Source organism: Triturus cristatus, chromosome 11 (genome assembly GCF_964204655.1).
Source record: "Triturus cristatus chromosome 11, aTriCri1.1, whole genome shotgun sequence".
Classification (NCBI taxonomy): domain Eukaryota; kingdom Metazoa; phylum Chordata; class Amphibia; order Caudata; family Salamandridae; genus Triturus; species Triturus cristatus.
In genome coordinates, this window is record NC_140594.1 from 83365975 (window position 1) to 83654332 (window position 288358).

At 47.9% G+C, this 288358-nt stretch overlaps 1 protein-coding gene across 2 annotated transcripts; it reads left to right on the forward strand.

Moving 5' to 3' along the window:
• The first annotated feature begins 12970 nt into the window (after positions 1–12970).
• On the forward strand, positions 12971–239415 carry LOC146783286 (carbonic anhydrase 15-like). 2 transcript variants are annotated; one of them, XM_085633834.1, is made up of 8 exons: positions 12975–14390; positions 85767–85802; positions 156662–156832; positions 201556–201716; positions 207843–207935; positions 218793–218859; positions 237325–237491; positions 238801–239415. In XM_085633834.1, exons 1-8 carry the CDS (start codon positions 14324–14326, stop codon positions 239008–239010), a joined length of 972 nt encoding a protein of 323 aa, XP_085489960.1. In that variant the 5' UTR covers positions 12975–14323; the 3' UTR covers positions 239011–239415. The 2 variants fall into 2 exon arrangements, with proteins under 2 accessions (XP_085489961.1, XP_085489960.1); XM_085633835.1 differs by lacking the exon at positions 207843–207935 and having other exon boundaries at positions 12971–14390.
• Positions 239416–288358: the final 48943 nt, after the last annotated feature.

The following is a 288358-nucleotide window of genomic DNA, read 5'->3' on the forward strand; positions in this document are numbered from 1 at the left end:
CCCCCCATCCTGCCGACCTCACCTGCCCCCCATTCCGCTCCAATGGATGTAGGCACTGCAGTGGAGTCCACGACCACCCCGTCTGACTTGGGCACTGCAGTGGGGACCCAATCCACTCCATCTGACCTGCCCACTGGAGTTGTGCCAGCACCCACCCCATCTGACTTGTGCCCTGCCCCACAGTTGTGACAGCACCCACCACTTCAGTCAGCTCCACTGCAGTTGCAAGTGTCTCGCCTGCATCCACCACCTCTTCACTGCCTCCTTCTGCTGCACCCTGATCCTGTCCCTGCGGTGCCTGGCCTGCCCCCATGTATGCCCCTCCGAAGGGATGACCCCGGTCATTAGCAGTGCAGGCAAGCAACGTGTGACAGTTGTCCCTCTAGTTCACTCCTTGGCATTTGGACATGGACTGGCCATTGGCCTTTTGTTAGAACAGACGTTTCCCTTTTAATATGCTGAATAAAGCTTTTTTCTTTATCCTTGTGAAATTGATTTAGCTGTACATCATGTTGAGGTTGTTTTAGATGCCCTTGCACCTGTAATGCTTGGTTTCCAATGTTGAATACTGATGTGTTGCTGTGAGGTACTCCATGTGGTCCATGAGATATGTATCCTATTCTGGTGGGTATCCATGTCATCCTTTGCAGCTACCTGGGTGTGTCAGGATCAACTATTTGTGGACATCTCTGTGAACATTTCATTTGCATGGTCACATCTCTGGCTTGCACCCATGCACATATGATGTGCTTCCCATTGTCCAATTTGTCTATTTCACAGACTTTGTGCGCATCACCACTGGACCTACAGGTGTGGGCATCATTGGTATAGGAGCAACTGGGTCCTCTGTGCAACTTGCTAGACCTATGTTTTGAGTATGTGCAGATGAATTAGGGGAGACACACGTACCCAGGCTGTTGTGACCAGCGCCTTCATTGTGTGGTAACTGATGGCTGACTGCCCAAGTGTTCTGCAGACATGAGTGAGACGTGCTGTGAATATGTTTGGCACAGCTGGGCTTCCACAGGAGTTGGGTCCCCCAAAGTAAGTGTGCTGTCCCGTGACATAGCCTAGGCCCATGGTGTGTGTTGTATGAGCATGTGTGTGTGTCCACATCCCTGTTCATAGACAGGCAGTGTTCCCTTGATATGTTCCTGTTGTTGATGCTTGCTGAGTGGTACTGTGTTCATCCCAAATCTTCGTCGGGGTCCGGTTCCACGAGGGTGTGTGTAGGTCCATAACGGGTGCCTGGCGCCGTAGGCTGTGTGCCATTTCGCCACCACCCTCCTCTCGTGACCTATGGTGCATTGAGCCTTTGCACCTACTAATAAACTCGGTTCCTCTCTACACATGACGGAATCTACTCCAAGTGTTTTCTGATATTTTTAACACTTGCAACCCTTGGTTAGGGTGGGCCTTAGCACGCCCATACCGCCGGGTCTTCACTATTACTCCTTTGGTCCTGATGAAAGCCTGACTAACACTCATTAAGGCAGAAACATGTTGACCGCACTTTCAGGGATAAAAAATTAACTTCTAATTCCAGTTCTTTATCCCACACATGTTTTTACCCATATCTGATTGGCAATATTAATAAAGAGTTTTTTTGACACAATTTGGACATTTTTAAATTTCACTAAATTCACCTTTCACTAAACACCCTTTTTTACCAGCTCCGCAGTAAACTGGCGTCACAGCACACTAGTGTGGCATTCGTCCCATCCTGGTGGGGCCCAATGATGAAGCATGTCACCAACCAGGTTGGTGAGTGAGGGCTTTTATAAAAAACCAAGTGGGTTTTTTCAACAGTGATAACTTACTGCGACTATCTACATGCCTGCTCTTCTCTCTTGCTTCTGTTTTGATACACTCCTCTGTTGATTGTTTGACTTATTTTGAGGGGAGTAGGAGTGTTCCTATTTTGTTCCCTTCCTCTCCTGTTGATTCCCGCATCCCACAACTTTGCCATGGGCTACCAGATGTGTGGGTGCATGACACACTACTGTTAATGGGTGTATCATCATTGGGATTTGTCAGTTGTCAGACACAGATGGGACACAGTCAGGGTTCCTCAAGGCACTTGTTTATTTGCAAAAACATGTAGTTGTCCCCAGGTGGTACCTTTCAGTGATTGAGACATTTGTTTATGTTTATGTTTATGTTTTTAAGATTTTTATTGCGCACGAATACCCTTGGGTGTCTCGGCGCATTTAGAACTTCCCAGAAACAAAGACATCACAGAAGATTACTGGTTAAATAACCAAGTCTTTAGGAGTTTGCGAAACATCAAAAGGGTGGGGGCGATTTTTATGGTCAATGGAAGGGAATTCCACAGCCTGGGAGTTGCCACCAGAAAGCGTCTATCACCCCATGTGGAGGTTCTGGTGCGTGGCACCGGGAGCACGTGCATGGATGCTGAACGTAGAGTTCTTTTGGGAACATAGATTCGGAAAGCGTCCTTCAGGAACTTAGGTCCTGAATCATGAATAGCTTTGTAGGCGATACATAAAGCCTTGAACTTTATCCGACTCTTTACTTTCAGCCAGTGCAGTTGGTGTATGGCCGCGGAGGTAGGATGACGAAATGGAACCTTGAGCAGTAATCTGGCTGCCGCGTTCTGCACTGATTGCAGCTTGGCTAACACCTGCTCCTGAGCATTGAGAAAGAGGCCATTGCCATAGTCCAGTTTTGGAAAAACAAGGGTGGTAATTAAGGTTTTTCCAGCATTTGAGGGAAGGTATGGCAGCAACTTCTTGATTTTTCTCAGCATATAGAAGGAGGATGCCGCCACAGCGTTAACATGATTCTTAAAAGACAGTTTGTTATCGAACATGATGCCGAGATTCCTGACCTTGGTCACAGGAGTGGGGGGGGACCCATATCACTGGGCCACCAGATCGAAGACCACTCAGGAGATGGCCTGCCAAAGGTCAGCACCTCGGTCTTATCCGAGTTCAATTTCAAACTGTTATCCGCCATCCATGAGCTGATGGCCATCATCCCTTCTTGGAATTTAGCGGCGACTATAGGACCATCTTTATGAACAGCCAGCACCAGTTGGGTGTCGTCAGCGTAGGTGGTTAACTGCAGGTTGTGAGCTTTTATAACCCTCGCCAGGTCCGCCACATATATATTAAATAGTGTGGGGCTTAGCGAAGATCCCTGAGGGACCCCGCAAGGGAGAGTGAAGGTAGGTGAATAGAAGTTACCCAGTTTAACCGCTTGAGTTCGGTTGGCCAGAAACGAGGCAATGAGATCTTTTGCGCGATGAGTTACCCCCATGGATGCGACACGGTCGACCAAGATGGCATGGTCGACCGTGTCAAAGGCGGCGGACAGGTCAAGGAGCACCAAGATCGCGGCCCCCCCCAGATCCATGATGGATCTGATCTCATCGGAAGCCTTTACCAAGGCTGTTTCTGTGCCATGATATTTCCTGAACCCAAACTGAGTATCATCTAATAAATTGTGATGGTCGATGAACTCAGATAATTGCAGGTTCATAATTGACTCAAATATTTTGGCCGGAAAAGGTAGGCAAGCAATAGGCCTGTAGCTGGCTGAGTCAGTGGGATCTAGAGATGGTTTTTTCAGTAATGGTTTAATTACTGCCTTTTTCCAGACTTCCGGGTAAATGCCTGAATGGAAAATGGAGTTACAAAGATCCGTGAGGGGAGGTGCAATGACCTCAGTAAGAGTGTTCAATATAACGGGGGGACAAGGGTCAAACGGGGATCCGGACTTGATGGAGGTGACCAACCTACTAATAAGTTCATTTGAGACTGGACAGAAGTTGGTAAACTCGGGCCTAGGAGAAAGAGAATCAGAGGTAGATGAGCGAGTGGGGAGGGAAAACGATGAGTAGATCCTGGAGACCTTAGTAAAGAAGAAGCTGGCCAACGCATTGCACAGAACTTGAGAGGGTTCCGTCGGAGGGCCTGTAGGGGGATTGGACAGGATGTCAACTACCTGAAACAGCTTTTTGGCGGAGTTTTGAGCTGATTCAATTTGGGCCAGAAAAAAGGTAGTTTTACATTTCACAATGTGTTTTTTGTATAGTGCCAAGGCATCTTTATAAGTCTGTCTATCGACAGGATTATAGTGCTTTCGCCACCGCCTTTCCAGGTTCCTACAGTGTTGACGCTGTAAGCGGAGATCGTCTGTGAACCAGGGAGCAGATGGTAATACCCTATTTGAAATAAAAGATTTAATTGGGACCACATGGTTCACTGCATCAGAAATCCATTCCTGGTATCTGCTGGACGTTACTCTGGGATTAAGGGAAGCCTCGTACCGGGAGTCTATTAGAGTCTGGGAAAGAAGTAAGTGGTCGAAGTTTTTCCAGGCTCTAGAGCTGATGGAAATACGGGGCATAGGTTTGGAGAAATTGGAGTTGTTTGCCTGGATGGTGAAGATTACAGCGGAATGGTCTGACCATACCACAGGACTTACTAAGGATAAGGAGAGCTTGGGGTTGTTGGTGAACAGCCCGTCCAGCGTATGTCCGGCTTGATGTGTGGGGACGTCTACTAATTGAGATAAACCGGCCACTTGTAAGTCGGCTGTTAGTTGGGAGGTGTCTTTATTCTCAAGATCCTCCAAGTGGAAATTGAAGTCACCTAGGATGGTGAAGTCCGAATGGCTTAATGAGAATTCTACAAATTCTTCCAGGGCCAGAAGGAAGCGCGCATGAGGGCCAGGGGGGCGATATAACAGAATCCCCTTAAAGGCCTGATTATGGTTGAGTGAGATAGCAAAAAGAAACGCTTCACAGTATGGTCGACTTAGAGGATCAATTTTAACTCTTAAATTGGCTTTGTAAATTATGGCTAAGCCCCCTCCTCTCCCCGTGGTTCTGTCTTGTCTCACCACACAGAAGCCCTCAGGGGTGGCTGAACAAAAATCCGGACCCGAGGAGGCATCTCCCCAGGATTCCGTGACTGCTCCCACTTGTCGGGTTCATGGCTGCAATGTTGGCAGGTGTCAGCATGTGTGCCTTGTGGTTCTCCTTGGCTTCTGCATTGTCCTGGGACTGTGGCAGGGATTCTGAAGGTGACGTGAGCTTTGATGTCATGGCCATGTACCGCATACTGTGCAGTATGTCTGTCATTCCCCAGGGTTGTAAACTGTCCTTGTGTGATGTGTCTGTGCACCTTAGTCCCTCCCAACATTCCTGTGTTTGTCATGGGTGCATGTGCAATGTCACCTGTCCATGTGGGCTTCACAGATGCACATTGTTGCAGTTCAGGGTGTGTGGTGTTGAGGGTGGACTGATGTGAATGTTTGCATGGATGGTCCCCTAGCTCCCGTTTGTCAATGGATGAGGGGCCATGCTGAGTGATCTGTGTTTGTGCATGTGTGATGTACGTTTGTGGAACAGGACACATGTCTGGGTTTCCCAGTTTGTACGGCATCTGCCTTTGTCATCACAGTGGAGGAGTCATGCATGCTTGTGTCACCCCAATGTCTGGTCCCTGGGGGTAGTGCTGTTGTGTGTCAGTCTCTTGCTGTGTTAGTTGGTGTTCCTTCCAGCTTGTGTCACATGTGTCTGTTGTGCTCCCTCTCATCTCTCAATGCCTGATTGCCCACTGAGGGTGTCCCAATGATGGTTTACTTTTGTATGGCACTGTGTCCACATCTGTGTCACTGTGGTTCAGCCCCCCTCATGTGTTGTGTAGTTGCCTGGGGAGACTGAGACACACACACACACATGCTGTGTCAGATGTGCAATGTGAGGTTGCCTGTTTGTGTTTGTGCATCTGCACCAGTGCATTGGTATTGCTGTTGTGGGCCTTTGTCTGGATGCTGTTTCTGTGATTTTCCCTGCTGTCCGTGTGAGTCATATCACATCATTGTGCACATTCATCCTGGTTGTTAGGTGCCATTGCTGGCATGGAATGGGAGTTTGTGAGCTGACACCTACAGTCTACACAGGTTGTTTTGATTAGTGTGTCTATTTTCGAGATGTGTGTATGCTTTGTGATGGTCACTTCAGCTTTTGTGTCATTGTACACTGTATGTGTTGTCAGCCCCCATGGGGGGTGCTTGTCTGCACATGGCCGAGAGTGTGTTAGGTTTTCACACTGTTAGCCTCACCACATCTCTGTGGGAATGGGACACAACCACTAGTTTGCCCCAGAAGTGTTTGATGTGTTGGGAGCAGGGATCATACATGCTGTTTGTTATTTACAGCTTTGCCCATGATGACACTTACCTTTTGGTCACTGTGATGAGGGGGGGTTTAGACCCCATCACCACAATGCTCAACATCTGCTGCATTTTGTGAGCCCACACTTAACTTCTGTTCTACACAGTGAGGGGGTGTTCTTTTTACATTGCCACAGTGCTATAGTGATGCTTGCCTTGTGTAGGGTACACTCATTTGTTGGTCACACATGTGCTGTTAGTTACATTGTATGTTCGAGGTCATAATCACTGTTGTGGGCATTTGTCACAGACTACACACTGTTGTCATGATTTTAGGGGGCTGTATTTTGCTGACATGCCTAATGTTGGAGTATGATGGATGTGTGGCGCATCACCCATCCTATGGCTGGGGGTGGCAGGGGTGATGGACAACAGGTCCCCTATGGCTGGGGGTGGCAGGAGTGCTGGGGAACATAAGCCCTATGGGTGGGGGTGGCAGGAGTGATGGGCAACAGGTCCCCTATGGCTGGGGGTGGCAGGAGTGCTGGGGAACATAAGCCCTATGGGTGGGGTGGTAGTGGTGCTGGGCAACATAAGTCCTAGGAGTGGGGATGGCAGGGGTGATGGGCAACAGGTCCCCTATAGCTGGGGGTGGCAGGAGTGCTGGGGAACATAATCCCTATGAGTGGGGGTGGCAGTAGTGATGGGCAACAGGTCCCCTATGGCTGGGGGTGTCAGGAGTGATGGGCAACAGGTCCACTATGGGTGGGGGTGGCAGGAGTGCTGGGAAACATAAGCCCTATGAGTGGGGGTGGCAGTAGTGATGGGCAACAGGTCCACTATGGGTGGGGGTGGCAGGGGTGATGAGCAACAGGTCCCCTATGGGTGGGGATGGCAGTAGTGATGGGCAACAGGTCCCCTATAGCTGGGGGTGGCAGGAGTGCTGGGGAACATAATCCCTATGAGTGGGGGTGGCAGTAGTGATGGGCAACAGGTCCCCTATGGCTGGGGGTGTCAGGAGTGATGGGCAACAGGTCCACTATGGGTGGGGGTGGCAGGAGTGCTGGGAAACATAAGCCCTATGAGTGGGGGTGGCAGTAGTGATGGGCAACAGGTCCCCTATGGCTGGGGGTGGCAGGAGTGCTGGGGGACATAAGCCCTATGGGTGGTAGTGGTGCTGGGCAACATAAGCCCTATGAGTGTGGGTGGCAGGGGTGATGGGCAACAGGTCCCCTATGGCTGAGGGTGGCAGTAGTGATGGGCAACAGGTCCACTATGGGTGGGGGTGGCAGGAGTGATGGGCAACAGGTCCCCTAAGGCTGGGGGTGGCAGGAGTGCTGGGGAACATAAGCCCTATGGGTGGGGGTGGCAGGGGTGATGGGCAACAGGTCCCCTATGGCTGGGGGTGGCAGGAATGCTGGGGAACATAATCCCTATGAGTGGGGGTGGCAGTGGTGATGGGCAACAGGTCCCCTATGGCTAGGGGCGGCAGTAGTGATGGGCAACAGGTCCACTATGGGTGGGGGTGGCAGGAGTGCTGGGGAACATAAGCCCTATGGGTGGGGGTGGTAGTGGTGCTGGCCATAAAACCCCTATGGTGGCCTGTTTGTGGCCAGGATGTGGATCCCCTGTGTGAGTGTGCCATTTTGCGGGTACGTGTCGTTTGTTTGTGTGGTAGGTGTCTGATTTACTGCCTGCACCATCGGCGTCAGTTCCTGATCCGGTCATAGATGTAGAGTACTGGTATGACCTGCGCGATGGGATTCATGATGTGTTTGTGTCGTACACGCTGCTTGTTGCTCCGTCGCGTACCCACTGCAAGCTGGTCCGTCTTGTAGCCATGGATTGAGTTGTGGCGCGAATCATAGCTGATATGCTTATTTTCCGGGTGCTGTGACGTGCTGTACGTCGCGACCCGTCCGGCGCTTAGGAAGTACGCATCGTACTTGTCAGGCCGGAAACTGCTATGGATACTGCTTCCGGGCGACTCGGTTCAGCGTTAGGAGTTACGGCTCGGACGGAGAATGGAGCTTGACTCACAGCCTACGTGTCGGTCGTGTTTTGGGTAGTTAAGCGCATCGTACTTCATCTACAGGACGGACCGGCTACGGGTACGCGTCGGTCGCACGGTAAGGCTACGGACAGCTCTCGGTAGCTGTCCGACCGGATATCGGAATCGACCCCTAATTAGGTGAACCAAGCACAAGAATTAAGCAAAGCGCAACCTTTAATTGCTCAAAATACTGCTGACACTCAGGCGTCCAAAACATGCATCCATGCACAGCAGGATCATGCATGGCAGGGTCAGTCCCCTACCCTCCTTCGATGGAAGGTGACCTAAATAGTTAACCACCTGTCGACAGTATTGAAATCTAGAAAGGGATACTCTATGGCCATGTTTAGCAACATGTCGACATACTGAAACAATGCGTTATCTATGGGGAGTGTCAAGAAATACTTTTCACTGTAGAATTATTGATACTGGGGTAGCCAGGAGAAGCACGGCGAAACCTAAAACCTCTTCTAGCGGGGTGAACCCAAAAATCCAGGTGAACCCAAGCAGATATCCGCTAGCAGGATGAATAGGAATGCTGAAGAACGTGCTCTTCTAGTCAGGGACAGAAAAGAAAGCAGCAAAAGAAGGAATCATAGTCAAAAAATCTTGAACGTCAGTAACCGCTGTAAACTGGGGAATCCCTGCTCCATTCATTTCATGCAAATCAATCACAAGACGATAAACGTCTTCATAGTCATCGTGATAATACTGTCCACCCCTGTTGGCATCAATGTTGTTACTATCCGAACGATCCTGTGAGGCGGCAGCATGCTGAGCTCTGTCCTATCCACCAGCTCCACGACCCTGACCCCGAGATCCTTGTCCCCTATGGGCATTGACTTTCTGTATACTGTCTTTGGGCTCTTCTCAAGAAGCTTACCTCAATAAGTGACCAGCGTTGCAACATTACCAAAGACCTTACCAGGTGCCATAGCAGCGTGCAAACACATTGTCCCTAATATGATAAATAATCTGGGGTGCTACATCATTGAAACACTGTTCCCACAGTCCAATCAAAGTAGCCAACACGTCCTTAAGGGCATGCAGCTGAACAAACGGCTCATAATCTTTCATGACAATCCACACATCCTCCACACTATAGATGGTGTTACGAGCCCACTAAGCGGCCTTATCAGCTACCACCTTTTTCTCTTCATCAGATCCCATCACTATCCCCCCCCATTCGCTCCCTAGCAGTCGCCCAGTCTCCGTCCCCTAATCCACGTACGGGCATACCGCTACCGAGTACCGTGAGAGAGTGAAGAAAAAGGGAAGGAGTAGTAAGAGAGGGAACAGGCACCAATGTCATTGATGACTGCATCATAGGTGTAAGAGCTGTAGAGAGAGATGCCGAAGCAATAGGCATAGCAGGAAGACTAGCACTCATTGCAGGCACAGAAGGCGAAGCCAAAGAAAGGACACGAGGCGCGGTGGCCAAAGCAGCTGGATCAATAACAGAAGAAACAGAAACAGCAGAGGCAGAAGAGAAGGATGATTGAGGCTGTGGGATGGTAGGATTTATATTTTCTGCTGGGCGTATGGGTGTGGAGGTCGAGTATCTAACAATTCCTCCACAAATGTATCATTTTCTTCTCGAGCAACATAAGACTTTTCACATTGCAATCGAAATTTCCTATTGGCACACGCTATCCCTGTTCAAAGAGAAAATTGGTGGGAAGTTAGAAGTTCCTGATATCCACCCTGTTAGTTACACAGGCGAGCCCATTGATTTATTGCGGTTTCGCAAACTCCCTTTTGAATTTAAAGGGAGGCGTGCGGAGTGCAATCTTCATGTGTCAGCTTCTGGACTGTGGGACTTGGGGTGGTGGGATCAAGGAGAACTGGGCCTTTTACTGGATCCCAACGGTCCTGATCTCGTTCTTAGTGTGGGCGGAAGGAAAGTGGATGATGATGCTTGTGTTGTGGTAGTTTCCAAAGTTCCCCAAGTTTTCTCTGGAAGTGTTGGTGAACTTAAGGGATTTTCACACAAAATCATTCTTTACAAAAAATGCCTGTCCTTGTATCCACAAGGTGAGAAACCTCCCCATGGGAGTTAAGGAAGAGGTAATCAGTGAAATTCAGAAATTGGTGGACGATGATCTTATTAAGCGTGTTGAATCTTCAGATTGGGTTGCTCCCCTTGTGGTCGCACGCAAGACCAATGGTCAGATTTGTCTTTGTGCGGATTTGAGGGAGCTCAATAAGAACATTTTTGTGGATGTATTCCCTCTTCCCAGAATATCAGAATTGTTATCGGTTACTAGGAACATGCAATGGTTTTCCACAATAGACCTGACCTCTTCCTACCATTAGGTACCCTTACACAAAGGTTGCAGACACCTGACTGCTTTCGTTCCCCCCCCGTCGGCATTTTTCAGTGCAAACGAGTTTAGTTTGGTTTGGCATCTGCCGCCTCCATGTTCCAACGAATCATGCACCTAATATTTAAGAACATGAAGAATGTGGTCTTCATCCAGGATGACATTCTTGTCATAGGGTCAGATGAGGCTGAACACGACAGTAAATCTCACAAAAAGAGAAGGAACACAAAAAGGGGGGCTGCCTAAACAGACTACTAAAGGAAGAATAATATCCACATAAAAAGAAGTGTTGTATTTGATTTGGTATACGTCATAGGGGAGAGGAAAGACAGCTGGGAGTGAAATGCTAATACAAACCAGAATATTCGAGACAAGCCAACAGGCTTGCTGAATACTGCCCGCACCCACTATGTAGTGGCATGCTTCATCATTGGGCCGCTACAGGCACCCTGGTGCAGACCATCACTCAGGATGAAGCGCTGATTTTTTAGAAAGAAGAGGAGAAAGAGGAGACAGTACTCCAAATGAGGGGTCCCGAATGCAAAAAAGAAAAAGTAGTAAAACTGCCTAAGTGGATACCAATATACTAATGTATTTGTGGTCCCTCTTCAAAATACAGGGAAAAAACCATGTGACAAGATAACCTCTGAAAAAACCACAGAAAATAAACAATAAATGATTCTCTATTTTTGTTTTATTTATAAAAATATATATATATATTATTGCTAATCAAATTCTTTTTTTTGAATAAATCCTTTCGTTTTTTATATAAAAAATTCATACATCACTAACTATAATTCAGACTAAAGTGAACGAAGCAATACAAACAACGAGAAACATATATAAAGAATACAAATTACAACATAATCATGAACAATACAATACAAAAACCATATGAACATACATTTGCGCCAATAGATACACAATTAGACAGGTATGTGGAAAGAGTTGTCAGGGATTGTGTGCAATGTATCAATTCGGGTAAGTGCTTGGTCACTCCCTTACATCCATTGTTATTCCCAGCATGCCGCGGGAGAGAGTAGGAATTGATGTTTTTGGTCCTGTGAGGTAAGTTAAGCCGAGAACGTGTGCCCCGGTGCGCTGCGCACACTTCACTGGAGGGCACCTTCCTTGTTTGAGACTCACTTTTATCAGAACATACATTTTAGTTTTCAATGTACATCACACATATAAACACAAAAATGAACATAATGTACACATTATCATGATTCGAAAATTATACAAAGACCAATAGGATTTCTACAAACATGTAGAACACTGTTTGTGTGAAGTTTACTAATATTCAAGATTTCAACAGCTTCTTTGTGACGGAGCCCAATGCATATTGGGACTTGCCAGTCCCTTGTCAGGGGCCAATCTAAAACAATAAGTCTCGCATCTCCTAATGTCCACCCTCCGTGCTGCCCACCCTCCCTGTCGGTACACCCTCCCTGCCGGTCCACCCCCCCGTGCTGTCCACCCCCGTGCTGTCCACCCTCCCTGCCGGTCCACCCTCACCTCTGGGTCCATCCTCCCTGCTAGTCCACCCTCCGTGCTGCCCACCCTCCCTGTCGGTAACCCTCCGTGCTGTCCACCCTCCCTGGCAGTCCACCCTCTGTGCTGTCCACCCTCCCTGCTGGTCCACCCTCCCTGCCGGTCCACCCTCCGTGCTGTCCACTCTCCGTGCTGTCCACCCTCCGTGCTGCTCCCGGTCCACCCTAGCCGCTGTCCACCCTGCCTGCCGGTCCACCCTCTCTGCCGGTCCACCCTCTCTGCCGGTCCACCCCCCGTGCTGTCCACCCTCCCTGCCGATCCACCCTCACCTCTGGGTCCATCCTCAATGCCGGTTTACCCTCCGTGCTGTCCACCCTCCCTGCCGGTCCACCCTCTCTGCCGGTCCACCCCCCCCCGTGCTGTCCACCCTCCCTGCCGATCCACCCTCACCTCTGGGTCCATCCTCAATGCCGGTTTACCCTCTGTGCTGTCCACCCTCCCTGCCGGTCCACCCTCACCTCTGGGTCCATCCTCCCTGCCAGTCCACCCTCCGTGCTGTCCACCCTCCCTGCCGGTCCACCCTCCCTGCTGAGCATTCTTCCATGTAGGGGGCCCGTGTGTGGAAGCAGAGGAGGTGTGGAGTGTGTACATTCTTTGGAAGTGTTTCCTTCATGTCGTCTCCTAGTGTTCTAGAATGGTCCTCCTCGCGGAGGGCACCGGCCGTCACATGTGTATCTTTGACTGTCCGGCCCGAGCCCGCGCTCTCGCTCGGTGGATCGGACGCTTCTGGAGTTGCAGTCGGGTCTTCAGTGAATGAGGACGCGCTCCCGTGGGTGACTGACTGCTCCTGGACATAAACGGAGTTGGAGAGAAGTCCTCTCCAAGTTCCGGCTTCTTCATTGGACTCCCTCTACAAGGTGCCGGCCCAGGACGGCCCCTTTGGAAACCAGAAACCGCAGGAGCCGGGCTCCGGTCCGGTCCTGTCAGGTGCTGCCGGGACGGACGGGGTTAATGGTTAGCTCAGTGGGCTTGGACTGAATATTTAACAGGAGCGCAGGGATGGCTCTGGCTGGCCGTGAGTGAAGCTCGGGGCTGCTGCAGTTGGGCTGAACCAGAGCGAGGAGAACCAGGACACTCCCGGCCCCTGCCCGCCGAGCTCAGGGCTGTCGGTGCTTTCATCCTCGGCTACTGGTCCTCTCTGGAGCGGGCACATCCTCTGGGGAGCCCCGCGGCGCTAGACGTCTCTGGAGCGGAGGGATCGTGCAGCTCCACCGGTCTGCCGTGGCCCCCACTGCACGGGGCCCCAGGGAACACACCTGCCTAGGGCTGAGAGCACGTGGACGGAGCCCAGAGCATCGCATCACCGCAGGGCTGGGGACGTGTGCACTATTGTCGGGTGGTCACTACTACACAAGCGACCAAGGGGCTGCATTATTCGGACGTGATTGCTTGAACAAGGGAACCAGGCTGTAACTCCTGTCGAAGGTGGACACTCGTGCACCAGAGCCGCGGTGCCGCACCGCAGCACGGATTCACGTTGGTGCACTGCCCTTATGGTGAAACTAGTGTACGGGAGTCAGGGTGCTGCACCGATCTGCAGTGGACACTAGTGCACCGATCTACAGTGGACACTCGTGCAGCAGAGCCGCGGTGCCGCACAGCACTGGAGTAGGCACCGCAGCACGGATTCACGTTGGTGCACTGCCCTTTTGGTGGAACTAGTGTACGGGAGTCAGGGTGCTGCACCGATCTGCAGTGGACACTAGTGCACCGATCTACAGTGGAAACTCGTGCACCGGTGCCAGGGTACTAAATTGCTCCGTGGTTGGCATTAGTAGGCGGAGCCACGTGCACCACTACTTTGGGGTGCTGCACTGCTCTGAAGTTGACATTTGTGCACCAGGGTGCCGGACTGTTCTAGGGTGGATACTTGTGCACGGGAGCTAGACTGATGATTCGTGTGTGGTAGGAATTAGTGCACTGGATTACCTGTGGCTAACTTCAGTGCACCGGACAAGTGTGCCGGACGGGCCTGGGGTGGATACGTGTGCACGTAGACCAGGGTGCTGACTGCTGTGCGCTGTGCATTATTGCACGGGGTCCAGGGCGCCGAACTGCCGTGGACACTAGTGCAAGTGAGGCAGCGTCACGTACCACTTCGGGGTGAGCACTGGTGCGCGGGAGTCAGGGGGCTGCTCCGCTCTGGGGTGAGCACTAGTGCACGGGAACCTAAGAGCTGCACCGTCCTGGGTGGAAACTCGTGCACAGAAGACGGAAGTGTCGGTCTTCGATCGGCTGTGCAAGGATGAAGGTCCAAGGACTGTGTCTAACCCTCCTCGCCGTTCCGCTCATCGTTAAGGCGTCTGGAGGAGGTGAGTCCATAGGGGACATGTCGGGGTGTCTCAGTCTTTGCAGGGTGCCCCTCCCTCCTCCATGCCTTCAGTAACTCTCGCCTCTCTCTGCTCTTTCGAGACTGCCCCCTGTACGGCTTCTCGCATGCTTCCTCCCTGCCCCCCCCCTCTCTCCTAGTCCTACCCCACACTGCACCCCTCTCTAATTGTTCTACTAGGGTGCCGCCAGTCTTTTTATATGTTCTATTGTCGCAGGTCGTCTCCTGCTTCTTTGTCGACATCTCTCCTTTTCTAAGGCTGTTTCTCCACAACTCTCCCTTTTATCTTATTTCCTTTTGTCTCGTTCTCTCTCTCTGCCCTTCTGTCGGTTCCTCTCGCACCCTCTATCTTTAGCTCTAGATTTGTCTTCCTCTCGTTTCTCTCGTTATGTGGTTCTGTTGCCCGCTTTCTACACCTTCCTCTCCCCCTCTCGCACTATCCCGTCCTCTTCTTTCTCGTTCTCTTTTTCTTGCTCTTTATGTTATGTTAACCATCATCTTTTATGTCGCTTTTATCTTCCTTTCTCCTCGTTCTCCTGCTCTTTCATTCCCTCCCCATTCACTTCTCCCTCCTCTCTCTTGTCTCCTTATCGCAGTCTCTCTCTTTCTCTTGCTTCCCTTGCTCGACCCATTTGGTTATTTCCCTCCTCTCCTTTTCCTTCTCTCTCCTCCTCCATTTCCCTTCTCTTTCTCTGTCTCTCTTCCCCCTCCCCCCAGCGAGCCTGTTATTTTCATTATTGTTTTTTTTTAGCTCTGTGAAGTCGCACCGATTAATGAGCGATCTTATACCCTCCTTATCTCCAGTGAAACCGAGCGCGCGCGGCGTTGTGCTTTCTCGCCCCTCTCGTTCAGCCGTGTCATCGTTTTTCACTACAAACACCCGTAATGAGTCTGCCCGGGACATAAAAAGGCAGCGTAAGCTTTATTCACCCGGTTATCGAAAGTGAATGGCATGGTTCAAAGAGCTGTGGGCACCAGGGATTAGAAATAAACAAGTCTCACGCATCTTTAGAGAGCATTTGCTCTGGGCGCGAGCGCACTTATAGAACTAATAGCCCTTTACTTGCTTCAGGTATTTCATATAAAGATGACAGGCCTCGAGGGGCAGCGCGGGGCTGCAGAGAGAACATTTTTATTGCAGCAGGAGCAGGATGGTGTGTGCGGTACCCCGGGAGACCGGTTTAGTCGGGAAACAGAAGAGACGATGAGCTGAAACACTACTAGACGGCACATTGTCGTTTTTCACATTTAGATGTGCCCCAGATCACACGACTGGTTGGTCTAGTGCCGGAGCTGGGATTTGTTACGCAGGGCGCCAGATTGAAACTGAGGTCCTGGCAGTAGTTTTGCCAGAGAACACATGTTTTCCTTGGGAAGGAGATTCTCAGTGACACATTGTTAAATCCCTTATCACATCGCCAATCTTCACATGTTTTCCTCTTTTAATATGTTCCTCAGAACCTGTTCCCTTTTTTTGGCGAGGGCTCATTGCGTGCTTCAGGGCGCCTCGTCGCGTTATCCCAATCCTGTAATGTCTGGCATTCTTCAGGAATCTTAAACTCGAAGCTGCCTCCAGGAAGCCATTTAACCCTCACTTCTTATGCGTGTCTCGTGTATATGTTTACTAAGAAGTTTTGTATAGCGCTGAGTTCAGGTATGCAGTCATTTTAGAGCGCATAGGGGCATAGATATTAGCAAGGGCTGGCGATATAATTATCGCCGCTTTAGCGTCCGTTTTTGGGCGAAAAGCGGCGATAATTATATCGCAATATCATCAAGGACACAGACGTGCGTGTTTCCTTATGTAGAGCCCGTTTTTTCACTGCCTCGCCTCGCATCGCTAATGAGATGCAAAAGAGGCGTGGCTGTGAAAACAACACCTGTTAATATCGTGAAGGCAGCTTCCCGATATTAACAAGGAGGTGCAGCGATAATAAAAATTGCGCTACCTCAGCCTTAACTCAGGAATTTAACGTCTGTTAAATTCCTGACTAAGGCATACTTTTAATGGGATATGGATTATGCTGATAGGACCACAGGGTCCTATCAGCAATGTTATCGCTGTTTTCAATGGAACATCGCTGGAAAACCAGCGATGTTCCATTGAAAACACCGCTATCGCTGAAATATTATCGCCATAGCGCTATGCGTTGTAAATATAGCGTTATCATGGCGATAATATTCAGCGATAGCTGGCGATAATTTTTCTATCGCTATGAACGGGCAGCGATAATTATCGCTGGCCGTTGATAATATGCCCCTAAATTCGGCCACACATGCGCTATGCAGTCCTCCCACCCACCAAACAGACTAGTAAACACACAGCCGTGTAACATGGCTCAGTTTATTGAACACACATATAATTGTTAAGGATGAAAATGGAGTTGATATTATCATTAAGAACACATCCCGGAGTATCGAGCCACACTATCCACAAACATGAAGTCAGCCGCTACAGGCTCCCGCTAGCCGGACTACTCCATCAACACAGACACGTTTTTACATGTATGCAGATGGCACGCAGTTCATGTTTACCATGACGCCTTCCGCCAGAAGCCTCTCTCTCCAGGCCTCATCCTTGGCGGACTGGGTCACTGCTGGCCATTCCTCCATGAGGGGTGTCCCTGGAGTTTCCTAAATGAATCCACTGAAGAGTGAGGTTCTGGCACCCCTCGGGATCAGGTATGAGATCTCCCGGCTGCTGTAATAGGTCCCCTCAAATTCTGTCGAGAGTCTGGATGCTCATCTCCAGCCCTCCCTTTCTCCCAGTCATCAGGTTCCAAGGTGGATGACCGCTCGCTTCTTCAGCTCAACCATTCCGGAAAAAACGTCTGTGTTGGACCCGGACTTTCATATCCCTGTCATACTGGCGAGAGTTCAGCCAAGACCGGATCACGCAGCTCCGGCCACCTGCCTCTGCCCCACACCTAACAGAACTATCCTCAAAGCAAAGTCAGCAGGACATGAGGCAACCCCCAGGTGTCCTCGTACCCACTGATAGTGGCATGATCCCGAAACAAGCTTCCTTCCCACCAGTCTATGAACTCTCTCTGTACCTCCACCCAGACCAGCCTCCGATGAGTCCACAGCTCCCCAGACCAGCCTCTGATGAGTGCACAGCTCCTCAGACCAGCCTCAGATGAGTCCACACCTCCGCAGACCAGCCTCAGATGAGTTCACAGCTCCCCAGACCAACCTACAATGAGTTCACAGCTCCCCAGACCAGCCTCCGATGAGTCCACAGCTCCCCAGACCAGCCTCCGATGAGTCCACAGCTCCCCAGACCAGCCTCCGATGAGTCCACAGCTCCCCAGACCAACCTACAATGAGTTTACAGCTCTCCAGACCAGCCTCCGATGAGTCCACAGCTCCCCAGACCAGCCTCCGATGAGTCCACAGCTCTCCGGACCAGCCTCCGATGAGTCCACAGCTCCCCAGACCAGCCTCCGATGAGTCCACAGCTCCCCAGACCAGCCTCCGATGAGTCCACAGCTCCCCAGACCAGCCTCCGATGAGTCCACAGCTCCCCAGACCAGCCTCCGATGAGTCCACAGCTCCCCAGACCAACCTACAATGAGTTTACAGCTCCCCAGACCAGCCTCCGATGAGTCCACAGCTCCCCAGACCAGCCTCCGATGAGTCCACAGCTCCCCACACCAGCCTCCGATGAGTCCACAGCTCACCACACCAGCCTCCCATGAGTCTACAGCTCCCCAGACCAGCCCCCTATGAGTCCACAGAGCCCCAGACCAGCCTCCGGAGTCCACAGCTCCCCAGACCACCCTCCGATGAGTCCATAGCTCAGCACACCAGCCTCCCATGAGTCTACAGCTCCCCAGACCAGCCCCCTATGAGTCCACAGAGCCCCAGACCAGCCCCCGATGAGTCCACAGCTCCCCAGACCAGCCACCGATGAGTCTACAGCTCACCCGAGGGTGTTCCGGTGGCAGCATTCTCCTCTTCATCTGTAACATCGTGGAACTCGCGACTTTTATCTCTGCTATTTATCACTTTTTAAGATTCATCTAAAAAATCACTTTTTAATTAATGAATACATAATCTTATTGCTTTAGTTATTGTCGTTGATTTGTTAAACTCCTTAGCACCAAGAGGATCATGCATATGTGCTCTTACTAAACGCTTTTAACACAACATGACATAAACAGGAAGAGATAGAAAAAAATGACTACCCATCTCCCAACACACTGAAATAAATCAAGCAAGAAACTGCAGCAAGTGTGAAACAGAATGGATTTGTAGGACATAAATGATTAACCAGGTAATCCCCAAAATGCAAATAAATTACTTTGTTAACCTAATTAAGGTATCAATGCTATACGTACTTGAGAAGAATGATATTTGTATACTCTTTGGCCAACAACGTACACACAACCTGAGCAGTATAATATATGTAAAGGGTGCAATGTTCCTAATCAGTAATATGCCTCTTATCTGTAGCTTTATGCTGAAGCGTCTCCTCTAGGCAATTCCCTGCCAGGCTCTAGAAGTCATAGGTTTTGTAAACATGTTTTGTGCACCAGTAAGTAAGTAATGGCTTCATAACTTGCTGTTTAGTACTTTGGAATAATTTATGCTTTTATGAGCTGTTTTAAAAGTTTGAATAAAGTTTTGTGAAACCTGAAGAAAGTAATTTATTGTTTAGGTAATTAAAACCGTAATAATTTTCACAGTACAATTACAATATATAAAATAATTTAACATTTCTTAATTTAAGTCAATGTTACTTAGTTTAAACAGTGCAATTATGCCCGGGAGGACCAGGCCTGCTTGATCCGCATTCACGTTTAGTTTGGGCACTGCTCAATTCTGGTTGTGATACAGCTGTGTAAGATGGCGTGCAATACCAGCGGCTCTTTTAAAGAAAGTCATAGAACTGATCGTGTCTCTCATCATGTGCACGAGAGGGAGCACATTTCTCCCCCATAGTTGTGCCCCTTAAATCATTTACAGTATCACCTCATATTAGAACATGCAGCCTATGACCTGATCTATCATAATGACTAAAGTGAGGGCTATAACTGGCAATAAAGGCCACATTTTTACAACTCTCAAGCTTATGAAAGGTGCCTGCATGCGCTATATCAGTCGCTACATTAGTTGCATTTAAGCGCGCTGCGCTTACTATTGATTTTAAAAGCTTGTTTTTTATATTTGTACTATTTTTTGTTTGGAGCCTCGTTTTATTAGTAGAATTGTCCCTGGCCTCATACTTACATTTTAATTGTGCCCCCACCGCGTTTTTTCGCGGAATTTCCTCCTGTTTGTAGCTTCTTCGTGGCGCTTGGCCGCCATCTTGGGGTGGTCTCTGCCTCCTGGGCCACTTGCTGCAGCGCTCTAGCGCTTCATGTAGCCCAGGTGAGCTGGTATTTAAGGCGAGCTCTCCCATTGTCCTCCCTTGGGAAAGGTGCCTGCATGCGCTATATCAGTCGCTACATTAGTTGCATTTAAGCGCGCTGCGCTTACTATTGATTTTAAAAGCTTGTTTTTTATATTTGTACTTGTAGGACTTGGCCCTTTTTCCCTCAGTTGTTTTCATTTTTCATATTGATGCAGATTCAGGGAGCCATTTTAATTACCCCTGAAAACTTCTGCCTGAGGGCCTGAAGCACAAAATGGTGGCCTCCCATGACATCACCAGCATCCACTGGAACCTACCAGCACCTTCCAGAACCTTCCAGGAGATTCCAGAACTGTGTGACAGTTGGAAACCGTTTAGAATGTTGGGAGGATAAGAGAGGCAGTTGGCAGTTGGAGCTGGCAGTTGGCACCTGACTGGTGAAGGGAGAGGAGCACAACAGTGAAGGAGGAAGGAGTGAAGCAGCAGGGGTGGAAACTTGTGCCTGGAGTGGGGTCCATAAACCCACCCTTGATACTTGTCCCTACTGATGGATCCCAGCCTATAGCCCTGTGTGGGAAGAAGTCAGAAGAAAACCATCCTAAGGACCTGGACAGCAGGAACAGGCCTTAGAACCAGGAAAGCAGCAAGATTCTGACCTGAGAACTGGTTTCCCTGGAGCCTGGCGTCGAGTAGCCGAAGACCTGGAGCCCGAGGTGGAGAAGCGGCGCTGACTGAGGTAGCAGACGTCGTACCCGGAGCCGCCTGAGGTCGTAAGAGGGCGCCGGCGGAGGTCGAGTGGAATACCAAGGGTCGAGAAGGAGGTGAACCGAGGTCGAGTGAGCGGCGTCATCGGAAGGGTGAAGTCCGCCCTCCGGAGTCGTCGGAGACCGAGGTCGAGGAGCACCGGAGGTCGGGAGTGAGGATCGCACTCCGGAGTCGCCCGGAACCTGTAAGGAGGAACACCGGAGGTCGGGGGTGAGGATCGCACCCCGGAGTCGCCGGAAGTCGACAGCGAGGCCAGGCCGGCCGACGTCATCGGAGCCGAGTGCGCCATCGGACCGGAGCCGCCCGAAGTCGACATCGTGAAGAGACTGCCCGACGCCGTCGAATCGGAGGTCGAGTTCGAACCGAGGCCACCGACATCGGACCGGAACCGCCTACCGGCGTCGACAAAGAACTGACACTGTGCCGAGGCCGCCGAGACCGAACCGGAACCGCCTCACGGCGTCGACACGACTCCAGCGGCGTCGGAACAGCAGAAAAGGGCAGTAAGTGGAGTAGAGGGCGCCTAAGGCCCTGTGGAGGCCTGAGAGACTACTCTAAGGGGCTAGGGAGGTGCTGAAACCCACCTGACTGTGCCTGGGGTGAACTGGGACTAACCTAGAGAGGTTGTGTGGAGAAGGGAAGCCAGGGCATTGGAATTTCCCCCCTTTTGATCTACCTCAGTTTAGGCCTCAGCCTTTGCCTCAGCCAGGGAGTAGCCCCCCTCAAGCCTTCCACACCCTACAAGCTGTGCCTGGGCCAAATCAGCCCTTAAGAATTGAAGTGCCATCTGATTCACAAAGTGTACTGTATACTTCTAATTATTTATTGGGGATACTGTATTTATTAAGTTCTTATCTATTTATTGCTGCACTGAATTTATAGGTCCACAGGACTTGTTGGTGTACAGTATTTATTGGGACAGTATTTATTAGTACAGTATTTATTACCTCAAAGTATTTAATTGACTGTATATATTGCACTTGTATTTATGCCCTGTTATTTATGATCACCCCTATTTATTTCAGCAAACAGCCAGTATTTATTTGACCTGCTCTATTTAAAATGTATATACTGTGATTGTTATTTATTTTCCCAATCAGCAACTAAGAGAAGAAAGATAAAGAAAGCATATTTTCATAATTTTTACGGTGTAGAGTCGTTTTTGGAACGGATGCACGCATGGTTATTGTATGGGTATATTGTATGCTTAGCACTGCGCCTGTTTCCTGACCACTCGAGCCAAGCTACCCCATTGTGTCGGGAAGGTCCACCACCACCCTGCGGAGTGGAAGTGGGCTGTTTCCAACATAAATTGGTGTTCAGTGGTGGGATAGAGCTGTGCCTACATATACTCAACAATAACTGTGGGTAGTCCATAGGCCTACACCGGGAGTTTTCTCACAGCGGCCTTCCTAATTGTGGGTTTTTGTTTTTTCCAAATTTACTCTGGTGGTGGGAGGAGGTATTATTAAAGGTACCCCCCTGCATTGTTACTGCACAAAACCTGTCCTCTAACCTGAGTGGGCAAGATGGAGGTTGTACGAGAAAATCTAAAAACGTACACTGTGGCCCAAGTCAGGAAGTTAACAGACCGGAGGGAGAAAAGACAGCTCACATGGGACTTAGCCAGGCTAGAGAAAGAGATGGAGGAGAAAAGGAGGGCGCACGAGCTTTGGATGAAGGAGATGAAGCTGCGTGCCCTCCAGATGAGTGTGTCCAGCGAGGACACTGGTGGCAGCATACCGGAGGCTCCACAGGAGCTAGAGGTTTATTTACCCCAGGATGACATCACCAGGGTGTCTGAGGAGGCATTGGGGTGGGAACCTGAAGGGGGTAGTGCAGGGATCTCTCAACCCAGCGAGGTGAGAGAAGTGGCAGATAGCCCAGCTAGGTCCCAGGGAGAGAGGGTTGTAGGGCCTCACGACCTATCTGTAGGAAGGCGTGAGACGGGGAGGTGTCCCGAGGTGCCCCAACCGAAGTCTCAGGGCCTGGAGAGTTCCGCAAGGGAGCCCCAGGTTGGGAGCCTAGGCTGTCCCGAAGTGCCATCCAGTGCAGGGGAGCCCCTAGTGTCAGGAGGACCCAGGGCGACTGTAACCAGCGCGCCTGAGGTTCTGGGGTTGGCTCAGTTTCAGGGTTTAGGTCCTGGGCTGGGATGCCAGGCTCAGGGGTTGCCTGACCTGGCGGGTGGGGCCTCTGTTAACCGGGTCCCCCCGAAATTGACCTCCAGGGGTACTTTTCCCGTTAGGAGGGTGCAGAAATCTGGAAGGGGGTGCAGAGGGAGGAAGGTCTCGCCTCGGGCACCGACTCAGCCTAAGGGTTTAGACCCTAGGTTAAAGGATCAGTTGAGGGGTCAAGGCCCTAGACTAAGGAGGAAGTGTTGGTCTGAGGGTGCCTCGCAGGGAAGGATGAGGAACCCCAGAAGGAGAGTTAGGGGGAGGAGAGCCTCGCCCCTGAAGGCTGGTCAGCCTAAGGGTGTGAACCCCAGGAGGAAGGACCAGAGGCAGTTTAGGACTGCAAGGAGGAGGACCGGAGTGGTCAACGGGCACCACAGGCCTGGGGCTACTGCCCCCCACTCCGCGAGATCACCCGGGCCAGAGACATCTGGATGGCCCAGGGGCCGGTCCTGGCCACGACTAGCTAGGGAGCCCCCGTGGGGTGGTTTTGTTGGTCCAGGGAGGTTTGTTAGGGAACCATTGGGTTCCAGAGCGGAGGAGAACTTGCGGGTGCTCCTGCCGTTGCGGGCCTGCGTCCACCTTTTCTCGCCCCAAGCAGGGAAGACCATCAAGGCATTGATCGGTCTACCCTGGCTTTTGGCTGGAAGGGGGTTGTGTAGGACTTGGCCCTTTTTCCCTCAGTTGTTTTCATTTTTCATATTGATGCAGATTCAGGGAGCCATTTTAATTACCCCTGAAAACTTCTGCCTGAGGGCCTGAAGCACAAAATGGTGGCCTCCCATGACATCACCAGCATCCACTGGAACCTACCAGCACCTTCCAGAACCTTCCAGGAGATTCCAGAACTGTGTGACAGTTGGAAACCGTTTAGAATGTTGGGAGGATAAGAGAGGCAGTTGGCAGTTGGAGCTGGCAGTTGGCACCTGACTGGTGAAGGGAGAGGAGCACAACAGTGAAGGAGGAAGGAGTGAAGCAGCAGGGGTGGAAACTTGTGCCTGGAGTGGGGTCCATAAACCCACCCTTGATACTTGTCCCTACTGATGGATCCCAGCCTATAGCCCTGTGTGGGAAGAAGTCAGAAGAAAACCATCCTAAGGACCTGGACAGCAGGAACAGGCCTTAGAACCAGGAAAGCAGCAAGATTCTGACCTGAGAACTGGTTTCCCTGGAGCCTGGCGTCGAGTAGCCGAAGACCTGGAGCCCGAGGTGGAGAAGCGGCGCTGACTGAGGTAGCAGACGTCGTACCCGGAGCCGCCTGAGGTCGTAAGAGGGCGCCGGCGGAGGTCGAGTGGAATACCAAGGGTCGAGAAGGAGGTGAACCGAGGTCGAGTGAGCGGCGTCATCGGAAGGGTGAAGTCCGCCCTCCGGAGTCGTCGGAGACCGAGGTCGAGGAGCACCGGAGGTCGGGAGTGAGGATCGCACTCCGGAGTCGCCCGGAACCTGTAAGGAGGAACACCGGAGGTCGGGGGTGAGGATCGCACCCCGGAGTCGCCGGAAGTCGACAGCGAGGCCAGGCCGGCCGACGTCATCGGAGCCGAGTGCGCCATCGGACCGGAGCCGCCCGAAGTCGACATCGTGAAGAGACTGCCCGACGCCGTCGAATCGGAGGTCGAGTTCGAACCGAGGCCACCGACATCGGACCGGAACCGCCTACCGGCGTCGACAAAGAACTGACACTGTGCCGAGGCCGCCGAGACCGAACCGGAACCGCCTCACGGCGTCGACACGACTCCAGCGGCGTCGGAACAGCAGAAAAGGGCAGTAAGTGGAGTAGAGGGCGCCTAAGGCCCTGTGGAGGCCTGAGAGACTACTCTAAGGGGCTAGGGAGGTGCTGAAACCCACCTGACTGTGCCTGGGGTGAACTGGGACTAACCTAGAGAGGTTGTGTGGAGAAGGGAAGCCAGGGCATTGGAATTTCCCCCCTTTTGATCTACCTCAGTTTAGGCCTCAGCCTTTGCCTCAGCCAGGGAGTAGCCCCCCTCAAGCCTTCCACACCCTACAAGCTGTGCCTGGGCCAAATCAGCCCTTAAGAATTGAAGTGCCATCTGATTCACAAAGTGTACTGTATACTTCTAATTATTTATTGGGGATACTGTATTTATTAAGTTCTTATCTATTTATTGCTGCACTGAATTTATAGGTCCACAGGACTTGTTGGTGTACAGTATTTATTGGGACAGTATTTATTAGTACAGTATTTATTACCTCAAAGTATTTAATTGACTGTATATATTGCACTTGTATTTATGCCCTGTTATTTATGATCACCCCTATTTATTTCAGCAAACAGCCAGTATTTATTTGACCTGCTCTATTTAAAATGTATATACTGTGATTGTTATTTATTTTCCCAATCAGCAACTAAGAGAAGAAAGATAAAGAAAGCATATTTTCATAATTTTTACGGTGTAGAGTCGTTTTTGGAACGGATGCACGCATGGTTATTGTATGGGTATATTGTATGCTTAGCACTGCGCCTGTTTCCTGACCACTCGAGCCAAGCTACCCCATTGTGTCGGGAAGGTCCACCACCACCCTGCGGAGTGGAAGTGGGCTGTTTCCAACAGTACTATTTTTTGTTTGGAGCCTCGTTTTATTAGTAGAATTGTCCCTGGCCTCATACTTACATTTTAATTGTGCCCCCACCGCGTTTTTTCGCGGAATTTCCTCCTGTTTGTAGCTTCTTCGTGGCGCTTGGCCGCCATCTTGGGGTGGTCTCTGCCTCCTGGGCCACTTGCTGCAGCGCTCTAGCGCTTCATGTAGCCCAGGTGAGCTGGTATTTAAAGTTCACTCTGCTAGCGCAGCGGTGACGCGCAGCGGTAGCGCCTGACTCGCGCCGGAGTCAAGCCAGAGTCTGCCCGTCTGCGCCCGTCCGCGCTAAGTACGCGTGGTACGCTGGGGACTTCATCTTTTATTGTAATATTGCATATATCTGTGTGCTCGTAGCTTTTGCTCTGTCAGGATGATTAAGTATTCCGACGCCTCGCTTCGTGCCATCAGAGACACACTCCCACGCTGCTCTGCCACACCCCACCATCCGCTGTGTGGCCCGTTTCAGTGTGCTTGCAATAGATGGTCATTGGACCACCCTGTAGGTATTCGCGAGCTCGCCACTTCTCCTGCCCCTCGAGCTCCTCCTGGTCTCTCTCCGTTGCCTGGCAGTCTGGGATCTGGTCTACGATTTTTAAATCTGAATACCAGATCTCTAGTGAAACACCATCTGTCGGTGGCTGATCTCATTTTGGATAAGACACCAGATCTGTTGGCCGTAACTGAAACCTGGCTACAAGATACTGATGACGCCATAGTCAATCTTGCCTGTCCTCCGGGCTATTCATGCTTTAGATCTAACCGCCATTCTAGAGGTGGAGGGATCGCCTTATTTATTAGATCCGCCTTTACATGCACCTGGACGATCTTGCAGATTGCCGGATGTGAGAGTGCGTTGTTTAAGGTTTCCATCAGCCCTCAGTTCTCGCTGTCAGGGATGGTTGTCTATCGCCCTCCAGGCAGCGATGTTGCTTTTAGAGGTGCCTTTCCGGAGGCTGTGAGCTCATTGGCTAGTGGCTGTGCAAATTTTTCCATCCTGGGTGATCTAAATCTCCACTTTGACAGGTTAGAGTCTCCGGCCATCAGTGGTTTTTTGGCCGACTTAGAGGCTTTGCAGTTGACCCAGCTTATTTCTCAGCCTACACACGTGGCCGGCCACATCCTGGATCCGTTTTTTACCACTATCTCGGATGTTAGGATCGTGGCGGTTGATCCTGTGATATGGTCTGACCACTATCTGGTGTCTGCCTGGCTTCCTCTCCCTGCCAATCCTACTATATCGCCTCCCTTGCGGATACCCCGGCGCCACTGGAACAAACTTAGGCTAGAGGACCTTCACCGCATTATGGGTGCTGAGCCATTAGGTCCCTTGCTGAATGCCACCTCGGGCTATGACCGGTTTTGTAACTGGATTACCAGGGCGCTGGACGTCCTGGTACCTATCATCTCCAGCAAGTCCAGTCCCCGGCAGGCCAGCCCCTGGTATGACGGTGCGCTGCGTGCACTGAAGTCCTCTTGCAGACGGGCGGAAAGGGTGTGGCGTAAGTCGTACGATGCCGATAAGAAATCCATCTACCTGGCCCTAGTTAAGCTTTACCATCGAGCTATATGCAGGGCCCGGGCGGCGTTTTACGCAGCCGAATTTAGAAACAGCCCTAACCCGACTAAAACCATCTTTAAAACCGTAAAAGATTTAATGGCAAAGAGAGTTCCCCCACAGTTGGACAGTTCCATCGCCCACTGTGAAGCCTTAGCCACCTTCTTTCTGGATAAAGTCAGGAAAATCTATCTGGCGTTTCCAAGCACACTGTCTCCTGTGATCCCCTGGAGCGGCTCTAGCAGCTGCCCATCGCTGCACTCCTTTCCTACCATCTCCGATGAGGAGTTCGCAATGTGGGCCCTGCGAGTCAAGTCTGGATCGCCTGCAGACCCGGTAAGATATGCTCTTTTCAGGGACGTTGCTTTTCAGGGACGCACAGCAGTGTGCTCCCTGATTAACCTTTCCCTAACCTCTGGCCTGGTCCCTGCCAAATGGAAGCAAGCGGTGGTTTCCCCGATCCTAAAAAAACCATCTTTGGATGAATCGAGACCTGAAAACTACCGCCCTATATCTTTGCTCCCTTGGCCGGCTAAGGTCATGGAGGCCCATGTAAATCGGGCCCTCACGGAGCATATGACCCTTGTGAATGTCCTGGATCCAACGCAGAATGGGTTTCGTGCTGGTCACAGCACTGAGACGGCCCTTCTGGCAATGGTTGAGCATTTGCGAAGTGTGCTCGATGCAGGTCAAACGGCAGCGCTTATTTTACTAGATCTGAGCGCTGCCTTTGACACGGTCTCCCATCGCATCTTGCTACACCGCCTGCAGGACATTGGCATTTGTGGTTCAGCTCTGCAGTGGTGCCGCTCCTTCCTCAGTGATCGCTCCTTCTGCGTTGCCACCCCTCCTTTTCAGTCCAAGTACCATCCTTTGGACCTGGGGGTCCCGCAGGGCTCCTCGCTGAGTCCCACGCTTTTTAATCTGTACGTGCAGCCGCTGGCTGAGGTCGTCAGGCAATGGGGCCTTACCATGGTCTCCTATGCTGACGACACTCAGTTGGCGGTTACGATCAGCGGGGATGCCAAGTGGGATGCCCTCAGGTTCCGAAGTGGACTGCGAGAGGTGGCCAGCTGGATGAATAACAACTGTCTCCAACTGAACGCGTCAAAAACAGAGGTGATGATCGTTGGAAGGGAAGCGGACCACTGGGGGGACGAATGGTGGCCTCCAGAGCTGGGATCAGCGCCGGTCCCTGTTCTGGAACTCAGGAATCTCGGAGTCTGGCTTGACCATACGCTGAGCTTTGTGACTCACACAAAGAGAGTGGCGGCCTGCTGTTTTGGTGTATTACGCGGGCTAAGACCCCTGCTGCGTTTCTTCGATGCCCCTACAAGACAGCTGGTCATTCAAGCAATGATCATCTCGCGGCTGGATTATGCCAGTTCCCTCCTATTAGGAGCAAACCAAGCCGAGATTCTTCGTTTACAACGAGTTCAGAATGCGGCGGCTAGGGCGGTGGTTGGTCTGCCTCGATCCTGCCCTACTTCTAACACCCTGCGGTCCTTGCACTGGCTCCCGATATGCAAGCGTATCCAATTCAAGGCTCTCTGCCTGGTTTTTAAAATTCTGAGAGAGTTGGCACCCGGAATACTCAATTCATTGATCTCTCCTTATGTTCCTACCCGCTCACTACGATCCCTTGGACAGTCCTTGGTGGTCGTCCCCCGTTTCAGACTTAGTCGGATGGGGGGTCGCTCCTTCCGTGTGAAAGCCGCAACCCTCTGGAACGCTCTCCCCTTGGAAATCCGTCTTTCGAACGACCTAATGTCCTTTCGCAGAGCTTTGAAAACCCTCTTGTTTTAATTATTTCCAGCTTCTATTTGTTTGCTTCTTGTCACCGGATCCAGTGTTGTGTGGTGTTTTCCTTTCCCTGCGCCAGGACGCTCCTTCGCTGGAGCAGCTGTGCGCATTAAAATGTAACTAACATAACATAACATAACATATGATGTAATAAGGCTCCACCGGCCAATCAGAAACCGACTCACACTGCCTTTTCTGATGCTTAGCCTTATTACAGTAATAATTATGCTTAGAGCCAGTAGAACCCACTGGATAATTATCAAACCTTGGCGAACATTCCACCAAATTTTGTGTAACAATTTGCCGTATGGCCCGAATGGTACAAACATAGTGGACAGCCAAGTCCAAACATAGTGGACAGCCAGGTCCGAGCATAGTGGACAGCCAGGTCTAGTAGGATTTTCCTACTTCTGGTGTCAACCTCTGGGCTGGCACAGCAACAGCCCGAACCATAACATCTCACACCACAAAGCTGAGGCGAATGCATGCCCTCTATCATAGCATTTCTAATGAGAACAAACACTTCCAGAATAATTCCTATGCATAGACAACCACAGAAGGCTCAGATGCATAAGACGTGTGCTGCGCATGACAGTAGAAGTTTAGTGCATCGGTTTCTGAGGGAAATCAATCCATTCCCCCTCATGTCCCTGCTTCCGCTAGGCTTTAGTATTTGACGGAAAATGCGGTTAGGATACCTTAGGAAAGTTGGCTTAGTATCAAAGTAAATGACATAACATGAAACAGCATGGCACGGCATAACATCACATATTTAGCAAATACATTTTGAAAATATATGTTATTTTGGGGAAACTCAGTTTAGAAAACTTTATTTGCGATTGCTCATGTATTTTAAAATCTGAGTACAAACGTAACAGCATATGCTTGTAGGCCTCCTTTAGTTTTTACCCAGATGTAGTTCCTGGAAACCTGCAGCAGGCATAATTGTCCAGGAGTTCAGCTAAACACACCATGAAAATTGAGACTTTCTAGGGATAGCATGGAGGCGCTGCTTTAAGTCAAACAACAAACTTTGCATAAGCACCTCAAGATAATAACATGGGCTCTGCTTTGAGCCACAGTGCTGGGTCGGTGCAGAGTCGAGCTCCTGTTTTTATGGGTTTTCGATCTCTAAGGCAGAGGTGGGTGGAACTCGCGGAATTTCACTCACAGAGTTCCAGAAAACGTCTGCCAGGTTCAGCGGAGTTTCGCCAAGGGGTGGAAAATATGCAGCTTGTGCTGCAATTTTACGCCAGTGGTGCGAGCAGCGCAGAAAATCAGCACAAATAGCACCATGCGTTGCACAAGAGCACGCACCCATTAGAGTTGGTTTTGCTGCAACTCAAGTAGAAAATCTACTCGAGAGGAAGCAGATCTGCCCGAACAACAGCGAACGCGGCGACCTCCCACGTTAGAAAATCGGCATGAATGGCACCATACGTTGCACAACAAGATGCACCAACTCAAGTAGAAAATCTACTCGAGAGGCAGCAAATCTACTCAAACAGCAGCCCTGTGACAGCGACCACTCGCGAACGCCCACAACCTCCCATGTTAGAAAATCGCTCTAGGGGACGTCAAAGCTCGCTCGTGCTCGCATATTCTGGAGCCTCACGGGGGTAAAATTCCGCTACGCAGCGATTGGCAGAATTTGGCCAGAACTCAGTGTTAAGGAGTAACACAGAGTGGCCAACATTCTGCCATCCCCTAGTCTAAAGTGCAGACACAAATCAGAATTTCCCCTGAGTTATTGCATGATCTGCAGACTGCATAGCTGGGGAAAGGTGGGCAAGGACTGTCTTTTTCTATTTCTTGTGCTGTCTGAAAATCGTGCACACATGTTATTTGCACACGTTTTTTGCACCGGCCTTCAGTTTGCGCCCATTGCGCGTTGAGCACAAATACTGCCAACTTCAGATTTTTTTCAGGTAGTTTTCCCCGTCTCCTACCTGGTGAAAAGTGCAGAAGCACAACTGTGAGGCTCGGGTAATAGCCTTCGGACATGTGAATGTAAAAGTTGCTGCATGTTATTCCCCATTGTTTCCCACACAGGTGGTATCGGGTGCTAACAGTAGTTGTAGAAGAGTTATTCCAGGGCTTTAAGTGGTGCGGGTCTCACCGGGTCTGAGCACCGGCAGTTTTTTTAAGGGGGCCTCGAGACGGGTCTCTGTCGGGCTCTGTTTTGTGCGCTGGCACAGACGGTCCGTGTTTTTTCCGGACTCACTGCAGTGCGGAAAAAAGTGCCAGGGCACAAAACAGAGCCCGATAGAGACCCGTTTCGAGACAGCAGCACACCGATGTGCCCTGCTCACACTACTCACAAGTGGTGAAGTTAAGGCATGACGTCATGCCAGGTGAGCGTTGTAGGGGAAGGGAATTCCTTCAAAGAGAGTCATTTTCTCTCTGGCTTTCCCTTCTCTTTTTGAAACGCAAGAGCAGCAACATTGTCGTGGTGTCACCAGGGCCTTAAGTGTAAGCTTTTTGAATATTCTATGCAACCCATAGATGCTGCTTATTTATCTTATGCAACTAACAGCCATTGACAAAGCCAATAGTCCTGACTTGTTGTAGGTGCCATCATGTTACTTGTTGTATCATATATCTGGATGCAACGACAGAAACAGCAAAATACAAGTCGGGGGCACACTCTGCTAAACACAGATTTTTAATGTACTGTTTTAAACCACGCCCTTAATTACATTGGCCCCCGCAGTTTTTTCATCCCATTTCAAGCCCTGAGTTATTCTATCCCTGCCCGCCTCAGCATGAGATCCCTGGAGCCTAAAACCCTCTGTGAATGGAAGCACCCCTTCCCATGACAGAGCTGAAGACACACATTTTATCATCCTAGCCAACTTGAGCAGTTGCCCACTTCCCCCACACCTTGCTGTAATGTTTGTTTCTCTGCACAAGACTGAGGCCGCGCGCCTCAGCACAGTATCCAAAGAAACGTCACTTATTACGGGGGCAAAAACTTATACAGGCGGAAAAGTTCAATAACAAACTCAGATATATTTCCTTGCAGTGCTGTGCCCGCAAACAGGTCCGCGCTAGCGCACTGACTACCTCGGCAGTTACACTCAGAGCTAGCGCACTGACTACCTCGGCAGTTACACTCAGAGCTAGCGCACTGACTACCTCGGCAGTCACACTAAGAGCAAGCGCACTGACTACCTCGGCAGTTACACTCAGAGCTAGCGCACTGACTACCTAGGCAGTCACACTCGGCGCCAGCATACTGACTACCTCGACAGTCACACTCAAAGCTAGCGCACTGACTACCTCGGCAGTCACACTCAAAGCTAGCGCACTGACTACCTCGGCAGTCACACTAGGCGCCAGCATACTGACTACCTCGGCAGTCACACTCAAAGCTAGCGCACTGACTACCTCGGCAGTCACACCCAGCGCCACCATACTAACTACCTCGGCAGTCACACTCAGAGCAGCGCACTGACTACCTCGGCAGTCACACTCAGAGCAGCGCACTGACTACCTCGGCAGTCACACTCAGAGCTAGCGCACTGACTACCTCGGCAGTCACACTCAGCGCCAGCATACTGACTACCTCGGCAGTCACACTCAAAGCTAGTGCACTGACAACCTCGGCAGTTACACTCAGAGCTAGCGCACTGACTACCTCGGCAGTTACACTCAGAGCTAGCGCACTGACTACCTCGGCAGTCACACTCAGAGCCAGCATACTGACTACCTCGGCAGTCACACTCAGAGCTAGCGCACTGACAACCTCGGCAGTTACACTCAGAGCTAGCGCACTGACTACCTCGGCAGTTACACTCAGAGCTAGCGCACTGACTACCTCGGCAGTCACACTCAGAGCTAGCGCACTGACAACCTCGGCAGTCACACTCAGAGCTAGCGCACTGACTACCTCGGCAGTCACACTCAGCGCCACCATACTGACTACCTCGACAGTCACACTCAGAGCAGCGCACTGACTACCTCGACAGTCACACTCAGAGCAGCGCACTGACTACCTCGGCAGTCACACTCAGAGCTAGCGCACAGACTCAACGCCGGCGCACTGAGTACCTCAGTAGTGTCACGTTCAGAGCCGGAGCACTGCATTCCTCAGCGCTGTCACACTCAGTGACAACGCACTGAATACCTGTAATAATGAAAGATGTCTCGTAGACAGGCCACTTAGAACAGGTTGTAGGTTTATTTGACAGGTAACAAAGTCCATATAAAGATCATCAGTAAAGCCTCAGATCTCCAGTGGAGCCCCACCAGGAGCAGCCTCCCTGCTGCTCAGCCCCATCTCATCCAACTGCCAACTCCTCCAGTCCCTCACACCCAACATTCTAAATGACATCACACACATGGCTGAGCAGCAAGGGACAGAGTAGCAATGAGGAAGATGCACATAACACAACAGGTTATAACACATCTCCCTTCCTTACGAAAACAAAGCATAAAGATACAAATGCATAAAATCAAGATGTAACCAAAATACCATTGCAAACATAAACAGAAAATTCATTATGCAAGTAAACATACAACAGATCAGAAAATACTTGCAAGACAATCCATAACGAACCCCATCCCCCTCCCTAGGGAAATAATTAGATGGTAAACACCACCAACAAACGAACAGCAATGGGGTAAACACACCACCCCATAGGGGAAAAACACCTCCCATAAACTTGGAAATAGGGAAAATAAACTTCCCTATGATACAAATTTCAGAAATAGGGGAACAACGTCACCCTATAGGGGAAAAAACACCTCCCTTAGACACAGAAATAGGGAAAATAAACCTCCCTATGATACAAATTTCAGAAATAGGGGAACAACGTCACCCTATAGGGGAAAAAACACCTCCCTTAGACACGGAAATAGGGAAAATAAACCTCCCTATGATACAAATTTCAGAAATAGGGGAACAACGTCACCCTATAGGGGAAAAAACACCTCCCTTAGACACGGAAATAGGGAAAATAAACCTCCCTATGATACCAAACACAGAAATAGGGGAACCCTATAGGGGAAAAACACCTCCCTTAAACTCAGAAATAGGGGAACTACGTCACCCTATAGGGGAAAAACACCTCCCTTAAACTCAGAAATAGGGGAACTACGTCACCCTATAGGGGAAAAACACCTCCCAAAAGACTCAGAAATAGGGAAAATAAACCTCCCTATGATACCAATCACAGAAATAGGAGAACCCTATAGGGGAAAAACACCTCCCTTAAACTCAGAAATAGGGGAACTACGTCACCCTATAGGGGAAAACACCTCCCTTATGACACACCGAACACTGTAATAGGGGAAATACACCTCCCTAAGATACTCCAAAACTCAAAACACTGAAATAGGGAAAAACACCTCCCTATAGGGGAATTCACCTCCCAGAAAAATACCGTAACAGTGAACACAACTCCCTTGAAGATTGTAAGTTAAACATACATTATGCAAAAAAAACATGTTACTTTGAAGACAACTACTAGAGCATAAATAAGTATTAACACAGCCATAATAGAGGGAAAAAAAAACAATGAACACAAAAACAAGAAAAGATACAGGGAACACCGGTGAGCGAAGTCTCACCCGAGGCTTAACATGAAAAGAAAACCTTTTCAAGAGCTGCATGCAACTGCCGCTCTCCGATTCGCTGCTGCGCACATAGTTCACCTCTGTCAGTGTCTCCACACGGCGCTAAAAAAAACATCTCTATTGGTGGCTTCTCAACAACTGTGCATGAATATCTTCTCTCCAAGATGAGTAAGGTGACTGCCTCAGATCGCATAAACACTGCATTGTCCCCGAAAATCATGTCATCATGTCAAAACTTTATTTAACTACAAAAAAAACGTGGTTGGCAGCCAAAAGCATCGATGGCAATAACGAAGGCAAACACGGTAGATCGCCTCCAAACACAAGATGGCGGCACGTTTTGTTACGTGCGCCGTGTGGCTCACGGCGCGTGCATGCGCCAAAAACAACCAAGCAGCAAGAACCATCGGAGATCCTCGTGAAGGTAAGAACGCGCGCCAAGCAAAACACGCGCTGCATTTTCAAACCAAGACAGTGCGGTTAAACTGCCCAAAATGAGAGACTGCCAGGGACAAATAAAAATAACTTTAAAGTCTCACCATCCATAATTGCACCAATACGCCAAACTTCGGAAATGGCTGGAAGTGTCACTCAGATCGCCTCAAGTCCAAAAACCGGGCATATATTTAGATGAGGCAAAAATTCCTTTTGTAGTGCACAAATATCCATTTAGATGTCAAAAGCAATATGCAGGCGCCTCAAATAGCGCTCACCACTGGCAGTAGACAGATTAACTGCAGGACAACTTTCCTTGTGAAACATGACATCTGCTGCAACATGCTGTGTATACTCAATGTAGAAAAACATTCCAAAAGAGTTGACTTTCCAATTTGGATCAATACTTGTGGGTGAAACGAAATGTAGGGACATTGTCCAGAAATTTGTACCATGTTGCTTTGTATAACAACTTCCAGGCACATTATTGGACCACAACTCATATCAGGAACAGCAGGTCTTTTCCATAACAACGGTCACAGAATAAAGTAAATCTCTAGGTACTTGGCAGCAAAGTTGCACAGGCAGGAAACAAAACAGCAGGCAGGAAGCAGGAACTGGCACTTAAATGGTAGGGCGACCGATGGAGTGGTCACTGGTGGGGCTCAGGGGTGCCAGCTTCCTTAAATGTACAGCTAGTTCCAGTTCATAAGTTTCAATTTCTTTACTCACATCCTTAGTTCCAGTACAGTTTTCCTTCAGCAACACACAGGTTCTATAAACCAGTTTCCTCATTTACCAGTTTGTAAGTTCTGTTGAAGTTCCTTTAACTTGAAAGTCCTTTAGGTTTCACAAACCATAATCCATTGAAGTAGCACACGCCTAGGTTCTTCCAAATCGTCGCCAGTGTAATAATCAAAGATGTCTCGTAGACAGGCCACTTAGAACAGGTTGTAGGTTTATTTGACAGGTAACAAAGTCCATATAAAGATCATCAGTAAAGCCTCAGATCTCCAGTGGAGCCCCACCAGGAGCAGCCTCCCTGCTGCTCAGCCCCATCTCATCCAACTGCCAACTCCTCCAGTCCCTCACACCCAACATTCTAAATGACATCACACACATGGCTGAGCAGCAAGGGACAGAATAGCAATGAGGAAGATGCACATAACACAACAGGTTATAACAATACCTCAGCGGTGTGACTCTGAGCTAGCGCACTGAATACCTCAGCGGTTTCAGAGGCAACGCGGGCGCATTGAACCCCTCAGTTGTTTCAGACTCACAGCCAGCGCACTGAATACCTCAGCGGGGTCACAGGCAGAGCCCGCGCGCCGCTGTACTCAGCGGTGACACACGCAGAGACAGCCACTTAGGTCCCGCGCCCTGTGCGACAATGTTTGTTGCCCCGCCCCCCTCCCCTTAATGACCACCTCTGCCACGGATTCCCTCACCACCGCCCTTTAACAGTGCCCCTCATGTGTCATTTAGTTTTATAGCACCACTCAGACCAGAGTAAGGTGTCAGAGCACTTTACGCAACACACACATTGCACAGAGACAATCATATGTGTGTCAATCAGTGAATAGGAAAATCTGACATCAGACAGTACTACAAGGTGTAGTGTAGGAGTAACGTCATGGATTCTGGTAGGTAATATAGTTGAAGAGTCCTTATTCAGGAAAGGCACACATTCAGAATTTAAAATGTAACACCATTGTTAGGGGTTCTCTATCATAATAATGGTTTTCTACCCAAATGAACCCTTTTCACAACATTAAGATGATGAAAGACTGGGCAAGAAAACATATAGCTCTAACATATACCTTGCAGGTTGCATGCAGCTCTTTGATGACAGTTAATAGCTCAATGTTGTATATTACGATATTGACTTACAAACGACAAGCAACAACAGGATCTCTCTTACAGAAGCAGTAACCCACTGACCTATATACATTACATGCACTTTGTTATGTGCATGGTAAACATTCTTGGCAGCAGGCATGTTAACCCTCTGCACTTCCTTAGGATGAGTCAAAACTTCCACCAGACACACCTCTGTCCCTTTCCAGGAACACATTAATCACCGGAGTTATCTTGACGTTTTAATTGATGCCTGATAATTGCTGGAGGCCAGGAACGCCGCAGCAGGTGCTTTTTAAATGACAATATACTTGCAAAAATGACGCCCCAAGTCAGCGCCCGGTGCGCTGGCACCGATCGCACCGCCCTTGAGCCGGCCCTGAGCGCACGGAATCCCTCAGCAGTGTCACACTCAGAGGCAGCGCACTGAATACCTCAGCAGTGTCCCACTCAGAGGCAGCGCACTGAATACCTCAGCAGTGTCACACTCAGAGGCAGCGCACTGAATACACCAGCAGTGTCCCACTCAGAGGCAGCGCACTGAATACCTCAGCAGTGTCACACTCGAGCCAGCGCACTGAATACCTCGGCAGTGTCACACTCGAGCCAGCGCACTGAATACCTCGGCAGTGTCACACTCGAGCCAGCGCACTGAATACCTCAGCAGTGTCCCACTCAGAGGCAGCGCACTGAATACCTCAGCAGTGTCACACTCAGAGGCAGCGCACTGAATACCTCAGCAGTGTCCCACTCAGAGGCAGCGCACTGAATACCTCAGCAGTGTCACACTCAGAGGCAGCGCACTGAATACCTCAGCAGTGTCCCACTCAGAGGCAGCGCACTGAATACCTCAGCAGTGTCCCACTCAGAGGCAGCGCACTGAATACCCCAGCAGTGTCCCACTCGAGCCAGCGCACTGAATACCTCAGCAGTGTCACACTCGAGCCAGCGCACTGAATACCCCAGCAGTGTCACACTCGAGCCAGCGCACTGAATACCCCAGCAGTGTCACACTCTGAGGCCACGCACTGAATACCTCAGCAGTGTCCCACTCAGAGGCAGCGTACTGAATACCTCAGCAGTGTCCCACTCAGAGGCAGCGCACTGAATACCTCAGCAGTGTCACACTCAGAGGCAGCGCACTGAATACCTCAGCAGTGTCCCACTCAGAGGCAGCGCACTGAATACCTCAGCAGTGTCACACTCAGAGGCAGCGCACTGAATACACCAGCAGTGTCCCACTCAGAGGCAGCGCACGGAATCCCTCAGCAGTGTCACACTCGAGCCAGCGCACTGAATACACCAGCAGTGTCACACTCGAGCCAGCGCACTGAATACACCAGCAGTGTCCCACTCGAGCCAGCGCACTGAATACATCAGCAGTGTCCCACTCGAGCCAGCGCACTGAATACACCAGCAGTGTCCCACTCGAGCCAGCGCACTGAATACCTCAGCAGTGTCCCACTCGAGCCAGCGCACTGAACACCTCAGCAGTGTCCCACTCGAGCCAGCGCGCTGAATACATCAGCAGTGTCACACTCGAGCCAGCGCACTGAATACACCAGCAGTGTCACACTCGAGCCAGCGCACTGAATACCTCAGCAGTGTCCCACTCGAGCCAGCGCACTGAATACCTCAGCAGTGTCCCACTCAGAGGCAGCGCACTGAATACATCAGCAGTGTCCCACTCGAGCCAGCGCACTGAATACACCAGCAGTGTCACACTCGAGCCAGCGCACTGAATACCCCAGCAGTGTCACACTCGAGCCAGCGCACTGAATACCCCAGCAGTGTCACACTCTGAGGCCACGCACTGAATACCTCAGCAGTGTCCCACTCAGAGGCAGCGCACTGAATACCTCAGCAGTGTCCCACTCAGAGGCAGCGCACTGAATACCTCAGCAGTGTCACACTCAGAGGCAGCGCACTGAATACCTCAGCAGTGTCCCACTCAGAGGCAGCGCACTGAATACCTCAGCAGTGTCACACTCAGAGGCAGCGCACTGAATACACCAGCAGTGTCCCACTCAGAGGCAGCGCACGGAATCCCTCAGCAGTGTCACACTCGAGCCAGCGCACTGAATACCTCGGCAGTGTCACACTCGAGCCAGCGCACTGAATACCTCAGCAGTGTCCCACTCAGAGGCAGCGCACTGAATACCTCAGCAGTGTCACACTCAGAGGCAGCGCACTGAATACCTCAGCAGTGTCCCACTCAGAGGCAGCGCACTGAATACCTCAGCAGTGTCACACTCAGAGGCAGCGCACTGAATACCTCAGCAGTGTCCCACTCAGAGGCAGCGCACTGAATACCTCAGCAGTGTCACACTCAGAGGCAGCGCACTGAATACCCCAGCAGTGTCACACTCGAGCCAGCGCACTGAATACCCCAGCAGTGTCACACTCTGAGGCCACGCACTGAATACCTCAGCAGTGTCCCACTCAGAGGCAGCGCACTGAATACCTCAGCAGTGTCCCACTCAGAGGCAGCGCACTGAATACCTCAGCAGTGTCACACTCAGAGGCAGCGCACTGAATACCTCAGCAGTGTCCCACTCAGAGGCAGCGCACTGAATACCTCAGCAGTGTCACACTCGAGCCAGCGCACTGAATACACCAGCAGTGTCCCACTCGAGCCAGCGCACTGAATACCTCAGCAGTGTCACACTCGAGCCAGCGCACTGAATACACCAGCAGTGTCACACTCGAGCCAGCGCACGGAATCCCTCAGCAGTGTCACACTCGAGCCAGCGCACTGAATACATCAGCAGTGTCCCACTCGAGCCAGCGCACTGAATACCTCAGCAGTGTCACACTCGAGCCAGCGCACTGAATACCCCAGCAGTGTCACACTCTGAGGCCACGCACTGAATACCTCAGCAGTGTCCCACTCAGAGGCAGCGCACTGAATACCTCAGCAGTGTCCCACTCAGAGGCAGCGCACTGAATACCTCAGCAGTGTCACACTCAGAGGCAGCGCATTGAATACCTCAGCAGTGTCCCACTCAGAGGCAGCGCTCGGAATACCTCAGCAGTGTCACACTCGAGCCAGCGCACTGAATACCTCAGCAGTGTCCCACTCAAAGGCAGCGGACTGAATACACCAGCAGTGTCACACTCGAGCCAGCGCACTGAATACCTCAGCAGTGTCCCACTCAAAGGCAGCGCACTGAATACATCAGCAGTGTCACACTCGAGCCAGCGCACTGAATACCTCAGCAGTGTCCCACTCGAGCCAGCGCACTGAATACCTCAGCAGTGTCCCACTCAGAGGCAGCGCACTGAATACACCAGCAGTGTCCCACTCAGAGGCAGCGCACTGAATACCCCAGCAATGTCCCACTCAGAGGCAGCGCACGGAATCCCTCAGCAGTGTCACACTCGAGCCAGCGCACTGAATACCCCAGCAGTGTCCCACTCGAGCCAGCGCACTGAATACCTCAGCAGTGTCCCACTCGAGCCAGCGCACTGAATACCCCAGCAGTGTCCCACTCGAGCCAGCGCACTGAATACCTCAGCAGTGTCACACTCGAGCCAGCGCACTGAATACCTCAGCAGTGTCACACTCGAGCCAGCGCACTGAATACCTCAGCAGTGTCACACTCGAGCCAGCGCACTGAATACCTCAGCAGTGTCCCACTCAAAGGCAGCGCACTGAATACAGCAGCAGTGTCACACTCGAGCCAGCGCACTGAATACCTCAGCAGTGTCACACTCGAGCCAGCGCACTGAATACCTCAGCAGTGTCACACTCGGACAGCGCACTGAATACCTTAAGTATCACACTCAGAGGCAGCGCACTGAATACCTCAGCAGTGTCACACTCGAGCCAGCGCACTGAATACCTCAGCAGTGTCACACTCGAGCCAGCGCACTGAATACCTTAAGTATCACACTCAGAGGCAGCCCACTGAATACCTCAGCAGTGTCCCACTCAGAGGCAGCGCACTGAATACCTCAGCAGTGTCCCACTCGAGCCAGCGCACTGAATACCTCAGCAGTGTCCCACTCAAAGGCAGCGCACTGAATACACCAGCAGTGTCACACTCGAGCCAGCGCACTGAATACCTCAGCAGTGTCACACTCGAGCCAGCGCACTGAATACCTCAGCAGTGTCACACTCGAGCCAGCGCACTGAATACCTCAGCAGTGTCACACTCTGAGGCCACGCACTGAATACATCAGCAGTGTCACACTCTGAGGCCACGCACTGAATACATCAGCAGTGTCACACTCGAGCCAGCGCACTGAATACACCAGCAGTGTCCCACTCGAGCCAGCGCACTGAATACCTCAGCAGTGTCACACTCGAGCCAGCGCACTGAATACCTCAGCAGTGCCCCACTCGAGCCAGCGCACTGAATACACCAGCAGTGTCCCACTCGAGCCAGCGCACTGAATACATCGGCAGTGTCCCACTCGAGCCAGCGCACTGAATACACCAGCAGTGTCCCATTCGAGCCAGCGCACTGAATACCTCAGCAGTGTCCCACTCGAGCCAGCGCACTGAATACCTCAGCAGTGTCCCACTCGAGCCAGCGCACTGAATACATCGGCAGTGTCCCACTCGAGCCAGCGCACTGAATACACCAGCAGTGACCCACTCGAGTCAGCGCACTGAATACCTCAGCAGTGTCACACTCGAGCCAGCGCACTGAATACATCAGCAGTGTCACACTCGAGCCAGCGCACTGAATACACCAGCAGTGTCCCACTCGAGCCAGCGCACTGAATACACCAGCAGTGTCCCACTCGAGCCAGCGCACTGAAGACATCAGCAGTGTCCCACTCGAGCCAGCGCACTGAATACACCAGCAGTGTCACACTCGAGCCAGTGCACTGAGTACCTCAGCAGTGTCACACTCGAGCCAGCGCACGGAATCCCTCAGCAGTGTCCCACTCGAGCCAGCGCACTGAATACATCAGCAGTGTCCCACTCGAGCCAGCGCACTGAATACACCAGCAGTGTCCCACTCGAGCCAGCGCACTGAATACATCAGCAGTGTCCCACTCGAGCCAGCGCACTGAATACCTCAGCAGTGTCCCACTCGAGCCAGCGCACTGAATACATCAGCAGTGTCACACTCGAGCCAGCGCACTGAATACACCAGCAGTGTCCCACTCGAGCCAGCGCACTGAATACACCAGCAGTGTCACACTCGAGCCAGCGCACTGAATACCTCAGCAGTGTCCCACTCGAGCCAGCGCACTGAATACACCAGCAGTGTCCCACTCGAGCCAGCGCACTGAATACATCAGCAGTGTCCCACTCGAGCCAGCGCACTGAATACACCAGCAGTGTCACACTCGAGCCAGCGCACTGAATACATCGGCAGTGTCCCACTCGAGCCAGCGCACTGAATACACCAGCAGTGTCACACTCGAGCCAGCGCACTGAATACCCCAGCAGTGTCCCACTCGAGCCAGCGCACTGAATACCTCAGCAGTGTCCCACTCGAGCCAGCGCACTGAATACACCAGCAGTGTCCCACTCGAGCCAGCGCACTGAATACACCAGCAGTGTCCCACTCGAGCCAGCGCACTGAATACCTCAGCAGTGTCCCACTCGAGCCAGCGCACTGAATACACCAGCAGTGTCCCACTCGAGCCAGCGCACTGAATACCTCAGCAGTGTCCCACTCGAGCCAGCGCACTGAATACATCGGCAGTGTCCCACTCGAGCCAGCGCGCTGAATACATCAGCAGTGTCACACTCGAGCCAGCGCACTGAATACACCAGCAGTGTCACACTCGAGCCAGCGCACTGAATACACCAGCAGTGTCCCACTCGAGCCAGCGCACTGAATACATCAGCAGTGTCCCACTCGAGCCAGCGCACTGAATACACCAGCAGTGTCCCACTCGAGCCAGCGCACTGAATACCTCAGCAGTGTCCCACTCGAGCCAGCGCACTGAACACCTCAGCAGTGTCCCACTCGAGCCAGCGCGCTGAATACACCAGCAGTGTCACACTCGAGCCAGCGCACTGAATACACCAGCAGTGTCACACTCGAGCCAGCGCACTGAATACCTCAGCAGTGTCCCACTCGAGCCAGCGCACTGAATACCTCAGCAGTGTCCCACTCGAGCCAGCGCACTGAATACACCAGCAGTGACCCACTCGAGCCAGCGCACTGAATACATCAGCAGTGTCACACTCGAGCCAGCGCACTGAATACATCAGCAGTGTCCCACTCTGAGGCAGCGCATGGAATACCGAATACCTCAGCGGTGGCACTCAGAGACAGAGCAGTGGATACCTTAGTAGTGTCTCATGCAGAGACAGAACACTGAATACCTCAGCGGTGTCACTCAGAGACAGAACACTGAATACCTCAGCGGTGTCACTCAGAGACAGAACACTGAATACCTCAGCGGTGTCACTCAGAGGCAGAACACTGAATACCTCAGCGGTGTCACTCAGAGACAGAACACTGAATACCTCAGCGGTGTCACTCAGAGGCCGCGCACTAAATTTTGTAGGCAGACAATCCCACACACAGGTAAAGCACATTGAACACCCCAGGTAGTAAGTTCTGCACTCAGAGGAGGCGCACTGAACTCCGCAGGTAGTGATCCCTAGACTCAGAGGCCGCGCACTGAGTTCCGCAGACAAGTGAGTACTAGACGTAGAGGCCGCGCACTGAGCACCGCTCTGCTCTTAGGGCGCATGTAATTCACGCTACAGGCAGTGAGTTCTGCTCTTAGAGGGGGTGTAATGCACGGCACAGGCAGTGAGTTCTGCTCTTAGAGGGGGTGTAATGCACGGCACAGGCAGTGAGTTCTGCTCTTAGAGGGGGTGTAATGCACGGCGCAAGCAGTAAGTTCTGCTCTTAGAGGGGGTGTAATGCACGGCACAGGCAGTGAGTTCTGCTCTTAGAGGGGGTGTAATGCACGGCGCAGGCAGTGAGTTCTGCTCTTAGAGGGGGTGTAATGCACGGCGCAGGCACTGAGTTCTACTCTTAGAGGTGGTGTAATGCACAGCACAGGCAGGGAGTTCTGCTCTTAGAGAAGGTGTAATGCACAGCACAGGCAGTGAGTTCTGCTCTTAGAGAGGGTGTAATACACAGGAAGCAGAGAGTGAGTTCTTTTCACACTGCCTGCAGTGAGTTCTGCTCTTAGAGGTGTTGTAATGCACGGCACAGGCAGCGAGTTATACTCTTAGAGGTGGTGTAATGCACAGCACAGGCAGTGAGTTCTGCTCTTAGAGGGGTTGTAATGCACGGCACAGGCACTGAGTTCTTTTCTTAGAGGTGGTGTAATGCACAGCACAGGCAGCGAGTTCTGCTCTTAGAGGGGGTGTAATGCACGGCACAGGCAGCGAGTTCTACTCTTAGAGAGGGTGTAATACACAGGCAGCAGAGAGTGAGTTCTGTTCTTAGAGAAGGTGTAATGCACAGCACAGGCAGTGAGTTCTGCTCTTAGAGGGGGTGTAATGCACGACACAGGCAGTGAGTTTTGCTCCTAGAGGTGTTACAATGCACGGCACAGGCAGTAAGTTCTGCTCTTAGAGAAGGTGTAATGCACAGCACAGGCAGTGAGTTCTGCTCTTAGAAGGGGTGTAATGCACGGCACAGGCAGTGAGTTTTGCTCCTAGAGGTGGTACAATGCACGGCACAGGCAGTGAGTTCTGCTCTTAGAGGGGGTGTAATGCACAGCACAGGCAGTGAGTTCTAGTCTTAGAGGGAGTGTAATGCACAGCACAGGCAGTGAGTTCTACTCTTAGAGGGGGTGTAATGCACAGCACAGGCAGTGAGTTCTGCTCTTAGAGGTGTTGTAATGCACGGCACGGGCAGCGAGTTCTACTCTTAGAGGTGGTGTAATGCATAGCACAGGCAGTGAGTTCTGCTCTTAGAGAAGGTGTAATGCACAGCACAGGCAGTGAGTTCTGCTCTTAGAGAGGGTGTAATACACAGGCAGCAGAGAGTGAGATCTGTTCACACTGCCTGCAGTGAGTTCTGCTCTTAGAGGGGGTGTAATGCACGGCGCAGGCAATGAGTTCTGCTCCTAGAGGAGGTTTAATGCACAGCACAGGCAGTGAGTTCTGCTCTTAGAGAAGGTGTAATGCACAGCACAGGCAGTGAGTTCTGCTCTTAGAGGGGGTGTAATGCACGGCACAGGCAGTGAGTTTTGCTCCTAGAGGTGTTACAATGCACGGCACAGGCAGTGAGTTCTGCCCTTAGAGAAGGTGTAATGCACAGCACAGGCAGTGAGTTCTGCTCTTAGAGGGGGTGTAATGCACGGCACAGGCAGTGAGTTTTGCTCCTATAGGGTGTTACAATGCACGGCACAGGCAGTGAGTTCTGCTCTTAGAGGGGGTGTAATGCACAGCACAGGCAGTGAGTTCTACTCTTAGAGGGGGTGTAATGCACAGCACGGGCAGCGAGTTCTACTTTTAGAGGTGGTGTAATGCACAGCACAGGCAGTGAGTTCTACTCTTAGAGGGGGTGTAATGCACAGCACAGGCAGTGAGTTCTGCTCTTAGAGGTGTTGTAATGCACGGCACGGGCAGCGAGTTCTACTCTTAGGGGTGGTGTAATGCACAGCACAGGCAGTGAGTTCTGCTCTTAGAGAAGGTGTAGTGTACAGAACAGGTAGCGAGTTCTGCTCTTAGAGGTGGTGTAATGCATGGAACAGGCAGGGAGTTCTGCTGTTAGAGGGTGTGTAATGCACAGCACAGGCAGTGAGGTCTGCTCTTAGAGGGTGTGTAAGGCACGGCACAGGCAGTGAGTTCTGCTCTTAGAGGCGGTGTAATTCATGGCACAGGCAGTAAGTTCTGCTCTTAGAGGTGTTGTAAATGCACGGCACAGGCAGCGAGTTCTACTCTTAGAGAAGGTGTAATGCACAGCACAGGCAGCGAGTTCTGCTCTTAGAGAGGGTGTAATACACAGGAAGCAGAGTGTGAGTTCTGTTCACACTGCCTGCAGTGAGTTCTGCTTTTAGAGGTGGTGTAATGCATGGCACAAGCAGTGAGTTCTGCTCCTAGAGGAGGTGTAATGCACAGCACAGGCAGTGAGTTCTGCTCTTAGAGAGGGCGTAATACACAGGCAGCAGAGAGTGAGTTCTGTTCACACTTCCTGCAGTGAGTTCTGCTCTTAGAGGTGGTGTAATGCACGGCACAGGCAGTGAGTTCTGCTCCTAGAGGAGCACAGGCAGTGAGTTCTGCTCTTAGAGAGGGTGTAATACACAGGAAGCAGAGAGTGAGTTCTGTTCACACTCCCTGCAGCGAGTTCTACTCTTAGAGGTGGTGTAATGCACGGCACAGGCAGTGAGTTCTGCTCCTAGAGGAGGTGTAATGCACAGCACAGGCAGTGAGTTCTGCTCTTAGAGGGGGTGTAATGCATGGCACAGAAAGTGAGTTCTGCTCTTAGAGGTGGTGTAATGCACAGCACAGGCAGTGAGTTCTGCTCTTAGAGAAGGTGTAATACACAGGAAGCAGAGAGTGAGTTCTGTTCACACTGCCTGCAGTGAGTTCTGCTCTTAGAGGTGGTGTAATGCACGGCACAGGCAGTGAGTTATGTTCTTAGAGGTGGTGTAATGCACAGCACAGGCAGCGAGTTCTGCTCTTATGGTTTAAATGTTTTTATTGTATTTTCAACCAAAACATATGCATGTGACATTTCTCATACAAGGCTAATATTCAAGCCCCTGCCAGATGGGTCAACAGGAAATCGCGCATGAAGAGCTTGTGCAGGTGCTGCCCGCTACTTCGCTATGACCCCGCTTCGTGCCCACATAACGCAAAACAAAACCTGTCCCCTCAAAAATGAAACCCCCCACCCCTTCCCTCCAACCCCTATGCCCCACGTCATTCCTAACCCCACGTTGAGCTGCTAGCGCCCTCCCCCTTCCGAGGCTTCAGCAATACGCAGCAGTCTGAGATATCTGGGACAAGTAACTTCCCTGAATTCCGTGGCCAAGATCGACAGGAAGGGCCGTCACAACTCTCCAAATCTCTCACCCTCCCCTGCCATGGTCAGTGCTAATTTTTCCATACCCAAGACGTGCCACAAACGATACAACCACCCCGCAAAGGTCGGCCCCTGAGAGGTACCCCAGTGGCTGAGGATGTTTTTAACAGCGGACCCTAGTGCAATTGTCATTAGTCGACCCCTACGGGACCGCAGTGGGTAAGTCAAAGGGTTGGGCAGGCCGAGAAGCACATATGCCGGGAAACGTGGTATCTCCGTCTCAAAATGCCTATCAATTTCATCTAACACTTGCCGCCAGTAGGCCCTAAGATGAGTACATTCCCACAAGACATGGGTGAGGCTGCCCACCTCTCCACAACCCCTCCAGCACCGTGCCTCCCGGGCCCGATCCATCTGTCGCAAACGCTCTGGGGTGTAGTACCAGTACGTCAAAATCTTTGTGAGGGTCTCCGTTAGTCCCATGTGATACGCAGAGTGCCTCGCCCTATAATATATGTCTTCCCATTCCTTGTGGCTCAGTGATCTTCCCAGCTCCAGTTCCCACCTATTTCTGCTAGAGTTATATGTGTGCTTATATGTGATCTGCAGTTGCTTATAAAGGTCAGAAATGAGGTGTTTATCTGATGTGAGCGTAATGAGCCATCGCTCGTAGGAGGAGAGGCGCCGCTCCGCCCCAGCACGGACCTGTGGTTGAAGCGCCAAGTGTCCCACCTGCATATATCGCAGTCTCTCCGTCTCCTGTAACCCGAAGTCCTCCCGCAGCTGAGAGAACGAGTATACCCCCCCGTCACCCCGTACACATGGCAAAGGGACCGGCATCCCGCCGCCTTCCACCCCGCAAAGGCGGCTTCCTCCAGGCCTGGGGTGAAGTCGGGATTACCCGTCAGTGGGGTAAGCGGGGACGGAAAGGTGGTCAATTCGTGCAAAAGGTTAGTGGCATCCCAGACTTCAAGAGGGACCCTCGTGATGTAAGAAGCATATACATTTGGGGGCCTATGAGGTTCGTGTAAGAAGGGAATCTCCTGCAGGGGACGCGCTGCAATAGCCTGGTCTTGAAACAGCCAGTGTTTCTCCGATTCCCATTTACTCCACTCCACTAGATATCTCAACTGGGCAGCTTGGAAGTAGAGTCTCAAATCTGGGACCCCGAGGCCCCCCGCCTCTGGGCCCAACATCGTCAGTGCTCGCCGCATACGCGGCCGTCGCCCCTTCCAAACAAACCGGGACAGATCGGTCTGCATCGCCTTGATCCAACCCACCGGCGGACAAAGAGGGATAGTGCGAAAGAGATACAAAATCTGCGGGAGGACAGTCATTTTAACTGCAGCGATCCTACCCAACCAGGAAAGGGGACAGCGCTGCCACCGGACAAGCTGACGGCGGACCCTGTCTCGCAGTAGAGTGTAGTTCAACTCAACCACAGCAGGCAGCGAAGGGGCCACCTGAATCCCCAAATATGGGATCGCGGTAGCCGCCCAGCTGACGGGAAGTCGGGACTGCAGGCTCGCTCGAGTGGAGCTTGATAACGATAAGTCCAAAGCTAAGGACTTCTCCGCATTGACTTTAAACCCGGCCACCCGAGCAAATCCGTCCAGCTCCTCCCAGGAGGCCGGGAGAGCGGATAGCGGGTTAGACAATGACAACAGGACATCATCCGCGTATAGACTTATCGTGTGGACATAACCCCCAAACCGAATCCCCTTGACCTCCGGGTTCTGCCTCAAACTCTGGGCCAAAGGCTCCATATAGAGAGCAAAAAGGAGGGGGGAGAGTGGACATCCCTGCCTTGTGCCTCTCTCGATGCGGAACCGTGTGGAAGTGGAGCCGTTCACTCTAACAACCGCGGTGGGCGACCTATAACAATTAAGGATGTGTGTGCGAAACCGTTCACCCAATCCCGCTCTCTCTAACACCTGTTCCAGAAATGGCCAGTGGACGCGGTCGAACGCCTTTTCAGCGTCAATGGCCAGCATCATGAATTCCCTCGGAACCCGGGTAGCCTTTTCAATACGGTGCAAAATCCGTTTTGTGTTATCAGCCGTTTGTCGCTCGGGGATAAAGCCCGCCTGATCAGAGTAAGCATTAAAGTAAGAGCTTCTTTGCTTCAGTGACTCCAATGCTGAACTCAAGCCTGGAAAGAAAGGTACCTGGATGGGGAGGAATACCAGGGCAGCCCCTGGACTGGTGGGAGAAGTCCCAGCCGTGGTCACTACTGCCAGTGAAACCAGCGCCTAGCTATTCAACCTGCCCAATAGTCAGGGCAGACCTGCATAAAACACCAGTCCATCTACTGAGATTAGGCGTCTCCAGATTCCCCGTCCACCTGCCTGGACCTGGTCCTCTGTGGCTGTGAGCAACTCCCATTCATCTACTACCTCCGACCACAGGTCTGCTATTGGCCTCCACGCACCCCAGGTGCTTCCTCCTGCAGCAGTGCTCTCTCCTCAGCCCGGGCCCACATGGTCACGTCTCTGACCCAGGTTTCCACTTTGGGCCTGACAGTGCACTTCCAAGCCTCTGCTTTGTGTCTCTTGGCTAGGATGAGTGCCAGGCCAATAAAGTTGTTCCCAACATTCCTGGGCGGGTGTCTGGCGAAGTTTGCAAAATAATGTCCCATTAAGCTTCAACATGACCTCATGTCAAAACACCTGGAGCCCGGGACAGCTCCAGGTCATATGGCCAAAGTCTAGCATCCCACAGCAGGGGCGTTCTCTAGGGTCACCTCTGTAGACTACCTTGATCCTGTACGGTGTCAGGTATGTCCTGTGAGTATAGTTATATTGGATATATTTGAGAAGTGTGTTACGGGACACCTTCTGGGGGCATGCAAGTGCCGTCCCCCTCTCTGCGTCTGACAGGTCCCTTCCCAACTCTACAGCCGGGCGTGCATATAGAGTACTCTATGAAACCACGTAATCAGGTGGCTGCTGGTGCCCATTGTCATCAAAAGTTGGAGGATGTCTTGGGTCTTCGGTTCCATGTCAACCGTGCCCCATAGGTCGCAATATGTTCGCGTTAGAAACTCGTAAGTGAAGAAGTCGCCTGGTGGCAGGCCAGTCTCCTCCAACAGCATACAAACAGTAATAACATAAAAAAACAACACAAGAAAAATCCCAAACCAATTTAGAAAAATGAGTACATTTTAATAAATTATTTAACACCAGAACGAGAAAAAATCCAATCAGTAGAATTGGAGTTATGAATTTTCAAAGTTTTTAGTGAAAACAAATTCCTAAAAGATCACAGGGCCAATCACGGCCATTTAGTCAAGTGAGACCCGGTCAAAGTCGAAAATAAAGTCAAGACAGCAAAGGAGCATGGTTCGGATACAAACAGCTGATTGGGCCCAGTTAGCTCTTACCTTCAAACTTAGAAGAAATTCTGAGAAAAATTGTCTGAGAAGAAACATTTCAGCGGGGCAAGGCTGCAGGAGGTGTCCGAGGAAGAAGCATCGTCGTTGGATGGCCTTGGGTCGAAGCCGCAGTGAAGATTTCTACATTCAGACTTAGTCATTGAATTGGAAGTCAAAAATCTCCAGTGGGACGAGGCAGAGGGCTGTAGCTGAAGACCACTCTACAAGGTCAGATACCCCTTTGGGGAATGACTGCTGAAAAGGATTTACTGCTGCAGAGAAGAATGTAGCAAGAGAAGTCGCAGAGTCAATCTGTCAAGCGAAGCACCACGGGCATGTACATTAGCAGGTTTGTCCTGGTCATCCTGTTTCTCGGAGCAATTTTCTGCTGACATTTTTTATGTCCTTAGTTTTGGGAATTGACTGTTTGTTTATCTTCAGCACTGCAACTAAGTGCCCAGGAGTGGTGGGGTGCCTCTTGGAGGTTCAGGTCTGACTCAGACTGGGTCCAGGTGAGGGTTCAAGATGGTTGGAGCCTTTTATATCCCTGTGGCTCTGAACTGGAGGCCAGTAAACTAGACCTTGAAGTCACTTTTGGTAGTCCTGGGTGCAGGTGAAGATGTAGGGCTCAACAGCAGGTCTGGCCTCGGGAGAGTTCAAGGCCGGCCCCAGGCAGCCCTTACAAGTAGAGCAGCAGTCTGGCAGAGAGCCCAGCAGTCCTCTGGGAGTCCTTCTGCAGGCCCAGTAGTGAACTGAAGAGTGTGTCTGAAGGTCCTTTTTTTACACTGGTGCCCTTCTGGAAGGTAGGAGAAGCTTCTGGAATTGGTATTTGAAGTACATGGAATTTCCTCACTCCTCTGCCCTGACTCTAAGCTGGCTGCCTTGACAAAGCAGGGTCGCTAGGCCCTTTGTGTGGAGGTAGAGCACAATCTATTTAGTTGTAAGTGGGGTTGTGCTCAGCTCTACACCCCATCCTGCCAGCCGATGGCCCATTGAGGCACACCTAATCCTTCTATTATGTGTCTGTCTGGGAGGAATTCACAAAGTCTAACTGTCAGCTACATCAAGTCATTTGATCCAAGACGGGCTGCAGGCACAAAGGGATAAGGGCAGGAAAATGCCAAATTTCTAAAAAGTGGCATTTGTAAAATGTTCATGAAAAATCAGACTTTACCATTAAAGAGGATTTATCATTACAATTTCATAGGTACCAAACATGAAATATCCACCTGTTCCCAATTAGGAATTAAAGTGTATGAAATGTAATAAGGAATTCATAATGATATCCTAGGGGAGGGGTAGGCATCACAGTAGTGAAAAATGCATTTGGGAGTTTTTCAGTACTCGGACATATAAAACTTAAAAGCACTTGTCACCCTTTTAATTACTCAGGACCCTGCCTTATGGACAACCTAGGGCCTACCTCAGTGGTGGCTTATATGCAATAAAAGGGAAGGCTTGGCAAGGGGTAAAAATGGCAAGATGACATGGCAGTTCAAAACAATGCAGGCCACCCTAAAGATGGTAGGCATTCTATTATGCCACAGCCTCTATTCTCACGCTCTCCGCAACACCTCTTGCTTAAGAAAAGTGATGTGCTGCACTGTGGTCATAGTGAGTTCTGCAAACCTTCTGCACCTCACACAATACCTCCCATAAAGGCCAATGTACATCCAACACCCATTTCAGTCATGTAATCTGAAAGGGCGCCCAGTATCCAACTGCAAATCGAATGCTCTGCAGCCACTTTATGCTTATGAAGCAAGTCATAAGTGCAACAAAACTATACACCACACATACAGAACCCCACACATGCATGCACACACACACATATGCACACTTAGGCACACAGTCACGCACATGGACACACTCACATATACATGTACAGCCCATTAGCCACTTTTGCCAGAGCACTGTTGCTTGTACACCTTTGTCACACATAGTCAGGCAAATCCCATCACTTGTGAGTGCAAATTCATGTCATTTATAAAATGTGCATTTTCCCTCTAAATTGAGTCCCTCAAACATAAAATCTAGCCAGTATAGGGAACTTTCTGTTAGAGAAAATCTGCTGTTAGGTTGTGGGCATTACAGGTAGTTCAACACCCACAAAGCTGTGGATTTATGAGCAGGCATTTGCAAACCTTTCCCTATGACATTGCCTCGAATGATAGGGTTGGAGATTTAATCCTGTAAAATGTACTAATAAATCCATAATCAGGAGCAGACTAGGAAAGGCACACATGTGAATTAGTGAGTGTGTGGAGGCAAACCAAAAATAAATTAGAAGGCCCTGACCTCAGCAGTGTACACATATATTTATTTGTGTGACAGATGTTATTCATGTGAGCACCCCTGAAGAATACTCCTGTAATTCCCTGAGAATTCCAGGCGGGTAAGAAATGTATTCAAAAAGTGTAAATTTCAAAAACAATGTAATGAACGTTTTGTGAATCTGTCTCTTGCTAAGTATAAATGATCAATTCTAATGTTGAGCAGACTCTGCTCACTGATAAAGTCTCTCCAAAAAGGTGAATGGAAATACTGTTTGTACCTCTTGCCCCCTCTGATAAAAAGGGATTCTCAGATATCACTTTTAGTAGACCCTAATGAAAATTGTTAGTCATGAAGAAAGCCAGAATACGTGAAACAAAATAGTCCTCGGATTTCCAGAGCTGTTGCCATATATTTTAGTGGTTTTGTTTTTTTAAGTGAAAATGTAAAATTATTTTACTTTATGTCTGCAGAGGGGATTCAAATATGAAAGTCTTTTTTTTATTATTGTATGTCATTGGGTTCATTCAGCAGCTTCACAATGTAAACTCTATCATGTATCCATGTGATATTTCTATAGTATGAACCTAGCCAAAAGACAGTGGATACCTGTATAGGGTCAAAGACAAGCCTAAATTCAATGAGTGATAGGAGAGATAGCTGGGTTATAGACAGTTTATGTATTGTGATGCAGTCTTCTTTAAAGAGGTGAGTCTTTAACTCTTTCCAAAATGTGAGCAGCACTGGGGAAGTTCTAATGGTCCAGATTCAAAGAAAATTAGCCTTAAACATTCTGTTTATTAGGTTTTTAAGAATTTCAAAGAAAGGCTAACGCAGAAGAACACCACTGGAGAGGTTAGGTATGTTATGTGCAGTTGTAAAATGCACTAGCTCCCGCGAGGGTGCCCAGGTGTTGACCAGGTGTGTGTGCCCAGCCCCGCCTAGGGTAGACTGATTAATTGAAAAGCCAGGTCGTCAGCTTCTTGCAAAATTCAAGATGAGAGGAGGAGGTTGTGAAGTGGGAGGTCGTTCCACACTTTAGGAGGGATATAAGAGAATGCCCGTCATTGAGTAATCGGGTAGACAATGCATAATCAACAGCAAAGGAGATTGGACATATCATTGTGTTAATGTAGGACCCTCTAAAGTCCCCTATGTTGCCCACGAGGTGCTATTAGTACACAAAACTGTTTAGCTATGCATACCCAACACATAACAACTTTAAATGCCTCCCATGGGGTGCTGGCTTTGGATACCACCTGAGAATTGAGTTAGAAATAATTCTGGTCAGAGGTTCTAATTTCATCTTTGAATACAGTGTCTTGAAGTGCATTGGGTGGCAGTAGCCAGGAAAAAGCCCAGTCACAGGCTCCCCGGTAGGGTCAGCCTAATAAGAACCGGGACATTGCCACAAAGGGTTCCAGGAAGGTGTTCTACGCTTGAGGTCCAGGTGCCAAAATCTCTGGTAACTAACCAATAGTCTATTTTAGACCATGTATTATGCCTCTCAGGCTTTGGTGTGTCAGTCTTGCCATATATCTACTAAGTCACTTTCCAGCGTGTTTAACTGTCGAACCACTAGTGAGTGCACTCATGTTGTGGAGCATGACCTGTCAAGAAGTATTTTCTTCCACACCTCAAGGAAAGGTTGAGACAGTTGGTGTTATGTCCACACATGCAGGCAATGATGTCTATATTGCCTAATACTGTTCCATGCAACAATATGTACCTACCTTCCCTGTCACAGACAACCTGCAATGTGGTCCAAAGAACCACCTTTCTATTGATCAGCGAAACACCTCCAGCATAGGCCAGGCAAGGGCTACATGGGCCTCTATGATCTAGTTCGCAAGGACCCTGGATGTAGTGGTCTCTGTAAAGTGAAGTTCTTGAAGGAGCCCAATGGCAATTTTTTGATCTTTTTAAGCATGCAAATGCATGATGTGCCTTACAGGGTCATTCATAATATGTATATTCCACATGAGCAGTTTAATGGTGTGCACGCGTATTAGACAAATGATTTAGACGTGTTTAAAATGGGAGGCCTATCTCTCCGCTCCCACAGCTTGGAACTGTGTTAAGTGCAAGCCATATATCTTTCTATATTCCAACTGCAACAATGGCGGGCCCTTCTTGCCGCACCTCACACCAGTTCTTGAGATAAATGTGATGATTGTCGTGCAATCCACCCCATACGCCAGCCGCTGAGTGGCGCTACTGTGCTCCAGATCAATACGTCAAGAATAAATGAAAATGGGGGTGCACGAAAAAGATAGTCCAATGAGCCAAACAATTCTTTTAACTAAATGTCCTCTTTAATTTTCATTTAAATTTTAGTAGATAAAAGGAATGGCCAGCCAACGCGTTTCATTCCCTCATGGGGAACTTCATCAGGGCTGTAACATGATAAAACAACATAGATATTACAAATAAATCATAAAGCACAGGACTAGCAACACGAACAAATGACCATATAGTATGTAAATTATAAAGACAAAACAAATTTTCGACAACATTTAAAAGTGCTCATAAAATTACATAGATCAACATCTAAGACATTTACATCACATTATATACATATATACAAACAAATGTTTGAGTAACGGCAGCTAAGTTTTTTTAGGAAATTGTCAACCTGTTAGGTATTAGTAGACACATGTTAAATAAAACTCAACAGGTATTTTGAACATCCAAAAGAGGTCAAAAACTCTATACTAGAATAGTATGCTTAGAAAAATCCATACATATAAACAGAAAAAATGGATAAGAGGAGATGAAATATATATGAAGTAGAATAGATGTGTTGTAGAGAACAGTCCAATCCAAAAAACAAGCAAACCTGGAATAGGGTGATTAGAAAAATCAGTGAATATAAACAGGAAAAGTGAAAAATATATACAATGTGAAGTAGATGTGTAAGAGAGAACAGTCCAGTCCAAAAAATAAGCATACCTTGAATCAATATGTATTTTCTTGTGAATAAAGCAAGTCTTGTAACTTCCAAGAAGTCTAGTGTATTTCACAAGTACTTCAAATTTCTGTAAAGAAGCACAATGACCAAATTCTTACTAAATGGCAATCTGTGCCAAAATTTTATTTCCAATATAACTATACATAATCTGAAGACAGTCTCTCTAATTGCGTTCACTATTTTGTGGCAATATAGCAACATAATAACATGTTAAACAATAACTCACTAATAAGGAAAGTGAGACCAAACTAAAAAACGCATAAACCGGTGGAAACTAGGACCTGTGAAGTACGCACGACAAAGCTGAAAATAATCCAAACCGGTAGACACTGGGGCAGATAAGGCACGCACCACCCAACCAGATGCGCACACAAGAAACAAGTGGAACGCCCCCATTAGCGATCAACATCAATGCTTAGTCTAACCATGCCATGTCGCAAGCAAAGAGCCCATAACCACACAAAATAACACAAAACACATATATATGAGAGCATATCCCAAAGGGGAGTAAAAAATCCGTATCCTGGTAGTGGTTGTTATACAACAGGAAATTTCAAGGCAGTGTGTACGATAACCCACAGCCACGGGCATAAACTACAAATCGTCCCCACGGGCATATGCGCAGTCCCACGCATACACTTACCGGCAATTGCCTAGACAGAGTTCTAGATGTGACGGCGTATGCCTCGTTACAAAGTAAGAGGCCCGCCATGACAAATAAATATACGAGACTCCGTCCCCTCATCAGAAAGCAACCAATCGGTATGGATGTAGACCCCGGATCATGGTCTATGATATCTAAAACTGAGTCAGTCTCCATTTGTAGACAGTTAGAAAATAGGAAATAAGTTGCGTTAAAGGTGTTTTGTCTAAAATAAAAATCCAAGGAACACATAGAATTAATAAAACAGTGTTTTCCAAGACTCTAGAGGTCTGTAGATAGTGGTGAAAGCGTGCAGTATTTGCGGTTCGCTACACCATCTAATTAAAATTAAAAACACAGAAACACAGAATGGTGTCATATGTAACGTGATTCAACTAAAGTAAGGTAATAGAATACACTAATCTCAAATATGAAGTGAAGAGCAAGCAGTAATGTTCGTCTACATGTAAAAACACGAAGCGCCATTTTAGAATGGGCAATAAGTCCCGAATGAAGTCGATAAATACATATCATTTGCGATAGTTTGTAAACACACAACCTATGTGTATTTGAATTTCTCGATCCGAGTCAGGGAAAATGCATGACATATAAAGACTAGAATAGGGTGACTGGAAACACTGATGTCCAATACGAAAAATGAAAAGATGAAGAAAGAAGGAGTGATGGTCATCAATGCGGTGAAATACGGACGCCATATTGGAACGGGCAATATACGGGCAATTTTTTACCATAGTTAATTGGGCAAAATGAAAAATCGTGATAAGACCTGTAAGGATGTCAAGTTAACAGTCCTGATAAAAAATGGTGCATAACGTCTTATATACAAATTGAGACTGAAAATACCACCCATGCTAGTTATAACTCAATGCATAGGGATAGAAAAGAAAGTCACCAATTGAAACTGGTAAATTATCATGAATAAACAGACATTTGACAATCGATATAAAAAATAAATCTGATTGTTATGAACCAAAAAATATAAAATTGGAGTGTTATGCTCAATGAAGATAATTGACTGGTAAATTATTAGCGAAAAACAATAAGAAGGGAATAAAGCGTGGAACGTTCCTGGAAAGAAAAAATCTGTACAAATAAGTTTAAATCAACCCCAATAGTACGTGGCATGTAATCTCCAAGTAACAGATATTCCGAGTGGCCATAAGGGGGGTTCAAATGTGTAAGCGCATGGGTAGTAAATCACATCCCATCAACCATAAATGATGAGAATAGAATATCACACCTTCTTTTTAGATGTTAAATCAACAAAAAATCAAGATACACCATAAAAGAAGAATGAACAATCAGCAACATAACCTCACATTTGGAGAGAGACTAGCACTAAAAAGGTTGAAAAATGACAATAACATCGTCATTAGGGAATCTGATAAGGGTGGTAACGTCGTGGTCATTTGTTCGTGTTGCTAGTCCTGTGCTTTATGATTTATTTGTAATATCTATGTTGTTTTATCATGTTACAGCCCTGATGAAGTTCCCCATGAGGGAATGAAACGCGTTGGCTGACCATTCCTTTTATCTACTAAAATTTAAATGAAAATTAAAGAGGACATTTAGTTAAAAGAATTGTTTGGCTCATTGGACTATCTCATTCGTGCACCCCCATTTTCATTTATTCTTGACATATATCTTTCTATGTATACATACCAGTGGTGAAGGAAGTAAATGCGTCGCTTTTGGACTATGCAACAGGGTGCATGCACAACGCAACCTTAAAATGTAATTTATCAAGGCCACCTTGCATGGTCCTGAATGCCTTGATAAATCCTGAGTAATGCAACACAGTGTCAATAGCTGCAGTGCATTATGCTGCCTCAAGGAGGCATTCCATGGGTGGTGCAGGGGTGTTCCCATGTAACACCCATGGATTTTGATGCATTCCCAGAATTACCATTACTGGTAGACCAGGGAGTGTGCCAACATGCTGCGCCTTCCCAGGGGAGGCGCAACGAGAAGAAATATCTTTATTTCTCCTCTTTCTGTGTGTGCTGCATCAAAAACAATCCTGCTTACAATGCAGGCATCCTTGCACCATGGTGAAAGAGTCCCTGCGTTGCCGCTAAGCAGCACATTGTGCGCCAGCACTGGGAAAAAGCAGGAATGCACAATTTTGCATTAAATACGGAGCATTGCTGCCCTTTCCCTGTCAAGCAGCGCAGCACAGCAAGGTGACTTGCTGAGCTGCGTCGCTTCTACAAAAGTATGCCCCTAAGAGCTTATCATACAACCCCTCCTATTTTGACGTCCCCAACTTGTAGGAGAGGCTACCAATGCAACATTTAGGTATGGTCGCAGGGAACAGTGCCTTTGACAACAAATTGGAACAAACTAAATATTTAGAACACACAGCAAATCATAAGAGGACATTTGATGGGTGGCCAGAGAGTCGGGTATTATACCCATCTCCCAGAAGAGAAGGGTGACCGAGAGAACAGATCAGATAAAGTGCCTGGTATAGTCGATCACTCACATGCAGGCAGCATTAAACATGCGCTGGCAGTAGCAGATGTTCATATGCATGTTCACAGGTCCAGTCTCGGGCCGTATTCCAAGATGAAATGTCCTAAAACACACTGAAACAATCATGGGCAGGACTTGGGAGAGCAGTGCCATGGGAGGATCAGGACAGCTGGTAACAGCCAACAATGGGCTCCTGATTCAGTCAGGCTCCCTGAGGTGGCATGAACAACCGTCCTCATTGAAACCATCACCTCCTGGAGATTCCTGGACATGCCACTGACAGAATCTAGCAACTTGTTTCGGATCAGAGAACATTTGTACCTTACAATTGATAGCGATTCACAATTTTTCCGAGTAAGTAGGCACATATGATATTCCTGCTTTCATAAATGTGCACTTAACTGGGAGAAACTCTCTCCGAGCAGCCTGCACGGCCATGGTAAAGTCAGGTTAAATGGTGATACGGTTATCTTGATACAAGAGATCTTGACGCACATTCACCAGCCACAGGATAGTGTTGTGATCCCTAAAATTCAACAGGTGGGCAATGATATTGTGGGTGGGGCACTCGGCATGGGGCGTAGGCCCAAGAAATGGTGGGCGTGCTTCACTGAGAACATAGGGTTGAGTGTAGCTCCCTCAAATATAGATTGCAGCTTTGTTCCATATGTTTCCATACGATCCTTAGCTGCAGATTCTGGAAGGCCCTGGATACACAAGTTTTTCGGTCGAGAGGGGGCTTCTAGATCTTTATTCTTTGCCTTAATGACCTCTAGAACCTTTTCCATACGTAGAGGTTGTTAGCTGAGATTATTAGTGTCATCTTCGGCATCAGATACATGCTGTTATCGGTCATCATGGGTAGCTATCTTTTCTTTCATGTGGTGGGGCTTGTCAGTTAGAATTCCTATCTTTGAGTCAATTGTGATTAAACTTTGTTTCATTTCAGTCTGTAGGCAGGGTAAACCTTGCTTCAATGGACCAATGGCAGGGAGCTGTGTCTGAGAGGACCCCTGACTTGGTTTCTCATTGGTGAACCTCAAGTGTGCTGATTGTCAAAACCAGCATGAGCAGAGCCCAGACATATGTTCAAGTGCAGCAGATCCGTAGAGGCATTTGTTAGGGCGCAGAGGTCAACAAAGGAATCCCATGGCTTATCAGATGGGGGAGGGGCAAGGGGTCTCTTCTTGTAGAATTCTGGACGCTCAGCAAGGATGAAATAGTCTTAGCGTGGCCGTTCCTTGAATGATAAAGGTGTTGTAGGGATACATTTGTTGGATATTTTCACCCATGTGTAGAGGATCCCAAGCACTTCTTCAAAATATATCTTCTTTAGTGTAGCCATTCGCCTTACTTCAGGAAGGCCAAGACTAGGACATAATTTGTTAAAAACGGTTTGCACCCAATAAAGAAGGATATATTGGCCATTTTCTTCAATTTATATTTAAAAAAGGTCAAAATATCCTTCATAAACAAGAAAACATTTGAGGAGCTGAGTATTTTTTTCTTATAAATATCGTTTTAAACCTTTTTTTTTAAAATGGAGAGGACAGAATGGGGCAAATTAGACATATAGGCTGTAGTGTAGTAATAAAAACAGGCACTGTACTTTTAAGGGCTTACGGGCCTCAAGTGTCCGGTCATGACCAACAGTTGCTATAGTTATTTTTTTACGAAGCAAGATAGAGTACAAGTAAAGACAAAACTGGGCTGGACAATGCTTAGTTGCATTTCCAAAGCTGAATTACGACCAGTTTCGAAAGTTGGCTTTCAAATGTATGAATCCGATACAAGTCATGTTTTATGAACAAGTTAGGTAGAATTGTCATGCTAGCAGGCCATACCAATAGCAGAATCTGAAAGCCATAAACACATCTATCATGGTATCAGTGTAATATGTGTCATATCTGTACCATGTCAAAAGTGGCAAGAACACAGAGGAGAATACTTAGGAATCAATGCGACAATCTATATGGATAAAAAGCACCTTCTCTGTGCTTTAAGGTAATAGCAAAGGTGTACGTTGAGATCACTTGTTGGCTGCAAAATAGCAAAGGAAATTGCCACGCAAGCAGCTCTTGGCTTTAATGGAGGCAAAACAGCTGATCAATACAATCAATTGATTCAAGGCAGATTACCTTTTCTCCCAGTACCTCAAATGTATGCAAAGTTCCATCTTTACAGAATGCTCTCTCAGAGGCGTTGCTTCCATCGGTGCATCAGGTGCAGTGGCACCGGGTTCTAGAGGCCTGAGGGTCCACTGGACCCTGATTATTGCTGTATCGTATTATTCAAACAGTAGGGGGGGGTTCATTTCCTTCCTTGCACTTGAGTCCATGACACACTTGCTGCGCTACTTCCCTAAACTGGACAAATAACTTGTGGTCTCAGTCGGACCCCCCATATGCATTGCAGACTGGCTTATGAGACTCAAAGGGTGTGGCTGGGTTTCTCCGGAGCCTCACTATTTCATAGCTCAATATTCCGTGCAGCCATAGGGTTAGAGACAGTGCCTCCATAAGAGGAGAGGAGCAGCAGCCACTGTTCCACCCACCCACCCACCCACCCACCACCTTTTATTTGCATCGGCCGCAACGGAGTGCTTCACACATACATATGTGTGTGTGAAGCACTCCGTGGCGGCCGATGCAAATAAAAAGTGGTGAGTGGAGGGGGCACAGGGGGAGCGCGGGAGGGGAGCGTGGGAAGCACTCCGTGGCAGCTGATGCAAATAAAAAGTGGTGAGTGGAGGGGGCACAGGGGGAGCGCGGGAGGGGAGCGTGGGAAGCACTCCGTGGCAGCTGATGCAAATAAAAAGTGGTGAGTGGAGGAGGCACAGGGGGAGCTCGGGAGGGGAGCGTGGGAAGCACTCCGTGGCAGCCGATGCAAATAAAAAGTGGTGGGTGGAGGGGGCACAGGGGGAGCGCGGGAGGGGAGCGTGGGAAGCACTCCGTGGCAGCTGATGCAAATAAAAAGTGGTGAGTGGAGGAGGCACAGGGGGAGCGCGGGAGGGGAGCGTGGGAAGCACTCCGTGGCAGCCGATGCAAATAAAAAGTGGTGGGTGGAGGAGGCACAGGGGGAGCTCGGGAGGGGAGCGTGGGAAGCACTCCGTGGCGGCCGATGCAAATAAAAAGTGGTGAGTGGAGGGGGCACAGGGGGAGCGCGGGAGGGGAGCGTGGGAAGCACTCCGTGGCAGCTGATGCAAATAAAAAGTGGTGAGTGGAGGGGGCACAGGGGGAGCGCGGGAGGGGAGCGTGGGAAGCACTCCGTGGCAGCCGATGCAAATAAAAAGTGGTGGGTGGAGGCGGCACAAGGGGAGCGCGGGAGGGGAGCGTGGGAAGCACTCAGTGGCGGCCGATGCAAATAAAAAGTGGTGAGAGGAGGGGGCACAGGGGGAGCGTGGGAGGGGAGCGCGGGGTGAAAAATAAACAAAAGACTTACCTGATGCTGCCGGCCACTTCATGCCTCGGTGCACCTCTCATGATCCCAGCACTCCCTAGGACATATCACAGACTCTCCATCCGATCCAGATGCTGCTCTCATGCTATACCTAGTAAGACAGCAGCGTGGAGATTGGCTTGAGCGGCCTGGTTTGATGCACGCTGAGGCACAGGAAGTCTGTGCTGTTCATCTACCCAGCTGTGGAATACAGCTGGGGTTGGAGAAACCTAAGTGTGCATGTCTGTTTGGCCAGCCTAAGATGGCTGGCCTCAGAGACATGCGCACTTGTAGAAGTACCTACCGGCCCGCCTCCCAACCTCTCGGTGTCAATCAGGATGGCCCAGCCCGTCCCGCCCTTGAATTAGCATACTGGGCTTAGCCAGGAAAAATAAAATGATAATAACATGTTTTATTACCCTTTTATTTTTCCTTTATTCACTGCTCAGACAGCAGTACAGCAGAGCTCCTCTTCCTTAACGGAGGAGCTGCTGCTGGAACCACTACAGAAGAAAAAGTTTATTTTACCTGGTGTGTCAAGCATCCTCACTCTATTCCTGCATTAGTTCCTGCACTAATGCATTGTGGTCTATATACCATCGACATTTTGAACTATGACCTTCTTTTTCCAGACATGCTTGCTATCTCTCTTACACTAACATTCACAACTGTATCTTTTCTGTCTTTCCATCTGCATGTCCAAGGACACAGGAGAAAGGGGGCAGGTAAGATGAGATTGCATGGTACTTAACAGAATATATATGATTCAGATATAAGCGATTGCCAGCAGGGAAGGGCATGGGTGGCCGAACCTCTGCACGTTTGTGTTATCGCCTAATGTGTTGTGTTCTTGCTTTGCTTCCATTGAATTCATTAGTTGAATTTATACACCTGAAAATAGTGATTTGTAGGTGAAAAGTTCCGGACTGGAGACAGTGTCCACAATGACCTGGTGTTTGGTGGTCAGTCTACATGGTGTCAGGGTAGGGAGAAAGGGATTCATGCACTGACCCGGTAACGGTTGCCCTCCCCACCAGGATGGTAGAACAGATTTCAGCAGTAGTGCTTAGTTAATGGTAACAGGTGCGATGGAACACGTGTCACTCGCACAGTTTGAGCACATTCCGTGTAAACAAGTCTTCAACACATGATAGGGATTTTTTTTTTTTAATTTTTTTTTTTTTATTTTAGTCCTCATCTCACCAGTAACACGTGTGGGTCTTATGAAGCCGCTTAAACGATTTATGGAGGAGAAGGCCCACGGCTTACCACATATGTTTCCATTGGTTAACCAGTCCCTTGTTTTGTATGGGTAACTGGTGTAATCATTGGACAAAGTTATTGAGTCGTAGGTTATGACCCCAGTTCAAAAAGGGGTGCCAAAGGTTAGTAGACGCGTCACCTACCCCATCATACTCCAGATGCGCCATTGCGAAGGAAACCTTAAGCCAGTCTTCTCTGTTGGGTGGTTGTTTATCCTTCCATCGCTTACATATTTCCCTTCGCGCAAGCAGAACCAAGTATAACAATTAACCTCGTTGCTGTTGTGACGCCTTAGTGCAGAATAGATTATCATCCCCAAAGAAAATCAGTGACACGTTGATCTCAATAATAGAGTTGAACACGTCTTTGAGAGTTTCTCCGATTTCCTTCCAGAAGGTCTTAATTTCTGAACATTCAAAAAATATATGTATATCGTTTGCTAGGGGGAGATTGCACCTATAGCATTTCGGAGTTGGTGCTGGAGCAAATTTCGCGATTCTAGCTGGTGTATAGTAAAGTCTATTGATAACAAAAAAGGGATTCTTTTTTAGAGCTGCAGGTTTGATAAATTTATACAGCAGCTTCAATGATGGCTCAAACAGTGCTTCTATTGTTGGCTCAAAGGGGGACTGCTCCCATATTTTAATCGATGAGGGTGTTTCCGGGTCTACGGCTTCAAGTGCTAAGTTGTACCACACTGATACCTCTTTTTTTAATGCCTGGGCGGAGTGGCACAACTTTTCAACCTCCCAGTTTCCTTTTACTTGCTCTCTCTCTGCTTCGTACCACGAGGTAAGCTGTAGGTATTTAAATCTGGAGAAGCCTGTGCCAATCTTGGCCCTCAAAACCTCCCATGGAAGAACCCCCTCAGAGACCACCAATTCCGACCAGATTGTAATTCCAGCCCTCTTTATAGGTAAGGCCAGCCCATCCTTTAAACAGTAAGGTGTCCCCGGGGAGTCCCAAATGGGGGCATAGTGTGAGTAATACCCTATCCCCCATGTAGTTCTTACTTTAAGCCAAAGAGCTAGAGCTGCCCTTAAAACCTTCAAACGTACTTTTTTGAAGTACTTTGTAGCACCAAACTTATGCAGAAATGCCTCTACTCTTCCTCCCTCTTCTGCCGTTCTTGTCATTTCATACAGCAGTTTCCCCCACGCCGAGTCTTCAGGTCTCATCAATAGCGAACGGATAGCTTTAAACTGGAAGGCCACTGCGTACCAGCATATATCCGGGAGTGCCAAGCCCCCCTTGGCTAGTTTACGTCTAAGTTTTTTCCAAGATAATCTGGTACCCTTATCTCCCCAGATAAAACTCCCGATCTTACTCTGAACTTTGCTTATTAATTTTTGAGGGAAGGAGAGAGGAATAGCAGAGAAGATGTAAGAGAGCTTGGGGAGAATGGTCATCTTCACCAGGTTAACTTTCCCATATATGGTCAAAGGGAGGTTCCTCCATCTAGAGAAGAGACGATCAATTTCTTTAGTTACTCTAGACAGATTTACAGAGGGAACTCTGGCTAGGTCTTTAACTATGTAAATACCCAAGTATTTTAGTTCTAATGAGTCAACCCCTCCCCATTGTTCGACATTCCAGCCCATCACCTCCGTCTTAGATTTGTTTACCAGGTAACCTGACAATGCTCCAAATTCCTCCGTAATGGACTCTAATCGAGAAAGAGCGACCCCAGGATTATTTGTGAATACAGTCAGGTCATCAGCATACAGTGCTAATTTGCAACTGTAGGAATGGGATTTAAAGGGATGAATTTCGTTATCTAGCCTGATGGCTTGGGCTAGTGGTTCAATATAAAAATTAAACAGAAGTGGAGAAATCGGGCATCCCTGCCGTGTCCCTCTCTGAATGCTAAAGCCTGGTGTGAGTATCCCGTTCAGTAAGATACGGGCAGATGAACCTTGATAGCAATTTCTCAGAGTTTGGATAAAAATTGGGCCAAACCCTAATGTTGCCAATACCTCCCATAAGTAGACCCAGCAAACTCTATCGAATGCTTTGGCCGCATCCAAGGCTATTATTGCCAAAGGATCAGATCTTGTAGTGGCCAAATCGATGTTACCTATCATTAACTGAGTTTGCTCGGATCTGCCTACCTTCTACAAACCCCTTTTGGTCTGAATGGACCAACTTTGGGACTAGCTTCGCCAATCTCCCTGCCAACACGCCCATAAAGATCTTATAATCTGCGTTAAGCAGGGAGATAGGACGATAGGAGTCAGCGCTTAATGGGTCTTTACCTGGTTTAAGGATCAAGACTATAGTTGCCTCTTTCCAGGACTCTGGTACCCTACCGGCAGGGCTATAAACCGCATTAAAAAGGGAACACAAGGCGGGGGTCAATTCTTCCGCCAGAAGTTTGTAGACTTCATTTGGGAGTGAGTCTGTACCGGCAGCTTTTTTATTCTTGCTTTTATTGATTTGCCCACTTATCTCTTCCATCCTAATGGGGGCCTCTAGTTCCCTTCTACATTCCTCTATTATGGAGGGAAGAGATTTAGTGCTTAACCAAGCTTGAATTGAGCACAGGGAGGGCTCCAGGTCCTCTTTATACAGATCTGAAAAGAGGGAAATTAAGCAGGATTGGAGATCTTCAAATCTGCTTGAGGTTTCCCCCGCGCTGTTTATTGTTAGTCTATTGATGTTATTTTTCACTCTATCTGTTCTAGCCTTCCAGGCAAGTAGGGCCCCTGCTTTTTCACCGTACTCAAAGTTCTGCATGTTTCTTGCATGCCATTGTGCCCTGCACTTTGAATCTAACTTCCCTCTGTATTCCCGTCTTACTTCTTCTAGGTCTTTTAAGACTTGCGGTAGTTGCTCCAAATCCCCCGGGGGAAGTCTGTTCCTATCCCTCTCCAACTGACTTATTTTTGTCTCAACAGTTTTTAGGGCAATAGCTTCAGTTCTGTTTTTAAAACAGATGAGGCTATGGAGATTACCTCTCAAGTTAGCCTTGTAAGCGTCCCAGATAAAATCCCATGACGTTGATTCCCCATTCAGTTCAAAAAAGTCGTTAGAGGAAAGCTTAACAGCTTTAATAATCTCCTGATCGGCCAACATCGCTCTATTTAGTGTCCATCTAGGCTGGAATGCCGTCCCCTTAACTCTGTAGACAAACTGAATTGATGCATGATCAGAAAGGTGGCAAGGTTTAACTAATATATCCTCAATGTTGTTGAGGGATAATGAGTCTACCAAGACATAATCTATTCGGGAGGAATGACCGTACTTTTTGCTGTAGAACGTAAATTCTTGTAAATCGCCTTTCTTTGCCCTCCAAACGTCTGCCAAGTCTAAATCCTTTAGTAAGTTAATGAAGGCTCGACGGGATTTTGGGGCACCAATGTAATAGCTGAGGTTGGATCTATCCCTAACTGGGTCAAGGAGTAGGTTAAAGTCACCGCCGATAACCAAGGGAAGTGTTGTCAGAGTTAAAATCGACTGAAGTTTACCAATATAGGAGGGGTCGTCAGTGTTTGGTCCGTAGTATGAGACACAGGTTAAGTTAATATCATCAACGGACAAATTGGCCACTAGCCACCTCCCGGATGTATCAGACTGACAATTTGATATCAAACAATGTAGGCCCTTTTTGACCAAGATTGCCACCCCTCTATTATGGACTGACTGCTGTGAGGTACAAAAACAGTCTATCCAGGGGACCCTGGAGAAAAGGAGAGAACTTTCCATTTGGCTCAGGTGGGTCTCCTGTAAGATACAGATCTGGGCCGAAGAAAGCTCAAGCTGTTTTAAAATCAACCTTTGCCTACGGGGGCACCTTAACCCATTGACATTCCAGGAAGTGAAAATGACCCTTCTCCCCGTATTACGATTACAAGCCATTACTTTGGATCAGACCTACAAACCAGCTATTCCCAAAACCAATATTTGATGTGAGATGAGATTCATTTTTTTTATTTTTTACCCACTGCTCCCCACCCGTGTCCACCCTCCCACCCTTTGCCCAACCCCCCCTGTGCCTCCCTCCACCTTGAGGAGCCCTCCCTTCCAATAGGCAAGCCTATTCGACCCCAGCCCCCCCCCCCCGAACCAAGGAAAAATACGAGTGTTAAGCCACATTGAGGATTTATTATTTTAACCCTCATATTTTTACATCTACCTGAGTTACATACCAAAGACCTATTTCCCTTTACTACTTTTAATCCTCTCAATTAAAGCATCCGCTTCTTCTCCAGTTTTAATTTGGTGCATCTGGTTATCCCACATTATGCGGAGAAGAGCGGGAAACTTCAGTTGAACTTTAGCTCCAATACCTTTCAGCTCCTCCATTCTTTTCCCCAGCTCCCATTGCCTTGAAGCCGTCGCATGAGATATATCCGATCTTATTTGAAAGGAGAAAGGAGTAGATCCCCTAAAGTTAATGGAACCCTCTTTGAGAGCGGCGGACAAAATCAATTCCTTTACCGAGTAAGTCAAAAAATTAATCAGTATTTTCCTTGGCTTTGACCTGGCTGGGTTCCTCCTAAAGGGATCTCTGTGTATTCTCTGAATATCATGAACGAGATCAATCTCTGGTGCGCCTATCAGGACAGTCTCTTTTAGAAGAGATATGATGAACCCCTTTAAGTCGGCTCCCTCCAGGGCTTCGGGGACATTCAGGATTCTTAAATTGTTTCGGCGGGAGTAATTTTCCAAGCGTTCTAGGTCCTCTCTAAGGTCCTTATTCTGAGCTAATACTTTAGCCATATCCCCAGCTGTTGAATTAATAGAGTCCTTTATTTTCGGGATCTCCAGCTCTATTGCGTCGGTTCTTAATGAGACCTCATCCAATCTATTAGAGAGGACCTCACAGGAGGCTTGTATGGCTGCCTGATTAGTCTCAGAGATATTAAATCTTTTGGATAGTTCTGCTTGGTTCATCTCGGACACCTTGAATCTATTCGACATTTCCTCTTTGATACCGAATAGAATGTCAGCGAGGGAATGCGGCTCAGTTCCTGCGATAGCTAAGCATGAAGCCGATGCAGGCCCGAGGCCATAGCTATACCCATCTTATCGAGGCCATCTGATAGAGACTTTCCAACCGACGAGGGAGAGAGAGCAGAACTAGGTTCCCCATCCTGAAAGGTCTCTTCCCCTTCTATCTGGACTCCTTGCAAGGGGGAACATGATAGGGATGAGATGGAAAAGTATGGCCCTGATGTAAAGAAGCTATAATCAGCTGAAAGGAGGGGTGACATGATTTCCTCCATAAGTGAAGTCTCCTTTCTGTAGCAACATTGCCTTAATTTCTACTGCAGTGAATCCTCTAGTGGAAATTATAATTGTAATTGCATTTATATAGCCCTTACTACCCCTGACGAGGCGTCAAAGCGTTTTTTTTAGTGTGTCGCACGCTACTCAGAGAACTGAAAAAGTATTAGTGGTGAATTAGTATAGGAGCTATGAAATTGATATGAGCGGTGGACATGTACGTTTGTTATCTGGATTGAAAAAGGATAGTTGAGGGATAGAAGAGGGAAGGGTTTGCACTTATATAGCGCTTGCTACCCCTGATGAGGTGTTGCAGCACTTTTTGGCAAGTAGCACGCTACTCCAGAACCCAAACAGGATTAGTGGGGAATCAGTATAGGGAAATATGAAATAAATTTGGAGGTGGACATGTTGGTCTGTTAGTTGGATTGAAAAGGATAGAGGAGGGATAGAAGAGGGAAGGGTCTAGAAAGTGTTTTTTTTAGCTCATAGCAGTAGGAGGAGATTTGGTATGAGTAAAGGGGAGATGGAGGGAGAAAGAGTCAGAAGGAAGGGTTTAGAAAGGCTTGTTTGGGAGATCTGAATAGTAAAAGAGGTATGAGATGATGCAAGGAGGGGTAGAAGAGGGAAGAGTCTAGAAAGGGTTATTTTGGGAGTCATAGTAGTAGAATGGTGTTTGGGATGAGTCAGAGTGGAGGTAGAGGATATATTTAGACAGGTGAAGGGTGAGAAATAGGGTAGTGCTTTGGAGATGCTGAACTAGAAGTAAAGTAACAAATATAAAGATGCATAAGTACATGGGCGGTATATATGTATAAGGAAGGTAACTTATATAGATTTAAGTTGTATTTAATAAACTCAGAATTTCAAGTGTAATCTAGTTAATTTATTTATTTTTGTTGTTGTAAATCAATAGTGAAGCAATTGTAGATAGTCATGCTAGAAATTTACTTATTTATGCAGTGACCTATATACAAGTAATTTGTACTTTTGTTAAGAAGATCTAACGAATATCTATATTATTATAAATATAATCATTACATACGTTTATACAAAGCAATACACATATATAGGTACACATGTATAGTCCAAATAAATGCTTTATATACAAAGGGATATGGTGTATAATTAAGTTTGAATATGGTGGTTATGTGGGAAAAAGCCAACTTTTAAGTAGTTTTTTTAAGATAAGGTAGCTATCCGTGGATCTTATGTTTGAGGGTAAAGAGTTCCATAGTTTGGCTGCTTGAACAAAGAAGGATGTGCCACCTATGTTTTTTTTCTTGTATAGTACGATTTTGAGGCGAGGTACCAATCTAGAGCAGAGGTTCCTTTGTTGAATCTATTTGGTGATTTTATCCCTGATGAAGAGTGGTCCTGTTCCATGTATCGCTTTGTGGGTGATACAAAGCAGCTTGAATGTGGATCTTCTGGCAACCGGTAACTTATTTAGGGCTTTCAAGGCAGGGCAGATGTGGGCTTGTGGCTTTATATGTAAGAGTAGTTTGGCAGCAGAGTTCTGAATCTATTGTAGTCTTTTCATAGTTGCTAAAGATGATCCGAGGTAGAGGCTATTGGCATAATCGAGGTTAGACAGACCAAGATAGATAGCAGCCTGGACCTTGTGTGGAAATCCCAGGTGGGGGCAGAAGCGTCGCAGAGCTTTTATAGTAATGAAACTTGATCTTGCTAGGTTGTCCACTTGGGCATTCAGTGATAACTTAGAATCCATGGTAATTACGAGGTTTCTTACTTTCTTTGATACTTTAGGCCGTGTTCCCAGCTTGTCAGGCCAGGCGGTGAGTGGGTGGTAATTTTTCCAATTGCCAAACATACGTATTTTTGTTTTGGAAGCATTCAGTTTGAGATGACTCCATGTCATCCACTGATCTACAGCTCTCAGGCAACTGAAAATGTGTGAGTTTCCAATGTCTTTGGGGCTTTCCAGTTTAAGGAGTATTTTTGTGTCATCTGCATAGATATAGCATGTGAGGTGAACCTGATTGATCAGTACCGGTAATGACTTCATGAAAAGCATGGGCGAGATGATAGAGCCTTGAGGGACCCCTGCTTTTGTGGAGTACGGTTTGGATGAGAAAGTGGGGGTATGGATGACACTAGTTCTGTTTAGAAGGTAGGATGTGACCCAGTTGAGAGCAGTCCCCTCTATGCCGGCTTCCTAGGCTCTTTGTATTAGAGTGTTGTGGTCAAACATGTCAAAGGCAGCTGAGAAGTCCAAGTAAAGTAGTGCAGCAACCCCGTTCCGGTCAAATGTGTTCTTAAGGTCATCTCAGATGGCAACGAGGGCAGATTCTGTGCCTCTGGCTGGGTGGAATCCTTTTTAGAAGTCGCAAAGTATGGAATTATCTAAAATGCATTGTGACATCTGGGCAAATGCTGCTTTTTCTATCAGTTTGCCCAGGAAAGGACACTTTGTAATTGGTCTGCAGTTGTTGGGGTTGAGCGGGTCCAGGTTTGTTTTCTTTAGCAATGGGTGTCTGTGTGAATATTTTTTTAGATCTTCTGGATATATTCCCATAGTTAAGGAATTATTGATAATTCTCCTTACTGGTGTTGTAGCAGAGGTAGTTAGAAGAATTTTCTTGAAGGTTTGTAGTAGACACAGGTCAGAAGGGCTGCCAGCAGGCTTGCTTAGACCAGGTCCATACATTCATTGAGTGATATTTGTTAGAAGGAATTGAGAGGCCGTGTTAGCATACTCTTGCGTTGTTTTTGGGAAAGAGTTCGGTGCTGGTGGATTTTCTTTGTTTTAAATAGGAGTCCAACATGCCTGATTGTGTCATGTAATGATTTGTTAGTTTGTCTGTGAATTCTTGAGTAATGGGATGAGCTCCTTCTAGACAATTTGGTTTACGAACTTCGGTGAGAATTTTATAGAATTCTTTATTTGCACATTTAACATTTATTATTCTGTCTGAATAGTATTTTTTCTTAGCTTATTTGATTGCTGACTTATAAAATCTGTTACGTTTCTGCGGGTGAAGTTTCTCTTGATTGGTGTTTGTTTTGAGCCAGGTAAGTTGTAGTTTTCTAATTTGCTGTGTTATGTCTTTTAGCTCTGTATTTCTCCACGGTGCCTGTTTTTTGTTTTGTTCTGTTGTGTTGCCTTTAGTGGTATCAGGATATCAAAAGCTTCCTGTAGCCACTCATATAGCTTTTTAACAGAATGTATTGTGTCTTGACGTGTACTGGATGTTAGTTGTGTTTCTAGGTGTTCAAAATTGACGTTCTTCCACGGTCGATAGGTGGAGGCATGTAAGGTGGTTTTAGCTGTGTTGCTTTGTGGTGTTTTATGTTGGAAAGCAAACAAATGGTGGTCTGACCATGTGACTGAAGTCATCATTTGAACAGTAACTAGTTGGAGAAAATAGACTGCCACCGGTTTTTGTGTACTCTATGTCCAAATGAGGTCTTGGTCTGCTCCTCTCCCTCTACAATCACCCGGTTTCGCTATTTTTTCCAGTAAATTACATTTTTGATCTATACCCTTAATATCCTTTAGCGCTTCTCATGTAGTGGCGCTCTAATTAGACTATGAACATTTATGCTTATAAACACACCATATTAGTCAAACAGGGAATGAGGATTCCATGACGCCGGTCTGCAGGATGTCACTGCTCCCCCCAAGGCTCCCATAGCAGAGGCAGGGCCAAGGTGTGCAGCCAGTAGGCACCTTCAAGGGGTCACAGAACTTTGAGCAGGCAGGCTGCAGTCCACTCCATCACTGGCAGGCGGCGCAGAGCTGGTCTGATTCCAGAGGGCAGAGCTCCCACCTTCCAGGTCCGAGTGCCAGAAGGCTGGCATGCCGGAATGTGGGAAGCCAGCCCCATCTTACGACAGACAGGACAACTGAGACAAAACACAGCGCAGGGCCAGAATAAAGGTGTCGTAAGACAGGGAAACACTCTGGGAGACACTGGAATCAGACAGGGGTCCTCACGCAGACAGTGCTTTCAGTGCCTAGACACAGGGAGCAGCCATGCCCTTGAGCAGGATCCGGGACTGAAAGGTACTTCAGAACCTGCTGATATAATGACTTTGACACAGAGGGACCGTCCTGCCGCGGCTACGAGCCAGCGAGGTGCGCCTGTGCCAGCCTTGAAAGGCAGCCTTTTTTACAGAATGCATTTGACTTTTAATCAAAGTCAAGCAATTCTAACATGATCGATAGCTTCTTGCGCGTTCCCCTGAGATGTGAACACTTAGCGCCGCCCAGGCTCTGGCACGCGGCACTCTGCTCCCTCTCCATCAGACGGGATGGTTCATTGGGAGGTAGAGGTGGGGGGGGGGGCGAGCAGACCACAAGCCAGTGAATGTGTGTAAAAGGCCGCTTTATTGAAACAGGTGCACATAACATTATAATTCCTCGGCAAACGCCTTACAAAACTAAACCTCACTAAATAACCAAATACCTGACCCTTAACCCCGCCCCTAAAATGTTCTTGAACGCCCCCACCTGTACCTTACAACATTACAAACAATACAATGAAATGCATCAAAACATATAACCCCATAACTTCAACCAATCCGTTAAACAATCTCCCTGCCTGCTTCTTTACAACTGCCAATCACCGAACATGTATAACCGAACATAGGACTTAACCTGCCTACCCTTTCCCTGTCAATAACCCAAATCCAACAATAACCAAAAAACCTCTGTCAACCCTGGCAAACTTCCAACAACCCCCGCACGGCACCTGTTCCAAGCGACAGTACATAGCCAGCCCCTTGGTCACCTGTCCCAACAAAGCCATCGAAAACCAGAAAAAAGGGGGGAAAATCAAAAAAAAACCAGACTAACAGGGAGGAGGGGGGGGGGGGGGGGAATTAATCCGCCTAAAGCTCCCAGCCACCAGGTCACAAACCTAAAATGGTGGCTGGGAGCAGGAGCCCAAAACATTTATATGTGGGCTACAAAAACATGTAGCCGAAAACCAAAATGACTGGCCTGAAGCCTGTCCACCCCCCTCCCCCCCGCCGCTCCCAAACTGCCGGGGGGGGGGACACCTCCCTGTGGTCGGCTACCCCCCAAGCTCCCCTTGGGAGGGAGGGGTGGGGGGGAGCAGACCACAAGCCAGTGAATGTGTGTAAAAGGCCGCTTTATTGAAACAGGTGCACATAACATTATAATTCCACAGCAAACGCCTTACAAAACTAAACCTCACTAAATAACCAAATACCTGACCCTTAACTCCGCCCCGTCCCTAAAACTTTCTTGAACCCACCCCCACCCCCGTACCTTACAAAATTACAAACAATACAATGAAATGCATCAAAATGTATAACCCCATAACTTCAACCCATCCGTTAAACAATCTCCCCTGCCTGTTTCTTTACAACTGCCAATCACTGAACATGTATAACCGAACATAGGACTTAACCTGCCTACCCTTTCCCTGTCGATAACCCAAATCCAACAATAACCAAAAAACCTCTGTCAACCCTGGCAAACTTCCAACAACCCCCGCCACCCAGAAAGAAGGGGGGGGAGAGAACTACCTCCCCTTTCTGCCCCCCCCAAGTAGGCTAGCCCCCACCCCCTAAGAAGAATGCGTCTGGACTTTTAAACATCTCAACAACACCTCCCTAATCTCCAGCTAATAAAGGTCCTTGCCAAGCCTTGATAGATGCACTCCGTCGTCTCTGAAAAATTCCACTGCCTCAAAGCGCGGTTCCTTGTGATTCACTCTCCCGAAACCAAGATGTCGACAAAACCTGGACATTTCAGAGTTCACCTTCCTCCGTGCCCTGTCAATGGCCCTCGGGTTCAAAGCATCCCCACGGTATCAAGTCCTTCCACAACATCCCTCCCTTACCCTTCCAGACAATTTAAAAAAGGCGTTAATTAAAACCCAACATTGCACCAAAATAACACCGGCATGCCTGGATCTACGCCCATTTGATAAAAGAATGCCCCACAATCCAAATGGCCAATTCCTTCAATTGGGGCCCAGCCCTAGAACCTGTAACGAGAAAAATAGAGTAAGACTCAAACAGAGGAGGATGATGCATGCGCCTCCACCGCATTCCCTCTGATATAGCGTTGATAACAGTCTGAAGACCAGCGCCCCAGCCGCATTATGTCCTCCCATGTCCAGCCCCTGTTATGTGCCTCTGTTGCTGCCCCAATCCTGAAAGAATGCGTCCCATAACCCGCCCCATCCATCCCAATACTATACAGAGCTTTCCGCAAAACCATGCGCAGCTGGTAATCTGTCACCCTCTTCCCATTCACATGCCTGAAAACCACCTCTGCCCCCGAACCACCAGACACAGCATGCCAACGGCGGGCTCAATGAAGCGGACATGTTGATGGAGGTACCGCCGCCTCCAACCTGACCCCCTGTAAGGTACCAACCGGGGCTGCCTTTTTGGTACGCGGGTGGCCCCGTTCACTCACCGAAGAAGTCCGTGGGTGCTTGAGCGACGTGCAGGCGGCCACAGCCGTTGCGACGCCCGCCGATGCCGGCCGCGCCGGCCCAGCCACCTCGCCGATCACCATGTCCATCTGGCCCGCTTCCCTCAGGAGCCGGAGGGCCTCCAACATGCGATAATCCTCATGTGACATCATGTAGCTGAAAAACTGCCTTAAGCGCTAAAACAAGCCACACTAAACAAAGAATTAGCCTGCACAACTACTCAGCCTAACTTCCCAAAAATTAATCCGCCTAAAGCTCCCAGCCACCAGGTCACCAAACCTAAAATGGTGGCTGGGAGCAGGAGCCCAAAAAATGTATATGTGGGATACATTTGGGCTACAAAAACATGTAGCCCAAAACCAAAATGACTGGCCTGAAGCCTGTGAACCTCCTCCCCCGCTCCTCCCAAACTGCCCGGTGGGGGACCTCCCTGCGGTCGGCTAACCCCCCCAACCCCTCCTTGGCGGGAGTCCCGTGAGCACAGATCCAGGGAGCAGGACTCCTCCTGGAAGCAGCCAAGCCCCTGGGACAGCCATCGGTGCCTGGGCATTTACACTCCTGTGCCTTCAGTTTGTAAAACCTGCTCTGGTCATGCTGCTTCGAGCATGTGTACTTCCGGGGCAGCTGAGGGGTTCGCCCTTTGGGCCCCCAGACATGGAGATCCAAGTGAAATGTTTAAACGTGGAGTTGCAGAAGGAATGCTTGTAGCAGCCTTAAGTTGCCATGACACCCTTGCCCTGCATCCTAATCTCAGATGATGACCTCACTTCCTGTATTATGAGTGACGCGACTCTGTGTTAAGAAAGGCAAGACGTAAGGCATGGCATTACATCATGAAAGATGTTACATTACTAACAACGTCTTACACATGCATGCCATGATTGGTGCATGATATATTACCAAAAACTCAAATGGGGAATAGATCACTTGACCTGAGTAACCAGGGTTTGCGATATTCGTGCAGTGTACCGATAAAAACCCTCATTCATGTTAACAGGTTGGAAGAGCGGTATATCTTGATTCTCCGCTCTGTTATTAATAACCCTGGTTACTCAGGTCAAGTGATCCATTCCCCATTTGATTTTTTGATATTCAAGTAAAGAAGCTAAGTGGATCACAAATCCTTCTTTCTCCCTCCTTGTTGACTATAATTGCATGATATATTACAACATGAATGACATGCTTTGGTGAAAAGCACATAACATTATGAAAGGCATATGAAATGAGGAACGACATATTAAATTATGAGCGGTCTTTGATATTATGAAGGTGATGAAATATGACCTAAATGTTGTATTATATAATGAATGGCATTTTGAAAAATGAATGGCACAATGCACTATGAATGACAATATATTATAAATTACCTTCGATAATATGAACGATGAAATGTGACCTAAATGGCGTATTACATTATGAATGACATATTACATTATGAATGATATTACCTATTGAATGACATATGAAATGATGAATGATATTATATTAGGAAGGGCTTTTTGCATTATGAGTGACATGAAATATGAACTAAATGACGTATTACATTATGAAAGACATATTACATTATGAATTATATCACTTTATGAATGACATGAAATGATATTGCATCGTGAATGGGTTTTTGCATTATGAATGACATGAAATGTGACCTAAATTACGTAATATATGAGGAATGACATTTGAATAACATGAAATATGACTTGACGTATTCCATTATGAATTCCACACTAGTATTGACTTTTTAACATTATGAATTGCTTACTATACTATGAATTGCCAATGTCCAATAGCGTCCTGAATTCCATTGTGCATGACATTATTTAGAAACCATTCACACTCTGATGTTCATACTCCTCACTGGACAAGATGTCATCGCTTGATGCTGTTATCTTTGAGGAGACCAACACGTGCCTCCGTTTAAAGGCTGAGGATGGCAGGAGGCAGCATGGAGCCCTTGGTGACTCCATAGGTGCATGGGGTCCTTTGTGACCTGGAGTTGCCCAATGTGAACAAACTGGCATTGAGTGGAAAGGTAGGAGTAGAAACAGTGAGCACATTGCCGGTGAATCCCACTTGAGACTCCAGGGTGTGCATGAGGGTGTGTTGAAGGCAGCTGAGAGGTCCAGTGATATTGAGGGTCAGGGGTCATCTGCAGCCAAGAGGGCATTGTCCACGATGTGTGAAGTAGCAGTCTCGGTGCTGCAGCGTGATCTGAAGCCAGGCTGGTAGCCGTGTACGAGATGCTTAACATGGATGTTACCTTGGAGTTGAAAGTAGACTGCCGTTTCAATAATCTTGCTAAAGAATGGTAGGTGAGTGATGGTAGTTGGGAAGGCCCTCAGGGCAGGAGTAGGTTTTTTAGGGGTGGGAGGATCAGGATTTGGTCTGTCTAGCTCGGTAAACCCTCCATTCCAATAGACTACGCCCGTAACCTCGGCATCACAACACAGTTTCTTCCGCCTGCTTCCCGACCCTTTGCATGTTGTGCAAGATCTTCAGGTGGCTCTCAATAAACCCCGGAAGGACCACCACGCAGGCCCTCATCACCAGCAGGCTAGATGATGGAAACACGCAAAACGCGGGAATCACTGCGTACCCACTTAAGAGACTCCAAACAATACAGAACTCAGCTGCAAGACTTATATGCGACCTCCCAGAAGGATCAACATCATACCCCATCGCAGGAAACTGCACTGGCCAATTCAGAAGAGATGCCAGTTCAAGCTGCTGACCCACGTCTACAAGGACCAGCATGCATCAACAAATGCCTAACCTTCCACTAACCGTCCAGACTGCTTCGATCAGCCTCCCTCTCCTTCGTAGAAACCCCACAGATACATTGGGCCTACAGAACGGAAAGCTCCTTCTCGCACCTGGCAGCCAAGGCCTGGAACAACCTCCCCCTGCACCTCAGGACCGCACCGTCATTCCAACAATTCTGATGAGACCTAAAGACCTGGATGTTTGAGTAATCACATCCACGCAGCAGCGAACAGCCCGAGCGCCTTGAGACCCTCATGGGTGATTTGCCATGCTCTACAAATGACTGATGATTGATTGATAAGAAGTGGCTTTCAGGGAGTTGAGTATGTGAGCGAGATCTGGGAGAGAGAGACCATTGGCCGACACCGGAAAATATTCATTACAATAATAATAATAATAATAATAATAATATTAATAATAATAATAATAATAATAATACAGCCATTTATAGAGCGTGAACAGCTACCTCCGAAGTGGTGTCCCGGCGCTAAATGCAACAAGTGACACGCAGGATCAAGGGTCACCGAGGATTAAACTAGGTTAAAAAGCCATGTTTTTGCCGCCTTCCTAAATTGTGTACCAGAAGAAATCAGGTGCAAGGAATTAGGGAGGGAATTCCATAACGTGGATGCCCCAAGCATAAGAGATCTGCCACCCAGCCGGGCTTTCTTCACACGTGGAGTGCAAAGTATTTTCTGGGAATTGGACCTCAGCGCACGCGTCTGCGTGTAGACACCTAGCCTCTGTTTCAAATAGCAAGGGCACGTTCCATGGAGTGCCCGAAATGCTAGTGTTGTTAAGGCCTTAAATTTGATTCTCTTGGCTACCGGAAGCCAGTGTAGTTCTCTGAAATGTGGAGAGATATGTTGCCGAAAAGGAACACGTTTGATCAATCTCGCAGCCGCATTTTGGACCATTTGGAGTTTCCTAACTAGGCAAACCGGTAAGCCTATATAGAGGCCGTTCGCGTAGTCTAGACGGGCAGTTACTCTGGCATGGACTACCAACCGGCGACAGCTCTCTGGCAGCAGGTGTATACATTTTCGCAAGTTTCTCAAGCTGCTGAAGCAGGCACCTGTTATCTGCTGAATTTGGGCTGAGAAGGATAAGTCAGCCTGCCATTTTACTCCCCGATTATTGGCACAGCCAACTGGCACGGGTGGCGAGCCCATTTCCGCTGGCCACCACAGGTCTGCGGCAGGGGGCTGGATTTTGCCGAAGAACATCACAACACAACACAGGTATTACATTGTAATGCCTTTACAACGCAAGGCGTTACAACGATGCATTGTTATAGGTGACCTTTGCAGGATTCTACTTGAAAGGCTGGATGTATAAGATGAAGCAGGCTTGCTATTGTCTGTGTGCTGTTAGATCGTCTGTATTTGTTTACTAAGAAGGTTCATGGCATTGCACTTTTCTGTGGAATGAGAAATAGGTGAGCCCCGCAGGGTGTTGATGCAGTGCTTGATTGTCTTGAACAGTGTTCTGCTTCTGTTAGTGGGTTCATGGCTAGATTTGGTATAGATTATGCTTTGGTTGATATGATGAGCTGTCTGCGTGTTGTATGGAGGAACTGTCCAGGGGTGTGGGTGGTTTGCATTGAATTCTTGGTGATGTTGAGAAGACAAGGTAAAATATGTGACCTTCGGAGTGTGTTGGTTCTGTGAGATGCTGTGCCATGTTGAGTGTATTGATGATATATATATCTCATTTAGTGGACATCGCGACTGGATAGTTATATGTAGGTGAGCTGTTTTTTGTGTTGCCAAAAACTTTGGCATGGTTTAACAAATCTCCACTACACTTTCCAAAAAGGTGGGGTTTTTTTTAGCACTTTTTGCATGGACGTTTGTGAGGTGATCTGTCAAGCAGGGCCCGAGAAAAAAGGGTGATCTAAAAACACAAAATCCCCATGCATTTTCCGTAGACTTCTTTAAAAACCACTACCGCAAAAAACTGATAAACAGAATTACACCAGATTTGGCAGGAAACTAGATCTTGGTCCTCAGATTGTGATTTGGTGTAAATCCGTGTAGGAGCCTTTTAGAAATTAAGGGTCAAAATTATTTGTATATCGGGACATTTGAGTCTGTGAGAGGCTTGCGAGAGTCTCACGGGAGCACCAGTTCAAAATAGAGCATTTTGATTGACCCAGGGAGCTTTATTTTCCTTGGGCTAATTCGATTCTGCAGGAGTTAGACTTCCAAAGGATTGATCAGTCTGATTGGATGCCAGCAACATCAGAAAAATGTTGTTGGCACCCATTACAGAACTCGGGGATTTAGTTCCCTGTCCTGAAGTTTAAAATGAAAAAAATATATTAGGGGACAGGGTAGGGATACTCTGTCCCCCCTGAGGCCCCATGGGGGGAACCCGGAAAGACCCCCCTGCCCAGGGCCAAAATTCCCTAAAATTGGAACATTTTGTTGTAATCCCCCAAGACTCATGCAGGATACACACCAAAAAAATGACGGTGGTGGGCCACCTTGTTTAACGGCCCCTTCCCCGAGCCATTAAAGGCCCCAGGGAGCCACTCCGGGACAGAAAAGTTGCATAAAAGGAGAGGCCTCCAGAGGTGGGACGCTCCTGCGAGTCCCGCAAGAGCAAGCGTTCTGATTGACTGGCTGTTGGAATGTTAGAAATGAAATGCCCACCATTACTGTTTACTGTGAAAAATTGGAGGTGAAGATGAAGTAAAAAAGCTATACGCTATATAAGGGTGCAGCAGAAAGGCATGCTGTCCCCCTAGATTTAGAAAGGAGGTGCCTAAGGGATAACTACTGAGAAGATAATAAATATATATTGTCTTAAGCACATTTTTATGATCTTGCAGGACACTAGCAGCATCGTGAATAGAAAAAAGAAGTAGAAGAGTTCTCAATGTACTCTTTTGGTAGAAATGCATACTGTGGTCCTTGTTTTGGAGAGGCAGTGTGTAAGAGATAAATACTGTGATGAGTAAATAGTTAAATATTATTTAAAAAAATGTTACTATCTTGAAAGACTCTCGTGTGATTGTGAAAAGTGGAAAGGAGTAGGTGATCTTTGAATGCACACTTCCCACTGTAGGAAGGAGTGTTACTGGAGATGGTTTTTATCAGTCTACTATTTATGCCCATCAGCTTGGTAAAGGTTGAGAGTAGAGTACAGTCTCTTTCCACACCCTACTATGCACGCCTATTATTAGAGACTGGGGTGTTGGCAGGGAGGACAATCCCTCTCCACTCACTACTACACACACCTGTCATCGGAGAGATAGGTGTCAGCAGAGAGGCCAGTCTCTCTCAACACCCTTTACTATGCACACCCATCCTATGAGAGAGAGGTCTGACAGGAGAGACAAGTCCATCTCCACACACTACTATGCACACCCGCCATTTTAAGAGAGAGGTCTCAAAGGACAGGCCTGTCATTCTCCAAACACTACTATGCACACCCGTCATCTGAGACAGAAGTCTGAAAAGAAAGGCCAGTCCATCCACACACCTTACTACTCACACTTGTCATTCAAGAGATGCGTCACAGCGGAGAGGCTAGTCTCACTCCACACACACCTGCCTGTTATTCTTCACACACCCGTCATCTCAGAGAGAGCTCAGAGAGTAAAGGGCATCCCTCTCCACTCACTACTATGCACACCTGTCAGGTCAGAGAGAGGTCTGAGAGGAAAGGGCAGTGAGTACTCAGTGGAGAGGCCAGTCTATGCATACATCCTACTACACACATCCGTCACCTGAGAGAGAGGTCTAAAAGGAGAGGCCAGTACATGCACACACCCTACTATATACACTCGTCATTCAAGAGAGGCATCACAGCAGAGAGGCTAGTCTCTCTCCACAAACACCTGCTTGTTATTCTTCACACACTACTACACACACCCGTTGTTGGAAAGCGGTTCCCGGGGAGGCTGCGGAGTGTGCTCCCGTCCACCCTGGGGCCCACCTTTCCCAGAATTAGGCCGAGCAAGAGCAGAGAGGCCCTGCCTGGCAGGGTCTCGCACCTAGGATCGCACGCGCTGCGCTTACTCTCTCTTCGGATAGAGGGACACCACACAGTAGGTCGTTTATAAGGTAATAAGTCTTTATCGATAGTTGTCAGGGATCTTTATGATCCGGTAAGCAGGAACCAAAGTAAATGCCACAAGCGGCAGCGATCTTCTGATGAGGGAAAAAGGGGGTAGCGGGACAGTCTTTGAATCAGTGTCTCTGCGAGGTATCCGGCGCACAGCTCTCAATCCTCGAGCTGAGGGGATGTTGCTTCTCTCGGCAATCTCTGCCGATTCTCTTGGAGGAGCGGGCCGCGAGTCACTCAGCAGGCACCGGAGGGTCTTAGTTCAGGGAGCCGCGACGGCGTCAGCAGGGCTCAGATGGATCAGAGTTCGGGGAGCCGCGACGGCGTCAGCAGGGCTCAGATGGTCTCAGGGTTCGGGGAGCCGCGACGGCGTCAGCAGGGCTCAGATGGTTTCAGAGTTCGGGGAGCCGCGACAGCGTCCGCAGGGCTCAGGTGGTTTCAGAGTTCGGATAGCGATCTTCTGTTCGGTGAGCGATCGAGCCGCGACCAGGTCAGCAGGCTCTCGTCAGTCCAGGTCTTCTCTGCCTCTCATCCCTTCAGCACCCCTTGTTATACTCCCCCTCCTCTTTGAAGTCCGGGATCCTCGCGGAGAGAGGTCTGGTGCCTGGATGCGGTGTGTCGGGGTTTCCTGTCGCTCAGCCCCTTGATCTGTTCAGATGTGTCCGGGAGGGACTCCAGACGCCCAGCAGGAGAGGCGCCCGCTCACCGGGGGCCTGGTGGCCGATCGAAACCTCCCTCGGGGAAGAGACCAGAGGTGTGACAGAGTTGGCGCCTCTCGGTCTGGTTTGGGGGGGGTGTCGTTCTCCCTCGGCCGGGCATGCGTGTTGGGGATCTGTTCGGCCCTCGGGATGTTGGTCAACGGAAGCCGAAAGGCCGTGCCCACGAGGTTCGGCGTGTTTGTAGTGTGACTTGCTGGTCGGGAGGGCCCACGCCACGAGGCTGGTCTCACACCCGTCATCTCAGAGAGAGCTCAGAGAGTAAAGGGCAGTCCCTCTCCACTCACTACTATGCACACTTGTCAGGTCAGAGAGAGGTCTGAGAGGAAAGGGCAGTGAGACAGAGTACTCAGTGGAGAGGCCAGTCTATGCATAAATCCTACTACACACATCCGTCACCTGATAGAGAGGTCTAAAAAGAGAGGTCAGTACATGCACACACCCTACTATATACACCCGTCATTTGAAAGCGAGGTCTCAGCGGAGAGTTCAGTTTTTCCCCACACACCATATCACACACCTGTCATCTGAGAGAGAGGTGTGAAAGGACAGGCATGTTAATCTCCACAAATCACTATGCAAACCAGTCATCTGAGACAGATGTCTAAAAGGAAATGCCAGTCCATCCACACACCCAACTACGCACACCGTTATTTGAGAGAGAGGTCTCAGCAAAGAGGCTAGTTTCTCTGCACACACCCTACCATGCACGCCTGTCATCTGAGGGAGAGGTCTGTAAGGAGAGAGCAGTCCCTTCCCACGGCCTACTATGCACATCCATCAGCTGAGACAGAGGTCTAATAGGAGAGGCCAGTCCCTCCACAGAACCAACTACGCACTTCCGTCATGCATAGACAGGTCTCAGCCGAAGGGCCAGTTCCTGCCCACACCCTACTATGCACACCTGTCATCCAAGAGAGAGAGATGTCAGCATGCCAGGGGGTTGGATTTACTCATGGTAATTCAATATTACTTTACTTTAAAAAGAAACTAGAAATAATTCTGTAGTGGGCTGGGCCCACGTGTGCCAGGATGACAAGTAGACACTGTAGACGTGGCCAGGTAGGAGTAGATGTAGTTTATTAAGATCATAGGTGTAGAAGTAGTAAATCCAGAACAGGCTCCACAATAGGCCCCAACATAGGCCCCAGCATTAACCCCACCAGGAGCAGCCTCCTAGCTGCTCAGCCCATCTTCCCAACTGTCTCAGTCCCACACAGTATCTAAGCATTCCACCCACACTAACATTCTACGCGGAACTCTGACACTGGCTGAGCAGCTAGGTACAGAATGAAGGGAACATAATAACATGACCTGAGGATACTACAAATTCACAGATAAAAACAAAGGTTAAAGTAACGTTATAGTTAGGTGTGATAAAAACATCTGTTTTTTTTTTTAAACTTCAAAATTCACTGGTAAATGTAAAGTAACATTATAGTTAGGTGGGTTTGTCAATGACAACATTAACGTTTTGAACCAAAAAACCCACAGGAATCAACAAGTTATAGTTTTTAGCGCTAACTTTAACTTTCACCACCGCCATACACTTCTTATGACCTCACATATGATGTAACTCATGACATGTTCTATGATATCATTTCTGGCATCACTGATGACATATTGGGTGACGTCACTGATGCCAAAATTTATGACGGGCACTGATGAGATATCAAATGACATAATTGATGACATCAATGATGACATCATCCAAACTTCACTTTCACGCCTATTGCTCTATAAATTCCATTCTATAAAACAGCTCGCTTAGATGTAGAAAACAAGCATTATATGCAATATTGAGCCTACAGCATACAGTTTACAGGTAGCATAGATCCAATGACCAATCGACCACAGATATACGAGAACTACTCATTGACTGCAGTGTTTAATATCTATACAATTGTTGACAGAAAAACAAGAGAGGGAATGTCAGTTCCAAAACAAATGCCCTACTATGGTCCACTTTTATAAACCCTTGACACTGACCGAGCCTATATTGAGAAATGAAGCTGATATGAGCCACAAAGTAGGTACTGTAAACTGTTTTTCTCAATGGAGAGAGTATAGTCAGTTTGCAGACATCTCTCTCATGAGAAATGCACCACAAAGCACTACAAAAACCTGCTCAGAGCAGTGTACACTCTATGCGATAGTTGTAAAAAAAAAAAAAATATATATTTGTTAAAAATACCCCCAATTTAAAGGTGCTAAAGAACATACCTACTGCACCCGTCACACTGTGGTGAAACGTTACAAAATAAATAGCTCATCTATTCTAGAAAAACTAGCACACATGTTTTTCTTAGTTCCTGGTACACTCATCTTCTATGTTTTGGTTAAATTATCATGCTGACAAGATTCTCTCTAATAACTCTAGACAGCTTACAAAAGCCAGTATCTACTACGTAAACTCTTTCTCCTCTAGGAAACTTTTTCTGTAGAATCAAAAAACGTGTCTGTAGCGTAATGAACATTAATCAACTTTCACCTGCACAGAGTGTTACTCTTGAATACAATTTTTATAACATGTTAAATATCTCTACACAGCTGCGGTGCATTAGGAGCACATGCATTTTGTAAACACTAAAATGCATTTAACCCCTTCAGTGCCCGCCCCTTTCCCCGCCCTGTGCCGGCAGTTGTATTAGCGGGCGGGGTTTATGACGAGCTGGTCTCGTCATGGGCACAGCGCCACCGCGGCCCATGACGAGACCAGCTCGTCATGGGCATTGAAGAGGTTAATATGCGTGTGAATGTGTGTATATATATATATATATATACATACACACACACATATATATAGATTTTATATATGTTAACCAGTGGCATTCACCACTAATTAATTTATAGTAAGGATCGTGTTTCCAAAGCAAAAAAATGTTTTGTTTTGGTAATAACTTTGATGCCATTTGACGAATCCTCACGAAACTTTCCACAAAAGAGCTCTTTTTTGCCTAGTTTGGGCACTGTCACTTCTTCTTGAAAACATGTACAAATTTGGCCCATTTTTTATTGGAGAGCTGAGTGCTCCTGGTATTTGCTAAAGTTTTTAAATACCTAGAAAAACGTTTTACTCCTAACACCGACTTCCTAGATTTTCTCTGAAGCGACCAGAAGTTGAATGGTTCATGTGTTTCCTCTGGTACTTGTACCTTCTATGAAGCAGCCCCACTTTGGTTCTCTTTCCACCAAATGCCTCATTATGTGGCATTGCTTTCATTTCTGGTCGTAGCAATCCATGGAGTATTTTAGGATTTTACACACGTGTGTTTTAGGGGAGACCTGACATACCAACTACAAAACAGCGTCAGGACTTTGTCATCATATTTAGTGCATCGCTTCTTTACAGCGGGATTGTCAAAAGGTGCCTTTCGTGAGCCATTTTGGAGCCTCTTACCTCTCTCTGGTACTATGGCTTAGATATGTATTGAGAAAAGCAGCTTTCTTTGAGTATCAATTGGCCTGCAATACTTGGAAATGGGGATAAATGTGGGGGCTCAGTAAACCTTTAGAAATCCCCGTTTGTGGTTCCTCTTGACTCTCATCTGTACAGCCCTCTGAAATCGCGCCCACCATTTTAATGTCTTGGTTTATGTAGTGCCTACATGGCATCTCACTTGGCTTCTTTTTGTTTTTCCACAGCTCACTGGTGCTACTCTTCTCAAAACCCATCATGTGGTAAGTTATCTGTTTCTTCTATAAATGCCTCAGGGGTCAGTCGTGGTCCAGTCCCTTAAAGCACGCGAGCATCATTGTAGCAGCAGTTGGTGACATGTCCAGTACTGTGCAATACCGCCATCTGGTCTGCTCAAAATGGTGGGATGGCAGCTGGTAGTCCAGTAACCAGTAAACTGGAGGAGTGCAGAGGTGCTGGAACAATTCTCAGAGTGGGGGTGCGGCTGTCAATGTTACATCACTGAAGTTATAGGGACAAAGAGGGACATTTGACCTCTGCCTTTGAATGCACAGGAAATGTGACAAGCTAAAAACACTATTTAAAGGAATGTTTATTGTTCTTTCACCTTCTGAATGGTTCACTGATATATTGCTCCTATACTTATAAAGGTAGGTAGCACAATGTTGGAACAAAATATTGTTGACACTAACATCGCCCAAACATTAAAAATGTTTTTTTAAATATAGAGTTTAAAGTGGTAAATATTTTAACATGAACATTTAATATAATGTACATTAGATACATTCCACTAATATTTAATACTCTATATAAATATATACTTATATAAATACACAAACACATATATGTGTTTATATAAATACCTATGTACCTATATATATATATATATATATACACATACATATATACATAATTAATGAAAGTATTTTGCATTATATTATTTCCTTATTATTTAAATTTTTTTCCTATGATTTTATTTATATATGTGTCTATATATATAGAAATACATTTACTGTAAAAAACAAATGTTACAGAGACTCTATAGTTAGGCTCATATTTCACTCGTACAAAACCAGTGATATTCACCCGATAGTTACATGAACTAACTATAACTTACGCCCCTGCAATGCACTGCTTATGACCTCACATATTACATCACTCATGACAATTTTCAGTGACATCACTGATGACATCTCAAATGACATCACTGATCATTAAGTGAGCTGTTTTTAAAAGTGTATGGGTGTTAAACATATATACTAACCTGCTACAAAAGTTAAATTAGAATACTAGGTGTACTACTACTGAGGGATACTACTTCTAACATATATTATGTGAGTGGCTGTGTGACTGTATGTATCCATGTATGTATTGGTTTGTGAGTGGTTGTTTGGGTGTATATGTGGGTGTGTGAGTAGCTCTGTGGGTGAGTGAGATGCTGTGTGAGTGGCTGTGTTGGTGAGTGAGTGGGTCTGTCAGTGGATATGGGTGAGTGAGCAGTGATGTGAGTGGCTTTTTGGGTGGGTAAGTGGGTGTTTAGTGACTGTATGGATGAGTGAGTGTGTGTCTGAATGGCTGTATGAGTGAGTGTTCGGTTAAATGAGTTGGTGAGTGAGTGGCTGTATTGGAGAGTAAGTGTCTGAGAGAATGGCTGTATGGGTGAGTGAGGGGATGTGTGAGTGCTTGTATAGATGTGTGAATGGGTAAGTAAGTGGTTGTGTGTGTGTGTGAGTGAGTTTGTAAGTGATTGTGTGGGTGAGTGTTCAGAGGCTTTATGGATGAGTAAGTGGGTATGTGAGTGGCTGTGTAGGTAAATAAGTGGGCGTGTGAGTAGCTTTATGGGTTAGTGTGTGGCTATGTGACTGCCCGTACGGGTGAGTGACTGGTTGTATGAGTGGCTGTATGGGTGAGTGAAGGGTTGTGCGGGTGGCTGTACAAGTGAGTGAGTGAAAGTGTGAATGGCTCTATGGAGGAGTGATTAGGTGTGAGTACTGGTATGGGTCTGTGAATGGGTATGTGAGTGGTTGTGGGAGTGGGCGTACAAGAGGTTGTATGGGGTCTGAGTGGGAGTGTGAGTGTTTCTGTGGATGATGTTATCAGTGATGTCACTGTTCATGTCATATGTGATGCAATATGTGAGGTCATAAGCAGTGCAGTGCAGGTGCGTAAGTTATAGTTAGCTCAGGTAATTATGAATTTCACTGGTTTTGTATGTGTGAAATCTCAGCCTAACTATTCCTGTAACCTTTGTTTTTTTCAGCGAATTTCTAAGGTTTTTAAAATTCTCTTTCCTAACTTTAAGGTCCCAGTAACCTTTGGCTTTTTCAGTGAGTTTCTACGGTTTTTGAAATTCTATTTCCTAACTTCATTATACCTGTAACCTTTGGATTTAAGTGAATTTCTATGTTTATTTTAACTAGTAGATGCATTTGCAGAGTGGTGGAGAAAGGGGGCGGGCCTCAAACCAGTTCTCAGGAATCCCGCGGTGTCGGACTTACTGGAGGTAACATGAGGGCTTCTTGGCCCCCAAGGTCCCTCAGCATCCAAGAGGACTTCATCCCTCAACCAGTAGTGCACCAGAAGGTGTGTTTGCAGAGTGGTCGAGAAGGGAGGCAGGGCGTCTGACCAGCTCACAGCAATCCAGCTGTGTGGGACTTACTGGAGGTAACAGGAGGGCTTGTTGACCCCCAAGGACCCTAAGCAGCCAAGGGGACTTCATCCCTCAACCAGTAGTGCACCAGAAGCTGCATTTGCAGAGTGCCGGAGAACGTGGGCGGGGTTTCCTCCGACTAGCACGGCAGCTTTGTTTTTAATTTTTAATTTTTTCATAATTATGCCCTTCCCTTGTGGCTGCCCTGCCTGCAGGATTTTAGATTATGCAACATTTAGCCTTTATCACATAAAATTTCAGCTATAGGAGGCCAGGCAGCACAACTTTTTTTGTGGAGGCGGAACAATGGCTCAGTGAGAACAATGGTTGCTGTTAATGGGTACGAAGTTTCGAAAATTGGCAAGGCAGACTGAACGGTCTATGATTTCAGGATCAGTACATAGATAATAAACATATATGTTATTTATGGCACGGAGAGACATCAACAGTGTGCTATGAAGTTCTACATGCAAAATAACGTATTGGACCTGATTCACAACCTATTTTTTGTAGTACTTAAAGTAGTACTCAGCTAATACTTACTATAAAATGCAATTCACAAACCTCTGGGTGGAATCACCACCTTCGTCTCTCCTTTCTTTTTTGCACAGAGCTCTCCACTAATGTAAGCATATTATTAATATTTCTTTTTTACTAAATAAGGGAGGGACCAGTGAGAGTGGTGGGAAAATGGGGAATAATTACTCAAAAATAGTTGAGGCTAAGGGGAAATTAAGGACTGTTTTGGAAGGGGAATGTCAATACAAAAAACACACCGACAGAAGACCAAGACCAAGTTATAAAGTTACTACAGCCCTAATCATGTCATAACATACTTAAATGTACTCCTCCCTGGTCTTGGAGTAAATCAAGCACCACACTATTACGATGTTGTGAATTCCTTGCAGGTGCAAATGGAGGTATTTTCAGTCAAAAATGTATGTTTATGGCCAAAAATGTGTTTGTGAATAGGGCCTTTGGTTCTCATTAAGACTCTGATTCACTGACATATCCTGGAAAGCTGTGACACTCAAAGTTTAATGGGAGAACTCCTAGAAAACATCAGAGGACTCCTATATGTATATATATATATATGCTAACTCAAAGACATTTCGACATGCATGGTTGCTGTACAATTGCACATTCTTCTTTTTTTTTCATGTGTGCAATTGCTCTTCAAAACATTTTTTTTCTCCATCAGGAAAATATTTTTCCCATGGAGAAACTCCCTCGACTACTTCCCCACAAACTTTGGGGATGTTTTCTTCACATTTTCACCCTGGAAACAAATGTACTCCTTCCCTTGATAGGAATAAATCACTCATTTTCAGAGTTGGATAAGGTTTGTGAATACCCACACATCAATATGTTTGTGGGTATGCACAAACTTTCCAATGCTTCTCTGCCCTGTAGTGCCCTATTACTTACCAGTAATCTTCATTACTCCTGGCCCCGTTGTTCTTTTCTCATTCATGACATATGGAGATATATCATCTCCCAGACAGAGAAAGAACACAAGGAATGCTGGTATCCCCTACCCCACCCACTCCCACCGGGAGTACAGAAACAGTACTAACCCAGCATTTGTTATGAACTACCAAGTCCTCCTCGGAAGGCCGGCCATTCAGGTGGGGGGAGGGTAAAATGAATGGGACAAGGACAACGGGATCAGGAGTAATGAAGATTACCGGTAAGTAATAGGGCATTAGCCCCAGGTTCCAAAAAGTCCTGACAGCAAGCCTTCCGAACCCAAAACACCCAGGACACCACACCTAAAGCAGCACCCAAGTGAATTTATTCAAGAAAGGTACAGAAAAAAACACAGTTAGGAGCACACAGCCTGCAACACCCCTAACCCAAAACTGGCATCCTCCCCCAAAACATTCTGGAAACGATAATGGCAAAAAAAAGTATTGGAGGAAGCTCACTTTGCTGCCCGACAAACCTCAGCAATGAACACTCCTCGCAATTTCTCCCAGGCAGCCACCATCCCCCTCGTGGAACGACCCTGCACCCCCACCGGAAAAGGAGCACTAGCCAGGGTATAAGCCTGCACATTCACCTGTTTCAGCCATCAACTGATGGATAGTGAGCAACCCTCTTCCCCTTTAGAAGAGGGCCCAAAAGAAACAAACAAGGGCTCAGATTTACGAAAAGATGAAAAGACTGAGTGTGCTCCAGATAGACCAGGAGAGCCAGTTTCACATCCAACAGGGACCAATCCAATTCACCGGAAGAGCTAGGAACTGCCACCAGAACCAGCTCCCAGGCCTTATGGAATTGAGACACCACCTTAGGCACAAAAGAGGCATCCAACCTCAAAACCACCCCATCTTCAGAAATGACAAGTAGGGTTCCCTGGCCATCAGAGCACCCAGTTCACTAACCCTCTGAGCGGAAGTGAACGCCACCAAGAAAATCACCTTGAAGTTGACAAACTTAATATCAATCAACTCCAAAGGTTCAAAGGGGGCAGACACAAGAGCCTTCAACACCAATGGCAAATTCCATAAGGGAAAAAGCGGTTTTACCACAGGGCGGGCAAGAGAGAAACTGCGTCGCAAGCAAACCACCAGATCATCCACATCAGCAAGGTTTCCCCATGGGGACCAAAAAGCCTTAATAGCTGCCCACTGCCCTCGTAAGGTAGCCACCCCAAGATGCTTCTCAAACCCTTCCCACAAAAAACTGTAACACATCTGTGAAGGAACATTCCAATAGAGACAGCTGGAGGGAACCACACCAATGCCTCTAATAGGATTTAAGAGTGGAAGGCCTACTGGGCTGCTAGACAGCAACTGCTAGGTGCAGAGGCAGCCCCCTGCTCTGAAACACCCTCCTCTCAAGTTCCAGACCGAGAGATGGAGCATTGGAAGAGCCAGAAATGGACAGACAATCGAGGAGAGGGAAAGCATGGAACCATCCATGGGCCTTGAACAGCCAACAGCCTGAGACTGGACAACCACGACAGAAGGGGCCAAAAGGACACCACCACAATCACCAATCTGGACTTGCTCGTCAGACGAGCCAGAAACTGGGGAACCAGAGCAATTGGAGGGAAGGCATACAACAGGTGGTCGGGCCAAGGTTCCATCAGAGCATCCAACCCCCTAGCCACCATTGGGTTTGCAATCTAGGCATCACTTTTGATCAAGTGCTATGTCTTCAATGAAATACCAGGAATCTGCTTCTTTAATCTTATGATGCTGAAGACTGTTCTGGCCCCACTTCCTTTCTCCGGTTGGATTGCAGTACTCAAGACTAGTTACTGGCATGCACTCTACCTAGGTCTCCTAGCATACCAGACTAATGTGTAGTGGACACTAGGACCCTGAGGACACTGCATCCTGTCCAGGACACAAAGGACCATGGGACAACAAGGCAGGAAGTGATCTGGTCGAGACGCATGACTCCTGCTGTAACCATAGCAGTAAGAGTGGACATTTTAGAATCGGAAGGAACCTGCCTGGCTCCTGTGCCCTCCTTGGCCACCGTGACCCAACATAATGGACTATAGATTACTGAGAAAGCTGCCACCCGCATACTACTAGACCTGTCTAGGAGACCCCCTCTCTCTAAACATCTTCTCAAACTACTCTGGCTTCTTGTCGCAATGAGAGCGCTGTTCAAAAGCCTCCCAGAACACATCGCTCTCTCCCTCTGCCACCCTCTCGGAGCTGCCCACGCTCCGGAGATCTGGACAGGGCGCTCGGGCATTCGCCTGTCTCGGAGTGAAGCTCTGGAACTCTCTCACACTTTACATAGAGATCCGCCTACCTAGAGGGTCTCGAGCTGTGAAACGCTTGGTTATTCACAAACTTGCTTAGATGGTGTGCGTTGCTGATTCCCCTAGCGCCAAGACACCCTAACAATTATTCCCACACTTTATAAATATGTAAAATAAGATATATGTCCCCTGTGCCGCACAAGGAGGCAGGGCTGGACTGGCCGTACCGGGCGTTTCCCCAGGAGGCTGGAAGGGTGGGGGCCGTTTTTGTTACTGGGGGCTAATTTTGAAGCAGTGCGGCAATATCGGCCCTCAGTAACAAAAGCAGAAATCAAGCATAACTTTCGTTTCCAGTCTCTCGGGGCCAGCCAATGCTTCACACTTGCACTCCCCCATCCCAAACTCCCCTGGCAGTGGTGAGGCTCGCTCACAACGCACCGTGCAGGGACTGGTCTGACAAAATTGCCTGGGCTGCCTTGAGTTCCCAGTCTGGCCCTGCACTGGATCACTTGGAAATTGACTTTTCCCACTGAACTGGCACCCTTTTGGCAGCCTAGCACCAACACAGGCTCCCTTGCAGGGTGCCGGTGTTGCATGCAGAATAATTTTTGTGCAGGAAGGCACACATTCCTGCACAAAAAAAATCACGAGAGGCATTTTCCTCTTTCTATGTGTGCTGCAGAATACACACAAAAACACACACAGAGAAGGAGGAAGTAACAAAGAGAAATAAAGATATTTCTCCTTGATACGCCTCACCTGGGGAGGCGTATCTTTTTGTTGCATTCCCAGATTTACAAGGTCTTTTAAACCTTGGAATGCATCAAAATCCAAGGGAGTTGCATGGGAACCCCCCACGCAATGCTCATGGAATGGCTCATCGGGGCAGAGTAATGCTACACAGAGATTTCAACTGCTCTACATTACTCCAGATGTTTGGAGCCGCTCAAAGCCACGCAAAGTGGCTTTGCGTGGCTTCAAAAATCTGACTTACCGTGTGCATCGCTCTTGCACCACATTGCATGGTGCAAGAGCCAAAGAAAGGTGGTCGCAAAAATGGCTCTATGTGTCACTGCAGCACCCATGCCTGTCTGCTACTGCCGCCTGCTGTTTGCTGACGCAATTTTAGGTAAGATTTTCCAGACAAGTATTTCATCAAGGTGTGTACGATTTTATGCAGGTGTTATAGGAAAGGCCGCTGGAATTAACTGGCAGAAAAAGGCCAAATAATGTAGCAGGGTTGGTTAAATTATGCGGTATGAAAAAGCAAATAATGCGGCACAATTTGTGACATTAGCATTATTTGGACCGAAGTACAGCAATCAAGAACTGAGAGGTGACCCATTAACAATTGGAAATGGCCTTCGGATGTGCCACAAGTTTTGCAGCAGCATTTTTTGTAACTTTTGATCCGTTTGAGCTAGAAACAATGTTTTTGGTCAAATCTGTAAATTTTACAGCATATGATAGATTATGTGGCAAGTGCAGCAATTCCATAGTAATATATTACATGAGAATCAGGGAATGAGGGGGCTGTAGAGGCAGGTGACTGCGGATTGTTAGGGGTGTTTAAAACACAATGGGGGATATTCTCAAGAAATTGCGATAACTACCGCAAAAGTAGCATAACGCAACTCTTCACATCGCAATCCATCGTGGGAAAATAGCTCTGTGTCTATGTGGTATTCCCAAACCGGTAGCACCATGCGATAGTCCCACAACAACGCATCAAACCAACGCGTTAAAATCAATGCAATGCCGCAAAAATGCGAGACAACAACGTGAACAAAACGGCGATGACGCCAATCGCGATACAAAAATCACCGAAAACCAGTCACAGGCCTGCAAACCCCACGCGACGTGGGAAAATGCACTACCAAAGGTGAAAAAAAAACACATACAAAAGCCAAACAACAGCGGAGAACAATGGAGTCAGCCGGAGCAAGTGCAGAGGACAACCAGAACCCCACAAGCACCCCGGAGGACCAGCCTGGGACTTCGGGGTCAGGGAAGGGCAAGGAGACGAAGAGTAGGAAGAAAAGGTTCAGTCCGCAGGAAACAGGATCCTGATAACGGTGGTGATAGAACACCATCAACTACTGTTCGTCACCTCCACTGTGTCACTGGCAACTAAAAATGGAATATGGCAGACCATCGTGGACAAGGTGAATGCAGTTGGAGTGCTGAAGAGGACAACGGATGAGGTCAAGAGGCGCTGCAATGATGTCAGGCGCAAAACCAAGCAGAAGCTTGCAAACAAATGGAAGGCAGCAATACAGACTGGAGGTGGGAGTCCAACGCTACAGGAGGAGCTGGACGAGATGGAGGAAATGGTGTCCACAGTCATCAGTGGGGAGACCGTGGCAGGAGTTGGGGGCCCGGACACTGCTCAACAGGACCGGACACAACAGCAACAAGGTGAGTGACGACCAGGGACTGGGGAGAAGGGGAGAGATGGGCACAATGGCACACATGCACAAGTAAGCATAGCACATTTTCAGACAAACCATGCCCCAGACCCTAAACTCGCACCAAGATCCCAATGCACCCAAGAATGCAACATCCCAGCACTGTAGAAGCACAGAATTAAGAGGCACACTGCATGTAAGGGATCAGGGGCAGCCAAATCAGAGTTGCAGGGGCGACTCCCCCAAAAAGCGGCACACACATCACATGCAGAGCACATCAACATTAACAACGATGTGGCACAATCCGCAACACGTCCACAACAGAACATGGGACACAGCTGGTCCTGCTTGTGTGCAGTAACTGGCCAATGATTGATTGATTGATTGATTGATGCGGAACTTGTATAGCGCGTCTATCGCCCTACGGGCATCTTGGCGCTTTTGACTCAGAACTACATCGAAAGGTGACAGAAGGAGGTCGAAAGAAAGACCCATCTTAATTAGACTTTGGGATATAGCCAGGTCTTGAGTCCCTTGCGAAATTCGAGTAGGGAGGTACACTGTCGCAGGTTCGCAGGGAGCTTGTTCCACAGGCCAGATGCTACAGTGCTGAAGGCTCTTCCGCCTACCCTGGTGCGCTTGAATCTCGAAATTGTCAAAAGATCGGCTGTAGATGAGCGAAGATGCCTGCTTGGTACGTAGCGGGCAAACTTATCCTGTAGAGGGGCTGGGCCCAGTCCATGTATTGCTCTAAAGGTAAGGCATAAGGACTTAAAAACGATCCTTTCCCCCACGGGAAGCCAATGTAGGTCCCTTAATGCTCTGGTCGACGAAGAACAGCGTCGCCTGCCTAGCACTAGCTTGGCAGCAGCTGACTGAATCCTCAACAGTCCTTGGAGGATATACTGTGGAGCTCCCAGGAAAAGGGAGTTACAGTAATCAAGTCTGCTTAATACCGTGCTGCGCACCACCAATCACATATTGCATCGCAGGGAAATGTGAGTTGACAATGTACAAGTACAAACACATATCCGTGAAGTTGTCAAAATGTCCACTGTCCCAAATCACATAGGCAGTTCCCCACAAACAGTAACAATGTACACTGTCATTCAGTCTGCATGTAAACATGTACAATGCGTCAACGTGCATGTGAACACAATGTTAAACTGCATCTCCCCTTCACATTGCAGAGGGAAATTCAACTCCTCCTGCAGAGCAGTCCCATCCTCTCTTCTCTGATGATGAAGAGGACAACCAGACCTTCGACTCGGACACCCTCCAACAGCTCGTGGACAGCCTCCGCAGCCCACTTCCAGAAGCAGGGCAGCCCAGCTGCTACAAGGAGAACCCACCCCCTGCACAGTACACACAGCAGGCAGCACCCACCACCATGGCTGCCTCCCTGGACACCACGACGAACACATGGCCTTCCAACTCCGTGTGTTGGGGTGCCAGGAGAAGCTGGCCGTACAGATGCAGGTGGGGTTCGAACGCATGGCAAATAAACTAGACACCATTTGTGGGTGTCTAAGTTCCACCAGGGACCACTCACAGTCCTAAACGGCCCCCGACAGTCCACTCCATGCTCTCCAACGAACCATTTCTGACATTGCCAGGGTCCTGACTCAGCGGCAAGAATAACTGTCCAGTCACAGTGCCTCCAGCGAGCTCGGCCCGGGAGTTGGGCCTCATGCGGAGGCACATGGAGGACAGGGAGCGTAAGCGTGTGGAAACAACGGCTGACATGGCTGCGCACGAGCAAGAGGTGGCTGGGTCACTCAATGCCATAAAGAACATTCTCATGGCATTGCTGCCACAAGGCCTGGTGCCGATGCATGCTGCTGCTACCACTTCATCCACATCTCCTGTCCCTGATGTATCAGTGCCACTCATTCCTGCGGGCATTCCACCTCCGGCCCCAGCGGTGTCACTGCCACACAGTGCTGGAGACAGACCATCACCACCCACATGTGAGGCACATGAAACAGCAGAGGACGAAGATGCGGATAAATCTGGCCTCGTGGTCAGAAGGAAGCGGTAGTATTCATGTCCGCCATATGGCCTGATTCTGCTTGGTTCTGCCCTCTGCATCATCACCTTCCACGATGCACTCTGCGACACTCACCTTGTACCTCGACATAGACTGCCATATTCTGTTTTGTCACCAATGACACAGATATCAGACTGCGGACTGAACTGCTCCACTACTGATGTACATGTCATACCGTGAAGGACTCTGGCTGGCCCTCACGGGCCATCGCCGCAAGGTGGGGTTTGCATGGCCATGTACTGCTCCAGCTACAACACTCCATTTAATGTTCATTAAACATTATTTTACACAACGGAGTGTCATGTCTATGATCTTGCAAGTGTGGAGGTATGGATGCATGTAGGGTCAATGATTTCACCTTACGTCCAAGCTGCTTATGTTGTGGGACTTGGGTCACAGGGTGACACATTGCTGATTGCGTGCCAGGTGGCGCCGACACAAGAACGGGGAAACACACATTTGTTACTTCCTTGACCAGGTCAGAATGGAAGCACGCCCACAGTCCAGGGGTCATTGTTCACACCCTTACGCTGGACTGGCATATGCCAGGCCAGCCCACTCCGCTCACGGGTGGGGGGGACAACGCTACATGTCCCAGGTCTTCCCTGTAGGGATCTGATGCTCACAGGTCTAGTTGTCAGCATGCCACAGCCACTCCCTCATGGCTGGTTCACACCCACACCACACCCATTCAGCACTGGTGTTACAGGACATGTGACCCTGCCAATAAAAAGGGCCTGGCGCAAGTGCTGGACGCCATTTCCACTCTCCATATGGGTGTCTCCGTGAGGGTATCCGTTATGCATGAGGGCCTAGGGCCCTGCCAAGTCACATTGCCCAGTGCCGGTGGTGACATCATGGCGTCCGCACCATGGGACTCAATCATAAAGGGTCCATGGCTAGCGGTGCACAGACTTGGTGGCACCGGATGCACTGCGGCAGCCACAAGCACACCGCCACGGGACGGTGTCTTTTGGTGCACTGAGATAGGGGCACCTTCAGTGCTGAGCGGGTGTGCAGCCTGCGATGATGCGCCGTCTGGGCGGTCCGGAATGGTGGCATTGGTGTAAGCCCTGCTGGACCGCAGTGTAGGCCTAAGCCAGCGGGCAGTGTGGGCCTCCCGCCATGTGGTGTTGCCTCGCGGTTCACAGAGTTAGTGGCACCTATTGGGCTGAGCGGGTGTGCAGCCTGCAATGATGTCCTGCGCACTGATGTGTTCTCTGCCATTGCAAAATCAAGACCCAGAATCAGGTGTGTGACCTGGTGGCCCGTGGTGCGTGGCTGCATGATGTGGAGGGTACCATGGTTTCGGGCCACTGGCTTGGAGCTCCCACCGGCACGTGGTGTGCCCTCTTGTGAGCAGTGAGGCCTGGTCGCGCAGGGGCGGGCAGTCTCCGCTGGACAGCGGGACGGGCTGGTGTCGAGCAGCCTGTGTGCGCAGGGGTGGGCATGTGATGATGGCGTGTGCTACTGTATGGACTCTGCCCTTCATGTCTCTGGCAACTGTTTCAGATGAGTGAGCTGGGGGACTGCAGTGTGGTTGGAGACACACCGGTGGCTGCAGGTGAGCAGTGGGGCCTGGGTCCGCAGTGTCGGCACTCTCTCTCCCTCTCTCTTTCTCTCTCCCTCTTTTTTTTCTCTCTCCCTCTTTTTTTTCTCTCTCTCTCTCCCTCTCTCTCCCTATCTCCCTCTCTTTCTCTCTCTCTCTCCCTCTCTCTTTCTCTCTCCCTCTTTCTCCCTCTCTCTTTTTATCTCCCTCTCTCTTTCCATCTCAGTCTCTCTTTCTCTCTCCCTCTCTCCTTCTCTCTCCCTCTCCCCCCCTCTCTCTCTGTTGCTCTCCCTCTCTGTCCTTTGATGGACGCATGTCACACCTTCTTATCTGTCTTTCTGTCTTGCAGGCTGCGACTTACGTAATGCCTGGAGAAGACCCGCCGTGCGTCTTCATGATTGTTTTTTTTGTTTCATCTGTAATAAATGTTTTTTTGGGGGTTATATGATGTGGATGTGTGTTTCCATTTTTATGGCCACACCTGTATGCTAGGTGTTGTGGTTGTGCGACTTCAGGCGATTTGTTTGGGTCATGGTTTCGTGGAGTTGGAAGGGAGAGGGGGTGGTGGGGGCAGTGTGTGTTGTTACCCTCTTGGTGCTCCGGGCTGCATGTTCAGTTGCTCAAGGGCATCTGTTGTTCATAGTGTTTGGCTATGGGCTGTGCTCCCTTGGCTGCTGCCGGTTGTCGTCCGACTTTGCATCAGGTCAGAGCAGGTGTTAGTCGCACCGTATCACCTGTTTTGTGTTCTTATAGCAGATCAGGCTGGTCGTTGTGAATGTTGCGGAGTGGTGTTGTCGCGGCTTTTTGCTTGGGAACGCTTACTCTACATCTCATTAGCGATAGTTGCCGGGGTCATCCGTGGCAATGTTTTTTGAGGATGCTATCGCCGGAAAACTGGTGGTATCGGCTGTTTGCACCACCTTGTGGATGGGGCGTTAATTTTATCGCGACTTTGGTTGAGATAAAGTGCCGATAACTCGGCGATAGCGTCTTGAGAATATACCCCAATATTTTGTAAAATAAGTAATACTTTAAAGTCCTGCAAAACAAAGACGATTGTGTGTGTGTTTGTCTGTGTATGTAAAAGGCCCATGTGAAATCTGACAGATGCCAAACTATACCCGACTAAAAGTACCGGTACCCAACTACACACTGTGGTATATATTAATTAGGGGGGATGTAAGAGCAACCCCCCCCCCCCGCTCACCCCCCCCCCCCCCCCCGAGGTTAAGCCTCTGCTGATTTGCAATGAAAATAGCTCCCCAAATGGCCCTATTGGTGTGGGAATAGGACTGTGCAAATGGTAAACTGGCGGTTTCTTCGTTAGGGCAGACGAGCGTCACCCCCACCGCCCGCTGCAGCAGCACTAAACATTTAAAATAAAATGTAAATGAAATGTTTGCATTGGCATTTTGTTTTTCACGTTTAGCGCACAGCAGCAGCCAGCCTGCCTCCAGCCGGGAGAAATGACGGTGAGTTCTCAGCTGCCGATTGGTAGCAGAGGAGGACTAAGCAGGGCTTACTGGACGCTCCAAAGTGCGCATGTGACTATGGCCGGCTGTCTTGCGCCGGTCACAGTGACATGCTCCTTTCAAGCTCTCCACCCAGCTGTTTTAGACAGCTGGGTGGAGACCAAGCACAGCCCTAAAGGGCCTGAAGGAGTGTTCAGCCAGGACAACCCACCCAATCCTGGCGCTGCTCTCATGCTGGTGAGAGTAGTGCCAGGATTGGTTAATGGAATTTCCTGGAGGCTGGAGCCCGTGGAGCCGACATAAGAGGGACCGAGGAGGACGTCGGACATGCAGCAGGCAAGGTAAGTGACTTTTTTTGCCACCCGCCCTGCCTGTATGCACACACCCACCCACCAATTAGCTGCCTGCCCCGCTGATGCATAAACATGCCAGCCGCCCCTGCCTGCAGCTCTAAATATCCTTACATCGAAACTGGTCCCACCTCTGATCAACAGAACTGCATCTTTCTGGAGCTTCTAAGATCTAATTTCACAGAGGGTACAAATCAGGCTGAATGCAATGGTATATCTAATTATTTGAACAGTAACACCTCGATCTAACGCCTTCCAGAGGGGTGGTATGAGTTAAACAGGTGCAGGCATTAACGCATTTAAGCAGTCTGGCTAGTGGTAGCACCCTGGGTGCCAGGACAGACCCTGACAGCTGGTGCACTGCCCCCTGTGCTGCCTTCAACACCGGTGGGCAGAAGGAAGGGAAGAAAGTGTGGGCTCGGGTGATGGAAGCAGCTTTCCACAAGCCTTGCTCTGCATAAATTTGTCTCTCTCTCTCTCGACTCTTCTCAGTCGAGGAGATGAACAGATGCCTCGCCGTGACTGCTCATTAGACAGTGTCATCAGCAGGTTTCAGCAGCGAGAAATGTGCCCACCAGGTAAGAATGTAATGAAGGTGGTGGGCAGGCTCTCTGGTGCTTGTTTAGCGTGCAGCGGTCTACTCCAATGAGAGCCTGGGAAATGCACTGGTGTACTGAGCGCTCCGCAGCAGCAGCAGGCACGAGACACCGCTATGGACTGCTAAACTCCTCTGAATCTTCTTTGATCATCAATTAGCACTGCTAGCTCGAAGGTTGGTTGCAAAGAATGTTTACTTGCAACAAAACTTCAGCAACTCGCGTCAGGCGATAACTCATTGACATTATCCAGAGTGAGTGTGAACAAGAAAGTGTGAATTCGATGTACCAGAATACACTCTAGTCACAATGAAGTGCCAACACCTGTCATACTTTTGAGAGCTGCCCTATTTGCATGGCAGAAACACACTGTTGTGGCTTTCCTGTAATGGTGCATGACAGTACAACTTACGACACATCCGCCCTTCTGATGGTGACTGATGCCTCTAGAGCACATACCAGGAGACAGCGGCTTGATATGGTCCACAATGGCTGTGAAGAAGAATGGCAATGTGAATGTGAAAACTACATGTACCAGAATACGCTGGGGTGACACTGACGTACCAACACTTTTGAATATTGCAACGTGAAAAGGCCACCAACCACTACAAATTCATTTGGAAAGAAGCTGGGTTGACCACAAAAGCCCTTAATGGGGTGCAAATGGCATCTTTGGACTGTGCCCTTTACCGCCCCTGGGTGGACCCTAAAGACCCCCTACTGTGGTTGTTACTAGATTTCTTTGGGCCGTATGATCATTTCTTCTGAGTAAATCCTAGAGGCCTCTACCGTGGTACCAGTAGCCTCTTCGGGCTGCGCATGTCACCACCTCTGGGCGTACCCCTTAGACACTCAAATGTGGTTGCCCCTAGACTTTCTTGGGACCTACCACCACTTATTTGGGGTAGATCCCAGAGGCCTCTACTGCGGTACCTGTGGCATCTTTGAGCTGCACATGTCACCACCCCTCTAATGTGGTTGTCACTAGATTTTCTTGGGACCAACCACCACTTCTTCTAGGTAGATCCCAGAGGCCTCTACTGCAGTACATGTAGCCGGCGCCTTTCTCCACCCCTGGGTGGATCCCATAAACAAACTATTGAGGTGTCAGGGGACTCACTTGGAGCTTTTTGGAGATCCGTAGACACATATACTAGTGACACCACTGAATTCCTTGAGTTGGCTGTTGCCCAGCCTTGGGTGGACCTCAGCGTCTCATACACTAAGACGCTGTGTCTCACCCCCTGGGGTTGCACCATCATCATCACCCTCAGGAGGAAGGGTTGGTACTCCTGCCACGATTTTACCCTTCAGTCGGATATGTTGAATCCATGCTCCATGAAATGTTCCCTAATGATCTCACATACCTCTATGAACATTTACATGCCAAGACCACATATCAAGACACATCAAGACCCCATGTCACGATCTCACTCACCTAACGCAACTCTTCCCACACTTGTCATAATACAGTCACACACTCTACACCAAGCACAAGTCAGTCTGTAATCGCTCCCCACAGTTCAAGCATCCTCCCATCACCTTTTGTCTGTTTAATCTGATTGCATATCTAGTTAAATCATCTGAATGAAGTGAGTAATTATTACTGGACAAAGACAGCCAATGAGAATGCTTGCAATCAGTTACAGTTACAACCAATAGGATTGGATGCCCTTCTACCATTCTGAATTTGCCGCTATGTTTAAATCATTCACATGGCCTAATGAGCAGCCAGTCAGGGTACCAGGGTAGTCCATTCTTACCTTGACAATTTGCACATCAAAGTATAGGAAGATTTGCACGGCTCTTGGAAACAAGGCTTCTTCATGGGTGAACTAAAAAGAGCAGAATTTCCATTATCTGCTTTTCGGTGAAGATTTTCACCCACCACTATTTTTGCGATGGATGTCACGCTTGCTCTTCTAAATTACCTTTATTAAAGTGAAAATGCTTTTTGCATCTTGCGTCTTATTTTCTGTATTTTGCAGCAGAGGTGTCATTAACTCCCCACTTTGGCAGCTTGAGTGGGGGTGGGTGCAGTGCTTAGTTTGTAAATAAATAAGTGTCAAGACCTTTGTAAGAAGGCTACTGCAGCTTTGTTGCAAAGTCATCCTGTGTGCCCTGTACACCCCCATTTTTTGCTGACTGGTACTAGTGGTTATTGACACTGCTGTATCCTGGGGTCTGTCTAACCAGGCACAGGACCAGTGCTATGGTGAAAGCACACACATATACATGAGGGTACACTATATGTTAGGGTACACTTATAATTGACATGACATATGCTATAAGTCCCTAGTACATAATAGGGCAGGGAGATTGAAACTACCTTTAAGTCCCTAGTATATAATAGGGCATGGCAGTTTAGAGGCCAGCAGCCCTTTTTTCACTTGCATATGTGCACTGCTGAGAGCCTGAGGTCAGTTTAAAAGCAGCCCTGTGTGGCAGCACTGCTATTAAATGGAAATTGCGGTCAAAATCGACTTTGATGGTAGGGGCACTTAAAAATGTATTCTACAAACATCTTGACATATTGGGTACCTCCAGGGACTCCCTAGGTGTCCAAAGGGGTAGCGGACATGTCACTATAAGGAGGGTCCTTATAAATTATGTTTTATATGCCTGGGGGATGTAAAAATTGCACCTTTCACTTCCCCTATTGTAGTAAAGTACCTTTCAAAATCGACTTTGGTGCTAGGAGCACTGTGGAGTGAGGATCTACAACATTTTTACGTATTCAGGACCCCTAAAGTCTTTCCTGGACGTCCCAGGTGTGGGGGTCCTGTAGCTATAAGCAGGGTCCTTATAAATGATGTTTTATAAGCCCTGGTCTTGGAGAAATTGCACATTTCATTTTCCCCATTGTAGATCCCCAGCCAATATGCCATTGATGAATCTATCCTAAATGTATACAGAAAAGAAGTTGTAAGACTTTCTTGTCTGTAAACCAAAATTCTGCCTTCCAGTGGTCTGCCCTGATTTGTCAGACTTAACAGGACTAGCCAGGCTGCTTTGATTAAGTGATAAGTGGCTCACCCAGAGAGGCAAATTTGTTGCTACAGAGGAATGCCAGAGCAGGAGGAAGGGGTCGTAGACCATGGAGCTTCAAAGAAAAGCTAGAACAGGCAGGAAAAGCCAGGTCCATCTACCCTCATCACCAATGACCCAGCCAAATGGCAGGCTTAATGAAGGAATTTGCAGATGTTGGGAGGGGGGCTATGGAAATGATCCATACCGAGGATCGGTTTAGCTAGCTCTTGCTCCTTTGCTGAGACTCCAGCCATACTGAATTTCGGAGGAATAGTGCTTTCTGGGAGACCATTATGCCACACTTGAGAGGAAGTAGTCATACTCTGGGGTGTTGCTGTACACCCCATTGGACATGAGTGCCCTCTGGCCCGATCCCAGAAAATAGTGAATAAGTATTTGAGTGGGGCAGAGACTCTTAGATTTGCTACTTGAAACTAAGAGAAGAAGGGTCCATGCTGGAAGTATGATTTGCACCAACTAGGCCCTGCACTCTGACTGACTGCGCCTGCTGCACAATCTGCAACTGCAGCCCAGTACACCTAACTTGCTTCAAGAGGGATAAAGAGTGGACTCCCTGCAAGCTACAGGTTAACAGAGCTCACCTGGATCATCACCACTAAGAATTCCCAGCCTGGAGTGCATCCAGTGGATTTGTAAGGGTTTTGTCCAAGTGGATTGTGGGAACTGAAGTCCCAAACCTTTAAGGACCATCTTGGCGATTCCACACCCTCGGATTGTGTTTTGGACACTTTGGAACCCCCAGAAGTACTGCACGAAGAAGTTCCAGAAGTTTGGAGAGCTTTGAAAAAAAGCTTCAGAGGGGGACCGACTCAACTGCGAGAGCCAAGCTACCCACCTTCAACCGCAAGTCGGCCTGACCTGCTGGTTCGTCCTGATGAAAAGCTCTGGAGGTCAAACTACCAGAGTTTGACCAGGAGCTCCAAGGAAAGCAAGCCGGTGAACCCTCACCGAACCCAGCCTGGTGAAGAGCATCAAGGGACCCAGCAGAAAAAGCTCCAGAAAGGTTTCTAAGTCGGGAGGTAAAATCTTAACTGGCTCAAACGCGAGTCATGCCTCCTACCTTTAATGGCCGGGCGGCCGGGGTCCCTGGTTCATCCCACTGAAAAGCTCTGCAGGTCTGACTTCCAGAGTTTGACCGGGAGCTCTTCAAAAGTCAAGCTGGTGAACCCTCATTGAACCCAGACTGGTGGACAGCATCGAGGGACCCGGCAGAAAAAGCTCCAGGAAGGTTTTTAAGTCAGAAGGTAAAAACTTTGACCAAGGCCTACCGCAAAGGGGAGCCGCACAGGACTCCATAGCGGTCGGCCTGAAATGTTGACTTTGCCCCAGTCTAGCCCAACCAGATGTCCCAATAGGCACTATAGGTTTCTATGTGCTATATAGTGCAACATCTTTACAAATTCATATCTCTGGTTCCCTACATTGAATTTTTGTAACAAACATTTCCTATTTTTATAACTTTGTGTTGGATTTTTATTGTGTGTTGTGTCTTATTTATTACTGAATTGGTGTTTTAAAATGCTTTCCATACCTGTCCCTGAAGTTAAGCATGCCTGCTCGCAGCGAAGCTACCAAGGGTTGAGCAGGGGAATCATTTTTTGAGACCTATTCTGAGCCTTAGACTGTGTCTTAGTGGTCTTATTGCCAGTGGTAGATGCACATTTACCACTATTAATAATCCTCTTTCCAACAATCGTTCACCACCCATTGCCCCTGCCAGTGCCTCCAGCAACAAAACCAACACAACTACTAACAATCACACTCTCCAAATGTGACTATTACAGTCTGCCAAAGCTATAAGAATGGCTTAAACAGCAGGTCTTAGTCATTTTTAATGTTTATTGAATTAATACAATGTTGTTCTGTTCATCTATCTTTTAGACAAACTAGTCTGTGACAGACTGTCTTAAGTGCTGGTGTTGACAATTAAGTGCCGGTGCTGAGAACCAGAAAACACCGGCTCAAATTAAGCACTGAATGGGTGTCGCTAGGTAGGCAGCTCTGTGTTATACATTACTGTTTATTGTTTATGGCTCCTTTGGAGACTGTGGTCTGCAAGAAGCTTATAAAGCAGAGGAAGGGAGGGACGGAGCGAATGAGAGCTAGTGAGAAAGTTGGATAGAGGATAGAAAGATGGCTGAATGCAGAGATGGATGAATGGATGGATGAAGAGAAAGGATGGTTGTAGAGAAAGATGGAGAGAGGATGGATGCAGAGAGGAATGGAGAGGCGAATTAAGTTATGGTTGGGGAGCAGGATAGATGGATAAATGCAGAGATGGATGAATGCAGAGATGGATGGAGAGAGGATGGATGAAGAGATGGATAGATGCAGAGATGGATGGAAATATGGATTGCTGGATGGTTGGATGGACAGAGAGATGGATGGATGCAGTGATGGATGGAGAGGCGAATGAAGTTATGGATGGAGAGCAAGATAGATGGATGAATGCAGAGATGGATGGATGGATGGAGAGTTGGATGGATGCTGAGATGGATGGATTTAGAGATGGATGGATGCAGAGATGGATGAATGCAGAGATGGATGAATGGATGGAGAGAAGATGGATGGAAAGACAGATGGATGCAGAGATGGATGGATTTAGAGATGGATGGATATAGAGAGGGTGATGGAGAGACAGATGGATGCAGAGATGGATGGATCGATAGCTGGATAGAGGGATGATGGATGCAGGGATGGATAGCGAGGCAAATGAAGTTATGGATGGAAAGCAGGATGGATGGATGCAGAGAAGTATAAATGTAGAGAAAGATGTGTGGACGGACAGACAAGATAGAGTGATTGATGGGTGCGAGGAAAGAAGGAAGGTAGTATTGACGATAGATGGAGGGTTTGGCTAGGATGACTGATGTAGAGAATGACATCGGTAGTCGATATTCTGGGGTAGAAATCTCTATACAACAATATATATTTTCGATATTGATATTGTGGTATAGCACTAAAAACAAACCTATCCCTCCTTCTAGGTGCTGATAATATCTTCAAACTAGAACAATACAAAAAAAAAACTTCCATACAAAACATACAGGTGTGAATAAAAGGGAGGTCATGCGCAAACACACAAAAGGATTACTTCTTAGCCATCCCACACTGCACACAACAAGTGTGCGCATGGGCAAGCCTAAGCCTGTCCTGGTGAGTCTTAGACTCAGAAACCATGGGCCTCAATCACAAGCCCATTACGATGCCGGGGAGTCACTTTTTTACATGCACCAGGGGTGCAGCATGCCTGCCATATTTACAAGGCCACGAAAAAGGCATCCTGCGTGACTTTCATGGCCTTGTAAATACGGCCCCTTTCACACATTATTCTGCATGAAAGCGGCGTTCCATGGGAGTTGCTGTGGGTGTTCCCACGCAACGTCCACGGATCCTGACGCATTCCCAGATTTAAAAGCTTTTGTAAACCTGGGAATGCGTCAGATTCCTATGCCTCGGAAGGGGAAGCATAGGAGTGGCGCAACGAGGAGAAATGCCCTTATTTCCCCTCATTTCTTGCTCTTTCTGTGTGTGCCGGTTTCTGCAGCACACATCAAAGGAGCAAATGCAATGAATTCTTCTTTTTGTGCAGCAAGGTGCCCCTTCCTGTACAACAACAATCATCCCTGCAACGCAGGCACCCTTGCACCATTACGCTTGTGGGCCGCCGTAGGGGAGAAGGACAGGAATGCAGCGTATCCCGCAGATCCAGCCCATTCCTGCCATTTTGTTTTGACGCACAGCAGGAATGCTTTCTGCACTGCATCAAAATATAGTAAATGAGACCCTATATGTTTTTAAATGAGGCTAAATTATAAATGTATTAATAAACCGGTGAAAAAGCCCTAAGTTTTAGAGTCACTTCTCAAAGTAACTCACAGCATATGCACATACTTCAGGGCATGGCGCTGTGATTAGCTGGACTGAAGATTTCTTTTGCCATGCTGCCCCCTGTCCTCCAGCCCACCTGGAGTTTTCCGTGTGTCCCACACACCCAGTCCGGCCATGCCTGGGAAAAGGAAATCAATACACCTATGGGTTACAAGACCCATCCTTCAGAACTACCGTCAGCCAAGGAGAACCTGCCAGCGCCAGGAATAGCTCGGTGACGGAGAGGAAATCCTGATGAATTATGAATGAATTCTAAAAAGGTCTCTCCTGCTTAATATTAAAAAAGGTCAGACTGGAGGGGAGGGGGAACCTCTGTGCAGAGGCGTGCAGGAGCTAATGACCTGCTTGGCAGCGCTTCAGTCTGCTATGGCCGGGACCTGGGGGGACTGTGGTGGGCCAACCACTGGAGGATGAGCTGTTTGCAGCCCTCAGGTTACCAAAATCAATCCAGAAACTCTTTCCGCGAGATCACAGCGCCAGTTTTGACTCGGAGCTTACCTTCAGCCGATGTGGATCTGTACTGCAGTGACTTCCTTGAGTGGGAGTTGCCTGGCAGCCCTGGGCATCAGGCTTAAAACAGGCAATCAATGCACTTCACCCTAAAGGAAGTTACATTACACAAAATCACATTCCTTTGGTAGGTGCATGATGATTAAGGGCCTCATTTATGAAAAGTGTCGCATTGCTGCCGTAAAACAGCGATGCAACACTTTTCAGTGCGCCCTGCTTCCGACACCATGGATGCGCCGTATTTACTGTACGGCGCTCATTGTCGCAAGTATTGACAGATACTTCAGTAATCCTGATGTATCTGCTGTCGCAAAAAGGGCGCATTGCTGGGGTGTGTCTGAAAACAGACCCAACTCCAGCAATGTATCCTTTCAAGTGGGGCAGGCCCCATGTGAATGGCACAGTGTCACCACTTACGCCTGCTTCAAGCAGGCATAAGGATTTGATGCACTGACGCCTTGGAAGTGTCACAGTGAAATCTCATAGATTTCACTGCGTCACTTCTACGCGACTTTCCTGCGTCGAAATGCCCCCCTGCAGATATTATACCTGTTGCAGGTATAATGTAGTGCAGGGATTTACAAAGTAACGCATCTGCCTAGATGCGTCACTTTATAAACTTGGTGCAGTGGAGCACATTGTTTACACTGCTGCAGCATCACAAAAAATTACGCAACAGCGCCATAAGGACCTCATAAATAAGGCAATAGGATTTGCCCAGAATCACAGGATGTTGAGCCAACGCCGAGACTCGAACCTGGATCCCATATCTAAAGTTGGCAACTGTGTCCTTAATGCCACATCCTGTCATCTTGTAGCAGCAATGAACAGATCTCAAAGCCCTTAGCATTTTCACCTGTAGCATCTTTGTCATTCTTGCTCCTGCGACACACACACACACAATTTACATTTCACAAAAACAGACCACACACTATGTGTTGGGAAACACTGAAGCAAGTTTATTCATAATTTCACCGCTGTTTAAGACTAACTGCTGACACCCATCCTGAAACCAATACAAAGCCACAGGGAATCACCTGGTTCTCTACCATTACGCAATGGGGCTGCGGCACAAGCCATTCTTTTTTTTATTTATAAATCTTTTTATTAAACAGAGAGAATCAACATTTCTCATTACAAAAAGGAGGAGTGATGCCGAGTTAAATACACAGTTACAACTGTTGACCACGAACCCCACAAATGATACATATTAAATTTCAGCAGTTATGGCATAGAAGGTTCTTCAAAGCAGGGGATAACTGGCGGGACACAAATATTACCCCGGTATGCGTTCCATTTGTTCCATATAGAGGTCAATTTTTTGGGGCACCCACGCGCAACGTATACAGTTTTTTCTCTAGCCATACACCAGTCCATATCCACCTTCCAGGTTTCAATTCTAGGTGACACCCCAGAGCCCCACAACTGGGCAATATTTCTTTTGGCAACCATTAGACCCAATGTGGCCGATAGTTTATCTTTTTTTTAAAAAAGATTTTATTGTGCATAAAAAGGGTTACAAACACGGGCCTACAACCACCAGGGCCGGCCGCTAGTAGTCGAAGTGTTCCAGCATATCAGAAAATAATGGCTGGCCCACAGGGGCTCCGCACTATCACAGTAGATTCGACTGCACATAAGGGAAATCAGAATACACACTTTTAATATAAATAACAACAAAAAGAAAAATACGAAAATACAACAAACAAGGCGAAACGACTTATGAAGGGCGGCGAACACCAGCCGGGGGAGTCAACACACCGACCACCCGAGGGCGGTCAATAAAAGAAGACCTGAGAGGGAGGGGGGGCCACGAGAGAACCAAATCTGTACTCCAAAGTACGAGATGCGCAAGGAACCCTCAAGGATCAGGGGGACGAGGCATCCCCGGACGTATCCACCAAAGGGGGAGCACAGATAGACCCACGATACGCGTTCCACTGCCCCCAAATTTTACCCCAAGCCCCCGGTTTACCACGAGCCACATATACCGTTTTCTCCCTGAACATGCACCAGTCCATGTTCTCCTTCCAGACGGACACGGTGGGAGGCCGCTGGGAACCCCAAAGCTGTGCAATATCTCTCTTTGCAATCATGTTCCCCAAGGCCGCCCACCGAGCCTGAGCCGCATTGCAGTCATTGGGCTCCCATACATTCAGCACACAACGACGCACCTCCGGCAGCAGAGCGACCCCGGTGACTCGTCTCATAATATCATGCACCCGGCGCCAGTATTCCGCCACCTCGCGGCATTCCCATAGGATATGGAGAAAGGTAGCACTGAGCCCGCAGCCACGCTTACAGAGTCCGTCGTCTGAAAACCCCATCGAGACCAGGCGGGGGCCCGTCACATATACACGATGGAGAATCTTAAGCTGGACCAGGCGGAGACGGGCCGGGATGGCCACCTCCTTAGGGGATGACAGTGCAGTCTGCCAGTCCTCATCGTCCAGCTCCACCCCATCTCCCGTCCATGCCTCCCGAAGACGCACCAAGAGGTCAGCCCGATTGTTTATCAGTTTTTTGTAAATCAGGGAGATAGTACTATCGGGGACGTGACCATCGAGTATGCGGTCCTCGAGAGGCGAAGAAGAAGGGACCGTGGTCCCCTCCCCAAAGACCGAAAGCAGGGCGTGCCGAACCTGTGCATAACGGAAGAACTCTCTGTCACTAAGCTCATACTCGCGCTGAAGCGCCGCGAAGGATTTAACCGCACCTTTAACCCACAGGTCCCCCACTCTGCTGATGCCGATCGTATCCCAGCGCTCGAAGCCTTTCGTTGTCCAGAGGCTTCCCAAGCGGTCTGAGTCGAATAGAGGAGTGGCGCACGTTAAGCGCTCACTCCAGCCCATCGCAACGTGAGCCGCCTTCCATACACGGACCGCCATCCTGGTAGGGCCCGTAAGGGCCCTACCAGCAGACCGCGAGTAAAGCGCTCTGTTATAGTTACCGCCGGGGAGCAGGAATTTATCCATCTCATATGCCGGGTTCGAACCAGGAGCGTACGTAGCATGATTAATGGCAGACAGCTGGGAGGCCCAATAGTACCGTCTAATATCAGGAAGCGCGATGCCCCCGTCATACCAGGAAAGAGTCAGCTTGGCCAAAGCGATACGCGCTCGCCCGTCCCAAACCAGTCTCCTCTGCAAACTCTCCACCTCCCTAAAGTAGGCCGCAGGAATGACATCGAAGGAGTTCTGGAGTGCATAAAGGAATCTGGGAAGGGACATCATTTTAAACAGCGCCGCGCGACCAAGTGGAGACAAGGGCAGCTTACACCACCGAGCCGTATCTGCCCTCAAACGCCGGAGTGGAGACAGGAGATTCTGCTCATAGCGGACCGCCGGATCCAATGAAACGTACACTCCCAGGTATTTAAAGCCGGACTGAGATATTTGGAGCGGAAGCCGAGGCGGCAAGAGAGGAAGACCACCAGAGATAGGGTACACACAAGATTTGGACCAGTTGATTATCAGACCCGAGTTTTTCCCGAAGGAAGTAAGGACATCAAAGAGAACATTGAGCGACTTCCGCGGTGAGGTGAGATACAAGAGAATATCATCCGCGTACAATGAAACCCGATCCTCGAAGCCCGGGCCCCACCGGAGCCCTCTAATCGAGGGCTCCCAACGGAGCCAGGCGGCGAGCGGTTCCAGGGCGAGAGCAAAGAGCAGCGGGGACAACGGGCACCCCTGCCTAGTTCCCCTCCCGAGAGCGAAAGGCCGAGAAACCCGCCCATTGACAACCACCTGAGCCATTGGTCCAGCATAAAGGAGCTTCACCCAGCTAAGGAACCCCTCCCCAAAACCAAACTTCGCCAGGACGGCCCAAAGAAATGGCCATTCAATGGTATCAAAGGCCATCGTGGCGTCTAGGGAAACCAATATGGCCGGTTCAGCGAAGTACTCAGCCCTAGCGAGGACGCCGTGCAGACGCCGTAAGTTGAGAGCGGTATTACGATGTGGGATGAAGCCACATTGATCCGGATGTATCAAGTCACATATAACGCTCAGCAAGCGATTGGCGAGGACCTTAGCAAGGATTTTGGGTTCGGCATTCAGCAGGGAAATAGGCCTATAGGAGGCACAGCGGTCACGTGGCTTACCCTCCTTGGGAATCACCACTATACTAGCCAGACGCTGGTCGTCAGGAAGGGAACCCCTCTCGAGCGATTCCTGAAACATATGACGGAGGAAAGGCGCGATTTTATCCGGGCGCAACTTATATAGTTCAATCGGCAGACCGTTGGGGCCCATAGCCTTGCCCGAGCGGAGGGAGCGAATCGCAGTAGCTATCTCTTTGACAGACAAAGGGGCATCCATCAGCTCGCGGTCCTCGACGGATAGGCCGGGCAGGGCAATATCCCGAAGCAGAAGACGAGAGTCGTCCTCATCTCTATCAGACACCGGGGAGTACACTGCACGGAGGTGGTCAGCAAAACACTCAACAATCTCACCAGGCTCAGTCACACACACTCCATCCGACCCCCGAAGCTCCGGGACCACACGATTCACTCTCTCCTTCTTGTCCAACCAGGCAATCAGCTTACCCGCCTTGTCTCCGGCATCATACAACCTACCCTGCTGCTCCCTATACATAGTCTTGGCAGCATCAGTGACGAGAGACTTATATTCAAACTGCTTCAGGCTGAGGGCATGCAGCCCATCCGGGGTGACACCCGCCTCCAAGGCTGCCTCCAGCCCCAATATTTCAGTCTCCAGCGTCACAACCGCCTCTCTCTTAACCCTCTTGGCCTCCACTATCTGGGACAGGGCATGCCCGCGGAGCACTGCTTTGAAAGCTTCCCACAGGGATACTGAGGACAACACCGACCCCTCATTCTCAGAAAAATATTGATCAATCGACTTAATCAGGCTATCACGGATCTTGGGGTCTCGCAGGTACCAAGGGCTAATAGGAGCGATCCGCCCAGCGGACCGCGACCCGGTGTCAAAAAGCAACCACAGTGGGGAATGATCAGAAATACCCCTGGCCAGGTGTTTGACCTCTCGAATCCGAGTAGCCTGGGCCGCGGGCATAAGGAAATAATCCAGCCTGGAGAGACTCCCATGGGCCCCAGAGTGAAAGGTGTACTGACACTGGGTCGGATGCATTAACCTCCAACAGTCCACCAGACCGAAGGTCTCCAGGAGCCCGCCCAGCCACGCCTGGGCAGCAGGGAGGGCCCTGGGCGGATGACGGTCCAGGTCACCCGAGACAACCGAATTAAAGTCCCCACCCATAAGCAAAAGACTGTCAGGAAGCCCAAGCAACATACGACCCAAGTCTGAGAAGGTGGAGTTCTGGAGGCCCGGGGGAACATAGACCGAGATCAAGGAAAGGGACTGCCCCTCCCACCTCCCAGTCAGAGCCACATAGCGCCCTCTATCGTCTGGGACCACCCTGGTGACTTCCAACGGAAGTGAAGCTCGCAAGAGAATGCCCACCTCTCTCGAACCAGTGGTGAAACCAGAGTGGGCCACAAGTCGATATCCCCCCCTGTTCATAGCCCGACAAACATTGCCAACCAGATGCGTCTCCTGTAAGAACACCACATCAGGAGTCAGACGACGCAGATATTGCAGCACAACACCCCGTTTGATACGGTCCCCCAATCCATTGACGTTCCAAGACATCAATCTCAACCCGTCCCCCCCCATCCCCTCCAGTAGATCAAGGGCCCCCTAGCAAAGAGCTCAACACCCGAGGATGAACCATAGCCAATACTTCGCCTTGAAAACAAAAAACACAAATGCAAACAACCCCACCCACCCACCAACCCCCCCCCCAACTCCAACACCCCCCAGCCTGCACCCCTGCGGTCCAAAAAACCACCCCAACTTGCAGTGTGCCTGTCGCCCTACAAACCCCATTCTACGAAAAGACCCCGGAGGAGGGAAGGGACCCGTCCCCGCCCGCTCCCCACACACAACATAATGAAACAAAATGCACAAAAGAAGTAGAACCCAGCCGAACAGTACAACATGGCAGAGTCCGGGACCATAAGTCACTCCAAAGGAGACCCGCCACCCTCGGTACCGGCCGAGGGCCCAGTCCGGTCACCCCGGTCCGGCAACGAATCCAGCCAGTCACTCACAGTCGCAGGAGAGTCAAAAAAGGTAGTCCGATCTTCATGTTCCACTCGGAGCCTTGCAGGATAAAGCATGGAGTACTTGAGACCGAGGTCCCGGAGACGCCGCTTCACCCCCTGGAAGCCCATCCGCTGTTTCTGGACAAGTTGGGTGAAGTCCGGGAAAAAGTTAATGGACGAGTTCTCATGTCGGACCGGACCATGGACCCGTGAGGCCTGCAGAATCGCGTCTCGGTCTCTGTAGTGGAAAAGTCTCGCAACGATAGGCCTCGGGGGGGCACCCGGTCGCGGCCGGCCACCCGGGACTCGATGGGCCCGCTCCACAGCGAAAAACTTACTCAGGCCAGCGGGAGAAAGATGTTCGAGGATGAGCTCCTCGACCAGGAGATCAACCGGGCGGTTATCGGAGGTCTCCGGAACACCTATGACGCGGATGTTATTGCGGCGGGCCCGTCCCTCGAAGTCTTCCAGCCGCCGGGCCATCAGATCATTGGCCGACTTGAGATCGCCGAGAGTGGCCTGCAGGTCCGACACGTCCGTACCAAGGGAGGACGTCCGCACATCCAGCGATTGAACCCTCTCGTTGGTCTTAGAGAGATCCGCCCGGATTAGCGTAATGTCAATGGCCACCGTGTCGATTTTACGGGCCAAGGCCTCGTACTGCGTAGCGATGGTCTCTCTGATGCCCTTAATGGCGCCCATGATGTCCTGCAGGGACAGATCCGGAGAAACGGACGGGCCACCACTGGTGTCCTCCGGGGGGACATTGGCCGTCCCGGGGGATCCTTTACCCTGAGTGTAGCGGTCCATGTTGTTCGTCTGGACCGGTCCCCCACGTAGGGATGTTTTGGTCTTACGCCTCTCGGGGTCTCCCTTGCCTCCCATGAGAACCTCGATCGCCGAAGGGGACCACCGAGGAAGCGTCGAGGTGGCACAGTCCAGGCAGACGCGTGTCGCACCACAGGCCGCAATATGGCGGAGCGAAGGGACCACCGTCAATGAGCACACTGGCAGCAGACGAAGCCACCGGCATCAAGCGAAGGCAAAATGAAAGCCCAGTCGCACCAAGCAAGTCCACAGTCCAGCCCCTCAAAGACCAAAAGTGAAACCGAAAGTGATGTGACGGCCACTGGCACAGCCCCGCTGCCGTTGTTGTTCAACTACGCCCCGGCTCCACAGATCACCCTCGCATCGGGCACAGCCGTCGGGTGGGCCTCAAAAGTTCAAACCGCCATAACTCCGGATTGCCAGGTCCGATTTGATTTCCGAAAGGAGTTTAGTGTTCAGCCAGCATTCGTCTCCCAGATTCCATAAACCAAGTCAGGATAGAGTCAGGATAAATTCCGAGGAGCAGCGAGGGTCCGGGGAGCCCTGTGCTCACGCGACCATCTTGGATGCGCGCTAGGCTCCTCCCCGATAGTTTATCTTTACTATTTACGGTGGGTTCCCAGACGGTTAATAGGCATCTTTTAGCTTCTGGTCTGATGCCTAACCCAAGTACCTCTCTCATACAGTCATGTATCCCCTACCAATAATTCTGTACATACTCACATTCCCATATTATGTGCATAAATGTACCCCCTTGGCCACACTGTCTTCTGCACATTCCCTCATCCACTCTTCCCATACTGACAAGTCGGGACCCGGTGACATACACCCTGTAAAGGATTTTAAGCTGAACCAGACGCAGTCTGGAGGAGATCGCAACCTCACGCTGGGAGGCCACTGCCTCCTGCCACTCATCATCATCGAGTTCCAGTCAGTCTCTCTCCCAACAATCCTTGAGCAGTCTAAGGGGATCTAATGTGTTGTTTATCAACTTCTTGTAGGTCAGGGAGATCGCTTTTGTAGGCAGATATCCATCCAGTAACCTATCCTCCAAGGGTTAGGATTCTGGGGGAGAGGCACCCTTTGGTAAACTTGACACTTGGCATGTTGCACCTGCAGATAGCGAAAATACTCAGTATCTGCTAGCTCATATTCTTGCTGCAAATAGCTCCCCCTCCTCCACAGAGATCCCAATCAGATCCCACTTGTCAAATCAGATCCCACTTGTCAAATCTTTTTGAGGTCCTCAGGGTGCCTAGCTGTTCGGTATCCCACAAAGGAGTAGCAAGTGTAAATTTCTGGTCCCACCCCAGGCTTCTATTCGCTGCATGCCAAACCTGTATCAAGTGCCTGGTTGGTCCTGTTAGGGAAAACCTTTGAGTTCTAGAATATAGGGCCATATTATAATTGCCACCCGGAAGCAGCCATTTATCCATTCTGTAACCCGGGTCATCCCAGTGCAATGATTGATTGTGGCCAGGTGAGCGGCCCAATAATATTTTTTAATGCCTGGAAGACCGTTACCCCCCCATCATACCAGCCCAAAACTAGTTTTTGCAGGGCTATGTGGGTTCTGCCGTCCCAGAGCAATTCTCTTTGGAGGCCCTCTATTTCTTTAAAGTATCTAGCTGGCACCAGATCCGTGAAATTCTGCAACTCATACAGGAAACGTGGTTGTGACATCATTTTGAAAAGCGCTGCCCTATCCAGCAGGGAAAGTAGGAGCACCCTCCAATGTGTTACATCTCATTTCAGCCTCTGTAGGGGGGGAAGCAGATTACGCTCATAGTGGGTTCTAGGGTCTGCTGTGATGAAAATTCCCAAATATTGGAAGCCTACCATTGCCACCTGAATAGAACAGGGGGCAGGTCTCCACTGAGGATATATATGAAGGACTTACTCCAGTTAATTGTGTACCCTGAATATTTCCCAAAATTTGTGAAGATATTGAGTACTCTATGGAGCGACGCCTTAGGGGAGGCGAGGTACAGGAGGATGTCATTCGCATACAAGGAGATGCGGTCCTCCCACGTTTCAGTCCACCTTAGCCCCCGAATTATCGGGTCTCTGCGAATCCATGCCGCCAGTGGCTCCAGAGAAACAGCAAAAAGCAAGGGTGATAGCGGACAGCCCTGACGAGTCTCACAACCCAACGCAAATACCTCAGACTTCTTATTCTTGACCACCACTTGCGCCAGGGGCTCATTATACAAAAGTTGCACCCACCCAATAAAGCCAGGACCAAAACCCATCTTTGCCAAGACTGCGAACAGGTACGGCCATTCGATAGTATCAAAGGCCATTGTGTCGTCCAACGAGACCACCACTGCAGCTTCTTGGATCGTGTCCAGTCTTCCCAGTACACCATGCCATCTCCTCAGGTTTAGTGCAGTATCTCAGTTGGGCATAAAGCCCGACTGGTCAGGGTGCACCAACTTACTTATTACTTGGGCCAAACGACTCGCCAGCAATTTGGCCAAGACTTTTGGTTCTGCGTTTAACAGGGAGATGGGCCGGTAGGACGAGCACCTATCCCTTGGTTTACCTTTTTTATATATAGTTACCAGTGTTGCTATCCCTTGATCTAAGGAAGTAGTCCCAACTCCCGGCTCTCTTCAAACATGAACCGTAGGTGTAGATCTATGGTGTCTGGTTTAAGCTTGTAAAACTCAATTGGTAAGCCATTAGGGCCTAATGCCTTACCGGACTGGAGGTTTCTGATCGCCTGTGCAATTTCGTCCTTTATAAAAGCGCTATCTGGTGTCTTCTTCTCCTCTAAGGATAGGGTGGGAAGCCGAATATCTGAGAACAGAGCCCGTGAGTCTTCCTCCAAAAGGGAGGAACTTGCTCGATATATAGCATGATAATGCTCTTCAAACTCGTTGGTGATTGCCTGTGGATCTGTTTTTTTCCCACCCAATGCATCTAGAATTTCTGGTACTAGTCTACTTGCCAACTCCTTCTTGTCTAGCCAGGCAAGTAGCTTCCTGGCCTTATCTCCCAAGTCCTACAATCTACCATCCTTGTCCCTACCCAATGTTTTGGCAATATCAGTTGCAGTTAATTTGTTTAAGCTTCAGGGCATGGAGTCTTTCCCACGTGATCAACCCCTCACTCTCTTCCTCCAACTGGAGGATTTCGTTCTCCATCAGGACTAGGTCTTTTGATTTCTCCTTTCGTACTCCTGCAATAAGTGAGAGTGCCTGCCCCCTCAGTACCGTTTTGAATGCTTCCCATATGGTTTGATACGAGCGCACGTTTTCCAGGAAATAGTTATCCATAGCTTGAAGGAGGGCTTTTTTAACCACAGGTTTCCGAAGATACCAGGGGTTTATCGGTGCGATTCTCCCCACCCTTTGTGCACTCAGGACCAGGTCAACCCATACAGGGGAGTGGTCAGAGATGCCCTGTAGGAGAGTAGGGTCTGCAATCCTATGATCACCCAGATTTTTTGCTTTTGCTTCATTGGTTTATGACTTTCCCCGGCTGTGGGCCTGCCAATCAGACCCACAGCCTAGCTGTTCTCTCTCGAAATTAAACACATGTACATTAGGTGCATCCACCAATTGGAACTGGGCCGCCTTGTCAGTCCCTGTCTCAGCATACCACAGGTATCCAGGGCATCGGTGTACCCAGGGCCTACCAGGGGCTGCAGCATGTATTATGCCACCCCTGGAATGGCCGCCCAAATCTGACACAACTGGCTGCACGACAGCTGGGGCAACGTGGTGTAATCACCCGTTGCTGTAGGTGTAGTATTCCTACACCTAACCCTAAAATGGACACATGGATTCCTATCAGTCACTCCTATGGCAGGCCTTATCAATCCTGAAGGCAGAGTGCAGGGAATCATGTGGGACGGTGCTCTGGCACGAGCTGAGCCCGTCGACGGCTTGCGGAACCAAGTCCTAATAGCCGTTCCATGGTGACGCGGGCCAACTACTTTTAAATGCATTATAATCCTCGCGGTTATTTGCTAACTTTGGCATCGCATCACCTACACATGTCGAGTAAGGTGTCATACGAATTGGAATACGAACCCCTCGCCAGTTCTGGCGACGGGGTTAGCATTCCCCCCTTTTAGAGGGGCACGACATGGAAGTAACCTTGAACCCCGGTTAACGTTGACTCAAGCCTCAGCATCACAAAATGGATGCTGCCACCAGACACAAGTCTGACCTCCTGCTGCTGGGAGACCTTCCAGCGAGGGGAGCTTGGACAAAGGGTTTCCTGTCGAGGGCGGTGTTAGCACCATCCCAGACAGGGTTTGTGTATCCCAGGTAGGCAGGGCTGAAAGGAAGGTGATTGCCAGTGGCACCCCGGTGCTCACTGTGCATAGCCCGGCTCAAACCAGTTTCGGGGGCACACCAGCCCCTGAGCTGGGGCGAAGCCGGACAAAGGAAAGGGGTGTAACCACCCCCCTCCTGGCTCCACCCATAGGTAGAACCTAGTCACGGGCCAGCCCCTTTTTCTTAGAATAAAGGTAGGAGCGAGTCCCCTTCCCAAATTGGATAATTCTGAATCTTGAACTACTTTCCACGAAAGGAACTCTTGACTATTTCTGAAGACTCTCCCTTGTGGCTAAGGAGTAGCCACCCTGCACCAGCAGGCACCACCTAAGCGCTTGCGGTTTGCTGTAAGTCTCTCCTACGGATCAAGACTGCCCAGCTCGACGAAGCCCGAGTTCCTGCCATCTCTGACCTTTTACCTACCTCATCAGCCCATCTGAGAGTCGTAGGTGTGACGAGACCTGCGGGACCGGCCATCTTCAGAACCTGCACGACGCTTATCTAGCACGCCCACCGAGGGACCCTCGAGTGAGTGCACCTAGGGTTTGAGAAGCCCTAACCCTGAGCAGCTCCAGCACCGAAGTCTGCCTCCCCAGCATCCCCGAGATCTGCGTGGGGGCCCTTCCGCTCCTTGCTGTTCACCGCGTTGTTCGACCACTTGCCGACCGGCTTGTGGCCCTCTTCACGACGCACCACGTTTGTTTCATCACTAGTCTGGTTGCTCCAGACTGGCTCTTGCTCCCCTTCAACAGAGGATTACCACGGACCCTCCTGGTCCACTCCAGACGCCATCTTGACTCCACCGCTTGGGTTGCCACTGCCAAGATCCGCTGCCCCATTCCTGGGCCCAGCATCATCGACAGCAGACACCTGCGTGGGACAGCTCACCCTCCATCCTGGTCGCCGCCGCGCCTCCTGGTCCGAGGAACGGCCGAGTCCGACGTCATCCACTCACCTGGTCGAGGTGACTTCAGCCGGTACCCTCCTGGTGCCCACACGATCGCTGGCTAGCGGTTGAGAACTGAGTCCCCTCTGCTTTCAGGTTTCCTTCATCACCGATCCAGGTTTGGATCTCGCTGAACATCGACACTGGTCGCCTGCCAGCAACTCTTCTTTCAGGCTCCTGAGACTACAACGAGGACTTCCGACATCTTGCCGAACCTTCCACAGCCGCAGCCTCTGGGCTAGGTAACTCGAGCATTTCGGTGCTCCATCGCAGGTTCGCTTTACAAGTGTCCAGTTCCTTTTACGTTTAGTCCCACTGATCGGATCACTCCGGAATCAGTCACTTTAGACTTTCTAACTTCTCCCCTTCCACTTGCAGTGTAATGGTTTTGTTCCCTCGGGCATTTGTGTAAATTGTGCAACCAGAAGTATTTTCCTAAGAGTTTTGTATTGTGCTTAGCTCTCTGACTCATAAAGAGCCAGGGTAGTCTTGTTATAAATAAATATCCTTTATTTTCATAACAACTTGTGTGGTGTCCTTTCACTTGGTGTTCAAGGGGTATATGTGATGGTAAACAGCTGGCTAAACACGCCCTCTAGAGTTTAGCCTAAGTCTGCTCGTATCCACGCTACTAGGATAGCTGGTCTATAAGGTTGACTTACAACCAATCATCAATAAGGGTTGTTTGGAATGATACACAGTGAGCACTAGAATAGTGAGCACTACATATCAGGCCAACTTCTCACATTGGTGAGCAGCGGTTGGGATTTGAGCTTGCTGTTGTTTTACCACACACGTATCCTAAGAATATCGCAGTGAAAGATCACATAAGTACCCAGGTACATATAACTTAACTTAGAATACTCCGAGTTCTACTGAACCGGCTGTTGTAGTGTAACAGGGCTTAGCACACCCTGACTACAACTCTTAGCAAGGGATCAGTAGGTAAACACATAGTGTAGGTACGTGCATCACTTACACCTCACTAGAAAAGCATGTCGGTCCACGGAGAGTCTTCGCAGACTCCCTTAGTGGTCAGTGACCCTCCACAGGTCGTGTCACAATATGCAGCTCTTAGCTTCAAGGAGATGAGACAACTGTGTGCCTCCAGGAAGCTAAACCAGGGTTCTAACCCTACCATCGCATTTCTGATAGGTCTCTTAGAGACGTACGATGCAAGGAGGTCCTCCAACACAGGTCTCCCCGATGCTGATGGGAACATGCCTCCCTTAGAGGGAACCCTCGGTGACCCAGACTTCGACCTCCACACAGAGGAGGAGGACGAGGAGGAGTTATCAGGAGACGAGGCAGACAAAGGTCCAGTGGTAGTCGGCAGGCTTACAAGGACCAACTTAAGCAGGCATGAGAATGGAACTGGGGGAGCCCCGGGCCCACGCTCAAGCAGGCCTAACCTTGGGAACGGACGAGCTAGGTCTCTCTCCAGAGGCTCTGGCAGATCGGTTCACACACATGTCTCTCAGGCATCTTCTCAGAGAGGAATGACGTCCCCTCAGAGAAGGGAGCATGAAGCGAAGATGAGGGAAGTCAATCTGAGGATCGAGCGGGAAGAACTTGCCCTCGCCAAAGAAAGACTTGCCCTGGCCCGAGAGCAGAAATTAAGTGGATTAGATCCCACTGGTGGCAGCATTCTCAATAGAGAGAAAGACAGGGGTATAGACACTAGACACCTGAGTAAAATAGTGCCCCCCTTTAAACAAGGGGACGACATCCACAAGTGGATAACTGCCTTGGAGAGGGCCTGCACTGTCCAGTGCGTCCCCCCAAGTCAGTGGGCAGCTATACTGTGGCTTTCCTTTGAAGGTAAAGGAAGAGACAAGCTCCTCACTACTAGAGCTGAGGATGCTAACAACTACCAAGTCCTGAAAAACACACTGATTGATGGGTTCGGCTTAACCACGGAACAGTACCGGGTGCTGTTCCGGGACACCCAGAAGATTCAGTCTCAGGATTGGACTGACTTTGTCGATTGTGCCACTAAGGCTTTGGAAGGCTGGTTGCTGGGTAGCAAGGTTACTGATTACACAGGATTGTACAATCTGATCATGCGAGAACAGATTTTAAACAACTGTCAGAACCAATTGTTGCATCAGCACCTTGTCGACTCGGATCTGACCTCTCCCCAAGAATTGGGAAAGAAGGCAGACAGATGGGTCAGAACAAGGGTCAAGCAGAACCAGAACCAGAACCAGGGTGGTCAGAAGAAAGCAGACCAGAAGGGTAGTAACAAAAACGAACAAGATGACCAGAAGTCTTCGACAGGTCCCCAACAAACCAAAGAGGGTGGGGGTCAGGCTTCACAGAAGAAGAAGACTCAAGAAGGCCAGTCAAAAAGGTGGTGCCAATACTGTAAAAGTAAGACTCACTGGTTTAGTGAGTGCACCAAGAAAGGAGGGCAAACTCCTGCCACTGCAGCCCCTAAGGCACCTGCGCCCCCTAGTACAGTCAGCAGTGGTGGTGCGCCTCCCAAGGCATTAGTTGGGTTAACCTTGGGAACCGAGGGGAGTGACGACTTAGTCGGCACACTCACTCAGGCCGTCCTTGTCTGTACAGGGGATATGGATATGTCCCCTGATGCCAGTCCCAATACTTTGGGCAAATACAGACAGACACCTTTGATTAATGGAAAAGTGGCTCAGGCCTACAGGGACACTTGTGCCAGTGTCACCATGGTGACGCCTAACTTTGTGGACCCTGGACAGATCATGCTAGGTACCAGTTACCTAGTGACCAATGCCAGCAACGTCACTACCAATCACAGTATGGCAGTTGTTGATTTCTCCTGGGGAGGAGTAAGTGGCCCGAAAAAGGTTGTGGTTAGTTCAGACCTTCCCGTAGAATGTCTGTTGGGCAATGATTTGGAAACGTCACAATGGTCAGAAGTGGAGCAGAGGACTCACATGGAAATGTTAGGCTTGCCAGCACATGTCCTTGCTGTGACCAGGTCACAGGCCAAAAGGTGCCCCACTGAACAGGTGCTGGATCCTGGAAGAACGGACCAGACACCTTCCAAGAAGAGGAGCAGTAAGGGTAAGGCTTCGCCTTCCCCCTTGCCCCAGGTCGTGGATCAAGTCTCTGAGGAGGCTGACCTTAAAGAACTGAGGGAAACTGAGCCGAAAGAGCTTGAACCTGGTCAGGTTGAGTTTCTGGGCTCAGGGGGACCCTCCAGGGAAGACCTGGGGAAGGCACAGTTAGACTGCCCCTCCCTTGAACCCCTCAGACAGCAGGCTGCTGCTGAGGCTGCAGGGAACGCCACAGGTACCCACAAAGTGTACTGGGACGATGGACTCCTGTACTCCGAGGCAAGAGACCCCAAACCTGGTGCGACCAGGAGGCTGGTCATCCCCTTGTCTCTGAGAGGTTTCCTTCTTACCTTGGCCCACGAGATTCCCCTTGCAGGTCACTTAGGCCAGAATAAGACTTGGGACAGAATTGTTCCACACTTTCACTGGCCCCACATGTCCGAAGATACGAAGGAGTTTTGCCGCTCCTGTGTCACTTGCCAAGCCAGCGGTAAGTCAGGTGGCACGACAAAGGCCCCCCTCATACCACTACCGGTGGTGGGGGTACCCTTTGAACGAGTGGGGATCGACATTGTCGGACCAATGGAACCCCAGACAGCATCAGGGCACAAGTTTATACTGGTGGTGGTGGACCACGCCACTAGGTATCCTGAAGCTATTCCACTTAGGACCACTACAGCACCTGTGGTGGCACGGGCCCTACTTGGGGTGTTCTCCAGAGTGGGCTTCCCTAAGGAGGTCGTCTCAGACAGAGGTGCAAACTTCATGTCGGGATATCTGACTGCAATGTGGAAGGAGTGTGGTGTCAACTACAAGTTCACCACACCCTATCACCCACAATGCAATGGGCTTGTTGAGAGATTCAACAGGACCCTAAAAGGGATGATTCACGGACTACCTGAAAAGCTTCGGCGGAGATGGGATGTCCTGATACCCTGCCTCTTGTTCGCCTACAGAGAGGTCCCGCAGAAGGGGGTTGGCTACAGCCCTTTTGAGCTTCTGTTCGGACATCCTGTAAGGGGACCCCTTTGTTTGGTAAAGGAAGGATGGGAGAGACCTCTCAGAAAGCCGGCATCGAACATTGTGGACTATGTACTCGGTCTCCGCTCGCGGATGGCGGAGTACATGGAAAAGGCGTCTAAAAACCTTGAGGCGAGCCAAGAATTACAGAAAGCTTGGCACGACCAAAAGGCTGTCCTGACTGTGTACCAGCCTGGACAGAAGGTGTGGGTGCTGGAGCCAGTGGCCCCAGCAGCACTCAAAGACAAATGGTCTGGGCCCCACACGATCATTGAGCAAAAGGGAGAGGTCACCTACTTGGTAGACCTGGGAACTCCCCGGAGCCCCCACAGGGTGCTCCATGTAAACAGGCTCAAGGCATATGTCGACAGGGAGGGCATGGGCTTGCTCATGGCCACAGACGAGGGACAGGAGGAGGAGAGTGACCCTCTCCCGGACCTGCTCTCTCAGAACCCTGACGATGGGTCAGTAGATGGTGTTGTCTTTTGTGGCAGCCTCTCTGGACATCAACAAAAGGATTGTAAACAGGTTCTTCAATCCTTTCGACATATGTTCTCTCTGACGCCCAGTCAGACCAATTGGTGTACCCATGAGGTCGACACTGGGGACAGTCTGCCCGTAAAGAGTAAAATCTATCGGCAACCTGATCATGTCAGAGATTGCATCAAGACGGAGGTGCAGAAAATGTTGGAGCTGGGAGTCATTGAACCCTCGGACAGCCCCTGGGCTAGTCCCGTAGTTCTCGTGCCGAAACCTCACACCCAGGGCGGTAAGAAAGAGATGAGGTTTTGCGTGGACTACAGAGGTCTCAATGCAGTCACTAAGACTGACGCCCACCCAATACCAAGAGCAGACGAACTTATCGACCGGTTGGCTTCGGCCAGCTACTTAAGTACGTTTGACCTGACAGCTGGGTATTGGCAAATCAGGCTAGCTGAGGAGGCCAAGCCCAAAACAGCATTTTCTACCCCGGGTGGGCATTATCAGTTCGTGGTAATGCCCTTTGGTTTGAAAAATGCACCTGCCACCTTCCAAAGGCTGGTGAATCGAGTTCTCACTGGGTTGGACGACTTCTGCGCGGCGTATCTGGACGATATCGCTGTCTTTAGCTCCACCTGGGAGGATCACCTGGTCCACCTGAGGAAAGTGTTAGAGGCCCTGCAAAAGGCAGGCCTCACTATCAAGGCCACTAAGTGCCAGATAGGGCAGACACAGGTTGTATACCTGGGCCACCTTGTAGGTGGAGGCCAGGTTCAACCATTGGAGAGCAAAATACAGGCCATCCAGGACTGGGCTCCTCCAACCACCCAGACTCAGGTTCGAGCTTTCTTGGGCCTGACTGGTTATTACCGGAAGTTTGTCAGAAATTATGGATCCATTGTGACCCCGCTAAACGACCTGACAAGTAAAAAGATGCCAAAAAAAGTTCAGTGGACAGCAAGCTGTCAGAAGGCATTCGATGACCTAAAGCAGGCCATGTGCACAGCACCTATCTTAAAGAGTCCAGACTACTCCAGACCATTCATTGTCCAAACAGACGCTTCGGAGCTGGGTGTGGGAGCTGTTCTATCTCAACTGAATTTTGATGGTCATGACCAGCCCATAGCTTTTATTAGCAGGAGGCTGACCCCCAGAGAGAAGAATTGGTCAGCTATTGAGAGGGAGGCCTTTGCTGTGGTTTGGGCCCTGAAGAAGTTGAGGCCATACTTGTTTGGCACTCACTTCAAGATTCAGACCGACCATAAGCCCCTCTTGTGGCTAAATCAAATGAAGGGTGAAAACCCCAAACTACTTAGGTGGTCCATTTCCCTACAGGGGATGGACTTCACAGTGGAGCATAGACCTGGCACTGATCATGGCAATGCAGATGGGCTCTCCAGGTATTTCCACTTAGAGCAAGAAGACTCACCTGGTCAAGGTTAGCTTATTGTCCCAAAGTTTGGGGGGGGTCATGTAGGAGAGTAGGGTCTGCAATCCTATGATCACCCAGATTTTTTGCTTTTGCTTCATTGGTTTATGACTTTCCCCGGCTGTGGGCCTGCCAATCAGACCCACAGCCTAGCTGTTCTCTCTCGAAATTAAACACATGTACATTAGGTGCATCCACCAATTGGAACTGGGCCGCCTTGTCAGTCCCTGTCTCAGCATACCACAGGTATCCAGGGCATCGGTGTACCCAGGGCCTACCAGGGGCTGCAGCATGTATTATGCCACCCCTGGAATGGCCGCCCAAATCTGACACAACTGGCTGCACGACAGCTGGGGCAACGTGGTGTAATCACCCGTTGCTGTAGGTGTAGTATTCCTACACCTAACCCTAAAATGGACACATGGATTCCTATGGCAGGCCTTATCAATCCTGAAGGCAGAGTGCAGGGAATCATGTGGGACGGTGCTCTGGCGCGAGCTGAGCCCGTCGACGGCTTGCGGAACCAAGTCCTAATAGCCGTTCCATGGTGACGCGGGCCAACTACTTTTAAATGCATTATAATCCTCGCGGTTATTTGCTAACTTTGGCATCGCATCACCTACACATGTCGAGTAAGGTGTCATACGAATTGGAATACGAACCCCTCGCCAGTTCTGGCGACGGGGTTAGCATTCCCCCCTTTTAGAGGGGCACGACATGGAAGTAACCTTGAACCCCGGTTAAAGTTGACTCAAGCCTCAGCATCACAAAATGGATGCTGCCACCAGACACAAGTCTGACCTCCTGCTGCTGGGAGACCTTCCAGCGAGAGGAGCTTGGACAAAGGGTTTCCTGTCGAGGGCGGTGTTAGCACCATCCCAGACAGGGTTTGTGTATCCCAGGTAGGCAGGGCTGAAAGGAAGGTGATTGCCAGTGGCACCCCGGTGCTCACTGTGCATAGCCCGGCTCAAACCAGTTTCGGGGGCACACCAGCCCCTGAGCTGGGGCGAAGCCGGACAAAGGAAAGGGGTGTAACCACCCCCCTCCTGGCTCCACCCATAGGTAGAACCTAGTCACGGGCCAGCCCCTTTTTCTTAGAATAAAGGTAGGAGCGAGTCCCCTTCCCAAATTGGATAATTCTGAATCTTGAACTACTTTCCACGAAAGGAACTCTTGACTATTTCTGAAGACTCTCCCTTGTGGCTAAGGAGTAGCCACCCTGCACCAGCAGGCACCACCTAAGCGCTTGCGGTTTGCTGTAAGTCTCTCCTACGGATCAAGACTGCCCAGCTCGACGAAGCCCGAGTTCCTGCCATCTCTGACCTTTTACCTACCTCATCAGCCCAGCTGAGAGTCGTAGGTGTGACGAGACCTGCGGGACCGGACCTGCACGACGCTTATCTAGCACGCCCACCGAGGGACCCTCGAGTGAGTGCACCTAGGGTTTGAGAAGCCCTAACCCTGAGCAGCTCCAGCACCGAAGTCTGCCTCCCCAGCATCCCCGAGATCTGCGTGGGGGCCCTTCCGCTCCTTGCTGTTCACCGCGTTGTTCGACCACTTGCCGACCGGCTTGTGGCCCTCTTCACGACGCACCACGTTTGTTTCATCACTAGTCTGGTTGCTCCAGACTGGCTCTTGCTCCCCTTCAACAGAGGAGTACCACGGACCCTCCTGGTCCACTCCAGACGCCATCTTGACTCCACCGCGTGGGCTTGCCACTGCCAAGATCCGCTGCTCTATTCCTGGGCCCAGCATCATCGACAGCAGACACCTGCGTGGGACAGCTCGCCCTCCATCCTCGTCGCCGCCGCGCCTCCTGGTCCGAGGAACGGCCGAGTCTGACGTCATCCACTCACCTGGTCGAGGTGACTTCAGCCGGTACCCTCCTGGTGCCCACACGATCGCTGGCTAGCGGTTGAGAACTGAGTCCCCTCTGCTTTCAGGTTTCCTTCATCACCGATCCAGGTTTGGATCTCGCTGAACATCGACACTGGTCGCCTGCCAGCAACTCTTCTTTCAGGCTCCTGAGACTACAACGAGGACTTCCGACATCTTGCCGAACCTTCCACAGCCGCAGCATCTGGGCTAGGTAACTCGAGCATTTCGGTGCTCCATCGCAGGTTCGCTTTACAAGTGTCCAGTTCCTTTTACGTTTAGTCCCACTGATCGGATCACTCCGGAATCAGTCACTTTAGACTTTCTAACTTCTCCCCTTCCACTTGCAGTGTAATGGTTTCGTGCCCTCGGGCATTTGTGTAAATTGTGCAACCAGAAGTATTTTCCTAAGAGTTTTGTATTGTGCTTAGCTCCCTGACTCATAAAGAGCCAGGGTAGTCTTGTTATAAATAAATATCCTTTATTTTCATAACAACTTGTGTGGTGTCCTTTCACTTGGTGTTCAAGGGGTATATGTGATGGTAAACAGCTGGCTTAACACGCCCTCTAGAGTTTAGCCTAAGACTGCTCGTATCCACGCTACTAGGATAGCTGGTCTATAAGGTTGACTTACAACCAATCATCAATAAGGGTTGTTTGGAATGATACACAGTGATCACTAGAATAGTGAGCACTACATATCAGGCCAACTTCTCACATGCCCTGTGCCATGTGACTAATTTCTTGAATGTTGCCTATCTGAGATGCTGGAACAAGGAGGAAGTCTATACGTGAGAGATTATTGTGTGCCCCTGAGTGGAAAGTCTATTGAAGGCTTTCAGGGTGGTACGCCCTCCTCGCGTCTGCCATGCCTAGTGCATCTATAAAATCCGGGAGCTATCTATACGAGGGACTGTCATCTCTCGGGGGAGATGGCGGTCGAGAGATCCCGACACTAATGAGTTGAAGTCTCCACCCGCGATAAGGTAGCCTTCTGGGAACGAGAGCATGATGGCACCCCAATCTTTGAAGGTACAACCCTGCAAACCCGGTGGAACATATATTGTCATTAATGTCAGTATTTTCCCCTCCCACTGTCACGATATGGCTGTGTATCTACCCATCTCATCAGTCCAAGTGTGTCGTATGGATAGGGGGAAGGAATTTTTAAGCATGATACCCAACCCCCCGGAGCCCGTGGTGAATCCAGAATGAGCCACTAATCTATAACCCCATCTATCCATTTTTTTGCAGGAATTACCTACAAGGTGGGACTCCTGAAGAAGCACAACGTCTGGGGAGTGCCGTTTGATGTGCTGTAGGACTATGCAACATTTAAATTTGTCCCCTAGTCCGTTTACATTCCAACTCAGGAGTCTAAAGCTTTTGTCCCAATGTGTGGTCATTAAAATACTTATAAACCATGTATTCCTCCTTTTGTCTATGGAGAGAACATGTCGTCTTCTCTGAACAGTGTTGAATCAACCCTTCCCCAACCCAACTACCCCCCTCTCTGCTCCCCTGCACTCTGGGCTTTACACTGCCCATCGAACAAACCATGCTGAGTGCCTGTCGCCCAAACTTAAACTAAGGGTAGTAAACAGCAGGGGTGAAAATCTCCGCCACCCCTATCCCTCCCTTGTGTGATGAGCTTATTTCTCTCCCGGAGATGGGCCGGACTACAACAATAAGATACCTTAGGATATTGAGAATTGCTGACAGAATAGATATCATGAGATCAACTCTGTAGATCGCTGCCAGTCAAGGGAGTTTGTAGCATTAAAGCATCGAGGCGAGGCGAGAGTACCCTACTTTTCAAGAGCAGTTCCGGCCATGGGCAGGTGACAAGCCGCCACTCATCTAGCATTGTGTTCTTTTGCCCCTCTCCAACCCTCCAGCCAGTCAGCGGCCTCATCAGGACGGTCGAAAAACCAGGCCTTGCCCTCCGCTTCCAACCAAAGCCGGGCCGGGAACAGCATTGCGAACTTGATCCCATTGTCTTGCAGTTTTTTCTTCACCTCTGGAAATTAACTACGCTGTTTTTGGACATCTAGGGGGAAGTCTGGGAAAAAGGAGATGTCAGCCTTCTGATAAAGTGGCAGGGCCACTCTGGCATTTTGTAATATGACATCTCTGTCTCTGAAGTTCAGCAATTTCGCCAATAACGGGTGCGGGGTGCACCAAGCCTTGGGCATCCACCAGGAACTCTGTGCGCTCTTTCAACCACAAACATTTTTGAGAGTCCCTTAGGTTGCAGGTGATTAAGTATAAGGTCCTCCACAAATGAGGCCGCTGCCGATCCCTCCGACTTCTTGGGCACCGCTATAATTTGCATGTTATTCCGCCTGGTTCGGCCCTCATAGTCGTCAAGCTTGTCCTCTGCAAACTTTTGGAAGGCCTGCAGATCCTCGACATCTCGCTGCAGCTGCGATGTGTCTCCGACGAGGCTAGATGTGACGAGCTCCATTTGCTTCACCTTCTCACCCATTTTTGTCAGGTTTGCCCTGATGAGCGTTACGTCTGCCGTAATTGTATCCATTCTCTGTTCTCTGGACGATCAGACCCACCGAGATAGCGTCCATGACATCTTTCAGTGTGAGTTCAGGGTGTTCCCCCTCTGATCCAGCCCCCATTTTTCCCTTGGGATAATGCTCGGAGTCAACGGGCTTTGGAAGAGCTTAGTTATCAAGCTTTGTCTGCTGAGTTACTTTTAAGCCCTTCAAGCCAGACATTTCCCCAATACTGTTAGTTCCACCCCTGTCTTTCAAGTGAGGCCACACCCTGTATGATTGGGAGCACCCAGTTGTACTCACTTCAGTTGAGAATCAGAAGGTGCGAAGGATCAGTTTGCCGATACTAGTTCCAACGCAGGGTTAAAACCTAACACCATGCGCTCTGAGTCAGCTGTGTGGAATGCGGGTGCAATGTGGTAGTACCCGGGCCCCAGGTCACACATCACTCCCCAAACAAAGCGCTTTCCATTAACTTTGCACACGCAGGCCCAGGATATCTCAGGGTGTTATGGATTGACTGGCCTTCAATGCTGCCGACAATGTTAGTGTCCAAGTCAGGGCTTATACCACCCAGTGCCGGCAGCCAAGCAGGGCAAGTGGGCCCAGGACACCTCCGCACTACCAGGCCGCTCCAGCTGCGCCCTGCATCCACTGCATGGAATGCTGCTACTCACCGTGCAGTACTGGGGCCCCAGGCTGCACCGCCCACACCCAACAGAGCGCTCTCCACCAATTATGCCCACGCTAGTCCGAATGATCTCAGGGCATTGCTGTTTAAATGTCCTTCAGTGCTGAACGTTATGTGCAAGTTGGATTCAAGGCATGTATCACCCAGCACTGGCAGTAAAGCGGGGCCACTGGGCCACTCCCACCCTTGGCAGCCGCTCCCACCACAACCGGGTTCCAGGGCCAATAGTGGCACGACTCGCTTTAACTGCAGTGCCGCTTTAGTACTGCTGAACCCAGAGGCAGAAGCAGTCCCTGAGGGTCCTGGGCGCTCCCGATCTGAGGCTCAGGCAGATTATGGCGCTGCTCCCTGGGGTGCGTTTTACAGTTTTCACCTACTGCCCACTGGGGGCCCTTTCCTTCCCGCTCTTCCAGCGATGGCTCCGGTACTGGCAGATTGCCACATCACCTTTTCAAATTTCGGATGCTCCGTCGACTCGTCGGCATATTGGGAATTGAATCTCCTCGTCTCCTCCTGCGCTCGTCACAGGCCTCAACCACGGCCTCACGTCAGACGGAAGCCGGACCCGAGGCGCCGCCACGCCCCCCACAATACTTTTGGTCATGGACTCACCCCTCCCCCTTTTCTGACACCTTTAAAGGAATGGGGCCCCTTTTTAAGGCTCATCATGACATTTAAACATAACAGGTTACAGTCAGGGATGGGGTTCTCTGTACAGCTTTAACTTTATATGCTTGGAAAGACCCCATACATTCAGGGGCATATTTATAAGACTGTGACGCAGTGCAGAGCAACAAGTCACCGTGCTGCAGTATGCTGCATCACAGGGGAAGGGCAGGAATTCTCCGTAAGAATGTGGCTCATTCCTGTACTTGCCCCTTCGCTGGTGCTGTTTTGCCTGCCTAGCGCCAACGCAGGCACCCTTGTACCATGGTAAGGGTGCCTGTGTTGCATGCAGGATTATTTTTGTGCCGGAAGGGGCACCATCCTACACATAGACAATCCATGGAGGCTTTTTCCTCTTTCTATGTGTGCTTCAGAATACAGCACACATAGCAAGAGGAAGTAACATGGAGAAATAAAGATATTTCTCCTCGCTATGCCTTCCCTGAGAAGGTGCCTTATTTTGGGGCATTCTCAGGTTTAGTAAATCTGAGAATGCACCAAAAAGCATGGGAGTTGTGTGGGAACACCCACACAAGGCCCATGGAACACCTTCCCAAGGCAGAGTCATGCAAAGCGGTGATTTGCGCTGCATTATTCCAGATTTATAAAGTCCCTCAGGGCTACTCCTGGTGGCCTTGCCTGGCTCCATAAATCACATTTTGGACATGCTTCGCGCTTGCATCAGGTTGCGTGGTGCAAGAGCGACGCAATTGGCCTTGTAAATATGCCCCTCAGTTTTCAAACACACGCTTTACAAATAAAAAGCAGTTCAACCCTATTGCAAGGTCAGTGCAAAACATTATAATAAAAGGTGGTAATACTGCAGCGGTATCGCCACAGGTTTTAGCGCTGCTCCAGCGGTACAGTGCACCTGAGCACGTAAGAAACAACAGCAGCGTTTCCCGGCAGGGAAGACAACACTCTAAAAACAGGTCAGTGCAAGGTCATGTTCAAATACAGAAAAAGCTACTTTTTATCCAGAATACATTTACAGCAGCATTTGAACGGCAATACCACCAAACTTTAAATGTGGAGATGCACTAATTCCTTTTGGTAAATTGAATTTCGCTGTAAAATCCACTCTGGTGCCGGCAAATTGGTGGGATGCGGCTCTGATAGGAGGATTGCATACGCGTTTTAATGCACATATTCTGCTGTTCGCTAGCAATATTAGTGTGAGTTTAATCAGCATTATCACTGAGTTTTCTATAAGCTTTAACGTATAGCGTTCACACCCACTGGGTATTTTATTTCAGCTAATTTAGTGCCATAAATAGCTAGAGATGATTATAGGGAATGAGCGCATGCAGGGCCAGCGCTGCCGTGGGCGAGTCCAGTAGCGGCTCCTGGGGAGAGTGCTGCCGGGCGGTGACGCAGGGCGGGGGAGGGGCAGGGTAGTAAACTCCAGATTATGGCAGAACGGAGGTAAGTATACAAATAAATAAATAAAACGAATTTCATTGTGCGCGCTGCATCGCATTTATTATGCCGGAGAAGGAGGAGACTATTCAATGAGCGTAGGGCACCCACGACAGTTCCTGACTCCAAGATTGGGTGGAACTTGAGGCAATCGCGGGATGACACACAAGACTCCAGGGGTATGCCCCGAGGAGGGACAGGCATGTTCAAAATGTGGGAAGGCGAACCACGTTTGCGAAGGTGTGCCACAGCAACACGCCCAGAATGGATTACAACAGATTCAAGAAACCAATGGGGGCACTAAGGCAACTGTCATTGGATGACACAGCGGAAGATGAAAGACAGAGTAGGCACAGACACTATGAGGAAGTGGGTGAGGGGGACAAAGAGTTTTTCGTGGTTTCGTTCATGGGTTGTGATAATAACAAAAAAGACCTACCCCGATAAGCACAATACGAATCGCTAACACACCCCTGAAGGCACTCATCGATACTGGGGCATCAGTAAATGTTGATTATGAACAATTCGAATGTCTGTCTCCATGCTTCCAACTCCTCCCCTTCAAAGCAAAGATCTACACATATGGTGACACCCAGCCATTGCCACTTTGAGGAGTAATTGAAGTGGATGCCGCCAACGATAGGAATGCCACAAGAGCCGTGTTCCAAATCACTGAAGGATAAAAAGGAACACTGCTCAGCTGCCACACAACGGAAGATTTGGAGCTAGTATTCTTTGCTAACCAAGTACATGACTCCCATGCTGATGCCATACTGGCAGAGTTCCCGCAGCTATTCCAGGGCCTGGGGAAGTTAAAAGACAAACAATTAAAATTGCATATGGACAACTCAGACAAGTCCACCGTGTTGCGGCACAGAAACATTCCTATCTACCTCCGACCACAGGTTGAACACGAATTGCAAGCACTAGCACACCTAGATGTCATCAAGAAGGTAACCAGTCCTACACCCTGAGTGTCCCCGCTAGAGATCGTTCCAAATCAAAGCATCGGGGCTCAATACAGCTCTGCGTCGACATGAGAGTCCCCAATCTTGCAATTCGTCGCAAGTGACATATTACACCTACGATCGATGATATAGTGGCTGGGCTAAATGGGGCCTGTTGGTTCTCAAAATTGGACCTCAACTCCAGCTCCCGTCAGTTGGAGTTAGCCCCAGAGAGTCGGTACATAACGATATTCTCCACAAACATCGGGCTCTGACGCTACAGGAGACTGAACTTCTGTGTCTCCTCAGCCGCAGGTGTATTCCAGGATGCCATTAAAGGGACACTATCAAGGCTACTCGAGTCATCAACCTGAGTGATGATATCCTGATCTACTCCCACAGCCTAGAAGAACATTATACCTCCTTAACAAACACTGCAATGCCTAGCAGACAGTGGCTTGACGCTCCACAAAAGTAAATGCTCATTCTATTGCAAACCAATTGATTTCTTTGGATACATCTTCTCCGGAGACAGACTCAGCATGCATCCCAAGAAAGCCATAGCCAATCAGAATGCACCGGTACCATGTTGTCCAAAGGAAGTCCGCAGTTTCCTCGGAATGGCTACATACTGTGAAAGATTAATTCCCAACCTGGTCACACTGTTGGTGCCCCTGCGGACTCTCATGAGATCTGATGTCCCGTGGGAATGGAGTCGGGAAGCCCACGAAGCCTTTAAAGCAATCCAGAGTGTCCTTCTCAGCAAAATCACCATGGGGTACTTTCATCCCAAAAGGAAGACGGAGTTAGTTGTTGATGCCAGCCTGGTGGGGTTGGGTGCTGTGCTCATGCAGGAATGCAACAAGGAAGACTATGCGAATTGAGCACTGTCGGACATGAAAACAAGCAGATCGAAAGAGAGGCCCTGGCAACCAGGTGGGCCTGCCAACATTTCAACTTGTACTTCTGTGGCCAGGAGTTTAAGATCATCGCTGACCACAAACTCCTCCTTCCACTCTTCAATGGGATCAATTGCATACCCCCCTCCCCAGAATCAAGAGGTGGGCGTTACAACTACAAGCCTACACGTTTGAGATAGCCTACTACCAAGGAGCAAACCTGCTGACCACCTGTCACGCCATCTGATACCTCCCGAACATCGGTCAGCCATCATGGAGGAAGAAAGGACAGAGGAGTTCATCAACGTGGTGGTACGGAATGGATGCTCCAAGGAGCTGACCCTTGAAGTACACAGCAAGGCGACCCAAATTAATGAGAATGTGAGGCGAGCCAAAGAAGCATTGGCTCAGAGACAGTGGCAATGCTTTCTTGACAGATCCTGGTCGGTCACTTCAGAGGAGCACACAGTGTGGCAGCAACTATGGAGAGCACAGGGAAAGCCCAGGAGGTCTCTTGCTGAGGGGTCAACTGATTGTAGTACCAAAAAGCTTATGGAACCACATAATTGATCTATTACACCAAGGGCATCAAGGGACTGGCAAAAAGAAAGCGAGACTGCACTGTAAAGTGTGGTTCCCAGGCATGGACACTCTCGTGGATGAGATGGTGCGCAATTGCCACCCCTGCACGATTACAAGTGGGGACCCTCTACCTGCGCTGCTGCTAACGGAAGACCCCAGTCGAGAACCGTGATCCAAAATAAGTATAGACTTCGGGAGGTTCCCAGATGGGTGGTCAACAGTGGTACTGATGGATTCACACACAAACTTTCCAGTCGTCCAAGTGGTGACGTCCACTGCATTCCCACACGTCGAAATGGTCCTGGACGGAGCTTTTTGCGATGCTCGGCCTTCCGAATGAAGTGAAGTCAGATAATGGACCACCCTTGCAGGGCAGAGAATTTCTAGATTACCTAACATCTCTAGCTATCCTACACCAGAGGGTCACCCCCCCCCCCAATGGCCTTAAGCCAGCAGGGAGGTGGAGAGGGTCATGAGACTTAACCGAGCTCTAAGGATCGGAGTGGATCGAGGCGAGGACGCAGAGTCATGTCTACACAAGTTTTTGAATGCTTACTGCCAGACTTCAGACAGCACAACCAACTGTGCCCATGCTTACTTGCTATTCAGAAAACCTGCTCGAGACAGTATCCCAGTCGATCCAGAGAGGTGGCTTGCAGATATTGACATTGAGGCTACTCAGACCAAGCGGACACTTGCATATTGTATGGATCAGCCATAATAATCAAGGATAGCTAGCTGGGGTAGAAGTTCTGGACTCTGTATGAGCCAGAGATATTGACAGTGGCTCAGATACATGGTACAATGATCACTGACCAGAAAGGCCACCTAAACCTCACAAGATACATCTTGTGGTTTAAAAGGGAAACACATATCCCTGAAGATTGGGAAGAAGAAGAGGAGGAGCCAGATTGAAATCATGACATTGTTCTGCCAACGCTTACTAGGGCCATAGAGAATGGGTGAGCAGCATCTCCGGAAGGAGGGCACTCCCCGGTGACTGACCCCTGTTTAGTCGAGGCCCCGGCTGATTACACTCCCGAAGGCTATCGGGCGGGGCAGAAGCCCAGAAGTATGTTCTTCGGGAATCGTATAATGCATCAATTGTAATGTATGTATATGAACAATTATTTTATTGTGGAAAATATAAATAAAACTTTTTTTCAAAAAGTATGTTCTTCGGGCACTAAAGGAGCCAGAAGTATGGTCTTTGGCCAAACTCTACATGCAGCCAACAGCTATGAGAGACTTCCTGTGTCAGATACTGAATCCCTAAAGGCTATCCATTCTGAACATTATAAAGAATAGGAGGGATGTAGAGCACCACCCAGTCTCTGTTTTCTAGGTCGTACTTCATGACATCACGGCACGAAGTTATAAATAAAGGACTACAAGGTTGCTTGTGGACTTCGCCGACTTCGCCGACACTGATAGGAAGTGTGTGCATGTTGCTGCACCTCACCTCTGGGCCCTGACGCCATGCTCTCATATCCCCCTTACACTCATTCTTTTTTAATATCACTCACTAGCCTTCACTCTTAGTCTCACTCATTCTCTCTCATACTTACTGACACTCAGGCCCGGGTTAACTAATGCTTTACTCCGGGTGTACATCACTTTTGTGATGCATACTCGGTACAAAGTGTAAGGGTGTGATTTACTATCCAAGCAAATCCTGATTTACATTGGATAGTATCCCAAAGTAACAGAAAATTGAGCTATGCACTGCCTTATTCAAAGCATCAGATGTGCGTTCCATGGAGGGTGCATGGCTGTTCCCATGCAACCACCTATGGGTTTTCCTTATCTACAAATATTGGAAGAAAGAAATGTATGCAAAATCTTACGACGGCTCGAGACAGACCTAACTAGGTAAACAGTTTCATTTCTCCCTTAATACCAAGGAGGAGGGACTGGGGCTATCTAAGGTGCAGCACATGCACCCAAAATCAGCTATGAAAACAAGGAGTGTGCAGTTCATATGTGGGGATCTATGTCTCCCAGTAGGGTAAGTCGAAGGGAGTGCTCTTTTTAGGAGCGAGGGCTCTTACACACCCCGGGGGTGTAATGCTTCCTCATGGGGCTGGCGCTACAATGCCCAACGGGCCCCGTCTTCTTTTCTTATTTGCCGATGTGAAGTGTGAGGTTGGATGCCTAGGTGTGAGTAGAATGGGAAAAGGGTGTGTGTCAAAAATCACTGAAGGGATCTAAAGGCTATTTTAATCTCCGGGTCCCTTTGTCATGTATATCTCATGGGGATAGATCCAAAATGGTTGAACGTAGTGCGCCAATCGGACCGGCAGGGCGGACGATATTGTGCATGCCGACGTTAAGGCTTGGTATCCATGTGGTGGTTTAATAAACGGTGATCTGGTCAATTGTGTCTGTTAATTACAGAGTATTACAAATGTGGGAATTATTTCTTGACTAGAATCCTACATGCATATCAACATGAATCAATTGCAATTGAAATGAAAACACTGATATGTATGGAATAACATTTTTTCCTGGCCTATGTTTAACTAGGCCACAATTAGACCTCAACTCCATTTTGAGAATATGGCTGCTTTCTCATATTTTATATCTGCTACAGTGTCCCATAGGTATTGTTCACAAACAGAATCTCATCAATCATTCAATACTTATTAATTTATTGTTATATGCAACAGTCAATAAACAAAGATATGGCCAAAGAACATCAGAAATGAATCCATGTTGTTGGTCAAGTGTATCAAACACGAAGGCATCATATTTCTTTGTTTTTGGCCCACTGCGCCCGCATTCTGATGATGGATGGAGTCTCTTTATCAGTTTTTATTTCGATTTTTTCCAATCATTAAAGACACATACAACAATATACACACTGAACATTAGCATCCATTAAAACATAGTATATTACAAATTTAAAAATTGAGTTTACCCATTTTTAAAATCATTAAAAATGTAATTATTTGCAGAATGTTAATATTGCACGTATTATCCCTAATACAGAATTTACGTCATTAAATATACAATTTTCTTAATCATAGATACAAGCAGGCACCACATAATATACAAGTAAAGTGGGGATCTGATACAGATCCACGGCTTACACAGTTAAAATATATATGGATTCCTTTACAGGTTTTCTGAAGCACACAATCACTTTGCAGCTCTGTCGCTGGGTTTCCTTTCCCCAATCTAGATGCCTTTTGCCACTACTTTTTGAGCAGTGGTTTGCAGAATTATTCATTGGTTGCAGCAACTTTTACCTTTGTGCTCTTTGATTGCCTTGTCCTGAAGATGACCTGTTGAATCATAGAAGGTTGAAACGCTGCTGACAATATTCTGGATGAAACAGATGTTTATTCTTAAATACCCAAATATGTAAATTAATTACTATGAACTGCTATCTCCGATTTATCCAAGCATATTGCTGAACATTTATGTCTTTTCACCATCTCATTTCTTGTTGTTCACGGTTTTTTGCCACTGCAAAATGTTTCCGAGCATTGGATGTTCACCTTGAACCTTGAGCTCCTGACATCTTTGAATCTAATTTGATGGTGCTTACAACTGCTTGATAAAGTTGATCAAGTACATAGATTCATTTCTGATGTCCTATAGCAATTTCGTTGTTGATTGGCTTATTGCATCTAACAATAAATTTGTAAGTGTTTTACGATTGGTGAGAATCCGTTTGTGAATTATACCTTTAGGACACTGCTGCAGATAGAAGTCATACCCATGTCTTTTTAGGTTTGTGACTCCTGTTTTACTTTTATATTTTCTCATTTGTCACCACATGCAGGAAAATGTGTACTGTTTACTTTGCGATGATAGGCTGTTCTGAAAAAAACTTTGGAGGCAGCCTTTTGTTACATATGAGGCTACGTCCTTATAGTAACACATTTGTTCTGCCACCTCTGATGACATTGGGCCAGAAAGAATCTAATATATTCATATTAGGGGATATAGTTAACATGGTTGGATTATATGTTTTACAATGCTGAATTCTGATTTGTAGCTAAAATTATACATTTGGTCATTCAATGCTGACTGTTCGAATCTTCGTTCCTTTTAATGCTAGAAAATATTATATAGGGCACTCAAATTTTGGGGCGAGTAGGAACTTTCTTGACACTTTTAATTTCCATTAGGGATGGTGCCCATTTCTATATCGATTTGCTGCATTATTTCGAGCAAGGAGTATTTTTCGGATTTTTCTCATTATTGTATTTATTTCTAATCCTGAGAACATTTATGGCAACACCATGTTCTCTTACTGAGTAATTGAACTGAGCTATAGCATTGCCTTCTGTATCATACTTTAATATTTTATTAAACCTTCATTGCTTTCTCAAAATTTCTGATCTAGAACTCTCTTTCTGAGTCAGTGCTTTCTTTCCTATTGACTGTATTTTTTCAATGCTGTTTTGAATCTTGTCTTTGGGGATACCGCGCCTCAACATTCTTGAGTTCAACACCTTTCCCGACCATGCATGGACGCACCACTATCTTGCATATTATGTAAGTGATAGCACACCCACAGTTTTGGTGGCCCATTCAGAGAGCATTATTAATAAGACAATAGATCTTTCCCAAGATCATTTTTGTCCCTGATCTGCATTCCCTTCGCACTTCTCAAAGTCTATATTTTGGATTATTTGCCGCATTCCAACTTTCCAGAGCCAATCCTGAGCCAAGGATTATTAATATCAGTAGGGCGTAATGGGTTGTGAGATATTGTGGTATTCTGATGATGCGTTGCGAATTTGAAGTTGAAAGTGCTGACGTCTGTGAAGTCATAAACTGCATTGAGATTTTTGGTTATTTGATTCTGATCTGTGATTTGTTGGTTGCTTAATTACTAGGATTTTGAAATTCATGTCATATTTGTGAACTAAAGAGCTCGTATTTTTCATTCCATTTGTTCAAGTGATTTTGTACTTGCATAGAGACTAGCGGGTTTTTATGTTCATTTTGGTTAAGGTAATCGGATTCGTGGTAATCCAAGATCTTGAGATATATTGTTAAACTTGTCCCCAAAGTAGTAGTATGTTTTGGAGGTGAAACATACTATTTTTCTGAATTACTTTGAGATTTAGGTTGAATGCGTGGATTACGGCTGGACAATATTTTGCCGGAGCTTGAATTTGTGGTTGATAAATACTGTGAAGGTACTGGTTCAGTTTCTTTTAATTTGCCTGATTGATTTCCTTAGTTTTCCACTTTTATCTGATTTAGCAGACAAGATTTATTTTGTTTGTTTGCTTGTGTTGTATGGAGAAATGCCTGGTGTTGACTTTTGTTCAGGAAGAAGATGCACTTCATTTGTTTGCAATGTCATTGATTAGGTGCCAGATCATGCTGTGATTGATCAACCTTTGCTATAGCCGTACTGCATTTGGTTGGTTGTTGCTTGTGGGTTTTGTGAATAGCTTGATCAGGAAATATGGGTGCGGGATTGAGAAAGTCTAAAGTTGTTCCTATTATGAAAGGTGAAAAGTATCTTCCTGAAGATGATCCTGCCTTCAAAATGATGATGGATATCAGATTTCAGACGCGTGCAACTAAAAGACGGGCATCAGTTCACAGCTGCTGACAGGAAGACGCAATTTCTTTTAGAGGGTTCTTTTAATATTAGAAAGCTTGATTACTTGAGATGTGTAATGAATGAGAGAAAGAGGCATCCTAGACTGACACAATTTGACTCAACCCAAGGAGCGTCACTTCAGTGTGCAGTCAAATGTCGAAGAATGACTGAGGTTCCGCCCGTGAGCTGTGACAGTGAATACAGATGCTCAACAGTGATGCATTGTGATGCTCATGACTTATGGTCCTTCTCAGTGACTCGTGATTTAAATCAAGACTCTGTGTGTTAAGGAGCAGAGGTCCACGGGTTGTTTGGTGGAAGGTTGGACCGGGTAGCATGATTGGGCGGGTTTGAGTGTCGGCATGACCAGCATAGCCGGCCCTCAGGGGCGGAGCCTAATGCAAATCCAAAGATGTAGGGGCCAACAGAACATGGGCAGCAGAGAGAATACTAACAAAGCAGAAGAACTGCAACCCCCCCCCCACCTGACAGAGCAAGCAGGGCATTGGGGAAGGGAGGCCAAGAAACCTCCAATCACATTCCCTGGGTGAAGTGTGTGAACTCCCAGCTACAGGTTTGGGTCTTGCATTTTCCTGATGTGAGGAAGGGAGGCACCCACTAGGAGAGGCCAAAAGGGGGCACCAGCCTCATTCATGCTACAGAAGCTGTTCCACCCCCACCTGAGAAATAAGGTGTGCTGGTGTCACAATCGCTACCTCTCTTGGTTTAGTGATGCGGAGGCAGCAGCATCAATCAGTATCAAGAACATCCACGAGCGGCCAGAAGGCCTGTGATGGTTATGGTTGCCTTAATGGGGGGGTTTTGTAATGTCTAGTGTCAGGAACACTGGGAGTTTGCAACAGAGGAAGCAAGGGGTTAGTTGCAAAGCAGACACAGCACTTGCAACCCAGCCACGGTCTGAACAGCATAGAAGGTCAAACACTGGTAGCAAGGGAAGCCTAGATGCTTCTACACTCACTCAACCCAAAGGAGCTTCAGATCCAGGGTACAGTCAAAGGGTGAACGACAACTGAACTCCCGCCTGTGAGCGGTGATAGAGATTTACCATGCTTAGCAGTGATTAATAGTTATGGTCATGATTTGTGGTACTTCTCAGTGATTTATGGCTGTTTGTTCATAATTTATGTTTCTTATCAGTAATTTATGGCTGTGAGGGGCATTACTAAACTGAGACCTGTATCTGCAGCCGAACTCTCTGTGCATTAATGAGTAGAGGTCTGCCAGAGTTCCTGATGAAGGAGCTCCCATGGAAACCAGATTCACCCACACTGTAAATGAGGTGGAGACCAGAGTGGAGGGTGGCCTGCCAAAGGTCTCAGAGATGAGGATCTGAACTGGTGTGCTTGTGAGTGGTCACAAACTCTCTCTTGTCCACTACCCACCCCTTACATGCACTTTCAGTCTGCAGGATTGTATGCAAACACGGCGTGCGGGAATACACGCATGCACACCTGCTCGAAAGCCTGTTGTGGCATCATCACCACCAAATGGACCCTGTATGAGATGTCCTATGAAGGGAAACCTTATCAGCATAACTCAGTTAAGGCTAATACCATGTCTTTAATCAATAACGGACCTCTTAGTATCTACAATAAAAGCAATGCCCTAACTGAGAAACTATGGTGAGGGAAAGACAGGCTTACAGTAGAAGAAAAGAGATGGAACAGAGGAAGAAAAGTAAAATCACAGGGAACAAAAAAAGAGTTAAAAAATCGGAGAAATAAAAGACAAAAGCAGAATGAAGAAAGAAAGAAAAGTAAGAGGTACCCCATGAGCTCCAGCAGTAACAGCTGTCTTCACCTCTGGAGATGGTTTGCCACAATGGGACCTTTCAATCGAAGCCAGCTGTTCCAGCACACACCATGTCAGTGAGTAACTATCGCTTCATCTTTCTCCTGCAACCACTCTCCCTAACTTTAAAAGCTGTGTTGTTGTTGCCGCCTCATACTCGGTCTCTTTCTGGAACTATCCCTCCCTGTGGTTAGTGTGCCTGAAAGGACCGGAAAAAACCAACCCAAACTCACTAAGATGTGCCAGTAGCACAAAATATCTGTAACCCTTATTTTATGCATACCCCTATAAATTAAAAATGTAATGTTAATCAAAAACTCATTGAACATCAGCGTCAATCTGTTTGCAGAAGACCTCTGTGATCTGTGCCTGCATCAGGACCAAAACAAAGGGTGGTAATCCGAGCATTTTACGAGGAAAAAATGCTTTCTCATAGTTATTTGAATCCAGAATGTATTATACTGAACGCGCATGCCTGCCGCACACCTCATCTGTGGGATCACAATTCCAAAAGAGCACTGGATTTAATTACAGGAGCAGCCATCCTTAATCAATAGGCCCCCGAGGGCTGTCCTTGGTTTGGGATCCCCTCTCATCATAACTCTCGTGTCTTTTGTACTGAACACAGGGGTGACCTGTTTGCCTCTCTATTACCAGTGTGGTGCAGATGGCACGTCTTCTATGGAAACCTAGCAGAGGTTAACCGCTGACATTTTCAGTTGTAAATAAACTGTCCAGGCTCAAATGGGCCCAGCGTTTTTAATTACACTGCTAACATTACTTTTGTAAAGTTGTCAGAGTTGGCCATGTGAACAGATGGCTTGTCCCTTTTCCTCTGACAGAAGCTCCCGTTGCTCAGACACTCTTGGAATCACTTCAAATCAACATGGAAGAGAGGTGGCAAGTGCCAACACTTGATAGCCCCACGCCCAGGCCTCGTCTCTCTGTTAATAAGTGCCATGGCGTGTGTTCCCTTTGCCTGGAAGGGGACCCCCTGCCTCAGAACGGATGTAAGGAAGACGTTTGGCGGAGGGAAGGAAACTCTTGGGTCTTCCGGTGGCATGAGTGGGCCGGTCCTAAGTGGAGGATGGGAAGAAAGGGAGAAACATAAAGGAAAGGCCTGGAGTCACTGTGTTGGCTAACTGCCGCGCACGGTGCTCTGGGAGTGCTCGGCAGTAAGGAAACTGCACCACACAGCAGAGGGATGTAGTTGGTGAAAGTCCAAAAACATCAGCTTGATTGACCCAGCGGTTGTTGCCAGTCAGAGCTGTGTTTAGATTTCTTAGAACTGCTGAAAAGCACAATAAAGAGAAAGAGCTGATCTGGGCACAAGAGAAGAGGGGGGGCTGCCTGCTGGCTGGAAGGAATCCCTCTGCCAGGTGAAGGCCTGTGGCCAGAGAGCCTGCATCCAGGCCTGCGAGGCTGCTCCCGAGGGCTAAGGAAGACAGCCTTTTGGTGACCTAGAGAGACAAAGTAGTCCAAGTTCTAACCAAAGGACCCTGCTGGATGCTGGAACTGACCTCCCAGACCGAAGACCCGGGAATCTGGATCTGCCTGGAAGAAGTCCAAGGCCACCATGGGATTACAAGGGAGAGTATTTAGTCTTCCGGAGCCCTGCCCAGCCTCAGCTGACAGCCTTCCCCAGTGGGAATTCTCCAGAAAACATCAAAGTCTGTGGTTAAAATGTAAATTTATGATGAACCATAAACCCTTCCCTGACCCAATGCCATCAGCAGGTGGCGACTAAAGGTGGCTCAGTGCAAGTCGCCTCTAACTCTTGAATGGGGTGACCTGACCTCACTTCTTTGCCTGTTGTCTCAGACATTGCCTACTTCTAGGCCATTTGTACCTCTTTGATTTACACTGGATTTTGAGTTCGAATTATTTTCCATGGAATGTTGTTTTACAACTCCTGATCCCTGTAGCTAATTGGTTTGTTTGTGTGCTATTCTAATAATAACATTTTGCTCTTCTTTCCTGTTTTTTTTTCAAAACATAATTATTTTATACATGTAATGTTGTCTTGGAGTTGTTGTACGTGTGCCACAAGCAACATTGTTTTAGGAAGTGCTTGGTGCTTGTGCCAATTTACCCATATTCCTTCCTCAAACCTGTTCCTTATTAGGAACTAGATCTTTGGGACTTTGTGGGATCCCAGACACTGTTTACATCAAGACTCTGGCCTCTGTCGCTCTCATAATTCAACAGTACAGTTTCCTACAAGGGCGGTCCAACATTCTAGAGAATCAAAGGCCCAAAGAACGATAGCAGAACTGGTGACTGGACAAAGAGGAGCGACAGACAGGCAGAACCCAGAGAGCAAGTAACAATGCAGAGAGCCACAAACCAAGATAAATTATGAAGGGGGCATGCCATTGGTAGAGTTGAAATCAATGCACAGAGGCAAAGTTGTAGTCTAGAGGGGGTGCTGCATGGAGGTCATGGGTGGCAAACTGCTACCTCTTGCTTGGAATTGTTTTTCATCCACTTGTTCAGGGACCAAGAAGACAGCAGCAGAAACAAAACCATAGAGCCCTATAGCCGTTATCACTTTCTGTAGTTGGCGCTCCATGCCTGTGATGTCATCACATGTCGAAGGGTAAGTGATGTCACTTCTGCTGCTCCCAGCATTTTGGAGAATCCACATCCATGAATGGAGAGAAATAAGGGACGATGTGATAAGAGCAAAATATGGGAGTTTAAAAATGAATGAAATAATGACTGAATGAATGAAGGAGGAGTTTATAGAGCGTGTACTTACCCTGAGGCAACCTAATGGACTGAGCCGTTAAACAGAGACTGAAAGGGAGTGATAGCCCAAATGAAGCGGAGCAGTGTAAGAAGGATAGCAGAGGGGAAAGAGGGCACAAGTGAGAATATAAAAGTTAACAACTTTAAAATTAACATTTATAGACAACGGTTCTGCCTTCGTACTTGCGCATCACGAGCTCAGATAAGGCTGATATTTGGTGACCTTTAAAAACCACTTCACATGAACATGAAAAACCTGCTTTATGCAATTTATCAGGTACTTGGATGGTGATCAATACATTCAAGCCTGGTCATAGGCAATCTTATTTTTGAAGATACTATTCCCTAAACCTGAAACTCAAACTAATGAGGGATTGGTCTGGCACGTTCCAACAAACGATCTAGCACCGCCTGAGTTGGTCCTCCTGACAACATCAAATGCAGACTTTGTGACTATGAGCGAGAATCAAGTTTGCATGCGCTATGCGTTTGTTCAATGCTTATCGATTAATGCACAAAGCTGCTCCGGGCTCCTCTCAACCAGCTCAAGGTGTGAACTTGTTTCTAAGCCCTTATGCACTGCTTGAACGAAGAAAACCTACAGTTAAACACCAGATTTGTCAAGTTTATGGACCTGGTGGAATCTAAATTCCAGGAAAAGGACACCAAATAAAAATTATTTATAATAACTGGTTTTAACTAATATGTAAAGACAACAGGGCTGCCTTGTAAAGTGTGGGTCGGGCAGCGACTATCTGAACTCAATCAAGGCCTACAACTAGGGTTTCCAGTTAAAACTGAATGTCACCGATAAAATACCACTGAAGGGAATATTTGATTTTCAGGAGAAACTGGAACACACCAGATTTTGCTCCACTTGTATTACGTTGGTGTCTAAGCAGTATAAGTGCAGCCTCTATGTCCGAGCTCCTTTCTATGAAGGATGCTTCTACTAGCATCCACTTGGGCAATGGTGTGTTACCTAATGTAGACTTTTGAGAGACCACTGGACTTCCCAGCCCTACTTCCACTCCCGTTAGGGGCATAGCTCACCATATATGGCTTCAGTTCACGTCCCACTGCTACACAGTGGTCAGTAGTTTTGCAGCCAAGGGGCTGAGTGCACCGCCACATATCCTCTTCTTTCACAGATAACAGGACAGAACTTTGCCCTCTGAGAAGCCCTCCGGTAAGTGGTTGAAGCTCCCTCATTGAAGTACAGTAGTGCCAGGGTCAGGCCTATCCATCAGGGTGCGTCCACCCACTGCCACGGTCACAATTCCAACCTGGACCAGAACCCACAGTTACACATTCCATAGAATACAGCCCAACAAGGACTAGGCATCAAGACTGTAGCCACAGAGATCACTGTGGAAACGATGCCCAGGGGACCAATGTCCCACTGAGAGGAACGCTCATGTCCTTAGTTTTAACTCATGATAGTAAGAAAATCAGACCCACCGGTGCTGCTGCCCCATGCAGAACAAGGGCCATAGCATGAAGATGGTCAGCAGCCATGGACAGTCCCAGCAGTGGTCTTTGTTCTGCTGACACTTGGCTGCCACCGGGGCAGACATAAACCTAAACTTAGTCTGTGCGTTAGTGCGTGAACCGCAGACAGTCCAGTTCAGAAGCCTGCAGAGGCAGCTGCGGCTCTGTGTGTCCTGGAGAGGGCTGCAGGCCACAGTCTGAGCAAAAACAGGGTCATGGGCCCACCCTGAGCCTGTGGGCCGAAGTAGAACATGTATTGATAAGGATCAGCGAGCCACAATGACGATTCAAGCTTACGGTGCTGAAGCGAGGCCTGACTCTTGGCAACATCACCTGCCCAAACCACGAGGACCGTGCTTAGAAGGAAACCTGTGGAGCTGGGGTCGTGCCCCCCCCCCCCCCCCCCCCCCCCGCCCTCAAGCAGAGAAGGCATCAGAACAGGGGACGCTGCACAGAACCACCTGCCCAAACCACCAGGACCGTGCTTAGAAGGAAACCTGTGGAGCTGGGCTCGTGCCCCTCTCCCCCCCCCCCCCCCTCCCCCCAGAGAAGGCATCAGAACAGGGGACGCTGCACAGAACCACCTGCCCAAACCACGAGGACCGTGCTTAGAAGGAAACCTGTGGAGGAGGGCTCGTGCTCCCCCCCTCCCCCCCCCCCGCAGAGAAGGCATCAGAACAGGGGACGCTGCACAGAACCACCTGCCCAAACCACGAGGACCGTGCTTAGAAGGAAACCTGTGGAGCTGGGCTTGTGCCCCCCCCCCCCCCCCCCCCCCGCCCTCAAGCAGAGAAGGCATCAGAACAGGGGACGCTGCACAGAACCCCAAGGCAGAGCCCTGGGCGCCTCTCGTACATACCTGGCAGAGCACAGCTCCCACACTTCTTTCACATAAACAAAGGCCCGCACGCTTGTAAAAATCAATGCATGGCGGTCCTTGGACTGGCTGCCATATAAACAGAAACCCCACAACCATATCCCACTACAAACGGTATCTGCTGTCCTGACTGCGCAAGCAAATGACGGAAGGTCCTGACATTATTTTTTTATATAAATCTTTTTATGAAACATTTGTCAGCATCCATCAGTGGGTCATGACATTTCTAACTGCTTCCTCAGCTTCTCTGTGGCAGGGTTTTTGCTTTTAAAAGGATCCTGCAGCCAGCAGTGTGCACACTCATGTCTTTGCAGACTTCTCCCCTTTGAGCATGAATTGGCCTGGATAAAGATGGGACACTGAGGCCACATCTAACAGTCTAGTCCCTTCTTGGTATCTGGAGACAAAGAGCTGTGCAGTATATCGTTCAAGTCCTAACTAGAAAACATGTATTCAGTTACTCTATTCCATGTAGAGGATTACCAGAGCAGCCAGAAAGGCGAGTTAAATGCCCACCACTAACTTTTTTTATCTGCTGCAATCAAATGTTATTGAAGTGCAGCATTTCCCCATCCATGCACGTCCCGGATATGGGGTGAGACTGAACTGCAGGACAGAGCAGTTTCAGCGAGGAGACATGAGAGAGAGGCGGGCAGGTAGGGAGCATAATGAGAAGTTACTTGCAAGAGCAAACTCAATGAAAAATTAGAGACAAGGAATTTAAGACAAGGAACGAAGGACAGAAGAGTTGACATTAGGAATGAATGAGGCAAGGAAGAAAATAAAAGTCAAAAGAAGCACTATTTAAAACCATTCCTGTGATTTTTGTAGAGAGCAAAAAACTGTGAACACTGATAACTACCTATTTTTATAATAATTGAGAACACTGGGGAAAAAAACTCCAGGAAACACAACACATAGAACCTGAAAACAGAAAAGCCTACCTATGTCCAATTTATATGTGAATGACTTACTGTTTTGTTACTCAATGTATTGACACGTTTATCAGTCACATAAGATGGTTTTATGCATGCTGGCTTTTAATATCTGAGGGTATTTTATTACTGAATGAATTAATAATTCTAATCCTTTTAGCTAACTGTACAATAAAGACTATCTCTTCCCTTCTAGTAAAATATTAAAGTATCTTGTGTTGGGCAGGCCGAGCACCCCAAGATGGTACACATAGAGCAGCGGGTTCTGGGGCATCTGATGGAGGCTGTATTACAAACACTAGGACTTGATAGTGAGGGGGGAAGGGAACGCACCGCGCAGTCATTTTTTAATTTCTTTGTTGCATTTCACCAATATTTGTGATTTGAATGAGTGACCCAGGATTGGAGCGCAGGTCTCCCATTTCCAAGGTCAGCGCCTCAGCCACTGGCGTTCATCCTTCCTAGAGATGCGAGGGACGCGGGAGATGAGAGCTGAGAGGGTGAGGGGTGGACCAAGGATCAACAGCCAGGAGCTGAGCAGATCAGGAGAGTGGGAGAGTTAAAGAGAGATGGGAGAGACTGGCATGGGGAGGGTGGCGCACAGAGCAGCCGAGCAGGTGACTGCCGAGCTGGACTGCACCGTAAAATCCTATATCCCACATGACCCGCTGTTGCAAACACAAAGCTGCACAATGCAGACATTTGTACTTTTGAGCTGTGCTTAATATGTAAAACAATAAGTGTCAGGGCCCTCGTCAGGAGGCCACGCCAGCTTGCGCCACCAAATGCCAGAGTACCTGCCTGTTTCTAAGTGCCGGTACTCTCCAATTGAAAGTGTTAGGTTTTTTCTTGAGAAGTGCAGGTACTCTCACTCTCAAAACAAAAAAGTGCCGGTACTCAGTGCCGGCCCATTTAAAGCACTGCCAACAAAACTACTAACCATCACACACCTGCAAGTGTGACAATTCAGAGTGTGTGAGGCCTCCTCAGCTCTAAGAATGGCTTGGGAGCATGTATTAGTTGTTCTCAATGTATATTGAGCTTATAAACAACTGTTGTTCTGCTCATCTTTAAATGACACAAACTGCATCACAATGTGTAATGATGCTAGGTGCTCTGGCTGCTAGCTGCTATTCCCCAATAACTTGCTGGAGGCTCTGGTAGGTAGGTAGATGCCTTTATTAACATTTAAATCTATTACCCGAGAGAGCGCCGGGCAACACGCTCCGAACGCCGTCTCTCGCAACACGCTACTCCCGCGCATGCGCAGTAGCGTCCAGTATGGCCGCTACGCACATCGCCGTCCTTACGTAGTGCGCGCGTCAACTAGACCGCAACACTACATATCTCCCCCTTTTCATACCACACAACACAATATCCCCGACCATGTGGTCAGTCCATTTCATAGTCTCTAAACCTGGATGGTCTCACCACTGCTCTCCCCACCCGGGTGTGTCTTACCGGAGTGGAATGTCCTTCTCGGCCTCCCTCTGCGACCGGGCCTCCGTCGGTTCCTTTCGGAGTGCCCTGGCCCTCTCTCTCTTTTTTCTCACCATCTTCCCGGGTCGTTTCCCCCAGGGACCATCCGCCTGGTGTGTCTCTCTCTCTCTCCTGCTCTCCGCTCATGTTCTCTCCGCGCTCTCTTTCGGACGTATCTGTGTCCCTTGTCGGCCCTTCCGTCGGGGTTTCCCCCTCCGCGTCCTCTCGGGGCCATTGTATGATTTTGTTGCACTTGGCCATGCGATCATGTGACCACACGTTTCTGTCACTGAGCAACGCTGCCCGGTCGTACACTTCTTCTACTCTTAGGGGTGGGGAGTACTTGCTTTCTCCCTTCCGCTTCAGGACTGCCAGCTTCACTCTGACCCACTCCCCTTTTTCCAACGCCGTCTCCTTCACCCTCTTGTGGCGGTTGTAGTGTTCCGTATAGATGCGTTGTGCCTTCTCCAGGTTGTGTTGCACCACCGCCGGAGACCATTTGCTGGTGATGGTCTTCTCCTGCCACGCAACATTGTCTCTGGTGAAGGGTTGTCTTCCTCGTAAGATCTGGAAGGGACTGTACCCCGTACCGGTGGGGGTGATACGGTACGCCCATATCGTGCTTTGCACTTCTTTCTCCCAGTCTTTGCCCCTCGTGATGGCCGCCTGTATGGAGCCCATAAGCACCCTGTTGAACCTTTCTACTTGTCCATTGCTGGTCGGGTGATATATCGAAGTGTGTCTAAGTAGTATGCCGTTCCTGTTTGCAAACGTGACCCACTTGTCGGAGGTGAACTGGGGGCCATTGTCGCTGATTATGATCCTGGGTATGCCTTCCCTGAGGAACACCGCCTTGAGGAAGCGCAGTATCTCATCCGTGTCCATGATCTCGTTGATGTGCACTTCTGGCCATTTCGAGTACTTGTCTACTAACGCACAGAGGTATTTGGGGATCCCCTGATCGTCTAGTATGGGCCCTAATATGTCCACTGCTACCTCTTCCCATGGGTTACTGGGGTTCGTGAACTTCCCTAAGGGTGGTCTCATTGGCTTCAGTATCTTGTCCGCACCCTGGCACTGCACACAGTCTCTCACGTGCCTCTCTACGTGCATGTCCATTCCTGGCCACCAGTACGTTTGTTTAGTCCTGGCCTTTGTCTTCACGATTCCCAGGTGACCCTCATGTAGTATGGCTAGCAGGGCCGGTACTATGTTCTCCGGTGGTACCACTCTGTCGCCTCTGTAGACAAACACCCCGTCGTTTCCCACTGACAGCTCTTCTCTGACCTCGTAGAACTGCCGGACTTTGGGTCTTTGTCTTCTCCTTTCTGGCCACCCTCGTACAATGTACAACTTGATGTCGTCCATATCGTCATCCGCCTCATACGCGTTTTTCCACTCCTGCCTGCTGATGGCTTTTTCCGGGTCGTCTGTCAGGGCTACCATCTCGTCGTCGTCTTCCATGCCATTGGAGGCACTGTCCATCGCGGACGCCCTGCTGAGGTAGTCCGCTATCTTGTTTCTTGAGCCCGGGATGTACTCCACGTCGTACCGGTACTCCAGGAGTTTCAGCGTCATTTTCGCAATCCGGGGTGTGGCGCTGGCATGACCATCCGATGTCAAAACCTTCACTAGGGGCTTGTGATCCGTCTTCACTTGAAATCTAGTGCCCCACAGGAACTGACGGTACTTCGCCATGGCCCATACTACCGCCAGCATCTCTTTCTCGATCACACTGAACTTTTGTTCCGACGCCGTCAACGTCCTGGACGCGAAGCTGATCGTCTCCGTCCCTCCTTCTGGTCTTTCTTGCATGAGCACCGCTCCTAGCCCTTTTTCACTCGCGTCCGTCATCAATATGGACCGTCCCTGGGGATCGTACCCCTGCAGCGGGATCGCTCCACTGATTTCCTGTTTCACTTTGTCAAACTCCTCCTGCGTCTCTTCAGTCCATACAAACGCCGTCTTGTCCCTCGTGAGTTGGATGTATGACGTTACAACACACACTTTTACAACGCATGCACTTACAACGCATTTTTTACAACGCATAATCCATTACAACGCATGACATTACAACGCAGGACACTACAACGCATTTTTAAAAAATACCTTTACAACGCATTACCATTACAACGCATACTACCTTTACAACGCATACCATTACAACGCATAATATTAAATTACATTTAAGGTAAGTATTAGATAGTATAGGGGTAAAAATTACTATTCTAACTCCAGGGGGTGCAACAGTAGGGTAAGTGTTGGATAGTGTAGGGGTAAAAATTACTATTCTAACTCCAGGGGGTGCAACAGTAGGGTAAGTGTTGGATAGTGTAGGGGTACAAATTACTATTCTAACTCCAGGGGGTGCAACAGTAGGGTAAGTGTTGGATAGTGTAGGGGTAAAAATTACTATTCTAACTCCAGGGGGTGCATCAGTAGGGTAAGTGTTGGATAGTATAGGGGTAAAAATTACTATTCTAACTCCAGGGGGTGCATCAGTAGGGTAAGTGTTGGATAGTATAGGGGTAAAAATTACTATTCTAACTCCAGGGGGTGCATCAGTAGGGTAAGTGTTGGATAGTATAGGGGTAAAAATTACTATTCTAACTCCAGGGGGTGCATCAGTAGGGTAAGTGTTGGATAGTATAGGGGTAAAAATTACTATTCTAACTCCAGGGGGTGCATCAGTAGGGTAAGTGTTGGATAGTATAGGGGTAAAAATTACTATTCTAACTACAGGGGGTGCATCAGTAGGGTAAGTGTTGGATAGTATAGGGGTAAAAATTACTATTCTAACTCCAGGGGGTGCAACAGTAGGGTAAGTGTTGGATAGTGTAGGGGTAAAAATTACTATTCTAACTCCAGGGGGTGCAACAGTAGGGTAAGTGTTGGATAGTGTAGGGGTAAAAATTACTATTCTAACTCCAGGGGGTGCAACAGTAGGGTAAGTGTTGGATAGTGTAGGGGTAAAAATTACTATTCTAACTCCAGGGGGTGCAACAGTAGGGTAAGTGTTGGATAGTGTAGGGGTAAAAATTACTATTCTAACTCCAGGGGGTGCATCAGTAGGGTAAGTATTGGATAGTATAGTGTAATATTATGCGTTGTAATGGTATGCGTTGTAATGGTAGTATGCGTTGTAATGGAATGCGTTGTAAAGGTAGTTTTTAAAAATGCGTTGTAGTGTCATGCGTTGTAATGTCATGCGTTGTAATGGATTATGCGTTGTAAAAAATGCGTTGTAATGGTAGTGCGTTGTAAAAGTTGCGTTGTAAAGGTTGTTCCCCTCGTGAGTTGCCTCATGTGGTGGGTTTTTGTGGCGAAGTGGTGGACGAACTTGCTATAGTACTCCGCCATCCCTAGAAATGACCGTACTTCTTCCTTGGAGGTGGGCGGAGGTGCATCGCAGATGGCCTTCACGTTCCCTTTCTTCGGTGTTATCCCCTGCGCTCCTATCTCATGCCCCAGGTAAGTGACTGATGTCATCCCGAAGTGACATTTCTCCCACTCTGCCGTCAGGCCGTTCTCCTCCAGGATCTTCAATACCGCCGACAGCTTCTTATCATGGTCTTCCAGCTCAGTCCCCATCACTAGGATGTCATCCTGGAAGTACTGCACTCCCTCGATGTCCTTGAATAGGCGGGCCATCAGCTTCTGGAACACCGCAGCTGCCGAGGCAAGACCGAAGGGCATGCGGCAGAATTGGTAGCAGCCAAACGGCGTGATGAACGATGTCAGTTTTTTGCTTGTCGAATGCAGCACTACCTGGTGGTATGCCGATTGCAGGTCGATGGTGGAGAACCATTTTACGCCTTTCGTGCGGGCCAACATTTCCTCTATGCGTGGTAAGGGGAACTTTTCTACCACAATGCACTTGTTTAACACTCTGAGGTCCACACATAGACGCACCTTGCCTGACGGTTTCATGGCCACTACCAGAGGCGCCAACCACTCCGCGCTGTCGATGGGCTAGATGATTCCCCCGTCTTCCAGTCGGTGGAGTTCCTGTTGTACCGCCTCTCTCACCGCAATTGGTATGTTCCTTACTTTGTGCGCTACCGGACGGGCGTTTTCTTTAAGGACGATTTTGTGGGAGAACTTCTCTAGTTTCCCGATCTTCCCGCCAAAAACCTTCGGGTGTCCACTCCGCCATTTCTCCGCCGTCGACTCCTCTCCGTCCAGGGTCACCATCACCTGGGTGTCCCCTCCTGGGTTCAGCTGTACGCCCAACTCTCCTTGGTCCATCCAGCCCAGGACTGACGGTCCCTTCTCCGCGACGTACAGTTTGCAGAGGGCGCTCCGCTCTTTGAACTGGAACAACAGCTTCTTGAACTCCACCATCGGGATCGGATCCCCTGTGTAGGTGACCGGTCGAATGTCGGGGGGTTCTAGCTGTGCGCCCCACGTGGGTCTGAACCTCTCGTTCCACACCGATCTTTGAATAATCGTGTAGGGAGACCCTGAATCCGCCACGATGGTGATGCTTACTCCTCCAATGATCATGTCGCACTGGGGTTTGCGCGTTCTTCTCCCATCGATGCCCAGCACCTGGTCCTCTACACACAGGACTTCATCGTCTTCTTCCCGGCCTTCTGCTTCTTCCCCCGCGTCCTGCGCCACAAATTTCACCGCATGCTGTCTCCCTTTCCTTCGGCATACTTGTCCCCTACCTGTCTGACGCCCGGTGTGAGGTTTTGAAACACCCGTATTCCTTCTGGTCCCAGGTTCTGTAGGAGTATCCTCTTCCTCCTGGCACTGGAGAACGCCTCCTCGTTCTCATCTTCCAGCGCTTCTAGGTAGTTTTTGAAGTACTCCCTCCAGTCTTCCCACTTCATTAGGGGTTCTCCCGGGCGTGGTAGGAACGGGATCGGCGTTGTTAAAGTTGATGACTGTGCACTCATTTTGGCTTCCGCTTGTTTCCTTGGGCTACCTGGCGCGTCTGTCCCCGCTCCCCTTCTTCGGGTACCTGGGACTGCGTTCGAGCTGGCTGCGACGTCGTCACCCGATTCCGCCAGGGTCTCCTCTGTCGTTCCGCGGTCCGCCTGCGATGTTCCTCTACCTCGTGGCCGGCTCCTTTACTGCCCACGTGCCACTTTCTGGCATCTATCTGCCTCTGCCGCGCTCTCCCGGTGCGTAGGCGTCTGTCCTCGACCCCCTCGGTCCTCTTACCGCGTGGGGTGACGTCCCTCCTAGTGGACACTCCTCTCTGAAGCAAGTTGGGGGCACCTTCCTCCTGTTCCTCGCAGGGTTCTCACCATCCCACCCTCGTCGCCACTGTAATGATGCTAGGTGCTCTGGCTGCTAGCTGCTATTCCCCAATAACTTGCTGGAGGCTCTGGTAGGTAGGTAGATGCCTTTATTAACATTTAAATCTATTTCCCGAGAGAGCGCCGGGCAACACGCTCCGAACGCCGTCTCTCGCAACACGCTACTCCCGCGCATGCGCAGTAGCGTCCAGTATGGCCGCTACGCACATCGCCGTCCTTACGTAGTGCGCACCGCGACACTACACAATGTGGCAGCTGTCATAAGCGCCGGTGTTGGTAATTAATAGAGGTGCCGAGCGCCGGAAACCACCGGCTCAAATTAAGCCTTGCTTGGGGGGGGGGGGGGGGGGGAACACAGTTCACACCATTTTTGCTGCTTGCTTCATGGGGACTGTAGTATGTGCTCCAATCTAAAAGCTTTTCCCCAGGTTAAAGCGCGCAGAAGCAGGAAGAAAACTGGTTTCACAGTGTGCTTGCTGTGTTTCATTCGATGACACCGAAGAATATGTATTTCTGCACTTTTTTTTAAAGCTGAAGGATGAATACTGGGCTATAGCAAAAACAATTTTCTTCGTATTCCTCAATTAACAAAGTTAATGCAAACGCTTTGTCCACTTCTATTTTGTTGCTGTGTTTGTGGACTTGAAAGACTTTCCTAAAATCTCGGCTGTACCCGTAAAATGGCAGTAGGTGTGTTAGGTATCTTTAGCAATGACTCCACAATCTGCTTGTTTTAAACTCTTTCAGTATGGACTAGAATGACATGTGTTTGCTGTATTTCTTATTACATCAGTTACTAAGTTGCTCAAATAGTTTTGCCTGTTTTTTCTGTCCCAGTGCAAAGTTTCTTTAACACGGAGCGAGCGCTCTCACAAGGCCACCAGTCCAACCCCCACCCCAAAAACACTACACGCGCCCCAAAACCGACCGAGTTAACAAGCCAACCGCTGCTTCTCTACCGCCAGGTCCGCCCCACTGGAAGGACATCAACCCCAAGTGTGGGGGAGACAACCAATCACCGATCGACATCGACAGGCGGAAGATCGGCAGAGACCAGGAGCTGGGAGACATCACCTTCAATGGCTACGACAAGGCGCCCCCGGGCAAGTGGAAGATCCTGAACGACGGACACACAGGTGGGCGGGGCTTGTGCACATCACGCGATCTTATGCTTGTGTCGAACGTGTTTGTAAGTTGCACACTACAGCACTGGATTGCTTCTAGGCGCTCGGTGGGAGGGGTTTCAGGGATGCTCCGTAGAGAAGGCGAGCTTTATGGTGTCTAGGTTACAGGCCCGCGGACAATTGGAGGTAACATTGGCGGTCACCTTTTACCTGGACTCCACTCCTGCCTGGTGAGAAGGGTGGATTAAGTGGGATTGCAAAAATAAAACCTGTCCCACCGAGGGAATCATTCTCTGACCCTCCCAAACCATTCCCACCTAACACTGCACTACAGGGCAAGCATGAATGACTGTAGGCAGCTGCAGGAGGTGTTATGTGGTGCCTCCTACCAGCAGCTCTGGTGCTAATATTTTGAAAGACCCAGGCAAAATGACAGTTTGCCATTTGGTGCCACCCTCCATAGCTACAATGCATTTATTGGAATCTGGTAACCTCAGGCAATGGTTCCGTAAAGGGGTTGCCTGCAGTGACCTTAATGTAGCAGTTGTCAGAAAGGGTGTTTAATGGGTGCCCTAATGTTCCGCTGCCTCCTTTCTTCTTAGGGGCAACCGATTGTATCGTAGATGTATGTAGCGCTTAATACTCCTGACGAGGTGCAGAAGCTCTTTGCTGATTGGCTACACACAATTCTGCAGACTCCAGAGTCAGTTTGTAGTGTTTCTGCAGTAGAAAAGCCAAAAGCAAGGTTAATCTGAAAAGGGATCACCTACAAAGTCGTGTATGCAAGCCTCTCCTTTTCTGTGATTCCTCCATAAATTCATATCTTCATACCTCTTTCTGTGTGCTCCCTTGGTAAGTCATATATTCAGATGTTCCAGCTCTCTTTCCTTCCTTATCTCACATATCCTTATCTTCCAGCCTCTCTTTCCTTCTTCTGTCCTTATCACATATATTCATATCTTCCAGCCTCTCTTTCCTTCTTCTGTCCTTATCACATATATTCATATTTTCCAGCCTCTCTTTCCTTCTTCTGTCCTTATCACATATATTCATATCTTCCAGCCTCTCTTTCCTTCTCCTCTCCTCTCCTTATCACACATATTCATATCTTCCTGCCTTTCTTTCCTTGTTCTGTGCTTATTACATATATTCATATTTTCCGTCCTCTCTTTCCTTCTTCTGTCCTTATCTCACATATTCATATCTTTCAGCCTTTCTTTCCTTGTTCTGTGCTTATCTCATATATTCATATTTTCCAGCCTCTCTTTCCTTCTTCTGTCCTTATCTCATGTATTCATATCTTTCTGCCTCTCTTTCCTTCTTCTGGACTTATCTCATATATTCATATTTTCCAGCCTCTCTTTCCTTCTTCTGGACTTATCTCATATATTCATATTTTCCAGCCTCTCTTTCCTTCTTCTGGACTTATCTCATATATTCATATCTTGCAGCTCTCTTTCCTTCTTCTGTCCTTATCACATATATTCATATCTTCCAGCCTCTCTTTCCTTATTCTGTCCTTATCTCATATATTCCTATCTTCCAGCCTCTCTTTCTTTCTTCTGTCCTTATCACATATATTCATATCTTGCAGCTCTCTTTCCTTCTTCTGTCCATATCACATATATTCATATTTTCCATCCTCTCTTTCCTTCTTCTGTCCTTATCTCATATATTCATATTTTCCATCCTCTCTTTCCTTCTTCTGCCCTTATCTCATATATTCATATTTTCCAGCCTCTCTTTCCTTCTTCTGTCCTTATCTCATATATTCATATTTCCCAGCCACTCTTTCCTTCTTCTGTCCTTATCTCATATATTCATATTTCCCAGCCTCTCTTTCCTTCTTCTGTCCTTATCTCATATATTCATATTTCCCAGCCTCTCTTTCCTTCTTCTGTCCTTATCTCATATATTCATATTTCCCAGCCTCTCTTTCCTTCTTCTGTCCTTATCTCATATATTCATATTTTCCATCCTCTCTTTCCTTCTTCTGTCCTTATCTCATATATTCATATTTCCCAGCCTCTCTTTCCTTCTTCTGTCCTTATCTCATATATTCATATTTCCCAGCCTCTCTTTCCTTCTTCTGTCCTTATCTCATATATTCATATTTCCCAGCCTCTCTTTCCTTCTTCTGTCCTTATCTCATATATTCATATTTCCCAGCCTCTCTTTCCTTCTTCTGTCCTTATCTCATATATTCATATTTTCCAGCCTCTCTTTCCTTCTTCTGTCCTTATCTCATATATTCATATTTTCCAGCCTCTCTTTGCTTCTTCTGTCCTTGTCTCACATATTCATATCTTTCAGCCTCTGTTTCCTTCTTCTGTCCTTGTCTCATATATTCATATTTTCCATCCTCTCTTTCCTTCTTCTGTCCTTATCTCATATATTCATATTTCCCAGCCTCTCTTTCCTTCTTCTGTCCTTATCTCATATATTCATATTTTCCATCCTCTCTTTCCTTCTTCTGTCCTTATCTCATATATTCATATTTTCCAGCCTCTCTTTCCTTCTTCTGTCCTCATCTCATATATTCATATTTTCCAGCCTCTCTTTGCTTCTTCTGTCCTTGTCTCATATATTCATATCTTCCAGCCTCTGTTTCCTTCTTCTGTCCTTGTCTCATATATTCATATTTCCCAGCCTCTCTTTCCTTCTTCTGTCCTTATCTCATATATTCATATTTTCCAGCCTCTCTTTCCTTCTTCTGTCCTTATCTCATATATTCATATTTTCTAGCCTCTCTTTCCTTCTTCTGTCCTTATCACATATATTCATAACTTCCATCCTCTCTTTCCTTCTTCTGTCCTTATCTCATATATTCATATTTTCCAGCCTCTCTTTCCTTCTTCTGTTCATATCTCATATATTCATATTTTCCAGCCTCTCTTTCCTTCTTCTGTCCTTATCACATATATTCATAACTTCCATCCTCTCTTTCCTTCTTCTGTCCTTATCTCATATATTCATATCTTCCAGTCTCTCTTTCCTTGTTCTGTCCTTATCTCATATATTCATATTTTCCATCCTCTCTTTCCCTCTTTTGTCCTTATCACATATATTCATATTTTCCAGCCTCTCTTTCCTTCGTCTGTCCTTATCACATATATTCATAATTTCCATCCTCTCTTTCCTTCTTCTGTCCTTATCTCATATATTCATATTTTCCAGCCTCTCTTTCCTTCTTCTGTCCATATCTCATATATTCATATTTTCCATCCTCTCTTTCCTTCTTCTGTCCTTATCTCATATATTCATATTTTCCAGCCTCTCTTTCCTTCTTCTGTTCATATCTCATATATTCATATTTTCCAGCCTCTCTTTCCTTCTTCTGTCCTTATCACATATATTCATAACTTCCATCCTCTCTTTCCTTCTTCTGTCCTTATCTCATATATTCATATTTTCCAGCCTCTCTTTCCTTCTTCTGTCCATATCTCATATATTCATATTTTCCATCCTCTCTTTCCTTCTTCTGTCCTTATCTCATATATTCATATTTTCCAGCCTCTCTTTCCTTCTTCTGTGCTTATCACATATATTCATATCTTCCAGCATCTCTTTCCTTATTCTGTCCTTATCTCATATATTCCTATCTTCCAGCTTCTCTTTCTTTCTTCTGTCCTTATCACATATATTCATATCTTGCAGTTCTCTTTCCTTCTTCTGTCCATATCACATATATTCATATTTTCCAGCCTCTCTTTCCTTCTTCTGTCCTTATCTCATATATTCATATTTTCCAGCCTCTCTTTCCTTCTTCTGTCCTTATCTCATATATTCATATTTTCTATCCTCTCTTTCCTTCTTCTGTCCTTATCACCAAGCAGTACAAGTCAACATACTTAATGTCATAACATGCTTTAAGAAAAAATACAAATTTTTATAATGATCCGCTGGAGTGGGCGGACCTGGTACAAACCTTATAACTTCTTTCACAGATTTCGCGTCACTGCCCCTGAACTTTCACATTTTATGCAGGCTGGGGATTGAACTAGACATATAAATAATCCATGCTGTGAAACCTAGGAAACCGCCTTTACAATGCAGACTTTAGCACTTGGCCGTTTCCCCGCAAGCTGAACAGCGCTTGCCTTAACCACACATATGCCTTAACTACAGTTATGAGTTTGTAAGGCGGTCGGCGTTCTAGCTGTCTGAGCGGGTAGAGAGAGGACCCAAAAGGATCACTGCAGGAAGGACCGGGACTCTGCGTGGTAAGTGGGGCGGGCAGGTTTTAGGGGTGGCGGTGAGTTTTAGGGCTCTGAGCGCAGGGCTGAAGTCGGGGTAGGTTTTAGGTGAGGGACCCTAGTTTCAGAATTAAGGGCGGGGGAAGGGGCAGTTTTCAGGGCTGGGGGGCTATTTTTAGGGCTCGGGTGTTTGGGGTAGGGGTAGATTTCTTGGGCTGGGACGGCGGGTTTTAGAGCTCAGGGTAAGAGGTCGGGGTAGTTAATACTGCTGGGGCGGGTAGATTAGAACAGGAGAGGGTCAGATTTTAGAGCTCAGTGTATGGGGGGCTGGGGTGAGATCTTTATCACGCATATACCTTTACCAAACATGCCTTTACAACAAAATTCATTGTAAATACATGCATGGTAAAGACGTCGTCATTGTAAAGACCGCATGGTGAAGGTATACGTGGTTTAGGCATGCATGGTTGCGTTATCCAACCTAGAATCCTACATCCCAGAATCACACTGGTTGCAGATGCAATACCACCATCTTCTATGTTGCCAGATCGCTTTGACGATTTGTAATTGCAGACTGTCTCTTTGAAAATAAACATAAATCCCAGGGACATAGTTTGATCAATGGCATTTGAGGATATGAATCGCAAATTTCCCAAATAAAAAGGCCGTGGGCTGCAGGATGGGGGGTAAGATGATGAAGGTTCGAGATGGACTGTTTCCATGAGGAACTGGGTCAGTACTGATTTGCACGAGGTGGGCCCCTGTCTAGAGTGACACCGTGGGCAAAACACAATGGGTTGGAATGCTACCCCGAGCAATTACCACTGGCCAGACAATTTGCAAGCATTCATCCAATCACTGGTTGGATGTCGGAGTCGCAGTAGTATGCCTGGAAAGTTGAGACAGTTGCAGCTTTGTATGCCTACCACTGCCAATTTTTGTGAATTCCCCAAAAAGTAGTAACATTGCAATCATTCTTCATTGGGTGCAAATTTATCACTGTTTTGGTAAACTGGTCACTGTATGTATTTAAGATCCTGATCCAAAAAATGAACATGTTGAAACTTCTTAGTGAAATGAGTTGACAAGAAAAACCAACACAGACCTAGCAGACATGACTTAGGACCCCGGAATCAATCAATCAATCAATCAATCAATCAATCAATCAATCAATCAATCAATCAATCAATCACATTTGTAAAGCGCACTACATACCCGCGAGGGTCTCAAGGTGCTGGGGGGGGGGGGGCTGTTACTGATTGAAGAGCCAGGTCATCAGTGTTCTCCTGAAGGTCAGCAGGTCTTGGGTCTGTCGTAGGCTCAGCGGTAGGATGTTCCATGTTTTGGCGGCGAGGTGGGAGAAGGATCTCCCGCAGGTGGTTGCAATATATTTTCGGTCTACCCGTTCGCCTCGAAGGCACGGACAAAATGGGTGGAACTGACATCAGCACGCCGACAAGGTCTTCTTATAGCTCCGGTGACATCATACGGAGTCTCGAGCGGGGCCGTGCTATTGTGACGTACTCCTCAACGAGGGAGAGCTATGAAAAAATAAAAGTTTTCGTGGAATGCTTGAGCAGGGGTAATTCAAAAGGTGAGGAATTAACGGGCAGATACTGTATCCACCAGAAAATGTGCTACCGAAATCAAATATAATATATATCATATATTAAATCATAGGTTTTAGAAACATTCATAGCTCGCCCTCCAATGACAGTGCCATTATCTGATAGAGACTTCTAGCTGCAGATTCCTTATCTTTGAATTTCCCAGGCATTAGGTTGGATCCGGAAATTTGTGCTGAGCAATAACTTTTTGAGTGTGCACCGTCGGGTGGCTTCATTCAGCTCTGTGTGATGTTGTGTGGCAGCCAGAGTGACCCCTGCTCAAGTCGAAGAATTCTAAGAGGCCATGCGCCTTGTTTTCGAGCAGGCCAAACCCTCTGGTGAGCCTTCCAGCCTCGTGGGGTCAGAAGAGGCCCGTCAGATTCTACGCCATCAGTTCCCACCACGGCAACCGTGAGGCCTTACAGATCCGATCCCAGATCCGGATCGACGACGGTCGCTCCACCCGACCTCTCCTGGTGTTGGACCCAAAGTCGGTGCCACCGGTGCCCATCGGCGGTACCAGCCCCATCCTTATCCCCGACGACACGGAGCTGGATCAACATTGCTCAACACCGATTCCAGCACCGATTGCTTAGGACAACTGGCTTCTCAGGTGATGTCCAGGCAGATCTGTGACTGGGGGTGAATGTCTGAAAAGGTTCAGCGCTCTGTCCATCATCTCCTTGTGTTTGCTTTGTTCACCCTAAGTTGGCAGGGTATGTACAGACATGGGTACCTTGCTCACTTTGCCACTGGATTCAAGCTAGCCTGGCTGATGAGGGTTGTTACCCCGAAACTGGTCCCAGGATGCTTGTTTCCAGTCCAGGGAAGACCTGGCTTGGCATTTCGGACTGGACTGTTCCAATGAGGCACAGGGTCAAGACTGATTTGCATATAGCTGAGTCTGAACTGGGGTGGTGAAGTGAGCTAAAGAACGATGATGGATTCAACCCAGATATGTGACTGGGGGTGGGTGTCTGAAAAGTTTCAGCGCTCTGTCCAAATGTGATGGACATGCCCTTTGATCGAACCATCTTTCTGGGGAAAAGGCAGATTTGGCCCTAGTGAGGTTCAAGGATTCTCAAGCTACTGCCAGATTCTTCTATTTCCTGTGGCCAGTCTACCTTTTGCCATTTTCGTGGCAACGGAAGGGGTTTCCAGCCGCGTCAGCACTATCCCAGCCACCGTCCTGCGCGGGTTTCCCAAGCCGTGCAGGGATGTGGACGCGGTTCATTCCGACCTAGGAATGTAAGCCAGAAGTCATCGGCCACGCTGCCCTTGGCAGGCGTAGCATCCAAGCACTCCTAGTCTGACTCTGCAAGACCACACCACTCCTGTTGGTAGGAGAATCCATCATCATCTCCCCCACTAGAGCTCCATAAAATCGGACAAGTGGGTCTTGCAGATCATTAAGGAGAACTGTTCTCTGCCTTTCCTTTCTTTTCCTCCTCCCATTCTTCCAAATCAGGAACGGCTGACAGAGGATCATTTAAAACTGCTCTAGGAGGAACTGACAGTTCTCTTGGCCAAGGGAGCTATAGAAAGGGTCCCGGTTTCAGAAGTAGGCAGTGGCTGTTATTCCAGCTACTTTCTGATTCTGAAGAAGAACAAAGGGTTGCGGCCCTATTTAGATCTTTGGACCGTCAATCTCTTCCTCAAGAATGAGAAATTCAAGATGCTCACTCTAGCTCAGGTCTTGCCAGTCGGGTGTTCACCAAGGTGATGGTGATGGTTGCACCTCATCTGCGCAGGTTAGGGGTGTCAGTTCTGCCCTACCTCGATGACTGGCTGTTGAAGGCTTCTTCGTCCCAGCCTGTCGTCTCCCACCTTCAGACTACGGCGGACCGCCTGCATACGCTGGGCTTCTCTATAAACGTGCCGTAGTCACACCTTCTCAGATGCTCCCTTTCATAGGAGCTGTTCTGGACACAATGCGGTTTCGGGCCTATGCTTCCGAGCAGCGAGTCCATTTTAGTCAGGTTATGATGCCGATGTTTCAGTCTCTGTCCTGGATGTCGGTGGGACTGACTCTAATGCTGTTGGGCCTTATGGCCTCCTGCATCCTGTTGGCAAGCATGCCAGGTGGTGTATGTGGGCTCTGCAGTGGGATTTGAAGTGCCAGTGGGCACAGCATCGAGGAAATTTCACCATCGTGGTTCAGATCTCGGAAGGAACTGCAAAAGATCTGCAGTGGTGGTTGATGAACAGAGATTGTGTCAATGACGGACCCCTCTTCCTTCCCCAACCTGATCTCACAGATGTGTCACTTCTGGGATGGAGCGGCCATCTGGGAGAGGTGGAGATCAGGGGACACTGGTCTCTGGTGGAGTCGGGGCTCCACATAAATTTCTTGGAGCTCTGAGCAATTCAATTGGCATTGAAATCATTTCTTCCCTCTGTCCAGGTAAAGTTAGTGCAGGTGTGCATGGACAACACCACTGCCATGTGGTACTGTAACAAGCACGGCAGGGATGGGGTAGTGGACCCTTTGTCGTGAGGCCCTGTAACTCTGGACATGGCTGGAACAGCAGGGCATAACCCTGGTCAACATCTGGCAGTTTCTCTGAATGCAGGGGCAGACAAACTCAGTCTTCGATGCCTAGTGGATCACAAATGGCGTCTCCAGTCGGAGGTGGCGCAAGGTCTCTATAAGCAGTGGGGAGATCCTTGGTTAGATTTGTTCACCTCTGAAGAGAAGGTGCAGTGTCAGCAATACTGCGTTCTGGAGTTTGCAAGGCAGCTATCACCAGGCGACGCTTTTCATCACAAGTGGAGCTCAGGCCTGCTGTATGCCTTTCCGCCCATACCACTCCTGCCCAGGGTTCTGAAGAAGATCAGGAGCGACCGGATCACAGTCATCCTGTGGCTCCGGAGTGGGCGAGAAAAGTCTGGTATCAAGAGCTTCCGAAGATGAGCATCGGTCCTCTGATAAGGCTGCCCCTTTGGGAGGATCTTCAGTCGCAGCAGCAGGGGAGGGTTCTCCACCCGAACCTGTCAACTCTGGGCCTCCATGCTTGGAGTTTGAGCGGCGGCAGTTGATGGCTTTTGACCTTCCTCCTGTAGTATGTATTGCTATTTTGGTGGCCAAGCAGTCCTCCACTAAGACGGTATACGCCTGCCATTGGCAGAAATTTGTATTATACTTTACAGAAAGGTCTATTGACCCTCTTTGTGCTTCTCTTTTCACTGTTCTTTTATTCAATCTAACCATTGCGCAACAGGGCTCTGCTTTGGGAACTCTCACAGGTTATCTTTCTGCTCTGTCCTCTTTTTTGCAGCTGCCAGACCAGCCCTCTCTCTTTAGGTCTCCAATTGTACATAGGTTTCTAAAAGGGATGGCTCACTTGTTTCTACCCACGCCCTTTGTTATGCCATAGTAGGACCGTAATTTTGTCCTCACTTATCTTATGTGTGCTCCCTTTGAGCCTTTACACAACTGTCCCCTCTGGCTGCTTAACATCAAGACAGCCTTTTTAGTGGCAATTACATCTGCACGGAGGGTTAGTGAGTTGCAGGCGATATCTTGCACGCCTCCCTAGAGGATGTCTTTTTCAGACAAAGTGGTGCTTAGGACCCATGCTTCATTTGTGCCAAAGGTTGTGAACCAATTCTATCTGGGTCAATCCATCATGCTGCCCACCTTCTTTGCTCCCCCATATCCCTCTAAGGAAGAGGAGCATCTCCACCGCTTGGACCCATAAAAAGCGTTGTCGTTCTACCTTGACTGTACAAAAGAGATCCGGTTGGACGACCAACTCTTTGTGGGGTACGTGGGAGCTAAGAAGGGAGGGGCAGCGCATAAAAAGACCATCTCTCACTGTGTCGTTCTCTGCATTAAGATCTGCTATGCCCTGGCTAAGAAGCAGCACCCTGAGGGATTACAGGCCCATTCCATCAGGGGAAAAGCTGCAACTACTGCCTTGGCTCGGGCGTCCAGTCCTGGACATCTGTCAGGCAGCAACGTGAGCACACGTTTGCCATGCACTGCTCTCTAAACAGTCAGGTACGCAGAGACAGGCATTTTGCCAATTCGGTCCTGCAGGACTTCCTAGATTGAGGTATTGTTCCGCACCCACCACCGGGATGGTATGGCATGGGTATCTAATTGAAAGGCAAAGGGCCAGATGCATCAAAGGGTTTTGCCCATTCTGTGTCTATGGGAAAATGTGTTGATGCATATGGCCCAAAGAATCAGCAACTAGAAGTCTCTATCAGATTAACAAGTTACCTTCGGTAGAGACTCTATCTAGCTGCAGATTCCTTACATCCCCAACTATTCCTCCCTGCTTTGCGGACAAATTTTGCTGGGCTAGGGTTACTCCCCTTTTCAGGGCCCTAGTTTTGCACACAACTACGTCAGTTACTTTGTGGCTCTGACCTTCTGGCATGGAGAAAACAAAAAGTACTGACCTCCGTGTGCCTGGGTGGAGCCTCTATAGGTACTGCGACGTGATAACCGATGCTACCAATGCCGATGACGTCACGCGGAGCCAAATGGAGCCAACCAACAGCGCACACAAGGGTTATTGGTCAGCAAAAGTTTCATATCTAGCCTGACGCCTGGGAAATTCAAACGTAACGAATCTGCAGCTAGATAGTGTCTCTACCAGATAATCTGTTACCGAAGGTAAGCAACTTGTTCAGTAAACTAAGAGGCACGTAAGTAGTCAAGTAAACCCTAAACATGGCCTAGATTTGTATAATGGATGGAACAACATTATAGTCTATTAAACCAAATATAAGAGGGGCTTGTACAATGCACATTCTGAACTCAAATATTAAAAGTGCGCTCATATGTGCTAATAAAAAAAGGGGGCTCAGTGAAATAAAATATTTGCCTAGGATCACACAAATTGGACAAGCAGGGAAGCCGGCATTGATTCCAGGTTATCGGCTGTCGCATTTTGAAATTCAGCCACCAGATGGGTATCTCTGTGTGTCTCTCTCTCTCTCTCTCTCTCTCTCTCTCTCTCTCTCTCTCTCTCTCTCTCTCTCTCTCTCTCTCTCTCTCTCTCTCTCCCTCTCTCTCTATTTGTCTCTCTCTTTCTCTGTCTTTCTCTTCTGTTTCCCAAAAAGGTCAGTGTTTTATCTTTCATTTTTGGCTCACAGCGAGAAAAACTGACAGGGATGGCAGACCTGACTCAGGGCTCCCAGACCCAACTATCAAGCCAAGAAAGCATATCTTTGGGAGTGTTGGGGGTTGTCACACCCCAAACAGCTCCACCCCCCCCCGAAGCTACACCCCTGATAAATTCCCCTAAAATAATGTTATACAAGAATTTCTAGCTGGTAGATTTGTTTCTGAGAAGATATGCCACTAATATACATAAATGCGTGTACTGCTGTAAAATGTTCTATATCAAACGTAATGCTAGCTGACTTTTCAACTTTTTCTTCCATCAATTTCATAAACTGGATGTCACAGCTTTAGCGATGTATCCACAATAAAGATTTAAAGTTAGTATATGACGCATAAGTTAAATTGCCTATTAAATCCAGTTGTCCGGCCTGTGAGGAACCGTTCATTAAGAATATGGTTTCAATGAAGCAGCAGACTTGCTTAATAATCAATATACCCTACCCATGGGTGCTCCAGGAGGTATGTATAGAGGTTTGTAATCTCCAATCTATGGCATATCATCTATACAGGAAAGGCTGACTGGATGGACAATAACGGTTTAAAATGTTTGCCTTTCATGAGTTTTAAAAAGGACTAACAACTAAATAAAATACATTGCATCCCAAAATTTAAAGTTTAAGGTACCTTCACTTTCTAACAATAACAAAAGAATGTTCCCTGTGTTATTTTTTGTCTGCCTCTCACATGTATAAATCACATGCTCACATACAGTACATTCAGATCATAAGCCTTGTTTTTAGAAAAAATATATCTCTTTCTTTATTGAAAACATGATTAGATATACAGCATTTAAAATATTGCAAAACAAGACAATTCATAAAATCTTGTTTTTTACAAAAGAGACCATAAACAGTATTATAATTGGGTATCTACCATCTACGTATTGCTCCTTTGGTTTCACTCCTATTTAGGTTTAACACATGTAATTCATCACTTTGTGGGCAAAGAACCACCTTGCAATGTTGTTCACTGTTGTGGATGTAGTGGTAGACACTCATATACAGGTAATATGTCAGACAATAAGTCTCATAAAGACAAGCATACATTAAAAATATAAAACAAATGATTATAATACAGTATAAAACAGTTGTCGACGCGGCGTTTCGGTGGATTAAAACTGCGACACCACCTTCTTTAGGACCAACTTCAGATTAAAACCAATGGTGTTCACTCTAAAAACAAAAGCAATACATGTAGGAACATTTAATAAAGGGCGACTTTTTTTATCCACTAAAAACAGGCTGTAGGTTTTATTCATTCATGCTTCTCTCAATATGCCATTATTAGATATTACTAAAAAGTATGCAAACCGTCAGGTTCACATCAAAGTTATCTCACGGTAATATCATCTCTACATTCTTCATTCGTTAGCACTCACTCCCCTTTCTTTCTAGGCAGTACCTTACTTACATTTTGTATTTATCAATCTGTATGAATGATTCATCTCTTGGGAATTAGTCACTTCCTTATAGTTAAACTTCAATATGCACACGGGCTATCCTCGCCATTCCCGCTGATGTTCTGCAAAGTTATATAGAAAAGCATTATTCTTATTGTTAGTTTCCCCTTTCTGTTTTAATTTATTCCTGATAATGTTCTCTTATGCTCACCTTAACGTTCAAAGATGTATTCAAACCATTGAAAGGTGCTAGAGATGTCTGTGACCATCTGTTTAATATATAACATTGATTCGTCCTCAGCTGGATGTTATTGCCTTGACTGTTGTATTGCCTGCTTCTTAATTATCCACTTAATTGCACACAGCACTTTGCCCCTTAGTAACATTTTGATCTATCTCTTACTTTCCCATCCTCCTCCTGTCTATCTCGATTGTGTGTTCTCCCCACCCGGTTGATCAGTATACCACCCTCGCCTTCTCTTTCCTGCTGATCCAGGCTACGGTCGTAGCCTCTGGATAGCCCTCCTTATTCCCACACCTCTCTGTCTCAAGTCACCGTAATACAAGGTCCTTACTCCAGTTTTTGGGGCCTATTTTCCCATTCTCAGACGTTTCTCCTACCCACCATCTCCCACCCTCCCCCAGCCTTACGCATCCCTCCTATCTCTTACCAGCACTTTCGATCACCCTAGTTGCATTACCATGCCTCCCCCCAACCACACCCTTACTGCACCAGATCCACTCATCACTAGGTTTGGCTCCAACTTTTTGACCACCCTTTACCGACCCAACCTCTCTAAAAATGCCAAGAAGAACATGAAACACAAACTATTAATACGTCACCAAGAAACGTTATTTGTTGACAATTTCCTAAGCCTCACCTCCATTATTAAAACCAACTACATCTTTTACTCCAGACGTACCTCTAAATGGAAAGTAATCTTCCTCCACTTCCTCCCCATAACGAAATCTTGCAAAATCCCATATGGCTTGAGGCTGTCCACCACTCCTTCCTCCACTTTCTCAGGCGAAATTGACATCTCTATTTTTAAATCCGGAAACATCCTCATACAAGCCTCAGAAAACCATCTCACCATCTTTGAGCACCACTTCAACACCTTATATGATCGAGTAGACTCTCCTGCTCAAATTTCTACAGCCTCACATTCACAGGAAGTCCTCCCGACTTCGCCTCTTCTGACGCCAACTCCACCACTACATGATACCGCTGCTTTCTCTGAAGTCTCCCAATCCCAGACCTTTGATCCCACCACTCCCGTAACATCCTCTCCTTCGCGTGACATTTCCACATCTAACTTAGCCACTCAAACCCTCTCTCCCCCTGCCTCATTGTCCTCTCCACTTTTGCCTGGTTTTCCATCACCCCTCTCGGCCACCCTAACCCTCTCCCATTCCCCTGAAGCTCACCCACCCAACCCTAATCCCTCCCTTCTTACCTCTCACTCCTCTCCTCGCCCGCAGACTGATCCCCCTACTCCGACCCCCCTACACACTGAGTCCCCTCCCATCATCCCCCCTGCTGCTCCACGATGGACACTAATCCCCTCCTATCTTAATGACTCCCGCCCCCAAAGAGATGATATCACCTCTCCTCACTTGCCCCTTTCCCCCTCATCTTCTCATAGCAACCACCAGACCTCTGGGTATGTGTGCGCCCATACTACAAGCCTTCCTCAATCAAGCATCTTGAACACCCCTCTCCTCCATCCCCCGGGTTCCCTCCATTTACACTTCCCACTCCTCTCTCCCTGGCTAATGTGGACCATGCCCCGCTCCTCTCTGACCTCTTCTCCTCCTTACCATCACGCTTTTAACCCAATCGCTTCTTAACATTGAACTTCACCTCTCCATCTTGACGTCGGAACTTTCATCTCTCAGGAAAGACTTTAATGCACTCTCTGTAACTAAACCAGCCAATCACCCACTCTCACTCGGCGACTCACTTACAAACACTTCTTTCCCGCTACAAGGATGTACTACCCCTTATGTAATCTCAGAAGATGGACTTCCTTGTAACTGTCTCCCTATACCTTCCCAAGCTCCGAACCATCACTCCTCCCCTAACCCTGGGGACTTAAACAATACTTACCCACCCTGTACCTTGACTGTTGCCTCGCTTATGCCTCACACCACTATTCCGATGACACTGGGTAGAAACCTCTTCCCTTCCTCCACTGGCCCGCCCATGCTTTCTCCACAATGCACTACTACTACCGATCTGCCGACACCTCACTCCACTATTCCCGTGATCCTGGGGACAAGCCGTACACCTACCTCCCCTGGCTCGCCCAGGCCCCCACAGCAACTCACCACTATCCATTCTGGCTGCTCCCCCGAAATCAACCATATACCCCTCAACTGCATGCTGGTCAACTGTCGATCGGCTGCACGACATGCAACAGAAATTTCGGAAACTATCCTTAGTGAAGCTCTCTAAATCGATTTCCTTACGGAAACCTGGCTCAAGGCTCACTCCTCATCTATTCTTGACATGCTCTCCCCCCGGGTTACTCTATCCTCAGAAAAGATAAGCTTGACAAAATTGGGGGGGGGGGGACTAGCCATTATTTATAAAGATGAACTCCCACGCACCCTTATCAAGAATTCTGATCAAACTTCTTTCGAATACATGGGAGCTGAACTATAAGTTCAGGGGCCCCTTCTATTCGGCTACACAACATTTACCATCCCCCTGGTGACCCTTTGCCCTTTGTGGAGGAATTGTCTGAGCTATTTGCTCAAACCTCGATTTCCAACTCCAAAAACATCTTCCTCTGTGACTTCAACATTCATTGGAACAATAAGACTGATCCCTCGGTTAGCATCCTTAATGACGTCCTTGACATTACAGGCTTGACTCAACTTTGCCATTCACCTACACATTCCAAAGGGGCTACTCTTGACCCTATCATTACTAGCAAAGACCTGGCTTCCCTTCTGCAAATTGTCCCTATTGATTGGTCGGACCATCACCTCATCCTCTTCACGATCAACAGCGCTGCTCCTCCCCCATCCCCCAAAAACATCAAACATAAGAAATTAACCAGAAACCTTCACCTGATTCCTCCGGGCGATCTGGAGTATAAAATCAAAGCAAAACTCCAACTTCCTCCTCCCTCACTAAATACTAATGACCTTACTGAACACTGCAACAAAGTCGTCATTGAGGTCCTTAGCCAAATTGCCCCGTCCAAATTAAAATCACAAAAAAACATTCCCTCCAAATCCTGGTTTAATGCTGATCTCAACAATGAGAGACGCGCGCTTAGGATGACCGAACGCACATGGAGGCAACATCCCCCCCCCCTAATCTTGCCCTCCTCAGAACCGTTAGGGCCAATTATAAAAATCACATCCTCAATGAAAAGGCCTCCTTCTTCCGCGCTCAGCTTGACCGAGCCAAGAAAAGACCTAGGGAACTATTCAGAATTATCAAAAATCAAACAGCTTCTGCCCCTCCCAAACTGACTGCCTCTACCGAACGATGTGAGGAAATTGCTTCTTTCTTTTCTGAGAAAATTGCCAAGATTGATCGATCCTTTGCTTTATCCCCCTCACCACAGAGCTCATCACCACTCTATGTCCTCCCACCCAAGTCTCCTCTGATTCCCTCACCCCCTCCTGACTCTGTCCCTCTCCAGCACTCCGGTGCCCCCCTTGAACATTTCCCCGCCTGCCCACAGCTAAAAAATAACGCAAATTGGCTTTATTTTAGCCCACTTACCGAGCGAGAAGTCCTCAACATCATCACTAAGCTTAAACCTTCCTCTCACACCTTTGACCCACTTCCCGCCAACCTCGTTAAAGATTTAAAGCACATCATTGCGCCTTATTGGATTACCAACATCAACTCCTCCTTGGCCACTGGCTGTGTCCCTGTCTTCCTCCAGCTCGGCCAAATCTCTCCCATCCTCAAAAATGCTACTGCTGACCCTAACGACCTTAACAATTTGTATCCTATCTCGAATCTTCCCCTTCTATCCAAGGCCCTCGAAAAATGCGCCTTGCTCCAACTGGACAAACACATCGACTCATTCAACCTTTTGGACACACTACAGTCAGGTTTCCGTAAGGGCTGTAGCACTGAAACTGCGATGCTCAACATTGTTGATGATATCCATCACTCCCTCGACAAAGGGGAGGCATATCTTTTCATCCTTCTCAACCTCTCTGCTGCTTTCGATTCTGTCAACCACTCTACCTTACTCAACACCCTCAAGGATCGGTTCGGTTTCAATGGTCCTTTCAGCACAGAACCCAACAAATTAAAATCAACAATTGCCTCTCTAAACCTATGCCTGTTTCCTTGGGTGTTCCCCAGGGGTCTATTCTCTCTCCTTCTCTATTTAACCTCTTTATGGAGCCCCTCACCCTCATTCTAAAGCAAGCAGGTATCAACTATCACCTCTATGCAGACAATACCCAACTTTACTATAAAATCAAATCCCATGCAGACATTCTGCACCTCAATGATACCTTGACTAAGATTCAACAATGGTTCCATCACAGCCACCTGGAAGTCATTCTCTTCGCCCCTAAAAACAACCAGCTCCCCATTCAACATTGGTTCTCTGACCATAAAGCTCTCAACTGCTCCTTGTCCTCCTCCAGCTCAGTCAAATCTCTCGCAATAAGCCTTGACCAAAACATCAGCCTTTCCCCCCACATAAAAAAGGCAGCTAAAGGCGCTCTCTTCTCCCTACATCACCTCAAGAAAATCAAACCCTTTATTCCTGTTGATGACTTCAAATCTGTTGTTCAATCACTAGTCCTCTCCAGATTGGACTATGGCGACGCCTTACTCTCCGGAACACCTAAAGTTCATCTAGCCCCATTCAAGTCTGTCCTCAACCTCACGGCCAGGCTTATTTCTGATTGCAAGAGGTTCGATCACATCTCCCCCATCCTCAAAGATCTCCAATGGCTTCCCATCGAAGGCTGATCCACCTACAGGAACGGGTGCATGACGCATAAAGCCTTGCATCTTCAAACCCCACTGTATCTCTCACAGAAACTTCACAAAGCGGGCTGCTCCAGAGACTTGAGGAGCACCTATACCCTCATACTGGTACCTCCCTTGGTACACAAGAAATCGACCCAATCACGCTCTTTCTCCGGTTATGCTCCTACTATCTGGAACTCCCTCCCCAAAGAGTTACGTTGCAACCCCTCATACGTCAGCTTCAAAAAAGATCTAAAGCGACACCTTCTCCACAAATACTGGGGTCCTTAATCCCGGCCACCTTTCAGGGTCCCACTACCTGCCCAGGACCGTGCGACGTTTCACACCACATTATACCTGACTCACTTCCCCCGCCTATCCCCCTCACACATTACCCCACCCTCCTTCTACTAGCTCCCATATAATCACTGCCTACTCCTACATGCTTTCTCCTCTCCCTTCACCCTACCTCCAGACGTTCCCCCCTCCATCCCTGGCCTCCCACGCTGACACATCTATCCAAATCCTGTTATGGACAAAATGTACTGCTTATTGTTCTGTTTAGGTATTTACTGTTCTTCACATTTTTGCTCATATTTTCTCATGCTTTTCCTTTTGTACGAACGTTATTTTGCAACATGTTTCCACTTCCAACTCCTGTAAAGCGCTCTGATACCTCTGGGTCTAGCCAGCGCTATATAAAACCGTTAAAATAAAATAAAAAATAAATAAATAAATACAATTCTGTTTCCATTTGCAATCACTCTCCTAGACTGTTCCTCAGTATGAATCAAAAAGGGAAAATTATGTGGTAAGCCCACCCCTAAATAGACATCATTCTTCATCTACTCTAACATTTATTATGCGGTTACGAGGTTAGTTTTCAACTTTCAGTCTTTGAGCCAAGGTCAATTCTTTGCTCTTTGTTGAACTGACCATGAGAAATGGTTATGGGGAGTGGGCGAACAGGGCATCCCCCCCTCCCTGGATCCCAATGGGCATATAATACAATATTACAACATCATCAGTGTGCAAAAGGATATGGAAAGGTTGCCCCCCCCCCCCAGTTTGTGTGGGTGCATCCCAATATTCTTAAAAAATAGCGGTAAATCATATGAATATAATGAAAAATGAAGGGGAGGGGCCAACATATCCTACTCTTTTAGGCCATTTTGGGAATTCTTTTTTGATAAGAGTCCTTTATCAGCCCCTAGAAACACTTTAGATAATTTATAGGGCGAGGTTTTGTTTTAAGGTGGAGCTCTCAAAGGTTTTTCTATTTGTGCCTCAGGGTTCTAAGGTCTATTTTATAAGACGCAGCACAGCAGTCGATAGAAGTAGAACATACCATCATACCTTTCGATGTATATTTATTTTCTAACATTTGACGCATAGCCACATTATCCAGGATAGGCACGGTTCCCAAGACGCCAGACTGCTCCATGGTCAGCTTACTGTTTTCATCAGCCCAACACGGTAAACACTGCAAGAGATTTGTTTAGAACAGTTTCTCTTTCGAGTCTAATGGCGTAATCTGTCTGTAACTTTTAGGATGATTAAGGCGGCCTTTTTATATATAGGAAATAGTACAATCCCCTGCCAAGAACCTATTAATCCACTGGTCAGACTTGCTTTAAATAATGGTGTTAACACCAGAGTCCCTGCACCCGGGTTTGCCTGAAGCATGTTATTGGGAGACCCCCTGGGCCTTCAGGCACAGTGTTGGACTTGAGAATCAGGGCACCTATAATGCCAGGGTGAGGGGTTTCAAGGAAACATTGGCCAGTTTTCTCCCCATCATCAACCCTATCAATGTGCCATTGGAAGCTTCAATTAATGCAAAATGTAAGGACAGGGCCTGCTCAGCTGTCGCCACAGGGTCACTCAGGGCTTTCATTCCCACAGTTTAAGAAATCAGTTGCCAAAATCAATATCCTAAGGGACTACTTTTGACACATGCCACATCTGGGTCTCTTTAGGGTTGTTAGACCTGTCAGCCCTTTGGGTGGTCCCTCCTCTCCATTATTTATTTTGTCCCACTTTTGCCTCAAACCCTGTTAGAATTTTTCCTTTTTGGGAACCACCAGACTTTTTAGTGTTGATGCAGATTCAGGGAGCCATTTTATCTACCCCTGGAACTTCTGTCTGAGGGCCTGGAGCACAAAATGGTGGCCACCTGTGACATCACCAGCACCCACTGGAACCTACTAGAACCTTCTGCAACATTCTGGAGCCCTGTGACAGTTGGAGGCGGTTTAGAATGTTGGGAAGCTAAGACAGAGAGTTGGCAGTTGGAGCTGGCAGTTGGCACCTGACTGGTGAGGAGAGAGCAGCAGAAACCTGAAGGAGGAAGGAGTGAGGCAGCAGGGGTGGAAACTTGTGCCTGGAGTGGGGTCCATAAACCCACCCTTGATACTAGTCCCTATTGACTGAGCCCAGCCTGGAGCCCTGTGTGGGAAGAAGCAAGAAAAACCATCTTAAGGACCTGGACAGCAGGAACAGGCCTTAGAATCCAAGAACAGCAAGATCCTGACCTGGATACTGGTTTCCCTGGAGTCCGACGTCGAGAAGCCGGAGACCCGGAGCCCGAGGTGGAGAAGCGGCGCTGACTGGAAAAGCAGACGTCGTACCCGGAGCCGCCAGAGGTCGAGAGAGGGCACCGACGGAGGTCGTAGAGAGTACCAGAGGTCGAGGAGGAAGTCACCCGAGGTCGAGTGAGCGGCGTCGACGGGGGAGTGAAGTCCGCCCCCCGGAGTCGCCGGAGACCGAGGTGAAGCGTGCCGGAGGTCGGGAGTGGAGATCGCACTCCGGAGTCGCCGGAACCTGAGGAGAGGAGCACCGGAGGTCGGGAGTGGAGGTCGCACTCCGGAGTCGCCGGAACCTGAGGAGAGGAGCACCGAAGGTCGGGAGTGGGGATCGCACTCCGGAGCCGCCGGAAGTCGACATCGAGCCAAGGCCGGCCGACGTCATCGAACCTGAGGTCGCCATCGGACCGGAGCTGCCTGAAGTCGACATCGAGCCAAGACTGCCCGATGTCATCGAATCGGAGATCGACATCGAGCCGAGGCCGCCGACATCGAACCGGAACCGCCTTCCGGCGTCGTCAAGAACTGACATTGTGCCGAGGCCGCCGACATCGAACCGGAACCGCCTCACGGCGTCGACACGACTCCAGCGGCGTCGGAGCTTCAGAAAAAGGGCAGTAAGTGGAATAAAGGGCGCCTAAGGCCCTGTGGAATCCTGAGAGACTACCATAGGGGCTAGAGAGGTGCTGGAACCAGCTTGATTGTGCCAGGGGTGAGCTGAGACTAATTCAGAGGGGTTGTGTAGAGTGAGGGAGCTAGGTCTCTAGAATTCCCCCCTTGATCTACCTCAGTTTAGGCCTCAGCCTTGTCCAAGCCAGGGAGTAGACACCCTCAAGCCATCCATCTAACCATAAGCTGTGCCTGGGCCAAATCAGCCCATAGTAATCTCAAATGTGATCTGATTCTATAAGTGTCACTGTCAGCTTTTAATTATTTATTGAGAGCACTGTATTTATTGTATTTAACTTATTTATTGCTTCACTGTATTTATTGTTCCACAGTATTTATTGTCGCACAATATTTATTGGTTTGCAGTATTTATTGCCTCAGAATATTTAATTGCCTGTATGTAATGCACTTATATTTATACCTTAATTATTTATGATCTCCCCTATTTATTGAATCATTAAGACAGTATTTAGTTGACCTGCACTATTTAGAAAGCCTTGTATCTTGTGATTGTGTTATTATTTATTTAATCAGCAACTAAGAGAAAAAGAAGATAAACAGAGATATTTTCATAATTTTTACGGTGTAGAGTCGTTTTTGGAACGGATGCACGCATGGTTATTGTATGGGTATGATGTATGCTTAGCACGGTGCCTGATTCCTGACCACTCGAGCCAAGCTACCACTGTGTATGTCTGGAGAGACCCCGTTACCACCACCCTTTCCGGTGTGGGAGTGGAGAATTTCCAACATAATTGGTGTTCAGTGGTGGGATAGAGCTGTGCCTACGTATACTCAACAATAACTGTGGGTAGTCCATAGGCCTACACCGGGAGTTTTCTCAAAGTGGCCTTCCTAATTGTGAGTTTTTGTTTTTCCAAATTTACTCTGGTGGTGGGAGGAGGTATTATATAAGGTACCCCCCTGCATAGTTACTGCAGATAACTGTCCTCTGACCTGAGTGGGCAAGATGGAGTTTGTACTGGAGAATTTAGAAACGTACACTGTGGCCCAACTCAGGGAGTTTTGCCAGCGGGAGGGGGTGTATTGTCCCCCAGGAGCAAAGAAGGGTGCACTCCAAACCAGCTTAAGGGCTTGGGGGGAGGCACGACGAGAGAGCAAGGCTGAGGAGGAGGACAGGGATAGAGAGCCCGACAGTGAGGGAGCTGGTTTGTACCAACCTGAGGTGGGGAACCTGTCAGCGGGGCCCAGGACACTTTCCAGGAAGGGCAGCAGTGCCTCTAGCGGTGGCTTGTCTGAAGTGGAGTTAACAGACCGGAGGGAGAAAAGACAGCTCACATGGGACTTAACAAGGCTGGAGAAAGAGAAGGAGGAACAGAGGATGGCTCATGAGATAAGGCTGAAAGAGATAGATCTTCAGATCCTGAGAATCGGGGCACACCCTGTACCTAACGGTGGCAGCGAAGAACGAGAGTACACCAGGGAACCCAAACCCTACCTGCCAAAGGACATAGTAGCTAGCTATGGGGCGGGTGACGATATCGCCAAGTGGCTAGCGGCCTATGAGGTCTCGTTAAGGGCCCATGGGGTTCCAGAGAAGTACTGGGGAGCGGGATTGTACAAGTACATGCCTCCAGCTGGTAGGGATGCATTATTGGCCCTCGAGGAGGATGAGCAGACCCACTACCCCACCATGAAACTGGCGCTCATAAGAAAGTTTGGACTAACACCCGAAAAGTACAGACAGAAGTTCAGGGGTAGTCACAAACTGGGCACACAGAATTGGGTGGACTTCCTGGACTATGCAAAGAAGGCACTAGAGGGTTGGATTCAGGGCAGTGAAGTGAGGAACTACGAGGGGTTGTTTGATCTAGTACTGAAGGAACACCTGCTCGAGAAATGTTTCCCTGAACTGCGTCAACACCTGGTGGATAGCAAGCTGACCAGTCCCCGGAAGCTTGCTGAGGAGGCGGACATTTGGGCTAGTACCCGGGTGTCCACAAGGGGGACTGGAGGGGATACTCAAAAGGCCGGACAGGGCGCCCCCCAGAAGAAAGAGGGAGGGGAAAAGAAAAAGGAGTTCTCCAAAGGCCCCCAAAATAATTTCCAAGGAAAGGGAACAGGATTCACCCCTAGGGCTAACCCACCCAGAAACCCTAATCCTGGCCAGAGTCAGCAGCCAAGGGTTGTCCATTGCTACGAGTGCGGTGGCGTTGGACACTATAAGGGAGATCCGAAGTGCCTGAAACGACCACCCCCTCCCATTGGAGGAAAGGCCCCCGGAGTAGCTAGTGTAGTGCTCAGGGAGGAGATGCCCTTAACTAAGGGAAGGGAGTGGGCGGGTGTCACTTTAGCGTCCCTGGGAGAACGGGAGATGGTTCCTAAGATCCAGGTGCCCGCAAATACCGTAAAGTATGGGCAGTGGGTCACCATCAACGGCCAAAGAGGGGAGGCTCTGAGAGACACAGGAGCCAGTATGACTATGGTACGTAGTCAACTGGTGTCTCCAGAGCAGGTAATTCCCGATATACTCCACCCAGCCGCGATGGCTGACGGCAGAACAGGCCACTATCCAGTGGCCGAGGTTCCCTTTGAATGGGGGGGGGGTTGCAGGTTCACTTCGAGTTGCTGTAAGCCCTGCCGTGCCAGTCGATTGTCTACTGGGGAATGACATGGAGCACAACGCTTGGAAGGAGGTGGAATACCGGACTCATACTGAGATGCTGGGTACACCTGACTGGGCCTGTGTGAGCACAGGGTCCGCGACTACCCGGAGAGGGAGTTCGTTTCGGCTGGAGCCTGGAACAAAGGCCCAGCCAGCTGCCAGTCAAGGGAAGAACCGAGGACAGGAGGAGCCTGCCTCGGCGTCCACACCCCGTAGGACGGATAGGCCACCGGAGGTGGTGGACCAGGAGTCTGCGGTGGGGGACGTTACCAAACTGGAGGACCTACCCATCCCGGCCAAGTGGCACGTGGAGGGAGGCCCGTCCAGGGAGGAATTCTGCCAGGGCCAGAGGGAGTGCCCTACCCTTGAGGGGCTAAGGCGTCAGGCCCAAGCCCAGGCAGCAGGGAACGTTGAAGGGAACTACAGTGTTTACTGGGAGGATGGCCTCCTCTACAGTGAACCCAAGGCACCCCTACACGGATCGTCACGAGCCTTGGTAGTCCCTCAACGTTATCGAGCCTTCCTTCTGGAGTTGGCTCACGAGATCCCATTGGCAGGACACCTGGGGCAAGACAAGACCTTCGCCCGTCTTGTCCCACACTTTTATTGGCCTCAAATGAAAGTGTCGTCCGATACCTACTGCCGGACATGTGTGTCTTGCCAAGCCAGTGGGAAAACAGGGGTGAAGCTAAAAGCTCCCCTGGAACCACTTCCTGTCGTTAGCACCCCCTTCGAAAGGGTGGGCATCGACATTGTGGGTCCGTTAGATCCACCTACTACAGCTGGTCACAGGTTTATCCTGGTTCTGGTGGATCATGCCACACGGTACCCAGAGGCAATACCTCTGAGGACCATAACAGCACCTGTTGTGGCTAGGGCCCTGATGGAAATCTTTACCCGAGTGGGTTTTCCCAAGGAAGTTGTGTCCGACAGGGGGACCAACTTCATGTCAGCGTACATGCGGGCGATGTGGAAGGAGTGTGGAGTGACCTACCGGTTCACAACTCCTTACCACCCCCAGACCAATGGTCTGGTGGAGAGGTTTAACAAAACCTTGAAGGGCATGATCAGAAGTCTGCCTGAAAGCCTGCGGAGGAAATGGGACGTCCTCCTACCCTGTCTACTCTTTTCTTACAGGGAAGTGCCACAGAAGGGAGTGGGCTTCAGCCCCTTCGAGCTTCTGTATGGGCACCCTGTACGTGGACCTCTCAACCTGGTGAGAGACGGATGGGAAAGAACTCCCAGAAAGCTTCCCCAGGATGTGGTGAGCTACATGCTGGCCTTCCGGAGCCAAATGGCTAAGTTGTGGAAGCAAGCTTCTGACAACTTGGAAGCCAGCCAAGCAGTAATGAAGGCGTGGTATGACCACAACGCTCACCCGGTGGAGTTGGAGCCTGGCCAGAAGGTGTGGGTGATCGAACCAGGAGAGCTTAGCGCCCTCCAGGATCGCTGGTCAGGACCCTTTGAGGTGTTGGAGAAGAAGGGTAAGGCTACCTACTTGGTGGACCTTAAAACCCCTCGTCAGCCCCTACGGGTGCTGCATGCCAACCGCCTCAAACCCGACCACGAGAGGCCCGAAGTCATCTTGATGATGGTGACTGACGGAGCAGAGGACGTGGAAAGCGAGCCTCTCCCCGATTTGTTTGCGTCTCAAGAGAAGGATGGGTCGGTGGAGGGAGTGATTCTCTCCTCATCTCTAACTCCTGAACAGCGGGAGGACTGCCGCCAGGTCCTGGGACAGTACTCTTCGTTGTTCTCCCTTGTCCCGGGTAGGACTCACCTGTGCGTCCATGACGTGGACACAGGAGACAGCCCACCTGTGAAGTCCAAGATCTACCGGATGTCAGACAAGGTGAAGGCCAGCATTCACACTGAAGTCACTAAGATGCTGGAGCTAGGAGTGATCGAACCTTCTAGCAGCCCCTGGTCCAGTCCGGTGGTGTTAGTACCAAAAGCTGCACCACCGGGTGCCCAACCGGAACTGAGGTTCTGTGTGGACTACCGGGGACTGAATTCAGTGACCAAAACTGATGCTCATCCGATCCCTAGGGCGGATGAATTGATTGACCGGCTGGGAGCTGCCCAATATCTAAGTACCTTTGACCTTACTTCTGGGTACTGGCAGATCTCTTTGACTGATGGAGCAAGGGAAAGGTCAGCCTTCTCCACGCCCAATGGCCACTACCAGTTCTGTGTGATGCCCTTTGGGCTCAAGAACGCACCTGCCACGTTTCAGCGCCTGGTAAACCAGATCCTCACCGGAATGGAGAGTTTCTCTGCTGCTTATCTGGATGACATAGCCGTCTTCAGTAACAGCTGAGAGGATCACTTGCGTCACCTGCAAGCTGTTCTCCAGGCCCTGAGACAAGCTGGATTGACGATCAAGGCCAGCAAGTGCCAGATCGGGCAGGGGTCGGTAGTGTACCTTGGACACTTGGTGGGTAGGGGAGCGGTGCAACCCCTCCAGGCGAAGATCGAGGCCATCATGGCCTGGGAACCCCCCAAGACACAGACTGAGGTCCGAGCTTTTCTGGGCCTCACGGGATACTACCGCCGCTTCGTGAAGGGATACGGTACCATCGTAGCCCCCCTCACGGAGCTCACGTCCAAGAAACAACCTCGACGGGTAGTCTGGACGGAGGCTTGTCAGCAGGCCTTTGTGAGATTGAAGAAAGCCATGTGCGAGGCCCCGGTCTTAAGGGCCCCAGACTTTTCCAAGGAGTTCATTGTCCAGATGGATGCATCAGAACATGGCATTGGGGCAGTGTTATCGCAACTCAATGAAGAGGGTCTGGATCAACCCGTGGTCTTCCTATCCCGGAGACTACTTCCCAGGGAACAGAAGTGGAGTGCAATAGAGCGTGAAGCCTTTGCAGTGATATGGGCTCTGAAGAAGTTGCGGCCATACCTGTTTGGCTCGCACTTCCTGGTTCAGACCGACCACAGACCCCTTCGTTGGCTGATGCAGATGAAGGGGGAGAATCCCAAGTTGTTGAGGTGGTCTATCTCCCTACAGGGAATGGACTTTCAGGTGGAACATCGGCCTGGAGTGGACCACGCCAATGCAGACGGTCTCTCAAGGTATTTCCGCCTTAGTGATGAGAACTCCCAAGGGGTTGGGTAGCTCTCCCCACTTTCAGCTGGGGGGGACGCGTGTTAGACCTGTCAGCCCTTTGGGTGGTCCCTCCTCTCCATTATTTATTTTGTCCCACTTTTGCCTCAAACCCTGTTAGAATTTTTCCTTTTTGGGAACCACCAGACCTTTTAGTGTTGATGCAGATTCAGGGAGCCATTTTATCTACCCCTGGAACTTCTGTCTGAGGGCCTGGAGCACAAAATGGTGGCCACCTGTGACATCACCAGCACCCACTGGAACCTACTAGAACCTTCTGCAACATTCTGGAGCCCTGTGACAGTTGGAGGCGGTTTAGAATGTTGGGAAGCTAAGACAGAGAGTTGGCAGTTGGAGCTGGCAGTTGGCACCTGACTGGTGAGGAGAGAGCAGCAGAAACCTGAAGGAGGAAGGAGTGAGGCAGCAGGGGTGGAAACTTGTGCCTGGAGTGGGGTCCATAAACCCACCCTTGATACTAGTCCCTACTGACTGAGCCCAGCCTGGAGCCCTGTGTGGGAAGAAGCAAGAAAAACCATCTTAAGGACCTGGACAGCAGGAACAGGCCTTAGAATCCAAGAACAGCAAGATCCTGACCTGGATACTGGTTTCCCTGGAGTCCGACGTCGAGAAGCCGGAGACCCGGAGCCCGAGGTGGAGAAGCGGCGCTGACTGGAAAAGCAGACGTCGTACCCGTAGCCGCCAGAGGTCGAGAGAGGGCGCCGACGGAGGTCGTAGAGAGTACCAGAGGTCGAGGAGGAAGTCACCCGAGGTCGAGTGAGCGGCGTCGACGGGGGAGTGAAGTCCGCCCCCCGGAGTCGCCGGAGACCGAGGTGAAGCGTGCCGGAGGTCGGGAGTGGAGATCGCACTCCGGAGTCGCCGGAACCTGAGGAGAGGAGCACCGGAGGTCGGGAGTGGAGGTCGCACTCCGGAGTCGCCGGAACCTGAGGAGAGGAGCACCGGAGGTCGGGAGTGGGGATCGCACTCCGGAGCCGCCGGAAGTCGGCATCGAGCCAAGGCCGGCCGACGTCATCGAACCTGAGGTCGCCATCGGACCTGAGCCGCCTGAAGTCGACATCGAGCCAAGACTGCCCGACGTCATCGAATCGGAGATCGACATCGAGCCGAGGCCGCCGACATTGAACAGGGGCCGCCTTCCGGCGTCGTCAAGAACTGACATTGTGCCGAGGCCGCCGACATCGAACCGGAACCGCCTCACGGCGTCGACACGACTCCAGCGGCGTCGGAGCTTCAGAAAAAGGGCAGTAAGTGGAATAGAGGGCGCCTAAGGCCCTGTGGAATCCTGAGAGACTACCATAGGGGCTAGAGAGGTGCTGGAACCAGCTTGATTGTGCCAGGGGTGAGCTGAGACTAATTCAGAGGGGTTGTGTAGAGTGAGGGAGCTAGGTCTCTAGAATTCCCCCCTTGATCTACCTCAGTTTAGGCCTCAGCCTTGTCCAAGCCAGGGAGTAGACACCCTCAAGCCATCCATCTAACCATAAGCTGTGCCTGGGCCAAATCAGCCCATAGTAATCTCAAATGTGATCTGATTCTATAAGTGTCACTGTCAGCTTTTAATTATTTATTGAGAGCACTGTATTTATTGTATTTAACTTATTTATTGCTTCACTGTATTTATTGTTCCACAGTATTTATTGTCGCACAATATTTATTGGTTTGCAGTATTTATTGCCTCAGAATATTTAATTGCCTGTATGTAATGCACTTATATTTATGCCTTAATTATTTATGATCTCCCCTATTTATTGAATCATTAAGACAGTATTTAGTTGACCTGCACTATTTAGAAAGCCTTGTATATTGTGATTGTGTTATTATTTATTTAATCAGCAACTAAGAGAAAAAGAAGATAAACAGAGATATTTTCATAATTTTTACGGTGTAGAGTCGTTTTTGGAACGGATGCACGCATGGTTATTGTATGGGTATGACGTATGCTTAGCACGGTGCCTGATTCCTGACCACTCGAGCCAAGCTACCACTGTGTATGTCTGGAGAGACCCCGTTACCACCACCCTTTCCGGTGTGGGAGTGGAGAATTTCCAACAAGGGTTTTTTGTACTTTCTACTAATGGCCAATTCCCTGTTCAGATTTTTTTATTACAACAACCCTATCACGAGAAAACATTTTGCATTGTAAACTAATTGGTTTATTTAATAAAGGGGCTGCTTCCCATTTCTGTTTTTGTTCCTTAGCACACAAAACATTTTCTTTTCAGTCAAACATGTTGTTTCTTCCACCAACTTTGCCAAGTAGGCTTCAAAGCTTACAAATATTGTTTTAGACCACCAAGTTTGGTCGTTACCAGTCACTGTCTGGACAAGATGACCCAGGTTTGGTGAAGCATTTTTTATACAGTGAATAGGATGGTGACCAGTTTGGAAAAACAGTTCACCGCGGATAAGATTCCAATGATGTACATCCATCTCTATGAGGTCTAAGTAGCACTGTTATGTTGCGTTATGTTATGTTATGTGTATTTGTAACTCGCATTATGACCCGCAAGGTTATCCTGGTGCTGAGTAGGTGTATGTGCCTAGCCCTACCTGTGTTGGGGTGGTTATTTGAAATGCCGGGTCTTAACTTCTTGCAGAATTCAAGAAGAGAGGAGGAGGCTCTGATGTGGAGATGGAGTCACTCTTTATGAGCCCTGTAAGAGAGCGCTCCTTCTCCTGATCTGGTTCTGTGTATTCATGGGTTGTTAGCGTGTTGGAGCCCGGTGGAGTGGAGGTGTCTGGATGGTTGGTGGAAGGATATGTGACTTTTCAGGTAGGTGGGCCAGAGTTATGGAGTACCTTGGATGTGTGTGTGAGGAGTGTGAATTGAGCGCATTTGTGTATTGAAACTAGTGTAGTTCCTTGAGGTGTGGTGAGGTGTGAGTGCTGTGTAGGAGTGTAAGGATGAGTCTGGCTTCTGAGTTCTGCATGGTCTGTAGTCTTCTAGCAAGTTGCTTGGTGATCCCGGTGTCGCTGCTGTTCCCGTAGTCCAACTTGTGGGTGACTAGGTTGTGAGTGCCAGTTTTTCTTCTGTTTCTTTTGTTTCCTGAGTGTTGTAATACACGCACATGATGACATGTGTGTTGTAGTACACTAAAACAAAAGAATGAGTGTTGTTGTACACTCACACGAATGCCTGAGTGTTGTAGTACATTCACACAAAATCATGAGTTTTGTAGTACACACACATGAAAGCATGAGTGTTCTAGTACACATGCATGAAAGATTGGGTGTTGAAGTACACACACATGATAGCATGAGTGTTGTAGTACACTCACATGAAAGCATGAGTGTTGTAGTGCACACACATGGAAGCGTGAGTGTAGCAGTACACACACATGAAAGCACAAGTGCTATAGTGCACACATAAAACCATGAATGTTGCTTTACGCATACTATTCTATTTCCGCCCCACCATCTGGGAAACAAAATCTGTTCAAAAAACCAGCTTCAGTACCTCCAGAGAGTAAAACTGAGATGAAAATCCGTCCGTCGACGACGACCACTTGCGCGTCGATCAGAGCGGCGTCGACAACGACTTTGTCGACAGCAACATTGTCAACGCTACAGGTGATGCCAGTTTCAGTGTCTACGACGATGATGACTACATCGACGTTGACGAGGATGACGTCGACGATGGTGTCGACGACGAAAACGACGTCGATGACGTCGTCTACAGTGATATTGACGACAAGCTCGTCGACGGTTCTGTCGACGATCATTCCATCGTCGTCGATGGTCCAAATTTCATCGGCGATCCCTCCGACGACGACCTCATCGACAACGTCGTCGTTGATTAAAAAAGTGGAAATTTCCATTAAAAGGAAGATTACGCCAGAGATGACATCTCCTCGGAGGGTGACACCATTACCTCCAGCACTCCTTTTAGAAGAGGAGGAATTCTCAGATGAGGAAGATAGTCCTTATGGGGATGCATATAGTCCATCCAAATTATGAGTCAAATACCAGGACTCAGACTCAGAAGACTATGTTATGGACCAGCAACAATACATGCCGCAAACAAGACCACAGGAACAATTGCAGCAGGGCATGGTAGCCATGCCGTCTTCGCTCATTACTGATCTGCAGCTCATGTTGTTGGATTATAAGAGGAGGATTCCATCACATCCCTCTGACCAACAATCGGGGCAGGTTCCATCACTGCCACTTCTGACTATGGTAGTTTCTCAGCTTCCTCAGCCTTCGGACCAAGAGTCAACAGAACGTCAGCAGAATGTCGTCATTGGGCAGGACAATTCATCAGACGATGACCAAAGTGTAGGACCAGTCCCAGATCCAGATAGGGAATGGGACGATTATGTCATCCCGGATCCAGCTTCACCATCGCCGGATCCTGTGGATTCTCCTCCAGCGGACATTGGAGGTTTCCATAACCTCATGGAGAGGGCTTCCAAACGGTTTGACCTTCCCATACCTTCTGAACAATCAAAATGCTTTCTTTATGATTTTAAAGAACCCTTTAAAAAGTCTGTCCGTTCTATCCCGATTGTGGAACATGTTTGGAGTGAGGGGATTAAGGTGATGCAGTCTCCAGCTACCGTCATTCCTGTTCTTCCGAGGCTGGAGAAGAAATATAAGGCTCCTGCTGATGGTCCCACTTGTCTGGTTGGCCAACCAAAGCTGGATTCTGTCATATCTCAGGCAGCCCAAAGAAAGTCGAAGAATCCGTCTGTGCCCCTTACCACACCACCGGATAAGGAGGGTAGGCGACTAGACAATGTGGGAAAAAGATTCTCTTCAATGTCCAGCCTTCTTGTTAGGGCAGCAAACGCTTTAGCAATTTTGGGACGATATGATCGCCAAATGTGGTGCGATTTATCCCCATACATTGGCCAGCTTCCAGATGAATCTAAGGCTGACGCAAAGAAGATTCTGGAGGAAGGAGAGCGTTCCTCTTCAGAGATCATAGATTGCGCTATGGACATTGCTACCACTGCTTTTCACGCTTTGGCTGGTGCTGCAGTCCTTAGACGGCAAGGTTGGCTTCGTGCCACCTGGTTTCGCCCAGAGGTTCAGAATAAAATCCTAGACCTACCATTTGATGGAGAAATACTTTTTGGCAAGCATGTGGACGATGCACTGCAGGAGATAAAAAAGGATACAGATACGGCAAGGTCCCTTGCCGCCCCCAAAGGTGGTTATCAACAGCAGCGTTGTTCCTCCTATTCACAACAAGCGCAATCTTACAGACCCCAGTATTCTCAGCACCAGTGCCAATCGTCGTCTTTCTCTCACCAGCCTTCAAGAGGATGACAGGGACGATTCTTCTAAACGTACATAGCGGCGTTCAGGGTCTGTCTACTGCTCCTTCGCCCCCTGTAACACCAGTGGGGGGCAGGATATCACAATGCCTCCACAACTGGGAGATCATCACATCGGATCGGTGGGTCCTCAATATCATCCGGTTTGGCCATACGCTGGAGTTCCAACACCTTCCACCATCCAGAGCCCCTCGCGCCACCGAATCCAAACATCTACACCTTCTACATCTAGAAGCTCACCAACTGCTTCTCAAAGGAGCAATAGAACCGGTGCCTCTGTCCCAACGAGGCGATGGATTCTATTCCCGGTTCTTCCTCGTTCGAAAGACAGTAGAAAAGTGGTGTCCAATTTTAGACCTGAGGGAGCTCAACACCTATCTCATAAAGTTATCGGTTCGGATGGTATCCCAACAGGACAGTTTGAAGCTTCTCAACCCAGGCGATTACATGGCCACTCTGGATCTCGAGGACGCATACTTCCATGTTCCGATCCATCCAGCCCACAGGAGGTTTCTACGCTTTACAGTAGCCAAGAGCCACTTTCAATTCAAAGTCCTGCCTTTCGGACTTAGATCTGCGCCGAGGATATTCACAAAAGGTTTGGCACCAGTTGCAGCGTTTCTCAGAAAACAATCGCTACAAGTTTTCCCTTACCTGGACGACTGGTTGGTGAAAGCACCATTGTCGCAGGCAACTATGAAGGCAGTCGAAAGTTGCATTCAACTTTTCCAACATCTGGGACTTCAGCTGAACAGAGCCAAATCAGTCCTCTATCCTTCCAGGTTGTCCAAGTTTCTGGGGGCCATTCTGGACACAACTTCTTGCAAGGCGTTTCCATCAGAGGAGAGGCAGGACAGATTAATTTCCTCCGCCCGTCGTTTACAAACAAGGTGGTCTCTGTCGGTTCGCCTATACAAATCTCTTCTAGGATCGATCTCATCTTGCATTCCATTAATTCCGCATTGCAGACTGCGTATGCGTCCACTCCAAGAACAACTAGACATGCAGTGGCGCCAAGCAGAGGGATCATTCGACAACAAGATAACCATCACTCCTCTTATGAAAGAGGCGGTCAGCTGGTGGATGATCAGAGACAATATCTCGTGGGGTCTCACTTCCACAGTTGCTCCAGCTCCTTTAATACTAACAACATACGCCTCTCTAGAAGGCTGGGGAGCAGTCTTGCAAGACCTTCAAGTAAGTGGTCACTGGACGCCCGAACAACACAGTCTCCACATCAACCTTCTGGAGCTCAAGGCAATTCGGTTAGCGTTATAGGCTTTCCTTCCAAGAATACGTAATTCAACCATCCTAGTTCATACAGACATCACGACGGCTATGCACTATGTCAACAAACAGGGTGGAACTCGATCTCAGCTGCTCTCCAAGGAGGCCCAAGTGATTTGGGAGTGGGCGATTCATCACCATATCGCTCATTCAGCAGAACATCTTCCGGGTACCCTCAACACAACAGCAGATTCGTTGAGCCGTCTGAAGTCGGTCTGTCACGAGTGGGAGTTGCATCAAAACACTCTGGAGAAGGTTTTTAATCGTTGGGGTACTCCGTCCATAGACCTGTTTGCCGCTCCAGAGAACAGAAAATGCAGTTTTTACGCAAGCAGGGAGCACCATCAGGGGTCGTTGGGGAGTGCGCTTTTGATAGCCTGGTCCGGCGCATTGGTCTACGCCTTTCCGCCAATTCCCCTAATTCCAAGATTGCTCAGGAAGATCAAAGCGGAACCATGCAAAATGATTCTGGTAGCACCAACGTGCCCCTGCCAGTTTTGGTTCACGGAGCTCCTCCTATTCTCTCAGGATCATCCAATTAATCTGCGTCCAATTCCCTCTCTATTGACGATGTCCCAGGGCCATGTGGTGCATCCAGATCTGAGCTCACTTCAGTTGACTGTGGCTCCTGAACACTGAGAATTTCAGAACTTAGATGTTCCTCAGGAATGTTAGGAGGTGCTAGCTCAGGCCCGTGCACCGAGCACAAATAAAACTTATCGTTCCAAATGGAAACGTTTCTGCTTGTGGTGCCGCCGAGAGAACATCCATCCTTTTTCTTCTGCTCCTCATCAAATCTTACCTTATATTTTAGTTCTGGCCAAGTCAGGTCTTGCTCATTCTTCTATCAAAGTGCACCTGGCTGCGATCTCTAGATTCAGACGGATGACTTCTGGTCCTTCTCTCTGGTCGGCAAGAATTATCAGTTTTTAAAAGGACTGTTTAGAGTTTTTCCTCCGGTCAGACCTCCGCCTCCCATGTGGCAACTCAATTTGGTTCTTGCTCAACTCATGAGACCTCCTTTTGAGCCTGTTCATAGAGCAGATCTTAAATTCCTTTCATGGAAATTGGCCCTCCTTCTCGCTTTAACATCTGCCAGGAGGGTTGGGGAACCCTCACTATAAAGGATCCATTTTTACAGTTTAAGAAGGACACTCTTATTCTGAGAACAACTCCAAAATTCATTCCCAAAGTGCCTTCGGATTTTCAGTTGAACTACTACTCCAGCGGAAAGATCTCTTCATTCCTTTGGATGTCCAAAGATGTTTAAAATTCTATCTCCAACGCACCAAGGATTTCCGAAAATCTGCACAGCTCTTTGTCGCTTTTAGTGCACCTCGCAAAGGACTTCCCCTTTCAAAGCAAGGAGTTGCACGTTGGATTGCCAGTGCGATCCATTACTGCCATCAGGCGGCTGGTAAGCCCCTAGAAGGTCGGGTGCGGGCGCACTCCACAAGATCAGTTTCATCGTCTGCTGCTCTTTTCGCTGGGGTGCCGATCAATGACATTTGCAGGGCGGCTACATGGAGCAGTGCCCATACATTCACGAAGCATTACTGCTTGGACTCTTCCACGCGGAGCGAGGCAGCAGTGGGACAAGCAGTCCTCAGGAATCTCTTCCAGTGAGCGGTGAGCTTTCCCTTCTAACCCTCCTTCCTGTTATCGCTATTGCACATTTTGTATCATATGATGTGTTCTGGCTAATGTTTTGCATATCTGGTTATTGCTTATGTGAATATACATACAGGGTTATGCTAATGTTTATTTCACAAAATGTGCATTGTTGCTAACTGCTAACTACTCTGATGCAACCTGTGGGAATCTATGAAAGTTCCAATACTGGAGTAAGAAAACAAGTTACTTACCTGTAACATTGATTCTCCAGTATTGGTAACTTTCATAGATTCAGTGTTTGGTAATGCAAGTACTTCGCCTTGCTTCGGAGCAACGTACCCACCAGCCTCAGCTGAAAAGTTCTGTATTACTTATTGAGTTTCAAACAATTTCATATCAATGTGGCTAAATCATAATTTACATCGCTCTGTTGATTTTACACAGTGATTGATTTAATCAAAATATACAATTCACAATAATGTTTACATGATATACAAATATCAGAATTTCCATGTGATTTGATTCGCCCAATGCATTTCGGGCCTTTGGCGGCCCTTCGTCAGGGGATTTTCTGCAAATAATAAAAAAATACAATCGTAATAACGTTGATGTACAGAAGTGCTACATATACAGGCAATTTTAAGAACTATACATAAGTTTTTCCACATAGAAAAATGTCCTCGTATCAAAGAAAAGAGGTTTGTGATAGAAATGATCCACAGTAAAACCAGCCACCCTGTGCGTTGAAAAATCGTGCACTACAAACAAAACCGAATACCTGATATTCTGGTACTCTCCCTGGCTGAAAAAAAGAGGAAAACAACTTCCGTAACTAAACACGACTTCCTTCTGACTTTAAAAGATAATAAACGGACAGCCGTCCCTCAGTTCAACCGACCTGCATAAATGATACTGATCCTCGTGAACACTCCTTCACCGGATCAACTGTAGAAAAAACATAAAAATGATGCTTACTAACGAGGCGTAACTTCTTCACCTGCGCCTTTCTCCCACTGATACGTATCGGTCTGCACTGAACACCGCTAATCCTCACCTTCACTGAGAAAAAATCTCGTCTTCTTGTGACCACCAGGTAAACAGCTAACCGTGCTCCTCAAAGCCGTATTCTACCAACTCCTCAGCGTCTACCTTATACGGACACATTCTAATCGACAACGAAATAGGACTATGAAGTTCTGCTGTAAATACAGACCGCCATTTTGAAATGGGAATCTGTTCCACTAACTCTAATAAAAAGGATACTCCCTCGATTTATCGATGCTAAACGTGATTACCGTAAAAAAGCGAAAGTCCGTAAATATGAAAAAAATGATGTGCAAAGTGGATAGGAAAGAAAAAGAGAAAACTCAAGGTACCTCTTTACCTGAGAAAGATAAAAAACTAAAACAATGTAAGGACATTCATAATATGGGCGTCTGTATGTCTCCAGTAGCTTGCCCGAGCATCGTGTTACAAAAAACATGATAAATCTACTTTTTCATTGATCCCGTAGGGATCCTGTGTATTCAACCTCCTAATCCAAAATATTTCTTTTTGTAAAAGAGATTTAGATAGGTTCCTACCCGGGACCTGGACCATTTTGTCGATAATTTGAAATTTCAGTTGGGAAATGGAATGTTTGCACCTATTCCAATGTGTCGCTAAGCTACTCTTTTGATTTTTATTACGAATAGTGCTTTTATGTTCAGAAATTCGAGTTTTTATTTTTCTCTCTGTTTTCCCTATATACAGGAGTCCACACGGACATTTAATAGCATAAACTACGTTGGTTGAGTCACAAGTAGAATTGTGATGTAGTTTGATGGTTTCCCCCGTAGTGGGGTGATATACTATGTCGCCTGTTATTACATTGTTGCAATGTACGCAATTAGCACATCTTTGCGTGCCTTTAAATTCCAAAGTGGTGGTCTTGAATGAAGTTGATAAGATTTCTTTGATGTTCTTTGATCTCTTATATGCAAATAAAGGTTTCTCTTTAAAAAGGTCTTTAAAATCCTCTTCATTTTGTAGCATATCCCATCTATTCAAGATGATTTGTTTGATGTGTTTGGAACTTGTAGAGTACTTAGAAACAAAGACTTGTCTGGTGGAGCTTTTCGTAGGTGCTTGTTGCAATAAACTTTCCCTTGGCCTTTGTTGTGTCTTGTCAATTGCTTCGTTCAGAATTTCCTCTGGATATCCTTTAGATAGATACCTTTTCTTCATGTACTCCGTGTTGGTTTGACATGTTTGTTCTGATGAACATATCCTTTTGGCGCGTGGAAATTGTGAAAAAGGAAGATTTTTCAATAAATTCTGTGGGTGGAAGCTGGTGAATCTCAAAGTGTTATTCTTGTCAGTTGGTTTATGGTGTATTTCTGTTTGAATGGTGCCATCTTTGATTGTTATCAATACATCCAGAAAAGATAGTGAGTGTTTACTGATAGTGTTGGTAAATTGTATATGTTCATTCTTTTGATTGAGTTCCAATATCTTATTATCCAACATTTCAGGACAGTTTTTCCAGACTAAAAAGATGTCATCTATATATCTTACATACATGAGAACATTCTCCGTCCATTCTCTATCTGAGTAGATGTGCTGGTCTTCAAAATGGGCCATGTAGGTATTCGCGTATGCGGGCGCCCCCGCAAAACCCATGGATGTGCCTTTGAGTTGTAAGTAATATAGATCGTTCCACTCAAAATAACTGTGATGCAAACAGAAATGCAACATTTCGAGTACAACAATTTTGTCTGCTTTCAAGGTGGTTTGTTTCAATAATGCCCATTCTACAGCTTCCATTCCCCCAGAATGAGGGATGGAAGTGTATAACGATTTCACGTCCAAAGTACATAATAAGCTTTCTTGGGTGATCTGAATCCTTTGTAGTTTTTGTAAAAATTGGGTGGTATCTTTGACGTAGGAATTCCACTGCTGAACAAAAGGTTGTAAAAAACAATCGATGTATTTGCCAATTGGTTCAAAAATGGTCCCGCACCCGGTGACTATGGGTCTAAATGGTGGATTAAAAAGATCTTTATGAATTTTTGGCAGCATGTATAATCCAGGTGTACTTGGATTCTCTTGAGTTAAGAATAATTTTGTATTGTCGGTAATCCATCCCATCTCTTTGGCTTTGGCTAAAATGATGTTGAGTGTGACTGTGAGTTGGTTGATGGGATCTCCATCTAAAAGGAGATAGGTACTTGAATCTGATATGTGTTCCATGACTTTTTGATGGTAGAATATTTGGTCCATGATAACAATGGCCCCTCCTTTGTCCGCCTTTTTGATGTTTATGGCGTTGTCGTTGGCAAGGTTTTTGAGAATGGATTGGTCTGATTTAGTGAGATTGGTCCTGATTTGCTTTTTGGTGTTCATCTTAAATAAATCTTTCTTCACCAAATTTTCAAACACATCCAGAATTTTGTGAGATATGGGTGCTTGGAACGTTGATTTTCTTCTGAACTCTTCCAGTTCCTTTTCGGGAGGGGGACCCTCTACCGTTGCAAATGTTGAAAAAAAGTATTTCAGTCTCAAGACTCGCATGAACTTGAATAACGTGATCTCATTTTCCAATTGGTTAGTATGATATGTAGGGACGAATCCTAATCCTTTGTTCAGAGTTCTAATTTGGTTATTCGAAAATTGTTTGGAAGAGATATTGACAATTAGGTTATTTTCTGGCTCCTCAATGTTGGTTTTGACCTTTCTTTTGCTTCTCCTGGTTTTCCTGGTGTTTTTCCTGGAGGTAAATTGCTGTCCGTGACCTGGGCTAAAAAAGAACTTGATGTAGAAGCTTGACTATCAGTTGTTCCTGCCCGTTCTGCTGGTGTTGTTTCACGGGACTTGTCTACATTTGGTGGTGGTCTATTGATGTTGGTGTCAGTATCTGTTGCCAGACTCTCTTCTGAGGAAACGTTCGGATTTTTCTTAAAATATACTCTCCTTTGGGCATACACTTCCGCCCATGTATAAACCTCGTTAAGTTTATAATCCAAAGTATCCCTCTTATACTTTCTCAATTTCCCCTCTTGTATTTCTTTGGAATAGGTCTCTAGTTTCTTGTTCATATCTTCCAAGACTTTGTGCCAGTCTTCTGAGTCCATTCTCGCTTCTATGTCTGTTTGTATTGTTTTTATCTCTTCCGTGATTTCTTAGATGATGACTGCCAATTCTTCAACTAGTAGTAGTATTAAATCCAATGAACACTTGTTTAATACAGCATACCATCGATCCATAAAGTCTTTCTTTAAATGGAACCTGAAAAGCATGGGCTTAATGGATAATCTTAATACAGACGCCCATATTATGAATGTCCTTACATTGTTTTAGTTTTTTATCTTTCTCAGGTAAAGAGGTACCTTGAGTTTTCTCTTTTTCTTTCCTATCCACTTTGCACATCATTTTTTTCATATTTACGGACTTTCGCTTTTTTACGGTAATCACGTTTAGCATCGATAAATCGAGGGAGTATCCTTTTTATTAGAGTTAGTGGAAACAGATTCCCATTTCAAAATGGCGGTCTGTATTTGCAGCAGAACTTCATAGTCCTATTTCGTTGTCGATTAGAATGTGTCCGTATAAGGTAGACGCTGAGGAGTTGGTAGAATACGGCTTTGAGGAGCACGGTTAGCTGTTTACCTGGTGGTCACAAGAAGACGAGATTTTTTCTCAGTGAAGGTGAGGATTAGCGGTGTTCAGTGCAGACCGATACGTATCAGTGGGAGAAAGGCGCAGGTGAAGAAGTTACGCCTCGTTAGTAAGCATCATTTTTATGTTTTTTCTACAGTTGATCCGGTGAAGGAGTGTTCACGAGGATCAGTATCATTTATGCAGGTCGGTTGAACTGAGGGACGGCTGTCCGTTTATTATCTTTTAAAGTCAGAAGGAAGTCGTGTTTAGTTACGGAAGTTGTTTTCCTCTTTTTTTCAGCCAGGGAGAGTACCAGAATATCAGGTATTCGGTTTTGTTTGTAGTGCACGATTTTTCAACGCACAGGGTGGCTGGTTTTACTGTGGATCATTTCTATCACAAACCTCTTTTCTTTGATACGAGGACATTTTTCTATGTGGAAAAACTTATGTATAGTTCTTAAAATTGCCTGTATATGTAGCACTTCTGTACATCAACGTTATTACGATTGTATTTTTTTATTATTTGCAGAAAATCCCCTGACGAAGGGCCGCCAAAGGCCCGAAATGCATTGGGCGAATCAAATCACATGGAAATTCTGATATTTGTATATCATGTAAACATTATTGTGAATTGTATATTTTGATTAAATCAATCACTGTGTAAAATCAACAGAGCGATGTAAATTATGATTTAGCCACATTGATATGAAATTGTTTGAAACTCAATAAGTAATACAGAACTTTTCAGCTGAGGCTGGTGGGTACGTTGCTCCGAAGCAAGGCGAAGTACTTGCATTACCAAACACTGAATCTTAGGGTCTGTTCAGACAGACTGCCCAAATTTCGGAAGCACCCCTTCCTTTTATGATTTCCCAAAAATTTCAAATAGATTCTTAAAAAATAGAGTGCCTTTCTTTCCATTACAATTAACTTTCATAGATTCCCATGCGCCCACCCACCTCCCCTGGGAAAGCTCAGCCTTCAGCAAATTTGGTTACTCTGTTACACAACAGCTACGAAAATCTGAGGCTCTGAAACTCTCTCAATGAGGTTCTATGGGGTGAGGCTAATCTGATTGGTTGTTGCTTTAGTTTGCTCTCTTTTACAAAAAGAGGTGGATATGCTACAAAATGAGATGAGGCCTAGGCCTTTCTTTCTCTTTTGTATATACTGCTATGTCATTTTTCTATTTACCGAGACTCCCATTCCGACGACGGGGAATGATACAAGCTATGGGAATCTATGAAAGTTACCAATACTGGGGAACCAAAGTTACAGGTAAGTAACTTGTTTTCGTACTATGGTACACACACACATAAAAGCATGAGTGTAGTAGTACGCACATACGGAAGCATTAGTGTTGCAGTACACACACAAGAAAGCATTAGTGTTGCAGTACACACACAAGAAAGCACACGTTTTGCATCACACACACAAAGCACAAGTTTAGTAGTACACACACATATAAGCATGAGTATTGCCGTACATACACATGCAAGCATGAATGTTGTAGTACACACACATAAAAGCATAAGTGTTGCAGTACACATGCATGAAAGAATGGGTGTTGAAGTACACACACACGAAAGCACGAGTGTTGTAGTACACTCACACGAAAGCACGAGTGTTGTAGTACATTCACACGAAAGCACATGTGTTATAGTACACACACATGAAGGCACATGTGTTTTAGTACACACACATGAAAGCATGAGTGTTGTAGTACACTCACACGAAAGCACGAGTGTTATAGTACACACACATGAAGGCACAAGTGTTATAGTACACACACATGAAGGCACATGTGTTGTAGTACACACACATGAAAGCATGAGTGTTGTAGTACACTCACGAAAGCACATGTGTTATAGTACACACACATGAAGGCACATGTGTTGTAGTACACACACATGAAAGCATGAGTGTTGTAGTACACACACATGAATGCATGAGTGTTGTACTACACTCACATGAAAGCACGAGTGTTGTAGTACACTCACACGAAAGCACATGTGTTATAGTACACACACATGAAGGCACATGTGTTGTAGTACACACACATGAAAGCATGAGTGTTGTACTACACTCACACGAAAGCACGAGTGTTGTAGTACACTCCCACGAAAGCACATGTGTTATAGTACACACACATGAAGGCACATGTGTTGTAGTACACACACATGAAAGCATGAGTGTTGTAGTACACACACATGAATGCATGAGTGTTGTACTACACTCACATGAAAGCACGAGTGTTGTAGTACACTCACACGAAAGCACATGTGTTATAGTACACACACATGAAGGCACATGTGTTGTAGTACACACACATGAAAGCATGAGTGTTGTAGTACACACACATGAATGCATGAGTGTTGTACTACACTCACATGAAAGCACGAGTGTTGTAGTACACTCACACGAAAGCACATGTGTTATAGTACACACACATGAAAGCATGAGTGTTGTAGTACACTCACGAAAGCACATGTGTTATAGTACACACACATGAAGGCACATGTGTTGTAGTACACACACATGAAGGCACATGTGTTGTAGTACACACACATGAAAGCATGAGTGTTGTAGTACACTCACGAAAGCACATGTGTTATAGTACACACACATGAAGGCACATGTGTTGTAGTACACACACATGAAAGCATGAGTGTTGTAGTACACACACATGAATGCATGAGTGTTGTACTACACTCACATGAAAGCACGAGTGTTGTAGTACACTCACACGAAAGCACGAGTGTTATAGTACACACACATGAAGGCACAAGTGTTATAGTACACACACATGAAGGCACATGTGTTGTAGTACACACACATGAAAGCATGAGTGTTGTAGTACACTCACGAAAGCACATGTGTTATAGTACACACACATGAAGGCACATGTGTTGTAGTACACACACATGAAAGCATGAGTGTTGTAGTACACACACATGAATGCATGAGTGTTGTACTACACTCACATGAAAGCACATGTGTTGTAGTACACTCACACGAAAGCACGAGTGTTATAGTACACACACATGAAGGCACAAGTGTTATAGTACACACACATGAAGGCACATGTGTTGTAGTACACACACATGAAAGCATGAGTGTTGTAGTACACTCACGAAAGCACATGTGTTATAGTACACACACATGAAGGCACATGTGTTGTAGTACACACACATGAAAGCATGAGTGTTGTAGTACACACACATGAATGCATGAGTGTTGTACTACACTCACATGAAAGCACGAGTGTTGTAGTACACTCACACGAAAGCACATGTGTTATAGTACACACACATGAAGGCACATGTGTTGTAGTACACACACATGAAAGCATGAGTGTTGTACTACACTCACACGAAAGCACGAGTGTTGTAGTACACTCCCACGAAAGCACATGTGTTATAGTACACACACATGAAGGCACATGTGTTGTAGTACACACACATGAAAGCATGAGTGTTGTAGTACACACACATGAATGCATGAGTGTTGTACTACACTCACATGAAAGCACGAGTGTTGTAGTACACTCACACGAAAGCACATGTGTTATAGTACACACACATGAAGGCACATGTGTTGTAGTACACACACATGAATGCATGAGTGTTGTACTACACTCACATGAAAGCACGAGTGTTGTAGTACACTCACACGAAAGCACATGTGTTATAGTACACACACATGAAAGCATGAGTGTTGTAGTACACTCACGAAAGCACATGTGTTATAGTACACACACATGAAGGCACATGTGTTGTAGTACACACACATGAAAGCATGAGTGTTGTACTACACTCACACGAAAGCACGAGTGTTGTAGTACACTCCCACGAAAGCACATGTGTTATAGTACACACACACATGAAGGCACATGTGTTGTAGTACACACACATGAAAGCATGAGTGTTGTACTACACTCACACGAAAGCACGAGTGTTGTAGTACACTCACACGAAAGCACGAGTGTTGTAGTACACTCACACGAAAGCACGAGTGTTATAGTACACACGCATGAAGGCACATGTGTTGTAGTACTCACAAATGTCCACATCTGCAGCTATTTAGGCTCTCTTAGCAAATGTCCTCTTCTGTGAATTTCTGCTAAATGCATTATCTACATTTATAAATAAAACAAAGAGGGAAATAAATAGTTTTCTGCCTGTGTTTATCTGTAAAAATACAAAATTGGAAGCCTTAGTTACCACCCCCTGATGTCTGTCTGTCCCCTGTGCACAGTAGTGTATCACACCACTGCTCTCTGTCCTCTGTGAAGAGGGGTGCTTCGCCTCCCGCTGTCTGCCTGTCTCCTGTGAACAGTGGTGACCCATGCCCTGCTGTCTGTCTGTTCCCTGTGCACAGGGGGTGCATCACCCCCTGCTGTCTGCCTGTCCCCTGAGCGCAGGAGATCACTGCCTCCCGCTGTCTGTCTGTCTCCTGTGCACGGGAGTGAATCAACCCCTGCTGTCTGTCTGTCCCCTGTGCACTAGGGTGCATCACCCCTTGATGTCTGTCTGTTCCCTGTGCACATAGGTGCATCACCCCCTGCTGTCTGTTTGCCCCCTGGACACAGGGGATCATTGCCTCCTGCTGTCTGTCTCCTGTGCACAGAGGTGCATCACCCCCTGCTGTCTGTCTGTCCCCTGTGCACAGTAGTGCATCACACCACTGCTCTCTGTCCTCTGTGAAGAGGGGCGCTTCACCCCCTGCTGTCTGTCTGTCTCCTGTGCACAGAGGTGCATCACCCCCTGCTGTCTGTCTGTCTCCTGTGCACGGGAGTGAATCAACCCCCGCTGTCTGTCTGTCTCCTGTGCACGGGAGTGAATCAACCCCTGCTGTCTGTGTGTCCCTTGCTCGCAGGGGCGTATCACCCCCTGCTGTCTGTCTGTCTCCTGTGCACAGAGGTGCATCACCCCCTGCTGTCTGTCTGTCCCCTGTGCACAGTAGTGCATCACGCCACTGCTCTCTGTCCTCTGTGAAGAGGGGTGCTTCACCCCCTGCTGTCTGTCTCTCTCCTGTGCACAGTGGTGACCCATGCCCTGCTGTCTGTCTGTCCCTTGCTCGCAGGGGTGCATCACCCCCTGCTGTCTGTCTGTCTCCTGTGCACGGGAGTGAATCAACCCCTGCTGTCTGTCTGTCCCTTGCTCGCAGGGGCGTATCACCCCCTGCTGTCTGTCTGTCTCCTGTGCACAGAGGTGCATCACCCCCTGCTGTCTGTCTGTCTCCTGTGCACGGGAGTGAATCAACCCCTGCTGTCTGTCTGTCCCTTGCTCGCAGGGGCGTATCACCCCCTGCTGTCTGTCTGTCTCTTGTGCGCAGAGGTGCATCACCCCCTGCTGTCTGTCTGTCTCTTGTGCGCAGAGGTGCATCACCCCCTGCTGTCTGTCTGTCTTCTGTGCACAGAGGTGCATCACCCCCTGCTGTCTGTCTGTCCCGTGCACTAGGGTGCATCACCCCTTGATGTCTGTCCATCCCTCGTGCACAGGAGTGCATCGCTCAATCTCAGGCCTGTTTTCGCTGTGTAGTCCGTCTGCTCCCTCTGTTTGTCTTCTCACCTTCTTGTGATATGTTTTTCTTGCCAGTGCTGCTCAGTCTGGAAGGGGAGACCATCTTGGGACACATAAACATCAGCGGGGCTGGGCTCCCCAATGTCTTCCAGGCGGTACAGTGCCATTTCCACTGGGGGGACCTGAACCGGGGCGGCTCGGAGCACTGGATCGACGGAAAGCAGTACCCCATGGAGGTAAGACATGGGGGGGGCAACAATGAATTGCATATACTTTTCATGCAGCCTGGTTAGTTGAAAATATCAGATCAATAGATTCAGATGTCCCTGTAGGCATGGAAGTCAATTCACCAATCTAAAGTGAATTGAGGCAGACTGACCCTCTCCTTAATACATCACAGGAAGTGACCTCACATAGACTTTAACATTTATGACATCATAGGAAGTTATGTCGCATGACCCTTGGTTCTAGTAACATTACAGGAAGTGATTTTTTAAAGATATAAAATGAAAGTTAGTCAAAATATTTTAACGAAAGTGCAGCAATAGTAAACCAGTGGTGGAACCAAACTACGCGAAAGGCAAAGCAATCATAGGCTGAGGGTGGAGCCATTATAGATGAGGCCCAGAGCCATGACATTCCTAGGTACAGCCATCACATTTCCAAGTACAGCCTCAAATGCCCCGGAAACAGCATGTATATGCTCAGTCACTGCCATCATATGGCTAGGTATAGCAGCACAAGAGCACAGTCGTTGTTTAGACACTGACCTGGATGGGGCCTGTGTCTGAATTTCTTTCTTGGAACCAGTGTGCACACATTCTTCAAAAGGAGTCTGTGTTCCACCCTTAACAGCTGAGTGTGTGTTTTGGAAATTGTGATGTTATAGCTATCAGAGGAGTTGCAAAGGATGAGTCTAGGAATGTGACTTGTGACTTTCAGGGGCGGCTGGCAGGGAGATATATTGGTGAGGTGGGCAAATGGCTGGTGGATAGGTGGGTGCATTCAGGCAAGGAGAGCGACTACAAATAAAAAATATAAAGTCACTTGCCTTGTTTGACGCATGTCAGATGTCCTCCTCGCTCCGGTCCCTTGGCTCCGAGGGCTCCAACCAATTCCATTACCCAATCCTGGCGCTACTCTCATGCTGGTAACCAGCATGAGAGAAGCACCAGGATTCGTTGGAGTGCGCTGACTGGACACTCCTTCAGGCCCTATAGACCTGTGCTTGATTTCCACTCAACTGTCTAAGACAGCTGAGTGTACAGTTTCAAAGTGAACATGTCATTTTGGCTGGGGTAAGATAGCCAGACAAAATGGCATGCACACTTTGGAGCATCCAGCCAGCCACTGCTCCTGCCCTCTGCTGCCAATCAGCTGCAGAGGAGGACACGCCCCCATTTCTCCGGGATAGGGGCAGGCTGGCGGCTGCTGTGCCCTGCGTGAAAAATTAAATGGCAATGAATTCATGCCATTAGCTAATTATTTTTCACGTTTAGCATGGCTGCAGCGGGCTGGGAGCGTCGACACCCCACCGCCCTCATGCAGAAACCGCCACTGGTGATTTTATGTTCTATGTAGTTTCTTCAGCAGCATTTTCAGTGCTAATCTTATGAACTTCTGTTTTCTATGCCAAGAGCGCTCACACATTTGTATCAGTATCTTTCAGCCCCAACCCTTAAGCTCAAATAGTTATACACCGACAAATCAGTTAATAGACTAAAACTACTAAACTCATACACCACAAGGAGTTAAAACTTGCTCAAACAACTTAACACAACTCCCAAATGTAGTCATCCTATGTCAGTTTTGCACTAGCTGCTTCCAAGAAGGGTGTCGTAAGTGTATTAGTTTGAACCAAGAGCGGCCCGTGCAGGTAAGAGCGGTGTGGCTGGGTGGAGGGAACTCGATAGACATCCATAAGGGAAAATTAAATAAATAATACATTTTGCCTCGTCGTCGTCTGTCGAGCACCTGAGACTGGTGTTCTCAGTCTGAGGTCATAATGGCGTGTGTGCTACAGAGAGCGGTACCTACCTGAGATAGATGACTGCAGTAAAGTGCCCTTCGAACGACGGTGCCAACAATATCAGCTGCAACGAAATGATATGTGATATGCCAATGCCAACTGTGCTAGAAGTTGAAACACAAGTGCCTTTCTTAGTATACAAAACATAAATAAAGAATGTACAGTAATTCAAACTTTATTGTCATATATTAGAACGGTCAGCATTTTCGGGCAGTGGCACCTTGTACTGCCATGTAATTAAACGGTTCTCTTTTACAACTGAAAGGAAGAAAGGTTTGTTCAAAGTAATGCACTTGTGATACCTTTCTTGGAAGTAGCTAGTTGTGTTAAGTTGTATGAGCCAGTTTTAACTCATTGTGGTGTATGAGTTTAGTACTTTTAGTCTATTTAACTGCTTTGTCTGTGCATAACTATTTGAGCTTGAGAGTCAGGGTGTGAGATACTGATACAAATGTGTGCTGACTCCTGGTGTAGAAAACAGGAGTTCATAAGATTAAAACTGAAAATGCTGCTGAAGAATCTGCGTAGAGCGTAAAGGCACAAGTCACATTCCTAGTCTCAGCCTTTTCCACCCCTCTGATAGCTATAACATCACAATTTCCAGAACAGACACTCAGTTGTTAAGGGTGGAACACAGACTCCTTTTGAAGCATGTGTGCATACTGGTTCCGAGAAATACACGCAGACGCAGTCCCCATCCAGATCAGTGGCGTAGTTCGCAAAGTTTCCCTACACGGAACTCCACGAAGTGACAAAAAAACTCAGCGTAGTTCAGCAACTGGCAGAGTGCAGTACGAACTGCCGTTCACCCCAAGCGCGAGCGGGAAAAAACCTCCGCTGCACTATGTGGAGCGGAGTTTTATGCACTCTGCGAGCTCTGCGTAGTGTGGCGTGCAGAAAACTCCGCAAACTCCATGAACGGAGTAGAGTTCACCGCCCAGGCCTACTCTAAACAATGACTGTGCTCTTGTGTTGCTGCACCTAGCCATATGATGGTAGTGATGGGGCATTTGAGGCTGTACTTGGAAATGCGATGGCTGTACCTAGGAATGTCATGGCTCTGGCCGCATCTATAATGGGTCTAACTTTCATTTTAAATCTTTAAAAAATCACTTTCTGTAATGTTACTAGGACCAAGGGGCATGTGACAGAACTTCCTATAATATCATAACATCAAAGCCTATGGGCCTTATGTAGGTAGCCTAACATTTGCCACTTCATAAATACCGAATTTTACCGATTCGGTATTTATGAAGTGGTAAATGCTATGTAGGTAATCAGTCGGTAAAAATTACCGATTCGGAATTGGTCGGTAATTAAGAATCGGTATTTACCGATTCGGTAATGGTAACTGGCTTCCCATTGATTCCTATGGGCCAGCAGGCCCATAGGAATCAATGGAAAGCCAGTTACCATTACCGAATTGGTAAATACCGATTCGGTAATGGTGGGAGCACAATCAAGGGTGGCAGGGTGTCACAGTGACACCCTGTTGCACCCCTGATTCCTGCATGTGTGCACATGTGGCACACATACATGCCCTAAGGGCATGTATGTCTGCCACATTGCACACTTCTAAGGGCCGAAAAATGCTTTTTCTAAGACATTCGTCATTTACCACCAACTTTTAGTTGGTGGTAAATAACGAATCCACACAACACCCACACACTCCCCCTACATCTCATTTCAGGATTCGGTATTTACCGAATCGGTAAAATTACCGAATCGGTAATTTTACCGATTTGGTAAATTACCGAATCCTGAAATGTCCCCCCTACATACCAAAAGCCTGAATACCGTCGGTAACAGGATTTTTACCGAAAATCGGCTGTTACCGACCGGTATTAGGCTACCTACATATGGCCCTTTGTGAGGTCACTACCTGTGGTGTATTAAGGGGGAGGGGCAGTGTGTCTGAGCTCACTTCCGCTACCCCTGGCATTTTGGTGAATTGACATCCATGAAACAAACCCTGCTTTCAAAGGACTTTGAAATCATGCATTGTGAGACTGGGACTGCTACCCCTGCTTTGACATTTGGTACCCAACTACTAACCTTGTTACCACTGGTCTCGTGATGTCCGAGGTAATTGCCTACTCATCTCGTATCTCCTTAAGAGAGCCCAAGACCCTGTAGGTGGCCCTTAGGGCTGTGAGATTTCTGGGTAACCCTTGACATTGGAAGGTGTTAGTTGAATGAACTGGGTAATACTCCACGTTACTAATCGGTTCCTTTTAAAGGAGTACCTTTTCTTGCTCTAACCAGTCAAACAATTGAAGTTTAATGGTAACAGTTTGTGTTGGTTCCCAGGAGGTCAACAAAGGAGCTTAGAGTTCTAGGACTCTATTCATTAATGTCCTATGTTGCCCTCGAGGAGATGTATGTGAGAGGATGAAAGAAGATGCCAGGCAGAGCTTCTCCAGGATGCTGTGTACTGGGCAATGAGTGAGATGAACTTACTAGGCAGCATTTATTCTTGGTCCTTTAGGTGCATCAGTAAAATAGCTAAAGATTACAGATTATCCTTTTCAATAAATCATTGCACCGGTTAATAAAAGAGGTGATGGTTTGGGGCATTTCTACTCAGTGGGGCCTTGTATTAGCCAAGGTTGTGGGAAATTATTATCTCATTTTTATCTTGAGCTGGTCAGGAAGAGAGTTGAAGGTTCTAGGCATTTGTTTTCATTAGTATTGTCTCCTAGTTAGTATAGTCTCCTAGTTAGTAAAGGGGATGATGGTTCGAGTTTGCTCCTTTGGTTTCTGGTTGTTGGACAGTGAGGGTGGTGAACGAATTAGTTATTCCATTATGGTATCTTGTTACGTAACAAGTGGGTTATTGAAGGATCCAGAACTCTGCTCCTTCCGGGTCACTGACAAAGCTACAGATATAAGGTTAATTCTTTAACAAGTAACATTGCCCTTTAGGGATCAGGTAACCAGGAAATAATGGAGCCTGTGTTTATTTAACACATGGCCCATGTAACCAGGGAATAATGGAGCCTGTGTTTATTTAACACATGGCCCATAATGGAGCCTGTGTTTCTTTAACACATGGCCCATGTAACCAGGAAATAATGGAGCCTGTGTTTATTTAACACATGGCCCATAATGGAGCCTGTGTTTCTTTAACACATGGCCCATGTAACCAGGGAATAATGGAGCCTGTGTTTATTTAACACATGGCCCATAATGGAGCCTGTGTTTCTTTAACACATGGCCCATGTAACCAGGGAATAATGGAGCCTGTGTTTATTTAACACATGGCCCATGTAACCAGGGAATAATGGAGCCTGTGTTTATTTAACACATGGCCCATGTAACCAGGAAATAATGGAGCCTGTGTTTATTTAACACATGGCCCATAATGGAGCCTGTGTTTCTTTAACACATGGCCCATGTAACCAGGGAATAATGGAGCCTGTGTTTATTTAACACATGGCCCATAATGGAGCCTGTGTTTCTTTAACACATGGCCCATGTAACCAGGGAATAATGGAGCCTGTGTTTATTTAACACATGGCCCATGTAACCAGGGAATAATGGAGCCTGTGTTTATTTAACACATGGCCCATAATGGAGCCTGTGTTTCTTTAACACATGGCCCATGTAACCAGGGAATAATGGAGCCTGTGTTTATTTAACACATGGCCCATAATGGAGCCTGTGTTTCTTTAACACATGGCCCATGTAACCAGGGAATAATGGAGCCTGTGTTTATTTAACACATGGCCCATGTAACCAGGGAATAATGGAGCCTGTGTTTATTTAACACATGGCCCATAATGGAGCCTGTGTTTCTTTAACACATGGCCCATGTAACCAGGAAATAATGGAGCCTGTGTTTAACACATGGCCCATGTAACCAGGAAATACTGGAGCCTGTGTTTAACACATGGCCCATGTAACCAGGAAATACTGGAGCCTGTGTTTAACACATGGCCCATAATGGAGCCTGTATTTATTTAACACATGACCCATTTAACCAGGAAGTGAAGAAGCATGAGGTTATCATCTGACATGTAATAGTATGAGGGAGTGAGTCTGACATCAACAAGTAAACGATGTAACCATAAAGTGACATGTCTTCGGGTTCACAGGTGACCCTTCTTCTTGGTGCTTTGCAGCTAGGAAGAGCGGGAGGCTGAGGTTAACAAGAGACTCCTCTCTTGGAGTCAATGAAGCAGTGAGTCAAAGAGCGTGAGGCACATGCAGCTCTTTCACTTGATCAGATCTAAGCAGAAAGGGCTTTTAAACCTATTGAGTAACCATCGACCTGATCAGTAAGCTGCTGAGGATTATGGGTAATCTTTTTCTCTCTCCTTTTGTGTCGTAGCTGCACATTGTCCATCTGAACTCCAAGTACAAGAGCATTGCAGCTGCTAAAGCAGACCCGAACGGGCTGGCTGTCCTGGGGCTGCTGTTTAAGGTAAGTGGTGACGCAACACACTTGTGTGGATCTAGATACACGTCTAGGTGTGTTTACATCTTTGCGCGTTAGCGAGCGTTTCTATGTTTATTTGTGCTATTTGCTGCCGACCTCTCTGGCTTAAGATGGCGTGGACATCACCAGGAGACCACAACCATCAAACCACGTTGAGTAGCCACGTTTGCTGCCAGCCTCTCTGGCTTAAGAAGGCGTGGACATCACCAGGAGAACACAACCATCAAACCACGTTGAGTAGCCACGTTTGCTGCCAGCCTCTCTGGCTTAAGAAGGCGTGGACATCACCAGGAGAACACAACCATCAAACCACGTTGAGTAGCCACGTTTGCTGCCGACCTCTCTGGCTTAAGATGGCGTGGACATCACCAGGAGACCACAACCATCAAACCACGTTGAGTAGCCACGTTTGCTGCCGGCCTCTCTGGCTTAAGAAGGCGTGGACATCACCAGGAGAACACAACCATCAAACCACGTTGAGTAGCCACGTTTGCTGCCGGCCTCTCTGGCTTAAGAAGGCGTGGACATCACCAGGAGAACACAACCATCAAACCACGTTGAGTAGCCACGTTTGCTGCTGGCCTCTCTGGCTTAAGAAGGCGTGGACATCACCAGGAGAACACAACCATCAAACCACGTTGAGTAGCCACGTTTGCTGCCGGCCTCTCTGGCTTAAGAAGGCGTGGACATCACCAGGAGAACACAACCATCAAACCACGTTGAGTAGCCACGTTTGCTGCCGGCCTCTCTGGCTTAAGAAGGCGTGGACATCACCAGGAGAACACAACCATCAAACCACGTTGAGTAGCCACGTTTGCTGCCGGCCTCTCTGGCTTAAGAAGGTGTGGACATCACCAGGAGAACACAACCATCAAACCACGTTGAGTAGCCACGTTTGCTGCCGGCGTCTCTGGCTTAAGAAGGCGTGGACATCACCAGGAGAACACAGTCATCAAACCACGTTGAGTAGCCATGGTTGTAATTTAGCTCGATGGTTCACGGTACAGATTCATGGACGTTGATTCTACTAAAATGCCAGGTGTAGTGGAAGGGACACAACACACACTTTTACCTTAACGACATCACAGGAAGTGACATCATATGACCTTTGACCCTGCATTTTCCTAGGAAGTGATGTCACATGACCTTAACACTGATGATATCACAATAATTGATATCATTGAAGTTCCATAATAATAACTCATTTGACAGCTGTTTTAGATACCTTCTATATTACTCTGCTGGCACGATATGCCAGGGGAACATTACTTGTTTCTCTTCGTATCACTTGAAAAAAGATGTGTTTGTCTGAAGAGGCTACAGTGCCAAAAAACACAGAACAGACTCTGGGAGCCTAAATTATTTATACCGCAAACTGTATTGATGTTATAGGTCCCCAAGTGTGTACTGCATTGAGAAAAATATTTATAAATCACAGGGAGAGACAAAAACGAAATTTAAAAAACAATATTTGTTATGTGCACATGTATTAATTGATTTAGCCCCCGCATGCACACAACATACATTTAAAAGTTTGTTTTTACTTTCCTGAGATGCTAGTGAAGGTCCTTTCCAGCTCCTGGGGCTCCATTCATTATTACGCTAGAAGTGAACATCAGACTAGTGTTTACTATCAGTGTAATATTTTTTTTTTTTATTAAACAAGGAGGAGGAAGGCTCAACACGACTAGGTGTGAACAGCCCCTGTATTCTTGTCACAGATTTGCCGACCTCTAAAGCCAGGAATAGCAAGGTACTCACCAGGGGTCGCAGCTGCAACCCCAGACAACCTCTAAATGACATTCACGGATCAAGTGGGAGCCCAGGCCGGCCCAACCTCATCCTGGCCTCCTATAGGATCTCAGATAAAAGACATGCTAAAGACAGCAGCTTTGCTCATGCGAATTTAAGAATGATGAATGCTGCGAGTGTGGATTTACAGCATTGGTCTAATTTCTCTACCTATGTCGGCTTTCCTTTGCATTCCATATATCTCCAACCCCCCCCCTCCCCCCCCCCACTATATTTGATTTTGTTTGGAAAGTAAGCAGGAGGCCTGGCTGGTAAAGTAGGATTGCTTCCTAAGATCTGTCACCACGAGGGGAGACGCAGGTGAGCCCACCCATTCTCAGCCAGTCAACGCTGCCCTTAGTGGTGGCTCCGCACTCCATCACCAAAGGACCCCGGCCACTTAAAGCTCTTCAAGAAAAGGAACTCCACATCTGGGTTCTAGAGATAGATTATTATAACCAGCAGTTTCAGCCTCTGAAATCTGTCTCTTTAATGAGTGATTTAAGCTCTTATTAGGGTTATGTGCTACAATGCAGAATAATTCATTTGAAGAACCTGATTGGCTCATAAGACACATCATATGATTTTAATGAAATGTCTGGTGCAAGTACGAGTTGGAAAATTAAGAAACGGCTCAAGACACACTACCTTCTTGAGACCGCCCCACTTGCAGATGTTTGATTACTAGTCGTGCACCGGGTGTCTAAGTTGAGAGAAACAATGTAGCTCGATGAAACATAAAAAATATCTGAGCTGTTCCATATAATAGCCTCCTAGTTTATGGAAGGCCTTGTTAAATATTAGCGAGCCGAAACATGTTGGACTCATTTGGAATTAGACACAGGTTTTAGGTAGTCAGGTGGTTTTCAAAGGAATTAAACTTGTTTGTAAACCTCCTCATTTACTCTGATTTAGTTCAAGTTGTTTTCTTGGCCAATGACTCTACTGAACCCGAGCCAGGCTTTCGTGCCATTTAAAGAGCATCAACGCCATATGTAGCGCACTGATGTCTTATTGCGTTCTGTATGAATGCCTACTTTGACTTATGTTACATGTTTGACTGATGAGGGTGGCAGACACTTGCCATTAGGGTTGAAACGCTTATTATTATTCCCCTTGACTAAATATATACCCCATTGACTTTAAACCAACTGAACATTTAGTGGCATATGTATGAAGCCATTTTCCCGTTTGCAAATGGGCCGATTCTCAGAATTGGCTTGTTTGCGAATGGGAAAAAGCCTTTTGGGATGTATCATTCTAAAAGGCCCTCGCAATTTAGAGAATCGCAAAATTTGTGATTTCCTATTTTGCGAATGCATTTAGAGAATTGCAACTTGCGATTTCCTAAAAGCTATTCCAGTAGCCATCACAAATTGCGATATTACTGTAAGGAACTGCAAATTACCACCAACTTCAAATTGGTGGTAATTTGCGATTTCCTCTAAAAAAGCACTTTTTTCTTTTTTCAAAGTGCCATGTGGCACACATGCATGCCCTTAGGGCATGTATGTGCGCCACATGTGCACACAGGTACATTTCAGGGGTGCAACAGGGTATCCTTTGGGAACTCTTGAAATTGCGTGCGCAATTTCCGAGTACCTATTGTGTACTCGCAAATTGTGCATGTAATTCCCATTCATTCCTATGGGCCTCTTGGCCCATACAAATAAATGGGAAGCCATTCCTGATTTGCGACTCGCAGTTTGTGAGAAGCAAATAAGGAATGGGTAGGAATTGCTATTTTAAATGCAAAAACTACCTACATAGCAGTTTGCAAGTTTTTAATAGCCATTCGCAAAAAATCGCTATTAAGGACTCGCAAACCTGTTCTTTCATACATGTGCCCCTTATTGCCACGCGCTCCATTAATACACGATTCAGGTATAGTTGTTTTTCTGGCACTTGATTGTTTGCACGAAGTGTTACTTGTGACTTTATTTCATTGACATTGACTGGTGTAGCTATTCCATATTATGTTTCAGACATTTAGGGGCACATTCATCAAGTCATTTTCCATTTGCAGAATCGGCCCTTTTGCGAACGGAAAAAGGCTATTTCTAATGCATAAAAGGCTTGACATTTGCAATTCAGGTAATCTCAATTATTTGCGATTACCTAATTTGTTTAATGCATTTAGGGAATGGCGATACATGTAGCCTTTCCTAAATGCGAACTGTGCATTTAGGAAACGCAAATTACCAGCAACTTCACGTTTTTTGAAGTGCCATGTAGCGCACATGCTTTACATGTGCACACTTATCTTTTTTGGGGGGTGATTCAGGGGGCGGCCTTATGCCCCCGGCCACCCTTGGATTTGCATTCACAATTGGCGATCACAAATTTGGCAATCACAATTTGCGAATGCATTACCGTGCATTCCAGTGGGCATGTAGGCCCATGGGGATGATTGGCGTCACATTAGCAAACAATGATTAGCAACTTCAGAATCGTTATTAGCTAATGTTAAGGAATCGCAAATTAATTTGCGATTCCTACATGCGTAGCTTTTTGCTATTCCAAAATAACGATTCGGTATAAATCTCTATATTAGAATCGCAAAATGTATGCTTGATGCATGTGCCCCTTAATGTTTATTTGAGCCTGAAGTTGAATGAGGTATACTCTGTTGTTTCATGCTTAGAATTGTGAACCCAGCACAACTCCTTCACAGATAAGTGAATCCCATGGAACTATTGTTTTATACACCCAGGTTCCCTTTGAGGTATGGGTGTCCCCTCTCACATACATACAACACCCCTTCATTTGCTGCTCTTTAAGGAGATTAAAGACTCGAATCTTGGTGTGTTTCAAGCCCTGGGGCTTTGCATTCAACACTTTTGTACACTTAGTTTTTCCCTTTTTCAGGTACTTGTTAAAATGTAATTCAATCTCGTTTCAAAACTAAAGATAAAATGTAAAGGAAAAGTTGATGAACAAACAGCTGAAAAGCCTCTAGTCTTGGTTCATTGCTTAGAAAAATGTCCTATTTGTTAGGTGAATAATAGGATAAATTCTCTAGGGCCTCTATGTAACTATATATCTCACGAGAAAGCTTAGTGGGTTGAGAGCCAGTGGCAGAGATCTGAGCATCACATGTTTGAATATCAGATGGAAAGACTTACATTTCGCATTTTCAGAGGCTGATAAAAATAGCACCAATAATTTGGGGATTAATAACACCTGACACTAGTGTGAGGTCAGCTTGTTTTATTTGCATGGTAGGTGGACCAACAAAGCTGTTTTTAAGCTCTTTAGATAAGGTGTCCTTACGCAAGCTATTTCTTACTTGACATGGGGCATTTAGGAGTATGTTAAAATGTGCCCTGTTAACACTCCTTTGTGTACTGTTACATACATTTTTAGATTTAGCCCCAAGACAGCTAAAAGGGGAGTGAGATGGGCATATTTGGAGAATACTCCTATGCAATGAGTACTAACAGAAAGGACTGTGCCCTGTTTGCACTTTTGCTAACAAGGGGCAGAATGTTTCAGGGCTGATACAAAAATGCACGTAAGGGTACTAAAGAGTACTACAGAACTATGGGCCCGAGTCACAAACATAAACTTACACTTTTGTTTTAGCAATTCACAAAGTAATTTTCACGAGTATTATCTTTACGACTGCGAAGTCTCCGCACTTGTAAAGGAGAATCCACGCTTGAAAAGACAGGCCGTCGTAAAGAGGCTTCTTGTTAAATTCCTTTGTGACTTGCAAAAAATCGTAAACTTACACAAAAGTGTAAGTTTAACATTGTGAATCAGGACCAATGTTGTTACGCCCTCCAAAACGCCTTTGTAATAAGGGCCCTGGTTACTACTGCTGTCCAAGGGCCCTTGTTACTACTGCTGTCCAAGGGCCCTTGTTACTACTGCTGTCCAGTGGCCCTTGTTGTTCTTGCTGTCCAAGGGCCCTTGTTGTTCCTGCTGTCCAAGGTCCCTTGTTACTACTGTTGTCCAGTGGCCCTTGTTGCTTCTGCTGTCCAAGGGCCCTTGTTGTTCTTGCTGTCCAAGGGCCCTTGGTGCTCCTGCTGTCCAAGGGCCCTTGTTGCTACTGCTGTCCAAGGGCCCTTGTTGCTCCTGCTGTCCAAGGGCCCTCGTTGCTCCTGCTGTCCAAGGGCCCTTGTTGCTCCTGCTGTCCCAGGGCGCTCCTGCTGTCCAAGGGCCCCTGTTGCTCCTGCTGCCCAAGGGCCCTTGTTGCTCCTGCTGTCCAAGGGCCCTTGTTGCTCCTGCTGTCCAAGGGCCCTTGTTGCTCCTGCTGTCCAAGGGCACTCCGGCTGTCCAAGGGCCCCTGTTGCTCCTGCTGTCAAAGGGTTATTCTGTTGCTCCTGCTGTCCAAGGGCTCCTGTTGCTCCTGCTGTCCAAGGGCCCTTGTTGCTTCTGCTGCCCAAGGGCCCTTGTTGCTCCTGCTGTCCAAGGGCCCCTGTTGCTCCTGCTGTTCAAGGGCCCTTGTTACTCCTGCTGCCCAAGGACCCCTTTTGCTCCTGCTGTCCCAGGGCCCTTGTTGCTTCTGCTGTCCCAGGGCCCTTGTTGCTCCTGCTGTCCAAGGGCCCCTGTTGCTCCTGCTGTCCCAGGGCCCTTGTTGCTCCTGCTGTCCAAGGGCCCTTGTTGCTCCTGTTGTCCAAGGGCCCTTGTTGCTCCTGCTGTCCAAGGGCCCCTGTTGCTCCTGCTGTCCCAGGGCCCTTGTTGCTCCTGCTGTCCAAGGGCCCTTGTTGCTCCTGCTGTCCAAGGGCCCCTGTTGCTCCTGCTGTTCAAGGGCCCTTGTTACTCCTGCTGCCCAAGGACCCCTGTTGCTCCTGCTGTCCCAGGGCCCTTGTTGCTTCTGCTGTCCCAGGGCCCTTGTTGCTCCTGCTGTCCAAGGGCCCCTGTTGCTCCTGCTGTCCCAGGGCCCTTGTTGCTCCTGCTGTCCAAGGGCCCTTGTTGCTCCTGTTGTCCAAGGGCCCCTGTTGCTCCTGCTGTCCAAGGGCCCTTGTTGCTCCTGCTGTCCAAGGGCCCCTGTTGCTCCTGCTGTCCCAGGGCCCTTGTTGCTCCTGCTGTCCAAGGGCCCTTGTTGCTCCTGCTGCCCAAGGGCCCTTGTTGCTCCTGATGTCCAAGGGCCCCTGTTGCTCCTGCTGTTCAAGGGCCCTCGTTACTCCTGCTGCCCAAGGACCCCTGTTGCTCCTGCTGTCCCAGGGCCCTTGTTGCTTCTGCTGTCCCAGGGCCCTTGTTGCTCCTGCTGTCCAAGGGCCTCTGTTGCTCCTGCTGTCCCAGGGCCCTTGTTGCTCCTGCTGTCCAAGGGCCCTTGTTGCTCCTGTTGTCCAAGGGCCCCTGTTGCTCCTGCTGTCCCAGGGCCCTTGTTGCTCCTGCTGTCCAAGGGCCCCTGTTGCTCCTGCTGTTCAAGGGCCCTTGTTACTCCTGCTGCCCAAGGACCCCTGTTGCTCCTGCTGTCCCAGGGCCCTTGTTGCTTCTGCTGTCCCAGGGCCCTTGTTGCTCCTGTTGTCCAAGGGCCTCTGTTGCTCCTGCTGTCCCAGGGCCTCTGTTGCTCCTGCTGTCCAAGGGCCCTTGTTGCTCCTGTTGTCCAAGGGCCCCTGTTGCTCCTGCTATCCAAGGGCCCTTGTTGCTCCTGCTGTGGCTATGCACAGCTCGGGTAGGAGCTTCTGCTCGTGGCTCCGCAGACAGTGTCACAGGAAGTCACGGTGGTGCTAACTGTGCCTCGTCCACATTTACAGCAGATGCTGCTACCAGCCTCCATGTACTTGGTGCCCCTACTATATGCGTGCACCGTCACAGCTCGGAGCCGCCCATGTCCAAGGCCTCTGGGCGCTACTACAGCTGCAATCGCTTGTGCTGCACACACACAGAGTGATGGGCAAAGAGTCACAGATTGAGAGAGTGAGAGAGACAAACAAAAGAGATATAGACAGAGATGCAGACCGAGCAAGATGGATGGATGGATGCAAATAGATTATGGATAGTTGATGGATAGATAGAAATAGAAAGAGAGATATACAAATGGCGTCCCCTGTCTCCCTCTGTGGCTCTCCCAGTCTTTTTCTTTCTCTTTCACTCTTCGTCTATATGTATCTGTCTTTTTTTGTCTGTCTCCGCCTCACTTTCTGACTCTTTATCTAACTCTCTCCTTTCTCTCTCTCCCTATCTGTGCCCCTCCTTGTCTTTTTCTTCCTCTCCCTGACTCTCTCTTTGTATTCATTCGGGATTGCTGCCTTTCTCTGTCTTTGTGTTTCTCTCACCCTGTCTCTCTGTGTCTTTTACTGTCTTTCTTACATGTATGCCTTTCATCCTTTTCATTTTTTTCTCTTCCTCTCATCGCTCCCTCTCGCCTTCTTTGCCTGTCTCTGCCAATCTTAATCTCTCTCTACTTGTCTTACTCTGCCTCTCTCCATCTCTCTCTCACTGTATTTCTCTGCCTGTCCGTCGGTCTATTTCTCTTCCTTTCTGTCTCATTTCCTTTCCATGTTTTCCTCTCACTTTATCTTCCCATCTCTTCATCTTTTTGTTTTTTCATCGTCTTTCTCTTCCCTGTCTCCTCCTAACCTTCTATGTTTCTTTCTCACCCTGTCTTTCTATCCTTGTCTTTCTTTCTCTGCCACGGACTGTCTCTCTTTAGCTCTCTCTCTCTCTGCTCAACTCTTTCTGTGACTTTGTTTGTCTCTCCCTATTTCTCTTGCTGTTTGTCTCTCTCTTCCCATCTCTGTCGGTCTTTCTCTGTCTTCCTGCCCTGAGCGATTCTTAATGTCTAGCATAAACTTCAAAGTTTCAATGCCTTATGTTTGTGTAACGTGGGAACTGAACAGCTTAACTTTGGCTGAATCTGTGGGGAGCAGGAGAGTTTGTGTGGTTCTTTCTCTAGTTTCCTGCATGCACAGGGACAGAGCCAGGAGGGACCTTGTCATGAAGGGTGGAGCCAATGACGGCCTATACATTAGTATTGAAAAATGCTGCCCCCAAAGGGATAGGCAGAAGGAAGCAGGTGACAGTAAAGGGGTTCTGGCTCCCTTAATTGGCAGCCGCCTGCATTGATAGTGGGGTGGGATAAGCACTGGCCTCAGAGTGCTGAGAAAGATGGGGCCCCTAAAGGGGTGGTGCCCTGAGACCAGTAATTAGGAATCCTACATGAGAGGTGTGGCTTCTGTAATATTCAAGAGTGTGCCTTCTCCTGCAGGGCCCCTTTCTTTGCTCTGATCTGTCCACTCCCCTCGGGTCATCTGCTCTTCCTCCTCCTCCTCCTCCTCCTCCAGGCCCTCCTCCCCCTCTTCCTCTTCCTCCTCCTCTTCACCACTCTCCTGGCCCTCCTCATCGTGATGCTTCTTGAACGCTCCTGGCCCTGTCCTCTGCCTCTTCCTCCTACTACTCCTAACCCACCGCTCCTCCACTTGATAGTCGTTGTGGTTATCCTTCTAGTCCATTACTCTTGTGGGTCCTGACCCTCTGTGACTTGGTCCTCCCCATAATCCTAGTCCACCTCTGGCTCCTGGTCCACCTCCTGGTCCATGACCTCCTTCTGATCCTATGGTCTGCTGCCTGACCCTCCTCCTTCTTCTGCCTCCTCCTGGACCATCACCTCCTTCTGATCCTCTGGTCTGCTGCCTGAGCCTCCTCCTTCTACTGCTTCCTCCTGGTCCATGACCTCATTCTGATCCTGTGGTCTGCTGCCTGACCATCCTCCTTCTACTGCTTCCTCCTGGTCCATGACCTCCTTCTGATCCTATGGTCTGCTGCCTGACCCTCCTCCTTCTTCTGCCTCCTCCTGGTCCATCACCTCCTTCTGATCCTATGGTCTGCTGCCTGACCCTCCTCCTTCTACTGCTTCCTCCTGGTCCATGACCTCCTTCTGATCCTGTGGTCTGCTGCCTGACCCTCCTCCTTCTACTGCTTCCTCCTAGTCCATGACCTCCTTCTGATCCTATGGTCTGCTGCCTGACCCTCCTCCTTCTTCTGCCTCCTCCTGGTCCATCACCTCCTTCTGATCCTATGGTCTGCTGCCTGACCCTCCTCCTTCTTCTGCCTCCTCCTGGTCCATCACCTCCTTCTGATCCTGTGGTCTGCTGCCTGACCCTCCTCCTTCTTCTGCTTCCTCCTGGTCCATGACCTTCTTCTGATCCTGTGGTCTGCTGCCTGACCCTCCTCCTTCTTCTGCTTCCTCCTGGTCCATCACCTCCTTCTGATCCTATGGTCTGCTGCCTGACCCTCCTCCTTCTACTGCTTCCTCCTGGTCCTCCTCCTATTCTTGGTCCAATTCCTCAACCTCCTGGGGCCATATTACAATAAGTGCCCTGGGAGTGCAACAGGCGTTTGCACCCGCTTTGCGCGCCCCGTGGCACTTTGGTATTATAGAAGGGGGTACAGACGCTTGTGTGTCCCCTTCCATAATACCGATATCGCTGGCACACTTAAAGCGCCAGTGCTATCAACAGAGGGCGTTCCCTCATTTGCATAGGGGCGTGCCCTATGCCAATTCAGGGAATTCTGTTGACTCTGCGCCCATGCCATATTACAGGCACGGGCGCAGAGGCAAAGAAGCCCTCAGGAGGCGCACTGACTGTGCACCATTTAAAAGGTGGCGCACTGTTAAGGCGCCTCCTGAGAGCAACCCTCTGCAGGGGGTAAACGGGGTCCCATGGACCCCCCAGTCAGTGACTGCACCCGCCTGCAAGGGGATCTCTAACCCCCTTCTATGTGCAGGTGGGTGCCGCCTGTACTGTGAAAACACTGAGCGGCTGCTGTTTGTTTTCACATGAATGCGCTGACCCCAGGGCAGCACGAGTTTGCGGCTGCCATGGGGGCAGCGCATTCATCCTATAGGGCGCATTGTCATTCTTTGCGCCCGGCCCCTGGTCTTCATCCTGGCCTCAACTGGTCCTTCTGTTCCTAGTCCTCCTGCTCCTGGTCACCCTGCTCCCTTTGGTCCTGACTGTCCTATGTGACTCCAGGGTTTTCTTAAAGACACCTGTGTGGCCTCAGAGATACCCAGGTGGCCTTGGTGACACTAGGCGATGCTCTAAGTTTCTCTTCTAAGCTCAGAATCTTATCATTGTTGTTTCCTCTGTGCAGGTGGTGGAGACTGATAACACAAACTATAACTCCATAGTAGATGCCATGAAGAGCGTGTCGCTTGAAGGTAAGAATTTGGGAAACTAGTTCTATTGTTGCATACCGGCACATGCAGAGGCTCAAGAGACCATATCAATGATGACTGTGTGCTTTCCAACTTAAGGATAATGTAACATAACGTAAAATAATGTAATGTGACGGATGCATTTCAGTTCAGCTGAAGTTGAAAGGACCAGAAAGCAGAGTAGAAAATGTTCAATCAGGTGGTAGGATGGAACTGAAAGATAAGATATTGAATCATCGGAAATGAATAGAGATTTAGCAAGCAGCAAAGATGGAAAAAGTAAAACAGGAAATAATGTAGGGGCTAGCTACATTAACAAGATCCCGGTGGGGAGGCTTGGAGCATTAACAGAAGGAAGAGACAGGAACAGGACTGATGTTGATCCAAGAGTTGAATTTCTCAATTTGTAAGCAGAGCTGAGCTTGCACGCACTTTTCTATCAGTTTTGCCAGATTGGGAATGTTGCAGATAGGATGGAAGTTATTCAAATCAGAGCTGTCTGCATTAGGTTGTTTTAGGATGGGGGTTACCTGCACTGCTTTTAGGCAGTTGGGGATAGATTGATGGGCAAGATAGTCATACCAACAAGAAATTAAATGATTGGGCAACAAGTATAAGAAAAGATGAATGAGGTAAGGATCGAAAGTGATGGATACATTAAGGGCAGGAATTGATTGGAGGCCGGGGGCAATGATCCATTGAGATGCAATGATCGATGCGCAAGGCACCACAAAATGAGATCAGGAGCAAGCAGGGGTAGAAAGTGATGGGAGAGCCAAAGAGTGTCAGAAGCTATGCAAAGAAAGCAATGATGAAGACAAGCAGATGACACAACTCCTTCTGACAGGAAATGATGAGCAGCAAGGTACCGGAAGTAATGAAGTATCAGGAAGAAGAAATAGTGTTTAAGTCAGGGGCAAAACCTAATGGAAGAAAGGGGATTTAAAGTGGAGGAGCTATAGCATAAAGTGCTGGATATTCCAGAAATATTAAGAGATACATAAAAATGGACAGAAGTTGGTAGATGAGCCAAAATCAAGAAATAATGGAAGAGCTTGAAATGTAGAGCAACAGAGAACCCTGGCTTGGCACAGGAAGTAATAATCCAGTTGGGCACAAGAAATAATGGAATAGACATGGATAGGATGTGATGGTATAGTAAGAGACGGTAGGTAATGTTAGAAAAAGGGTCACAGTGTCAAAGAGAAGCAGGTGGCAAAAGTTAGCCGCAGGAAGTGATGGTGAAGACAACAATAGGAAGTGATGTAGTTGTCAACAACAGGAAGCAATGTCATGGTGGCAGCATTTTTAAAAAAAACATTAAAAAAAAAGATCAACAAAGCTCGCAGAAGAATATTTCTGACCAGCTTTCTTCATGCTAGGACTATCATGGTACCCAAGAGATGGACTATTGCCTTGGGTGATGGATGGATAGTCAGAGGGTGGATTTGTGATGTCATTGAAGTCCAGGAGCACCTGTACATAGGTACTACAAAGAAAAGATTTCTTAGCTATTCTTTGAAAGAATGTTTTTTAACATCTCTTGCTTTCACCTTTTCTAACCCCCTAACAAATCAGTTATGTGATGCCCCTGAAAATATGACACACAGAATTTGATTGACATTCTTTTGATCCAACGCGGAGCCACCATTTTCTTTGGTCGTGCTTTAGTGGTTCAATAGCCAGACCCTTTTTTAATCGGACAATGCAGCTGACGCGGAGTGGTTAGTTTCGCCCACATTGATTTTAAAGCACTGTGTGTTTGTTTTAATCTTGGAACTGTTCTGTGTTTTTTAAAATATCCAATTCTGAGGGGCTTGTCCCAGTTTTCCAACATGGCGGACGCGTTCTAGGTGAGCTCAAGCAGCCACCTCATAATCCTGCCTTATCCTTCCAGATTTTCGGCCATCCATCCCCTGACACCATTTTCTGAGTTGGAGGGGACGGAGAACTGGTGGGTGGAGCCCAGAATCGAAGGGGCAGAAGAGAAGATTTGACGTTCAGCCTCGCAATGCTAGGTTGGGCATCAGGGCAGCCCTGGCAGAGTTGGTGGCCATGTCGGGCCACGTCGAGTTGTTGAGTCTAGCGCCGCAGGACTAGCCCCACGGGCTCTCAGAGGTGGCCCGCTTGGGGCTAGATGGCCTGGCGCTGTTGGCGTCTGCCAGTCACGGAGACTGGGTGGCCTGGACCAGCGGCCCTCAGAACTGCAGCAGCCTAGTGGGCCCCCCAGACTGTGCTTAGTGGAGCCGCAACCACGCAATGTGCCACCATCCACCCGCCGGGCGCTGGAGAGGAGCGGCGATGCAGATGCTGAAGGGCCACTGTTGCAGGGATTCTGCAGAGTCACAGAACTATGCTTGAGATCATGGAACCTTAGTAGGCAGGGACTGAGTTTTCCTACCACCTGAGTACCCATGAGCCCGCGACCGACTAGCTATAGTGTCTCACTTGCCCTCCTACTCAATCACAGAAGAACAAGTGATTAGATACCCCAGAACACAACACTCCCGACCCTCTCAGGAATTGCAGTTGCAGGACACACCCTTTCACTCTCACACTTGTACTAGTCCGCAATAAGCAAATGATTATATATGAGAAGATCTCTGGGTGTTAGCAGCAGAGCCCGTACACTACATCTGCATCTCAAGTGCTGTCACGCTCTCTTCCCTAGAAAGATTCCTCTCCAAGTGTGTGTCCTACCTATCTGTGCATACTTATATGACAAAGTACATGTTACCAAACAACAACTGCATCTGTGCTTTTTGTCAGGGGGTTAGGGCCTGACCAGAACAGAATCACAAAGGGCATTGTTATTTGACCTTGTCTGTGTTGTTCATACTAAATCCCAGGAAAGAACAGAACGCAAAAACAATAGCATGTTCTGTGTAAAAGCAAAATGAATTTGTATAGAAACGTGTGCAAAGCAGAGGACAGTGTGCAACCTGCTCATGTCATTGCTAACATATGGAAAATGACAATGGCATATATGACACATATACACCACGAAGGAAGAAGCGGGTGTCCCAACCTTTCTTGCTGTCCGCGCCTGGATCGACTTGGGCGGCCCGATCTGGCCCGGCAGGCTGTGAATCACTGGCTGGAGTGGCTGAACGCGGCCTGCAGACGACACTTGAGGACTGTGGTAGCATACCAATGAGGTGACTCGGGTGTCCAACTACGTGCCCACTGCCTGGTGAGGAAACCATTAGGGGGAAGGGGTGGCATACTCCTGACTGTGGAAGCGGCCGGGCCAGGTCTCGGTGTGGTTTGCTGTCAGGGACGGCTCCTCTGTTCCTTGTCGTCCACAGCTGGTAGCCACCGCATGGCCCTCATCCATTGCGGGCCTGCCCACTACACTGTGGCCAAGATGACCCTGTACCCTTTGGCGGCTTGCATCCTTCCTGAGGGTACTCTCTGCAGACATCTTGGGCGGCAAGGCACCATACAGCCCCAGACCTTTGCTGTAGAGACCCTAGCCCCGACAATGACCAAAGATAAGCCCCCAGGCCCGCAACAAAACAGAGCACGATTGATCATTTTACTGGGGCTAGAGTGACAGGGTTTGATACTGGTGGGGCTCAAGGTAATACACCAGACAACACGGCGTTGTTAACTGCTATCACCCTGTCTCGTGACATGCTGGATGCGAAGATTGGGGCAGCTGGCTCTGAAGTAAGGCTGCTGCATCAAGATCTTCGAAAAGCAGTGGAGCACATTACTGAGGCTGAGACTCGTGTTTCTAATGGTGAAGATGTAGTTACCACGCTTCAGTAAAAAGCTAATACTGTCATGACAATGACCAAAGGGCTCACCGTGCGAGTGGAAGGTGCCGAAAGTCGGGCCCGCCACAACAACCTTCGCTTTGTGGGATTTCTGGAGGGGTGCGAGGATATTGGCAAGTTTCTTGTTCATTGGATTACTCAGTGGGTACCATCAGATTCCCTCTCCACAGAGCACTAGTAAAGAAATCCCCTCTCGGTGCCCGACCATGGCCTGTCATTCCCAGAATTCTTAACTTCCACGATCAAGACATAATCCTTAAACTGGCTAGAACTCAGGAAACATAACTATTTGAATCACACCATATCATGATATTTCCTGATTACACAAAAAATGGTTCAGCAGCCTCTGTGAATTTAAAATTCAATTGATGCTCCTATTCCCCGTCCGGCTGCGTGTGGCCGATTACTCCCGCACCCTGTTCTTTGGTACCCCGAGGAGGTATTCACTTGGGCGGACGAAGCAGTTACCATCAAGCCTCATACCCCGCCATTCCTTGACTCTTATTCATCCTCCATGGGCCTCTACAGTCAAGGAAGGTGGCCGCATTGAAAACCTGCATATCTAAGCATGTGGATGATGTTGGAAACAGCCCACTCCCACTCCGCAGGGTGGTGGTGGACTCCCCGAACACACTGTGGTAGCTTGGCTCGAGTGGTCAGGAAACAGGCACCGTGCTAAGCATACAATATACCCATACAATAACCATGCGTGCATCCGTTCCAAAAACGACTCTACACCGTAAAAATTATGAAAATATTCTTCTTTATCTTTTTCTCTTAGTTGCTGATTGGAAAAATAAATAAGTCAATCACAATATACAAATTTTAAATAGTGCAGGTCAAATAAATACTGTCTGGAGATTCAATAAATAGGGATGATCATAAATACAAGGGACATAAATATAAGTGCAGGTAATACAGGCAATTAAATATTCTGAGGCAATAAATACTGAACCAATAAATATTGTACACCAACAAGTCCTGTAGACCAATAAATATAGTGAAGCAATAAATAGGTTAACACAATAAATACAGTGCCCCCAATAAATAATTAAGAGTATACAGCAGCACTCATGTAATCAGATCACTTTTCAATTCCTAAGGGCTGATTTGGCCCAGGCACAGCTTGTAGGGTTGTGGAAGGCTTGAGGGGGGCTACTCCCTGGCTGAGACAAGGCTGAGGCCTAAACTGAGGTAGATCAAAGGGGGGAATACCAGTGCCCTGGCTTTCTCTCTCCACACCACCTCTCTAGGTTAGTCCCAGTTCACCCCAGGCACAGTCAGGTTGGTTTCAGCACCTCCCTAGCCCCTTAGAGCAGTCTCTCAGGTCTCCACAGGGCCTTAGGCGCCCTCTACTCCACTTACTGCCCTTTTTCTGATGTTCCGACGCCGCTGGAGTCGTGTCGACGCCGTGAGGCGGTTCCGGTTCGGTCTCGGCGGCCTCGGCACAATGTCAGTTCTTTGACGACGCCGGTAGGCGGTTCCGGTCCGATGTCGGCGGCCTCGGTTCAATCTCGACCTCCGATTCGACGGCGTCGGGCAGTCTCTACTCGGTGTCGACTTCGGGCGGCTCCGGTCCGATGGCGCTCTCGGCTCCGATGACGTCGGCCGGCCTGGCCTCGATGTCGACTTCCGGCGACTCCGGGGTGCGATCCTCACCCCCGACCTCCGGTGCTCCTCCTCTCAGGTTCCGGGCGACTCCGGAGTGCGATCCTCACTCCCGACCTCCGGTTCACCTCTACCTCGGTCTCCGACGACTCCGGAGGGCGGACTTCACTCCTCCGATGACGCCGCTCGCTCGACCTCGGTTCACTTCCTCCTCGACCTCTGGTATTCCTCACGACCTCCGTCGGCGCCCTCTCACGACCTCAGGCGGCTCCGGGTACGACGTCTGCTTCTTCAGTCAGCGCCGCTTCTCCACCTCGGGCTCCAGGTCTTAGGCTACTCGACGCCGGACTCCAGGGAAACCAGTTTCCAGGTCAGGATCTTGCTGCTTTCTGCTTCTAAGGCCTGTTCCTGCTGTTCAGGTCCTTAGGATGAGTTTTTCTGTCTTCTTCCCACACAGGGCTATAGGCTGGGATCCATCAGTAGGGACTAGTATCAAGGGTGGGTTTATGGACCCCACTCCAGGCACAAGTTTCCACCCCTGCTGCTTCACTCCTTCCTCCTTCACTGTTGTGCTGCTCTCTCTTCACCAGTCAGGTGCCAACTGCCAGCTCCAACTGCCAACTCTCTGTCTTAGCTTCCCAACATTCTAAACCGCCTCCAACGGTCACAGGGTTCTGGAATCTCCTGGAATGTTCTGGAAGGTGCTGGTAGGTTCCAGTGGATGCTGGTGATGTCACAGGTGGCCACCATTTTGTGCTCCAGGCCCTCAGACAGAAGTTTCAGGGGTAGATAAAATGGCTCCCTGAATCTGCAGCAACACTAAAAAGTCTGGTGGTTCCCAAAAAGGAAAAATTCAAACAGGGTTTGAGGCAAAAGTGGGACAAAATAAATAATGATGAGGAGGGACCACCCAAAGGGCTGACAGGTCTAACACGCGTCCCCCCCAGCTGAAAGTGGGGAGAGCTACCCAACCCCTTGGGAGTTCTCATCACTAAGGCGGAAATACCTTCAGAGACCGTCTGCATTGGCGTGGTCCACTCCAGGCCGATGTTCCACCTGAAAGTCCATCCCCTGTAGGGAAATAGACCACCTCAACAACTTGGGATTCTCCCCCTTCATTTGCATCAGCCAACGAAGGGGTCTGTGGTCGGTCTGAACTAGGAAGTGCGAGCCAAACAGGTATGGCCGCAACTTCTTCAGAGCCCATACCACTGCAAAGGCTTCACGCTCTATTGCACTCCACTTCTGTTCCCTGGGAAGTAGTCTCCGGGATAGGAAGACCACGGGTTGATCCAGACCCTCTTCGTTGAGTTGCGATAACACTGCCCCAATGCCATGTTCTGATGCATCTGTCTGGACAATGAACTCCTTGGAAAAGTCCGGGGCCCTTAAGACCGGGGCCTCGCACATGGCTCTCTTCAATCTCACAAAGGCCTGCTGACAGGCCTCCGTCCAGACTACCCGTCGAGGTTGCTTCTTGGACGTGAGCTCCGTGAGGGGGGTTACGATGGTACCGTACCCCTTCACGAAGCGGCGGTAGTATCCCGTGAGGCCCAAAAATGCTCGGACCTCAGTCTGTGTCTTGGGGGGTTCCCAGGCCATGATGGCCTCGATCTTCGCCTGGAGGGGTTGCACCGCTCCCCTACCCACCAAGTGTCCAAGGTACACTACCGACCCCTGCCCGATCTGGCACTTGCTGGCCTTGATCGTCAATCCAGCTTGTCTCAGGGCCTGGAGAACAGCTTGCAGGTGACGCAAGTGATCCTCCCAGCTGTTACTGAAGACGGCTATGTCATCCAGATAAGCAGCAGAGAAACTCTCCATTCCGGTGAGGATCTGGTTTACCAGGCGCTGAAACGTGGCAGGTGCGTTCTTGAGCCCAAAGGGCATTACACAGAACTGGTAGTGGCCATTGGGCGTGGAGAAGGCTGACCTTTCCCTTGCTCCATCAGTCAACGAGATCTGCCAGTACCCTGAAGTAAGGTCAAAGGTACTTAGATATTGGGCAGCTCCCAGCCGGTCAATCAATTCATCCGCCCTAGGGATCGGATGAGCATCAGTTTTTGTCACTGAATTCAGTCCCCGGTAGTCCACACAGAACCTCAGTTCTGGTTGGGCACCCGGTGGTGCAGCTTTCGGTACTAACACCACCGGACTAGACCAGGGGCTGCTAGAAGGTTCAATCACTCCTAGCTCCAGCATCTTAGTGACTTCACTATGAATGCTGGCCTTCACCTTGTCTGACATCCGGTAGATCTTGGACTTCACAGGTGGGCTGTCTCCTGTGTCCACGTCATGGACGCACAGGTGAGTCCTACCCGGGACAAGGGAGAACAACGAAGAGTACTGCCCCAGGACCTGGCGACAGTCCTCCTGCTGTTCAGGAGTTAGAGATGGGGAGAGAATCACTCCCTCCACCGACCCATCCTTCTCTTGAGACGCAAACAGATCAGGGAGTGGCTCGCTTTCCACGTCCTCTCCTCCGTCAGTCACCATCATCAAGATGACTTCGGGCCTCTCGTGGTGGGGTTTGAGGCGGTTGGCATGCAGCACCCTTAGGGGCTGACGAGGGGTCTTCAGGTCCACCAAGTAGGTAGCCTTACCCTTCTTCTCCAACACCTCAAAGGGTCCTGACCAGCGATCCTGGAGGGCACTAAGCTCTCCTGGTTCGATCACCCACACCTTCTGGCCAGGCTCCAACTCCACCGGGTGAGCATTGTGGTCATACCACGCCTTCATCACTGCTTGGCTGGCTTCCAAGTTGTCAGAAGCTTGCTTCCACAACTTAGCCATTTGGCTCCGGAAGGCCAGCATGTAGCTCACCACATCCTGGGGAAGCTTTCTGGGAGTTCTTTCCCATCCGTCTCTCACCAGGTTGAGAGGTCCACGTACAGGGTGCCCATACAGAAGCTCGAAGGGGCTGAAGCCCACTCCCTTCTGTGGCACTTCCCTGTAGGAAAAAAGTAAACAGGGTAGGAGGACGTCCCATTTCCTCCGCAGGCTTTCAGGCAGACTTCTGATCATGCCCTTCAAGGTTTTGTTAAACCTCTCCACCAGACCATTGGTCTGGGGGTGGTAAGGAGTGGTGAACCGGTACGTCACTCCACACTCCTTCCACATTGCCCGCATATACGCTGACATGAAGTTGGTCCCCCTGTCGGACACAACTTCCTTGGGAAAACCCACTCGGGTAAAGATTCCCATCAGGGCCCTAGCCACAACAGGTGCTGTTATGGTCCTCAGAGGTATTGCCTCTGGGTACCGTGTGGCATGATCCACCAGGACCAGGATAAACCTGTGACCAGCTGATGTTGGCGGATCTAACGGACCCACAATGTCGATGCCCACCCTTTCAAAGGGGGTGCTAACGACAGGAAGTGGTTCCAGGGGAGCTTTCAGCTTCACCCCTGTTTTCCCACTGGCTTGGCAAGACACACATGTCCGGCAGTAGGTATCGGACGACACTTTCATCTGAGGCCAATAAAAGTGTGGGACAAGACGGGCGAAGGTCTTGTCTTGCCCCAGGTGTCCTGCCAATGGTATCTCGTGAGCCAACTCCAGAAGGAAGGCTCGATAACGTTGAGGAACTACCAAGGCTCGTGACGATCCATGTAGGGGTGCCTTGGGTTCACTGTAGAGGAGGCCATCCTCCCAGTAAACACTGTAGTTCCCTTCAACGTTCCCTGCTGCCTGGGCTTCGGCCTGTCGCCTCAGCCCCTCAAGGGTAGGGCACTCCCTCTGGCCCTGGCAGAACTCCTCCCTGGACGGGCCTCCCTCCACGTGCCACTCGGCCGGGATGGGTAGGTCCTCCAGGTTGGTAACGTCCCCCTCCGCAGACTCCTGGTCCACCACCTCCGGTGGCCTATCCGTCCTACGGGGTGGAGACGCCGAGGCAGGCTCCTCCTGTCCTCGGTTCTTCCCTTGACTGGCAGCTGGCTGGGCCTTTGTTCCAGGCTCCAGCCGAAATGAACTCCCTCTTCGGGTAGTCGCGGACCTTGTGCTAACACAGGCCCAGTCAGGTGTACCCAGCATCTCGGTGTGAGTCCGGTATTCCACCTCCTTCCAAGCGTTGTGCTCCATGTCATTCCCCAGCAGACAATCGACTGGCACGGCAGGGCTTACGGCAACTCGAAGTGAACCTGCAACCCCCCCCCATTCAAAGGGAACCTCGGCCACGGGATAGTGACCTGTTCTGCCGTCAGCCATCGCGGCTGGGTGGAGTACATCGGGAATTACCTGCTCTGGAGACACCAGTTGACTACGCACCATAGTCATACTGGCTCCTGTGTCTCTCAGAGCCTCCCCTCTTTGGCCGTTGATGGTGATCCACTGCCCATACTTTGCGGTATTTGCGGGCACCTGGATCTTAGGAACCATCTCCCGTTCTCCCAGGGACACTAAAGTGACACCCGCCCACTCCCTTCCCTTAGTTAAGGGCATCTCCTCCCCGAGCACTGCACTAGCTACTCCGGGGGTCTTTCCTCCAGTGGGAGGGGGTGGTCGTTTCTGGCACTTCGGATCTCCTTTATAGTGTCCAACGCCACCGCACTCGTAGCAATGGACAACCCTTGGCTGCTGACTCTGGCCAGGATTAGGGTTTCTGGGTGGGTTAGCCTTAGAGGTGAATCCTGTTCCCTTCCCTTGGAAGTTATTTTGGGGGCCTTTGGAGAACTCCTTTTTCTTTTCCCCTCCCTCTTTCTTCTGGGGGGCGCCCTGTCCGGCCTTTTGAGTATCCCCTCCAGTCCCCCTTGTGGACACCCGGGTACTAGCCCAAATGTCCGCCTCCTCAGCAAGCTTCCGGGGACTGGTCAGCTTGCTATCCACCAGGTGTTGCCGCAGTTCAGGGAAACATTTCTCGAGCAGGTGTTCCTTCAGTACTAGGTCAAACAACTCCTCGTAGTTCCTCACTTCACTGCCCTGAATCCAACCTTCCATTGCCTTCTTCGCATAGTCCAGGAAGTCCACCCAATTCTGCGTGCCCAGCTTGTGACTACCCCTGAACTTCTGTCTGTACTTTTCAGGTGTTAGTCCAAACTTTCTGATGAGCGCCAGTTTCATGGTGGGGTAGTGGGTCTGCTCATCCTCCTCGATGGCCAATAAAGCATCCCTACCAGCTGGAGGCATGTACTTATACAATCCCCCTCCCCAGTACTTCTCCGGAACCCCATGGGCCCTCAGTGAGACCTCATAGGCCGCTAGCCACTTGGCGATATCGTCGCCCACTCCATAGCTAGCCACTATGTCCTTTGGCAGGTAAGGTTTGGATTCCCTGGTGATCTCTTGGGTTTGGCTGCCACCATTAGGAACAGGTTGTGCCCCGATTCTCAAGATCTGAAGATCTATTTCTTTCAGTCGCAATTCATGGGCCATCCTCTGCTCCTCCTTCTCCTTCTCCTGCCTTGCTAAGTCCCATGTGAGCTGTCTTTTCTCCCTCCGGTCCGTTAGCTCCACTTCAGACAAGCCACCGCTAGAGGCACTGCTGCCCTTCCTAGAAATGGTTCTGGGCCCTGCTGACAGGTTCCCCACCTCAGGTTGGTACATCTCAGCCCCCTCGGGGTCAGGCTCTCCATCCCTGTCTTCCTCCTCAGCCTTGCTTTCTCGGCGTGCCTCCCCCCAAGCCCTTAAGCTAGTTTGGAGTGCACCCTTCTTTGCTCCTGGGGGGCAGTACACCCCCTCCCGCTGGCAAAACTCCCTGAGTTGGGCCACAGTGTACGTTTCTAGATTTTCTAGTACAAACTCCATCTTGCCCACTCAGGTTAGAGGACAGGTTTTTGTGCAGTAACTATGCAGGGGGGTACCTCTAATAATACCTCCTCCCACCACCAGAGTAAATTTGGAAAAAACAAAAACCCACAATTAGGAAGGCCGCTTTGAGAAAACTCCCGGTGTAGGCCTATGGACTACCCACAGTTATTGTTGAGTATACGTAGGCACAGCTCTATCCCACCACTGAACACCAATTCATGTTGGAAACAGCCCACTCCCACTCCGCAGGGTGGTGGTGGACTCCCCGAACACACTGTGGTAGCTTGGCTCGAGTGGTCAGGAAACAGGCACCGTGCTAAGCATACAATATACCCATACAATAACCATGCGTGCATCCGTTCCAAAAACGACTCTACACCGTAAAAATTATGAAAATATTCTTCTTTATCTTTTTCTCTTAGTTGCTGATTGGAAAAATAAATAAGTCAATCACAATATACAAATTTTAAATAGTGCAGGTCAAATAAATACTGTCTGGAGATTCAATAAATAGGGATGATCATAAATACAAGGGACATAAATATAAGTGCAGGTAATACAGGCAATTAAATATTCTGAGGCAATAAATACTGAACCAATAAATATTGTACACCAACAAGTCCTGTAGACCAATAAATATAGTGAAGCAATAAATAGGTTAACACAATAAATACAGTGCCCCCAATAAATAATTAAGAGTATACAGCAGCACTCATGTAATCAGATCACTTTTCAATTCCTAAGGGCTGATTTGGCCCAGGCACAGCTTGTAGGGTTGTGGAAGGCTTGAGGGGGGCTACTCCCTGGCTGAGACAAGGCTGAGGCCTAAACTGAGGTAGATCAAAGGGGGGAATACCAGTGCCCTGGCTTTCTCTCTCCACACCACCTCTCTAGGTTAGTCCCAGTTCACCCCAGGCACAGTCAGGTTGGTTTCAGCACCTCCCTAGCCCCTTAGAGCAGTCTCTCAGGTCTCCACAGGGCCTTAGGCGCCCTCTACTCCACTTACTGCCCTTTTTCTGATGTTCCGACGCCGCTGGAGTCGTGTCGACGCCGTGAGGCGGTTCCGGTTCGGTCTCGGCGGCCTCGGCACAATGTCAGTTCTTTGACGACGCCGGTAGGCGGTTTCGGTCCGATGTCGGCGGCCTCGGTTCAATCTCGACCTCCGATTCGACGGCGTCGGGCAGTCTCTACTCGGTGTCGACTTCGGGCGGCTCCGGTCCGATGGCGCTCTCGGCTCCGATGACGTCGGCCGGCCTGGCCTCGATGTCGACTTCCGGCGACTCCGGGGTGCGATCCTCACCCCCGACCTCCGGTGCTCCTCCTCTCAGGTTCCGGGCGACTCCGGAGTGCGATCCTCACTCCCGACCTCCGGTTCACCTCTACCTCGGTCTCCGACGACTCCGGAGGGCGGACTTCACTCCTCCGATGACGCCGCTCGCTCGACCTCGGTTCACTTCCTCCTCGACCTCTGGTATTCCTCACGACCTCCGTCGGCGCCCTCTCACGACCTCAGGCGGCTCCGGGTACGACGTCTGCTTCTTCAGTCAGCGCCGCTTCTCCACCTCGGGCTCCAGGTCTTAGGCTACTCGACGCCGGACTCCAGGGAAACCAGTTTCCAGGTCAGGATCTTGCTGCTTTCTGCTTCTAAGGCCTGTTCCTGCTGTTCAGGTCCTTAGGATGAGTTTTTCTGTCTTCTTCCCACACAGGGCTATAGGCTGGGATCCATCAGTAGGGACTAGTATCAAGGGTGGGTTTATGGACCCCACTCCAGGCACAAGTTTCCACCCCTGCTGCTTCACTCCTTCCTCCTTCACTGTTGTGCTGCTCTCTCTTCACCAGTCAGGTGCCAACTGCCAGCTCCAACTGCCAACTCTCTGTCTTAGCTTCCCAACATTCTAAACCGCCTCCAATGGTCACAGGGTTCTGGAATCTCCTGGAATGTTCTGGAAGGTGCTGGTAGGTTCCAGTGGATGCTGGTGATGTCACAGGTGGCCACCATTTTGTGCTCCAGGCCCTCAGACAGAAGTTTCAGGGGTAGATAAAATGGCTCCCTGAATCTGCAGCAACACTAAAAAGTCTGGTGGTTCCCAAAAAGGAAAAATTCAAACAGGGTTTGAGGCAAAAGTGGGACAAAATAAATAATGATGAGGAGGGACCACCCAAAGGGCTGACAGGTCTAACAGATGACATACTCCCACTGGCTGCATCTCAGGTTTGTGCCACTCCGGGGTCCTCCAGAGAAACCACTTGGTGATGGGGTACAATAGGGATCCATTGGATGGGCCTGGCCGCCAGCCCCCATTAGGGTTGGCTCTGATCTCCTTCTGCTCCAGATACTTCAATGTTCCTGAGGTATTGGGATGGTAATGGTTACAAAGTTGTGGTTAACTTTTATATGCGCTATCCAGTTCTAACAAGTGTCCTGCTCATACATTGCTTGGTTTCTATTAGCTTGCACCCTGATGGCTGATGCAAATACTACTTCCCCTACAGGGAAGATCCATATCGTCACATGGAATGTTTGCGGTGTATTAGATAAGGTGAAATGAGGGGCTGTGCTCCTTCAGGCCAAACGACTACAGGCATATATTCTTTTGTTGTAGAAGACACACCTCATTGGGTCTAAGGTCTCATGTTTAGCTCACTTTAGGTTTGCACAGACTTATCACTCCGGCTTTGCAAGGGGTTCATGGGGTGTGGCCATTCTTATACACCGCAGAGTTCCCTTCCAGGTCCTGAAGACCTGGGTGGATACACAAGGGAGATTTGTCTTTCTGTCTGGGACACTACAGAGAGAATCCATCATCATAGGTTGTGTCTACGCCCCCTCACCACTCAGCCAAACTTTTGTGGATCGTATTGTGAGTGAATGAGGGTCCCTTCCGGGAGGTTTGGCTGTCATAGAGGGTGATTGGAATAACATTATGCTTCCGGGACGTGACAGATTGTGGGAGATGGGGCGTGTGGGCAATGTACGAGTGCCCCGCTTGAGGTCCATGACAGAAGCGGTGGGGTGGATGTGTGGTGGGTATATCATCCCAATGACACAGGGTTTACCTTTTATTCTACAGTGCATGGGTCATTCTCCCAGCTTGACTACATATTCGTGTGGATGGGTCACACACATAAAGCTTCTGATGAGATCCTACCTAGAGGACTATTGGACCATCCTCCAATGGCACTGTGGCTTTCCATGGGCCCTCGGTGCCCTCCTTTTCGCTGGTGGCTGTCTCTGTGGCATTTGCTGAATCCTAGAAATATGCCAACATGTTTCAGCCAGTGAATGGCCCTATGGGTCCACGGCTTTCTTCAGGGCAAAACTTCGTAATAAATCCCTCCCTGGAATTATTAGTATAGTATCACACTTTTCAATTAAAAATGTTTAACCAAAAAAGGTGCCCTCTGGATATACTTATCCTTGATGTGGCATGTATATTCACAGGTCCGTCCAACCTATGGAGAGACATACCATAACACAAGACTATTGTGTCTGTACCATACAACAAAATGATTAAGAGAAAAGTGCCTCATGCAGCGTGCAATCCCTCTTGTCCTCATTAGATAGGGTGCCGCGATAGTCTGAGTGTTGGAGTATATAAGTGTCTGTATGTGAGAGTGAGTGATTGTGGATGTATGGATGAGTGTGTGCTTATGTCAGTGATAGTATAAGAAAGTATGTATGTGTTAGTATCTATATGAATAAGTGAGGTGGTGTGTGTATAACTGTATAGGTGAGTAAATGGCATTGTGATTAACTCTTTCGGTGACTGACTAGGTGTGTGAGTGACTCTATGGGTGAGTGGCGGTGTGCGAGTGTCTGTATAGGTGTATGAGTGCATATAATAGTGGCTGTATTGATGAGTGACTGCATGTATGAGTGACTGTACGGGTGAGTAAGTAGATGTGTGTGTAGATCTAGGAATCAGTGAGTGGATATGTACTAACTGGTATTGGTGTGTCTATGGTTTCGAGAATGGTAGTCTGTATTTTAGAGCGGGTGTATGAAAGGTTTTATTAGGTGTGAGTAGGTGCATCAGCGACTTGAAAAGATTGGTATTAGAGATCAAGCCCTGCTCTGGCTTAAATCCATCATCAGTGAGCGCTCCTAGGCTGCTTTTCTTCCACCTTTCACCTCTGCATCAAAACCATTAGTGTGCCGAGTGCCTCAGGGCTACGCTCTCAGCCACACACTCTCTAATATATATCTGGAGCCCCTGCTGAAAATAGTCAAGGCTTGGGGGGTGAAAGTTGTATCCTATGAGGATGACACTTAACTCTTCCTGGCCTTCCAGAAAAATAGAGCCCATGACCTTGGGCTCTTTCAAACATTGAGGCATATGTACGAGGAAGTGGCGTAGTGAGGCGTTAGCCGTCATGGCTTAACGCCTCACTCCACCACTTCAGAAATGCAAGGCTGCACCATATTTACAAGGATATGGTGCAAACTTAGCAGTGTAGCGCCAACGCAGCTACCCTTGCACAATAGTGCAAGGTTGTCTGCACGCAGGGGAGGATTTTTTATGTGTAGGAAGGTGTCCCTTCCTGCACATAATTCTAAAATGCCATTTTATCACTTTTATGTGTGCTGTTTCATGCAGCACACATCAAAGTCACAAAAAACCATTTGGTTTCCAGATTGTTTATGTACAGGAAGGGGGGCCTTCCTGTACATAAACAATCCATGGCAGTTTGCCTTTTCCAAGTGTGCTGCACAAGGCAGCACACATAAAAAAAGCAAAAACAAGGAGAAATAATGCATTTCTCCTCGTTTCGCCCAGTAAAGACCAGTTTTTCCCTGGTCTTAAATTTGGTGCTGCCTCCTATGTACGCTGCATTTGTACAAGGGGGCAGTGTCAAAATCAATGGTTGTTGCGGTGGAATGCCCACCGCAACACCCACAGCCCACTCCTTTCACGTTAACCATAGCTTGAAAGGGGGCCTTATATACAAGGCAGCGTTGAGCAATGGTAAGTGGCTTAACGCTGCCTTGTAAATAAGGCTAAGCCCCTATCGCCACCATGACGTCGGAAAAAGTGACGTTGTTGTGGCAATAGGGGATTTTACATATGCCCCTTTGTTTCAAATCTGTAGTGAACCTTTCTAAAACTTAACTCAGATAAGACTGAGATTCTTTTCTTTGACGTCAAGTCCATCCCTGAACCTAGCCTGTGATGGCCGTTGGAAATCAGCCTGCCCCCTTCCGTGCCCTGTGGTAAGAAATCCACAGGTGAAATTCGACTTCGACCTTACCTTCGAGCCTCAGATCAAGGCATTATCCGCTTCTTGCTTTTTCACTCTTAGTTCCCCGAGAAGGATGATGCATCTTATCCCTGTGGACTTTCGCAAGACGATTGTCTATGCTTTGATTACCTCCAGGTTGGAGAACTCCAACAGCTTGCATCTGGGGCTCCCAGCCTTTCTCATTCAGCGTCTCCAAATCACCCAGAAGGCTGCTGCCGGGCTAATTCTCAAGATCCCACCATGGACTCCCACGTCAGCATCACTGGCTTCCGGTGAATAAAAGAATCCAGTTTAAGGCACTCAACCTTGCCTTCGGGGCCTACAACGGCAATGGACCTCTCTCCCTTAGGCGTCACTTCAGACCTTATGTCCAGGAGAGATCCTTGAGATCCAATAATCCCCCCGCATTCGCAAGGCCCGAAGAGGAGGGTAGATTGTTCACCTTTCTGGGAACTAAGGGGCATGTCTACAAGGCGGCGATATTAAATTATCGCAGCTTGTGCGGCTGTTTTCAGCCGAAAAGCGGCGATAATTTTATCGCTATATTAGCAAGGTCACGCTATCACGTGAAACCTTGCCTTAGCGCCTGAATTCCTAACGCCCATCTTTGCATCTCTAATGAGATGCAAAGTGGGCTTTTCTCCCCAGGATAACGGGAGAAATGTCGCTAAGCGACATTTTAGCGACATTTCTCCTATTATCAAACCTCACGCAAAGCAGCATAGCGACAAGAAAAGTAGCGAAAAAACCTGTTATCGCTACTTTCTTACGCCTGCTTTGAAACTGACTTAGCCATGATTTCCTATGGAAGGTGGATATCATGGCTAAGTATGTGAGGCCCTATCAGCAAGCTATCGCCAAACTTTGTAGGATTATCGCTGGGTTTCCAGCGATAATCTCACGTTTGGCAGTTAGCGCTAGGATTTTTATCGCTTTTGTGATAAGCGTTGCTAATAGCACGCTATCTCAGCGATAAAAATCCACGCTAGCCGGCGATAATTATCCTAGCGCTAAGTGCGCTTAGCGATAATTATCGCCGGTTGTTGCTGATATGCCCCTAAGTTGTGCAGCGCACATCCGCTTGGTCTGAGAAGCAGCCCATCGGAACTGTTTTTAGAAAGAGCATCATTCAGCATCCTTTCTGTCAGGGCTTCGGTGGGTGTTCCTTCTGCTAGCGCTGGGACTCCTCCTGTTATCCTTTCTGTCAGGGCTTCGGTGGGTGTTCGAGCTGGGACTCCTCCTGTTATCCTGTCTGTCAGGGCTTCGGTGGGTGTTCCTTCTGCTAGCGCTGGGACTCCTCCTGTTATCCTTTTTGTCAGGGCTTTGGTGGGTGTTCCTTCTGCTAGCGCTGGGACTCCTCCTGTTATCCTTTCTGTCAGGGCTTCGGTGGGTGTTCCTTCTGCTAGCGCTGGGACTCCTCCTGTTATCCTTTCTGTCAGGGCTTCGGTGGGTGTTCGCTCTGGGACTCCTCCTGTTATCCTTTCTGTCAGGGCTTCGGTGGGTGTTCCTTCTGCTAGCGCTGGGACTCCTCCTGTTATCCTGTCTGTCAGGGCTTCGGTAGGTGTTCCTTCTGCTAGCGCTGGGACTCCTCCTGTTATCCTTTTTGTCAGGGCTTTGGTGGGTGTTCCTTCTGCTAGCGCTGGGACTCCTCCTGTTATCCTTTCTGTCAGGGCTTCGGTGGGTGTTCTTCTGCTAGCGCTGGGACTCCTCCTGTTATCCTTTCTGTCAGGGCTTCGGTAGGTGTTCCTTCTGCTAGCGCTGGGACTCCTCCTAGGAGGCAGCTGTGTGATTAACAAATGTATTGTGTGAGGTTTAACTGACTTGTCTTTATTACTAACCTTCTGTTTCAGACTCTTTACCTATCGATAGTTATGATTTTCAAGACTTGAGACAGATAGAAAAAGGCTCAGAAAAAAACAAATGGGCCAGAGAGCGGTCTCATGTGCTTGTTTAGCCTGTAAACTTGTCCTCACATTCTCAATTTGCCAATATATTTCCATCTGGCCTCTGTATGCCACCTACTCTGTTCTCCACTTTTCTACCACCCTCTTTTGACCCACTGTCTTATCCTGTTTTTTAATTCCCAACGCAGGGCAGTTTGTAGAGCTGGCTTCCACATTTCGCCTGGATAGCCTGCTCCCGAGCGCAGACACACTCTCGCGATATTACCGCTACAAAGGCTCTCTAACGACCCCTGACTGCGCGGAGGCTGTGATTTGGACAGTATTGGAGGAACCGGTTGGCATCAGTCATGCACAGGTATGATGAACCCCATATCCCCCCCACTGCAACACACCAAATCGGGAACAAGGTGGAGGGCGGACCCAGTATCGAGCAGACCCTCAATGCAATGTTAGGACCAGGGATACGGGCACCGATGGGCACACTCCTGTGAATGAGGCCAGTCTGTGAGGACCGGGTAATGCTGGTTTGAAGAGCATGAGGTCCATGAAGGCGAATTAGTGAGGTTTATGGGAAGAGGAGGAGCCAGTGATAGGGATTGAGTGTGCCTCCAGTGACATTCATGGAGCATATTTATGAGAGCTTGCGTCACGTTTGCACCATGCAAAGTGGTACATGCATGAAGCAGGGCTCCGAGTTAGATTTATGAAGCCACATAAAGCCACTCTGTGTGGTTTTGAGTGGTCTCATAAATTTGGAGTAAGGCAACCCGCTGCATTGCCTTACTCTGCGCAAGGGACGTTTTCCATGGGTGTTCCCATGCAAATCACATGGTTATTGACGCATTCCCATATTAACCAAACCTGGTAAAAATGGGAATGCTCTAAAAAGATACGCCTCTCAAGGTGAGGCGTACCAAGGAGAAATGTCTTCATTCCTCCTCATTTTGAATCTGTCTGCATTCTGGAGCACACTTGGAAAGAGGAAAATACCTCTCCGGATTGCTTTTGTGCAGGAAGGTGCCCTTCCTGCACAAAAGCAATCATTCCTACAACACAGGCACCCTTGCACCATGGTGCAAGGGTGCCTAAGTTGGCGCAAGGCTGCCGAAATGGCACCAGTTCTGGGGAAAGGACAAGAATGCACCACATTGGATACATACAGTTCATTCCTGCCCGTCTCCTCTGGAGCAGCGTGGCACAGAAGGTGACTAGCTGCGCAGCACTGCGTCAGAGAGTAGATCTGCCTCATGAGGTTTGGGATGGTGAATAGGTTTTGTTCGACTGGGCAGTAAGAAGCAATGATGGACTTTGTAAGATTCAACTGAAGTGTATACTACTGTGCTGCTGCTGTGCAGTGTCAGAGTCGATGCCTGAGTGATGGTGCAATGCTTTGCAGATCTCCTCTAGTTTGCAAATACCAGGCTTGCTGAACTAAGTTATAGCTTCGCAGAGGGCTGTCCTAACAAGATATACCATTACATTTAAGATGATAAAGTCACAGTGCATGAGTGGGATTGGAGGGCTAGAGCAGAGAAACTACCTTGTCGGACAGGATCATTTTGGAGGTCGAAGAATCGTAAATAGTCTCTAGATTGCTCTGCAGGCCAAGTCTGCGCCTTGTGTTACATAACAAATGATTTGTTTATCTCCTTCCGCCAATACAGCTTAACGTCTTTGTAGATACCGCCCTCTTCACCGCCACTGGGGAAGCAAAACAGAAGATGACCAACAACTTTCGACCAACACAACCCCTGAAAAATCGTAAAGTCTTCGCCTCCAGAGATGCGACAGTTAACCGGGGAACAACATCCAGCATCAGCGTACTTGCACTGCTTGTCCTGCTCCTGACTGGCCAGCACATGGTCTATTCCTGAAGACTCCTCCCAAACTCACCTCACCCTCCAAAATTGTTTGATTGATTTTCAAATGGGTCTTACTGTGACTTCACCTGCACTTCCATACTGTGATTCTGCCTGTAATGCACTGGGAATGATTGAATGTAAATGATGTGTATAATATTATAGTTTAACATTGACAAAGAAATGTAGTTTGTTATTTGAAGGGGAAACGATTTTCAGAAATCATGGGATAGTGTTTATAAAGGAAAATTCTTGTTATGCAAGTGATAAAGCTAATGAAAATATTTGATGAGGCACATGTAACACTTTTTCCTTGTCGAAAAAATGTTCTCTCTCTCTCTCTATATATATATATATATACATACAAATTCATTATTTAAAATACTTTGCAAAAATCAATTAAATCTTTAGTATTTCTTACATGAGGTATTGGATATCGTCTTTCTTTTACCTTTTTTTAACAGAAGTGAGCTCACTCTGCCTCCAGTGGCAATTATTGAGAACTACAACTAGAAAAGTTACTGTACCTCTGTCGGACACATTTCATCGAAGAAACCGGTTTCATGGCATGCAGCTCCAGTCATATGTCTAGAATTGATCTCTCTGAAACTTTCCGCTCTTCACGGGTTCTTTATGTGGGACAAATAGGGTTGTAAGCTGCCACAGAACACATGTACTAAAGAGCTTAAGTAGGGGACCCATGAAAGAAGTGTGTGACTTACTATGTATGGGTTCGATTTATGGGCCTGATTACGATGTCGGTGAGTCCGACACCGATGACTCGTTGGTGGCAGACCCACCGACATCGGCCCCTGCGGTCCGCCTGCCGCATTACGATGCAGCAGGTGGAGGCATCTAGCAGAGGTACCTTCTACCACAATTCAGACGGGCACACAGAGGGTCAGTAATCCATACAATGAGGGCCTGCTCAGGCACTGCTGCAGGGATTACAATGTCCCTTTCGGCCTGCCCTTTCATGGCAGCTCACCCGCAATGAAAAGGCAGTCAGAAACTGACTTTGGGACGCCCTAGCACAGCCCCTTTACCCCTGACCCTCTGCTATTGGCATGCATGGTACCTGCTACATAGTGCAGAGATATTTTAAATGTGTTTCTTTTCTATTGGGGCGTGTGAAGGCAGTCACATTGTAATGCGGGCAGCGGGACCGCCGACTTCTAATCGGGCGGTCCTGCTTCCGACCGGCATCGTAATTAAGCCCTATCTGCTCAATAAATTCCTAAACATAACTTTACTTTGCAGAGAGAGTAAATGGAACAGATGGATTTGGGCTCTAATTACATTGTTGTTTAAATGGCTCTTGACAGAGTTTGGCATGCACTCTTGTAAAATTGGAGGGATGTAGCAACCCTTCAATATTTCATCATTTTTGTTAATTGTTTTAATGTAATACTTATGAATATATATATATGTATATATATATATATATATATATATATATATATATATATATATATATATATATATATATATATATATATATCCAAGAAAGAAGTGACTCAAACAGATAGATTCACCAAAGAACAAAAATATATTTCCACTACAACGTTTCAGCTTCCGCCTTCCTCAGGTAGTACAAGATGGTTTGCTCTGTGGCTGCACAGATGACAGCTGAATTTTCAAAAAGCATCATGAGTGAAGATTCCATTTGGAATGTGGAATCAATGCAGTCCAGAGAGCTCTTGAGATATGCAGTAATCAGGTTGTGTTGTCAGTAATGTTCAGTCCATCTGGATGCAGTGATTTTAAACGGTACATCCAGAAGTTTTCCCTGGAGTCCAGTAGTTCTTCCTTTGAAACATGTTCCACGGGGAAAATCTTCAAATCTGATAGTGAATGATCCACAAGGTTAAAATGATTGGCTACAGGCTGGTCAATTTTCTTATTAATTATTGCAGATTTGTGGTTCCTGAATCGTGTACGGAGGTCATTCACTGTTTGGCCTACATATTGCTTTTTACAGCTTTGTCGTTGGCACTGAATCACATAAATAATGCATGTTGAGCGACATGTAAGATGCTGCCTTATTGCATAGGTCCTTCTCGTAACAGAACTAGTTGCAGATGATGTTTGTAAAAGATATTCACACGTGATGCACCTTTTAGAGTCACAGCAATGAACCCCTGCATTTGTTACAGCTTGCTTGAGTTCAGCTCTCACAATAAGAGATCGTAAATTTGGAGCTCTGCGGTAAGCAATGACTGGTGGTTTTGGAAAAACCTTTTGCAATTTTTCACAAGTGGACAGTAAGGGAAATGTTTTTTGCATTATATTTCTGTAGTTAGGAGCTGATGGATGATAGTCCACTACAAATGGAGTTCTATGAAGGACCTATGCAATAAGGCAGCATCTTACATGTCGCTCAACATGCATTATTTATGTGATTCAGTGCCAACGACAAAGCTGTAAAAAGCAATATGTAGGCCAAACAGTGAATGACCTCCGTACACGATTCAGGAACCACAAATCTGCAATAATTAATAAGAAAATTGACCAGCCTGTAGCCAATCATTTTAACCTTGTGGATCATTCACTATCAGATTTGAAGATTTTCCCCGTGGAACATGTTTCAAAGGAAGAACTACTGGACTCCAGGGAAAACTTCTGGATGTACCGTTTAAAATCACTGCATCCAGATGGACTGAACATTACTGACAACACAACCTGATTACTGCATATCTCAAGAGCTCTCTGGACTGCATTGATTCCACATTCCAAATGGAATCTTCACTCATGATGCTTTTTGAAAATTCAGCTGTCATCTGTGCAGCCACAGAGCAAACCATCTTGTACTACCTGAGGAAGGCGGAAGCTGAAACGTTGTAGTGGAAATATATTTTTGTTCTTTGGTGAATCTATCTGTTTGAGTCACTTCTTTCTTGGATATTTTATTTCTTTGTGACTCATTGTATCCTTTGGGATCCAGATTTTTGCCCTGGCTGGCTGTTGTTTTCTTGTGATCCTTCATCTTCAAGTATATATATATATATATATATATATATATACACTGTTGGACCTATATCCTAGTGGTAGCTTGGCTCAGGCCAACAGGCTTCCATTCCCTCAGGGCATCTCGTGCTTGCATCACACTCAACTCACAATCCAACGCAGCACCTCTTAAAAATGACACTACACCGATTAAACTTCAAAAGTCACCTGAAGTCTTTATCTTATTCTTCTCAAACCGGGTTATTCGGGATCACTTCACAGGATACAAACATTTCATCATTTCACAGGATACAAACATTTCATCGCATTTTAAATAGTCAATACTTGTACATATGTAATTTTGCACAACAACTACTTTTCATAACATTACAAATGGTCATCTAGCATGCACAGGCCTCGCCTGCCAGATGGACTCCCTAATAGCCACCACCTCCCATGACTATCTTGTCTTCAACAACTAGCTGATTTTCCTCAGACACTGACGAGTCAAAGACCAGGCGGCTGGCAGTTGCCTAGGGACAAATATGCAGTCTCGGGAAAGGTTCGCTGTCACCCACTGAATTCCCTACTGCAGTACCCCCCAACCCCTCACTGTTCACCAAAACTCAGGTTGCGGTTTGACCCACTTAGGCACAAAAAGCTCTACTTCCTCTGCTGCCATTACACGTGGAATTAGGACCAACAGTCATTATTTTTAATCTGGGCCCTCGTTTCTCCACTACCCAACACTCGGGTTTACCTGGGTATGTCTGTTCGTTCATACGGACACTCAGTGCCTTGATGTCCGCTCTTTTCCCTCCCTCTGATTGTAAGCCCCACTTACAGAGTCTCGAAACTCCTCTTCTCCTGTCGACGGGCGACGAGAACCCACCTCCTTCAGGTAGGCGGAGCTCGCTGGGTCGGTGAAGTCCCCACAGAGGGAAGATGCAAACGAGGCCCCACTGACCACCCGCCTTCCACCAGGGCTACCTTTCAAGGGGGGGGGCTGCTCTTCGGATGGGAACCACTTTGGCGGGGTTTCAATCCCTCACTTTCACCCCTGCTGACTCCGTGACTCTCCTCAGATCGGGGAAGGGTTTCCTGGCCAATCCACTTCCGCATCCACGGCTCCGGGCTCCCGCAGCCGCCAGAACAGCGCGGCCTACGGGGGCGCGGCCTCCGCCTTACTTGAATCCGCCCTCCGATGACAATGGCGGGGGCGGCGCTACTGCTGCGGCCCCGCTCACGTGATACGAGAGGTCGGCCTCAAAGCCGGAATCGCCCTGCACTTTCACACCGGGGGTTTCTCCTCAGCGGCCTCACGCGAAGCCGGTCAGCGCTTCCAGAGGGTCCCGATCACTTCTCTTCCCAGTTTCTCCGAAGTCCACGCAACACTCCCCAATAGCCACGGCCAGTTTGTCAGCCCTGGGGGCGCGGCGGTGAGTACTCTGGGAAGGGGATGCTGGCAATGTTGCTGTTAAGGACGCCGGACCCACATCACCGCTGGTAGGACAGTTAGCCAATCATTATAGTTGGAGCTAAATCCCCTTTTCAGTCGCCAGGGACAGTGGGCAATCACTAGTGCCAGCTGGTCGGGGGTTCCCACGTTAGCTATGAGGGACAGGTGGTTCCGGTTGGCTTCTCTCTCCTGGATCCCAATCTGCCAGGATTCTGACCACCTTGGGGCTCCCAGGAAAACGTCCTCCCCCACAGACTTGGGCCGTGTTCAGGGACCGGTCAGAAGGTTGGGGTTGGTATCAGCGGAATTGGAAGTCACGCAGACCCTAGAACCTGTCACTTCCCTATCCAGTGCCGCCACCTCCCCACACAGGTGCCTTCCTCCTGACTAACTGGCCGCCCAGCTCTAATCTAAAATGGCCGCCCTCCTGTCATCTCTATTTATCACCTTGGGCCTGACTTGCCAGAGGGGTCCAGAAGGTTCCGGAACCTCCCATGGCAGTCATGCTCCAGGTGCTGAGGTGACAGTTGGTGCCACCATTTTGTGAATCTCACCTCCCTTCTCTAGTTTACCTCAGCGGAGCACCTTGCGCCTCCCCCTCAGGTAGTGAGGGTGAAGCGCCCAGAACCTCTACATCAGCACCCAAAAAGTTTGGTAGACAGAAAAAATGAGAAGGGGGAAAGGGACAAAAATAATAAAAATGAGGAGGGAACTGCCAAAGGGCTGACAGGTCTAACATGCGTCCCCCCCAGCTGAAAGTGGGGAGAGCTACCCAACCCCTTGGGAGTCCTCTTCACTAAGGCGGAAATACCTGGATAGACCGTCAGCATTGGCGTGGTCCACTCCTGGGCGATGTTCCACCCTAAAGTCCATTCCCTGTAGGGAAATGGACCACCTCAATAGCTTGGGATTCTCGCCCCTCATTTGCATCAGCCACCTGAGGGGCCGGTGGTCGGTCTGAACCAGGAAGTGCGAGCCAAACAGGTATGGCCGCAGCTTCTTCAGAGCCCACACCACCGCAAAAGCCTCCCTCTCACTTGCACTCCACCTCTGTTCCCGGGGGAGTAGTCTCCTAGACAGGAAAACCACCGGTTGGTCTAGACCCTCGTCATTGAGTTGCGACAGCACTGCCCCGATACCGTGCTCCGACGCATCTGTCTGGACGATGAACTCCTTGGCGAAGTCAGGGGCCCTGAGAACAGGTGCCGCACACATGGCCTTTTTCAAGGTGTCAAAGGCTTGTTGACATCCCTCGGTCCAGATTACCCGTCGAGGGTGCTTTTTGGAAGTAAGCTCAGTCAAGGGGGCCACGATAGTACCGTATCCCTTGACATAGCGTCGGTAGTAACGAGTGAGGCCCAAGAAGGCCCGGACCTCTGTCTGAGTCTTGGGGGGTTCCCAGGCCATGATGGTTTCGATCTTGGCCTGGAGGGGTTGCACCTTGCCCCGACCCACCAAGTGACCGAGGTACACTACCGACCCCTGCCCGATCTGGCACTTACTGGCTTTGATCGTCAGACCTGCCTGCTGCAAAGCCTGAAGAACAGCCTGAAGGTGGCACAAATGGTCCTCCCAGCTGCGGTTGAAGACAGCGATGTCATCCAGGTACGCAACTGAAAAGGCTTCCATTCCAGAGAGGACCTGGTTCACCAATCGCTGCAACGTAGCAGGGGCGTTCTTGAGCCCAAAGGGCATCACACAGAACTGGTAGTGACCCTCAGGTGTGGAGAAGGCTGACCTTTCCTTGGCTCCATCCGTCAGGGAAATCTGCCAGTACCCGGATGTAAGGTCAAAGGTACTGAGATATTGGGCAGCTCCCAACCGGTCAATGAGCTCATCCGCCCTCGGGATAGGATGAGCATCTGTCTTTGTCACCGAATTCAGTCCCCTGTAATCCACACAGAACCGGAGTTCTGGGGTAGTGCCCGGTGGGGCAGCTTTGGGTACCAGTACCACCGGACTGGACCAGGGACTACTTGAAGGCTCAATCACTCCTAGCATCTTGGTAACTTCTCCATGGATGCTAGCCTTCACCTTATCCGACAGTCGGTAGGACTTGGACTTCACAGGTGGGCTGTCCCCTGTGTCCACGTCATGGGTACACAGATGAGTCCTTCCCGGGATAAGGGAGAACAAGGAAGCAAACTGTTCCAACACGCAGTGGCAGTCTCTCCGCTGTTCAGGAGTTAGGGATGGTGATAGGATCACTCCCTCCACCGACCCATCCTTCTCTTGGGACGCGAAAAGATCAGGAAGGGGTTCACTCTCCTCTTCCTCTGACCCATCAGTTACCATCATTAAAGTGACCTCGGGTCTCTCTTGGTGAGGCTTGAGGCGGTTGACATGGAGCACCCGATGGGGCTGCCTGGGGGTCTTAAGATCCACCACATAGGTGACCTTGCCCTTCTTCTCAACCACCTCAAAGGGGCCTGACCAGCGATCCTGGAGGGCGCTAAGCTCGCCAGGTTCCATCACCCACACCTTCTGGCCAGGCTCCAGCTCCACCGGGTGAGCGTTTCGGTCATACCATTCCTTCATGACCGTTTGGCTGGCTTCTAGGTTTTCAGAAGCTTGCTTCCACAACCTAGCCATTTGGCTACGAAAGGCCAGCATGTAGCTCACCACATCCGGGGGAAGTTTTCTGGGAGTCTTTTCCCATCCATCCTTCACCAGGCTGAGGGGTCCACGCACAGGGTGCCCGTACAACAGCTCGAAGGGGCTGAAGCCCACTCCCTTCTGTGGTACCTCCCTGTAAGAAAACAGCAAACAAGGTAGGAGGACGTCCCATTTCCTCCGCAGGCTCTCGGGCAGACTCCGGATCATGCCCTTTAAGGTTTTGTTAAACCTCTCCACCAGACCATTGGTCTGGGGGTGATAAGGAGTGGAGAACCGGTAAGTGACTCCACACTCTTTCCACATAGCCCGCATATAGGCCGACATGAAGTTGGTACCTCTGTCCGACACCACTTCCTTGGGGAATCCCATCCGGGTAAAAATTCCCATAAGGGCCCGTGCCACTGCAGGTGCAGTAATGGTCCTCAGAGGGATAGCCTCTGGGTACCGTGTGGCATGATCCACCAGAACCAGGATAAACCTGTGACCGGCAGATGTTGGTGGATCCAATGGCCCAACAATGTCGATGCCCACCCTTTCAAAGGGGGTGCCAACGACAGGCAGTGGTTCCAGGGGAGCCTTCAGCTTCACCCCTGTTTTCCCACTAGCTTGGCAGGTTACACACGTCCTACAAAAAGTATCAGACGTAATCCTCATCTGAGGCCAGTAGAAATGAGGGACAAGTCGAGCAAAGGTCTTGTCTTGTCCCAAGTGTCCTGCCAAGGGTATTTCGTGAGCCAATCCCAATAGGAAGGCTCGGTAACGCTGGGGAACCACCAAGGCCCGGGATGAATCATGCACCGGAGCCTTGGGTTCGCTATAAAGGAGTCCATCTTCCCAGTATATGTGGAAGTTCCCCGAATCGTTACCCGCTGCCTGGGCTACGGCCTGCCGCCGTAAACCCTCAAGGGTAGGGCACTCCTTTTGGGCCCGACAAAACTCCTCCCTAGTAGGTCCTCCCTCCATCTGCCAGTCTGCAGGGGTAGGTAAGCCCTCCAGGGAAGTTACATCCCCTTCTGTAGACTCCGGGACCATTCCAGTCGCCCCATCCGCCTTCAGAGGTTCCGATGCCGGGGCAGGCTTCCCCCGTCCCCGTTTACTCTTTCCGGCAGCTGGTTGAGCCTTTGTCCCAGGCTCCAACCTCTGTGAATCCCCTCTTCGGGCAGTCACGGACCGAGTGTTGGCACACGTCCACTCAGGGGTCCCCAACATTTCCATGTGGGCCCTGAACTCAACCTCCTTCCACGTCGAGTGTTCAAGGTCGTTTCCCAACAGGCAGTCGACCGGCATGGCAGGGCTTATCGCAATTCGTAGAGGACCCGCAACCCCTCCCCACTCAAAGGGAATCTGGGCCACCGGATAGTGACCCTCTCGGTTGTCAGCCATCACAACCGGGTGGACTACATTGGGAACCACCTGCTCTGGAGACACCAGCTGACTCCTTACCATAGTCATGCTGGCTCCTGTGTCCCTCAGAGCCTCCACCCTCTGGGCATTGATGGTGACCCATTGCCTGCACTTAGTAGTATTCGAGGGCACCTGGGTCTTAGGAACCATCTCACAATCCCCTAAGGACACTAAGTTTAGCCCTGCCCACTCACCTCCCTTATCTTGGGGCAACTCCTCCCCGAGCACTACACTCGCCACCCCAGGGGTCTTTCCTCCAATGGGAGGGTGTGGTCTCTTGGGACACTTGGCATCCCCCTTATAGTGCCCAACCTCACCACACTCATAACATCGGACAACCCTAGGCTGCTGACCACGGTCAGGATAAGGGGGTTTGTGGGGGCCAACCTTAGGAGGGAATCCTACTCCCCTCCCTTGTGAACTCTTTTGGGGGGCCTTTAGAGAACTCCCTCTTTTTGTCTCCCCCCTCTTTCTTCTGGGGGGCGCCCTGTCCAGCCCCTTGGAAATTCCCTCCAGTCCCTTTTGACGATACCCGGGTACTCGCCCAGATATCCACCTCCTCTGCAAGCTTCCTAGGATTAGTTAGCTTGCTGTCCACCAGGTGCTGACGCAGCTCCGGAAAACATTTCTCGAGGAGGTGCTCCTTTAAAATTAAATTATACAGTCCCTCATAGTCCTTGACCTCACTGCCCTGCACCCAGCCCTCTAAGGCCTTCTTGGCATAGTCCAAGAAGTCTACCCAATTCTGGGTGGCCAACTTTTGACTGCCCTGAAACCTCTGCCTGAATTTTTCAGGGGTCAACCCAAATTTCCTCACTAGGGCGACCTTCATGATGGGGTAAGTGGTCTGATCTTGCTGTTCTAATGCTAACAAGGCATCCCTCCCCACCGGAGGCATATACCTATATAGGCCACCCCCCCCACTGAGCTTCGGGGACCCCATGGGCTCTTAGGGAGACCTCATAGGCAGCCAGCCATTTTACGATGTCATCCCCGACACCATAGCTGGCGACTACATCTTTGGGCAGGTAAGGCCTGGACTCTCTTGGGATTTCTCTCGGTATGCTGCCACCATCAGGACTGCTGGTGGTTCCAAGCTGTAGGGCTTTGAGCTCTAACTCTTTTAAATGAAGCTCATGGAGGAACCTCCTCTCCTCCCTCTCTTTTTCCAACCGGGCCAGATCCATTCTGAACTGCCTCTCCTCCCTTCGGTCAACTAGATCAGCAGAGGACAGGCTTCCCCCTGAAGCGCTACTACCCACTCTTGAGGGGGCCCTAGATCCGACGTCCATGTTGCCGCTCCCAAGGGGGAAAAGGACTTCCGATTCTTCCGGGAGGTCCAGTCCTGGTTCCTCCTCCCTTTTCCCACTAGGGTGGGCCATAACCCAGGCTCTTAAGCTAGCGTGGAGCTCTATTTTCCTCGCCCCCTGCTTAAAGAATACCTCCTTCTCCTGGCAGAATTCCTTCAATTGGGTCACCGTATATTCTTCCAGCCTACCCAACTCGAACTCCATCCTACCAGATGGGACCCAACGCAGTCAAAAAGAACTTCACACTGGAAGACCTTCCCTAAAAAGGAAGTATAACACAGGCCAATTTTGAAAACCTCCAATCAGGAAAACAATCTGGAGAAAACTCCAGTCAAAACAATCAAGTGTAGGCTGTGGCGCGCGCAAAACTGCTAATGAGCGGATGCAAGCACAGATTAAGGATCCCACCGCTGAGCACCAATTTGTTGGACCTATATCCTAGTGGTAGCTTGGCTCAGGCCAACAGGCTTCCATTCCCTCAGGGCATCTCGTGCTTGCATCACACTCAACTCACAATCCAACGCAACACCTCTTAAAAATGACACTACACCGATTAAACTTCAAAAGTCACCTGAAGTCTTTATCTTATTCTTCTCAAACTGGGTTATTCGGGATCATTTCACAGGATACAAACATTTCATCATTTCACAGGATACAAACATTTCATCGCATTTTAAATAGTCAATACTTGTACATATGTAATTTTGCACAACAACTACTTTTCATAACATTACAAATGGTCATCTAGCTTGCACAGGCCTCGCCTGCCAGATGGACTCCCTAATAGCCACCACCTCCCATGACTATCTTGTCTTCAACAACTAGCTGATTTTCCTCAGACACTGACGAGTCAAAGACCAGGCGGCTGGCAGTTGCCTAGGGACAAATATGCAGTCTCGGGAAAGGTTCGCTGTCACCCAGTGAATTCCCTACTGCAGTACCCCCCAACCCCTCACTGTTCACCAAAACTCAGGTTGCTGTTTGACCCACTTAGGCACAAAAAGCTCTACTTCCTCTGCTGCCATTACACGTGGAATTAGGACCAGCAGTCATTATTTTTAATCTGGGCCCTCGTTTCTCCACTACCCAACACTCGGGTTTACCTGGGTATGTCTGTTCGTTCATACGGACACTCAGGGCCTTGATGTCCGCTCTTTTCCCTCCCTCTGATTGTAAGCCCCACTTACAGAGTCTTGAAACTCCTCTTCTCCTGTCGACGGGCGACGAGAACCCACCTCCTTCAGGTAGGCGGAGCTCGCTGGGTCGGTGAAGTCCCCACAGAGGGACGATGCAAACGAGGCCCCACTGACCACCCGCCTTCCACCAGGGCTACCTTTCAAGGAGGGGCTTCTCTTCGGATGGGAACCACTTTGGCGGGGTTTCAATCCCTCACTTTCACACCTGCTGACTCCGTGACTCTCCTCAGATCGGGGAAGGGTTTCCTGGCCAATCCACTTCCGCATCCACGGCTCCAGGCTCCCGCAGCCACCAGAACAGCGCGGCCTACGGGGGCGCGGCCTCCGCCTCACTTGAATCCGCCCTCCGATGACAACGGCGGGGGCGGCGCTACTGCTGCGGCCCCGCTCACGTGATACGAGAGGTCGGCCTCAAAGCCGGAATCGCCCTGCACTTTCACACCGGGGGTTTCTCCTCAGCGGCCTCACGCAAAGCCGGTCAGCGCTTCCAGAGGGTCCCGATCACTTCTCTTCCCAGTTTCTCCGAAGTCCACGCAACACTCCCCAATAGCCACGGCCAGTTTGTCAGCCCTGCGGGCGCGGCGGTGAGTACTCTGGGAAGGGGATGCTGGCAATGTTGCTGTTAAGGACGCCGGACCCACATCACCGCTGGTAGGACAGTTAGCCAATCATTATAGTTGGAGCTAAATCCCCTTTTCAGTCGCCAGGGACAGTGGGCAATCACTAGTGCCAGCTGGTCGGGGGTTCCCACGTTAGCTATGAGGGATAGGTGGTTCCGGTTGGCTTCTCTCTCCTGGATCCCAATCTGCCAGGATTCTGACCACCTTGGGGCTCCCAGGAAAACGTCCTCCCCCACAGACTTGGGCCGTGTTCAGGGACCGGTCAGAAGGTTGGGGGTGGTATCAGCGGAATTGGACGTCACACAGACCCTAGAACCTGTCACTTCCCTATCCAGTGCCGCCACCTCCCCACACAGGTGCCTTCCTCCTGACTAACTGGCCGCCCAGCTCTAATCTAAAATGGCCGCCCTCCTGTCACCTCTATTTATCACCTTGGGCCTGACTTGCCAGAGGGGTCCAGAAGGTTCCGGAACCTCCCATGGCAGTCATGGTCCAGGTGCTGAGGTGACAGTTGGTGCCACCATTTTGTGAATCTCACCTCCCTTCTCTAGTTTTCCTCAGCGGAGCACCTTGCGCCTCCCCCTCAGGTAGTGAGGGTGAAGCGCCCAGAACCTCTACATCAGCACCCAAAAAGTTTGGTAGACAGAAAAAATGAGAAGGGGGAAAGGGACAAAAATAATAAAAATGAGGAGGGAACTGCCAAAGGGCTGACAGGTCTAACATACACACATACATGTATATCCTCCACACTCTCTCTTGTGCATACACCGCTGCCACCAAACCGATGAGCAAGGCAGCTGTGCTGCCGAAACGCGTTAGATGGAGGCCGAATAAAAATAATATTCAACTGCACAAGGCGTCGTCATCCTCGGTTATTCCTGGTCGTGAGGAGTTGTGAGGAAAATTGAGAAATATATATATTTATATATAAACATACACGCACACACACACACATACACTGAAAAAACCAAAGGTTACAGAGATGTTATAGTTAGGCTCAGATTTCACTTGTACAAACCACTTATAGTTACCTGAGCTAACTATGACCTACTCCAGTATTGGAACTTACACTCTTTAGCTTGATGGTCCGGATAAAGGCAGCAAATACAGTCAGCATGAGGGTCATCAGTGTAGAGCCTCTTCTTGAAACAAGTGGCACAGGCTCTAAACAAACCCTTTTTCTCCTTACCAGACATCTTCAGGCAGGATGAATTAGTAATCAGCAATAAAGATGATAATAGTAGATGAAAATCACAGAGCTCAAAGGAGACTCCCTAGCACAACGTGCAGTAGAAAATCTAAAGGTCTAAGGTTCTCTCAGGAGTGTTCTAGAGGGTGAGAGGTCCTGATTGGCTCAGGGAGAATTTTGGTCTCTTTTACATAACGAGAGCTATGGGTTGCAGAGCGGAAATGGGCCTAGGCCTTTTTTCTGCTTTGTATTTACCTAAACATTGCTTTTTTATATACCGGGGACTCCCATCTGGACGATGGGGAATGATTCAGGCATGTGAATCTATGAAAGCTTCCAATACTTTAGAACTACAGTAACTTGTTTTCTTACACCCTCACAATGCACTGCTTATGACCTCACATATTATATCACTCATGACATGCTCAGTGACATCACTGATGACATCACTGATAATATCTCAAATTACATCTCTAATGCATTCACTAATGACATCATCCAGTGATTGTGAGTGTTTTCTAAAGTTTTCTGAGTGTTAAAGATATATAGTATGATACTACAAAACTTAAATTAGTTCACTTTCTATACTACTAATGAGTGATATTATTTCTAACATATATCATATGAGAGGCTTTGTGTATCCGTGTGTGAGTGGGTGTGTGAGTGGCTTTATGAGTGTTTGAGTGGCTGTATGGATAAATAAGTGGATGTGTGAGTAGCTTTTTGGGTGAATAGGTGAGTGTGTGAGTAGCTGTATGGGTGAGTGAGTCACTGTGTGATTGACTGTTTTGGTGAGTGAGTGGGAGTGTGAGTGGCTGTGTGGGTGAGTGATGGCAGTCTGAGTGACTGTATAGGTGACTGAGTGGCTGTATAAGTGAGGGAGTAGGTGTGTAAGTGGCTGTATGGGTGAGTGAGTAGCTGTTTGAGTGTGTCTATAGGTAACCAAATGTGTGTGTAAGTGGCTGTATGGGTGACTGAGTGGCTCTGTTGAGAGGCTGTATGGGTTAGTAAGTGGGTTTGTGAGTGGCTGCATGGGTGAGTAAGTAGCGATTTGAGTGGGTGTTTGGTTAACTGAGTGAGTGAGTGATTGGCTGTATTGGAGAGTGAGTGACTTAATGGCTGTGTGGGTGAGTGAGTGGATGGATGTGTAAGTGCTTGTATGGATGTGTGAATGGGTGTGTAAGTGGGTATGTGAGTGAGTGTGTGAGTGCACTTTTTTGACTCCCCCCTTTCTTGGAATCCGCTTGAACGATCAGCCCAAAACTTTCCACGCACAACAAGAATCAACAGAACACTTTTTGGGTTAAAGTTTAGTGAAGATTCGTCAAACGGTGCCAAAGATATAGGGAAGTCAAAAAACGATCTTCCTATGGAAACTAGTTCCTAACTATAACTACCTACTGGCGACCGCCAGTAGGTAATATACATATATTACCAACTGGCGGTCGCCAGTAGGTAGTTATAGTAAGGAGCTTGTTACCATAGGAAGAGCGTTTTTTCATTTGCCAATAACTTTAGCTCCGTTTGACGAATCCTCATGAAATGTTCAAAACTAACACGCTAGTCACTTCAGCTGCTGTCTTGAAAAGTTTGTGGTGATCTGTCAGGTGGGGCCGAGAAAAAAGGTGGGTTCTAAAATGTTTTTTCTCCATGTTAATTTTCATAAGAAACATTAGACACAGCTACCGCCCGAACTGCTGAATGGAATTGCACCAACTTTGGGAGAAAGGTAGCTGTTGGTCTAGAAAGCAAACCGTTTGTTAAATGGTGTAAATCTGTTCAGTAGTTGCTGAGAAATGTAAAAATTTCTCAGATATACAAATGAGGCTTCAGTGGCTCCACGACCCCTCCCAATCCCGTGCCTGAGATCTAATTGGCTGCCAACACTTCAAAGCAGGAAGTATTTGTAACCATCTTGTGACTCGGTTGAATTGAGTCACAAGAAAAAAAAATGAAAAAGAAAAGGGGGCAAGGTAGAAATACCCTGCCCCCTAGGGCTCTAGGAGGGGTCCCACAGGGACCCCCCCTCCCCCCAGAGCCAAAAATGCCTTTTTTTAAAACAATTTAGATGGAAGTCCAATTGAATTTGCGATTCCTGCTGAAAATGAAAAAAAAACACAAAGGGCGATCTGCCGGGGCAATTAGAAATAATGATGGAGGTGCCCGTGTGGGGCCCACGCAGCCCCAGGGACTGCCACCTCCCTGGGACTGAATACAAGTGAAATGCGAGAGGGGGGTACGCGGTCTCCCTGCAGCCCTGGGGACCGCCACCTCCCTGGGGCTTTTAGATTTTCATGTGGGGGGGTCCAAACTGTATTTTAAATAAATGGGAGGGACCCGGGTGGCCCCCCTCCTGGGCCATTCTAAGCCCCGTGGCAAGCCCTATTCTAGGAAGGAGGGTGGCCATGTAGCCTTCCTGAAGCCCTACATGGCCCTACATGACCCTGGGGACCGCAACCCCTCAGGGCTGGCTCCAGCAATGTCCTGGTATGCCCATCCCCGGGACATTGCAGTTTGCTATGACATAGCGGGAGCACTTGCCATAGCAAACAGTGTACTCCGCTTTGAGCAAGTGGGAGCATTTTGCTCTCGTTTGCTCAAAGCGGAGCACACTTTGCTTTTTACACACAGGGAGCTGCATGTAAGCAGCTCCCTGCATGTAAAAAGCAATTACGGCTCCCGCAGGAGGTGGGGAGTTGGCGCCCCCATGGTCCCCAATGAGGTGGCCATGCCACAGGGGATGGGGTCCCCGAGGCCGAAGTTTGCCCGGGGAGGGAAGCTGCGCAGGCCAACCTCACCATTAAAAAAAATATATATTAAGGTCTGGCACTGGGGGATGGGGTCTACGGGGCCGAAATAGGCCTGGGGATGGGAGGCACACGGCCCCTCTCCCTTTAAAAAAAAAAAAAAAGTATAAAGGCCTGGCGCCAAGGGATGGGGTCTGAAATCAGCCTCACCCCCTCCATTTTTTTTTTTCAAAAAAGGGGCATGCCCTGAGGGATGGGGTCACCAGGCGGCCCCCCTCCCTTGGATTATTAAAAATCATTATCAAAGGACGGGCTCCAGAGTATGGGGTCTCCGGGGCAGAAATTAGCCCAGGTGGGGCACCACGCGGCCTCCCTCCTGTTTTATTTTATTTTTTAAAAATGGGTCAGGCCCCTGTGGATGGGATCCCTGGGGCCCAAATGGTCCAAGGAAGGGCGCCCATGCAACCCCCCTTCTGAAAAAATAGAACAAAAATTAAAAAGCCGGCAACTCACCAGAGGCCCCATGCCCTTTCTCCACTACTCTGCAAACACGCCACCTGGTGCACTCCTGGTTGGGGGATAACGTCCCCTTGACTGCTGATGGTCCTTAGGGGCCAACAAGAACTCATGTTACCTCCAGGAAGTCCCACACAGTGGGATTGCTGAGAGGTGATCGGAGGCCCCCTTTCTCTACCACTCTGCAAACGTGCCTCTCAGCACACTGCTGGTGGGGGATGAGGTCCTCTTCTCTCCTTAGGGCCTCAGAACTAAAGAGGACTTCTTCCCCCAGCAGCAGTGCGCCAGGAGGCGAGTTTGCAGAGTGAGTCTTACTGGAGGTAACAGTATGGCTTGTTGGCCCCCAAGGACCGTCAAGAGCCAAGGGGGCTTCATACCAACTAGTAGTGCACCAGGACACGCATTTGCAGCGTGGTGGAGAAAGGGGGCGTGGTCTCCTACAAGTTCTCAGCAATCCTGCTGTATGGGACTTTGGAGGTAACAGGAGCGGTAGTTGGCCCCCAAGGACGTCCTTGGGGGCACAACTACCTCTCCTATTACCTCCAATATGTCCCACACAGCGGGATTGCTAAGAGGTCTTCAGAGGCCAGGCCACCTTCAGAGGCCAGGCCCCCTTTCTCCACCACTCTGCAAACACAGCTTGTGTTGAACTTCTGGTTTGGGGGTGATGTCCTCTTTACTCCTGAGGGACCTTAAGGGCCAAAAAAGCCCTCCTGGTACCTCCTGTAAGACCTACACAGTGGGATTCCTGAGAGCTGGTCGGAGGCCTAGCCCCCTTTCTTCAACACTCTGCAAACACGACTACTAGTTAAAAAAAACGTAGAAATTCACTGAAAAAAACAGAGTTTACAGGAATGTTATAGTTAGGAATTAGCATTTAAAAAAGCTTAGAAATTCAATGAAAAAAACAAAGGCTACAGGGATGTTATAGCTAGGAAATGAAATAAAAAAACGTAGAAATTCACTGAAAAAACCAAAGGTTACAGACGTTATAGTTAGGCTCATGTTTCACTCGTATAAAACCAGAGAAATTCAGCAGTTATAGTTATCTGAGCTTACTATAACTGGTGCCGCAGCAATGCACTGCTTATGTCCTCACATAATACATCACTCATGATAATGTAAATCCTCAGGCAACCATTCTATATAGATACTAACATGTTATTCCATATTCAACAGAGCTTGTCAACATATTAGTGAAAAACTTTATCACAATGTTTTATTATTCACATGTCTATAAGACCGACAATTAACATGCACATAAATATGCATACAATTAAACTCATAAACAATACAATCCACTCATCCACATCTCTCATAACCCATACACATACATGATATTTATTTACTAATCTCTCAGTGAGTTCAATTATGTGTATCAATCAGTGTCTTCTTATTTAACAGATCCTGATAGATATAGACAATGGCTTCCCAAAAATATACTTTCATATCAATATATGAAGAACAATAAACAACACATGGTCAAGGATCCAGAGATCAATTATCACATATGGCTGATATTAAACATGTGGCTGGAGTGCATGCTGCACTTAGAAGATCTTTCTCCTTTCTACATCTCAAATGATATCACTGATGCCTTCATCCTCAGAATTTCTGATGTGCCCACTCACAACCCAATATAACATTTCCAACTCCCACATGATCATTCTCGAATCCATTGACACACATATACCAGTACTTACACACCTACTGATTGATTCATAGGTCTACACACACATCCATTCAGTCACCCATACAGTGACTAATACATCAACTCACTCACTAATACAGCCACTGATATATCCACTCATACAGCCACTCACACACTGTCAGTCACCCATAGAGCTACTCACTCACGCATAGAGTCAATAACACAGCATTGTACTCACCTATAGTTATTCACACACCCACTCGCTTATTCATACAGATACTAATCCTTACTAACTCACCCATACAGTCACTGACACAAGCACACACTCTCCCATATAGCCACGGTCACAATCACTCACTCATACAGCCACTGTCACAATCACTCACTCACACATACAGTCACTCATATACTCCAAAACTCACCTATACTGCTTTTCACATATGCAGTTACTCACCCAGATACCACTGATACATCCATTCACTCACCGACACAGCCATACACACACTTAGTCACCCATACAGCTCTTCACAGATGCACTCACTAACCCATACAACCACTGACTTACCAACTCACACATTCATGCAGGCAGTCACACACCCCCTCACCCAACTACACAGACACTCATATACCCATACAGGTACTCAAACAACCAATCACCCATACAGCGACTCACTTACCCACTCACCAACCCATACAGCCACTTAGACACCAACTGAAATACTGATACAGACATTCACACAACCTAGTCACTCACCCATACATTCACTGTAACACCTAATCACTCATTTATACAGTAAGTCACACACCCACTGAATCATCAAAACAGGCACTCATACACCCACTAATTCATCAGTACACTTTGGTATATATATTTAACTCTCATAAACTTTTTAAAGACACTCACGGTCACTGGATGATGTCATCATTGATGTCATTTGAGAGGAGGTGGTGGTCCCTGGGGCATTAGTAAGCCCAGGATGGGGACCCATGCGCCCCCTCCTATATCTGCATAATGCTCCTGGGACCTGGCTCACCCAAGGGCCGATAATGACTGAAGCATGGGAGCCCGCACTTCTTTTTTTGTTTTACTTTCACCCGGATCCGTGGATCCCGCCCAAAGTTTACAAAAATGCTTTTTCTGGCCATGCCCCCTCCAAGAGGCCTAGTGTGTTAGGGTGTTTCTACCCTGCCCACTTTTCTTCTTTTTTTTTTTTACATTTTTGGTGGGCCTCGGTTCAACTGGGTCCCAAGATGGCTGCCAACACTTCCTGGGTGAAGTGTTGGCAGCCAACCAAATTTCGGCAGGGTTTCAGTAGTATTTTGGCCTCCCAGATATCTATATTTTTTAAACTTAAATATCTCTGAAATTATCTGAACTGATTTACATCAAATCACAAAAATCACGCTTTCTGGACCAACATCTAGCTTTTTGCTAAATTTGGTGTAATTCCCTTCTGCGGTTCGGGCTATAGTTGCGTTCAAAAAATGAAAACTCCCCAAAGACATAAAATGGGGAAAACACGTTTTGGGACCCCCTGTTTTTCTTGGCCCCCATTTGACGCATCAAACTGAAACTTTCAACACAGCACCTGAACCAAAAAGGGGAAGTTTTTGGAAAAGTTTGTGAAGATTTGTGAAAGTTCATCAAATGGCACCAAAATTATTGGCAAAACAAAAAATACTTTCCAGAGTACTTTTATCCTAACTATAACTACCAGTAGCGATGGCCAGTAGGTAAAAAAAAAAATACACACATACACACACACACACTATCTTTTACCAACTGTTTGAGATGTGTAGTAGCCCATTTAATGTGGGTGTTTATTCAAACACTATATGACTTCTTGTTTTCAAATGCTGTCTTGCTGTCTTTGCTATAGAGGCATGATCGGAGAATATTGGAATGTGTGAAGTGTACATCTCCCTTCCATGTTTGCACACTTCAATTTGCCCCTGGTCAGTGCACCTTTAAATGCAGCAGCTTTGCTCCATTATGCAGCGCTTGCTGCGGAAATCACTGCGTGTAATTTGCAGGTCACAGGTTTGATTGCTCTGATTATAGCTCAGTTGTACATCGTTAATTCGACTTTTTTTGTCCCTGAGAAATAGCATCAGCTCCTTCCTAACACGTTTAATTGCTTTACTTCAAAATTCTAGTGTGTACTTGGAAATTAATTAGATGCAGTGTTGCTGTGAAAAACAACACTTCTATTTTTATATTTTTATATTATTGAAAGATGAAATAAAAACAACGTTTAAATATCATCAACATGCCTTAAACATTATTCCAGCTGTGACACTAAACAAACACTGCCCTTCCTTGAACTGTAAAAACCCTTTAATGCTACTCTGTCATGAGACCTATAAATACCTTTCAACGCCCCAAAACTACCCTTCCCTGAACCCTGCACACCATTTACTACCCCTTAACACTACCTATCCCCGAACCCTACAAACGTTTACCACCCCTTAACACTACCCATCTCTGAACTCAACAAACCCTTTACTAGAATTTAAAGTTACCCTTCGCTGAACTCTGAAACCCCCTTGATCCTCCTTAACTCTACCCTTTCCTGATTCATAAAAGGTTTTACTACCATTTAACAGTACCTTTCCTTGAATCCTAAAATATCCTTGCTACCTCTTATCGCTACTCTCGGCCGAATTCTAAAAACTCCTTATAACCTCATAGCGATACACTTCCCTGAACCCTAAAATCTTAATTATTTCCTTAAATATTAAAGCTAATTCAGTTCTATATGCCAAACCCTTAGTTTGTACTGTAACCTTCTATCCCTAACGCCAAACCTTTTCTATTAAGCTCTTCTTCCTTTTGCACTATCCAAACTTTTATATATTTTGGGAACAAATACTTGTGAAATAATCCTTTTTCAAAGCATTTATTTTTAGAACTAATACTTAGAAGTGTCATTTTTTAAAAGTTATTTAGGCCATCCTATCTTTAAATTACTGAGGCAATAGAAATAGCAAAAGCATCCACAGTACACAGGAATAGAAAAACTAAATGTAGCGAAGCTGTGTGCACTTCCTGGAGGAATTCCAGAGGAGCTGCCATGTCCTTGTCTACAGAGCATAGATCAATGCTAAAATCCCACCCTGGGCCTTATTTACAAGAAAGTAACGCAGTGCAGTGCTGCAAGCCATTTGGCTGCGCCGTGCTGCGTTACTTACAGAGCACTGGGATGTGTCATATTTATAACAATATGAAGGATCCCTGTGCTCTGTCCTACGCTGGCGTACAATTGACTGCAATGTGCCAACGCAGGCACCCTTGCCCCATGGTGCAAGGGCGCCTGCGTTGCGGGAATGATTGTTTTTGGTGCAGGAAGGGACAACTTCCTGCACAAAAACAATCACAAGATGTGTGTACCTCTTTCTATGCATGCTGCAGAATGCAGCACGCATAAAAAGAGGAAAAAACAAGGAGAAATAAAAGTATTTCTCCTTGTTCTGCCTACTTACGCCCCCTTTTGGGAGGCGTAGGATTATGAAGCATTCCGAGGTTTACGAAACCATGTAAATCGGGTAATCTGGCAGAATCCATGGGTGTTGCGTGGGAACACTCATGGCACACCCCTTTCACGAAAAGTGCTGCCTGTAAAAGGGACATATTTACAAGGACATGAAAAGCCACGAAGGGTGGCTTTAAGTGTCCTTCTAAATATGGAGCACAAAATTGAGCCACCGGTGCGTCCCAAAGGGCTTGTAAATAAGCCCCTATGTTTAATTAGAGCATGTGTTTGCAGGCGGGCCTTTCAGAGCACCATGTTGAGTAGCTTCTTCTTATAGGGACACAAGATGGTCTGACAACAAAATATAGTAACCAAAGTATCATCTGAGAAAATGTTGGAACTGATTCACAAAAGCAGTTATGATTAGGGAAAGTAGCACTACAGGAGTACGTTTTACGTACTCTGACATACCGTTTTCAATCGGCTCAAAACATCCAGGGGCTTATGAATGAGCCGATTGCGCCGCCGTTGCGTCACTTTTTGTGAAGCTGATGCAGCGTAAAAAATTAACCACATTGCACCATATGAACAAAATGATGCTTCTAAGCTGATGCATCACTTTGAAAAGCCTTTCGCTACATTATACCTGAGCCAGGTATAATGTAAGCAGTGTCGGCATTCTCCCGCAGAATATGCTCGTAGAAGTGTCGGAGTGAAATCTATGAGATTTCACTGCGACACTTCTAGGACACCACTGCGTCAAAATGTTTCGCCTACCTCACAGCAAGCATACGACTGGCGCAGGCCCTTTCACATGGGGTATGCATTGCTGGAGTTGCGTCTGTTTTCAGACACACCCCAGCAATGCGCCACTTTTGCCCCTACATATATGTCAGGAATACTGACAAATCTGTAAATCCTAGCGACATGGAGCGCGGTACAGTAAATACAGTGCATCCATGGTATCGCAAGATGTGCACACTAAAAAGTGTTGCATCGCTGTTTTCACGCAGCCATGCAACACTTTTCATAAATGAGGCCCCCAATCCCTTATTGGTAAAAGTACCCTTTCTGTTTGCATTAATTGTATATAGATATTCCCTGAACATTCACATTTTATTCAGATTTTAGCTATTTTGGGATTAATTCACAAAGGCATGTAGGTGTACGTGAATGAGTAGTTTAGCCATACTAATTTACGAATGCCAAAATGCCCTGGTGAGTAAGCCCCATAGAGTCCCTGATATATCACCACATTTGATTCAGTAATAGGCCTGTGCGGTGAGCTCTGTTCGTGGAGTTTGTGGAGTTTTTCGCACTCCGCGGAGCACCTTGAGTTTTTCCCTCGCTCACCAACGTTAATTTGGCGAGCTTGAGCGAGGAAAATCCAACACCAGATCACCTCCCAGCGAGATTTCTCAATGCGGGCAGTCGCGGATGGCTGATACCGCTCATTTTGAGAAACCTCCCGTTCACGTTAAGGAAGCTGATGCTCAAGTACAACATCTACTCGAACGGCAGAAAGAAGCAGCACCCTCTTGCACTGTGCATGGTGCAGTTCGCACTGATTTTGTAGCGTTGCACAAACACCTTGTGCTAAAATCAGCGTGAATTGCGCAACCTAACGCACTCCGCCACTTGTGGAACTACGTGTATTGTGTGAGTTTTTTGTCACTTTCTGGAGTTTCGTGCAGTGGAACTCCACAAACTCCACCCAGGCCTATTTAATAATAGAAAATCTACACCCAGTGGGAGTATGTTTTTGTTAACAATGTTTAGGACACAACAGTATTGTCAGATGATATTTTTGCTAATGATATTGCGCTTCTATTTCCCCTCTGTCACTTTGTTGGGTTGGCTACCCTTACTACCACCTCTGTATGAAGTTGACACCACCATTTTTCTGAGGGTCACACAGCTTCAGTCCGCACGGCCATGCCCAGGCTCACTTTACTTGTTCTTTCGTTTAAATTCAAACCCAGAATCTTGGTCTTGACCATCTCTCTTCTTTTAGGAATCTATGTATCATCATCCTATTTCTTCTATGATTCAACTTCGGGGGAATCTATGTCTCCTGTGTGTACCAAACCCAAGAAGGTCTCATACATCACTTGCAATTTGAGATGCATACCCTTCTGCTGAGAGGTAAACCCTTGAAGGTGCTTGAAGTTAGCGTTCGCCTTGGTGCCCACCTTGTACACTGCTAGCGGAAACCTCCATGGTGAAGATGACAATTGATATCACAGCGTCTGTGGGTTTTGGGTGTCACCAGCCCTGGAGCGCACGTAATCTATCCCTTGGTGATTATCACTGTCACACTGTTGCAAGGGGCATATATGGTGCAGGTCTTGTGGCCTACAGGTCTTCCAGGAGGTTTGGAAACCTCTTCCAGCTTCTCTCTTGTTGCACCCCAGCACTTTCCTCTACCCCAAGAAGTCCAGTCCTTTGCCACCCTAACCAGGAGGTGCCATGGTCTAGAACTTTGGGTCAGGGGAAAGGCTGTCTTGTTGATTTTTATCTGCCATACACTCATTGCTTTTATCTGAGAACCTCCTGCACACAATTCGTGCCGCTTTAAATATCCTCTTGGGGGACCACTAACATCTTTCCTACCATAGCCTAAGCAGGGGCGGCTCCTCCATGTGGGCGGAGGAGTGTCGCCCCACTGCTTTCTTGCAGTGTGAGAAGCAGAAACATAAAATGGTATTATAAATACAATTTTATGATTCTGCTTCTCGCACTGCGAGAAAGCAGAAGAAGGGTTAGGTTGGGGGCGGGTGGGTGGGCGGTCCTTCTCGATGGCAGGGGAGGAGTGGCTAGCCCAATGTTGCTGGCACTGACTGTTTGGGTAGCTCCTCCATGTGGGCGGAGGAGTGACGCCCCACTGCTTTCTTGCAGTGTGAGAAGCAGAAACATAAAATGGTATTATAAATACAATTTTATGATTCTGCTTTTCGCACGACGGGAATGCAGAAGAAGGGTTAGGTTGGTTTCGGTCCTTCTCGATGGCAGGGGAGGAGTGGCTAGCCCAATGTTGCTGGCACTGACTGTTTGGGTAGCTCCTCCATGTGGGCGGAGGAGTGACGCCCCACTGCTTTCTTGCAGTGTGAGAAGCAGAAACATAAAATGGTATTATAAATACAATTTTATGATTCTGCTTTTCGCACGACGGGAATGCAGAAGAAGGGTTAGGTTGGTTTCGGTCCTTCTCGATGGCAGGGGAGGAGTGGCTAGCCCAATGTTGCTGGCACTGACTGTTTGGTCGGCCTCTGGGGCCAACCATACCAGTCTTGTGCACTCTCCATTTTCTCCATGTAGGCTGCATGCAGCCTACATGGATAAAATGGCCTCCCCATAGACGCCTGTGCAGTCGGCGTCCCAGTCAATCACAATGCTGCCATTGCAGCGTGTTGATTGGCTTAGGGGAGGGGCGGGAGGCTGCCTCCTTCCTGTTCCTGCGGAGGCAGGAAAGCAGGAGCAGACCTAGCAGTGAAGACGCAGCACCCCAGAAAGGTACGTTTCAAAAAAATATATTATTATTTAACCATGTATATCCATGAATACTGGTCTTGTGTGTTTTACAACGTACCTCTTAACACTGGAGATGTTCTGCACAAAAAGCCCCTTTTGAGAGAAATATCGTTGGTTTACATGTGTCACAGTCCGAAGTCATAAATCTGTGTGAATCCATCCTCGTTTGCAAAGACCGTTTGGTCTCTCCCACCCAGGATCTGGGTGTTAATCCCTCAGGGTTGCATCGTTTGCAAAGACTGTTTGGTCTCTCCCACCCAGGATCTGGTTATGAATCTCTCAGGGTTGCATCGTTTGCAAAGACTGTCTTGTCTCTCCCACATAGGGTCTGGTTATGAATCTCTCAGGGTTACATGGATTTGCAAAGACTTTTTGGTCTCTCCCACCCAGGGTCCGGTTAGGAACCCTTTAGATCTGCATGTATTTGCAAAGACCGTTTGGTCTCTCCCACCCAGGGTCTGGTTATGAATCCCTCAGGGTTGCATGGATTTGCAAAGACCGTTTTGTCTCTCTCACCCAGAGTCTGGTTATGAATCTCTCAGGGTTGCAAGGATTTGCAAAGACCGTTTGGTCTCTCCCACCCAGGTTCTGGTTATGAATCTCTCAGGGTTGCATGGATTTGCAAAGACTGTTTGGTCTCTCCCACCCAGGGTCCGGTTATGAATCCCTCAGGGTTGCATGGATTTGCAAAGACTATTTGGTCTTTTCCACCCATGGCCCGGTTATGAATCCCTTAGGGTTGCATGGATTTGCAAAGACCATTTGGTCTTTCCCACCCAGGGTCCAGTTATGAATCCCTCAGGGTTGCAAGGATTTGCAAAGACTGTTTGATCTCTCCCACCTAGGGTCCAGTTATGAATCCCTCAGGGTTGCAAGGATTTGCAAAGACCTTTTGGTCTCTCCCACCCAGGGTCTGGTTAGGCATCCCTCCGAGTTGCATGTTTTGCAATGACTGTTTGGTCTCTCCCACCCAGGGTCTGGTTAGGCATCCCTCCGAGTTGCATGTTTTGCAATGACTGTTTGGTCTCTCCCACCCAGAGTCCTTTATAAATTCCTCCGGGTTCCATAGTTTGCAAAGACTGTTTGATCTCTCCCACCTAGGGTCCAGTTATGAATCCCTCAGGGTTGCAAGGATTTGCAAAGACCTTTTGGTCTCTCCCACCCAGGGTCTGTTATGAATCCCTCCGGGTTGCATGGTTTGCAAAGACTGTTTGGTCTCTCCAATCCAGGGTCTGGTTATGAATCCCTCAGGGTCACATGGTTTGCCAATCAACAGCAATGACGCACTGGCCCTGCCCTGCCCTCTCCGTTTGGCAGAAAGCCAAAAATATAAAATGGTAATAAAATCCTTTTATTACCATTTTATTTTTCCAGCTTTCTGCGCAGCAGTGTGAGGGAGCAGCGCTCTTCTACTCCCATGGAGGAACCACCGTTGGGTATGAGGTGGCAGATGCAGAGTCCAGTGAGTGATAGGTGGGCCACAAGTGGATATTCTTCAGCTGTGACCCGCATTAGCTTGAAGATTATTTGTTAAAAAGCCGGAACAATAGATTTCAGGCATTTTCTTAAGCACAAGGGCATCACAAGGGGGAAAGGGAGCTTTATGACGCAGGTCCTGTGATTTTCAAGGCCACCTGCCTCTGTAGCAACATTTATGCATAGATTTTTAAAACTATAAAAGGCTTTATTTATTAATTATGAGGCAGCTCACATGGCCATTCTACTGGATGGTGCCAGATGTCAGAGCTTCTGTGTTTTATTTTCATCAGGAGTTCTTTTTTTAATACCTACGTATAGGTGGTCATGACACCTGGCCAGTGGCGGCTGGTGGATTTTGAAAGTGGTGAGGCGAAAAATATTTTACTCTAATGTAATAAGCGAGTGAAGCGAGCGAGCACGAACTGCAAAAGGAGGGTGCGCCGGGGTTCTTCCCCCGCACAAATTTTTTTAAAACAATTGATTCAAATGGTGGGTTTTACACCACATATTTATTGCAAATTGTTGAAAAAAGGAGGTTCAAATATAGCATTTTGAAGCCCCAAGTGTGAAGAAAACATTAGAATCAAATCAAAAATAAGCCCAATCCTCAAAAAGGTCTGCTTGCAAAATCACATCAGTTAATGATCACAGGCGATTAATTTTTTGATGGAAGACTGATCACGTGACAAATACCAATAGAGAGATTTTCTGCATGACCACATGCAAAATTGACCAAATATGACAAATACCGGTGGCAGTAAATGCTTCATACAATACATTTCACATACAGGAAAATAAAAGAATCTGCAATTCTGCTTGTGTAACAAACCAGTGGAAACTTACTCCCTCCAAAAATGTGCTAGGGCATATACTGAGCCCCCCAAAAGCACCAGAAACGTGCTGAAACCATTGCCACTTAGAGCGCCATAACACATCATACCGGTACTGATGGGTGAAATTATCATTCAAACCAGCTCGGTGTGAACTCGTACAACACAATTACAAAAGAGTAAAGAAAAAACGCTAACCCAGATGACATGACAATGATACCCAAGTGAAGTGACATGCAATTAATTCCCCCATTCACGCCTTATTGCTAATATTAGAAATGCATGACTCCAAAGTGAGCACAGCTTAGCGTACTTACTGAACCGACTTCACCAACAATGTGAACCGAATGCTGAAACGAACCCAATCAGTGAAACGCTAACAAGGCACTTAATTTAAACTGGTGCACGTACCCAACAAACTACTACCGCTTTTCTAAATACACCTATGACAGAATATGGTCACCATTTGGTGTAGACAACATGTACCTTCACTTTCTCTTCTACGCATAAGGTTTGGTGACTGTCCTGACAGCTCCGCATCTGCCGACCGCGCCTCCATCCCTTGACACCTCTTCTGGGAGTGCACGCGCACCTCTCTCAGAGAAACATGCCTGGTGCACCCTCCAGGACTGCGACTTGTCCAGCACCTCGCATTATGCTTACTCTCGTAGAACCCACATTGTACCTCAGCTTTTTCTGCACTTCTACGATCTTCATCGCTGCAATCTACGCAGGCCCAGAAGAAGAACAGTCCCCTGGGCCTCCAGCTCGTGTACATTATACTCGTTCACTTACCTCAAAAGCTTGTGCCTGGTTAAGTCCCATCTCATCTGGTCGCGTCATCTCCTGTGGACCTGCTTTAGGGAGTTCGCTCTCCAGACCAGATTCCCGCATGACACAGCAGAGCATGTTCACACGTCCACAGTCGTGATACGTCACCAGCAGGCACACCGGTCCTCGGTATAGAATATGTCCCCTTGTGACAGGGCATGAACACTTGCCCTCCGTCTGAAGCACCTCCCCCTCACCGGCCCTCTGCGGACCACAGTGCATGCTCTGTTGGAGGGGGGAGAGATACTCAATACTTGTGATATACATCCAGGTCGCGCACATTAGTTCTCGCTTCACAAAAGTTCCACTGTTGTGATACACCTCTAGAACAGACACGATACATGTTCGTGGTAACTTATGAAATGTTTCAGTTTCAGAGAAAAAAGAAGGATTAACTCAGCAGTAAACTCGATCTGCGAACATCGTTTCTCGACTGTGGTTTACAAAAAGGTATCCAAGTCAATTAAATATTTAGCGTATTAATGGAAAGCATGCCCTGCCAATTTTGAACGAAGATAGATATCAGCAGCTAGTTCCCTGGTTTTCACGAACTGCGGCAACCGGATCCTGGGGCTTGGGAAGCATGCCTCGGACCATCATTACCAAGCTCTAATTGAGGGCAGCAGAACTGAACTGTCAACTGTTCGCTTTCTGTTTGCGCCTCAGCAGCGCGCTAATCGCTTGGCCATGACAATTATAAAGTAATCCGTCCGCCACCAAAACGATGGCTGCTGGAAGGGCATTATACTTTTCAATTAGAGGCAGGCACCAAGGAGGGGTGTTGAACGTTATTTTTTTTTATTAGATGTGAGATAAAGACCATTTCCAATTCTTTCCTTCTACAGAAGCCAGCAGCACATGATGGCGCAGCCGCGCAGGTGCCCTGTATCAACATACCCGGGTAGGCCCACCCTTTGAAAGTACACAATGCGAGATCCCAATTGTGTGGGGAGCGCACAGGCGCGGACTTCCTGATCAATCTACCTGATAGTTTAGATAAGTAATGTTCTCCCAAAGTATGTGTCAAACAATCATTCTCAGTTCTAAACTTCGGCATTAAAACCAAACCTACCTTACCGCCGGCGCCGCCTCCGCTCCTGGCCGGTGTGATCAATTGATGCAGCCGGGTCCTGCCAGGAACAGGAAGCAGCCAGCAGGCAGCCTCCTTCCCCGGCCCTAAGCCAATCACAACTCTTCAATGGCAGCGTTGTGATTGGTGAGGCCCAGCTGAGAACACCCCAGCCGGGCCATTTTCTCTATGTAGGCTGCATGCAGCAGCCTACATAGAGTAAAATGGGGAGTGCACATGACTGCTTTGTTCGGCCCTGGGGCTGACCAAACAGTCAGTACCCACAACAGTGGGCAAGCCACTCCCCCCTGCCCTCGAGCAGGACCGCCCACCCGCCCTCCCACAACCAGGCACTCCAGGCACTTCTGATTTCTCGCGGTGCGAGAAGCAGAAACATAAAATGGTAGTTTTACCATATTATGTTTCTGCTTCTCGCACTCTGAGAAAGCAGGGGAGCGACGCCCACACGCCCCTATGGAGGAGCCGCCACTGCACCTGGCAAAAATGAAAGAAGAATCCAGTGAGGCCCAGCATCTGGTTTTTGACCCAGGCCCTGAAAAAACTTCTAACAGACCTGTGAAGCTTGCTTAGTTTGGTTATACTCTTAGACTTATGTTCAGAGCATTCACCAGTCTCAGGCCCTGGACTCCCAGGATGCTGCCACTATAATATATACTTTTGAAGGCTCTTTGAGTGATGACATGTGCATTTGCAGATTTTATGACATGGTGGGCAGATAGAGGAGTGATTGTTATTGCTATTCTCATATTAGTTTGCCTCAGAAGGCCTGGTGGAAGGTAAAAAGAAATTTGAAATTGGTCACAGAAAATACTGGGATCTAGTGGAGCTCCTACAGGGGTGATTTAATGGGGTTTGGAAATTGTTAGACCAGGTAGCCTTAGGGTGGTCTTCCCCCAAACGTTTTGCCTTCACCCTTCCTATTTTTGCTGATCTTGTTTTTGCTGACCTTAGAACTCTGTGCACTTCACTACTGCTAACCAGTGCTGAAGAGCTTGTGCTTTTTCCTCTAAACGTGGTAAATTTGGCTTATACCCACACATTTAATTTACTTGTAAGACCCTAGTAGAGTGGCACCCTCATGTACCAAGGGCCTGTACATGAAAAGCCATTAATGGGCCTGAAGCAGCTTGTGCCACCCACTTAAGTAGCCCTGTAAACATGTCCCAGGCCTGCCATTGCAGCCTCTTTGTGCAGTATTAAACTAACATTTCAACCTGGAAAAATTAACCTTTTACCAGGCCTCAACCTTCCTATTTCATACATATAATACATACAAGTTACCCCTAGGGTAGGCCCTGAACAGCCCAAAGGGAGGGGTGCTGTGTCTTTAACACGCTGGACATATACATGTATGTTTTTCATGTCTTGGTAGGGAAAAACTCCTACATTCATTTTCGCTACTGTAAGGCCTACCTTGCCCATAGAATAACATTGGGTTACCTTATTACATTTAATAAGTTATAACTTTCAATTGGGAGAAGGTAGACAGTTTGGTGTCTAAAGAATTGTAATTGAAGCCCTCTTTAATGGGGAAGTCAGATTTTAAGTCACAATTCTAAAAAAAAGCCACTTTTAGAAAGCTGGCATTGTCTTGCTGTAATCATTTGGTGCCTGAAGCCTCATTCCTGGCTGACATTATCTGGTGTACCTGACAGTTGCTCTTCCTGTATTGCTTCCAAATAGTGCTCAAAGGGAAGATAGATGTTGCCTATTGCTTCCAGATAGCGCTTAAAGGGAAGATAGATGTTGCCTGGATGGGCCACTCTGACTTAATGAGTGGGAGGAGCTGTGACTTGACACAAATGCACATCAAGAAGGCTCTACCTGAGCACTCTCACAAACGGGGTGTGTCCCCAGATAAGCTGGGGCAAGAACAGGTAGGAAGGGGATGCCTGACACCTCATGGGGGTGGGAGTCTCTAGAAACTTATCCTACTTCAAAGTGGGCACCAGGTATAAATATTGGACCTCAGACCCCAACTCTTCAATATACATAGGGACCTGAAAAAGACTGAAAAGAAGGACTGTTGTACTGCTTGCTGCAAGGAATGCCACTATGCTGCCTTGCTATGCTACCCTGTTGCCCTCCTGTCTGAGTGAGTAGGACTGGACCTGCATCTTGAACCCAGGGCCACCAAAGTGACTCCATGAGCTAGTTGGCTGGTCCCCTGATCAGAATGCTCAGGGATAAAACGGACTTACTCCATCTTGGCAGTTGTGAGTCCTGTTCTCCCAAGTGGTGCCACCAGAGTCCTCCTGACCCCTTGGAAGTTGGCCTGGAGCTGCATTGCCAGCCCAATGGGGTCCTAGCTGAACCGACATAGTGTGACATATTGCCTCCCAGAAACTCTGCATCGGAGCCGCTATGCTACATGTCGCCGCCCAAAAACCTCCGAATCGGGACCGCTGTGCGACGCAACCCGACTCAGGACTATGCATCAAACCCCTCAGCTTCATTGGAAGTGCCGCTGCATGACACATCCTTGATGTAGGTCTTCACTTCGCAAGCCCCTCGTTGATGGCAGCCTTGATAACAAAGGAGGACTGCACATCGCAAACCCTGCAGTTTCTGCAGAACAAGAACGTGTGCAACGCATCCTCGGTGGCAGTATCCTGCATCACCTTCATTGCAGCTCCTTTGTACTTCCACACCAGGGCCTTGCATCACCTCAGCTTCACGGCACATCCTCGATGAAAAACCTCGCGTAGTTCTGCAACCAGGTTTTAAGGTAGTCTTGTTCAGTGAGCCTAACTGGGTCCCTTTAGCCAACCTGTGCTCCATCGTGGTCAGCCTGAACTTGTGACTTTGTCCTAGGCCGGCATGACCAGATAACCACAGCTGGCGCTTTGCACTTTGTATCGCTATTTTCACTTAAATGTTAAAACTGCACATCTTCTGTTCTACTGATTGGATTTTTGTAATTTTAGTCTTAAATTATTTATTACATTTTACTCTTTTTGTCTTGCCTTTTATTTTATTACTGTTTGAGGTGCTGCATAAATACCTTACACGTTGCCTTTAAGTTATGCCTGACTGCTCTGTGCCAAGCGACTTGATGGTTAGCACAGATTCATTTGGGGTTTGCTTGTGACTTCACCCTGATAAAAATTGTGGTTGCTGCTTGAGTAGGGTTTCACCAGCCTCAACCAATAGCCCAATTTCTTACAGAAATATACATATACAAAAACATTTAAAAAGATTATCAGCTGGCATGATTGTAAATAATTTAACAAATTTGCTTGCACAATGACAGATAGCCACTTAACAGAAATGATAAGGTTTTTTCTCATTTATAAGCAGTTACATCTGAAAAAAGGAAATGTGTGGTCTTCAAATCTTTTATTCTTAATATAGTATTCTACTATTTTTTGTTATTTTTTTCCAGCCAAATAAAAGATATCACAATATACAACTATTTTTTGTTTAAACTGACACAGTCACAAACGACAATTTTTGACTTTACATTATAGTACCTAATAGAAGTCGAATGTCCACTGGTTTTTGTATATTCCCCCAATTTAGCTTAATCTCGCCACATTGGTTGCCTTCCTGAGTTCAAGAAAACCACAAACATTGACGATACAATACCTGTTATTTGAGCCAAGCCGTGGAACCCGTTGCCAATGATCTGTGACCTGGAATGATGTAAAGACCTGGCTGTTTGTGAACTAGGGGCCAGATGTACAACCAGTTTTTGCATGCGCATATGTGTTTGCGACCCGTTTGTGCATGCAAAAACCTACATGGTCAATGTAAAAGCACTATTTTGCGACTCGTAAAAAATTGTGACTCGCAAAATAGTGTTTTGCGACTCGCTATTAGGAAGGGGCATCCCCTTCCTAATAGCAAGTCCCTAGCCATGTATGAATGTTTTGTGACCGCAATTGCCATCACAAAACACTCGCAAATGACGACCCTCTTCAAGAGGACCCCTTCCCTTTTGTGACTAGCTCTAAATATATGTTTTAAGGACAGGCAGTGGTCCCAGGGACCACTACCTGCCATTAAAAAATGAAACAAAAAGGTTTCATTTTGTTTTTTTTAATGCATCCTGTTTTCCTTTAAGGAAAACGGGCTGCATTTAAAAAATAACTGCTTTAATGCAAAGCAGTCCCAGACATGGTGGTCTGCTGGGCCCAGCGTGTTTGTTTTGCTGTTTTTTTGCAGTTTCATATAGTGCAAATTTGAACCAAAGGTACTGGACTGCACTGTACATGAGCACAATTATGCAAGCATTACTAGAGGGGCTTTGGCTCCGACATATTTTGAGAGCCAGGAGTACGTTTTGATTGGATAGAAGGTGTGTGCTTCCACAAAAAAGTACTTGCCCTCCACACAGCTGTGATCATTTTGTTTGCTTATCCAACTGTCTGAGCTTGAACTTTCAGGAGCACACATGCCATTGTAATGCTATTAACATGTCTTAGATAACTAGATTTATGTTTTTTTGCTCTGGCAGCAGTACAGATTGGTGGAGGGCAATCGTTGACCTACATGGATGTTTAGGTCTGGTTTGACAATGCAACTGTAATTTGACCTTTTAACCAATGTCAATATTATGCTGCAGCCTTTTGCTTCTACACAAATACTTATCTATTTCCATGCTTTTTACTTGAAATGCTTCACATTACCACTCAACATTCCTTTAAAGGCAAACTAATTGGCATTGCCAATTCTTGATTTTTGTTAGGCATGGGGAGATTAAATGATTTGCTTAGAATCATAGAATATTATCTACTGGCGGTCGCCAGTAGATAGTTATAGTTAGGACCGTGTTTCCATAGGAAATCCGCAACATTGTATTTGGAATAACTTTGGCGCCGGTTGACGAATCCTCGTGAAATTTTCAAAATAGGTGGGGCGCTCCGCTCCGCTCCTACCCTGAAAGTCTCGGGGGGATTTGTGAAGCGGGGGCTGAGAAAAATGGGGGGTCCCAAAACGCATTTTCCCCATGCAATTTTCCATAGGGACCTTTAGTCCAAGGTACAGCCCGAACGGCTGAACAGAATTACTTGACATTTGGCAGAGAGGTAGTCCTCAGGTCAGGGAAGAGCCTTTTGCAGGTCTGGTGTCAATCTGTTCAGTAGTTCCTGAGAAAATCAAAAGTAAAATCATATATATATGTGGGCGGAGCCTAACCACACATCTCATCCTGAGATCTGATTGGCTGTCAGCACTTCATCCAAGAAGTGTTGGCAGCCTTCTTGGGACCAATATACATGATAGCACCTCATTAAAAAGCATTGCAGTTAATAGAAGGTTTTAAGACTTTAGTTACATTATAAATCATTTGTTGATGGTACAATACTCATTTTAGGAATTGTGGTATGTTCTAAGGTGATTTCACCATGTGAAAAAGCCTTCTGCTGGGATGTCATGATTGAGAGAAAAATATTTTCTCATGCTTTTCCCACAGAGGTTTGGAAGGTGATCTATAAGCTAAACTTAGAGCTTATTTTCTGTAAATTCACATTATCTTTCTCAGTCATGTGAGAATGAAGTCTGACATTCTCAGTAAAACATGTACATCCAACAAGGGCAGAGACTGTCAGTTGATTCCTTTGTGTTCTACTGCAGCTTCCCAGAGTGTTCCAAAGAACAACTAGAGCGCTAACAGTCCTACTTATGATAAACATATGGCACACCTGAAGCCATCTTGCTTGGATTAAAGTGGTAACTCTTAAAACATTTAATTTAAAAAGGAACAAAATGAGGGGGTTCATTTTTCTATAAAAAGTATGATTAGTGCTGCAGAAAGAAAAATTAGGGCACATTTTGAGTGACTTCTCAAATCCTCTTCTATTTCATTAAAAAAATTCTGACATGCAGACTGAAACATGCACTTTCAATACCAGCAGCAGTTTTCCCTGGTGAGCAGTAGCTTTACTACAGTGATCTAATGAGCAAAAATAGTGCTAACATTCTGAATTTATGGCAAATGTGTGACACATCTGAATGCCTTCTTGATGGAATCAAAGTAAAAAACTGAAAGTATTTCCTACTGAGGAGACTGCAGGAAATGAGGAAATTAGGAAACTTCATAACAAATAAGTCTCCCAAGATGGCCACCAGAGACAAAAGAGCCCAAATGTAGCCCAAATATCACCCAGATGTAGCCCAAGTATAGCCCAATGACAATGTCCCAGAGTGTTCTTGAAAACAACTAGAGCGCTTACGGTCTTCATTATGACAAAAGTATGGCACACCTGAAGCCATCTTGATTGGAATAAACTGGTAACACTTAAAACATTTAATTTAAAAAGGAACACAATGAGGGGGTTCATTTTGCCATAGAAATTATGATTAATGCTGAAGAAAGAAAATGAGGGCACATTTTGAGTGACTTCTCAAATCCTCTTCTATTTCATTAAAACAATCTGACATGCAGACTGAAACATGCACTTTTAATACCAGGAGCAGACTTCCATGGTGAACAGTAGTTTTACTACAGTGATCTAATGAGCAACTAGAGTGCTAATATTCAGAATTTATGGCAAATGTGTGACATATCTGAATACCTTCATGATGGAATCAAAGTAAAAAACTGAAAGCATTTCCTACTGAGGAGACTGCAGTACATGAGGAAATTAGGAAACTTCAAAACAAATAAATCTCCCAAGATGGCCACTGGAGACAAAAGAGACCAAATGTAGCCCAAAATCACCCAGATGTAGCCCAAATATAGCCCAATTACAGAAGTGTGCAAAACACTTATTATTTTGTGTTTTTGCAGTGTTATATAGTGCAGACTTGTCAGGTATTGGAGTGCTTTACATGAGCATTGGTTACATCACACAAGAACAAATTAATTTTGGTTGTAGACATGGGGAGACTAAGTGATTTGACCAGAATCACAGAATGTCGAGCTGAAGCAGAAACTCCAACCTGGTTCCCCAGTTGCAAAGTCTGCAGTTCTGGAAGTAACACCACATCCTCTCCCCTAAGTGCAACATTTAATAAAGTGGTCAACTGGATAAAAAAACATAAAGATTACAAATAATTTAAAAGTGCTTTGTCGCTATTTGAAAACTCAGAAAATATGTCCTTATTTTAGTCTTTTAGAGCACTAACCATAATTTTGATGCCAATAAGACCCTCTCATATATGTAATTTCTAAAGGAAATGCTCTAGGTATTACACTTTTGATTACATCAAGATGACGTCAGGCGTTCCACACTTTTGTAATAAATATAGAATGTTAGCAATCTAGTTGTTCATTAGGATACTGTTGAGAGGCAGAGGCCAGGGGCACGGACTCTGAAAAATGAAGGCAGGTAGGAGGGTGCAAAGGCAACAATTTAACCACACTGAGCAGGCAGGAAGGGCCGTGGCAGCACAACAGACTATGGAGGGCAGTGGAAAGGGGGGCAGGGGCAACAAACCAACAATACAGGACTTGCAAGAGAGGCTGTGGCAATGTAATAGACCATTGTGGGCAGAAGGAAGAGGCAATGGTAGTACAACCATACATGCCAACAGACCCGATTCAGCCAGGAAACGTCCAATGTTTTTAAGCTCAAATGGGCTTTATTTGATCTGTCTCCTGTCTACAATCTCCTCTTTTTCAATGTAACTCAAAGGGGAAAATCAATACCCCGTTTTTTTTTTCAAAATCTCCCTCTTACCAAGTTCAAAATGTTCGCAAGTATGGTACATTGGACGATGGAAGGAAATGGGGTAGTGACATGGACTTGGATAACAGAGGACAGGAGGGACATGGAGAGGTGCACCAAACTGACCCTGCAGGGCAGGCATCAGGGTTTGCAGCAGCACAATACACCACACAGGGCATGCGGGACGGGAGTGCAGCACAACAATCCATAGAAAGCAAGAGGGAGGGGACAGGACCATGCACATGGACAACAGAGAACAGAGGGGCAAGAGGCAATGGTAGCTAGCTGACCATAATGGACAGACATGAGAGAAAGCTGCAGCATAACAGACCATAAAGGGCAGGAGGGACGGATCAGGGGCATTACAATGGAACAGACAAGCCAGGAGGGAGGGAGTAGGGGTCTGCACATGTAAACAGAGGGCTGGGGGCAAGGGGGCAGGGCAGGAGCAGCAAGATAGCCATGGAGGTCAGGCAGGATGGGCACTAGAAGCAAGACACACCATGAAGAGCAACACTGAGACTGTGATGGCATACACACAGACCATGGAGGGAAGGTGGGAGGGGGTCAGGGGCAACTAACTGACCACACAGGGAAGGTGGGAGGGGCCATGGCAGCACAGAAGACCATGCATGGCAAGTGGGAGGGTTAGTGGCAGCACAATGGCTATGATGGCAAGAAGGAGGGTGCAGGGGCATGCACAAAAGACGATGGAGGATAGAAGGGAGGGTCAGGACCTGTGCACAGACAAGAAAGTTCAGGGGAAGGGGCCTCACAACAGACCGCACGGGGCAGGCAGGAGGAGCAGTTGCAGCACAACAGACCAGGGAGGGCAGAAGGGTGTGGCAGTACAATGGACCATGTAGGACAGGAGGAAGAGGATAGGGGCATGGCATGTGGACAGGCAGGGTGGAGGTGGCAGGGACAGGTTACAGTCATCTGACAATGCTAGGCAGGTGGGAGGGGAGTGGCAGCTCAACAGAACACTCAGAGTAGATAGGAGTGGCAGGTCCATGGAACATGGTGGGCAAAAAGAATGGAGCAGGGGCATGCACAAAGACATCGGAGGGCAGGGGGAAGGAGAATAGGGGCAGCAAGCTAAGCACAGAGTTTAAGCAGGAGGTCAATGATGGGGCATAGAATTGGGCAATGGAGGGCAGGAGGAGTGGACTGGTACATCATACTAAATTGAGGGCAGTGGCAGCACATCAGACCATGCATGGCAGGAGGGAGGAGGCTAGTCCATGGATTCACACAACAGAGGATAGGGAGGAGGGGGATGGGGCAGCAAGCTAACTGTTCAGAGAAGGCGGGTATTAGGAACTTTATTGTTTTTAAAACGTGTGTCTGTGCGAACTACTTAAAATATGAACAAGTATGCAGCATAATCTCACTTTTATTCAGGAAGAAGAGGACGTTTGTGACTGTGACTCCGGGCTCACTTGGCAGAAACACCCCCTGACCCTCCACCCCCTATCGCAAAATGTAATGCCCGTGAAAAGGGTAGGTGAACACAGTGTTATATAGAACATAGTCCTGAGAGCACGATTGAAAATGAAAACTAGATATAGTGTATGGTATAAACTATGCACCAAAAAGTGTGATATAAGATGAACCGGGCGTGAAATATAATATGCAATACATTGTGCGCAATTACAGATTCATTGGAGAGCGCGAGATAGCACAGGCACTAGCGCGTGCTATGCGATATGCGCCTTGGAGTGTAATATGCACGGGGCAGTGTTGTGTAACCTAACTAGTCTCTAAAGTTGTAATATAAAATATGTGCTGGGGAGTGTAACGTTGCATATGCACTGTGACAAAGATATGGATCCCAGATTGTAATATGTATGGCATAGCACTGTGCGTGATAACATAGGCATCGAGGAAGGCACGTTAGATGGGGCAATATAACCCGTGCGAAGACAAGTGTGGCATGACATATTCACGGGGTGGTGTTACAGTGCACATGGGCTAGAGAGTGTCATAGCATATGCACTAGCTAGTGGAATACAACACAGAGGTGTGTGGCACTCAGCAGGCAATGGTGGGTGTTACACAGCATTGGGCTCTGCCAGGACCGCGCTGTGACTCTCAAGTGATGTTCGTCCCCTTTCCAGAGAGTAAAATAAAAAGTATTACACATCCGGCAGTGGATGTGTGTTTTATTAACCGTGAGGGGGGTTTCTTGCATAGTTTTGGTCGAATTTTTGTCGAATCCCCTTTGAATGGCTTGGTGTGCATGTGTATTAAATGTGCCCGTCAATAGCTACCCATGTTTGTATAAATAAACAACAAGGGTGTCTACCGGGATTAGGCACGGTAGGGCATCAGACATGTCAGAGCTTCACTAGTGGTGTAAATACATTCCACGTGGATTTATTGTATGCATAGTCGCCTTTTAATGAATATCACGCAAATCGTCATGGTGATAGGTACGTACGGTTTGTCCAGCATGTCCTAGATGTGTCTATAAATATATATTTTTTAAAAATAATAAAAAACAGTGGCCGTGTGCAAACACGCACTATGGCACGTTTTAAATTGGGGATATAATTTCCCTTCAATACTGAGGACCCCTGGGGGCTAACTAGCCCACCAAGTGCTTCCAGTAACCGCCACTGAGCTGCATTGCAGAGAGGTGGTCCAGGCCGTGCCACTTTTTACACCTCTCTGCAACGCAGCTCTGTGGCACTTACTGGAGGTACCTAGTGGGCTAGTTGGACCCTAGGGACCCTCAGGATTCAAATGAACTTATTCTCCCAACTAAAAACGGACACAGGGCGTGTTTACACAGTGGTGAAGGGAGGGGACGGGGCCTGAGTTAACGTGTGCAAAAACGCCTTGTGGCCTGTTTTAAGAGGTAGTTTTAATCCCCCTGCCCTATTATATACTAGGGGCTTACAGAGGAGGTCATGCTAATCACAGGGGGACCCCAACGCATAATGTTCCCTAGTGTATGTAGGTGTTTTCACTGTATTCTAAGTGTCTTTTAACATAGCACTGGCTCTAGGACTGGTTAGTCAGACTCAGTTACCACCAGTATCCGTCTGAAAAAGTTGAGGGTACAGGATGATTTTGCAACAAGGCTTCTTTCTGGTCTTCTTTTTGTTCTTTCTGCATGTTATCCTTCTTCCTGCACTTTTCTTCGTCTTTGAGGACTTCTGTTGCTTCTTTATGCACTTCTTTTTTTTCTTTCTGTGCATTTTTTCTTCTTTCTTCACATGTCCTATCTCTGTAGGCATAGTTAGAAATTAGCATTTAAAAAACCTTTGAAATTCACAGAAAAAACCATAGGTTTCAGGCACGTTATAGTTAGGAATAAGCATTTAAAAAACCTCAGAAATTCACAGAAAAAACCATAGGTTTCAGGGGTGTTATAGTTAGCTGGACTTTTCACTTGTACAAAACCATTGAAATTCCCCTGTTATAGTTAGTTCAGCTAACTATAACTCGCGCGCCCGCAATGCACTGCTGATGACGTCACATATTACATCACTCATGACATGGTCAGTGACATCACTCATGACATCACTGATGACATCTCAAATGACATCACTGATGACATCACTGATGATATCATCCTTGTGATAGAGTGGCAGACCTCCTCTCACCCTAATATAACCTTTGATACACACATTCAAAAATAGAGACTAACATTTTCAAAACAATGGACATACCAATACCAGTTATAACAACCTCTTCAGTAATTCTAAGTTCCACATACACATACACTCATTCACCAACAGTCCTATACAGTCACTCATACATGTACTCACTCATCATATGTACTCATACACCTATACATCCTGTTACACAATGCCACTCATCCATAGAGTTACTCACACACATAGTCACTCATGCTAATGAGGAAATATGAATTTTGTGATCAGTTATGTCCCCTATCGTAGACCCCAACGGCTCCATGTGCATGTTATAAGTACATGTATGTTCCCTCCTGCTCCAGTTCTGAAGACGCAAATATATGTGCGTCCACCGTCAACATGTCCTCTGTCAGATCCACCATGAATGGGTCAGATATTCCATTCCTAAGTATGAAAGGCCACCGACTTTATGTGGTTCACTTTCCACATTTTTACAGATTCAGGCGAGTAGGCCCGAATTCTGTCATCAAGCCTTTTCCTGCCTTCTGCCTCTGAAAGCTCCAGTCTGAGCCTGCATCTGTGTCCATGAACTTTGTCCTACTCCCTGCGCGGCTAACGGTGCCTGATCCAGCCTGTCGCCTGCCAAAAACTGTATTTCACCTTCAAGATTATCTCCTCCGCTCCTTATCCGATGCATTCCTGTCTAGTAGTTTAGGTAAACATTCCTCCAGCTACCGTGCAAAGGGCCAGGCCTCGCTGCCCTCATGCAAGTAATTCATAGCCCTGTTACCATGGAATATTCCTACCCCCTCGCATCTAGTGTAGACACTTAGACGCTTGTACACGCACTAACAGTCAGTATAGTCAGTATAGAATAAGATTCTATCCTAAGAGACCTCTCTTTTTGGATAACACAGTTCTTTAAACATAGGATATTAGATATGATTTGGGATTAGGTTGACATAACCCCAGACTTCTGTCTCCACATGTAGAGCTAAATGTCAAGTCCCCTTCACCCTCTAGTTGCACGTCAATCACACGTCATGCGGCTGCGCGCGCATCTCTGCCAAATATTTCTGCTGACATTGCAGGATTCTCTTATGGATCCACCCATTTGTGACATCATGTATGATGACGTTTATTAAATTACGCCCATGTATACGCCTCTATTAGCTACGTATGCACAGTTTATCTGTATTATCAGCTGTTACGCCTCTTGCATCTGTTTCACTGTAATGTATTTTCTATAAAACTGCCTATCTGTCAATAATATATGCCCTTCCTTCCTGAACTCTCGTGGTGATGGAATAGAATGCCTACAATTCGAATTGTATTCCGCTGTATAGGAATAAAGCCTTTTAAAACCTCTAATACCACGGATTCTGCCTCTTATATTTACTGAGTTATTCTTAATAGACTTTACCGCATAAAAAATAGTACCGGTAACGAAATATTTACCACATAAATTGGCGCCCGAACAGGGACACTTTCTCATCTCACGCGCCGGCGGTGCGTTGCAGGCCCGGTCTCCTGCCACAGCTGAACGGACAAAAACGCGTATCTGCAGGATTTCCTGTATCTCCCTCCGGCCAAGCGGGGACGACTGAGGCTGCGATCAACACCCAGACGAGGCGGTGAGAAGTGCGAAGTATCCCGACCAGAGCCTAGCTGAGAGAGCAAGATCCGAGGTATACAGAGACCCACCAGGTTCCGAAGTTCCGAAGTTCCGAGTCCAGTCGAGTCGAGTCCAGTCCAGTCCAGTTTCAGTTCCGTTCCGAGGCCTTCCGTTCCGAGCTACCCGGTGAGTACCATTACCGGGGAGGCATTTAACGTGCACATAGTCTGTGCCGGTCAAGACGGGTTTGGGTACACAAATCCGGTCTGCACTGTTTTAGCAGTGTATCTGTACTGTTTAGCAGTATATATAGTATGTCTTGCATATAAATAAGTATTATTTAGTGTCAGTATTATGTCAGTAACTAGTTTTCTATTAGTTATCATTGTTCGTAAAACTGTTAAGTGTTAAATGTTTTAAGTACGTTCTATATATTGTGGTGTGAATGACTGTTCATTATTTTGTTTTCTTGTATAAAGTGTGTTCTAGTAATAAGGTCTAAAAATGCCGCTCTTTTCGAAACTAAGACAGATCAAAACTAGAAAAGGTGTACTCGAAGACGCTGTTCCCATCCCACCTAGGGACACTCCAGGGTACTTTATGTATCATAAGCATGGTCTAGATGCCGTATTATTTCTTGATTTATGGGTGGACTACACCAAAGAATTACCAGAGAGTCAGAGATGGCCCGCAGCGGGGACCTGGGATGCAGATTGCATCATGAGAGTAGAAGAAGAATTATGGAAAAAGAAAGCCAGACAGTCACAGAAAGATGCCATTGAATTATGGCGTAAAGAATCATATAGACGTACAGAAAAAGCACTCAGACAGGAAGAGAAAGGTAGGGAGAATTCAAATAAAACCCGAGAAAATCTATTACTTGAGGAAGGTACCCGAGTAAAATCAGAACAAGTAGATAGACAAAGAAACGCTCTTATGAATGGTATGTATCCTCTTCTGGCCGAAGGGTTACCTAAGGCTACCCCGGAAATACCAAAAGACTTAACTCCTCCATTGCTCCCGATAAAAGCACATCCCAAAACACATCCCAAAACAGCAAAGGACGTTTTCCTTTCTTCCTATTTAGATGACGCAGCTCCCGAGTATGCTAATGCCATACCACCCACACCGCTTGCCGTTGGTGTTCAACACCAAGAGCATCCTTCTGTGCCCCCGCAGCAACAAACTCCTATGCAAGTCCCGTCCGTTTCTACAGTTTTTCCCGCATCTACAATCTCTATCCTACGCCCAACGAATCCTTTCGTGCCTAGCACCTCAGATGGTGCTACAGGAGGTACGACAGACATGTTTGCCACACCGCCGCGAAATAAACAGACCCTTAGAGATTTAGCACTCCAACATACACCCCAACTAGCGACATCCGACATGTTTAAAGAACAGCTTGTGGATTGTAGATACGACCCAGTACCAGGTAGACAGGATAAATTGCTCATATCATCACTACGTATAAGACGAGCTACATTATATTTAATGACGATACCAGGAATGGGTGAACACCTAGACAATATATATCGCTTTGTCCAAACAGGGCAAGGTCCAGAAAGTATTAACGAAGCTATGGAATACCAGAAAGTGGATGTCCAAAGACAACTACTACGTTTTTTCATAAATTGTGTAATTAGGAATCAAGACAGACCTGGGGCAGATCACGATACCATGCAAAGACTTGCCAAATGGGGTCAGAATATATCAGAAGAGAAACATGATAGACAGGCGTATATAATCGCCATGTGTCGAAAGATCCGCAAGGAAGTAGAACGAATACATAAAGAAAGACGAGAAACAGACAGAGTGGAATCAGAAGAGGAGGAGGAGCAAGAATCAGAGCAATTAGACACAATAGCTTATGTAGGTAGAGGAAGACCCCATAATAATACCAGAGGTTTTAATGACCCGATACGTCCAATACGTCCAGAATATAATAGACATTTTCCAAACCCTATGTTAAATACAAAATCCCCTGAACACCTATTCCAAGCTGCTGATAAATTACTCCGAGATCGAAGGGGGTACCACATGCTCGATTCCATGGACGAACAAGAATTAGCCAGGTCAGCAGTACAATGGGCTGACAGTCCCGGCGAATACAATGATGATGTACTTGCACACACGTTTCTGAATCTAGACCCATACGAACAGCGCTTAGCTAGTATATACATGATTCAACACCTCCTTATATTATATAAAAGCCAACACTCCGATCCAGGACCCTTACCTGACATATTGACAGAACTACTCACGAACATATGGAGAGGGTCAGGTACTGATTTGATTAAGGAAATTCTAGAATCTCGAAACCAATATTTAAATTTCGTATGCCCAGAACACGTTCCAGTTCCCATTATGGGAAGAAAAATGTATCACATAGATAGACAGAACCCGTTACGCGAAGTGCACCCAATCAGAGGTGCCGGTGATAATTTTACACGCGTGTTTGTGTACACGCCTATAACTAAACTGGAATTATTAGAAATGAAGAAAGTAGTACCCAGCCATGACAAGGACCCAGCAGGTTTCCACCGTGAGATAAAAGACATGTTACTCATGGGAGAGTATACCTACCCCGATATTATGAAAATATTAAAAGTCCTATTACCCGCCGGTGTTTATGAGAAACTCAAAGAAAAGGAATGGGAGGTGGGAGACCAAAAGATAGATTGGACAGCATTAGAAAACGAAGAAAGGGCCCGAGCTGCAGGAGCAGGGCTTGGGGAAAAGACTACAGCACTAGCAGGATTACTAATACAGGTACTGCCACGTTTATTAACCACGAAAAAGGAGGACTGGGGTGCAATCTCAGCCTGTAAACAAAAACCAGATGAAGACACTAGCGATTTCTATTCCCGATTTGAAAAATGTTTTAGTATAAATAGTGGCATAAAAGCAAGTAGCGAGTCATATCCACATCTGTTTGTGACAAAATTAGTTGAAAATTCTCTGCTGCAAGTCAAGAATAGAGTATTGAAATTCGAAAGTACCTGGCAAGGTAATACCCCATCACAGATGCTACAGATGTTACAATATCACCACAATAGAATTAGAGAAGAACAAGAACACGAACAAAGACGTATGAAAGATACAAAAATGAAAATGCTTGTCGCACAGTCAGTTCCAGCCGATAGTCATCAAAAGGGTGATTCCGCAGGTCCTGCGAAAGGGACATGCAACTATTGTAAACAACCAGGTCATTATATACACGATTGTCCAGTCCTGAAACATAATATTGCCACAGGTAGAACGCAGGAGAGACCACGTTTACCTAGACAGGATCAGAATCAACAACAAATCCCTCAGCATGAACAACATAGGTTAGCTCCGCAACAATTAGCTCCGCAACAGGCAGCTCCACAACAGATCGTAGCACCACCACAAACGCAGCCTATTGCTGCAACACAAGCAACGACACAACAGATGTATCAGTATGCACAAACAGATTATCCCGATTATCAGCGATACTCATGAGATAGCCTAGAGAGGGAAGTTGGCTTACCCCTTATTGAGGTTCCTGTAGACCAAGAGGGACCTTATGTACATAGTGAACTATTAGGGGAAGACAGAAAGTTTTTACTTGATACAGGGGCAAGCAGAACAACTATAAGACGCAGTGAAGTTCCAGGGGCACCCCTCTCAGGCTCACAGAATATTTCCCTTGGATTCTCAGGAAAACCTATAATAAATGACGTAACACAACCTCTTCCACTTACAGTCGGTCCATTGACACGTACTACAGATTTATTGCTTACTAAATCCTGTCCAGAAAACTTGTTAGGTATAAAAACATTGAAAGCTCTAGGAGCCATAATATGTTGTTCTCCGGAAGGAGTACGACTATTTTTACGTGACTTTAAAGGTCACTACGTATCCAGAGACATGGATCACCGACTGCAGACTTTACCTACACATTTATGGGCACAAGGCCCCACTGATGTTGGTTGCATGAACATTACACCATATCGAGTCACACTGAAAACAGGAATAGTACTACCACGAATGCGACAATACAAGTTACCACCAGATGCTGTAGTGGCTTTACTGCAAATCATTGACGAGCTCATTGCACAAGGAGTGGTTGTCGAAACAGACTCCAATGTATGTAACTCCCCGATAATTCCGATTCTTAAAAGAACGGATCCAAAAGCACCACCAGTATATCGATTAGTTATTGATCTGCGCGAATTAAATAAATGTATTGTACCACAATACCCTGTGGTCCCAGATATCTCTTCATTACTCACAGCTATTGACTCAGAAGCAACGTTCTTCACTGTAATTGATCTCAAGAATGCTTTCTTTAGTGTCCCAATCGATCCGGAAAGTCAATATTTGTTCGGATTCAGTTTAAATGGACGAAGTTTTAAATTCACACGCGCACCTCAAGGATTTACAGAAAGCCCCAGCATCTATAGCCAAGCACTGAAACGAGAACTTGACAGTATCCACATGCCAAATAACACTGCCTTGCTTCAATATGTCGATGATCTGCTGATCACCGCCCGAAGCGAACCTGAATGTGAGACAGTGTCACTGACGGTTTTGAGATTTCTGGCTGACAAGGGGCACAAGGTATCCCCTTCTAAGCTGCAATTCTGTGTCCAGCGAGTTGTTTACCTTGGGCACTCGCTGTCCAAGGAGGGAAGGCAGCTTACACCCGACCGCATCCAGTTAATTGCTAACATGCCGCCACCCAAGACACAAAAAGAGGTGCGGGCTTTTATAGGCCTCACTTCATACTGTAGGCAGTGGATCCCTCAATATGCATTTCTAGCAAAACCACTCATCCAGTTGACAACACAGGAGGCAGCCACATCGACTGTCCTCCCTTGGACTCAAGAACATACACATGCCTTTGAAAGCTTAAAGAAAGCTTTATGCCAAGCACCTGTCCTAGCAACACCATGTTACAGTAAACAGTTTACACTCTTTGTTACAGAACGCGAAGGTACTGCTTTGTCAGTACTCACTCAGGAACAAGCAGGATCACACAAACCATGTGCTTATTTCTCTAGTACATTAGATCCAGTAGCTCAGGCACTTCCAGCGTGCCTGAAATCGGTGGCAGCAACAGCTTTAGCAATCAGACAAAGCGATGCCATAGTGCTAGGACATCAATTGACAGTACAAGTACCACACGCAGTAGAGGTTCTCTTGAACCGCACACAAACACAACACTTGACTATAGCGAGACTCACCGGTTACGAATTGACATTGTTTCAGCCACACATAGAAATCAGACGTTGTAATACGTTAAATCCTGCCACACTGTTACCAGTAGGCGGAACAGATCCATTGGCACATGATTGTGTCGAAGTCATTACTATCACGACGAAACCCAGACAAGACTTGACAGATATCCCTTTGTCAGATCCAGACTTGACACTGTATGTAGATGGATCATGTATGAGAACAAGTACAGGAGAGTTAGTGGCCGCTTACGCAGTCACAACAGACACTGAAGTCATTGAAACAAATTGTATTAACACTTTGTCAGCTCAAGCAGCAGAGCTCATCGCTCTAACACAAGCCTGTATTCAAGCCACAAATAAAAAAGTCAACATATACACAGATTCACGTTATGCATTCGGAGTCGTCCATGACTTCGGCGTACTGTGGCGAGAGAGAGGTTATTTAACTTCTCACGGCGCCCACATCCAACACGGACCCCTCATTCAAGCCCTATTAGATGCGATTCATCTACCTACTGCAATATCGATTATGAAATGCAAAGCCCATACAAAAGTTACCGATATTATTTCTCAGGGTAATGACCTAGCTGACAGAACAGCTAAACAGACTGCTCAGAATCAGACTCACACAACTGACATGACAAAGACAATAGTTCCGACACCAACACATTGTATGACAGTTAAGGATCCCGCCCTTGATGTAATTGACATACAGACACATGCTACACCAGAAGAAATAAAGAAATGGACTGAATTAGGAGGGATCCAAACAGATCAAGGATGGACGACGAAGGAAAAATCTATATGGTTTCTTCCCGACTCAATGGTCCAAGTCATCATTAACACTATACATAGTCCAGCGCACCTAGGAGAAAAAGCTATGCTAGACAGCATTCAGCACATTTGGTTCAACAAACATTTACGAGCCGCAGCTAAACAAAAAGTTTGTACCTGTATGATATGTTGTCAGTTTAATCCAGGTAAAAGCATCCCCGTAGAACAGGGTGGATTCCAAACTCCCGATCATGCTTTTGAAGTCCTCCAGATGGATTATATCCAGATGGAACGATGTCGAGGATTCAAATATGTTCTCGTAGTTGTCTGTGCTCTTTCCCGTTGGACAGAAGCATACCCGGTTTCAGATTACACTGCCCCGACTACTGCCAAACAGCTAGTTCGAGAATTCTTCCCACGGTACGGTTTACCACGTGTTGTCTACTCAGATAACGGCCAGCCGTTCTCATCCGAACTAATGAAACACGTTTCCCTTCTATTAGGCTACCAATGGAAATTCCACTGTGTCCGACATCCCGAGGCAGCAGGTCTCGTGGAACGTCATAATCAAACTCTGAAAATTAGATTGTCCAAAATATGTAGAGAAAAAGGAGTCGATTGGATAGTAGCCTTACCAGTTGCGCTCTTTTACATGAGAATGGTAGCACATTCTCGAACAGGGCTATCCCCGTATGAGGTGATCTTCGGTAGACCACCAAATATGTGGGGGACGCCTATACCTCGCAAAATCACTGATGTTGACTGTAATATGCTGACAGATTACCTGGCTTCCTTGATGTCTGCACTACAATCTTGTCGTTCACAGGTATCCGCAGCTTTTCCCGACAATACTGAGGTGAAGCCCCATGACGTGGTTCCTGGGGACCTGGTGCTGGTCAGGAATTTTGACCGGAAGACCCAACTGGATCCTAGGTGGAAGTCACCGAAGTTGGTTCTACTCACCACAAGGACAGCCGTGAAAATCGAGGGAAGGAAAGGGTGGTTGCACTCGAGTCATATCAAGAAATTTTATGGACTACCATCCAGTGTAGATACTCAACCCTGTATTCCCTCACAGACAGACTCAAAGCTCCCCTTGGCTGAATTAACAAAACCAGAACTTTACAAACTAAAATTGAGGTCTAGTAAGTCAGACAATTTGATTGTTTAAGTCCTCTCCAAGGTGAATCGGTTGAATTTGTCTCTGACATGTATCCTCTAGACCGGAATAGAGAAAGAAATCATCAGATGCAGCTCAAGAAGCATGCGTATTGTAAATCATTTCGTAGTCACTGCACAGTAACATTATTAATTTTGTTTTTCCTAAGTCTTCTGATCATCATTGTCAGCATACTATTGCACATGTATTGCCCTATTCCTAAGCGTGCTTACAATATAACTGCAGAACATTCTTTTAGTGAATTACCTCCGCATGAATTGTCTTATAGATTTGCGCTGCGCAACAACACATTCATTAGTATGTTACATCATTCCCATCAAACCAGCAATGCCACAAATTGTTGGATATGTGGCCGACTCCCTCCCTATCAGAACTATAAGGGAGTTTTGCCCCTCTTTCCCTATCCGTTCACACACAATGGCTCCTGTGGAGCATGGTTTAGTTTGATTAATTCCCTAGATTCAAATTCCGCAGTTTATCAAGA

Excerpts from the sequence above, each read along its gene's own strand:
- LOC146783286 (XM_085633834.1), top strand. The coding sequence starts at position 14,324 with ATGAAGGTCCAAGGACTGTGTCTAACCCTCCTCGCCGTTCCGCTCATC. Across the intron at positions 14,391-85,766 it reads CGTTAAGGCGTCTGGAGGAG|CTCACTGGTGCTACTCTTCT; the intron begins GTGAGTCCATAG and ends GTTTTTCCACAG. Across the intron at positions 237,492-238,800 it reads TTGGCATCAGTCATGCACAG|CTTAACGTCTTTGTAGATAC; the intron begins GTATGATGAACC and ends CCGCCAATACAG.